At 38.3% G+C, this 288358-nt stretch overlaps 1 protein-coding gene, 1 non-coding gene and 1 pseudogene across 11 annotated transcripts; 2 read left to right on the forward strand and 1 right to left on the reverse strand.

The window, feature by feature from the left end:
• Positions 1-69882: 69882 nt before the first annotated feature.
• Positions 69883-216685, forward strand: Mbnl1 (muscleblind like splicing regulator 1). Of its 10 annotated transcripts, none has more exons than XM_059265400.1 (11): positions 69883-70077; positions 98730-99731; positions 183056-183226; positions 192052-192252; positions 199033-199290; positions 200438-200491; positions 201355-201508; positions 207666-207701; positions 208393-208487; positions 211547-211621; positions 213314-216685. In XM_059265400.1, the coding sequence occupies exons 2-10, from the start codon at positions 99558-99560 to the stop codon at positions 211601-211603; spliced, it is 1200 nt and encodes a 399-aa protein (XP_059121383.1). In that variant the 5' UTR covers positions 69883-70077; positions 98730-99557; the 3' UTR covers positions 211604-211621; positions 213314-216685. The 10 variants fall into 10 exon arrangements, with proteins under 10 accessions (XP_059121383.1, XP_059121390.1, XP_059121388.1 ...); XM_059265407.1 differs by having other exon boundaries at positions 98730-98955; XM_059265401.1 differs by lacking the exon at positions 69883-70077 and adding an exon at positions 98220-98513.
• Positions 216686-222059: 5374 nt separating this feature from the next.
• LOC131913708 (ATP synthase F(0) complex subunit B1, mitochondrial-like) lies at positions 222060-222863 on the reverse strand (annotated as a pseudogene).
• Positions 222864-235510: 12647 nt separating this feature from the next.
• LOC131913965 (U1 spliceosomal RNA) lies at positions 235511-235674 on the forward strand. Its single transcript, XR_009380033.1, has one exon. It is a non-coding gene; the product is annotated as a U1 spliceosomal RNA (small nuclear RNA).
• Positions 235675-288358: the final 52684 nt, after the last annotated feature.

The raw sequence follows: 288358 nt of genomic DNA on the forward strand, positions 1-288358 counted from the left end.
CCCAGAAGACCGTAAGTTATGGGGGAATGCAGTTTTCCTGCTGTCAGCTATGTTTCAGTGGAGTCAAAGGGGTCATTTCACCAATATCAATCCAAAGAATCAGAGAGCAGTTGTGTAGACGGAAAAATTATTTTACAAAATGTACAGTTGTATACAAGGATATAGAGCATTTTTAATGTAGTTTTAATTTGAAACATTATAGTCATTTTTCACTTCTTGTTAAGAATGAGGATTTTGTGATGTTAGCTTTCAAGTGCAGAAATGCCAAATTTGTAATAATGCATTTCGTTTTCAGGTTAATGAACCAGAAGGACGATAAATAATTTATAATTCATTTCAAAAATTTCAAAATCTTTCAGGCAAGTGTGGATGCGTGAATGTTAGCTAAATCACAACTACATAATAAATGACTGGAATCCCACAGTGTCAATCCTGTTTTTAAATGGGAATCATTGACTCTCTATAGGGCAGTTTAACTCTTCAAATCACAGTAATTTATGTATTCAGTTTTCATGCATGCTTTGAAATTCTTAAATTTTGAATTAGGGGAATATATCTGAAATTACGACCTACATAAAGAAAGTTGAGAGGATGCCACCATATCCAAACTCTAAAAATGAATGATGGCTATGAGAATGTTTTGCAGTAATACATACTTCAGCTCACCTGAAAAGAACTGTGTGGGCTACTGCATTTGCATCATTATAAAGATGTAGGTTTTCATGTGTAACTATGAGAACTTTGAGAGATTATCTTCATTTCTTTTCAAATTATAATTTTCAATCTACATTATAGCCAAGAGAACATAACTAGAATACAAATCAAATCACGTCTGTGTTTTAGTTAATAAAAAGAAAGTTAAGCCATTCTAAAATTACTTTACACCTCTCTATGAAGAGGAAATTTTATTAAATTTTATTTAAATATGAAAGCTTTTTGTCAAAATATGCATGTAGCATTATCTTCTTATGGAGAATGTGTTTCCTCAGAGAACAATGTCTATGATTAAGGCCAACATATCTTTAATGTAAAAAGATGGTTTTTAGAGAACCTGGATCCTCGTTTTCTAGCTTAACCGGTACCTCTTTTCTTCCTTCCCCCATGCCCTCACTCACGTGTTCAAGTCCATCTTGTCTAATGCACACTCTATTTCCTGGCTAAATCAGGTCCTTTTCAGACTGTCCAGGGGTTCCCCATGGACAGAGCAATGCAAGTGTTATGGAAATACATCCCTAGGTTACATATCAATTAAAAGTATACTACACAATGTTGTGGACTGACTGGCTTCTGTGTCTTTCAATACTGAGTGAGCTCTTATACATTTGCCAAATGGATTTAGGCAATGGATAAGTTTATATACAACATTATAGGGAAATGAAATTTTTTATTGCTATTTTTTTTTATTTTTTTATTTTTTATTTTTTTGGATTTTTTAAAAATTTTATAATTAATTTAATTTTACATATCAGCCACGGATTCCCCTGTCCTCCCTCCTCCCGCCCCCTGCCCTCCCCCCAATCCACCCCCATTCCCAACTCTTCCAAGGCAAGGACTCCCCTGGGGATTCAGCTCAGTCTGGTAGATTCAGTTGAGGCAGGTCCATTCCCCTCCTCCCTTCACCTAGGCTGAGCAAAGTGCCCCAGTATAGGCCCTAGGTTCCAAAAAGCCAGCTCATGCACTAAGGACAGGTCCTGGTCCTATTGCCTGGGGGCCTCCTAAATAGTTCAAGCTAAACAACTGTCTCACTTATCCAGAGGGCCTGATCCAGTTCCATGGGGGCTCCTCAGCTATTGGTTCATAGTTAATGTGTTTCCACTAGTTTGGCTATTTGTCCCTATGCTTTTTCCAATCATGGTCTCAATATCACTTGCTCATATAATCCCTCCTATCTCTCACCGATTGGGCTTCTGGAGCTCCACCTAGGACCTGGCCATGAATCTCTGCATCTGCTTCCATCAGTCACTGGATGAGAGTTCTATCATGACAGTTAGGGTGCTGGCCATCCGATCACCAGAGTAGGTCAGTTTGGGCTTTATCTCGACCATTGCCAGTAGTCTATTGTGGAAGTATCTTTGTGGATTTCTGGGGACCTCTCTAGCTCTTTGCTTCTTCCTATTCCCATGGGGTCTTAATTTATCATGGTCTCTCTTTCCTTGTTCTCCCTCTCTGTTCTTGATCCAGCTGGGATCTCCCACTCCCCTCAGCTCTCCTTCCCCCGACCTTTGCCCTTCATTACCCCACCTCACATCCAGTTTGCTCATGCAGATCTCATCCATTTCTCTGTCATTGGGCGATCCCTGTATCTTTCTTAGGGTCCTCTTTACTAGGTAGCCTCCCTGGAGTTGTGAGTAGCAGTCAAGTCATCTTTTGCTTTACGTCTGGTATCCACCTATGAGTGAGTACATACCATGTTTGTCTTTCTGTTGTCTTTAGTTGAGAACCATTAAGTAGGGCTCATCTACAGACATGGGGAAGAGAGGTAAACAAAATTGAAAGAGATGATGAGCAAATGGATAGGATTTGGTGCCAAATGTACACAGAGCTATTTGCAAGATTCACGAGACACTTAGTTGCCCTTTCAGAAAAGTTTTGAAATTGGAAGAGATAGTTTCAAAGGATTTGTATCATCACATTTTGCATCTTAAAGCTCTCCACTGAAACAGACCTAAAACAATCTATTCTACTTGGTCTGTAAAGTCCTTCAAGATGTGGCTTCAAATTGCCTCTCTGGTCCTTGTCAGCTCTCTACATGCTCAGCATTCTGCATCAGCCTCAAACACACTAAATGCTTTGCTGTTTCTAAAACGTGCTGGTGAATGCCACGTTGTCTGTCACTCCTGTGCCCACATCCTCATCCTGTCGGCACCAACACTGAAGGTGCTGCCCTCAGGAAGCTGTTCCCAGGCAAGCTAACCGTCACCTTTGCTCTTTATCAGAGTACTTTGTGTTTCTTTCTTTTTCTTTTCTTTTCTTTTTTTTATTTTTTTCTTGTTTGTTTGTTTTGGTTTGGGGTTTTTTTGAGACAGGGTTTCTCTGTGACTCTGTGTATCCCTGGACCTGGCTGGCCTCGAACTCAGAGATTTGCCTGTCTCTGTCTCGTTAGTGCTGGGATTAAAGATGTGAGCCACTACTGTCTGACTTACATTTCATTAATAATAATACTATTATGAGGTTATTTAAAGTTTCCTAGATACCCTCCAACTTACAATAAAAAGTTAAAAAGAAAAAGTGCTTATTAGGATAAATAGATTACTAAGTTTTGCTGAGGATATGATGTATGCTATAATGTATACAAGTGTATTTCTTTGCTGCTGAAATGAATCAGAGGACTTTTCCCTTTCTAAGAATGTTGAGATTTTCAGGGAGCGGGGAACCCACGAAAGAGGAGTCAGAAAAAATAAGAGCCAGAGGGAATAGAGGACACCAAGGAAACAAGGCCCTCTAAATCAACATGACCAATGCACAGACAAGCAAACTCACATAAACCGAAACAGCATGCACAGGGCCTGCACGGGTCTGCAACAGATGGAGTCCTAGAGCTGAAAGAAGTGGACACATGCCCCTCCCTAACCCAGAAGCAATTGCCAGTTGATAACCACTTGCAAATGAAAATTTAATTCCCTCCAAGGGAGGCTCACTGGGAAAGCAACTGCACACCTAGCAGTTAGATGGTGAAAAGAACATGAACTCAACCTCATCTTTGGAGTTTCCTTGTTTCATAACGTCCTGTCAGGACTCTTCCTGTTTGTTTGCTTGTTTTGATTTTATGATGCTATTTATTTTTTATTTCATTTATATTTTTTATATAATACATTATATATTATGCCTGAATGGGCAATGAGTAGGTCACTGTCTATATTTGTTTCTTGTTCCTTCTCTTGGGAGCCTTCCTTCTTTGTTTGCTTTGTCCAATACCCATGTGTTGTTTTTTGTTTCATCTTATTATACTTTATTTTATTAAATTTTATTTTATTTTATTATCATCCCATAGATGCCTGCTTGTTTTCTAATGAGAGACAAAAAGGAAGTAGATCTGGATGGGAGGGGAGGTGGGGAAGAGCTGAGGAGAGTAGAGGGAGGGGAAACTATAGAGGGAGTGGGAGAGCAAGGAAAGAGAGGTCTTGATAGAGGCGGACATTATGCGGTAAGGGAGAAACCTGGTGCCAGGGAAATTCCCAGGAACCCACAAGGTCGACCCCAGATTAGACTGCTAGCAATAGTGAAGAGGGTGCCTGAACTGACCTACCCCAGTAGTCAGATTGGTGAATACCTGTCATCATAGAGCCTTCATCCAGTAACTGATGGAAGCAGATGCAGAGATACACAGCCAAGCACCCGGGAACCCAGTCGAAGAGAGGAAAGAGGGATTATATGAGCAGGGGGGCAGTCAAGATCATGATGGGGAAATCTTCAGAGACAACTGAACCAAGCTCATAGAAACTCATCAACTTTAGACCGACAGCGGTGGAACCTTCATGGGACTGGACTAGACTCTCTGCATGTTGGAGACAGTTGTATAGCTGGGTCTGTTTGAGGGGCCCCTGGCAGTGGGATCAGGATCTATCCCTGGTGCATGAGCTGGCTTTCTGGAGCCCATTACCTATGGGCCCATTACCTTGCTTGCCCTTGATGCAGGGTGGAGGGGCTTGGTTCTGCCTCGACTGAATGTACCAGGCTTTACTCTCCTGCCATTGGAGAACTTACCCTTTTGCAGGAGAGGGGGGTAAGAGGGGGATCTTTGGTTGGTATGTAAAATGAATAAAAAATAAAAATAAAAATAAAAATATATATTATATGAGAAAAAATCAATTTTCAATAAAAGGGAAAAAAGAGTATTGAAGTTTTAGATATTGTTCAATATTGTGCAGGAATGCAAAAAATATTCAAATAAAATAAATTTGCTGAAATTTTTAAAATGTGTTCACCTTTATTCTCATTTTTAGAGATAAAGTGTTTAGATGATTTCAACATAAAAAGTATCTAAAAGGTTATAGTGTTGCTTTAAAACGTTAAAATACAGTTAAGTTGTTGATTCTTACAAATGGAATGCTTGAATCTAAAGATATTTGTTTCAAATGTGGGTGTGAGTATTCTGAAAAGATTTGGAAATAATAGTTTTTCTTTTCAAATTTTTAATTGTCACTCTTTTATAAATTAAGCAAATCATCAGAATTTAGCTTTTTGGAATGGAGCATGGGACATGCTCTGGCTTGTATGAAACTTGTAACATGTACAAATGTCTATGTTTGCCATATTCTCTGAAGGGTTAATATATTCCTGGTTCCTAGAATATTGTAAAGCAAAAGACAAAGTCATTGAACCGTTAAAAGACAGTTTTAAAATGTCGTCCTTTGTTGTGGTGAATACAGAATGTAATCCTTTGTTTATCACACAATTTTCCCTTAGAATGAAAACCAAAAACATGCTTAAACTGTTACAAGACCATTACTCTTCTGCATGTTGGGAAACACACAGATACATTGTTACCAATCTACAGAGCCACTAAGGTGTGCCCAGGACCACAGAGAAGGGCACTGGGACAGAGCTGTTCCATTTCCATGCCTGCTAATGGATCTGTTCCTTGTGTCAGGCTAAATTAAACCCATCACACACATTCTGTTACACAGTGAAATATTTCTCCACAGGAAAAGACATTTCTCAGCTAGAATGCTCATGTCTCATTCTGTGATCAATCCTTCCACAGCTCCTCTAGTCCCAGGAACTCACTCTGCAAGTGTCATCATGAGTCTATACAAATCTGTTTATTCTAAACAGCAATCCTCCTCGACTCTTACCCATCACCCCCTTGTCTCAGTCATTTCTAAAGTTGAGACAGCATAAAAAGATAAAAAGTTATAGGATACAAAACCTAGCAGTTTTGTTTGCCTTTTTTTTTTTTTTTTTTTTTTGGTTTTTCAAGACAGGGTTTCTCTGTGTAGTTTTAGTGCCTGTCCTGGATCTCTTTCTGTAGACCAGGCTGGCCTCGAACTCATAGAGATCCGCCTGGCTCTGCCTCTCGAGTGCTGGGATTAAAGGCATGCACTGCTGCCTGGCTTGTTTGCATTTTTAAGTTGATAATTTGGTGCAGGAATATTTCGAGAACTATTCTGTTTTGATTAGATGAATCACTCTGAAGAAATGGCTAACTATCCCCCCGCCCGCATCTTTCCAAGATTGGGATGTTTATTGTGAAAGTTAAATACCATTTTTATAAGGCACATTCTCAACAAATGTTAAATTCTAATTAAATGGCTGCTGGGTTAACTACAGAATTTTAGACCACAAAAGATATGTAAATGGGAAAAGGCAGTGAAGTACAGAAGAAACATACAGAGATAGTTACATCACACCAACAAAGCCTTTAGGGGATATTTATGAATGGAGCTCCATGAGCTTTTCCCAGAATACTTAAATAAATACCTGTTAGTTTCTAAATGACACAAGTATGTGTTTATTCAATAAAGTATTTCTCCATTTTGTCATGATAGACTTGGTAAGACATTATAGTCAGGTATTATTTATATTGTCTGTTGTACTATAAATCTTTAAAAATCCATTTTTCCTTGTCAAATCACATCTAAAGCAATATTTTTAAAAATTTCTCACTCCTGACAGCAGACAAAGGACAATAAAAATAGTGGAAGAAATACCCTGTATGTATTTCTGTGCTTCCCAGTAGACTCCTCAAGGTAAACCATCAACTAAAGCAAGTTTCCATAATGATGAGTTGGGGTTTGAGAAAGCCAGAGGAGATAGCCTTGACTGGGAGAATGAAAATACACATCCAATGTCCATGTCTTTCCAGCAGCCTTACTTTTCACACTTTAGGAAAATCTTGATGGTGCCTGTCTTTTGGAAACAGCCAGCGGGAAAGTGAAAGGGAGGTAAGGACAAAGGGGACAGTTAGGACACACAGAGGCTGGCCATGTTTCTTCTTATCAGGATTTCAGCTGTGATCCAGCCATGATTTTCTAACTACCTGTTTTCTTATTCTCCAGCTAATTCTCCTGTTGACAGGATCACTTTGTAATAGATATGTCTTGGTCCTAAATCTCTTTCTTTGCACTCAACTGAAACTTGCCACATTCTCTTTTTTTTGAAAACAGTATGTGCTTACTTCCAGAGACCCTTGGTCATCCCTCCCTCCCAGCTTCCCCAACCCAAGTCTGGCTGGATAATGAGATGCACAAACCCTCCCACCTTGTACAAATGTATGTTGTAAGCTGAGCATATAAACCATTTCCATTTTCTCTCTCTCTCCCTGTTCCTGCCAGCCCTCTTGGTTCCCCTGGGCAATTCTACTTCCATTCAATACATTCATGTATGATTTTATGGCTCAGTATAAGAACCTCATGTCCACTAATGACAGAAAACCTGTTTTTTTTTTTTGTCTTTTTTGAGATTGCCTCAATTCACTTAATATGACCTAACTCATTCTCTATAATTAAAAAATTATGTCTAAAAGAGATTTTCAATTCTGCTTTTGTGGTCACAAGTTAGAGGTTTATCAGTTAGTGTGTGGACCAATGTCTTGGAATGAATGGGGCCTCTTCTTATGAAATAGAGATTTGAAGCTCTTTGGCTCTTCTGGGAGGAGACCTGTACAGAGAAGATTCTGAAGCTCATTTGCGTCATCCCATCCCATCCAATTCCTGCCCTTTCTTGTCTAGCTCATGAGAGTCTGGGGTGGTGTGGAGGGGTGGGGGAGGAGAATAAACAGAGCTTTCACTGGAATTAATCCCAGCATCCTCTTAACCAAAAGTTAGGAAAATTTCTAAACATCTCTCTTCACTCTTCCCAAAGCTATGTATGCCTTTCTGTTTGGCTGACTTCATGGTTCTATCAGTCCTCCAAATTTCCTGTGTAAAGGCCCCAGATAAGGCCCAGGTGCTCATTATATCTAGCTTATAGAAACCCTTGTTTCTACCTCACATACTCTCCAAGTTTACACCCATGTTCATTAGTCAGTGTCTTCTTCACAATTGTTTGTGTCTTTGTGGGTGCCAGTTAAGGATCTAGATTGCATAGATTAGCAAGCCTTAGAAAAGGAAACTTTTTATGGCATTGGGATAATTACATTAAGAAGAAAAAAAGCCTCAGAAAGACAAAATACGTCATTTTCTCTCATTTGTGAGTCTTAGATTTTGCATAGATGCATGAAATCATATATGTACAAGATGTCATTATGAAAGTAAAAGCAAAACTCTCTAGGAGACACAGGAGGCTGACAAGAGGAGGGAGGGTGTTGGGGTATGGGAGTTGTACACAATGTGCATTATATGCTTGCATAAAAAGTGGTCTTATACCACACAGTGTAATAAAATTAAATTAAAAGCTAAAGTGAAATCTGAACCCAATCACTACTGTTGATCATCAACATAAAGGGTAAGGTGGTCTGTGTCTCTGGCATCCTTGACATTTGTGATCATTAGACCCTCACTTGTACCTCTTCAGTGACCAATATCAATTTCCAGGCTAAGACCAGGGACAATGAAATGGTCAACAGAAGCTATACGAGCTGACATGGCTTGCTCCTTCAAAGAGTTCTCTCCACCTTGTAGCCAATCACCTCTACATACATTTCACTGCTGAACACTAGATCCAGAAAGAACTAGAAGGTGGATTAATTTAGCTATAGTCATCAGTCTTTGTACAAAAAAAAGTTATGCTTTCTTAGGAAAGGAAGAGTATTAGATAACAAGAAGCCTATATCAATTAAGAAAGAATAAGGTCCATCTTTTTTATTGGCTACTTAGCCCTTTATTCATAACAGAAAGATCTCTTATTTTTCTTTTACTAAGATCAGGCATAAGGACTAATTTTGTGTCAATTTAGCTAGACCATGCCACTCAAGTACTTGGTCAAATACAAGCATAAGTGTCACAGTAAAGACACATTTTTTTTAGATATGGTGAACAATTTTGAATAAAACAAATAACCTTCCATAGTGAAGGTGGGCATCATCTAATCAGCTGAAGGCCTTAAGAGAAAAAGGAATTTCACCTCTAGACACAAATTATGTCATCTCAAATTTCCTTGGACTTCCATTCTTCTGGTTTTCCTTTCTCCCATAATCAACTCCTTAAAGTAAACCTGTCTCTTTCTGTGCAAAGATATAAAATATTTGAATTTGTAAATCTTTGTATAGATCTATGTAAAGATTTACCTATATGTGTATATAATTTCACACATGTGTTCACAAACTATCAGTTCTTTTTCTCTGTCTAAATACATCAGATTTGAGTTTAGGGTCTGAGATACAGTGGCTAAATTACTTTGGAAAGGTACCTAGGACTCGGAGTTATGTGACTAAATCATCAGTTAAGACATTTTTCTATATGAAGATGTACCTCAGAGGTAGAGCACTTGTCTAGCACTTGTAAAACTCTAGGTTCAGTCCTTTGCACTGTTACAAAACATATTATCAGACCTTAAATATGTGTATGGTAGACTGGTGGGTGTGATGGGACAATGGTAGGGGGGAGAACTGGGGGGAATCTTAGATTTTCTCATTATTGTACTCTGATGTCAACTATCCACCACTTCTATTGAATTAGCCTTTTTAAAATTCGAAGGGATGGCTGTATTACTCAGTGAGTGGAAGTGCTTGCAGTATGAGCGTGAGGACTTGAGTTCAGTTCTTCAGCATCCATGTAAAAAGATGATCATGACTCACATAGGCCTGTAACCTCAGCACTGTCCGAGGCAGAGATGAGATTTCGGGAACTTGACGAGAAGCCACCCTAGCTCTAAACTCCTGTCTCAAAGGAATTGGGTAGAAAATAACAGAACAGGAGAGCCAACACCCCCTCCTCTGGCCTCTATACATATGTGCACAGGCATGTACCCCTGTACACACACATGTTCATGCACCAAACACACATATACTATAATCACATGGACACATACACATATACCACAAGTACATACATTACACATACATATACAAACACACATGCACATTACATACACATATATGACTTACATTTATACATATATTAAACCCACCACACATATACCACACTTATATACATACATACCAGACACTCACGGACACCTACAAAAACTGAGCTTTCACATTCATTTATTTTTGAAATTAATTTTATTTGAAATTTTATTGTAATTCCAATAAACAGCAACTTATTTTTTACTTTCATTCTAGTTCTGATAATGAAGTGTGGTGACTAACCTCTTTTTCTAAAATTTTCAGGTGGGGACTTTTGGGATTAAGGGTAACATGGTTGGCAAGAGTGTTCAAAATAAGTTCTCTGCAAAATACCCAATGAACCTAAAGTGATATTGTTCTAAGAGGAATCACAACTGAGACTTGGTTACTACAAAAGGGATTCCATCATGTGTGTAGGGAACTGTAGCAAGAGTTCTCAGGAAATGGTGACAGTTGAAGCCAAGCAGTTTGCAGTGTCTTGTGTTAAAAGCATTGCTTCGTTAGGCCTAAGGCTGATCAAGCAATGCTCTACCTTCCATCTAAGTGGGAAATGACCCAGACGTTCTAGCTCTTGGTCTGATGACCTCAGTGATGGGGTCATTTTAGCACCCATGTCTGATCTGATGGTGTGCCGTGGTAGAGCAAGTAAGTCTAACACTGGGATGGCACATCCTTTTTACTGCCTGAAACTCATTATGCACAAGAGATACTCAATAAAAACTTGTTAAATAAATAAGCCATCTATGACACCGCAACATAAAACTGGACTTCAAAGGTCAGAGCAATGTTAGATGCAAGTATATCATGTTATTCTTAATGAGATATTCTTAGTAGACATAGGTTCATCGCAAATAAGAAGTCATTATCCTTAAGAAGCAAATCCTTGCTCTCCAGCTATAAGGATAGTTCTAGAGAAAAATGTTAGGACTAATATGAGAATCAGTAAATGGCATTTTCAACAGTCTTACCACACAGTTTCCTCTTTTTCATTAAGCTATGTGGAAACAGCTCTGTGGGAGTGGGAGAGCATTTTTAACTCAATATGGTGAATGTGATACAAATGGTTTGTTATTCAGGCTGATTCTATCATTGACCCAAATGAGTTCTTTGTGAAATCTGGCTGGGCTGTTTTCTGCATTTCATCAAGCTAATTCTGTAATAGCTTCAGCAGAGCTGCTGTGGACTAAAGTCATATCAAGATACAACTTTAAATTCATAATTTAAAGTCTGTAGCAATGCATGTGGTGAGAGCTTCATTTGTACTGTGTCTTATTTAATAGGTTCTACTTTCAAATTCTGAATTTGAAATATTTACTCTGTCTGGACATTGGCAAATTTATTTAAATTTCAACAATTCTATCACCTATATTAAATAAGGATTATGGCAATAATAATAACAGTGTCATGTTCTGATAGGTTCTGACTTTGAAGATTGTATAAAAAATGTTCATGTCAAATTCTTAGTACCTAACACTCAATGAGAATTTCAGAATTATATAAGTTTTACATTTTAAAACAAAATGATGGCTAGGTTAATTGATAGAAATTGCTTTTCATTTTAAAATATAAGTGAAATCTTTTTAAGTGGGTATAATTACAATCATCTCTAATAAGTAGAATTTTGTGTTCCTACATGAAAATCCTGACAGTATTGTAGTTTAAAATATTTCCTTTCTCTGTGGCTTAGGGGAAATGTTCTCATGAAATGAAAAAGTCGTACTTCAGATCAACGGCACTGAATCAGAGAGCCTATGAAGAATGGAACTCAGTATGAAGAATGAAGAGTATGGAGAGACCAAACTGTGCAAACAGTCTAGAGCAACAGGCATGTGGAACTGAGGCCTCAGCACTGGCATTCATTATTCATTGTGGTTACACATCCTCCACCTGTCAAGCATTGCTACTGTTGGAATCTTGTCTTTATATTAGGACCTGTAGGGTTCTAACAAGGTGATCATGACTGCATGAGCTGCTTTCAAGGAACCTGATGTTGTAGCTATACTTGTTATTGTAGTTTATAAATTTGAACCCTAAAGTGTCAGACATAAGAAAAAATAACATTATAAAAGGCTGTGCTCAGGAGAAACCAGAGAGAAAGCATAACTCAGTTGCCTCAGGATAAATGTTTGAATAGCTAAATACCATGTGACGAAGGAACTGGTTTCCAGCCAGAGTCATGGGGCTGAAAGCTGGAACTGATGGCAGGAAGACAGCCAACCTCAGGAAGGTGAAAGCAGGTCCAGCTTTCAGAACCCAGGCTAGCTGGATGAGGGAGCAAAGAGACAACAGTTCTTTCCAACAGACTGGCATTACCTGGCATTCCTTCAAGCTAAGAAGCAAGCCATGGCATGAGTTGGAATCCCACACTTGCTCACAGACTTTAAGAAGGAGATTTTTGATCAATACCTCTCAAACAATTCTGCTGTGGGAACGTCTGATTCCTGTGTTTTTTGTTGTTTTTTTTTTTTATTTACCTTTAATCACTACTTGGCAACAGTACAACTGTTCTTGAATCCATATTTAACTCACATTCCTATCCCACAACATTCTTATTCTACCAGAAACAATGCTAGTTTTAAACGTGAAGCAGGCAGGCTTGAGTTCTGTTTTTCACTTTACACACTTCGCTGCCATTGGTTCTGATGTCCTCTGTATCCCAGTCTATGGTGGGAAACCTTCAGGCATGGAAAAAGTCTTATGTAATACAGTGACTATCAATAACATTAAAATCTTCCTGAGTATTTCATACTTAGTGTCGATTTTTATTTCTATTCTAAGTGGCAGTGTAGAGAGAACATACAGCCAAACAGATCCCATTTTGAGTTTCGAGTCTCCTACTCCTACATTCCTTATAACTTTGAGCAAATGATTTAACTTCATGCACCAGTTTTGCATTCTAAAACTGGGACGTTGCCAACTGTTTTCAATTATTTCTCTCCCCTCCCTCACTCCCTCTCTCCCTCCCTCTCCTCTCCCTCTCCCTCTCCCTCTCCCTCTCCCTCTCCCTCTCCCTCTCCCTCTCCCTCTCCCTCTCCCTCTCCCTCTCCCTCTCCCTCTCCCTCTCCCTCTCCTCTCTCTCTCTCTCTCTCTCTCTCTCTCTCTCTCTCTCTCTCTCTCTCTCTCTCTCTCTCTCTGTGTATGTGTGTGTGTGTGTGTGTGTGTGTATGGGTAGGTATAGGTGAATGTAGTACCAGTTGATGCTGGAAGATGTCAGATCCCTGAAGGTTAAGTGATAGGTGGCTTTGAGCTGCCCAGTGAAGGGGCTCAGAAGCGCACCTGGTCCTTATCCACTGAGCCATTTCTGTAGACTCAGATACTGCCAATTTTGGAGAACTCTTAGAATAAGGTAAGAAAATGCTAGCATATGATAAATACTCCATTGCTTTTTCATTATTCTTCTTATCACTAATTATATTTTCCCATATTATCAAGTCACTCTTAAATGTTTAAAGGACACAGCTCCAAAAAGAACAGAATGTGTGGAATGCCTGTGATGGTGCTGGTACTTACTGTTGCTTCTAGAAACCTCAGTGCTCAATTCTACTCTTTAAGATTTTTGTTTTCAGTGACTGAAAAAAGGAAGTATTTCTTTTCCTCAAAATAAAACAAGACTTGGTATGAAAAATTGGGAAAAAAATAGGATGAAAGTTCAATGGATGTTATAAACATGACAAAAAAAGTTAAGAGAAAGTTGGAAGAAAGCAAAGGATTTGGTGGTCTTGTGTTGTGGAATAGAATATTTGTTTAGCTAAGTAAAGGTGTGTTACATTTGTGCTGCAGAATAATTGTTTAATAAATGTAAAGATGTGTTGCGTTTGTTTACGTGGCATTTGTTTGACTATGTGTTGCTGTTTCACCTTGCCTGCCTAGGGCACCTGATTGGTCTAATAAAAAGCTGACAGTCTAATATCTAGGCAAAATAGGGATAGATGGGGCTGGCAGGCAGAGAGAAAAGAGAAGTCAGTCAGCCAGCTGGGGGCCAGACAGACAAAAAGACACAGAGGAAGCAGGAAAGCAGGATGGACAGTACATAGATGAGGTAAATGTGCCGCAGGGCAGCACGTAGTTTAATAGAAATGGGTTAATGTAAGTTAAAACAAAAACAAAAACAAAAACAAAAACAAAAAAAGAAACCTGGCTAAAAACGAGCTAGAGCTAATGCCGAGCACTCATAATTAATAAGTCTTTATGTCACAGTGTGGTGGCTGACAGTCAAAGAAACCCCCAACTAAAGTCTTCGATATTCAACATGGTGACACAGGGATGGGATGAGAAAAGGGAAAAATGGGGAGGGGAACCTTCATGAAAGTCAATACAGGAAACTCTGCCATGTTAGGTAGTAGACTCTTCACATGGCACTATCATGTTTAAAATTCCTTTAGTTAGACATTACTCATAAAATGTTACACAGAACTCTCATCCAATGGGCTTCAGAGTAGTAAATGATTTAGAATGAAGTTATTTTATAAGATAAAATTTTGCACAGCTGCTAAATCCAGTCTGCTCTACTGATGTGTAGACATTTGATGACATCTGTGACATCAAGTCACAGGTAGTGATTGTGTTCTTGGCATTCATCATGCCTGATGTTTGTTGTACTTCAGAGAACTTCTAAAGAACTTGGAAATAAGGATCCCAGAGAACTCATCTAAAAAATTCTGAGGATTTTGGGTATACCTTGACAGGTTTGTACTTAACTCAGTTAAAAGGGGACACATTTTAAAAGTGGTAGGAATTACTGGAAAATACTCTCTATAAAGATAAATATTATAAAATGAACTAGACAGAGTGGATGAGATCTAGGCTGCTGACGTGGAAACCTTATTAGTACACCAATAAAAATGGTACAAAAAAGGCTGAACCACTGCCCAAAATTATGTTCACATAAAAATGAGGACTCTCCATTAACATTCTAATTTAAACTGAAGTACTATTTTTCAAAGAAACATCTATTTTAATTTCACAATTTTAGTGGTGCTGTAGCTATTATTACTTTTAATTTAATGCATAAAATAATTCAATTTAATTTCTCAGAAAACTGTTATGTAAGAAATGGAAACTCTTGTTATTCTAGATGTTTCAATTGTATTTAGTTGTCAATGCTTTCCTGAAAGGAATTTTATTTTTCTTTTCTGTTTAATTCAGTGTTTTGAATTTTTAAACTCTTGGCCTATATTTGTAAGCATTATTCACCCATATTCCTAGGTCAATCTTTCCATTATATTTACATGTCAGATACAAACAACATACCACTTTTCACATGTATAAAATATTTAAAGCTGGATTTAAATTACTCTAGACCTTTGAATTTCCATTTCTTAAAACAAATCTGAAGACCAGGATTACTATTTATTACTATTTAATTCTATTTAAATTGCTCCTACTCTCTAGAGCAGGCTTTTGCTTGTCACTAGGAGCATAATTTAGAGACAAATGTTTACAGTCGTTTTGTTTCAAGGTTTTAGAAATCTGAGGCAAATATTTTAAATAGTAGTGTCTAACATTTCTACAACACTTCATTTATCAATCATCGCCATGAAAATTGGTATTCTATGTAAGTGAAAATTCCACAGAGTAGATCCTTATCATGTTAGCTGCCTTTGTTTTCCATTTCAGTCTCTTTGCAGGAACTCTCCCATAATGCATTCCACACTGATTTCCTGTGGGAACAAAAACACTAACAGAATTTTGTTAATACTCTTTCAAAATTCAGAATCTGTACTTGATCTTGTATGGCCACCTTGTTTTTCCAAGAGCCTTCTTCCTTTGTATCTCTCAGCACTATTTGACTTCATAGATGATCATCACAAATGTAAATTAAGCACAAAAATGTTATACAATTGCATATAATGTGAAAAGCAAAAATAAGTGATAGTCCTCAAGACCACATTGTGACTGCCATGTAGCAACCGAAGATACCTCACTGGTCTCTTACTTTGTTCCAAGTGCTTAGGGTTGTTCAGTGATAATTTCTGTTTCAATAAAAGATTACTGCAAATTTCCAGAGAACTTGAAACTTGAACACCTAAATGCTCTTCTGAATGACTCTTGTTAAAAGACAGGACAGCAAGGACTTGGGTAGACTGTGCTACATAAAGGAGCTAGCCAGCTGTTAGTTTAATGCTGCTGTGACAAATTCTTGAGGCAGTTTAAAGAAGGAAAGAGTTCATGTTCATACTTTCAGATGTTCCTGTCCATGTTTGCTTGGATCTGTTACTTTCTGACACTCTGCACAAGGAGGAAGAACATTACTCAGCAGCGTGTGTTGGAGCAAGAAGTTCGCCTCATAGGGGCAAGAGGCAAAACTCCAAGGAGAAACTGAGGACAAGATTCATCTTCTCAGGTTACATCTCTACTTCCTCCAAACCAGCCCCACCTCCTATTTTTAATTACCTCCCAATAATACCATCATACTGTGAATCATAAAAGCATTAATCTAAGGATTAGGCCATAGCCCTCAGAATCTGGTCATCTCTCAGAAGTCCATCAGCAAGTAACTGAGTCCCTAGTACATTGGACCACGGGGTACATTTTCTTACAAATTGTAGCACCTTTGTTTTAAGAGGCATGGCTGCACAGACAATATCCATCTAGTAGTAATATTTTGCTAGCTATCATTGAGGGTTATTTTCTAACCAGTGTAACCAGTGACCCTTCTCTCTCTCTCTCTCTCTCTCTCTCTCTCTCTCTCTCTCTATATATATATATATATATATATATATATATATATATATATATATATATCACTCATATTGTGGTTCTTGTCTTCCTTCCTCATGATTATTTTTCTTCCAATCTTTCTGTCCTTTGACACTTAAAAAACAAAGCCTAAAGCAAATAGACATAAAATAGGTATCTACAATACACACTAATTTTTGTCTGTAACTGAAAAATCTAAGAGTCAGTTTAAACCAGGTAGATGTTAAAAAACAAAGATGAGGAATAATCCATAAACCATTCACTGTTTCCCTCTTCAAGGAGATCAGCTAGATAGCTGGATCACAACTGTCCCCTCCCCACAAACACACATGAAATCTGCTTCTATTGAGCCCTACATTCTAAATCTCCACCTTCATCCGGACTTTCCAATAGCCTATCTATCACTTCAAAACAATGGTCCACTGTTCCATATAAGCCGACTCTTGGTTTATTTGTTTTGTTCTTGCTTTAGTTTATTCTGTTGCAGTGCTAGAGAATAGACTTGCATTTTCATGAATTCAGCCTAGCGTTTGAGCTATGCCCCAGGCCTATGCCAGTTCTTAGTGGTCTTCAAACACAGAGTGGAAGCTCTCATAGTATCAGAACCTGGTTTGGGCACTGGTCTTCAAGTCTTGAAGCAGAGAGAAAGCAACATTGAATGTGTTCATTGCTTTGATTTCGAATCCAAAGGCTAACAAACTTAAAATTGGCTAAGAGGCTGCAGGAAATTCCAGTAACAACTCCCTATCATCATTTCCCAGTGTGTGTTTGGTGAAAGTTGGGCCTTCTGAATATCAGTCCAATACAAAGTTACTGTGGGGTGCATCTTCATGGCAGAAAACTACAGTCAGAGACCTTATAGGTAGTTGTTCCAAAGTCAGAAAAGAAAACATTACAGACCTTGACTCAAAGCCAATTTGTCAGACCCAGGATGGAAAGCAGATCATTGTGTTGCCTCATCTAACTTTTTATTGCAAGAAAGTTTCCATTTTTGAAAACCAACTTGGCATTTCATAAAAGCTCCCTTTGACAAACTTTGCCCTCTTTAATTGCCAAGGCCTTTGGATTCCAGGTTCTGTAGGCCTAAGGACATTTGCTCAATAAATTACAAAGAGCTACAGAGAGAATCATCCCTGATATACAGCAGCTATTAACTTGGAAAAACAAGCGAAAGAAAAATTGAGGAACCTGCTGGAATTTCCAGCATTGGTATCTCATTCTTGGAAGATCTTTTTGAGGAAATAATAGTTGCTGGAGACACATCACAGACAAAAAAGTACTGCTTGAAATTTTTGTAGTCCAAATGATTCTAGGCACAGTGTCTACCTACTGGTTGGTACAGGTGCCTGGTCTCTACTACATGTGTTTGAAGATTATTGCATTAAATGCTTATTTAGCAGGTTAGATAGATGTGGAAAGGAATGGTTGTCACCCCTCTGTTTTGTATGTTGGTTGAATAAGAAAGAAGAATCATGAAAAGATATAAGGCAGAGAAGACATGCCAGCTGAGTGACATATCAGAAGGAAGTAAAGACACTAGATTTTCCTTTTTTCTCAGAAAAACTTTCTTGCCACGACAAGAGCTCAGGAAGGTTGATTTTATGCCTATATACAACAAGGCAATTTCTTCAATTTTCCATCTCTCTCTAGTGCAACGCTGTCAAAAGAATCTCTGTAATAATGAAAAAAATTATTTTAGTTGTCTAATAAAGTATCAAATAGCTATATGGCAGTTATGCTCTTAAAAAGTAGCAGATGAACAAGGATGTTATCAACAGACATGCAAACATGGATAGGGGAACGCTCATGAGGCCCCGACCCTACACAAAGAACTATAGGTAACTAAAGAATGTTGAAAGAGGGAGAAATCGCCGGGCGGTGGTGGGGCACGCCTTTAATCCCAGCACTCGGGAGGCAGAGGCAGGCAGATCTCTGTGAGTTCGAGGCCAGCCTGGTCTCCAAAGCGAGTTCCAGGAAAGGCGCAAAGCTACACAGAGAAACCCTGCCTCAAAAAACCAAAAAAAAAAAAAAAAGTAGCAGATGATACTATACAAATAATTTTTAAATAATTTAATTAATTTAAATTTAAATAGCCTCCCATGGTTATTGGCTACTATGTAGAGCAGTGCTTCAATAAATGTTGAAATTATTTCTCCACCTTTCATTCTTATAAAATTTAGTAAGTTATTGCTTATATTTTGGTTTTAGTGAGTGTTGTAATTTAGTGCATAATTCTGAGAAGTCTAAAATGAGTCATGGAGGTAGCCTTAGTGCTATTACATTAAAAATGATTCCATGGGACTGGGGAGATGTCCCAGTGCCATACTTACTGCCCAAGTGTGAGGACCAGAGTTTAGATCTCAGAAATCTACATAAAGGCCTGATAGGTATGGTGACCAGCCTGTATTACCAGCACTAGAAGGAGACAGTAAGCTGGCTAGCAAGACTAGCAGACTAGCTGTATCAACAAGCTCTAAGTTTGATTGAGAAGTCTCCTTAGGCGTGGTCATGGTTCACTGCAAAAAATCTTTTTCTTGGGACATTTTTTTTCTGGATAATTTGTCCTTTTTCTTCAGATGTCTCATTTTCCCAGAGTTCTTCAGATTCCTTAGTTAGATGCCTTCATTTTCCTGAAAGACAAAAACAAAACCCTTGCCAACCCTAACTTTGGGGAGGTTCTAAATCTAATCTTTATCAATTTTGACTTATTATTTCTCCTTAAATTTTTGCTTTATTTTCTAAAGCTGTTCTATCATCCAGAGCAGCATGGTTTTATACAATAGGCATTAGGTTCTTTAATTGCTCTGGGAAGGAGTTTTCTCTATGATAATAGGAAAGGACTGAACAATTTGACATGGGGGTCTGCGAGAGCTCCCTCAGGGTGTTTCCCTATGGCAAAGGCAAGGGATGACCTTGTCTGTCCCTTGTTGACCTACATTCATTAGTCCAATGTCTGTCTTTGCTACACCTTTTGCATAACCCAGAAGGGAGGGATATTCTATTGGAATTATTCCTTGAAAAAAAAACATTATTTCTAGAAATGCCCTATTTACTGTCCCTTTTTAGGTGACCTTGTTTACTGCAATTGAAACATTTGACATTACTGTTTTTCTTCAAACCTCTGAAAATCACCTCTCATATCCAAGCATCATCATGGTCATGAGATTCAATATTAATTGTATCTCGGATCCATTCCTCCAAAGGTGATGATCTTGCCTTGAACAGCCTAATTACCCTTTTGCATTGTACATTAGCATTTTCAAAAGCCAAAGATTCAATTATTATTTGTCTAGCTTCTGAATTTGGTATTATTCTATTCACTGTTGAAGTCAGTCTATGTAAGAAAGTTTCTTTTGGGCCCCATACAACTTTAGTAAATGACTCAATTTTCTTTTCTACTTCTTCAATTCTGTCCCAAGCATTCAAGGCTGCCATGCAGCATAAAGCCAGGGTATGGTCAGCATATAAATATTGTCTTTGTATATCAGCATAATTGCCTTCTTCAAGAAGTTGATCTTGGGAAATTTCCATACCTCTAGTCCTGCTTTGTGGTTCAATGGACTTGCTTCATCCTTCCACCAGGTCCTCCATTGTAACTGGAGACCAGCCTCTAAAACTGCTGTAACCAAATCTCATCAGTTTTGAGGAATAATTCCATTACAAGTTGACCACAAGTTTAACATCTGCTTCACAAAAGATAAGTGGATGCCATATGAGATTATTGCTTCTTTGAATCTCCTCAAATCTAACATTTACACAGGAGTCTAATCAGCTTGTACATAGTCTTTGAATATGCAGTTCCTGTAAGGTTACTGGATAAATTAAGGTTGGCTTATTTAAAGCCTTAGGCTGTTTCTCTGTAACCTCATAATGCAATGTTGTGATTGGTTCTTTAAATCTCTATGATCTATTTTAAGAAGTTTTTCAAAAACCTTTATCTTGGCACTCATATTAACTAAGTTTTTAATGATAAAAAAATGATGGAATAAATAATATTTATAATTGACATTACATAAACCCCATCAACATTAATTATCCTCTCATTTAATTGTTCCATTTTCAGACTGTCTATTGTTATCATATTATCAAACAGAGATCAAACTCCCCCCATTGTAAAAATGTTTCCCATTTTTTGATGTAGGAAAAAACTCTCTTTTAACTGATTTCTCCCTTTAAGAAATTCTGATGGACTCACCAAATCTTCTGACAGTGACAATTCAGATGATGGTGTGGTAGCAACCTGAGGAGGGGCCCAGAGAAAGCCGAAACCTGCTAGGAGAGGAAAGAAGCAAAAGTTCCAGCCATCTCACCAACTCCATGAATACTCTCACTGAATGTCTCTGAGTCCTCAGCCAAAAAAGCACTCTTCAGCTGAAAAAAGCTCTAGTTCCTGTCTCTTCACACTTTATATGCCTTTTTCTGCCCTGCCATATTACTTCCTTCCTAGTGCTGGGATTAAAGGTGTGTGATTCTCAAGTACTGGGATTAAAGGAGTGTGCCACCACTGCCTGGCTCTGTTTCTCTTTTAGACTGAGTCAATCTTATATAGTTCAGGGTGGCTTTGAATTTACAGAGATCCAGATGGATCTCTGCCTCTGAATGCTAGGATTAAAGGTGTGTGTCACCATTGCCTGGCATCTATGTTTAATCTAGTGGCTTGTTCTGTCCTCTGATCTTCAAGCAAATTTTATTAGGGTACAATATATCACCACACTGATGACCTGAGTCCAGTCCCTCGTGAGGGAGGGAATGTCTTCCAAGTTCCACAGATACACATGGCTCCCACAAACCCACAGAGATACGTATAGACACATGTGTGCATGCACACGCATAATAAATAAATAAATGTCAGCAATTCTGCAAATATACATGAATAATGTCTGTTGAAAGACAGAGAAGTGTGGTTCACTTATATAAACAGCATAGGCCCTGGAAGAATGTGCTTTCTGGAAAACCTCAGCCAACAACATAGACCTACTTTCTAAGTGGTTACACATGTGAAGAGAAAGAGATAGAGAACAAGTAAGAAGAAAGCTGAAAGAATAATTGCAGCTTTGTAAGCACCAATGTCTTAAGTCATATGCAAATGAAGTTAATATGTGACATGCCAATCCATATTAAATATGAGGCAGAGAAATCCCTTAAGCCCTCACCTACAATATATTCCACTGCTTTGGTCACATCAGGGGGCCACCTACTCAGCATACCTGTCTTTCCCTCCACCATCATCATTCAGCCCACCTGAGATAGCCCCCTGGTGTCTTCCACGTGAATTTGAAGACCCCTGTACCAAATGATTTCTACATCTTTTGTACTTCTAGCACCTTTTGCTTCTCTGATAATAAATTCACTACATCTCTAAAATGATGAGAGGGGCCTTTGTCTCATCAAATGCTAAATATTGGGGGTTTGATATGTTTTATAAGTACTATAAACATTTAAAGGAAGAACTTGAATATTATTACATGCGACCCATTTTTGCCCATGCCAACTGCTCACTGATTGCTGAGTGAATAAATGATGCAGAAGTTCCTAACATGGAAAAATCAGTACATGACATTTTCAAGCTGAGAAATTTGATTTTGTCAGAATTCACCTCATTTTGTGCTTTTGCTTATTTTCATCTCAGATAAAACTGTGGTGATAATTAAATTCATAGTAAAAGTTTATAGCTGCCTGTTATAAATCCTCAGAGAATGCCCATTGTTACAGTTTGGTTTCTGTGGCTTGTAACAAAACACTGGCCAGAAGCAAATTGGGGTGCAAAGTATTTATTTCAGTTTACATTTCCACATAACAGTCCATCATTGACAGAAGTCAGAACAGGAATTCAAGTAGGAATTTGGAGGCAAGAACTGAAGCAGAGACCATGAAGGAATGCTGCTTACTGTGTTGCTCCCAGGCCCAGGTTCCATTTGTCTATTAGCCTAGGCCCACCTACCCAGGGGTGATACTGCCCACAGTGGACTAAACCCTCCAACAATCAACACAATTCCCCACAGGCCAATCTGATGGAGTGAATTCCCTGATTGAGGGGTTTCTCTTCCCAGGTGACTCCAGTTTTTGTCAGGTTCACAACTGGACCTATGATGCCCATGAAGTAAATGTCTGTCGTGTTACTAGTATTTGTGTAAGTAGTAACTCTGCCTCCATTCCCCTCTTTTTCCTCATACCAGTCTCCATTCTCAGACCCAGAAGTCTCTTTCAGCAATTAGCTCATAATATGTGGTAGGAGAGTTCCCTTTGTGTTCACTCTGCTTAGGGTTTACGAGCTTTCCTAATCAGTAACTTTATGATTTTTCAATAAGTAGAGAACTTTTACCCTTACCTCTGCAATGTTTTCTTCTTTTTGGAAATTATTTATAAACTAGGCCATGTGATAATTATCCCTAAGGTTATCAAACATATTTTTCAGTAGTTATTTGTCTATGCATTATTTCAGATGATTTATTTCTATTGTTACTAGATAGGTAGGTAGATAGATAGATAGATAGATAGATAGATAGATAGATAGATAGATAGATGTAGATATTCAGCTTTTCTTCTGAAATGAATTCTTACTGTTAATTTCATCCAGTGAAATTCTCTTCTGAGATACTCAATTTCATCATTACACATTCCAGTTTTTTTCCTCTTATTAACATTTCTCCAATATCCTCAAGGTCATGGGGAATAGTTGTAATCAAAGTATTTGAACTGATGCTGCCATCTCTTCCTTTCTAGAACTGTTTCTGTTGAGTGACTTTTCTCTGGGTGAGCTACAAAACTTTATCCATCTTCACACATTAAGTTATTTACTATCAGGCGTGAAGCATTGTGAAGGTTAGGATGCTGAGCCAGATTTTGTTGTATTCCTTTAAAGATTGCTATGGTTTGATCACGGTTTAGAATGATGATCTTTTAAGTCTCCTTTTTTAAGTTATTTCAGGGAAGTTAGAAAGCCTTCATTTTGAGAAATGTTAGCTCCACTTCTCTGATGTAGACCTTTCTTTGGGCTTTATTGAATATTAAATGTGTCCAGTAAAGTATATCTGCTCTACTTGACAAGAATTCAAAACTCTCCCAGCAATATGGATTATGTGCATTGTTTTTCACCCCATTCCCACTGTTTTTTTGTTTTTGTTTTTTTTTAATTTTTATTTTGCAATACAATTCAGTTCTACATATCAGCCACGGATTCCCTTGTTCTCCCCCCTCCCACTCCCCTCACCTTCCCCCCAGCCTACCCCCCATTCCCACCTCCTCCAGGGCAAAGCCTCCCCGGAGAGGACTGAGATCAACCTGGTAGGTTCAGTCCAGGCAGGTCCAGTCCCCTCCTCCCAGGCCGAGCCAAGCGACCCTGCATAGGCCCCAGGTTTCAAACAGCCGACTCATGCAATGAGCACAGGACCCAGTCCCACTGCCTGGATGCCTCCCAAACAGATCAGGCCAATCAACTGTCTCACCCACTCAGAGGGCCTGATCCAGTTGGTGACCCCTCAGCCATTGGTTCATATTTCATGTGTTTCCGTTTGTTTGGCTATTTGTCTCTGTGCTTTATCCGACCTTGGTCTCAACAATTCTCTCTCATATAAACCCTCCTCATTCTCGCTAATTGGACTCCCAGAGATCCACCTGGGGCCTAGTCATGGATCTCTGCATCCAGATCCCTCAGTAGTTGGATGAGGTTTCTAGCACGACAATTAGGGTGTTTGGCCATCCCATCACCAGAGTAGTTTTATCTGAACGTAGAAGACATTCCTAGCCTGGACTCATGGGGCTTCACCATATGCATACATATTTGCAACCAAAGTACTACAGAATCCCTAGTCATATTCAGGTTTTAGTAAGTATTTCTTTACTTGATATCTATATCTCGTGATTTGCCCTATAAATTCTAACTGTTGCTACATCCTCCAGTTGGGGTTACTGTCTCCCTGACTTTGATGAGACAACCAGGTTTATTTTCATTTTCTCATTACTTAGTTACAAAGTTCAGTTGCCTCCAAATAAGAATCTCAACTCATTTGATTCTTTTCTTTAGGACCATTAACCTGAACTGGCCAGTTTCTAAAAATAGGTGGTTTTTAAAAACTTTTTCTCATGTTTTATGGTTGTTTATAAATAAACATATTGCCATTCCCTTGTGGCCAGAAGCAGAAATCCCCTAGATTTCAAACATGATTTCTCATACTGTGATTTCACTTTAGTGATACAAAAGGTCCCCTCTGCTGTGTTTTTATGTCTAAAAATAAAGTATTCTTAGGGGTTTGCTTTTTCTTATGGTATTGCCTTTTTATATTTTCAAGAAAAATCTAAAGCATTATTTGATCTAGATGTTTGTTGAATATATGAGATCACTGGGGGGACAAGAATCTGTCAACTCACAATTCTATTTATTAGAGATGATACTTTTGGTTTCTGTCTATCAGAAAAATAAATTTTAAATTTTAGTGAAAACACAAACTTATTATTATGACTTTATTATAATTAATTAAAGATAACTAAAGGGTTATTTTATTGTTGTTTGACTTTTGCCTCCTCAGAGTTTTATGCACCTTTGAATTTTAATTAAAATCAAGTTGATGTGAAATGTTCTCGTATGAAAAGTGCCTGAAAGATGGTTTTACACACAACTGTGAAGTGGAGTGGTTAGTATCCACTCCAGATCTAGAAGTGGATGAGCTCCAGATCCAAACAGCAGGACATCATCCTGTTATTAACCCTAGAGGGGAGAAATGTGGAAAAAGCCCTGAAATTCACAGCAGCACATTCAGCACCCCCATAGCATCAGTAAACAGTTAGTTTAAAATCCTGTTCCAATGGAGTCAGGAAATTTACCAGATGCAAGTGGTACATAGATTATACTGTACCCGTGGTTTCTCAATATTGTTCATGACTTCATAGTAAAACTCAACTAAAACAGTTTTGAGTACAAAATTGACACATACTGATATAGACGGGCAAGAATATCCTAATAAAATTTGGTATTGGCACAAATCCTATTCTCAAGGACACTCTTAGCCTAGTAATATTGTTATATTTATAAATTATGTACATACGGTGAAGAGTAATTTTTAAATACTCATATTTTTCTAAAAGTCATGCCAAATAAAATTTATTGAGATAAACAAAAATGTTACTGCAACATGTTTATAGTGAATTCTAACCTTAAGCTCTTGGCAACGTTAACAGGCATTTAGCATAAACTTATTTTTAAACGCCCAGGCAGACTACAGGGAAGGAGTGAGCAGGCTACAACAAGAGGTCTGCATATGCGGGTTCTGCAAAGCAACATACACAAAGGTACCCTCACTTTCTCTTCTCCCCTGTGACTAGTTGTGAGACATTTTTTAAAACAATATCCCTTTTGAGAATGCCAATTATGAGGGATGATAGAACATTGATTCAGCCTCATTTCTTGCCTTTTGTTATACAGTTAAAGCTTCTGTTGTTTTCTTGACCAAGCTAAAATAAAACAGATGCAAGTAAATCAGACAAAGATGTGGATTTGGCATATGAGTAGAGAGAGGGTAGAATTAATATTTTTTCCTTATTGTTTAGTTAAGCAATGTTAAGCACATTCTGTTACTGTGAACAAGGGGCAATGCTTGAGTAGTAAATTGTTACATTTGCTAGTTTTGAAATTGAAATGGGGAAAGCATTAGAAAAAGAGAGAAATGGGCAGAAACTTGATACTAAAAATCTCAGAATACTGAACAATAGGGCAGTTCATGCATTAACTCATTCAAGAGATGGTATGTATGTATGTATGCAAGCATGTATGTATGCAATGATATGTAATGTTTTGCTGAATGACATGGGATTATACTTACACTACCTCAAAATGTAGTGGTCATCATCCTATTTTTACTCTGTAGTGAGTCAGTTTTAGAATGCATTAGTGTTTAATATGAAAAAATTTCCAAAATTAGTATGCCCTTGTTTGAATGTTGTATTCCTCAAGATTCCTAGGAAGAAGAGTCATTGGGATATACATAGAATTAATTACAGGCATTGGCTCATATGATATGGAAGCTGATATGCCTTAAGATGTGCTGTCTAAAGGTGGAGATTAGGGAAAGCCATGGGTGAGAGAATAATGTCCAAGTACAGAGGAGATGGATGTCCCAACTCAAGGAAGAAGAATTTCCCTTTCTCTGCCTTCTAGTCCATTGCAGATTTGGTGTATTGGATGATTTCTGTGCATGTGAGAGAACCTCCTCTTTACTTACACTACTGACTCATATACTAACCTCTTCTGGAAGTAACTGAGAATCCTTCAGCACACTCAAGTTGATAGACAAAATTAACTGTCTTAGGTGTTTTCAAAGGAGGCACAACTAAATTTTAGCTGAACAAAACCAAAACAGCACATTGGTGCTGGGTCCATGTACTGAGGCATTCCTGCTTTATTAGAAAATATCAATATTGTGTGCTTTCTGTTCTTGTATTTAAAAAATGGAGAAATGTAAGTGCTATGGAGTAATCCTTCTGTATGTTGTGAATATGTATTACTCTGATTGGTTTAATAAAGAAGCTTCCTGGCCAATAGCTGAACAGGATAAGGTTAGATGGGAGAGCCAAACTGAGAATGCTGGAAAGAAGAAGGGTGGAATTGAAGGAAATGCCAGCAGACGCAGAGGAAACAGGACTAGGATTTATAAAAAATGAGGTAACAAGCCATGAGCCACATTGTAGAGGGTAGATAAGAAATCCGGGTTAATGTATATGTAAGAGTTAGCTAGTGACAAGCCTGAACTATTGGCTGAGCATTTATAATTCATATTAAGTCTCCGTGTTGGATATTTGGGAACTAGTAGTGGGAGAGAAGCTTCTTTCTATATGTAAGGGATTAGAATAGAATTCAAGGATTGTTTTTGTCTTAACATTTTTTTACTTGTGATAATATATATGTGTTTTTTTATGTTTTCAATATTGTAACCTATTAAAAATTACCAAGACACATTATCTCTTATTATATGTTTCTTTTTTTCTTCTTTAAAAAATTTTTCTCTTATATAATACATCCAAAACAATGTTTCCCTTCCCTTTACTCCTCCCAGACCCTGTAGCCTCCCTCTCTCCCCCAAACCCATTCCTCCTCAGTTTCCCTTCAGAAAAGAACAGGCCTCCCAGGGATATGAATGAAACATGACAGAGCAAGACACAATAAGACTTGGTTGGATGACTTGTCAATTGGTGAAAGTGAGGTATTGAAGTTTTCCACTGTCGATGTGTGAATTAACCTTTAGTAATGTTTCTTTTACAAACATATATACCCTCATATTTGGGGCACAGATGATAACAATTGAAAAGTTATCTTGGTGGATTTTTCCTTTGATGATTATGAAGTGTCCTTCCCCATCTCTTTTGATTAATTTTGATTTGAAGTCTATTTTTGTTAGATATTTGAATGGCTATACCAGTTTGTTTCTTGGTCCATTCACTTGGAAAATTTTTTCCAAACCTTTATTTTGAGGTGATGTCTATCTTTGATGTTGAGGTGTGTTTCTTGTATGCAGCAAAAGAATGGATCCTGGTTTTGTATCCATTCTGTTAGTATTTGTCTTTTTTATTGGGGAATTGAGTCCATTGAAATTGAGAGATATCAATGACCAAAGATTGTTAATTCTTATTTTGTTGTTGTTGTTGGTGGTAATGTGTGTTTCTCTTCTTTAGTTTTGCAGGTGTGAGATTATTCATTTCCTGTATTTTTGCTGGTGTAAACTTCTTAGGTTGGAGTTTTCCTTCTACTACTTTCTATAGAGCTAGATTTGTGGATAGATATTGTTTCAATTTGACTTTATCATGAAATATCTTGTTTTCTCCATTTATGGTGATTGAAACTTTTTCTGAGTATAGTAGTCTGGGTTGATATCTGTGGTCTCTTAGGGTCTGCAAGACATCTGTCCAGGCCCCTTTTGCCTTTTAGAGTCTCCATTAAGAAGTCAGGTATAATTCTACTAGGTCTGCCTTTATATGTTACTTATTTTTTTCCCCTTGAAGCTTTTAATATTCTATCTTTGTTCTATACATGATTATTATGTGGTCTGAGGTCTTTCTTTTCTGGTTCAGTCTAGCTGGTGTTCTGTAAGCTTCTGGTACCTTTACAGGTATCTCCTCCTTTAGGTCAGGAAATTTTTCTTCTATGATTTTGTTGAAAATATTTTCTGTGTCTTTGAGCTGAAATTATGCTCCTTCATCTATGACTATTATTCTTAGATTTAGTCTTTTCATAGTGTCTCAGATTTCCTGAATTGGGAATTTTTTAGGTTTAGCGTTATCTTTGAACCTGTGGTTTCTGACCTCCTTGGGATTTGCATATGCATATAAGATATCTGGCATACTAGATATTTAAATTGCTATTCATAACAGTAGCAACATTACAGTTATAAAGTAGCAGTGAAATAATTTCATGATTGGGGGTCACCACAACATGAAGACCTGTGTGGAAGATAGTTCATGTTTATTAGACCTCCCTTTCTTCCTTCCATTGTGAAGGATAATTTGGTCACAGCTGTCTTTCACCTAGAGATCCTTGTGGAAAGTGCTATTGTACCTAGTCATATGCCCATGGCTACCATTTTGATGTCTCAGAGGAGTGCTTTAGAAACATGGTCCCTGTCTAAGAGGTGAAGAATGACTGGACAAGATCCAAAGATTGTGGAAGGAAGGAACACCTTCATGTAATGGAGTAATGGAAACAAGGGTCTCATGATTCAGGCTGAAATGGATTCTTTGGTGTTTGTTGGGAATTTTTGTTTGTATGTTTTGGGGGTGCTGGGGAGAGTTTGCACTTATTTACCTTTTAGTAGATACTCTCAAACATAAAAGCACCAGAACAAAAAAATTGAAAAGAAACTCCCCAAGCACCCATATTTCACTTTTAACAGTTTTCTATATTTTGTCAAATTTGTCACAAGTCATCTTTGCTCTTTTTTGTTGGTAAACAAAAATCCAATGCATGAGACTGTTCTGTCTCACAGATGTTTGTGTGTGTGTGTGTGTGTGTGTGTGTGTGTGTGTGTGTGTATCTGTGCATACGCATATCTGTAGATACATGCATATATGCATATGTCTATATATGTATTATGTTTATATGTGTATGTTCAGTGATTATATATATTGGTATGTGGTAATAACATAAAATCTGGGGAAGGAGTATCTATGGTTGTCACCTGGATCCCCAAATAATCACATTTTCCAGTTAGCCAAACACTACTGATACTACTCTGAGAGAGTGTGAAAAGGTAATGAATATCCAAAGTCAAAATATCTTGGAATAATCTAAATACACATGTCACATGATCTAGAATCCAGGGACAGAAATACAGACTAAACATGGGAGCAGTTTGAGAGCACAACTGTCCAGGAGTATATCGAAGATGGAAGGAGCAGGGTGGTAAAAAGGGGAGTCAGAGCACTGCTCTGGTCAAAAACAAGGTAGAGAGTGAGGACCTCGATTATAAAACCATAGAGGATTCTTCTGTGTCCACATCTGGTATTATATTGAGCACTACATGACAGAAAGGAATATTAACCCATGCTGAGACCATGACTTCAGCATTTTAAGACCTGACCAGAGAACCTAGCCATGTTATACGTGTGTGAGATTCCCAATCAATTGAAAAATTGAGTTTGTTTGTAAAGCTTGTGGTAATTTGACCACTGTAGAAACTAATAGTATAATGAAACTGTATATATTTATATAGCTATAAAGTAAAATAACAGAAAGCCATAGGACTCTTTTAAAAATAAAATCACTGTACCATTGTGATGATTCCTAACAAAATTAACAAAGAGAGCTTACTAAGTTCAACATATGGGGTACTTAAGAGCCAGAAATCTTGGCTGATGTGTACTGGGTTCATCAGGCTTTCATGAGCCAATGAGGGCAATTCACAAAGTGCACCCTTACAGCTATTGGGAATACAATTTAAACAATTAACGTAAAGATTTGTATCATATACTATAAAACCTGAAGTCTGTCTATAATTCTGAAATTAATCAGTTTTAGAGTTATAATCAAATGACTGTTGGGACTAAATTGCTTAGAACATGTTGAATCCTATCAGAATTACCTTCTTTTTTTTGGTGAGTCTGTCCAATCTTGAATAAATTCAGTGAGTCATTATTCTAAAAGTGTGTGGCATTGGCCTTACTGAATACATGCTTCTCCCAAAGGTACTTTGTCTCTCCCAGTCTCTTTGATAATAACCTAACACTTTCCTCAGGTACGCCTTAAAATTCAAAGTTGTTTGTTTTTTCAACTGAACTGGAAAAAAAAGATTTAGATACCTAATGAAAAGTCAATATGATAATTTCACAGGTTTTTGTCTTGTTATTTTTGGAACTTTGGGATTTCGTTTTAAAATTATAAAGAAACTGAAGCACTGTGCTTCTTTCATGATCTTCTTTAGACATTATCTCCTTTGAAAAGCTTTCAAGGTTTTGTGGAAACAAGACACTTGTGTGTCTCACTTGTATAACTAATCCCTAATTCCTGAAATCACACAATTGCTAATTTCCAGGCTTGACTCTTGCAAGCTGTGGCCCATGCTAGTTTAGAGCAGATATTTTGTGTATGTTTGTTAACAACAGAAACTATGGCAATTGAAACTGCTTGGAACATAAAGCAATCAACATAATCACTCAGGCTCGATGTGTTAAAATATGTACACTAGTTGCTCTAAATTTGTGACTCATAGTTTTTATAAAAGTTTTTCAAATCATAACATTATATCCAAATCATTATATAGCCTGAATGTGTGTGTGTGTGTGTGTGTGTGTGTGTGTGTGTGTGTGTGTGCATGTGTGTAAAGCAGTTCTGCCACCAAGAGCTACTGAATGACCCTCTGGATGTAAATGTGATATTCTCTAGTACTTCCCTATAGGGACTATTTTTCTTCACCTTATCCCCAGTTTACAGCACACATTCCTTCGTTGTATAGCCTGTGTGCTGTGCATACATATTGTTTTTTTGTTTTAATAAAAATAACACCCCTTTTTCCTCATTGGCCATTTGAAGGCAAGATGGGTCACTAAAACTCTACTGGAATCAAACCAACGGAGCTGGGCCAGGGTTCTCACTCTTGCCATATCTGCTCTAGCATCCATGGTCTGATCTGGAAATATGGACTGAACATGTGCTGTCAGTGTTTATGTCGGCTCAAAAAGGACAAAGGTTTCATTCATTGGACTAAGTGACCTTGAAGGGATTATTCAAGACCATCTACCCAGTGAAACTTATCATGCTAGTCTTTGTACATAAAAAAAAATTAAGACCTTCAAAAATAAAAATAAAGAATGAAAAAAAGAAATAACAAACATATCCTCATCCAGTTGGTAGATCATATATATATTATAACTGTGCATACATTATATTGTTTATTCTATAAAGTAACACACACTGCTGTAAATGTTTTAAGTAGGGGGAAATGTTGTCTGGCACTTGGAACTAAAATCAGACCTGTGCATGTGACAGGAAGGTTCACTACCTGAGGTATAACCCTATCCCATGAAAAGAATTTTGAAATGTTACCAAACTTATAGGGGCCCGGCCATTATATATTACCAGTTTCACTTTATAAATAATAAAAAATATGGAGGCCATTCATAGAAGTATGATATAATTTAATATAGAAAATATTAAGATCTCAAATTTAAAATTGTGATCTATGTGATAGATAGATAGATAGATAGATAGATAGATAGATAGATAGATAGATATAGATGAATGGATGGATGGATGGATGGATGGATGGATGGGTGGGTAGATAGATAGATAGATAGATAGATAATTAGATAGATAGATAGACAGACAGGCAGATACAGACAGATAGACAACAGACAGACAGACATAAAGATGAGTCTGAAAGAGTAATTATCTGGATATAGTAATTATCCCTAAATGATTGAAATAAACAATAAATTTTAATCTTCACCAGTTTGTCTTTGTTTTCCAAACATTGATGATAATAACATTCTAGACCTTCCAACATGATATAGATAGATAGATGTTGATATAGATGAATATATACATATATCATATTTATGTGTGTATTCTGCTTGTGTATACATTTATGCATGTACTCCTTCATAAAAAAAGTATTTCCATGGGGGCACAGTACGTTATTCTGAAAGTTAAAAAAAACATTGCACAAGCCAATGAGTTAGTTGAGTGCAGAATGATAGAGTAGTTTCTTTGGCTTGTGCCATGGATTAGAGCTTTGATAATTTTGTGAATTTTCAGTCACCATAGAACAGAAGTGACTTCTTTGATGCCTTTTAAAAGCTCTGTAACTCCTGGTAATTGGCTTTTGGGAAGAAAAGAATGCATTAAGCTTCAATTTCTTCATGTTTTACAACAAAATAGTACATTGTAAAGCTCTTCAATATGTCAGAAAGACTGTCCAAAGGCTGTCTGTAGTGGCCAGATGGCTGGCTCTATTTGCCATCTACTCTCAGAATTGGTCTTCAAATGTCAAAAATAGTTAATACTATTGAGAAAGGCAGCTGCTTTCAGTAAACATGGATCTGCTTCCCCACATAGAAATACTTCATCTTTTCAGAGTATGTTACTGTGAACCTTCCCATTTCCAAATGCAAATTTCACCACAGCTCCAAATAAACAAAGAAAGAAAGAGCTAATGCTTAAAGCTAATGTATCATGCTATGAGAACTTCCAACACTAATGGCACCACTGTTTCCTGGAACTCTCATTATGAAAGCAGCCCTCATTTCACAGTGGCTCTGGCTTTGCTGTCGCTGCCACCAAGGGCTATTGCATAAGTCTCTATGTGTAAGTGTGATATATTCTAACACTTCACTCTAGGGCTTGTTTTTCTTGATCTGATCTGCATTTTGCCACACATACTCCTGTGTTGTGCAAAACATGTGCTATGCATATATATCAGGGTTTTTGTTTTAATATAGAAATAACAAACGTATCTTTATCCAGTTGGCAGAAGGGAAACATTTCACTTACTATATAAAAATCTGCTTGATTATTTGAAATGCTTTTATGGAAAAAAGTGTTTCTTAACACATGCATACACACACACACACACACACACACACACACACACACACACACACAGAGAGAGAGAGAGAGAGAGAGAGAGAGAGAGAGAGAGAGATTTGATTTTTTAAAAGTATAATTCATTTTCTAAGAATTCTAAGACTTAGAATTTATATAATAATTTGATTAAAATTTAACAAATTCTCAGGAATGAAAATTATTATAGCCTTATATCATTTTATATTTATAAAAATAGAAAATGAAGTGTCAATCAGAAAAATCTAATTAAGGCTATTTAAATATATCAAATTAAAAATGGAAAAACTAGTTTTAAAGCATAACATTTATACTATGTATCTAAAGATTAGAAAGGATATTATTTGTATTTTATAATTTAATGGTTTTATTAAACAAATATAATTGTTGAGACCCTACAATGATGGGGAAATGGGATGGGTCAGGAATCTTTGGATTACTCATACATCTTTGTATAAGTATCATCTTTGTATGTATAAGTAATAGGATATTTCTCTATCCAAAGATTCTTATTGTTTTCCTGTGTGAGCAGTTCTCAAGTAAGGATTTATCTTTTAGTTAATTCATACATAAGAAAACATTTTACTGTTTTGTTTCTTCCATATTTGACTCTGTTTTTTACTCTACCTAATGACCTTGAAGCAAAAAATTAGAAAACTATTGTCACTAAATGCCATAGGGATGTTCCAAGCCTTGATATGAATAAAAGAAAGTATAGAGAGAACTCTACTCAACACAAGATTACCAGCTGGTACGTAACTCAGTGGCACTGTGGGTGCAGCATACAAGTGCCCTTGGTGCAACATCTAGCTCCTTAAAAAGAAAACCATACAGGATGTGAGATGAGTTCTCTGATTGCCCTACTCTAAAGGCATAAGCAATTTTTTCCTTATAGAAAACCTTACAGTATGCGAGGGAAGTCTAGGGAATGGCACCATTGCTAACCTGAGTGAGAACCCCAAACCTTTAAGGATGCTGTAGCTGCCAGATTCCTTTCATTGAAACATAATTTCATCTGTATCTTTTCTCACCTCTACTCCCATTATACTCTAGCAATGACAGTACAGGATGATGTTGCCTGGTGCTACTGAGCACTTGAAATGGGATTAAGTTAGTGTAACTGAATAAAGAATTTTTCATTGGATTTAATTTTAAGTGATTTAAACTTATATTTAAAAGTGCAAATAACATGATTTTCTGTATTTCTTCCTATTGAAATAGTTACATTTGTATATTATTGGGTTAAATTAAATACTTTATCAATATTCTTGTCACCTCTGTTTAAAATTCATTTTCACCTTTTTCTCTTTCTCTTCTTGGCTCTCTGTGGCTCCTCAGAATTTCCTAAAAGGAGAACATGGATGTCTAGTACTCTATCTTCTTTGTTGGTTTGGATTATATAATAGCAGTCAGAGCTTTGGCAAAGAAAAAGGATTATTTATTTACGGACAGTGATCACATGTTTGCAGCCATGCTAACAAGTCCAAGAAGTCAATGCCTCCCTCCCACCTCACCTGGGCAGGTATCAAGCAAGGACATGCTTCTCTGAGAAATATCTTGCAGATTCTATGCAAGAAACGATCAGTAATGGGCATGAAAAGGTGAAGATACAAAGACCTAACTATTCACATTGCGGAGCTCTTTGTTTTCATGTCCTTGTTTTCTTATGATATGGAATGAAAATGGAGCCTGTGTGCTAACCACAGACGCAATTCTGAGTGCTGCTTTTGTTTTTTTGTTTTATTCCATTGTTGTTCAGAGGATGTTTATCAAGGCCTTTCTAACAATATCACACATTCCTCACTCTAACTTGATCTGCAGCATTTCTTTGCCAATGCTTTTCCCAGCCTGGGAGTTGATAACCCCTAAATAGCATGCCTTATACAGCATTGTGAATGTGACACTCTTTCTCTGACTGCCATATCCTTTCTGACTTGATTCTCCCTTCCAAATGCCCACATAGTCCTACTCATTCTTTGGGTCTCAGTTAAGTGATTGTTTTCTCCTTACTTAGCACACTACCCTGAACTTGCACCTTCCTATTTTCCCTGACACTCTACACCTGCTAATGTGTTAAACTAAACTGAAATTTGATTGCATGGCAGGGTGAAAATACATCCTGAATGAGGTCTCCTTGAGGGGTGCATTTAAAAATAACAATTTCAGGTGTTCAGAAAAGGAACTTACTTAGAGGTGTTGGCATGATGGGGAGTCCATGAGGCTTAACAGAGCACCTGGCAGGTTGCCTGGCTAGGGAGGCAGTCCCACCTCAGCCATGAACATCAAGGAAGATCCACACTCTGGAAACCTAGACAGAGCTAAAGCTAAAGAATTGGGGACAAATTAGGACTGGAAACTGTAGGCAGAGACATCTAGTCACTTTTGAATACATGCCCTAGCAGGAATATGAAGATATAGGTACTCAAAATTTGCCTATACACAGTACTAGTGTTTCCACTAACCAAAGTTAGCCAGAAGGAAGGGGACATGGCAGCCTGGTAAGGTATGTAGAGGTCAGCATCTGGGCCAAAGAGTAGGATTGCAAAGAGCATAAAGACTATTAATGGGTTTTCTTCCTATTGCTTTGCTTTTAGTACTCTTTACAAATTACAGATGAAAAATATTAAATAAATGAATGACTCTCTAAAAAAATCTTCAATATTACTGCAATCAGATTTAATTTTCAACTCTTTGCAATGTTTCAAAAACCAAACTGACCAACTAGGATAAACATTTGTTCAATTTTAAGTGTCAAGTCAGGTTTGGAAATTACTAGCACCATACTTATTAGGTAACATAGTCCTCTTGGCTCTCTATCTTTGATAGTCCGTTAATTCTCAGAAATTCTAGCCCCAGAAGGACTAGAAGTCTCCTTCACAGTTTCTAAATAAGAAAACATGAGGTCAGAGATGCTTGGAAACATCAGGCCATGCCTTCCTCTTTGATTCTTTCATTTAATGAAAACAAAACCAAAAAAATATATGAACGTTAAAATATCAAAGCCTTTCTTCAACAAGTTAAAAATAAAATCAGTGAACCAGAAGCACATCCCTCACCCCTGAGCTGTGAAGACAGCAGCTGAAATAGTGCCACTTCTGTAGTTTTAGAGTTCCATGAAAATGAGCTTGGGAAGGAGCTAGTGGCTAAAACCATAAGTGTCTTTTTATTTTAATTGAAATCTCCTTCCAAGGAAATATTATATAATTTATATATATCACAGTCATGTGATAAATTTTTGTATTTGTATGTGTGTATGGTGTGTGCATGTGTATTTGTGTTCGTGTGTGTGTGTGTGTGTGTGCGTGTGTGTGTGTGTGTGTGGTTGCACATGCGTGTGTGTACAAAGCATGCTTGTGTAAAATTTCAAAGTTGATGCAGGGTGTCTTTCTTGACACCCCGCTTTATACTCTGAGGCAGAGTCTCTCTGAACCCAGAACTCATCTTTGTGGCAGGTCTGGCCATCCAGTTGCTTAGGGAATTCCCCCTCTCCATCTGTGGCAGGCTAGATTACAAGCAGATTCCACATCAACTTCGCTTTTATGTGGGTTTTTATTTGTTGTTGCTCTTTTGGGGGACCTGCCACCCTGCTCCCAAATAAATCACACATGGAGGCTTATTCTTAATTATGAATGCCTGGCCTTAGCTTGGTTTAGTTTCTAGCCAGCTTTTCTTATCTTAAATTATCCTGTCTTTCCTTTGCCTCTGGGCTTTTCCTTTTCTCTTCTATAAATCTTACTCTTTCTCTATGGCTTGCTCTATAGCTGGGTGGATAGCACCTGGAGTCCTACTCCTTCTCTGGCTCCTTCCCCCTCGCCCCCCGATTTCTTCTATTTATCCTCTCTGCCTTCCAGCCTGCCTATTTCTCTCTCCTGCCTCACCATTGGCCATTCAGTTCTTTATTAGACCATCAGGTGTTTTAGACAGGCACAGTAACACGGCTTCGCAGAGTTAAACAAATGCAGCATTAACAAAAGTAACTTGTCTTAAAATAATATTCTACAACAGGTTCTGATGATCCAAAATCCTGTCCTCACACATGTGGGACAAGTTCATTATCCATGAGTCATTACTCTAGCCCTTTGATACTTTTATGTGTTAGGAATATACCTTATCTGAAATGTGGAGGAATATTTGCTTGTACATAGTGATAAACGTGAGATTAGGGTCTAGGTCTCAACTCTCAATTCATTTACATTTCATGCATACCTTATATACAAATCCTGAAGATAATTTCAAACAACATTTTGACTGTGATCTATTATATGAAGTCAGGAGGAGAATTTTCCATGTGTAACACCATGTCAGCACTCAAATAATTTTCTGTTTTTAAATATTCCAGATTTTGGCCGGGCGGTGGTGGCGCACGCCTTTAATCCCAGCACTCGGGAGGCAGAGCCAGGCGGATCTCTGTGAGTTCGAGGCCAGCCTGGGCTACCAAGTGAGTTCCAGGAAAGGCGCAAAGCTACACAGAGAAACCCTGTCTCGAAAAAACCAAAAAAACCAAAAAAAAAAAAAAAAAAAAAAAAAAAAAAATATTCCAGATTTTAAGTTTTCGTACTAGAGATTCCCAACCTTCAAACAGAAGAAAAGGGAAGGGAAGAGGAAGAGAGATAGCAGCTGAAAATGTATTTATAGTAGTAAATATGGATTAAAATAATGGAAAATAAGGAATCTGTGTTCCTCTTCCAAACTACATGACTTTTAAAATTTCTTTGGAATATTATTTCAATTATTATTAATCAAAATAATTAGATTATTATTAGTCCTAATCTAATTGTTATTATATTATTACTATAATCTAAATACAAACAAACAAGTATTATTTTATTGCTTTTCTTTATCAGAATGTCCTTTTAAATGAAAATTGTGCCCAATTTTAGTCTATAATAAGGTATTTTCTTACATTGAACTTATGAACATTATTTAATTCAATATAAGATTTAATGTTCATGCATGTTATAGAATGTCTGATACACAAAGGTGTGTGTATGATTATATGTATACATACATATGCTTTTTAAGAATGTGTTGCTTGGCATATAGAAGAAATTAAAAGATTTTATAAATTTATTTTTATTATTTTAAATTATGAATGTGTGTGTGTGTGTGTGTGTGTGTGTGTGTGTGTGTGTGACTGCCTGTGGGTATCTACACATGGGTATAGTTGTCTGCAGAGGCTGGAAGTACCAGATCTGGCTGGAGTTGGAGTTGCAGGTGATTGTAAGTTCCCAACACAAATGCTGGGAATTAAATATGGGCCTTCTGCAAGAGCAGTACAGGCTCTTTACCAAAAAGTCACCACTCTAATCCCCCAAATGAACTATTGATTAACCAAATTCACTCCAAATGCTATCAATAACTCAGTAATAAGTTACACAGGGGTTTAATTGTGTGTGACTAAAAATCCTATTTTATTAAAAGTAGCCATGATTCTTAGGAGAAGTGAATGACTTTAGATCTGGGGTAGGAAATGTACAAGGTGAATCCAATCATCTTGTCCCAGGAACAGGAATATCATCAAGGAATATGAGGGTCATCTCAAAGGTTCCAGTAGTGAAGAAGAAAGCCCTGAAATAGACGCAGGAATGATTACTCCAGCATCCAAAAGGGATGAGTGCAACACGCTAAAATGGAATGTACTGTTAACCCTTCAAGTTAATAAGAATCAGTACTATCCAAGACAAAAACAGGTGAAATCCACAAGTGGGCAGTTTATGAAATGAGAGCAATAGTAATAAAGAAAGCTGCAACATTAAAATGTTGTTCTACCATTTTAATTAGGAAGTCAAACTAAAAAATTATTAAGACAACATTTCTTTACCCAGCAGAGTGGCACATCTTTAATGTCCAATGGTATAAAATATTAGCAACAGCATGGAAGATCAAAAACTGATGGCAATTAGTTTAAAGCCCTTTTTGAGAGGGTGGCTTAGCAGGGACAACTAAAATTTTACATACATATGGCCCAATAATCCTATTTCCTACATCTTCCTAGGAAGAAGAACTGTGATTTTGGTAGGGAGGCATTCATGATGCTATTTCTGTGACACTGTTTTGAATTGTAAAATTCAGCCAATGAAGGAAATCCATATACAAATTATTTCAAGAGTGGTTGGGGAGATTACTTAGTTGGTTAAAGTGCTTGTCCTGTAAGCTTCAGGACCCAAAGTCGAGCCCCAGAATCTAAAGATCCCAGGTACAAAGTAATCCTAGCACTGGGGAGGATGCTCCCTGGGAGTTACCTGGGATCTATTCTAGCTTAATCGGTTAGCTTTGGATTCAGAGAGAGAACATGCCTCAAAAAAAATAAGGCGGAGGGGTATTGAGTGAGGCATAGATTGTCAACCAGTAGCCTCCACTTATGCATATCTGTACAAAGATGTCCACATATGAATACACACACACACAAAATCTTAGAAATATCTTCAAATTATGTTTTAAAAGACACAATGAGAAAACATGCAATGATGTTTTATGTTACTTTAAATCATCTCACAAAACAAATTAATTTGGTATATGTTATAAATATTTAGGTGTTATTTTATAAGAAACAGGTAGTAAGAATCAAATATATACATTAGATGAGATAGGGTGTATTTGGGGGTGGTATGACCATAAACCAAATATATACGTAGTGTTTAAACATCATGGGTAGAAAAACAATGACTGAGAGAATTCAAATGGACTTTGGTTTTGTCTTCATGTTATACTACAACTGTTAAGAAAGTACTTTATGGTTTGTAATCTTCCAACAATATTTCAGGTGAACGTTTAAGGGCCCCCTTACAGATGAGAAAATGACACAGAAGTGAAGGTGGATTTGTCATCCTTAAAGGATAGCAGAGACTGATCTTGGATTTCTTTTTTTTTTAACCTCCAGATCACAGGGAATCGTACAACATCAAAACTTCTTCAGGAAAACATCTATTTTGAAAGGAAAGATTTAGCATTTGTTAGTCTGTGTTAATGGAAACTGCAAGTAGAAATGTGTCAAGGAGACAATGCGATGAGGAGATCCGCCAGACTAAACTCCAAGACAGCAGAATCTAGTAGGTGCACAGCTAGAAGCTCCAATGAGAAAACCAAAGAAGTTGATGCTCAGTCAGAGGAGGTGAAGGAGAAGCTCAGAATCAAAGCTCAGAAAGTGTGTCCCGGGAGAGGAAGTGGTCAGTAGAGGGCATGTGCTGAAAAGAGATGGCAAAAGAGGGCTTAAATGTCATTGCAGTTTGATAATAGGGAGGTCATTTCCTGCCTAGCAAAGAGCCTTAGTGAATAAGAGGAAGCAGCGATCCAAATGCAAAAGAACTATGACACGAGGTTGGTTTAATAGTGTGCCACTCCCTCCAAACATTAACCACGGCGTTGTCATACGATATACGTTTTCGAGGGTGCATACCCAAAAGAACTAGAAGCAGAAACTCTAGTAGATGCTTGCACAGCATTGTTTATAGCAGCAGCACCCACAACAGCCCAAGGAAGAAACAACTCAACTGTCCCCTGACAATGAATAAAATGTGGCATATGCATACAGCAGAACACTGTTCAGCCTTGAAAAGGGAAGATAACTTGGTCAGATGCTAGAAACGTATGAACCTAAATGAAATAAACCAAGCACAGGGGGAGGGGACAAAGATCACAGGAGTACATTTACCTGTGGGACCTAAAGTAGTCAAATCCTAGAGTGTGGGGAGGGAGCAAGGGCAGGTTGTTGTTGAGTGAGCACTGAGAAAGTTCTGAAGATTGATAGTGCTGACGTTCCACAATGTGGGTGTACTTGATGACTTTGAACTGTACCCATAAAATGACTAAAATGGTGAAATCTATGCTACATTTTGACACAAATACAGAAGAAAGATAAGAGGGTTCAAGGAGAATCAGTGTTGGCAATTACCTCAAAAATTTCAGAGGAAGAAAAAGAGAACAATAGGTGGGATTAAGTTAGTCAAGAGAAGTCGTGAAGCTGGCAGAACCACAAGCACAGTTACCTTAATAAAGTCCTTATTGGAGAAGCATGGATACCCACCTCTCAGATAAAGGGAACACCAGTGCTGATAAAAAGGTACATTATTGCAGTGGTCTACCCACTTACCTTCAGTGGATATATTTCCAGATCTCCCCGCAGCAGAGGCCTGAGTGCAGCTGGCACCAAACCCTACTCATGCTAATGTTTTCTGTGCCCTTACCATGAACCATAACTATGTTACCATGACATTTATTTTCTTCTTGAATTGCCAAGAATGTTCACCTTTTCCTTTAGAAGGAGTACTTCATGTCTTCTCTTTGGTGCATTAAAATGGGTAGAGTATCAGTATTCTAGAATGCTAGGGTCATGGTTAAGTAAAATGGCTTTACTTGAATGTAGGGCCTAGGATAATGAGACAGAGGCACTGAGAACACATATGGATAATAACTGACTAGGGGTGGGTCATGCCCACAATGTGGGTCCACCAGGCACTCAGGTGATTCATGTTCTACACAATAAGAGGCATTCTGGCATGAGATTTTATCATGCTACAGAATCTGAAAATTTAAAATTATATATCGTTTCTTCAATTTTCCATATAATGTTATTGAACTGTGGTTGACACTTGTAACTGAAACATTAGATAGGGAGACCACAAATGAGGGGGTACTAGTGTGCCCACAGGTGCTGAGGAGGTAAGACTGGACTTTTAGGACCATATGATCCTCCTGCTTTACTCACAGAATCATGGCAAAAAAAAGTCACCTAAGCATAAATGAACCCCATCAGTGGCATTTCCTTCATGGACTATTCTGCCAGGATTTCACTGAAGAATTCAAATCAAATTTTAGATGATGACACGTAGGCTGTTATTGTTTGTAGTTTTGTTTTTTTGTTTGTTTGTTTCGTTTTGTTTTTGTTTTTTGCTTTGTTTTGTTTTGTTTGTTTGTTTTGGTTTGGTTTTTTTTGCCCATTGGTTTTCTTTTTGTGGTATTTCACTGCAGGTAACTCTCTTAACTTGGCTTATTTGATTTTACTTCTTGCCTATTCACATTAAATATGTGAATAAGTAATATGAAAAATGTTTCCACTTTTAATCATTCCACAATGCATCGGTCTTTTGATCACACAGTTAAATAAAAAGCTTAGGGTGTGGGGTTGAGGCCTCCTGGGCTTTTCCCCCAATCCATGTTAGCATGTCTATTATTATCTTTGTTCTACTCAAGTTTTGGCAGTCAGGTTGGTGAGACTTTATGGGCGTGGCTTCTGACATTCCTAGGAGACATATTCTCCCAGGAAACTCCCTGATCCTCTGGCTCTTAAAATCTTTCTGCTCTCTTCTGCAAGGATCTCTGGGCCATAGGTACAGGGTTATAGTGTACATTTATCCATTGCAACCCTACACAAAGAACTACAGGGAACTAAGGATTACTGTCAGCTAGAGAAATTGTCATCCCCAGGAAAGAATACATCAATTGGTTATCTAATACCAAATGATCATCCCCGAAAACATACAAGTAATATTATGCAGGTAACACCTAAGTATTTATGAATATACATTAATAAATATATATGCATATAACAATTAACAAAAAAAGAGACTATGAACTTGATAAAGAGCGAGAAGGGGATATGGGAGGCTTTGGAGGGGAGAAACATAAGGGGGAAATTATGTAATTACATTATAATCCACAAAGAAAAGAAATTATTTTTAAAAACAGAAACAAACTAAAAAGGCTGAATGTGGTGCCCTCAGCATGGTGGTTTCTAAAGTCCAGAAAGTGGTTCTTGCAGTGTGTGAAACTTTGCATAATTCCTGTGTTGTTCCTGCAATCCACCTCCTTCTCTTCCCCAATAAGCTAGTGAAGGTGGGAGGAAGTGCTACTGGTTGGCTACCCATTGGCTTTTACTATCTGTCAGACTGGACCTGAGAGAAATGTGCATCTATGTTTCTATATATGAAATATGCACGGCTATCTGCATAGAGAGACTTTTATGGTAGCTGTCTATAGTTTCTGCATTGATTACCCAGCCCTTCCTAATATTTGTAAACATATGACTTTTTTTTCAGCCATCCTCCTTCAGATATTCAATTTACTCTCCTAACTGGTAAGAGACTTAACCACCTACATGTTCATCGATATAAGATCTGTGCCTGTTTTTCCACTCTTGTGGATGAAGTTGTGAGAGATTGTGGATGAGTAACAGTTTCATTTTTGCAGTGCTTTATCTACATGTAACAGACCACTGCCATGAGAAAGGAAGTTTAAGACTTACAGGTAAAGAACCACTACCCTAATTCTGGGAAAATGTGCTAGCTTACATGGTCTCTCTCTCTCCCTGTTCCTCTTCCTCTCCCTCCCCCCAGCCCTCTTTCTCCTGTAGTCTGATGTGCACGTGGGTCATACTGCAGTGACTTTAAATTAATTAGATCTTTAAAAGCAAGCCTATGTGCCATGTGCCAATCCCACCTTCTCTTACACCGAACAGCAGTTTTTTTTTTTTTTCTGGTTTTGTTTTTCTGTAAGTATTATTTAGCCACAAGGAGCTATTTTCTTACACAAGTGAGCACTACTTGACAGAGTACAGACTTCAATAACTGGACTTCTCTAAATTTGTTTAAGTAAATATATGTATGCATTAATTATATATGAACAGATGCACAAATTATAGTTCACTTTCCATGATGAGAAGGGCCTCCTCTTGAATAATTTCTCGGCTTTGCAGAATTTATAAAGCATAATGACTGGTATTTTGCAACTTCCTCTTTTTTGTGCACTACCCTTCTGCAGAGCAAAAGCTCTACGTTCTTGCCGCTTTTGAAGAGAGTCTGGCAGAGAGCAGAGCTCTCTGAGGTGCTGCTCATCAAACACGGATGGGGCAGATAGACCGGCGACTGTAAACAAGGCCCAGAGGTAAGAAGAACCTGTTACTTGCTGTGTTTCCTTTTATTATTTGGATTTCTGTTTCTATGCCAATGATATAATGGTATGAATGCTGGCCAGATTACAAACTAGCCTGTGTAAGCCTGGTACTCCTCTCATGTAAAGAGTAAGAATTTTAAATGAAGAAAAGTTTCATCAATTTACTAAGTTTTAGCCTCACATATAGGGTTTTACTAAGCTGTAAAAAATTAAAGTTCTCTTTGATCTGAATGTTATTTTAGCTACTAAATAAAAAACTATCTTATTTATAGGTTAAACCCCACACACAAACAGACAACTAACTGCTGGATAAACTTTTGGATTAGTAATAAATTTGAATGTTTATTTTTCCTCCCTTCAGTTGATTCCTATCATTCATAAATCTCCTCACAGTCTCTTATTCTTTTTATGTTTCATTTATTGAACATTTTTCTTAAAAAATATATTTCTTTTTACCCACTATAAAAATGATGTTATTTAACATTTAGTATTTTGGATTTTTTCATATTATTAAATTATGATACTTAAATTTTGAAAAATGATTTGAAATGTAAATCTAGTGCATAAGTTTAAAATCTAAATAGGTAAATCTAAGTTTCCTGATAAGAGCACTTTGCATTTATTATACTTAACATAGTAAAAAAAAAACTAGAACAAAGATAATTCATATTAGTAATTGTAAATTAAACTACATGGTTTTTATGAGTCAAATCCTAAAACAGTCTATGTCTTGAAGAAGCCCTTTTCCCATTTGTGCTAGTGTCAGAGGCTTCTTGTCCAAGTTAAATCTATAACAATGCATAAAAGCAATCTGCCTTTTAGTACGTCTTGTTTTTTTTTAAGTTTGCTAAAAACATTATACCACACTGAAGTCAACAGCCACGGTTTAGGGAGGACAATGGCGCTCAAGAGTGCTGTTCAGTTACACACTTGAGGTTTGCACGGTTCGCCTGTGAAAACTCGCAAAACTTAAACAATAAAAGAAAATGACATACATTACACATCCACTGTTGGAGATTTGCTATAATAAACATCTAGACTTGCCTATCTGAGAGCACACTTAATTTTACTTTTAAAGCAGACAATCGTAGCCTCCAGTAAAGAAAACCCCCACTATCTCATATCTTGATGGATCTTGTTTTTGCAGTATTTCTGAGCAATGATGTCTTCCTGATTCTGTTGCAGTCCCTGGTACCTCCTGACTGTTTAAAACTATTTTCACACACCAGACTCTGAACATAGTCACTATTTTTTTTTTTTTAACGATACAGTCAAGAAACAAATGTTTAGCACTGTAAATTCAGGAAAGTAATTGATAATGACCGTTGGACATTTTAGCCAGAACTTAAAGTAAGTTGGTAGTTTAGAATCCCATAACATTGTGCCTCCTCATCTCTAAGTATCACATACTAACTCACTAATACTTCTATCCGAACTTGGTTATGTTAACTCAACAATACTACTTCTAATGTCTATTTTATCAATACCCGTATTTTCGAATATCTGTACATTTAACTATATTTTGATATCATGAACTACTAACTATTGTGAGTATGCTATACATTATGTGACATTACAGTGCATGTTGGATAAGAACCATGAGAAAATTATGGAGAAAGTTGATCACCACTGTAACTCAAGGCAATAAAGGCCAACGCCATAGAGAACATGCTGTCTTGTTGGCAGGACAGATTTGTTGTTGATGTGAATTATTCTAAGTCTGAGTTAGCAGCATGCTTCTAGATTGTGGAAAATGAGTTTAGAATTTCTTCTCTGAAAACAATCTATTTACGGACAGGAAACATGAGTGCTTGACTGGTTGTTTCTGGGAGACATGCGAATGTTGAAGGGACATTCTGGACAACATTAGCATTGTGTTTCTCTTTCTCAGAGACTCGCTTAAGCAGAGCATTTAGAGTCTGTCCCTAAGTCAAAATGCTTTCGGTGGAATTAGAAAGAATATTGTAAGTAACACATTTCTGAAAACAAATTTTGGCTTTTGACAAAGATAAACACACACACACATATTGATGCTTCGTTAGATTTCACTCATGTGATACAATTGTTTGAGATATGAATGGTTGTTGAAACTGCAGAGCTGCTGTAAAAACCAAATCTTGACGAGACCTAGTTGGCTCCGGAATATATGGGAGATGCTTCAGGGATATGTGAGATGATTGAAGAAGCCCAGGCAGGGTTGATACTGAGAAGCTCAGAGCGAGTAGGTTTTTCTTTCACACACTGACCATCCCGAAATTGCCCACCATGCAAGAGAGTGCCCTGCTTCTTATGAGTATTATTCTACCCTAACCAGAAGTCAAGTGCATTTTTCAAAAATGATTTTACTTGGAAGCACTAATGCTATTTGTTTTTTGTTTTTGTTTTTTACAAACTCTTATTTGTTTATTTATTTATACTTCTTTATTATTAAGAAATTTTCTGTTCATTTTACATACCAACCACAGATCCCCCCTCCTCCCTCTTCCCGCCCCCCATCCTTCCCCCCACTTTTGGCTAAGAACACTGGAACACTAAGACACTCTTGACTTTCTTTCTATTTTGTTTTTCCTTCATTCGGCCATTTTCCCATGTGCAAGAATAAAGAGAAGCAACTTAGTTTTCTGATAGAATATGATTTATATGCAAAGAGAAATGACATGATTAGAATTTAAAAATCTTCTGCCTTTAAAATATTTGTGTCTTCTGCTGGGCTGTGGTGGTACATTTCTTTAATCCCAGCACTTGGGAGTAAGAGGCACAGAGGCAGGAGGATCTCTGAGTTTGAGGCAAACTTGGTCTGCAGAGTGAGTTTCCAGGACAGCCAGGGCTACACAAAGAAACCTTGTTTTGAAAAAAAAAAATGCTTTGGTCCTTCTATCTTTTCAAAACCAAATGTATACCCCATACCTTGGACATTCTCATTTTTTATTAATGTAACTTACAAGCAAGTGACAAATAAAACGTATTTATATTTACTATATATATAAATATGTTCTGAATAAATGGTAAAATTACTATATGTACAAAAATGTACAGTGTGAATAAATGCATTCAAAGAATGTGCATATCAATTTATGAAATTATTTGTGTAAAAATAAAAGATACAAGCAAGCCCATTTTGTTACTGGATATATCCATCTTTATAGATTCAATGACATACAGTCTAATTTACACATCTGAGCTGTAGGAAAAAAGTTAGAAGTATGATTTCTTGGATTTTACATTTTAAAAATGTAAATTTTCTTTTGGGAATGACTGTTACACTTCCTTCACTTGACTGACATTTATGCTGTTTAGTTTTTTACTTTTTTGATTTTAATATTTTACCTGAACTAAAATTTGGTTCTTAGATTTAATATCGTCCATTTTCCTTCCAGTTTTATTTTTCATCATTGTAAACAAAAACTGAAAATGGCTTGTAATTTTTTATTTGATATCTTGTCCTTTAATATTATTGAGAAAAATACTTTTTATTTTTAAATGAAAATTTTAGGGGAAATGTCACTAGAATTAATAATTTCAGAACTGCCACAAGTTAATGAGAATAAAGTTAGCCTTTTGCTATGGGTACTTGGATTGGAACAAGTTTCTTTCTGAATTAACATTTCATTTACAAATAGTTCATTGTGAGTCTTTATTTTTGCTTTATTCTGTTGTTGCCACATCCTCAAAATTCTTTTCACCTTGGAAACAAGTGCAGTCATGTGGTCTCTGCAAACATCATTACCGCTTGTTTTCATTCTGGATAAATATTGTAGAAGCTCGTGAGTACACCTTAATCCACTTCATTTGTGTTTTCACAAGGAAATAATTTTAAGCAAGTTATTTCATCCTTTCATGGCAGACAGATCTGAATGAGAAAAACAACAAAAGCACTCTTCACGATGATAAGGCTGAAAGCAAAGAGAGTTTATCTGTTTCAAATACTCACCAGGAACTTTTGCTTATTTTTAAAAAAACTGTTACTTATTTTCAAAGTTATAGTTTGAGTATAGTGATTCATACCTCTAATCCCAGCACAGGGGAGGTGGAAGCAAGAGGATTACTATAATTTTTTAGGCTGCCTAGGCTACGAGTTCGCGGCCACATTTGGATACAAAGTGAGAGCTTGCCTTGAAAACAGAAAATAAAAATAATTTCAAGCCCCAAATGTCATAAAATAGTTTAATGGGTATCTGTGCATCTTACGCTTTTTGTCTCATAATGCATGTTTCTTTCTGTAGCTATCCACTTTGTTCTACTGAGCACAAGACCCTTTACTTTTGTGTGCAATCCTAAGTGTAGTCTCTCTTAGCACATATAGACAATGTTTACTTCGTAAATCTGCACCAATAGTCTACTTTTATCCAATCTCTGTCCCTACTTCAGTTTTGTTGTTTAATAATAGCCTTTATAATATTATCCCTTCCAGTAACCAATTCAATCTAGAGTTGATAGTCACATTTAATTGTTACTTCTCTATTTTTTAATTGGCATATAAAATTGCATATATTTATTGTGCACAACATATTGTTTTGAAGCATGCATATATTTGTAATGGGTAATTCTAAATAATTAGCATATACATTACTCCACATTTATTTTATTTTATTGTTAAAATACTCAAGATTACTTTCTTGGCAGTTTTCACAGATACTAGACATTGCAACTAACAGTCATCATGCTGAATGCTTTGCCTCCTTGCTCTCTTTGGTTTGGAAAATATGCATATCATTATCTTTGGTAAAACTAAATAATTTAAATTATATTATCTTTCACCAACACTTTTTCTTCACCTTTTAAAATTTTTGTAAAACAAGTATATTTAACTGATGTATAAAACAGAAACTGTACACATCTAAGAAATGTCTTATATGTAATGTGTTGGTACAAGAACAGATCGTGTAATCTTCAAATCAGGGTAAACATATCTATCTCAAACATGTATTATTTCCTTATGGGGAAAGTATTCAAAATCTCTTTTGATAGATTTTTATAACAGTACATAACTGTTATCCAAATAATCTTCATTTTGCTAGCACGTTTCTGTGTAGTGTTTTTCTGATGTTGCCTCCTGTTTGGGGTGGTCATACGTTTTCTGACACCACCTTCTGTTTGGGGTGGCTATACATTTCTGCTGGAGTCTTGCAGAGGTATGGGTTTTCCCTCGTGCTAACGTGGAAAGTCACATATGCTCTCTTGTCCAGCACAGGCAATGCCAATTTTATTGCCTCCCCAGGGTAATGCCTGCATTTCCCCATTATATAGTGACAACTTTCCCCTGAACATATTTACTGATACTCTCTTCTAATGCAATCTTTATTGTGAAGTTTAACAAGACCTAATCTTGCAAAGACACTATCTTCCAACTGCGGTGCTTCCTCCATGTTTACATGTCATTTCCAAGCTACCGTAGGCCAAAGAATCTTCCACATCTGTTCATTTATGTTTTGATCTATGTTGCTGGTATGGGCTCAAGGAATTTCCAGCTTTTTCCATGACTTGTAATTCTTTATTGCCTAAATTATTTGCTGTCAAATTGTACACATTTGAGCATCAGAACTTCATTCATTCTGGTTTCTAGGTCCTTATGGCATTCATCTACCAGATTAGTGAGATTTTTTCTTACTTTTAGCATGAAAAGTTAACCTAAGCTGCTACAACTTCCATCCAGTTGGATTGCTAGAATCATTCACGATTTCTTTGGTTGGTGGCACTACAAGACTTGGTCCCTGTCACTCACATGTTTTTGTTTTGTGACCCTTTCAGCAGAATATAGTAATGTATATGCACTATGCAAACACAAGCATGTAAGTATAGATGCATATATCAACATACATATGTGAAAACTTTTATATCTATTCCTATATATTCTGGGTAATCTGAGCTCATCATGACTCATTAGGTAAATCCATCTTCATAGGGATTCTTTCTTATCCTCTCCTTTATACGTTGTTCATTCTTCCATGGGGAGATCCCTGTGGCCTGACAACCTTGGCAGCTTATACATCAACCCAGTTCTATACAGTATAGGTAGAATCATTTCAGAATTTCTACTTTCAAAGATTCTGTCTGCTTGTTTGCTGTCCTCCCAAATATCACCAAATAATTGTGTACAATTTCCTTGACTCAGAGCTTCCTTCCAGTTCCTGCTTCCTTCCCAATCAGGGTGACTATACTATTAATTAAGTTTGTTTCCATTCAGTTCCATTTTGAGTATTCTTTTAACATTTACATTATTTTTGGTTTGATTTTATTTTTTCTTTCATTAATTTGTTAAATGTTTTCTTTGTTTTCAAACTGTACAGAATAACTTTCCACAGACAGTTCTACTACTAACTCATCATCACACTCTGAATTAAATGTTGTGGATAGAATTCAGCAACACCTGCTTGAGTTATTTGTTGGGCTTTATTTTTTATTTCAATTTTGATAAATTTATATTAGCTCAAATTATTTTGATATTGCAAAATAGAAAACTATAAAATAAAGTGATTATCTGTAATGAGTAACCATAATGGAAAACTATATAGGTTCATCATGCCACAGTTTTATTTTTATGTTGAATGTGCACATGGAATCACATTTACAGAAACCATTCTGTAAGGAAGAAAAGTAGAAATCATAAATCTGTACATCCTATACACACTGAATAATCTGTCATCTTGTATGTAACACTAGAACATCCCTAGACTTCCCCATCATCTACTCATGAATTTATAACTATAAACATAACCTAATGTGTGTGTTAAGAAGACAAAGATTCATTTTCAACTTCCATTTATCTACTTACTGACTGCAATCTTAAGTCACTTGTGTTTTCTCTTCCAATATCCTCATTGAGTCTCAATGTTCCAAGCTCATTGACCCAGGTTTTGTGTACATGCTCATTTCTCTTTCTTTAACTTTCTATTAATTTTAAATAATAGAAAAAATACATTCCTGAACTGTCTTCCAATGTCTGGACTCATATGTCAAAATGACTATTAACTTGTTCACTCAGATATTAACAGAAATCATAATTCCAATATCCTCCCCAATGGAACCTTTCCCTTCCCACCCTTCTCTCTGCCCCAGCCAGAGTAATTGTCACTAATCAGCACCCCATCCCAGTTACTCAGTTGATTGATGTCCTTATCTTCAGCTGTTCTCTACCTACCAACAAGACTATGAAGTAGGTCCAAAGCAAGTCTGGGTGGGCTCTCCTTCCACACCCTGTGGACTGTATAATACAATGTGGCCTTTGCTCTTCTAGCCCCCTAAGAAACTCTTTCCACTCTTGTGTGCCTGCCAGCACAATCTGATAATTTATAAATTAAATCACATTACTCTCTGGTCAGAATTCTCTAAATGGTTTCCTTTCTCATTAGGAAAAAAAAAAATCCGAAATCCTAGATAAAGCTGTGTCTTGAACTCTACCTACCTGCCCTTCCTCATAGCTTGCTCTGAGTATTTCCTGGCCCTACTGTTCATTTTTTAACCACAGCGTGTTCCCAGCTAATTACTGACCAAAGATTCTTTCACATACTCATTCTTCTTTCTCTAGCATGTTCTTCCCATAAGCTGTGACACAATAGCTTATTCACATCTCAGCTCAGACATCCCCCTAGGCATTGTCTCTCATTACCAGCTACCTAGTTAATGGCAGTAGACTGCCTAATAGCTCTCTACCTTTTTGTTCTATTTTTATTTTTGTTGTTTGCTTGAGACAGGGCCTCAATATGTAGCTCAGATTGGTCTAGAACATGATTCTCCCACCTCAGCCTCCCAACTGCTGGAAATATGGTTGCAGTGTATGCACGCCACTGGGATCCGTCCTCCTTCCTTCCTTCCTTCTTCCCTCCCTCCCTTCCTTCCCCCAGTCTCTAGCAAATTGCACAGCACATAATCCATGCTCCATAGATAAATGATGACTAAGTCCAACATTTCACCATTTCTGAGCTGCATATACAAATCAAACACACAAGATAGAAATAGCTGTGTCCCAAGGTGGCCTGGGGGAGGTCTTGGTTATGGCTGTGCTCAAAGCTCCCATGCAGTTGTCAGGTGGAGAAACTGTTCTTGTTGAGTCAAGGGAACTGAAACTAAACTGTGGTCCCAGGAGACAGTAAATAGACCAAGACGTTCAGTTTTTTTTTTTCTTCTCTCTCTCTTCCTGTGTTGGCTTTTTTCCACTGAGCTAAAAACAAACAAGTTCACAGTGCCTGCCACCAGCATTTCAGAATCCTGTATGGCAGGGTAATAGTCTGTGTTGCTTTCTCCACTGACTTCAACTTAATCCCCACCCTACCACCAAGAAATCCACGGGATGCTTTTCTTTGACAGTTAGAGGTCGTGGCTGTCCATAAGCCTATCTCTGTCAGAATGCTTTCCTGACTAAGCACGTTGTTTTGTAATACTTCCTGTATCTAGTTTTGATTTTGAAGTTGATTACAAAGCTACTCTAGGGAAACTGACTTTCTTGTGTATTCAAAATGTAATATAGAAAGATGTAAGCATATGCCTCTGCTCTTGAGATTGTAAGGCCCAAAATGATGATGTGATGATGAAGATGATGATGAAGAAGTACTGGGCATTTTTTTGTGCCATCATTTGTCAGGTGCTTCATATTATTAACTTCATATCCTCAACAATTCTGTAAAATCAAAGCTATTGTTCACGTTTTTTCTTAAGTAAGAAAAACATACAAGTTCAGAGAGTGGATTGGTGGATAAAGTCACAAAACTTGATCCTGGCGTATTGATCTCCAGGCTGGACATGAGGTGTGTTATGATACTGCATCTACTTAGTTTTTGGTAAGGAAAGCAGGCCAACTTCTGGTTTGGATGCAGGAGCTCACATTTGCAGCTCCGACTTAGAGACTGACGTTCTAAGTAGCTGAGCACTGCATTCAGAGTGCAGCAGTGACACACTGAAGGCTCTCTGGAGAACGACACTCTAAATGATATAATTATATTATAACCTCAACAAATAAAAAAATTATTTAAAGGGAAATTCCTGGCATTGTTTAATTAGATGCAGAAAAGTCTGCATTTACATAAGATGTTTGGATAAGACAAGATCAGGAAATTTCAGAGAAAATTCAAAGAAGAAGCAATTCTAATACTCCATGACTTCAATATGGAGCCATATGGAGCCGTTTTTCCATACTGTATTCCTACCCCAAGGGTTGTTAGGTGACACTAATTACATTACGGGAAGATTTTAACTCATGTGAGAAACGTTGGTTTTCATTTTGAAGTGCATTTATGTACCAAACCCTGTGTTTTGGGCATGGTTCTAGAGCTAGGGAAGCAGTAATAACTTAGATCAAGTTTCCACGCTTAAGGAGTCCACAGTCTGGAAGGGCGAAGCACTGGATAAATCAGTTAAGTACAGCACTTTCCAAAGGGTCCTTATGACAGTGCTATGCCCAATCTGTTCAGCAGAGTTAAATAACAGAGACAGTGGGGTAGGGCTTTTCCCCTGTCTGGGCTCTTGAGATCTCCTCTTTAAAAAGATGATATGTAAGGCAATAACAAGGTGAAAGAAGTGTCATTGCCAGGTCCAGGGCATGACTAAACTTGACATATCAGAAAGCAGAATGGTGTTAGTGTGTCATGAGAGAGAAATCTCTTGAATTGGTACTCAGAAAGGGTTGAGTCTTATAGATTGGGGGCCAAGAGACAAAGAGCAAACATTTGCAGTGATATGCACATGTGTGAATTGGGGGCAGGAATGCACTGAAAGATCCATTATCTCTGATTAACACAGGCCAGGAAATACTTGGGTGTGAGAAGTAGCAATTACAACACAGGTCAGAAGTTTCCTTGGAGATAAATTATTATATTAGATGAATTGCAGATAAGACAGGCTAGCCTTCAGAGGTTAACTACACATTTTTGCCCTTTAATTTCTGTAATAGGTCAAGTTTGATAAAAGTTAAAAGGGTTCAAAAATTATTTAAATTTGTTAGCATAAGATTTTTAAAAAGAAATTGTTACAGAATAATTGACTGTCACCCTAGCTATTTGAAAATATGTACACTGATGTCTTGTGAAGTGTTTTTGTTCATTTTTTTCTCTTTTGGGGGGATCCACTACCCAGCTCCCAAATAAATCACACATGGAGGCTTATTCTTAATTATAAATGCCTGGGCTTAGCTTGGCTTGTTTCTTGCCAGCTTTTCTTAACTTTAAATTATCCCATCTACCTTTTGCTTCTAGGCTTTTTCCTTTTCTTATTTCTGTATATCTAACTTTCACTCTTACTCCATAGCTAGCTTTGTGGCTGGGTGGCTGGACCCTGGTTTCCTCACTCTTCCTCTCTCTGGTTCCTTGATCTTTCTTCTTGCTCCTCCCAAATTTCTCCTTCTATTTATTCTCTCGACCTGACAGCCCCGCCTATCCCTTCTCCTGCCTCATTATTGGCTCTTCAGATCTTTATTAGACTATCAGGTGTTTTAGATCAGCAAAGTAACTCAGCTTCACAGAGTTAAACAAATGCAACATAAAGGAATACAACACATCTTTGTATCATTAAACAAATGTTCCATGGCATAAACAAATGTAACACATCTTAAAATAATATTCTACATCAGTGAGGGTCATCGTGAGCCTTAATGTCTATATGCATATGAAGTAGAAATGGTTATTTTTCAGCCCCAAGAGACAACCTCTGCTGTGGGATGGTCTGTATGTCAAATGCTCTGATTGGTCAATAAATAAAACACTGATTGGCCAGTGGCCAGGCAGGAAGTATAGGTGGGACTAACAGAGAAGAGAATTGAGAGAACAGGAAGGTGGGAGGAGACACTGCCAGCCGCTGTTATGACAAGCAGCATGTGAAGATGCCGGTAAGCCACGAGCCATGTGGCAAGGTGTAGATTTATAAAAATGGATTAATTTAAGATGTAAGAACTAGATAGCTAGAAGCCTGGCACGGCCATACAGTTTGTAAGCAATATAAGTCTCTGTGTTTACTTGGTTGGGTCTGAGCAGCTGTGGGACTGACAGGTGACAGAGATTTGTCCTGACTGTGGGCCAGGCCGGAAAACTCTAGCTACAAACCTCTCTGAGGTCCTCTCATTTATCCTTTCCAAAGCATCAGTGACTGTTGAGTCCTAGAAGTACCAGCATCCTACTTCCGTTAGTATTGATTATAAATTTCCTCTGATTGTTACAATTAACCCAAGAGATGTAAACAATCTAAACAATCACCTTTAAGTCATCAGTTGGACTGAACTAAGGATTGAGGGGTGGGAACTGTTGAGGGACTATTGAATAATTTACTGGAAAAGTATGTTTTTAGTTGATTTAACAGCCTCAATATCAGTTAATGAGGGACAACAAGAACAAATGCCAAGACTGGGGAGCTGCCTTAGTTGGTAAAGAGCTTGCTCTGTAAGCACTAGGATGTGAGCTGGAGCCCCAGAGCCAGGTATAGTGGCTCACAGCCATAATCCCAGCACTGGGCTGATGGAAACATGAGGATTGCTGGGGCCTCAGTGGACAGCTAGGCTAGCCTAGTTGGCAAATTCCAGGTCAGTAGTAGACCCTGTGTAAAAACCAAAAAATAGTGGATGGTACCTGAAGAAGGACTCTGAGGTGGATCTCTGGCCTCTGCACACATGCACATGGGACTACGTCCACACATTCCACCTATACATCCACATCACAGGGACATGTACACATACAGACACACGTATCCACATGCACACGTGCACAACACCAAAAATGTCCTTCTCTCATACTCAAAAAGTTAGTGGCATGAAATATGAATCCTTCTACTCCTGGTCTGAGTCAAAACCTGACAATAAAATTCTACTAGCTGGTCTAGGACAAAGTATGGGCTGGAAGGATGACCTTAGGTGGACCAAGGAGTCCTACTCATCACTCCCCTTAGGGAGACAGACACATACAATGTAAGTTTATAAACTCAGCCTTGAATACTCCTGCCACCCTTTAAAGAAAAAAAAACATAACAAACTGTTTGTTATACTGGTTCTACAGAGATATGAAGTGCTTACTAGCTAATTATCAATGCATTCCGTCCTACCATCAAATTATCTCAATGTGACGACTCACTGTATTATCACATTTTTGCTTAATACATGCCATGTGGTCCCAAGTGCATGTGTATGGGGGAATAAACCCATAAATATCTATACTGTGTAGGAGAGAACATGATGATACTTAGGCTACTTCCTGGCTAGGACAGAACAATCCAGAAGCATAAGAGTTTGAGAACATTGGATTTTCTACAATTGGAAAGGTATGCCCTTTCTTCATCCATGCATCCATTGACAAATGCTCAGGTTGATTTTATAAGGACTATTTTGAATTGTGCAGCAATGAACATAACAGTGTTACATTTCTTCAAAATATTGTTTTGTTTTCTTTGATGTACAGGAAATGGTGTGGTGCTAGAATCATATATAAGGTTCATTTTCAATTTTGTGTGGCACCTTCATACTGTGCATATGCCAATTCACATCCTTACTGGCAGTGTAAAGGATTCCTTTTTCTTCACAGTCTTAACAACAATGGTCATGTTTTGTCTTTTTGATAATAGCCATTCTAAACAGAGTGAGGCAGTACTGGTACTTAATTACTAAGATAATTGATATTAATTAAATGTACTCATCACACACACACACACACACACACACACACACACACACGGCAACTATGGAAAGTCATACATTTGTTAACAAGCTAGATGTTACAATTCTGAAATGCCTAATTTCAAGAAATTGTGTTGTGCATAATAAATGAATATGCCTTTAGATGTTGATTTGAAGATAAATCAGTTGAATAATAAGAGTAGCATACATGTGTAGAGATGAACTAAATTCTAGGAAAAGGATGTAGGAGGAACACATGCCTTAAGGCCTAACAAGTTGACTCAGAGCTGGTGAGCACTATCTGTGAAGGACATCATTCCAAAAGCCAAGAGCCTCATCACCTGCCTTATTGGCTTTGCTACTCCCTCTCATTAGAAACCCACCATGTTAGAGAAGAATACCTTTCAAAGGTGAATTACTCCTGGCATGAATCCTTCATTCCTGTGGCACAAGCATTTGGTACAAATGGGTCCTCAGCAGCACAACCACTATTTCCTTCTCAGAGTTCTGGGCAACTGCTAGACTCGTGTTACTTAAAAGATACCAAAAGGTGATTGAATTTTTTTTCCTGGACCAAATTCCTTGAGTGTATACAAATAAACTAAGGACGTATGATATGCCCCTTAAAACTCCAAAGGAAGTTGTTCCCATGCAACTGTCTGTCTTCTGGAAATTGGTAGGTTTGCTTGATTTAGTTTGACTTGTCTTATATTTTTGCTTGTAAGGTAGGTCAGGAATGTTGGATAAAACAAAGGTATGCACTGGACAACTAAGAGCAATGCAGTGCTTCCTCTACCCAGCTCAAGGCCCTGGTTCAAGCTAAGCACTGGTGGTGTTGGGAGGTAGGACTAAAGAGTGATGTTTCTCAATTATCGTTCATTCAAGAAACTGTTTTGGGGTCTGTTAAAGTTACAGTCTACTGATCTGTTTAAAAACCTTAACTAACCTCTATCCCTATGATTAGACTATCTTACAATCCATAGCTGCATGACTCTTAACCTTTGTATTTGATTTGAGTCCTCACATTCTGAACAGATGTGAAGCTTAGTAGGCATTATTTTTTAGAAAATGCTTTCTATTTTAAAATTTATAATTAATTTCGACTTAAAATAACAACAATAACTATAATTTATTAAAGGCCCAATCATGAAGTCATTTCTGGTCATAATTTCATGGAGTAGAGGTATATAACATCCACTGAAAACTGCAAATTAAAGAGATTGTCTGAATCCTATTGCTCTTTATTGTGAAGGAACCAATGTCCTGAAAAGAATAGTAGTTCCTTAAATAATGAGTCACTATTTCTTGATCTGATTCTGTCAGAATTGTTGCTGCATCCACATGCAGTCCAGGTCCACCAGGCTGGGGGAGGGGCATAATTTTGCCTTGCTACCAATGGAGGTCAAAGATAAGTCAGCAAGCCAGGAAGCAGCCAAAGGAAAGTTCCAGCCAATGGGACTCTGACCAGTGGGAAATGGCTCAGGTGCTGTGTTGAGCATGTGTACACTGTTGTCAGGAACTCCAATTGTGAGTGTTGAGCCTGAATTACCAGGTTGTTTGGCAATGAACAAAATGATGTCTTTGGCTACTTCCTTCTCAGTGAAGACAATTCTGGTTATGCCACAAGTTTGTGTGTGCTCTGTTTCCTAATACTTTAGGCTACTATCTATGTACGATTAGGTACCCAAGGTGCCCTTTATCTAAACATGCTGAAGACTAACCTAGCAAAGCCAATATTTTATTGCCTTCATGAAATACTTGGTATTTGGGGACCCTGGAAGTTACTTTTGGTTTCTAGCAGACAGACCCATCAGAACATTGCTTGGATAAACAAACTTTAAGAAGCTCCCAACGGGAAAAGATGTCCTGACTCAGTTTCTAGTTTAAACTATCTTTAGAAAGCTATGCTACAGGAGGAGCAGTGTGGCCAGCCTCTTTCATACTGTTAGCTTTTACTTTATTTAATTGTAAAGAGTGAATGACAAGCAGGAAAGTGTTTTTGTGGAGAGTGGGCGTCTTGAAGCTGTGGAAGGAACTTATGCTCTGCATGGGAGTAAGCTTGTGGGTGGCAGTTATAGACTAGTTGAGAATAATCATGCATAAATATCTCTACTGTGCTGCCTTGAAAGGATTCAATACACTCCTATTATAGGCACTTGATATATTATTTGAAATAAGCACATATTAGCTTATATCTAGGAACAGATAAATGGTAACTACATCAAGGACAAACAATTTTTAAAAGCACTTTTATCTATGACAAAACAAAAGATAACACAATTGGATATTCATTTTTTTCAAATACCATTTCAAAGCTTGCATGTTACAGTCCTTGAAAATATTAAAGTGTAGCAGCCAGTGTTTGTCTGTTGGTGTCACAGCTTTAAAAGATTCACTCTGCAAAATGAATTAAACTGACACCAAAAACCCCAGCATGGGCCAGGGTGCAATAGTAATAATGATCAGCCACAGATTGCTGACAACCTTGCCCTGAAAGACTATACAGATTTCTTGCCAGTTAACTGAAACAATCAGTATTTCACGCAACTAGTATTAGAATTCTGTGCTTAGAAAAGAAGAGGGCTTCAGGCAGCTAGATGTGTAGTGCACATATTTTGATAAGTATGTCTATAAGTCTAGACATTTGAATCTGATGGCAAAAGAGGATGGGAATGATGATGAGGAAGAGGATGATGATGATGATGGTAAAGCAGGAACAATGGCTCAGTGACTGAGTACTTACTGTTTTTGCTTAAAGAATGCAGGTTTGGTTCCTAGCACTCACACATCAGCTCACAACCATCTGTAACTACAGTTCAAGGTGCTCCAACTCCCTCTTCTGATTTCTGAGAGCTCCTGAACATGTGTGGTGCATAAACATTTACTCAGGCACACACACACACACACCCATAAAGTTAAATTTATACTTCTCAAGCCTACCATAGTGGCACATGCCTTTAATTCCAGCACTTGGGAGGCAGAGACAGGTGGGTCTCTGAGCTTAAGGCCAGCCAGATCTAAAAAGTGTGAGTTCCAGGACAGCTATGACTATAACATAGAGAAACCCTGTCTTGAAAAAAAATAAAATAAAAACAAATACAAAAAAATATACTTTCAAAGAGATAATTGTCTGCTTAGACCTATTATTTATACACATTTCTTTCACATATTCCAAATACATTCACGTGATTTATGTAACTCGTCATAACTTATGGCTTCAAAATCATTGTCATTGCTAGACTGAACCTTCCAAGGTGCTTGGAGTCTACTCTTGCTCACCCTATGCCCACAGCCTCTAGGGGAAGCTGGGGTTATGCCAGCCATTCCATTTCTTGTAGCCCAGATAGGAAAACTGATGGCAATAACATCTAGCATGAAAGTGCATCATTGTCTGGTGACATGGTCAGCTACGACTTGAAAGTTTGAAAAGGGAAAAGAATGCTCCTCCTTGTTTAAGGACATAGAGCACTGGGAAGCTGGAGGGTTAGTCTATTGTAGTTCTGTACTGCTGATGCCCTTTGAGGAAGCATGAGCATTCAGATCAATCCAGTCACAACTGATGGGCCAACTGGATTGATGGCGAACTCATTGTGCTGTACATTTAGACCTGAAACAAAAACTTCAACTGAAATCAAGTGAGGCATTTATTAATTTGTGTGCATGATTTAAATATGTAAATGTGTTCAGTGAATGTCTAAAATGTAGTAAAATATACAAAAGTGGTTTTGGATACTTCTTGTTTGAGTACACACAAGAAAGTGTCAGGACACACTTTCTCTGACACTCTGACATCTCTCGAAGGGTTTTGGGACATGTTTGTGTAGCAGAGATAAGGCATGGAATTCAAAGCAACAGCAACCTAAGGATTTAAAAACATGTAGGATTATCTTCTGCATGGTATTAATGGTTGGTCTAGTTTGCTTTTATGCCCATGGGCCAATAGTACATATTTAATAGAGTAAACCTGCTTTGTTTGCCTGAGAAGCACCAAGCAAGTGTGAGACTAAATGTATTCTTCCTTCACCAATTCTGCTCTCCACAGCTATCTTAACTGCCTAATTTACAGAAGCATATGAACATCACTTTGCCCAAACTATTTTCCTATAGATACTACTGTTTCTATTGAGCCAAATAAATCTTACCCATCACATGCAGAAATGGAGCAGACCAAAGGATTGCTCCTGATCCCGAATGACTTGCATTTCTGAATTCTAGCTCAACAGCAGTAAGCTGTACACTGGAACCATCCAGGGGCTTTATGATATCAATATGTTGGGTTCACTCCCAGAAATTGATTCTGTTAGTCTAGGCTTTTGCATATTGATCCAAAATGTTGACAGTCACAGGCCTAATTTCAGCTACCTCATTTCTAACAGTACCTTGTCTACCTCTGTGAGGTTCAAAGTCACGTTAGAATGTCTGACATCTGAAGATTCACCTGCTTCTATTTATCCTTTCCTTCAGCAGGGAAAGAAAGGGTGAGAATTGTGGGGAGGAGTCTGTGAAGGAGAGGAGCTGGTATTCATCCCCAGGGTGCACAAAGCCATTTCTATTAGCAGTTCATTAGGGCTGACAAACTGTCCTTGGTGGACACAAATGCTCTTCATTCTTGCCATAGTGCAAATGACCTTGATCAGATAATCTCCTATCACCTGCAGAAGATTTGTGACTTAGGTTTAAGGAAGCAAGGAGAGAAAGCTGCAAGGCCCCAGGGGACTTACAGAAGAAATGCCAGGCTCCTGCTCTCTGGCAGCCCAGCCTCTGGGAAACAGGCATGACAAACAGGCTTTCTATAGGGCAATATGATTACTCTGAAAACCACACTTCCCTTTCACATTGCTGGGTGATGAGTGTTAGCAGTCTGCATCTGATCAAGTCACTTGTCTGTCTCTTGGTCCTTCGTGACTTTTTCTCTGATTTTATTTTTCTTCACCATGAAGCTGTTAACAGTTGTTGGATAATTCTACCACTCGCCAGTGGCTTAGAATCCCATGAGGACCAAGGCCTGGCCCCACCCTATCCTCTTTGCCACCTGCTTAGCACATGGTAAGCATGTAGGGCCTGTTGAACTTAACTGAACTGTTGTATTCGTTACAAGCTTTCCCATCTGTATTCTCTCCAAAATTCTCTCCACCTCAGACTAATAGAACACCCTGAGGAAGACAGCAGCTATAAATCCTCACATATTGTCAAGGATCAATAAATAATTGTTAAATGGATTAATAAGCAATGGCCAGTACATTGATATTAAAATCAGGGGTTGTTGGAGATATGGCAGTTACGAGCATGTACAGCTCTTGTAGAGAACCAAGTTTGGTTCCCAGCATCCATGTCAGGGAGCTCACAACTGCTGAAATCTCCAGCTCCAGCTAATCTGAGAGCTTTGGCTTCTTTGGGTAAGTACACACAAGTACATACATGTGCTGGCACACACACACACAAAATAATAATTATATCTCCCAGTTCACATGCTGTTGAACAAGGTAAAGTGGAAAGAATGAGTCTATGAAACTTGTATCAATTTTTGAGGTGACAAAGTTTTGTCTTAGTCAGAGGATTAAGACATCCCTTGAGACATGGTTTAAAGACATTTTAAGCATTTCAGGGATCTCAAAAGAGTAAGAAATAACAGGATGGTACAGTTGATGATTCAGTCAGACACATACAGACAGATAAACACACACACACACACACACACACACACACACACACACAGAAAGAGAGAGAGAGAGAGAGAGAGAGAGAGAGAGAGAGAGAGAGAACACAATGGAATGAAAAAGGACAGAAATGTAGAGTACTATAAATCAAAGGAAAGGAATGTCAAGCATGAATAGGTACTCAATGAAAAATAACCCTGGCTGTTGTCATATTTGAGGGTGTCAGTTTTAAGAATTAATAAGGTTGTGGCCATGTCTTTCAAAGAAAAAGGTCACAGACTTTTCTACAATGAGCAATGTTAATAGCATATGTATATGTATATAATTTAGCTCTTTCATACACTATAATCCAAATGTATACATATATATGCATATATACTGTAATAAAAGAATTACCAGGGAATTCTGTATTTAGCAGCATCATATAATTTCATGGCATAATAGAAAGTGTTTCACATTACATATAATTACATAGCATAAGCAAAAATAGATGAAATGTCTACTTTTGCCTCCCCACTATCTGTTTTATGTTTAATTGTGTATTTTTTATTTATTAAAAGGCCAATGTTATGTATTTTATTATTTCAATTATAGCCCCCCCACAATGTGCTTTTATCTTAGATACATTTGTTTAGAAATCTGTCATATCTTACTATTATTCCATGATTTTAGGAATTCCATGTGGAATTCTGTAGAAGAGGAGGCTAGATCTCTTATTAATTGGGAAGCTTTGGTCGGAGGATCAACTCTGCAGCCTCTATCATATATACAGACATACACACACACACATATATATATACATATATGTGAAGATGATGACTACCATGATCAGCATGAGGAATGGCACTTGTTCCATATGGTTGTATCAAAAATCAAAGTTGGGCCAGGGAACTAACTGGGTGCTTCATGTGCTTGCAATGTGTGCTGGTCCATTTTAACTGTCAGCTTGACATAATCTGGAATCCCCTGAGAAATTGAAGGAGGAATAGTCTAGACCGGGTGGCCTGTGGGCATGTCTGAGGGTGTTCATCGATTGTTAAATGGTATGGGAAAACCTAGCCCACTGTGGATCCTAGCACACTCTAGGCAGGGACCCAGACCTTATCGGAGAGGAGAAAGATGGCTGAGAGCTAACATGCAAGGACCTGTTTCTTCTTTCTGCTCTTGACCGCAGGTGTGAAAGTCCAAGTGATGCTGCTACCAGTTTCATAGTTCCCGTTGTTTGTTTTATTTCTAAAAATCCCTGCAATGATGTAAAGGAACTGTAAGCCAGATCAACCCTTTCTCCCTCTATGCTGCTTTTTATCAGGTTATGTCACAGCAAAAGAAGGAAAACTAGGACACCTGTACGCAGCAGGCATGAGGATTGGAGTTCAGAACCCAAGCGCCTAAGCAAAAGCGCGCTGGGCCTAGCAGCCTGCCTGTAATTCTGGTACTGAGCAGCCAGGGTCCCTGGATCTCTAGGTCAAGCTGGTGGGCTGAATTAGTCGTATTTGTGATCTCTGGGTTTGACTGAGACAGCCTGCCTCAAAGAAGAAGGAGGCAAGTGGGTGAAGAAGACTCCCTACATCAGCTCATGGGCTCCATGCATACCCACATGCCTGGGAATGATTCCAATGGTCTATCTTCAGGAATTCTGAATTATCATTGTTATGTTGGTCCCAAATAAGAGATTGGTCACACGTAGAAATACCTGTTTCACTTACCTCAAAGCAAGGAGGTGACTATTGCATGTATTTCCTTCAATTCCAGGGAGTAAATGCACAGCGCTTGCAGTACTATATGGCTAAAGATGTTTACCCAATCCCTTTCTATGGCTGTGCTTCCTGCTGCTTGCTTCCACTTGCCTTTCTTGACAGCACTACTCTTTCTCAGCAGTGATGCACTTCCTGCCTTCTGTTCTAAGACTAGACCATATCAGAGGGCAGTGGAGAACAACCTGATCTTCTTCATCAGAAGCAAACCTGGGTCGTGTGTGCCTGCCCACCCCACCTCTATTATAACCAACACATCCATGTTTCCCATAGAGCCAAAATGTTGTGGTCATAGCTTTGCAGTTTGAGAGTGATTCGTTTATGATTCTTGTTTCCTCTTGCTCGACTGTAAATTCCTTGAGGTTAGGCAGCTCATTTCTGTCTACTTGCCCTCAGATAGCCTGTCTTACAGTGAGTTTAGCCCTGTTGTTTCCCCAAGCAATCCTTTTTTTTCCCTCAGGACATGGCCGCCTCATGTCCTATGCAACACAATTTTCCATTTCTATCTTCTCTGTTTTACTTAAAAATGCTCATCTCCATATGCAATTATCCCTATGCTTTCCTTTTATTTATTATTTATTTGCTTGTTGCTTGTATCCTTACCCTGACCCTCCCACCCTGCTATTTGAATAAAAAAATCCTCTGAGGAAAGTCTGTGTTCACCTCTAAACATAGAACCTAGAAATGGAAAGAAGAAAAAAGGATGGAAATCAAAGAATGAGAGAAAGGGAAGAAGGAAGAATAGAGAAGGGACAGCATCCAGAGGCCTAAAGCAGTTGATGCTCACATTAAACAGAGGAGACAGGCCTATGATGGGACTTCACATTGTTTCCATTGTCTTAAGCACAGAGGACAATCCTGCTCTGCTTCAATAAACTGTCTTCCTGTTAAGAGAGCAGGTGTTGTTCAAATCTTAGATGGTCTTTTAATAAAAAACCCAGAGCCAGATATCTGGGTGAAAGCTGAAAGACCAGAGAAGCAGAACAGCCAGCCACTAGTTCTTACCTCTACGAAATCCTCAGCCTAAAGAGAGTGAGTTCCTGTTTCCTCACACCTTTCATACCTTTCTCTGCCCTGCCATATTACTTCCTGGGATGAAAGGCATGTGTGCTTCCCAAGCAAAGGCTTGAGCTCTAAAGTGCTGGGATTAAAAATGTGTGCCACAAATGCCTGACCTCTATGTGTAATCTAGTGGCTGGCTCTGTTGTCTGATCCTCAGGCAAGTTTATTAGGGTGCACAATATATCCCCACAAGCAGGCTGGTGGTCCCCAACATCTGCCCCTACTACCATCCCATGCTACTAAACTCTTCATTTTGATATATCCTCAAACAATTATACACAAGACTTAACTTTTAGGTATTGGAAGAAGTACATGATTAAATCAGTATTTGAAGTCTTTTAATTTTATAAACATTGAAAATATATTGATTTTATATGAAATTAATTTTTTGTAATTCATACAATAATTGGTATGTTTCATATTGTAGTATATGAGATTTATTATCTATATTTAGATAATGGGCATTAAAAGAACTTCGTGTGTGAAACATCTAATTACCCTTGAAGATAAACAGACAAATAAATAGATTCATATAACTCTGTCAAGTACAGATATTCAGTTGTGAACAAGTTTGAATTCATACTACAGAAGAAGTTACCTTTTTCCTGGTATGCAATATAAATAACATAGGTACAAGTGCATAGGCTTAACAGTGCTTCTCCATACAAGTGTTTACATTGTTTTAATTACTTCTAAAAGCTTCTTATCTTAACTATTTTTACCTAAGCATGATAAGGAAGTGTAGGAACTGGGGCTGGGTTCTAGCTTTGATACTGTCATGCAATCAATTATTTTAATCAGTATTATCATGTATTATATTGTGTTATCATGTATTATATAACTACATTATTATAAATAATTATTTTATCCCAGTATAGTAAAAATAAATTATAGGTAAGTGTCTCAAAAAGTTTTCATATTTCTATTTTTACAACCATTTTTCTTAGGTTTAGATGACATAGAAGGAGGAGGCAGAAAAGACATTATATTAAAAGGTAGTGGGAACTACTGAGCTGTGAATGCTGTACACAGAAAAAAGAACAGAGTTTATAACATAAACACTCTTACATGGGTCTTAAAGACTTCCATTTGGCTGAGAAAAATAAATGTTACTGTTTCTTTTATCTATATTGTTGGAAAACAAGGAGCTGATACTATCTGCCAAATCCATGTCCCCTGACTGTAGTCCTGTTGGACTCATTGGTATAATTAAGACTTGAAAGGACTGAAATAGCTCAGGAGCCTGCAGTGAACACTTTTTCCTTTACCTAAAAATGTAGTTTGATTTCATCTGAAATTGTCTCTGTAATTTCCCTTTCTTCCTGCAAATGACTGCCCTTTCGTGCTTATGGATGTGTGCACTCGTGAGGCTGAAAAGTCTAACACCCAAATGGTCTCCCTGAAGAAGTACTAGTAGATTCTAAATGGGGGGCTATTAGCTTTTTATTACTATAATGATTTTTTTAGTAGTTTCCACAATTTGAAATGTGACTCAGTGGCTATTGGTAGTTGAAAGCAACATGGTTTAATATTTTTAACATATGATTTTATGTTTGTTTCAGTGGTTCAAAATTTTAAATGATAACAGGTGAGGCTTACTCAACGGCAATGTTGTTTCAGACCTTCATTTGTTTTGGCTCATTTCTAAGGTTTACATTGGCTTGAATGCTTGATCATAACATTCTTTTTCTCTTTATCTTGTAAAATAACATTTTTTTCTTTAACTTGCTTTTAACTAGAATGTTTATTCTATTGTTTCTAACATTAAGTGCCTTTCTTGAATTTCTTTTTGTTCTATTTGATGAAACAAAATTTGTGTCTGTTTCAATTTTTTTTTGTTGTGTTGTTTCTAGAAGTTTCCCCAACCTGGAGTGTTGCAGTAGACAGCTTCCCCTCTTGTGCCATACATAGGTTCAAAGTCCTGTTTTTCACTATGTTCAGTTGCAAAGGGCATGTTTTCTAGCATGTGAGAAAAAGATCAACAAGTCCCTAACTTGGAAGTAGCTGGCGGTCTGAGCATAACTAAATTAATTCCTCAGACAGAATTAGGTCTCAGCAGCTCACTGTATGGTCCGAGCAGAGGGGCATGGATGTTAACACAGCAGCTGCAAAGGTAGCCTGTGCTATCAGGAAGTCAGAGTTCTTTCTGTTGGTAGAAAAATGGGAAGCAACTGAAAGGCAAGTAGCAATCTAGTAGGCTAAACTAGGAGCTTGGGAGTCTCCCAAGGCCCCTCCTTTCCTCAGTCCCCGAATGAGTCACTTTTCCACTGTGTCTACACCCATTCACCCTTCCTTTGCCAACATCCCTGAATACACTCAGAGTCACCCTCTAAGCATTTGCCAGAGATCTTTCTAGAATGCAAGTCCAGACACTCCACCCTATCTCCCTGGTCCTGCAAACTAGTTCATCATGGTTTTCTGAGTAAAGTTGAAGCTCGTGGCTTCCTCTCCTGCCTACACTGCAATCTCCTTTTACAGAAAGGGATAGAGAAGACGAATGCATTGACTCTACATGGAAATGAACAGATAGCTTTCTTGCTTGTCCTCTGCCCTTCTCCACTGTTCCAGGGCCCACCTCCATCCAACTCCCTGTGCCTAGGTGTATGTACATGTGAAGGTCAGGAGTCCACATCAGCTATCTTCTGAAATTTACTTTCCGTTTTATTATTTATTTATTTTTTGAATGTCTCTCATTGAACCTTGAACTCAACGGTTGGCCAATGGCCTCTGAGAATCTCCCATTCTCTACCTTGCCTGGGCTGCTTTGAATTTGAACTCAGGTCCTCATGCTTGAGACCCAGTTTCTTTAAGAATGAGTCATCTCTTAGCCCATCAACTCTCTTTTTATCTTACTGATTTCTGCACATCTTTCAAGGCACTAGTTATAATATATAATTCCTCCCTTTCTCTGGGTCATTTGGTGTTGTTGTCTACCACCATAGCATCTAACTATCCAGCAGAAAGAATGGGGTTGTCTCTTCCCTACCATGCTGCTCACAAAGTACAATCCTTGTATAAGGACCCCCCACACCCCCCGCATTCCTACCTATACTTAACATCTCTGCCATAGCCCACATTCCACCTAGCTTCTGAAATAAACGCTGTGAAGAAAGGAAGTCCCCGGGCTACGGTGGTTACTAATTGTCAGTTAGAAACTCCCTGTCCCTGTTCTCTGAAAAAAATGTTAGTGTCATTTTACTTTGTTTCCATTGTTGGGGACTTGGGTACTTTTAATGATTAACACTGAGAAGTGGCACTAGTTAATTAATTAGTCCAGGAAGGGATCAGTAAGCAGGATTCAGCCAGTGTTTCAGGGACCCAGCACAGGATCTATTACTCAGGTCTGTTACTGGTACCTCTGCAAACCACTTGTGCACCCTAACATCTTTCCTGACATTTTTACTCCTCCTAGGAAAGCCGGCCTCACTCTCTCAGTACAAACATACAGGGAGAAATCCTGTTACAGTTTGCATTCCCTCGCCCCTACTCAAATTATGTTCAAACCACGGAACAAACGTTTTTAGTTAAAAAGCATCCTTGACCAAGTTATCAGAATTCCTTAAATTCACAGGAAATCCCATCCGCAGATCTTCAAACTTTATCTCTTCTCAGAAGCCCAAGATTCTTTTCATTTAAAACCAAGTTACAGGACAGCAAACCAGCGAACTAGGGGGCTGGGGTTTCATTTGCTCAGGCCGTTGCCCAGGGCTTGTTTGCGTGGGTGTACTTCTGCATCTCCTAAGATGTTATTTTATTTTAAAAGAGGGAGCCCTGCTTTCTGTACACCACACTGCAGAGTTGGAAGTAAGGGCGCCTCTAGACTGCAAGTTTTATTTACTGGTTAGACGGGAAGGTGGCCCGGGTTTGTGCTTGGGTGACGATCAGTTTTCCCGCAGAACTCCGAAACTGTGGAGTGCTGACGGCTGGAGGAAGACACCCGCCAACACCCTTGCGGCTTCTTTCCCGCCCTTCGCCCTCCAGGTTCCAGGCAGTGCGGCGCTTCTGCCCCGGCAGGCCCGGCCGCTGACTCTAACCTTTCGTCTAACCTTGTGGGCCTCCCGGGCTGGGCGCGGAGCCCTCGGAGCTGGAGCGGCGGTAAGCGGCGCGGGCCGGGGCGAACGAGCGAGCGAGCGGGCAGGCTGGCGGGCGAGCGGACGGGCGGGGGCCGGGGCTGCGCGTGGGAGCTCGGCGGGCGCGTCCGCGCGCCTTCCTGGCGGGGCTGGCGCGGGGGAGGGGCCGCGCAGCGGCGGAAACCGGCGCGCGGCGATAAGAGGCTGCACGGCGACATGCCCCAGTCTCTCGCCGCAGCCCGACGAGTCGGGGCGCTCGCCATGCTCCCGTGACCCGACCCGGCCAGTTCTCCTTCCCGTGGCGGGCATCCCGGAGTCGCGATCCCACAATGCCCCGGGCAGTCGGGGCCCCGGCGGGCAGCCTGCACGGCCACGTGAGAGGTGAGTGGCGGGCCGGCCGCGCATTGTTCGGCGCTGCGGGCGGCGCTGCGGCGGCGGCGGCGGCGGCGGCGGCCTGGGGTGGCGCTCGGGGGTCCCCGGCTCGCACCGGCGGCGGCGGCGCGCTGCGGCTCCCGGCCCTGGCCCGCGCCTCGCTGCGGGCCCCCCGCGGGGCGCTGCGGGACGGGACTGGCAGGCAGGGAGCAGGGGGGCAGGTGCGTGGCCGAGGGCTCTGAACTCGGTGACCTCTGCCAGGGACGGCAGGGACGGCCACCGGCTGCGCGGGTCCCGGCCGCGCCCGCATCCTTCTGTCGGGGGGCTGCCATCCAGCACTGGCTTCATGTGGGCCAAGTATGTGCACGCAGAGGTTAATGCTCTGCCTGCCACCCATAAATTACGCATGACATGTTTAGCTGGGCTGCCTTATATGGAGAGTGCTGTATTTCAGTCCAGTGTGCTTTTTGCCAAGTTTACAGGGCGGAAGACGCCCTGCTTTAGAGGGCTGCCGCTTTTCCTCCCTTTCTGGTCGTTTTGTAGTGCGTCACTCAAAAAAAAAAAAACTGTAAGAAAAGTAAGTATAGAGCTTTCCAGGGTGGAGCCGCAGTAGGCTGGTCGAATTGCTTTCACGAAAAGTAGTCAGCATATAGACTGTTTTTTAGACAAAAACAAGAAAATATGTAGCCTTCCCTCAACCTCTTTAAAAAAAAAAATGCCCGAATCTGTTATTGTTAGTAATGTGTCATGGGAGAGTACTTAGATTCCAGAGCCTGTAACAAGAGAACCAAAAAATTACATATATAAAAATGGAGCTGAAGCCTTCCTGGCTAGCCCACAGCGTGTTACAACTACAGGGGTGTTGAGACAAGCTTAAGTGTGTTCTTAAGTCTCTCTGGCTTGTAGCCTATTTGGCTGCTGGGATTCTAAGATGGGTTTCGAGCAGTCTGCATCCCCAGGATTAAAAACAAAGTTAGAAGCTGCCTGGAAGGTTATTGACACTGTCTTAGGTTTCTGTGCCCACCAGCACAGGCACAGACCATAGCAAGCGATTAATAAACTCTGCCATACTCTGAGGAATTTCATAAACAAATTAATACATGGAGAGGAGAGTCATAATTATGGCCTTTGGATTTGCAGGCCTTCTGCAACATTCTTTGAAATAGTACACCAATGGACATGCTATTCCTCTCTCCTAGGTTTCAACATAGTGTTTATACAAAGAACTTACTTAGGGCATAACTTTTCCACACCAGGCTAAGTGTCCCCGTCCACATTCTCTGCTGTGGCTTCAGAGTGCTAGTGTTGTTTCCTGGTCCTATTTTCCAGATAAAATTCTGATCACCAAGACAAGTTAAAAATGAAAGTTCAAGGACTGCAGAATCCTTGAAGGATTTAGTTCAGTACACAGGATGTGTTAGCTAGATAGTTGGTAGCCTGAGACAATACGTTATTTCATAACTAGAGAAAGCACGTGGCTGTCACTTCTGTCTTTGCCTTCTTAAAAGTTGGTGACAGTTAAAGTTAAGTAGCTTTCAAGAAACATACCATGTCCTAGTGTTCCTGTTTTGTGTATTTGCAAGGGGTTACGTTTTCTTTTTAATCTCCGTTAGGCTTTTTTTTTTCTTTTTTTCAAATCTAGACATAAGTCTTTATATTTCTTTGTTTAATGAAGAGTGTCCTCAGTGAGAACTATGAAGTTGACTGTTGTGTTTCTGGAACAGGTTAGGTCAGCACCAGAAAACCTGTTCATCTGTTTTATAATTACAGTCACTGAAGACATCGTGGCCACATTTTACTATTGGGAGAGACTTAGACAAACCTCACACATGCTTCATTTCATTTTTGTTTTTTTCTTGCAAGTTTGAGCCTAGGATGCACGTGTCAGAAGGGAAAGCACAGTGTTACGTGTCTTGGGATATTACTGTTTGTGTGTGTACACTTCCACATTTGAGGCAGACTCCAAGTGGAATTCATTAAATTTTGATTCTAACATTCTGTTCTTGCTCAGGGCATGGAATTCCTGTGAAATGAAACACTTGGTTCTGTTCAGAGCAAGAAGAGATTACCTCAAGGTTTCTCCTTGAGGACGGAGGGGGTGGGGAGAAACATGCAGTGATAGTCCTCCTTGAGGAAGAGTGTGCTATTCTTATATAATGTTTCCAATTTTTGTTGTAAGTAAAACTGTTACCCTGCGCTTATCACTGTCACCATACGGCAGGCCTGTATTTGATCTTTCCGTTTATGGAAACAGAAAGGTCTTGTTGCCCCTTCTGGCTTTCTGCTTGGTGGTAGATATTTGGACTAGAGAGCATCTTAGACCTTGCTTGGAATAAGCCCAAATGAATGGGCCACTGAGTTGTTTTTTTTTTTTTTTTTTTTTTTTTTTTTTTTTTTTAATGCTCTGAAGGGCATTAGAGAAGGCAATGAATACGCTGGTCAGGACAGAAGAGGAGTGAACAAAATATGTTCACTAGATGTTTGGTTCAGTTTAAGGTACTGACAGTGTGCATCAGGAGATTTTCAAGTGTCTGGACTTTTAGATCAAAATCTCTATCTTCCAGGAAGTTTAGAATGTGCTGGCTGGTACAGAAGCCGCTAGCCACACGTGTTGTTGTACGCTTGAAATGTGTCTAGTTCTGAATATTGCTTTAAAGTGTGAAATACATACTGGCTTGTGAAAATTTTGTACTAAGAAAAGAATGTAAAATATTTGATTAATATTATATTTATGTAACTATGTTATAACGACAATGTATTGAATATTGGTCTTGATAGAACGTTTTATTATATTAATTTCCCCTTTTTTTAAAAAAAAAAAAACAAACTTTTTACCCTCCCCCTCCCATCCAAGCTACTAGAAAACTTGATATAACAAATATGGCTTGCGTTCTGTGTGGCAGCACTGTTTTGAAATAAAGCAAGACAGCAGTATTCTGAGAAAAAGCTTAAATTAGAGTTTGCTAGTCAAAATACACTAAAAGTGACTTTTATTTTTACAAGGTAAAGATGTTTATTATACACAGAAACAAAATGACTTGTCTTTCTCATCCATTGTAGCCAAAATTTGAACAAAAGTACTACCTTACATCTATTTTTATTTCCTCAAAACTACTATTTAGTTTAGAAAGTTAATGATGAGGTGGTAATAACAGAGAAAGACTTATAATTAGGAGGATAAGCTTAACACCTCACAGAGGCCAGAATAGGGTATGATTGCTACTCTGGGATGTTTGGAAACACTATAGTTATCATTGTCCTGGAGTTACCAAACAGAAGCAAGTCAGTGGAACTTACTTTAAAATAGTTTTCAGTAAACAGCAGTTACCTTCAAATGCCTAATATATGTTTTCTTTTGTTAGGATAGACCTTCCTTAGAAAATGAAAACACCAAACAAAGCCAAACAAACTCACAGGGATAAAAGATTTTCACGTGTTTGGAGTAGGGCATTGCTTTGCATTCAAGGGAAGGTGAAGTGATACTTCTCTTGTGGTGTTATAGGCTCTGAAGAATTGCTGTATGTCCAGTTTTTATAATCTGATCACATTCTTGAGAAAGCATCTGGCTGGTTAACAAAGCACAATGGCATAGGTCCTCGGCACATTCTTTTTGGATATTTTTATAACTGGAGTACATTTTCCCTTGCAAAGTGTTATGCCAAAAAAAAAAAAAAATGTGGTTCTTTTCTAGCCACGTAAAGTTATGTTTGCTGATGTTTTCTTGATGGCTATCAGAGGTACACAAGTTTTTTTTGGGGGGATGGAACCCATATCCCATATGGAGCCTCAAGGAGAATTGATCTTAGTTTGGTAGTGTGGTATATCTGTTGTCTGCTCTGACAGGCATATTTCATAATAATGTCAACACTGTGGTGGGAGAAGAGGGGTGGGAGCGTCCCTGTTAACTGGTGTTCATTTCTGATGAGTCATGAGGCATATTCAGGAAGTGGGGGGGAGAATTCATTAATTGAGAAGCAGATAGTTGAAAGGCTCAATTGGCATGCCATGAGATGTCTGTAGACATTTTTTTTTTATTTAAGATCGGGCAATTGGTGTCTATATAGTGTTTTCATATTTATATGTATATATGTTTATGTCTGCACTACAGTTATAGTCTTGGGAGAAATAAAACTCCTAGCATATCCATGGTTATAGTGTTGTACATATTATTACTTTTAAGAAAGCATAGCACAACTGCTATATCTCTTTTTTTCTTTCACAATTTTAGGGAAGTGCTTGTCACATGTGCCTCTGATAGCCAAGAGTCTTTGAAAGAGTTTTTTAATTTTATACAGTTAGAGTTCTTTTTGATACTTTCTCCATTTTTTTAAAGTTCTCACTTTAGGTTTCTGTGATTATTCTTTGTTAAAACAGTACAGGATATATTATCTAAAGACTGGGGGAAGCCATAGTGCATTGAATAGGCAGTTATTTGTCTTCCTAGATAGTTGTTTGAAGAAGGGAAGATATTTTTTTTGAAGTAGAATTATGCTTCAAATAGTTTACTCCCTAGGAAACTTTGTTATCTCTCTTGACATGATTATAAGGAATAGGGAGGGTGCCTTTCATGCATTCAAAATGTGAAAAAAAGTTGATGAAGTCACATAGAATATAGGCTTCTGTGAGTTGCGAACACATAACTTGTATGTTGAATGTTTGTGCATGCATGCATCTGTGTGTGTGTGTGTGTGTGTGTGTGTGTGTGTGTGTGTGTGTGCATCATGGCGTGCCTATGGAGGTCAGAGTGTTCTCTGAGTGTTCCAACCTGTTGGAGTCACTTTTACCATATAGGTTCTAGGGATTGAACTCAGGCAAATTAGTCAGTGATTTATTTGAAAAAAAAATGCACATTTTTCTGAAGACAATAGAAATGCATTATATTATTGAGAATAGTTATCATGAATGTGAAATTTGATGACTACTACTACTACTGTTATTACTACTGTGTCCATTCAGGTATCAGCTTCATTGGAGTCCTCTTACCTAGGGTCACAAAGTAAAGAGATTTTGTATTCCAAAGGTAATTTTCGATAATTATATTTTGACACTGAATTGCTCTCTCTTCCTTTAAAGTTTAGAAGCAATTTCCTAAAATATTACTTGTTTTAGAGGACTCAGAATTATAGGGTGATTGGAACAGGTTTAATCCTATGAAATCAACATTCTAAATGCTCCTTTGAAACACTAACTTGCCATGTAAATATGATTTCCAGGTAGACCATATTGTGGCAAACTATCAAAGCAGGCTCTTCAAAAACTACTTGATCTGGTCAGTATATCCTTGAGGAAATGACATCTGGCTTGAGAGTCCATGCGAACTTTGAAAGTGATACAGTGGTATTTCATGAGGAATGTCTAGTTAGGAGGATACTGAAGGTGTTGTGTTAGCTTGGTATTGAGGATTCTATCTTAGCAGATGCTAAGTGAGAGCTCATGTGCCCGTGGATGGGCTGTAGCCCCAGCCTGGTCCAGAAGTTTGGAGAAAACAGAGACCAATCCTGATGCAGCCATGGCTAACTTAAGTGCAGCGGTGGAAGTGATCTCCAGAGACACAAGTCACAGGAAGCCTCAAGTGTTCTTTAGCTTTCCAGCTTCACCATCCCTGGCCCTTTAAAGCACTCATTGCATCCATCCTGTGATGGCTCCCTGTGTTTCTATGTAAGGTCTACACAGAGGAATTTGGTAGATACATTGTAATTCATTTATTTAGTTCTTTCATCTAGAAGATGTTCAGTATTTTCCCAAATGACCTGAACTAGAACACTGGTAGTATTGGTTTTTTGTTTTTTGTTTTTTTTTTTTTTGGTTTTTCGAGACAGGGTTTCTCTGTGTAGCTTTGCGCCTCTCCTGGAACTCACTTGGTAGCCCAGGCTGGCCTCGAACTCACAGAGATCCGCCTGGCTCTGCCTCCCGAGTGCTGGGATTAAAGGCGTGCGCCACCACCGCCCGGCTGGTAGTATTGTTTATTAGCATTAGTGGACATTGCAACACTCCAACCTTTTCAGTCTCTGTATGGTTACAAAGGTCAGGAAAACCAAAATGGCAACTGTGGTAAATAAAAGATACAGAGAATTTGTGGAAGAGCAAGCTAGATTGAGAGTATGGAGACAGTTCTACCTGGAGTGTGATGACAGCCTTAATATATACCCCAAACATTCAAGTTCAGCATACCAAAGGAGAAGGGATTTTGTTAGGGGAAATGACACTTAAGATATATAATGAGCAGGCAAGAGAGAAGAGCGTGTGGGCAAGGAGGTTTTAATCAAACAGTTACAATGTCTAACTTCTCAGGTCTCTGAATGAAAGAAACAAAGAGGAAGTAAAAGAATAGCTGATGGTTTTGGACCCAGGTGAGAGTACTCTTTTGTGGATTTAAAAAACAAACCAACAGTGAACAACCGACATCAAACACTGCTGCCATTTTAAGAGGCAGTTTGCAGAAGGGCTGGTGAAGTTGTCTGATTCCTTCTAGAACCCTGGTCCTGACATCTGTCTGCAGTAAAAAACAATTCTGAAAGGCGAGGAAACAAAGGAAGCGACCTTTAACAGAAGCTACCTGTCAGTGTAGCATGTCATAAGCAGGAACTGTATTCAGGTTGAAGGGTGCCTAAGCAAGGTGATGAGCAGTACTAAGCAGGTTGTAAACGTCGTCATCAAAGACACTTTCTGAATTTGACTTAGCATTAGAATTTGCAGACTGTTCACAGTTGTCTGTTTTAACCTCCTGTCCCACAATTATGCATTAGTATTGGCGAGGATAGGAAGCATGGCACACCAGCACCTTGTCTGATCATAGAAGAAAGCTGCCTGCATGGTAGTGCCTTTCCTCTTGTTACAGAACAGAGGAAGCAGGGAGGTGGTTACGTGAGCCAGTGGATGGAAGACGTAGAAGGGAATGCACTTGTTGTTGGGGAAGGTTGTGTGGAAAACACTGAGTGTTGGCTACCCTCTCAGCCTCTTCAAAAGGCTACTCTGTAGATGTAATTCTGAATGGTCTTATTAAAAAAAATAAGAAACACAGAGCCAAATGCAGAGTTAAAAGCCCAAGAGGTCAGAGAACTAGTGAATAGCCTTTAGCTTACCAGCTGCTGAGTTCTTCCCCTGAGAAAGAGACCTACTTCCTGTGTGTCTCTTTTTATTGACTTTCTGTTCTGCCTTCTCATTGGTTCTAAACCCAACCACATGACCTCCGCGTCACTGCCTGTCTATACAGACCTCCAGGTCTCTATGGTTGGTATTGAGATTAAAGGCGTGTGTCTCCATGCTGGCTGTATCCTTGAATACACAGAGATTCTGCCTGTCATGTAATCGAGATTAAGGGCATGTGCTACCACTGCCAGACTTCTGCTATGGCTTGCTATTAGGTCTGACCCCCAGGCAACTTTATTTATTAACATACAGATAAAATCACATTTCAGCACAAATAAAATATCACCATACTACTCATTGTTAGTTGTTTGTTTACTAAATTCCGATTTAAAAGCTAAGTTTGAAAAGATGTAAAAACTCCCTAGAAATACCCTATCTGGGTTTGTTTTGAAAGTTCTCTGTTGAATATACTATAGGCAGAATAATAAAGACCTCACAGGTATGACATCCTTTGTTGTGTAAGTATAGTATTAAGTCAATACTATAATTTTATTTCATGTACTTACTGCATTTTATCTGTTTCTTGAAAAGAACAATAGATTTTAGAGAAATGTTTCCCCTTCCTTAGTCTGTGACATTATAAATGGATAAGTGACAATTATAAACATAATAGAAGTTGTGGTGTATATTGTTTTATAAAGTCTCAGGAAATATTCTCTACAGCTATAACATAGATCGTAGGACTTTTGTCCTAAAGGGACATGTAGGACGAGCACGCGCACACACACACACACACTTATACACACACGTACATGCACCCACACATACACACACAAATACATGTACTAGCATGACTAGGACTTTCTGGTTATTTCTAGAACTTGAAGACTTGATTTTTTTTTTATGTCCAAATTTTAACCTTTTAACATTTTGTCTTGCCCCCAATATTACTTAAAGAATAGAGATAAGAATACTAGCACTAATAATGCTAACAGTTTGGAAAATGACTTATGTGTGTGCAGTGAGCTGTTAAAGTAATACACACGTTCCTCAGAAGAGCATCATGAAATAGCCCTGCTAATGCCTTGGTTTCAGGGATGGGGAATCTGGGTCATAGATATTTCAAGTTTATTGCACAAGGTTACTTAATTACTAAATAGCCCAAGGAGGACTTGAGCCATGGTAGTGAAGTTTTAGAATATCTGCACTTCTGGAAAGGATAAAAACAAATGAAATACGTGTGTTGGGGGTTAGCAGATGATTTAAGATCATAGACATTTGAGATACTTTTCAAGGGTCACACTACAGCAACACATGGGGAAGTTTGTAGAGAAAGGGTAAATGGTGGTAGGGTAGAGAAAAAAGAGATGGAGGGAGGGAAGTGCAGGAAAGGAACAGAAAGGGGTCAGATGGCACAGGGAGACTGGCACTGCCTTGGCCACCAGGCAGCACATGCAGCCATGTGACACTGGAGAGCACAAGAAGCTGTTGGCGAGGGATGTCCCCTTCTGGGAGGAGTTGTGCTGCAGTGTCCCCAACGGCAGGAACGTCATGCACAGCAAGAAGGACAGATTGGTTGGGAGTAAGTGAAGAAAGAGAAGGAGGAAGTGTTTTGTGGTTCCATGAGGCATATCCAGTTATTGGATATGAACAGTAGAAAGGGATATGGCTTGCTATAGTGAATGTTAAGAGGAATTTAAAAATATACTAAGAATTAAAATCAGTAAAAAAAAATTTCTTATTTGAAACTTTATCGTTGTTCTAATCATACTGGTCTGAGCACTGTTAGAATGAAGAACTGCAGAGCCACACAGCTGTGGGGGTGCTTGCCTGCAGGCCCAGTGCTTAGTAAGCAGGTGCAGGAAGATACTGAGTTCAAGACTGACCTGCTGGGTCATCTAGCAAGCCCCTGCGTTAAAAACTAAATGCAAACACAAACAAAAATGAAGGCTTGTACTTCAAAAAACATCAGTAAGACAGAAACACACAATTATAAGTTTATCTAGGATTACAACTCGATTATTAAGGTGTGTCCAACTCTTAATGCATTTTCTTGCTGTGCAGGCACCTTTGAAGCACAGCGATGGTCTGGAGACCACCAAAACCTTTATCCCATGTTTGCGATTCTACAGTAAACAAACCTGGGTCTTTATGGGTATGTTGTTGTTTGCTAGGAAATGTCTTAGTGTTAATTAGGAACTTTGGTCCCTTATTACAGGCCATGTAGAGCTGCCATGTATCCTGTCCTCAGTGATAAACAAGGTGGCAGAGAGAGTCATGATAAAACGAGTTTGCAATGTGCTCAATGTGGTTGACATTTAGACTTCACTGACCTTGCTATTTTAGGGATGGTATCAGTGTAACTGTGGTATTCTTTCTCCTGAAAGTAAAAATCCTTAATAATCAGCCACTCTTAGAAACTGATAGTTGATTCTTATAGGGGGAAAAAATAAGCATTTGTATTTTAATTTTATCTGGGGTTAGGAAAATTCCTATGCTCGAAATAGAAGGCTTGACATTTTAATTTACCTGAGATTCTTTAATACATATTAGAAATAAATGGCCTAACATTGTTTAGCATAGAATGATAGAAATAAGAGATTATGTTTTATTTGATATTTATAGTGAGTCTCATAAAATCAAGACAGTTTTCAGAAAGATTCTAATTGTAGGAACTGGGGATACAGCTCAATGGGAAGGTGGTCGCTGCACAAGTGTGAGGACCAGGGTTCAGATCCCAGTGCCTCTATAAACTATCAGCATGGTGTCAGATGGTGCTGCCAGCCCAGCCAGCCAACTGGTGAGCTCAGGCTCAGCAAAAGAGCCAGAGGAGAAGGACGTTACCCGCCCCCACGCTTGTGAGCATATCCATGTGATATACAGCATACACAAAATACTCTGTGTAACTACTTGATGCTTTCTATTTCAGTAAACTCTATTCCATGAAAGGTAGTATAGAATTGGCACTATTCATGGTTTTAAATATAGGATGTTAATGCAGAATAAAAGAATAATGCTGCCATATTCTGCCTTTTTAATGTGTTGTCAGTTTTCTGAAAAAAAAAAACCGCATTTATTAGATACCCTTTTTTTAACTATTAGATTTTTTTTTACCTACTTTTTGTTTTTTGCTTTACAGAAAGTGTGTGTGTGCTGTTGTTAAGCTTAGAAAGTGTTCTTGTTAACTAAGATTCATCAACATGAACGTGAGAATACTTCCTCAGTTATCCCATCACTGTGCACATTTGAACTAGAGAAATTTGCTGTAAATTATTTGGAACCACCATTTGAACTCCAGTGTTAACATTCAGGAAAAATTGCCTTGTCAAGTTGGTGGCATTTAGATGAGGCATTTGGCATCAATTTACCTCGAAGACTTTACGAGATGTGATGAATGTCGCAAATGAGAGCAGGCAATCTCAGAATATCCTTGACCTAGGTGTTGATTCTCTCCGAGGTATTTCATGACCTTCCCAAAAAACCATTTGAAGATGTTTTAGACTATTGAGAAATACATACCTCAAATTTAATTCTTCGTGACATGGTGCTTTCCTGGAGATCATACTTGCTGAACGTTGTTTAAAGGAAGTGGCTACTGCAGAGGAATATAGTTATGAAGACTGGGGTTTTTTAAAGCAAACATTGTATTGGGGACAATTAATTTAGGAAGGAGACTGTTATGTCTTCTCAGCTATGAATTTAAGCTTAATCTGTGCTGTTCTTTTCCCTTTAAATCTTTACCATTTGAACAATAAGAACAGTATTCTTATTGCTAAATAATCATTAATGAATGCATTTTGGGCACCTATTACAAAAATCCATTGTCTTTGGGGAATGTGGATGGTAGTGTGGAGCTCTCCTATTGGAGCATCTTCTTTGTGTGAAACCTACGTTGTTTCAGAGAAAACACAGGATGCTGAGAACAGCCTAGTAATGGTGAACAGATATGCATGGGAGGCAGAACTTCTCTTCCTGATATTGCTGAGGACGCTGAGAATCAGTTAACCTACACACAGCTGATCGATACCCAGCTGAACTGAAATCAAGTCCTTTCTCACAGTACCCTCCTTACTTTTGTGACTCTTATGGGAATAAATGTGGCATTTTTACAATAAATTTTAAATCTTCACTTTTTGAAGCCAAGGTTGGTTTGAGCCTCATTCTGTAGCGTAGTTTTTCTCTCCTGCCTTCCCAAGAGTTGAGAATACAGACACAGGCCACCATGCTTGATGTTTAAAAAAAAAAAAAATCTGGTATGAAGAATGTACAGATTTAATGAAAAAGAAAACAAAGCAAAAACTGTCGTGCTTCAGTGTTAGAAGACAAATTGCATAGAGCCCCAAAAGTGCTGAGAGTCTTATTTTTTATTTTATTTTTTTTATTTTTGTAAAACCTAAAATCTTAAGACCCTCCTGTCATCAGGCTCTTACCTTTGTGTGACTCCTTCCTGCACTTGCCTGTGGGTAGATCAGTTCAGGCTTCTGTTGGAGAGATTTTTGGGAATTCCCAATGTGCAATTGTCCCTCAGGAACCATACACATTGGTTCTAGGACTCTCCTATGGATGCATAATCCATGGATACTCTAGGCCCTTAACAGATCGCATTTGCACATGCTCTGTACATTTTAAGTTGTCTCTAGATTCCTATGATACCTTATACTATGTAACATATACATGTACTTTATTTTCAAGCATCTCTAGTTCATGGTTGGTTTGGTCTCCCAGTGCAGAGTCCATCAACACAGGTCTGTTGTATTTTCCCAGCAATAATATGCTACCATAGAATTTTCACCAAGAAATGATATGTGTAATGATATGTACAAAATGTATCCTGCCTTTCATGGATCATTCTCATGTTCTTAGTTTATGCTCATTCATTACACTGTTTTCATACATCAGTCGGTGTTGTCTGTGATTGTCCCTGTCACATCATGTGGCTTTGATTGATAGTTCTTCATTGAAGTCTTACTCTATAGGAAACATACTACTTTCCTAACAAATACCTCTTTCATGAGCTGCTTAGAACATATAGCAAATAAAAAAATTTTTTTCTTAAGAGAAGGAAAATGGAGAAGGGAGTTGTCTTTGTCTTGATTCTGGCTTCAAAGGCAAATTTTTTTCTTTAGCAAATGCTGTTGAGTGCACTGACCATGTGTGGCCTATTTGGATCATCTTTTCTAGATAGGGCGTGAAGATGTCGTGTTCTTAGTAATTTTCAGTGTAGTGATAGAAATATTCACCAATAATGTAGCAGAAAACAAAGTGGGTACAGGGGAGTTTGTAGGAGTGTAGAACTTGCCTAAATTTATTCAGAAAAACAAGACAAAACATTAACTCTTTTCAGGAAAGACAAAAATCAACTTACAGTTTGTTAAAATGATGTGACCAAGTATTTAAACTGTTTTTCTTTTTAAGTACTTAATAAATGAGTTTGACCACATTATTATCTGACTATACAGAATTGAATCAAGTTGTTCTTAACACCAAGTTCTTCATAGTACCTAATTTAGGAACAGATGAGTAGGTTTTATTTAGTATTTATATATATGTACACACATATACACACATATACATGATAGTTAATGAAAAAGAGGCCATTAATTTGAGGAGGAAAAAGGAGGGATCTATAGGGAGGGTTTGGAAGAAGGAAAATCCATGGGTGAGAGGTGAGCTGTTTTTAAGTTTATTGACCAAAGGTTCAGATACGCACACCAGGCTCTTTGTCTCTACCTTTCCACCTTTTCTCTGTGTGCAGGAAATTGCTTTCCTTTCCTTTCCTCCTTTCTCTTTTTTCTTCTCTCTCTCTCTCTCTCTCTCTCTCTCTCTCTCTCTCTCTCTCTCTCTCTCTCTCTGTAGGCTGGCTTCTAAACTCATGAGTGGTGACTTTGCAAGTGTTTATATTCCTTAAGACCCCATTCACCTCTCAAGTGTTTGCCCTTTGTTCTCAGGGTTCCATCTGCATTCTAGGTTGGGAAACCCAACCCTTCTGTTTGATTGCTTATCATTATTCAGTTTAAACAGTAAATATTTGCTTAAGGCCCGCTGCACAAAAGGTTTCACTGTAGGATTTTTCACTGATTTTATAAAATGTGTGGCCTAGTGTGAGTAGCACAATGAAAGCAAAGCCACTAGAAGTGATCTGACAATTGATTGTAACCATTTGTAAGTAGCTCCTTACTTGATGGGCAGCTATTTTAGTTCTGTGTTCATACGTAGTTCCTGAGCTCGGTGAGAAGCAGGCATTTCTCTCACTGTGGCCACAGGTCAGGAAACAGAGCCTTGGGGAAAGTAAGGTCAGGCTATTTGCTCCAGGGCCACACAGGAAAGGCTGTGGAAACCCGGGTTTCAGTCCTGGCCTTCTAGTCTTTATGTGCTGCTCTGTTGCCTTCAATATGGTCTGAATGAAACATATCTGAGGCCTACTACAAGTTAATTCTGAAGACTAAATGAAGAGGTAAGATGTGAAGAGGTTTTTTTTTTTTTTAAAAAAAAAAGAATTGTGGTCATAAAACAGCAGATGATGGAATGGACTTTGAAATGCCTTGGCTTTGTGATGAGGGCTGTATCAGATGGCCTAATCTTCCTTATGGTCTGCGCCATATTTGTTCTACTCCCTGGAATACCTTTGCCCTAGCGCTCACCAAGATAAGCAAAGTGATGTCACTTGGGACAGACACTCCCCCAGCTGCTCTAGTGGCTGGCCTGTGGAGCCGCACGTTTGAGGAAGTGTCTTGAGCCTGAGAAGGACAGAACAAGTACTCTTGTCTGTTCAACTGCATTATGGGGAATTAGTTTAATTTTTCTCATTACAAAATAGAGACCTGTTTTCAGCATTAACAAAACTTCTGCAATTGCTTAGATATTTCTGAATAACTTTCTCACTCCCTCCTCCCCCAGAGTCCATCATGTCCATGTGTGTGGAGTGTGTGCACAATTTTATGTCATATTCAGATGTCCATATGTATTCTACAAATGATGACAAATGGTCACATGAACTGTAGGTAAAGAGGAACAGGGTGACAATGTCAGAGGGACCGGTTCTCCAATGAATGGGTTAGTTTATAGTTTTGTATTGAAATGTTAAATCATTTTGTACATCTGTATTACTAATGTGAATTTATGACAATATAGTTGTTGTTAGAGGTTTTTGCTCTTTTGGGGAGCCTGCCACCTAGCTCCCAAATAAATTCACACATGGAAGCTTATTCATAATTATGAATGCCTGGCCTTAGCTTTGACTAGTTTCTAGCCAGCTTTACTTAACTTTAAATGATCCCATCTGTATTTTGCCCCTGGGCTTTTCTTGTTCTCTTACTTCTTTAAGTCTTACTCTTACTCTGTGTAGTTGGGTGGCTGATCCCTGGAGTCCTCCTCCTCCTCTGGCTCCTAGATCAGATCTCTTTTCCCAGTTTTCTCTTTCTATATATTCTCTCTGCCGGCCAGCCCTATCTATCATTTCTCCTGCCTTGCTATTGGCTGGTTCTTTATTAGACCATCAAGTGTCTTACACAGGCACAGTAACACAGCTTCACAGAGTTAAACAAATGCAACATAAACAAAAGTAGCACACCTTAAAATAATATTCTACCACTATAGTAAATTATGTCCTCTAAGTAGAAGTAAATATGAATATTCTAATATATGTGTGCATATTCAAATATATAACTATTCTTTGATTGTGAAGACTTGACATCAAACAGTAGATAGATCCTGTTACTCAGAATCTTAACGTGTCTTAATGAATTGAATTCCACTTCCATTTTCTTATACTTGCATTAAAGTTAAGCCTATTACTGTCTTTTTTATTGATGTTAATGGACTCAAATATTTCCCTTTATGTATCAAATATTTCAAAGATAGCTGCATCTATATAGATAAAGAAGTTTAGAAAGTTTTATGTGAGCATATTATTTAGCAAGAAAATTAAACATCAGTGTTTCTGTTTGAAGTGTTAGTGGAAAATAAAATAAATTAAATATGCAAATATTACTGTGTTTACTTACATTGGGCCCCTTATATTCTTGATATTGCACTAGACCTTGAATACATTATAGTCAACATGGATACTAAGTATGGTTGTAAAATATAGACATCTCTCAGATTTCGAAGTGGCCATTTTAGAAATACTGACATTTTGTTAGATACTGCTGCCATTAAATGTAAGTAATCTTTTCAGTAATTTCAAAATTATAATTTGTAGGTGGCAATTAAAATTTATTTTAAAATCTGTGCTGATGAAAGATTTAGTATGTCTGCATAAAAGAAGTATTTTTTTTTCATGTAAAGGAAACTGAGATTTTTAGGCTTAGAATCACCACCTCACAATTAAGAGAAATTGCTCCATAAAATTATGCAGCAAGAGAAAATGCAACTTTGAGTGGCATCAACATCTCATGAGTTTAAAAGGTCATGCTGGTGCAGAAGGCGTCAGCTTTGCCACTCAATGTCATGCAGAACGCTGTGACAGCCAGGGCTGATACAGCTGAAAATATCTGCAGCCTTGGAAGCCTTGGAAGTTTCAGAAGGTCATTTTGGCATCTGAGTAGCAGTGCTGATTCACAGGGAAGGTCAAACTAGACAGCTGGGTGAAAACATAGGTGGCTGAACCCAGGGACTGTGAGATCAGAGCAATTGCCAGTCGCAATACCTGGGCGTTGTGTTCTAATTGGTTGTGACTCTAGTTGAAATATTTATAGAGTAATGAGATTTACTTGGCTGATGACTTTTAAATTACCTATCCTTTGAAAGTTTGTTATTCAACTCGTTTGTCTTGGTAAACAGGACAAAGGTTGCCTTAGTGTTACTTATGTATGATGGCTTTCATAAAACAACAGACAAACAAACAAAAAACAAAACAAAAAGATGAATTGGCTTATTACTGTAAAGTGTGCACGAAACACAATTGTAAAAAAAGGGCAATCAGTGAGAAGGGAAAATATGAATAGAGTAAGTACTTGAGATGAAATTGAGCATTAAATTTATCTCCACTTTGCTGCAACTGAAGCAAAATCTCTAGGAAGTGAAAAATCCCACTTATTTAACACAATTTCTTTCCACCCTGAATTATGTTTTACTTTAACCCTTAGATACTCAGTGAAATACTGCAGCTCTGCCTTGGGTTAAATGTTGGTAGGGATGAATTCCCAGCACTTAGGAAGGGGATGCTGAATTCTTCATCTGGCTCCCTTCCTGACTTGATCCCAGCCTGGAGCTGTAGCTGCTGACCCCATTGTGTTTAGTGGCTCTGCAGAGACCAGTCCCTGGTACTTAAGGTCAGGGCTTCCCACACCCTACCTTGTCCTCTGCTATTTCTACAGTGCTCTTTTTGTGTTTTGCCTTTTTTCATGCCAGATGAAACAGTCATACTTCCTGTACTGGTGGTGCCGCCCGGTGACAGAGCACCTGACTAGCATGTGCAAGGATGTGGGTTCAATCCCTAGCACTGAATTCAAAACAAAACAAAACAAGACATTCTTCCACATCCATCCTAGACCCCTTGCCCATCTTGAAACCACCTCTGACCTCTTTCCTTTAACACATCAACCCTTATTATTAATATCTTCTGCTGTATACTTCTCACCTTTTATAATATAGTTATTGTTAGTTTATGTTCTGATTAAGCAGTGAATTCTTCACGGGCTAGATTTGTGTATTCCCTGTGCTTGTCTCTAGAGCGATCAGAAGACATTTAATGTAATCAATGCACACGATGATTACATCTCTGTGTTTATTACTTTAATATGGTTACTGTGAATTAAGTGTGTTTTTTAAGGAAAAGTTTTGGGTTTCTCTTTTTCCACTCTATGCTAGTAAGAGAAAGATGGACATAAAAGTGGCAAAATTAGTGGGACAGCCCCTGCAGTTTTTGTCCAAGGAGATATTTTGGGGCATTAGAACCAGAGTTTTAATTTTTTTGATTTTGACTTTCAGTTTTAATTTTATAAAGCAATTTCATATTAATCATTTCTCTTTGCCAACAGGTAACTAATATAGTGTAGGTTTAGAAAAGTCACTTATGCTTCTCAGATACTTAGCACTTTGTCCCTAGAATACTTTCCTACGGTTTTATCAGCTGTCAAAAATGACATGATGTGGCTGATTTAAACTGTTCCATCTTCTCTGCTGCCCTGTAAACTGTGTTTTATGGGCTTATTTAGCTCAACACTACTGTATGGCTCCTCACTTTGGTGTGTTCCAAGCTGCATTCTGCTTTGTCCGTGTGGATGTTTTCTATTCACACGTGTTAAAACTTCTCTGATGAGAGCACTGAACAGCGAGTAACAATCTTCTGCTCCAAAGAGCTCATCTCAACAGTCGATCTGTCAGTCAGCTGCTGGCTGTGCTGAACTCTGCAGCCTATTCTAAAACAAATTCATTACTGTAATGGAGAAAGAACTGATGGATGCGGTGCTGAGTTTTTCACTTCTGTGTACGTGATGGATGTTTGGTGTTTGCCCCATGGTTAGAGAAGGTGAGCCTCCTTCCCTTAGTGCTGTAAAGGAGACGACCTTCTTTCCTTCAGCAGCAACTGGAAACTTCTGAACAAATTACTAGTGATGCAGTAGTGGTCCCTCCAAGGTCCCCGTCCCCCTCAGCTCCCTACCTTCCTGCTTTTTTGCTCTCCTGTCATTGTCATTTCTAAGTTTGATATTAAGTTGGCACCATGTGTTTTTAATGAAGTTTTACAGTTGAAAACACATGACCCGATTTTGAGTTCGTGTTCTTCCATTTGGTTCCCTGAGGAGACTTCAGTGAGTCAGTCACTTAGGTATGCAAATGTCAATTCCTTGTTCACAAATGAGTAAGATAATGATATATAACTATAGTAGGATAATGAATATAGCTATCTCTTATATTCATGGAAAACAAACAGCACATTATGAAAATAAAATATATCAGTCTATAAAATGTTATTTGATATTATAGAACATGATGTATTTTATTTTGATTAATCAAAAATGTTCTTATTTCAAGAAGATGTTTTCTTTAAAACAAACCTAAACATTTCTCCTGTATATATTTGTGTAAGTGTTTAATAATTTATGAGACAAACACATGGTGGGAAATATGACAAGTACTGACATTGCTCTCAGACTATTGTTTTAATTTGCCCCATGTCATTTAGATATCCCTTTAAAAAAAAAAAAAAACACCAAAAGAACCATGTTAGGCTTCCTTCTTGCCCACTTGCTTGGTGGGGATTTTTGGACAAGACTAAAACATAACTGGTTGGAGACATAATGAGTTGTATTACATAGTATCCATTGTGTTCCAGTGATGTGGAGGGTTATATGTGATTTATGATAATATTTACAGTTTAAAGCAGACTAGCTTTCTGGAGCAGATGATAGACTGTAACCAAAGAGCTTGTCACAGTCTTTAAACAAGGGTTTTTTTGTTTGCTTGTTTTTCAGAGAATACACCCTAGGTTTTGAGGAAATGGCCACGTAGAAACACAGTGAACAGTCATTTTTTTAGAGTAACCTTTTAGTTTTGGTTGCTTGCAGTTGCTGAACTTTTATGTGAAAAAGAATAGTCTAGAGGGGGTAAATATGTAGAGCTCTAGTTTCCAGCCTCAGTACATGTGTAGGTCCCAGGAACACATACTTGTAATAGTGAAGCCTAATCAACTGAGTCAGGCCGAGATCTTTCTGATGCATCAATGTCCCAGAACAGTAAGTGTTGGAGTTAATAAGCTATTGGCAGTTATTGGAGTTTATTGTTAACTATGGTTGTGTTCTGAATTGCCATGGGAAGGTGGCCATTGGCTTTTAAAAGCATATGATGCTGGTGGAAATTTATGGGGCTTTAATCACTGTCTCGTTAACAGGGTGTAGTCGGCTCTTCATGTTTCTTCATGTGTTACAGTTTTTTCAGAATGCAGACAATCTTATGTGCAATTAAAATAATTATGAAAGAGTAGCTTTTCTTCTTTAGCAAAGGGACCAGATTTCAAGCTGCCCTGATAATTTGGTCAATATGTATTTCTCTTGGAAAGTACCAAATTCTAATAAAAATCTTTGATTTCATCTCCTGAGAAACGTGGCTTTATTTCTTCCCAACCAACACCATAAAATCTCATTATCAAAACAAGAAAAGAAGAAATAGAAATGCCCGTATCTTGCCATCTAACCATTTTGAGTCTTAAAAATTCTCTTCCAGATATTTTGTCTTTTGAACTATTATTTAGTAACAAACTTTGAAGGGGCAAAGTGAGAGGAGAGTGTTTTTATTTCCTAAGAAGAAACGAGCACAAATTCTTGTGTGAGCATATTGTACCTACCATGTTAGTTTAACCGGAAGTGCAAGCTGCCTCAGGAAGAGCCTGCTCCAGATACATAAATGACGGAAGTGCATCCCAGCCATATGGGAAATGTGTTTGTGCTTATATTGGTTTTCCAGATTCGGTTGTGCCTTAGCCATGTTGATAACACTGGTGTTGCTTATAGAAGTTGTTAGAAGTATTACCTTCAGTCAGCCTCTAATGGAGAATGGGAACAAGACATTTATGGAAATAATGTGTAAGGAAACCATCCCTTTAATCATGACCAAGTACTACTGGAAAGCCTACAGATGGAACATGCCTGTAGTCACTTCACACTGCACATCTTCTTTCTATTAATAAGAAGTAAACATATATGTCTATCTCCATGACTGTCAATGCAAACATTTATTCTTGTTTCTAACATTTTCTTTTTGACAGATAATTACAAAATTCAAAATTGTACTTACTTATTTTATCTGGTGTTTTTTTTGAGCAATATAGTACTTTATTTTGAATTTTCAAGAGCTGAAAACTGATGTTACAAATGCTTCTACTGGTTGGCTGCCATACATATTGAACAGATTTTGGAGAAACAAAGAAAGGTTCACTTTAGGGGTGAAAGGCATTTCATGCTTCCCTCCATGTCCTGACAAGAGAACTTCTCTGTGTAGATTGAGGGATGGTGTCTTCTCATAGTACTTGAAAAGTATCCAAGAGTATGCTGTATTGTTGAGAAGAATAAAGTCTGGGAAAATGCTTTCTTGGAAGAAATTTCTTGTTGTAGTTCAGACTCTACACATGATCATGCCTTATGCTGTAAGGATTTCTTATTAAAGTGATGCAGGCAGAAGAACAGTTTTCTGTATGCACTTGTAAGCCTTGATGAGAAGTTAAAAATCAATGCTGACTTAGGAGGCCACTCAGAAAGGGACACCGAGTGTAGTTGTTAAAATATAATTATATCTCCCTGTTTCTTTTGGCATAGAAAGATCCTTAAAACAAACATAGTATGTTTATTAATTGAGATATCATCCATTTTTATATTAGAATAATAATGAAATTTGTTGCTATTTAGTATCGTGGACCTGGGTGAGTATGTTATTTTAGTGAAATTATCCCCAAAGAATATTTAAGGTACGTTGAAGCACCACAGTGAATATATGAGTTGTCAGTGTATGCCTTTTTTTTCCTGACATTTCTTACTGTTTTAAGTCAGGGGAAATCAGAGGAACTTATTCACTCTTAGTGAAAACATTATTCCTGTTGATAAACAACCATATGTGAGCTTATGTCTTTTTAAATAAAGCTCAATTTATGTGATAACTTAATATTGTATTGATAATGAAATAAGGTTGTTATTAAGGTTAGATCTATTAATCAGTAGAAATGTTTGTGGGATTGAAATGATGACTTCTGCAGCACCTATGTGGTTTTATTTTATGACTTGGGAATAAGAAATGCATTGGTGAAAAATATTTCATTGATTTTATGGAACAGAGGAAATATTTGGTATGGTGTCTCCTCATGAGACTTGTATTAATTCATTTGTTAGAATATATTCAAATAATTATATGATATATTTGCTCATGAATGATTTCATTCATTGTATTCTGAAGAAAAAATATTATGGATATTTATTTAATTATAAACAAAGTTTTCACACTTTTCTTATTATAATTAATATAGTAACATATGTAGAATAATTTTAAATAGACACAATCCATAAACTTTTTTTCTGAGTTTATTGTGCTAAGGTCTAAATTCAGTGTTTGAAATTCAGATCTTCCTGTTGAAAATTAGTGTTTACACTCTTATCTAGTAGAAAGTAGTGAGCCTAGTTGTTCCATTATAATTTCAGAAGTCTCATAACATACAGGATAGAGTAAGTCTGGTGCTTTCAGAGATTAAATTGTATTTTGGGTGGGTTTTAAATTGTATATACCACTTCTTTATATGTTACTTTTATAATGTATGTCACTTGATTCTGCTAAAATGGAATATACATGGTTAATTATGGAGGGGATCTTAGGACCACTGGAGGGAGGTTGGAATAGCATGGTAAAGGCTGTGAACTGCTGATATCGCTGAAGTACTAAGTTCCCTGGGAATATTATTCTCCGGTTGATAAGCTTCGTATTTTGAGTTGTGTATTGATATCATTAAGAAAACATAGATTCGCCACTTGTCTGTAGCATTGAAGAACATTGTCTTTTAAAACGTTTTAGGTAAAAGTGCCACCAACTTCATTAAAGAGCTTGGTGATACTATTTACAAAAAAGAAGTTGAATATTAAATATTACATTTGCTGCTAGTTACTATGTCAAATAAATTGTGTTTCCTTTGAGCGTGGTTTGCAGTCATAGTCCACAATCAGAATATTGTTAGAGCATAGCAACAGCACCATGAGTCACGCTCTGTTTAGCAGTTTGGCCAGGCCAGTTTCACAGTGATGAATTCTGGGTTTTCCAGTGTATCATTTTTTTTTGTTGCAAATTTGAGGGAGGTGATTTTTTTCTGATTTACTGTTGAAGACGTAACAGCATTAACTTTATTGTTGCTGTGTTCTCATTTCTCTTTCTCACTTTGAAATAGTAAATGTTACAGGCAGATCAGATATGCTACATGAGGCTAACAAGATAACGTCTGTGTAATACATGAGTAAAGGGTTTGTATTTCCTCATGAAGAACAGTAAAGCAGCATGCAGTTTTATCTCCTATCTTCTCGGAGAAGGGAGAGAAACTTCACACCACTGGGTGTTTGAATGCCATAAGAAAATGCAAAGGGATTATACTTCAGACTAAAACAAATCTTTTAACTTCACAATCAAGGAGGCATTTAAATGTGGTTCTATTGTAACTTTACTGCCTCGTATTCTCTTGCCAATTGGTATTGCTTTCACTTAATTATAAAGATGGAAATAGCCAATGTTTCAAGCTGTGCATCATTGCCGAATATACTTTGAGACTAGTATTTGCATGTGCTAATCTGTGTCTATGTCGTCCATATCTGTTTGTTTATCTGTCCTGTCCATATACCTCTCCATATGCATATCTATCTATGTCTGTCTACCACTTATCTACAGTCTTGTCACATGGTTACTTGTTTCCTTCGGGCTGCTGCAGTTTTGATGCTGATCGTAGAGAAAAACTAGCCTGTGTTCATGGGGCTTCTGTGCCAAGATAGAAGCTGACAATGGGATAAGTACCTGTTATCCTCCTCTGCCTGCTGCTTCCTTCCGATGGCGGGTATCTGATGGGGTATCATGTACTTGTCTTACACAAAGTCTGGGCTGCTCTTGGGAGGGGAAAAACTTGATCACTTTTGATAATGGTAGCCCAACGGACTGTTTATACAAAGCTAGTAACTGGTATGTGAAGTACAGCTGACAGTGTGCTAACTATGTTATAATGATGTGTTAATACTTTAAAATTTTCTCTTATAAGATAGAAATAAATTCAACACTCACTTTTCAACTGACATGCGTACTATTTTCTTCTAAAAATCAGTTTCTAACTTGTACTCCTTTGTTATCTGTCCTACGACACACCATTTGACTGCTTAGGGAACCAAACCTATGACGGAATGAGGATTTTAAAAGATTGCTTTGACAGACCTCAGATTACTTATGTGAGTTAGTAAACAGTGTTTCCCTAGCAGCAGCTTGTCTGAAGTGTATCAGACCAGCAGGCCACATTGGCAGTTTGTCATTCCAGAGGATGTGTGCCTGAAGGTTATCTTTTTCTTAGCAGTATTTCCAAAACTTCAGTCATTTGCATGTTGCCATGGTTTTATTGCTAACATATTAACTTAGTCTTATTCTCTCAATTCTTTTCATTAAAGTTTCACATCTTTGTGAGTCATCACATGACATAGCACAGGCTGGACGAGCTGGTGTCAGCACTCTGGGGCATCTGGGGCACACACAGTGTACATCTCCATGCCATCTCCACGGGCACTGCACGTAATTTGCTTACCCTGAGAAGCACCAGCTTAGCTCTTTGTTCTAGGAAGAGCAATGCTTCTGAAGTTGGCCCTCACCCTCTCAGACAACCACAGCTTGGTGACTCTTGAAGAAATTGGGACGGTGTGGCTATAGAGCCCCCCAAAATGCCTAGTATTATTTTCACCCTGACATCTGTTAATATTTGTGACAAGTGCTGAGAAATATTATTGTGTGAGCAGGCTTCATGTGCTTAAGTGCTACCTAGATGATTCCAGTTTTGTTGACATTGGCAATCTGGAAAAAATTTGTTTTGGACAAGTGGCTCCTTTTAGTCACCTCCAGACTTACACAGTGAAGTCATCCATATTTTCTATTCAGATTAAAACTATTTTACTAAGTCAAAATTGTAATAAGAGGCCTCACATAATCTGTTTCCTCAGTACGTAACATATCTTAATATCAAAGTGTCAGAAAAAAATCCCACAGATTTCTCACTAACTACTTTGGGATGTAACAGCACTGACTCACTTATATTTGTTTTACAGCTTAAATGACTAGTAAACATAGGAGACTAAGACATTAATGTCTTGCCCAGAGACTATTTAGTTCACTGAAAGAGAATTCCACCTTGCAGGCACATGTTTGCCTTTTATTGTACACTCTGTGGGGCTTAACTTGATACATACTGTGAGTGTCAAGTGCTCTTAGCTTACAAAGAACAACTGTTAATGCTTCCTCATGATGTTCTTCCCCTTTGTCCTTTTCAAAACTTGATTCTCTATCTTTTTTTTTCCAGTTTTTACTGTCTAGATTATTTCATATTGTTTCTTTTTCCTCCTTTATATCTTACCATAGAATGTACACATGATTCCTGACATCACTTTAGGGGAAAGGAGATTGTGTAGTAGGACACGTTTGGCCATAGGATATGCGGTATGGTGTGAGGAAATGCGGTGGATATAATTTGATCAGTGGGTCACTGAGGACTTTTCCTCTGGGTACCAGAACATTTGATTCTTGTTGCACAACCTTTAAATTCCCAAAACAAGCATTTTGTTTTTAAGGTAAATTTATTTATTTATAGTATATTGAAATAAAGTAAGAAATATCACAGAGATAATTTACCTATTAGTAAACATGTTAGAAGTAGATTCATTTCATTTAATAGTTATTAGAAAAATAAATCTTCATTTCAGCGAAAAATATTTTCATAAATTCTTATAATCTGTATGTTACCCATACAAAGTTTTCTTTTCTTCTCCCCTCACCCCCCTCTCTCTCCTCCCCTCTTCCCCCTCCCTCCCTCCCTCCCTCCCTCCTTCCATCCTTTCCTGCTTTCTTCTTTCTTTCTTTTCAGACAATTTTCATTATGTAGCTCAAGCTGGTTTGGAATTCACTTTAGCCCAACCTGGCTTCAAAATCTTCCTAGTCCTCTTACTGTGGTCTCTGAGGTACTAGGGCCCACATACTGTTAACTGGCATCCCTGAGCATCTCTGTGGGGTAAAAACACCTTTACTAGTTGAAGTTACATTTTTCAGAAGTCAGTGCTGATCCAAATCATTTGCATATTACCTTAAACAGAGCAGTTTCATGAAATGAATTTATTAGGTATGTAGACTGATGTCCATTCTCCTTATTCACTGTCTTACCTGGTCAGTCATGAACATGCTGATTGTCTGTGCCTGTGTTCTAGTATGATCAATTTACAAACATGTGTATACTTCTTTTAGTTGCAACTTTTGAAGAATATCTCTTATATAGATTGAAAATAGAATAGACCGAACTATGAATCTGTAGGCAATTTTGTATTAATATGTTTCATACTAAAGTAGAACTAAGCCTGTGGCATGACAGAAAGGAAAAATTACCAACTCCAGAAATCAGCTTTATAGTATTGTACATCCTTAGCCACCAAAGAACATGGATATTTATAATGGTGCCAATACTCCTTTCTTATGTTGCTTGGACCTTGTACTTTAGAATTAAATATTTCTTGAGGATTGGGAATATACCTGCCTAAACATGTCTGTTCCTATTAATATGAATAATTTTTTAAAGATTTATTTATTATGTATACAGTGTTCTGCCTGCATTCCAGAAGAGGGCACCAGATCTCATTATAGATGGTTGTGAGCCACCATGTGGTTGCTGGGAATTGAACTCAGGACCTCTAGAAGAGCAGCCAGTGCTCTTAATCACTGAGCCATCTCTCCAGCCAATATGAATAAAATTTATACATATATTAAACATTTGATAATATGTGTTGTATTCCAGGATCGGGGGTTTGGGAGACATTGATAATATACCTTGCTGCCAGGGGGATGATAATCTTAGATAGAATGAGCATGTTATGGGATAGAATCATGTTTTTCTTTTTCTCCCAACCCCCCCAGAGTTGGCCCAGCTTTACAGAGAAGGTGGTATTGATGGCAATATAAACAAGAATGGATTTGCTGGGTTGCAGGGAAATGGGGTAGTCAGCCAGATGAAGTGATAGTGTATGGTACCTTGCTGGGGTTCCAGTAGCCTGCTATGGGCAGAAGGCCTGAGAGCTCATCCCTGTAAAGATAGAGGGATGTGGGATCATAAGCTAAAGAGTTGTGTGTGTTGGCTCTCACATGGGGAAACATTGAGGTGGGGCACTGAGGCAGATATAAAAGAATTTGGTTTTCACAGGACTGTCAGCTTCTGTTGAGCAGTAAAGTATGAGTATGGGAGTTACACTGGCATGGATACAGAAGTGAAGGACACACGAAGCCAACAGAAAAGCAGCATATGTAGATGTCTGTAGACATGGGTTTGGGGAATAACCTAACATGAGGGGATGAGGACACCGCACAGGCACGTGGGACTTTATTCCTGTTTGGTATGGGATTTTCAGCACTTGTGAAGACTAAGAATGAACTGCTGTGTGAAGGTAGCAAATGGGTATCTATAGGTCTAGAAAAGGAAGGAGATTTTTGAGAAGGAACCAGTTAAGGTGGAAGCTTGGAGAAGCTTGGCACTGGGGAGAACTGCAACAAAAGATGTGGGCAGACAAGCGGGAAGTTCAGGGAGAACTCAGACCCAAGGGTGACTGTTTGACCAAAGAAATAAATGTGACACATAAGACCACCCATCACTGAGAGTGAGTGAAACATGGAAGAGGAGAGAATTGAGGTGGAGATGGCTGGAAGGGTTACCTGGAAGAAAGGGAACTGTTCCAGGCCTGTGCAGAGATTCCTAGGCAGAGGGAGGGCCTGCAGGACCCTGGAATTTATAGAGGTGATGGTCTGCTCATATCTTCAGTGTGTATTCGTGTACATTCACAAGTGATCACATGTGTGCATGTTACTTTTGTGTCCTCAGATAAGCTCAGCCTTGCCGTAGTAAGCGATCATTTATATACCCATGCTTTTGGAACTCCATCTATTTTTTTTTTAATCACTGTCCTCAGGTTTCTGAAATGAGTGGTGTTGTTTCTGCCCTTGAAAACATGTGGAAAAGTAGTTCCAATATCTAAGGAAATAAAACACTCCACAGACAGGGATTGATGTGTAAAGGTAATTCTGAAATGGTGATATTAGTATGTAAGTGTGGAAGATTCATGTTTCATCTCTGGCTTTCCTGGGTGCATGGTGGCTGATAAAGTGTTACGCAGTGTGGACTGAAGAGGTGGTGACCACATGTGCTCTGTGTTCAAGCCAGGGAGGCTCCAAAAAATGATGAATGCTAAGTAGAGACTCGGGACAGTAGACAAGAGTACAGACTTGTCTCGAGCTGAGCCTTAGAACCCGAGGACTCTTGAAAACATTCTTGAACACTGTGCTTAGTGACTTCTTCAGTCTCTATTAGAAACTGTAGTTTTCTGTTTAGTGTTTTCCAAATATAAATACCTTTGCTAAGTAGCTTGAATTTTCTCTGAATAGTATTAAGAATACTAGTATTGGTCCTAAAAAATTAAATTCTGCTAGATATTCATGCTTTTAGCATCGATGTCTTCATTTCCTGTATTCTAGTTTCCAAAATTACAAACGTACCATTTATGACCAGCTCCTTTAAAAAAAAAAATTGAGTGTAATCACCGTTACTTTGTGTTGTTGAGGGCTTGGAATGTACTAGTTAGAAAGCCTTAACTCTCTTCACTGACAGCATTCAGAAGGAAAACAACCCCACAACATACACACTTTTATTTTTGTAACTAGTTAAATTTTTGAGAAGTTTTTTGCGTTATTGAAAGAGAAAGTAAGCTGTTGAGCAAAACTGCCCAGTTCTGCAGGGTGGGCTCCTAAGTTAACAGATCCTCAGGCAGCCAGCCGCCTTGGCCCCCACCCTCCAGCATGGCGTGGGATTGAGCCTCTGAAGTGCATCATGCTGCCCAGACCAAATTGCTCACTTAATAATTAATGTTCCTGCAATGGAATCACTTTCTCCCTGGAGGTTGACTTCAGATTTACCAGACACACTGACAACACTGCACTCCTTATTCTTGCCACAAGACCTCGGCTTCTGCTTTAAAAATGTCTGAATAAAGGATGCTTTTGTTCGTACCTCGCCTGCCTGTGATATAGTGACAAAGTGTCTGATGGCTGAATGGAATAGTTTTACAGTATGAGTGCTGCTTTCAGCAGAGGGGCAGGACTTGGGCTTTAGGAGGAAGTGAATTGGATAGGTCAGGAGAATGTACCATTTGTAAACACCCCTTTCCTTTTTTATTCACGTGTCAGGGCAGCAGCAGCAGGCTGCTCAGTGTCCACCCCTGTGCAGTGCCAGAGGGAAAGCAGCTTGGACTTCAGCTGCAGTTTTTAGACCTTGCTTTGGATTCCCGGTAGTGATTGTCAAGTCCTGGGACTTGCGTTAGAAGCTGTTTGGAAACTAACATGGTTTAGTCCACTAACTGCATGTTGGGTAAATTCAAAACCCACATGCTCGTCCTCTTGCAGTGGAATAAGTCACATCTGATGGGCATTTTCTGTGCTTATAGCATAGTAATGAACGTCTGACAGGCGCGACCTTTCATAAGACAACCCACACTATTGGCTTTCTGCCCAGAATATTGCTGCAACACTATCTGTGATTGGTTATCTCTCTATCATGCATTGCTTCACAAGGGGAAACGGCCCCCTTTTTAATAAATCTACGATGGCTGGCTGCAATATTCCTCACTGTAAGTATTGTGTGTGTGTGTGTATGTGTGTGTGTGTGTGTGTGTGAGACAGAGAGAGAGAGAGAGAGAGAGAGAGAGAGAGAGAGAGAGAGAGAGAGAGAGAGAGAGAGGCTGACTTTGAGTTGCTTAGTCTGGTGTCACATGGCAAGGTTGTGCGACTCTAGGACATTAGTGAATGCTCCTTAGTAAATCTTAACCTATCTCTTTTCTCTACAGGTTGGTACTAAGAAGTGCCTTTCCTGACGTCTCTGCTGCTTGGAACCGCTTCTAGAGCAGCCTCTGCTTTTGCCTTGCTTGCTGCCAGCTAGACTGTGACGACAGCACATCCGCCCTCCACCTCTAGCCCAGACACCCCCACTTCTACTTCTAATCAGGAGAAAAGCTCTGAGTATCTGCCATTGCCCTAGGCTGCTTTAGTTTAGAAGAAAAGTTTGCTGAAAAAGTAAGATACCTTCTGCCAGGAAATCAAGGAGGAAAACAAAAAATCATTTTCTCGATTTTGCTCTAAACTGCTGCATCTGTCTATGCCAAACTAATCAATACCGATTGCACCACCAAACTCCATCGCAAATTCAGCTGTGAGGAGATTCCCTGTCAGACAACTTGGCTGAAAGCAGCTTGGAAATTCGGTGTCAGAGGGTCTGCCACGTTTTCATGCTTGCATTTTGGGCTCCAAATTGGCACTGGGAAGGGGTTACTGAGCGCAAGGCTGGTTCCAGGCCCTCCTTTAAGCACCCATCTACTTACAATCCTGGTATTTCTCTAAAAACCAAAACCTCTTTGAATTAACAGTTTCATGCTGTGACTTTCTAGTGGAGGTCTTTCCCTTGATATTGAAGTCACACTTTTCCACGTGCCGTTAAAGCAGGGAGCGGGGAAACAGCCTTCCGGACATTTTCACCGTCATTTCACACTCTAAGTTTTATCAGTTCCTATTTTGTTTTGTTTTTGTTTTGGTTATTGATTTTTTTTTTTTTTTTTTTTTTTGAGAGGGATCGGGTTTGTTGGTTTCATTGAACATTTAACTACCTGTAAAATATAAACATGGCTGTTAGTGTCACACCAATTCGGGACACAAAATGGCTAACACTGGAAGTATGTAGAGAGTTTCAAAGAGGGACTTGCTCACGGCCAGACACGGAGTGTAAATTTGCACATCCTTCGAAAAGCTGCCAAGTTGAAAATGGACGAGTAATCGCCTGCTTTGATTCACTGAAAGTGAGTAAATATTATGTACTTTTAAGGATATGCAATGATTGATTAAGGGGTATGGGCACACGGTACTCTAAGTTTCGGACTATGGATTGCTTTGTTAACACTTTAGTTATATAGCATGTTCTGGTTTATAGTGTTGAGCTGGGGCACTCAATGCCGAGTCCAGCCAAACTTACAAATAACTTTACCAGGCCTTTAACTCCAAACTCCATGATTTTTTAACCCAGAGCAGAAAGTGTTGTGTATTGATGCAGTTGTAATATGATGATAGCAGAGTGAGAGTCTTTGTTCAGCAATGGTAAATGTTCATGTTCAGCACTTTCATATATTATAATAAGGCCAAGACAGTAGCTGATTGAATATAAGTTGTTTTCCTTTGTTGGTAAACTTGTCAAGCTGCTATAAATGAATGGCAAATTCTATGTCAGCTGATCATGGATACATTTTTACTTTTCTGTGAGATAATTTCAGTGGCTAAAGACATGTACTTTTGGGAAAACATAACTAGATGTAAGATTTCTTTCAGCAGTTATAGTATTTTATCTGAACCACATACTTAATGAATGTGGCTGTATATATAGGTACAAACTAAGTACTGTTGTTCATTGGATGTTTCATACTGAAGTAATACATATGTTCTTTTTCTGTGAGATTCTTAACAGTTGTTACTTAATGTGTTCCTGGTCAGAAATGTTAAAAGTTAGCCTTGTGTGCATGATAAGAAGAAATTATTTATGTTAGCATTTTTATAAAGTTTGAAATGGATCTTGTAAAAGATAGCAAACATGTCTTTATTGTGAAATGCAAGGACAAGACTAGAAATTTGTTCCGGGGTACCTTCAACTTACTTGGTTTAATCAGATTTTTAATTTTCGAATACTAAATGCCTGCAGTTAATTCTTTGACTCTTCCAAGATGGATCACCATCGTATCTACATCTGTGAAGAAGTCTCATAAATCCATTGTGTCTTTTAAAAACAAATCATATTGTAATCCGAGTGCTTTCTTTCATCTTGTCAGGGTGAGTTAGAGGTTAACCATTTCAGCTGGTTGTTTTTAGTTCACTTTGTGATGCTCACTTTGGTAAAGTTTTTACTAAACGTTTCAACGATTCAGTCTTGAGAATAGGCTAAGAGGAGGTGTGTGATAGTAACCACAGACCCTTGTTAAGACGGCAGGCTATCGGCAGAGTCCTAGAGACTAATAAGTAGGAGTTGTCAGTTACTACTTCCCCCACCTTGGCCTTGAAACACATTGATAAAGGCACAGTGTTTATACCTTTGTGAACATCAGTCCTAAATTAATGCTCATGAATTCAGGTGTAATTAGAGACAGGGATCCATAAAACAAGGAGCAAAAGACTAATTGCTCTTGTCGGTAACCAGCTGTGTTCTTAAGTAACTCCTTTTTGACCCAATTCCTAGCAAATCCAGTTTTTAATCCTATAGATAATTGGTGGTGAACTCCTAGCTGTAAAATGAAGGACATTAAATTTGGCTGTGACTTTGAATGGTTTCACAGAAGACCTGCCTACATAGAGTTTGCAAACACTGTGAACTATTAATATTCAGTTTCTATTTTTCCAGTGCTAAATATTTTTTTTAAGTTACTATTCACTTGTGGTCAGAGAACAGTTCTCCTTTGAGTAAAGCTGCAGTCCTGCTTACAGACATGCCGTGTGGTTAACGAGACTCAACCGCCACATCAAGGACTTCTTAAAAAAACAACAACAAAAATAATGTTAATTTTTAAAATTTATTTATGAAATGAATTCATTGTACCACTTAATAAAACAGCAAACTTTGTCCTTTTCCTTTGGTTTTTTAAGACAAGCTGAAATTTATAGTTTAAATTTTTTTTTTTGAATTTGGCAAAACTTTTTTATTTGAACAGACAGACAAATTAACACAAATTTATTTATGATAGAGTTTTATACCCACCCGGACAATAGCTTCTTACGTGTTAGTGAAGTATTAAGAGTCAATCAACTCTGGATGTGCAGTTAAATGTTTGAGTTTTCCAAACAGTTCCACATGTAACTGGAAGAATCCCTCATTCTTTATATGGTGTTTGGAATTCTACCTTTTAGCTAGTAGTCTTATGGTGTTCATTTTTGTGGCTAAAATAGATCCAGAACACATCTTAAAACACTTAAAGTATCTGAATGACTCATGCTTGAAGTTCTGAAGTTTGGGAGCATTCTGAGGCTTGCCTGCCAACAACCAACAGATCATCTCCATTGTCTCAGAGTATACGGAAGTTTTACAAGTAAAACTTGTAATATCCTGACTTCTTTAATGAAATGTGCTTTCTGTATTGCTTTTAATCCCTGTTCCAGCCTCTTTTGAGTTCTTGAGCCGTGAGATGGAGGTGGCTTGTGTAATCTACTATTTTTAGAAAGTTAGGAAAGCAAACCAAATACTCTCTGAGAGGACCCTGTGAAATGGCTGTACCCTTCAGCTGTGCTGTTTCAGACTTTGGCTGAGCTCCCAGGTGACTTAGGTTTATAGCTGACTTTTGGTTAGAAGAAGAGACTCCCCCCTCCCACACACATGCATACACACACACACATACATGCATACATACACACACACACGCATACATACACACAGAACAAGTTGAACAGTAGAAAAATGTTTATGTAAAAGAAATTACTGGGCGTATTACTGGAGATTATGAGAAGAAAATTAGCTGATAGGGTTTCATTGACATGCTGATGATTTTAAATTTTTGAAGATGAAATTAAGGTTAGATGTAGTACAGTAAAACAGTTCTAGTTCGTAATAAATGTGTTGCAAAAGTTGGAGTGTGTTAAGTAGAAATATATGTGTATATTATGTCTTTCCAAATGCAAATAATGAAAACAAAAGTTGAGTAACAGGTCAAATGTATAAATTAAATAGCATTCAAGCACTTCATTAATTTAATTTTTATATTGCACTTGTAGTTTAAATTTATAGTACTCTAAAAGTGAATTCTACCTATGGCTTGAAGTGCTTATAACTTGCAGGTCTGTGTGCAGTCGGCACTTCAGATACTCAGGACAGTTGACCAAGTGCATCATTTTGTCCTGAAGAGGGTTTTTGTTTGTGTTTTTTTTTCACTCTTATGGCTTATGAATGGGTCGCCAAAAGAGAAAAATGATTAAAAGACAAGATTCCAGCATTGCAAGCTGCCAATAGAATGGGGCCATGTTCCGGGAGTGGCATTTCCAGTAATATTAATGCATTGCTACTCTATCATGATCTCTCCGCTTCACAGTACAGAGTTTATGTGAAGAAAGTTGGTGGGATATATTTCCATGTGATGTTGAATGTATTATAGTCTCAAAGAGTAAGCATTCACTATGTAATCCATAGAGAAAAACCTCTGATGTTAACATCTGGATTAGACAGAATGACTGACTTGATGGGGTGCCCCAAAGTAATGACAGTTAATTTCAGAATATCTTCCATTACCACAGAGTGTTTTCACCATAACAATGGCTGGTATCATTGCTATTCTTACAAAAATACCATCATGGTCTTTTCATCATGTTTTAAAAACAATTTTAGCTGATAATTCTGGCAAAATGAAATGCATGAGACATGTCCTGGACAAACCATTCAGTTTTGAACTAAAATTTTAATGTTGTATGTTCCTATTTGCACTAACTCTTACTAAGCATTTGATGCCTTTTCCTCACAGCATCTCACATATGATGTTATAGTTTTGAAAGATGTTCACATCCTGTATTTAGAAACTTGTGCACACATGTATGCATTGTGTCCTTCAGCAATAGGTTGACACAGCAAGTCCTTTTCCTACACTGATATTTTCAATTTTGAGAGCTGGACTAACTATTAGGACACAACTTGTAAAGCAATGTGATTGCCTTACCTGTTCTCATCGTTGCCAGTGAGCAGAAACCTCACAACTCTGAGAAGTCCCTGTGCCTGGGTGGCAAAATCATTAATTCTGACAGGAACATTTTTGTAACAAATGCTCAGTAGTTATAGCTGCTTCAGCAGTACTAATAATAACTTCAGGCATGAGCCTGTTCATATCCTTAAATTCTTTAAAAGTATATCCTTTTATTCATTTTTTTTCTTTTTGAGATGATAATATAATTATATTATTTCTCCCTCCAAACCCTCCCATATACTCTTCTTTACTCTTTCAAATTCATGGCCTATTTTTTCATTAATTGTTGTTATATGCATATGTGTTCTCTCTCTCTCTCTCTTTCTCTCTCTCACACACACACACACACACACACACACACACACACATTTGTATTTTCTCCTTCCTAAATACATAAGTACACCTGCTCCGTCTGTATAATGTTATTTTTATGTATGTTTTCAGGTATTGGGTAACCAATTGATGTGCTCTTGCCTGGGGAAGACTATTTCTCCTACTCTGAGGATTCCTTAGTTGCCTGTAGTTCTTTGTGTAGTGTGGAGGCCTCCTGGTATTTTCCCTGTCCCCTTCAACATGCCTGTTGTTGTTGTCCTTGTTCAGCTTATATTTAAGCAGTCATGTTGATACAGTCTTCTGACATTGCTAGGAGACACAATCTCACAGCAGACTCCCTGATCTTCTGGCTCTTCACAATCTTTCCACCCCCTCTTCTTCAATGTTCCCTGAGCCTTAGGTGCAGGGCTGTTTTGTAGATGTATCCTTTGGAACTGGGCTGCACAGCTCTGTATTTTGATTGGTTGTGGTTTAGAAAACTCTCTTAAATGAGTGAATATTTTTAAACTATTGGGCAAACCAAATGGAAGACATAAAGCTACCGAAGGCACAGATTCCTGCTGTTCTGCTCTCTTTTGTAAGGTAATAGAGTGATCAAGGAAAAGCTACTTAAACTGAAGGCAGCATGGAGTGTAAGCAGGTTCAAAGCTTACCTGCTTGTCAGATATCTGGAACCACTCAAACTCGGGGTCCAGTCAGTGGCCTCACAGAAAGTCTGTGTAAGCCTTGGAAGGCTGGAAGTCTCTGTGATCTGTAGGGTGAACCTCTTGCTGAGGGAGTGGAACATGCACCCAGTTCACACGTGCTTCTAAACCTGGAATGCTTCTCAGACCCAAGGACACCCAGGGACCTCGGGTGTGAAGCTTAGCCTGTCTTTTTCCTGGCTGAGGCTAAGTGGAGGACCTGAGCTCTGAGCATTGCTAATCTGTTACCTTTCATGCTGAGCAGTGTCGCTGCCTTCCCCTAGACCTAGACAAAGCTGCTTATTTTCTTACAAAGAGATCCTAGGGAGGGCATTTGGAGGCTTTTTTTTTCTTTAGCAGACACACATTTTATGCTCTTAGATAAAGGAATAATTTTCAGTGTACTTAGGTCAGAACTCATGAGAGTCAGTAGAAATGGGTAACTAAACAGATGACCTTTGATTACATTGCTGATAGAGATTCAGGTGTAGAAACTCAAGTAAAAGTAACTGGAAAGGCTGGGTTGAAAACAGTTGTGCAGTGTATTGTGTTTTAGAACAGCTATTTCCCGTAAATTTCACTGAAGCAGTAACACTAAATATATTAATTCTGGTAAGCACTTAATTTAATACTCATTTACAATATGCTAAACCACTGCATTTTTGTAAATAACATATTTCTTGAACAATTATTACTAAATACACGTCTGCTTATATAAGCTCTATTTTGACACTAATATTTTTTGATTTTCTAAAATTTTGAGTTATGTTTGATTTGTTAGAAAAAAGCTTTTTATACTATGGAGTTTCTATTTTGAGAATTTAGTGACAGATTCTGAACTATAGAACCCATTATACACTATAATTTGATTGGCAGGCTAACTTCACGATGTCTTTGGGCCTTGGCTTCACCCTTTCTTCTTTTTTTTTTTCTTCCAAAGTCTTTGCAGCTTTCCAGTCATCTGGTTTCAGAACTGTTGGATCTGATCTGTGTGATTCCCAGAGACACACAGATGCGATGTAGACATTTGAGCTGTAAAAAATTAGATTCAGCATTCAATACCCCACCAACAGCATTTAGCATCAACAGGAGTTGGAATTTTCCTCAGGTTTTCTAGGCCTGTTCAGTGTCTTCTGCAGTTCCCAGTACTCAGGGTTCATCATCCCAAGGTCCTGAGAAGCGCGTGTCTTCTAAATGTAGCATTGTTTCAGCGAGGTAAGATGGTCTGGGCAGCAGGAAAAACCTACCTGTTCTGGGAAGCAGAAGAGGTAACACCCCATACTGTCACGTCTGCCTAACAAAGGCCCTCGGATCTGCAGCATGATTTTACCCACCTCTTAACTAGCTGATTTGGCTTGAAGGATGCCTGGGAACTATAGTGGTTGCTTAACTATTCCCTAATTAAGGTCAGTTTTCAGATAAGATGCAAAATAAGGCAAATGACATAAGGCAAAATGTCATTGTAGTTTCAGTACCAGGTGAGAGAGAATTATAGAAATTACTTCCCCCAGAAACCTCCCAGAGTCAAATAAATCTCTGAAGCATGTACATGAGTGTGGTGGCCATTGAAGGGAGGACCCTTTTGAAGGGGAACTTTAGTACTCTACTACCAATGAGGTCATCACTTTGTTTTGGTTGGTCAATAAAACGACATCGCACAAACTATTTAATTTTTATTTATATATAAAAATGAAATAGCATGCTTCTTTTACTTTCCTATTAAAATGTTATCTATAACACACACACACACACACATATATATATATATATATATAGGTATAGATATATATGCATATGTCAGAGAATTTTGAATGGCAGAAGCTTCTGTTGTTACCTTAATTTTCATTTGTACTTTCTCTACAAATAATATTTTTCATTTCTTTGCTATCGAGTAAAATCAGTTAATAGATACTAAATCCCTCTGTGTGTGTTGATGACTATCTTCATTTTATGGTAAGATTAGCCTGTACAACAACTCTTAGGTATGGTATTTGACAGACAGGCACAGGGAAATACAGAGAAACCAGGTGCAGATCAACTGGACCAACTAGTAAGCTGATGCCTGGTAGCCTGATTGCAATTTCCATCCTCAATCACATCGTGCCAAACATGGCTTTTCAATACCCATGTGCTGAAGTTTCAACAAAGAAATCACATAGCAGTGCTTAAGCGTAAATGATGATACAGGGTAAATTGAAGGCATAGGGCCTACAGCAGTAAATAAAGACACATAATTATGTCTTGACTTAACACGTAGATCAAGAAGGGAATCCCAGGTAGCAGGAAGATTGTGATATCAGACACAACAATTGAGTCTGTTGTAAAATATAAGGAAATGAGTTTAAGTGTCCCTTCTCAGATAGTGCCACTCTATCAGCTAGATAGCTGCCTCAGTGTAGAGAACGAGGGGCAGAAGAGATGGCTCAGTGCTTAAGAACACTTGCTGCCCTTCCAAAGAACCCAGGTTTAGTTCCCAGCTCCCACACATTGTTTTTCAACTATCTTTAACTCCAGTTCCAGAAGATTCTATGCCATCTTCTAAACTCTGAGGTTACCAGCCATGCAAGTGGTACATACACATACATGTAAAAAAGAATAAATAAAATCAATGTATAAGAAGAAAAATGACCCAATGTCTGCATTGCTTAGAACCAACTCATTTAAATGATGAGGCCCACTCTGAGAAGCCAGAGTAACTGTAGAGTTTTTGGGCTATGCTCTAAAACCCTGGCCACTAATTAAACCCAAGGACTCCACAAACACATTGTAAGCTCCATTCTTTTTACAGATTTTAAGTACAGTTTTATTACAGTAATAGTTAAGGGTCATATGTGAAAAACAAAGACATTTAGGAGCTGAGAATGGATAAGGATTCAATAATTTAAAGAGGATAACAAGCATATTCTGTCTCTGACTTTGGAAAGGTAGAAGTTAAAAATTCTGTCTCATGGTATTATTTACTGGGAGACCTGTATTATGATGGAATGACCTGGAAGTTAGGAGGGGTAGGTGGAGGTTAGGAGGGGATGGGGTTTACCTGTGTTAGGAGCAGGTGGTGAGGTTAGGAGGTGAACTCAATAGTAATGGGAAGGTCAATGTGAGGGCAGCTTGAAGACTGGAAGGGAGGGATGCCTTTAGTGGTTTAACTTTACCCTTTCCCTCCACCTTTCTTTCCATAACTACTGACTCTGAAACCACAAATGGGAACATAACCGGAGTCCCCAAAAGAAAAACTCAAATTCCCAGACCCAAGGCTTAGCCAGCTGTCTTGGATGACCCCACTTAGATGGAAAGTCCATTTTAACCTGAGGTCTCCGTTTCAACGCCAACAGAATGCTGCAGCTATCTGAGTTTATCTAGTGGTGCATATGTTGTATTTTGTGTTAGTGTGAGTTTGAGGCTTCACTATCTTGTCTGATTCAAGGCCCACAGGTCTCCAGTATGCAGTTAGAGTTATCGCTCTGTCTCCAGTGCAGACTTGGAGTTGCTCATATCTAGGTCCAGGCTGTTCTTACATGAGGCAGGAACCATCTGCAGTTAATAGTTGTCAGTAAATGACTCAAAATAAAACATAGAAAATTAAAGTTAGCAAAGCTGGGGAGTTTTTCTCTCATTTTCAATTTCTGCATAGATACGGATATAATCAGTGCTTAGGATCTGCCTGTGATGGATAAATTACATCTGTAATTCATTCTTTTCCATGTTACTGCATTCAGGCGATAATTTGCTTTCAGAAATCATTGCTCATCTAATATTCTAAAATCGTTCATAGACTGAAAACAAGTCTAGTAGCATGTTCCTATGGGGGAAGTACTTATATCCGAACAGCTTACAAAGAGGGCAGAAAAGTTTTAAAAAGACATTGGAGAAAAGCAGACAAATTCCTCTTTGGTAGATGACATTGTTTCTCAAAAGATTATTCTTCTTAAAGGGAGAGAACCCCCAGAAGAAAGATGAAGGAAGAAACACTTAAAGAATTAATTATTAAATAAAGAATCCTGTTAAGAAAGATTTGTGTCCTGAATGAATTATCCCACCATTATCTCCCGTCTCTTCATGGCTAAGTGGTGACTAATGAAATCTGAGTCTAGCCATGAGAAAAGATTATCATCATGGTCTTATTTATTGAATTCTTTTTCGCTGAAGAAATTTTACTACCAGGCATTGCTTCCCACGAATCCTAGCAGAGTTAAAAATGAAAGAAAATCTCCACATAAGAAACTCAAATAGATTTTAAAGTAATAATCAAAATAAGCCAATCTCCAAACACCCTAAAATAAAAAACAGTATAAAACTAGCAAAAACCCCAAACAACACTTTGCTCAACTTCTGATGAACTATAAATCATTATTCATATTTAATAAAAGTCATTTATATAGCAAATATTTTTACAGTGGGGTCTATTTCAGTAGCTCCTGCAGTTGTAATCTGTGATTGAAATTTAGTAGCTTAGTAATGTACTATAGAATTCAAAGGTTTCCATAAGCGGAGCAATAAACGTAGAGTGGTTTTAGCATCTTTTTTAGTGACTGCTGGCTTCTGTGATTCCTGCCAAGGGTGAATAATGATATGGAAGAGATTTCCTTGAGAAATATATATTTTTTTACTCTAAAGATTTAATTAAGAACTTAGAGGGCTGGGTAAGTGATTCAGTGTGTCAGAACACTAGTTGTGCAAGGGTGAAGACCTGTATCCAAATCCCAAATGGGGGCACAAAGACAGGCGCACCCGAGAAGCCAGCTGGCAGCTAAGCCTAGCTGAAAAGGCAAGCTAAGGGTTCAGTGAGAGGTGCTGTCAGAAGGCCTTCACATGGAGATTGGCACTCTTGCCAGTCTGCATAGTCACCAGGTACAATCCAAAGGAGGTGCTCCTTACGCATCTTAGGTGCAGGAACCGACACTGTTCTTTTCCCTGGTCAGTGCTTGCTCTACTAGATATTGTGAAATCTTGATGGAAGGGTGAGGAGCCACACAAAATTATGCCTCTTTGATTGTTGGTGGACTAGTGGTTGCTGTAAGACCATGAAATATTAAAATTTTGCCTCCTCTTCTCCTTCTCTCTCTGCATGTGTCTCTTCCACAGGCCTGGTCACTCTCTCTTCTGTCCCTCCCTCCTCCTAAGAAAACTCTGCTCTGATTAAAAAACAAAACAAAACAAAAAAAAACTGAAAATTCGAATTTAGTAGATTTTTTCTGAAACACACTGGAGACATTTAGTCTCTGGAGGAGAAGTGGGGTAATTGGCATGTTTTCAATTGAGTGGTCACACTGCTGATTTTAATATGGCAAGAGTTACGAAAGCGTATCATCACAGTCTGTAATTCTGTGAGAAACTTGAGTCACATTGATTTTTAGACGGCACATTTAGAAATCATTAATTTTACTCAACTGATTTGTTCATCATCTGCCCATTATATAAAGTGAGAAAGTTCAGAACAGTTAAGTTACTCTCCAAGGTCACACAGCCAGAGGCAGCTTCCTGGAACTTAACACTGGTTGTCTGTCTTCAGAGCTTAGAGTTTTAGCTCATCTGCAGTGTAACTTGTCTAAATTATTAATGCCGAGAAATGTTATAGTATGATCTTGTGCATACAAGTTGCATTTAATTACCAACAAATTTCTCTATGTAAATTTTGGGTTGAGTTATAGCAAGTGCTTGAATTTAAAGGGTACTTTTAACAACAAACTCTTGCAACATGTTTTCTTAACAATACAATCTCTGAATAATTGCTAATAAGATGTTCTCATTCAGAATATGAAAGATTTCATTTTTAGCCAGAAATCTTATACTATAGAATATAAATCTCAGATCAAGTTGCATTTGCATGTTTATACACCACACAGAGAATGAATGAGGGAGCACATCAGAAAACAGTCCGTTCTAGAGAAATGAAGAACAAATCCACCAGAGTTCCAGGCACCTAAGACAAAGTGGGCAGTGATGGCCAAGGGCATTAGGTCAGGAGGCCTCTCAGTTAATTACTACCCCTACTTCTTTTGGTTAGAATGGAGTATCTCTTTATTAACTTATAGGTAAGTCCATGCAACTTTTTGGATTTTGGATGAGACTAAGATTTCATCTTATTTTGTGAGTCTTACTGGGAATTATAATAATATTAGAAGCAAAATATGTGCTTCAAAAGCTTTGTTAAGTCTTCCATGTATATTATGTGATGTTAGAATGTAAGTGGTACCACTCAAATATTTGATTCCTGAAACATCTCCTTGTCAGGTGTTGTATTTATGTACTTATGACTTCTAATAGGACATTTCAAAAATTATCTAGGACTAAAATTTTATAGTAAATTTTTATTTTTTGTGTATCTTCAGTATTTACTTACTATATTAATAATGCCAAAACATCTAGTTTGACTAATTTTCCCTGTGATATAATAATTTTATTAAATATTTTGAAACAGCTTATATCTTTATAAGACTTTTATACCACAGTTAAATGAAATAAAAATGACTAAATAAAAATTATTAATTTCATTTTATTCAAGATGTGGAAAGAAGAGTATACTATGCTAAAAAGCTTGGGTTTTAGAATATGAAAAAAATTCTTAGGCTTCTTAGATATTTCATGAGCATTAGTGTAATCCTGAACTTTTATTAAAGAGCTAGAGGTCAAATATTAGAGCTCATACTCTGCTCTTGGTGAATAATACAGTGACCCATGAGTCTTCTCCTAGAGAAGCTCATTTTCACAGAACTAGCTGGTGAAATCAGCAGCTCGTTTCCATTAGCCAGTTTCTTGACTATATTGATTTAGACAAATAATTAATTAGAAATATTTTTGTACAAAATTGAAAGCTGCATCGATTCATGGATTCTGATATGGCAAACTGGCTTTTTCTTTAAAACCACTTAGATTACAGGGGAACGTGTGTGGCATTTTTTGTCCTTAGATTTCATTTTTCTGTCTTCTCTGTTTTCTTTATTAATTTCCTATAGATTAAGGTTTGCTTTTTCATTGCCCTTGGTGTTTTCTGAGTGTCTAGATTGGACTTCATTCTGTTTCTCATGGAATGCAGCTTTTCCAGAAAACTCTTATTTCAAATAAATATTGATGAGAATGTGGCCACCAGTGGTTTTCGCTAAGACCCTGCTGCTGCCTCTGAAATCTTAGTCAGATTTGTATCTTTAGAGTGATCACACACACAAAGCCACATGCCAAGAGTTATGTAAGTTAGAAACAAAACAAACGGCAAAACCCACTTTCTGTAGCACAGACAAGACCTTGGAAATAGTTCAGACAGTAGATCCAGTAGGGTCTTCTACTTCACAGGAGTTCCTGTGACTTCTGTCTTTTACTACCTCATGCTCGTTTCTCATTTATAATATGACTCTGATGCTTCAAAGAATTGAGAGGATTCAGTAAAATTTGTTACATCATATAAATCACTAAATATGTGGAAATCCCTTACAATTCATCATATTGTTCTAGTCTGAATGTTGGGATTCAGTCTGAGTTATAATTTTCCTTTGTGTGAGGAGCCTTGCCTCAGGTTGGAATAAATTTTGCATATTATACTGTAGGTGTTGTTTTCTTGTAAAATGTAAAAAGTACTCTATGAGATAGGTGTAAATGCACTCTTATACAGTAGCCTGTTTACTTATTCTTCACGAACAGAAAAATAATCCCCAAACTGAGCATGAGTATGACTTCACATTAATGAGGCAATATTAGTAGAATAATTTTTGTCTGTTCCTAAAATCCATTTAATAAATGTAGTTATCCATGAATGAAAATAGTTATAATCATCTTTGCTGACATTAATCCCATTTAATATAAATGCCTCTTTAGTTCTTTACTGTTCTACAATAAATAATCATTTTTACATTTTAAATGCAATACGTGAATTTTATGCTAAAAGACTCACATGTTTTAAGGATTTTATTTTTTAATTGCGTATATATGTATTTTTGTATGTTTATGCATGTGGGTATGTGCATGTGTGAGCACAGGTGCCCATAGAGATCAGAGGTGTTGGATTCCCCCAGAGATGGAGTTTCAGATGACTGTGAGCCTTGTGTAGGTGCTCGGAGTACAGCTTCGGTCCTTTAAAAGAGTAGAATGGGTTCCTAACCACCAAGCCGTTTCTCTAGCCCTGTAATCTACATTTTTAAGTGTAAAATTCATATTTATTCAGTAGTTTCCTGTACACAGTAACATAAACCTTAACTATTTGGTTGTGCTTCTCTCTCTTATTCTTTTGCTCTTTTTATATTTATGTATATATCTCAAATTATAGATTCAATTATATCTTCGTTAGATTTCAAAAAGTTTCTGATAGTGTAGAGTATAAACCTCAGGTCTGCCTACACTCCTTTAGTGGTCTAACGATAGCACCCCAAAATATTTCTGATTAATCCAACTTCAATTTCTTTTTCTCCTCTCGTAATTGACAGGGAAACCAGTGCTAGCTATTGAAATAATCCAAGCTATCCAAAGGCATTAGCCTAACTCACAAATGTGAGGCCTGACTTGGGAGAGAAGAATCTATTGTCTTTCTTTGTTAGCAAGGGAACAGCGTGATATGTAAATGTTGCTATTATATCCTAAGTATGAGTTGTGCACTGATTGGTTCAGTGAGCCATGCCACACTGCCTTCTTGTTAAGGCTATTATTGGTTTTTGCTGTACTGCTTTGTATTGATTTTGTGTGTAGCAATGAGTTAGCTACATTATTTAATGTTAAATGAGGATCAGATATATGCCAGATATGGAGTTACTTGTAGACTTTTAATTGAATTGGCTGTTTTGGGGTTTTAGCATGTTGAGAGACAATTAGGAGAAAAACATAGGATTACCTTTGAGGAAGGAAAACGAAAATGTATCTTCAACTTTCTGGTTGTTGCCAAAAGTGGTACAATCTTATCTTCTGCAACTATGTAATTAATTTGCAGTTAGCAGATGTGTAAGATGTGAAATTTCACTTCTGTGTTTCTTATAAAAGTCAAATGTGTTTAGCACCATAAAATGCTTATGATTTCTGGAGGAAACTTCACTTGTCTTTAAGAGTGGTTTCATGATGAAACTATATTATAGGATCTGTAGCAAGAGGGAAACAGCAGGTAAGTAATGTTGTTGCTGACATTTGGGGCTTGTGGAGATGGAAAACTAGCCAAGGATTAAGTAGGGCATCAGATGAGGTATTTTATTTACTTACTGGATTGTTTCATAGTTTTTTAAAGATAAAACAGGTAAGGCTAATATTTACTTATTTCTTTGACATTGATAATCTGATTTTCCAAACTTTTTTTTTTTTTTTTTTGCACGTGTGTGGATGTGTTTGCCTGTGTCTGACTGCTTGTGTGTGCAGGTTACACATGCACAGTGTGCACATGACTGCACTCCTTCTCTACTTACTGTCTCAATAAGGGCTTGCTTTGTCAATCCTAGTGACATTATGGTCCCAGTTTTCTTGATGTTTTTTAAATTAATTTGTTTTTGGATGAACTGAAGCAAAACCCTTGCCTAATAGTAGCATGTACTAGGGCATTGTGACCCATGACCTTTTGCCATCCCTAACTTGTTTGACAAGTATGAACTTTTAAAAGTGACAAAATTTTTTGAAATTCATATTAAATCCTGGCCTCACCCTTTTTGGAATTTTAGCAGTAGAATTGTGATAGCACCATCTTAAAGGTATAGAGTATGAGAGATGGTATAGGCCAGACAGCTTATGAATGCCTTGGGGAGTCTCCTTTTTTGCCTTTGCTCCACTTCAGTGAATGGGAGTCTCATGGTGTTCCTTCAGTGTGTCCAGTGGCATTCTGTCCCGGGTTTCTATGACTTCTAAGGCCTGCAGAGAAGTGCATTTTTTTACCCCACGATTTGCTCTATGTCTCAATTTAGTCAGAGCCTCTAACAGACAGAATTAGATGCTTCTTACAGCTCTATGCTCCTGATTAACAAGCCCTGCTTTACCATAGCTCAGGAAGGCTGGACCAAGGATTCTTGTCTGTGAAGGATAAAACAGTCCAGGAATCTTCAAGTGTTCTAGGTATATACAGAGCTGGCTTTTCCTCTTAGTGCTGTAGAGACATTTTTAGAAGGCATGATTTTTAAAAATTCCTTTCTTTACCTACTTTTTAAACTCATAGATAGAAGGTAGAGTAATTCAATTTCATTAAATTTTTATTTTAAAATACTTTTTCTTTTTTTTTGCTATTTTCCATGACTTTTGTTCTCAAAACATATAAAGATCTTGATGTACACTGACTGGTGAGCATGTATCCTTAAGTTTAATAATGACGTGATTAAGGAGGATGGTAATCTTGTAGAAGTGAAGGTCATTACCTTGTTCATTCACTCTGAATATAAGGAATTTAAATGTACAGAGGTTTACTTGTATAGTGAGCAGCAATAACCCTCAGACACAGCAACAACCCTCAGACACAGCAACCCAATGGCTACAGTCACATGGTCTTAGAAAAGGCCCCCTCATACAGGTAGTCCAGCATACCTAATGCTGTCAGGCTAGAACTCTGAGTGTAAATTGTGTGATGTGCTAGGAAACAGAGAAAAGTAATGGTTAGACTTCGCCTGTGGTGTGCTTTGACAGCGTGAAACAGTCAAAAAGGCAATTCTCCAGACTGTTTAGTAGTACAGAGGGAAAGGCTTCTCAAGAAGTCGGGCTCATAACAAGTTGAAAAACCATTCCAGAGAAAAGCAGGTTACCATTGGCAGAAAAAGACAAATCTGAAATTACATGCACTTTGAGCTCAATTTTACCAGTAAAATGTATTTATCTTAAAAAACATTCCTGAAAGGATCCCATTTAATGCATTTCAAATTGATAAGTAGGTCTTGAAACCCAGCAGGTAATTCTGGAATACCATTATGAGTTTTAGCTTGGTTGTCATGTTGGAACTGAAGAGATTTTATTTTGTGAAGTGTATATTACATACTAGTAGCATAAATAAAACTATATCAGCACAAGCAGAAAGATAAAGTGTTTTAGGTTTATAAAATTAATGCAAATTTCTTCCACTGTCTGGTTCAATACTGCATTTTTATTAAAGTAGGTCTTGATCGATGGAAAGTTGTTTGCTTGTGGGTTTACAGAGCTCATTCTGCATAGTTTGGAAGATGTGTTGTCCAGTAGCAACTATTCACCTGTACATCGTTCTTTGCACCAGCTTGATGGATTTGGGCCCTAGGTTTATCATTACTGCATAGATCTGTGAAAGGACAAGATGCAATCTCATTTTAAGCCATAACCAGCTAGTAAGCCAGTTTGAGGAATAGCAATAAATCAATACAGACTCAAAGAACAGACAGAGATTGCAGCCAGCTGCCAAAGTACAATACCCTGGCTTATTAGCTTTTTGTGATTATTGTGATTTTCAGTATTGGGTTAGTCTTTAAAATGTGGTATACCACCTACCCTATTTTTAACTTTACTAGAGAAGAGGCTAGTAACATTTTGAAGTGACAGAAGAAAAAGCAGATCCCACTGGCTGCACAAAGTTCTTATTAGAGCAACACAGAAACAAGTCATTGAGTAATCAGGCTTTCAAATAATTAGCGTTTTAAAAAAAAAAACAAACCTTAAGATTGAAAACTTAGGTGGTAGATTTTATCTAAGCTTTTCAAGTCTGTAGTTAAGGTTTGCTATTCTTTACACTTAGATTGTGCAGGTGATGTTCAACGTTTTGTTTAGTGTTTAGAGATGAGTTTTCCCTTTGCCAGTTTCAGCATTAAACTCCCATGAACCACAGACTGCTGCCAATGCAATTAGGAGAGGCTTAAGGAATGAGGCCATGTAACATACACACTTTACATATTAGGATAACAAGGAGTGGAGAGGGATGGCTTAATTATGTTCATCAATTGTCAAGGTCACCAGGACCTCTGAAACATGAGTACTTGCCAAGTCAAGGAAAAAAACCTGACGATGCGGTCTTCATTTCATGAGGACAGCAACATCAGCTCTCCTGACAGCTGAAAACCACTCTTTGGTCCAGTCCAACTAAAACTTTTTTGAATAATCTGATGCTTTGTTGGTAGCATCAAAGTTCATACCTTGCTTTGTTCTTAACAACAAAATCTTCTACATTGCTTACATATTATGTATTCTAGAGTAAACTATACTCTGTTGAATTTTATAATCAGTCAGTCTGTTTTTTTTCCCCCCTATGTTCTTAAGCCCTTGAAGATTAGGAAACTTCTCTTAATAACCTTTGTCTGTGTGGCTCTTGGGATATCCTTGATACTCACTGAATTGAAAGCAATTATTTCTTCCTAACCATGACCAGTAATGATTAGCTGATCTTAAATGCTTTTAAATTTAGCTTTAGGGAATTTAGTTTCCTGCAGTTGGAAATCTCTTCTCTAAGGAACACAGTACACTTTTTGGGGGAAACTCCTCCCATAGCATAGATATGAAAATCTCTGCCAAGTTTCATGCACCTCTGACTGGCTCTGGCAGAGTAAAGGGTCCTTTCTTTTTTGTAAGAGAATTTCTGGGTTAGGCCCTCTTTTGAGTGCATGACATTTTTTTTTTTCTATGTTATCTTCCACTGGCTGCTCCTAGGAACCTGCCACTTTGGCTGTTTATATATCCCATGTCTTTGGGAGGAGTGATAAATTGTTAATTGCAATGGCATGATACAGTTGTTTTGATAAAATTATTAACACTTATTCACAGATGCTTTGTTGGAACTGTGGGGCCTTCACAGAGAATGTTTAGCCTTTAGCAGCTACACATGGAGAAATTGTTATATTACTGGGGTTTACTTACTTCCTTTTGTTACTATGTTGAGAATATTGAGAACAGCTTTGATCAGTTTTGTTACATTATGTGAAGGACATTTAGAACCCAGACTACAATTATGTTACTGTTGCATTTAATATAGAGTAAATAATACTAACTAGGGAATAGGATACTTTACAGAGATTTATATCACTTTGCTACACATGAAATTTTCCATATTGTAATACTAAAAAAAAGTTTTCTAAGTCTAAACACTTTATAGTTTGAAAATTTTTAGTTTAAAATAGAAGAGAGAATCCAAGGACACAAATGTGTTCAGATCCTGCTAAGTGCTGATTTGCTCATTAGTCTTTACCCTCTCACAATCCTTGAGAGAGGTGTGACAGAAGCCATGTTTTATAAGTCACGAAAGTTTCTAGAGAGGAAAACCACTCCAGATAAGTGTTGGTGCCAGCAGTGTTGGCACTTAAGCATTTGATTCTGGAGGCAACTACATTTATCCACTTTGGAAAAGGATCATCAAGAGGGATTAAAAATTTAGCACTTGAGGCTTATTAAGGGTTAGAGTGGAATAATTATTTATGTAGCTGGAGATGCTGCAATCCCCACCGGAGCATTGCAATATGTTGGGCACTTTCTGCCTCTTGTGAAGGAACCTCACAGTTTTCATCTCCCTAAGAGTAAGTCTTGCCGTCACATGGGTTGATTTCTTACTGTGTATGTTTTCAGAGATGGTATATCCTATTGAAATTCTATAAAAGTACAGCTTCATAAACCACCTCTCCTTGCTGTGCAGTAGTCTTCTACATCAGAACAATGAGTCCTTGTTCTTCTGGTGCTCAAAAGAGATGAGTGTAGACAAACAAAGCCTTCATACTACTTCCATTTTGGTTGTTGGTAATTATGGGACTAGTCTTATCTTCCAATCTTGAAAGTTGGAAAATAAAAGGCCGAAGAAATAGCGGTTGAGCCTGGAATGCTGTTCTTCATCAGGCTGTAAGGTATTTTGTATTGTTACTGCAGTTGTGGGTTTTGGTCTTGATTCCTATTTGTGAGGCACACAGTAGCATATTAACTTTAAAAGATAATTCAACCAAACCTGCTTTTAAATTCTTGAGGATTTTTGTTCTTTCTTTTTAAAATCTGGACCTATCAGATTCTTCCTAAAAGAGCCTCTTAATCCCTAATTTACAGCCTATTCATTCTCATTTTAGAAAAGCCATGTAATATTGCTACAATATAGAAACTTTTAAAAATATTTTTAGCACTTTTGAGATACACACACACACACACACACACACACACACACACACGGTTCCTCCTTTCTTTTCCTCTTTCCAAACCTGCCCATGCATCTCCCACCCCTTGTAAATTCATAGCCTCTTTTTCCTTTATTGTTGTTAATGTGTCTTTGTGTGTAAGTATATTCCTGAATACATACATACAAGCTACTCAGTCTGTATAATGTTACTTGTATGTATATCTTTTCAGGGCTGCTGAGAGCAGGAGAAATAATTTACCCTAGGGGAGAGGATACCAAATGGTCATTCCTGAAAACGATATACAAAATTTTAAAATGAAGTGACATTTTCATTATCATTTTATTGCATAAAATTTAGTGAGAGACATAGGAAAACTATCCTTTCTCCTATTACATGTCACTGTGAGGTTTCCACTCCCTCCCTGTCTGGAAACTTAGTCACCTGTGAATATTGCCTAGCCATGGGACTATAGGATAGGCTGCAAATAAATACTGTTAGACTTATGTTGAATGTAAAGTAGGGTGGATTATGCAGTACTATCAAAATAAGATAACTCTAAACCCGTGCCCAAACCTTCTTCCATCCACAAGATTAAAATAACTGTTTAATCAGTGCTACTACAGTTATTAGGTCATACATTTCATTAAAATTCCAAGAAACCGTGTTTTGAAAGTCTATGACAAAGATATGAAAATAGCCATGAACATAGGTTGTCAAAAGTAATTTAGTTTAATCTATTTAAGTAAGTTGGAATACTACAGTGAAAAAAGTTATATATGTATATCCTATTCTCAGTCTGTATGATTGGACTGGAAAATATATTGACTTTAGCAAAGAAATTGGCTGAATTGTTTTACAAACTACCTAATGCAAAAAACTGAAAAGTGACCTTTACTTTGGCATTTATAAGCATTAGGAGTACAAATCAATAATTAAATTGACCCCATAAAATTTAGGGGTCATACTATTGAGATCAAGAAAACACCAAATGCAGCATTCACAAACACTTAATGAAGCTCAGAAGCACCTTTTCATATAAATGTAATAAGTGTATCAGTGTAATGAATCACATTTGTTCTCAGAAGCCAGTTGAAGCTGGATTCTGTTAATCAGCTGTGGGCTTCTGAAAACCAGATTTAGTAACAGGTCAACAATGGACTTGCCATATGCCAAAAATGGGAACATACTGGTCACTTCACCTTACTGGTTGCTTCTCTTCAGTATCATATTCGATTCTATGAGAAAGATAAATATTGTATTTAAAATGTATCTAAAATACTTTATTCATTGATAATTAAATTGATTATTTAAATGAGAGGAGAACTTTTAAAGTGATAGGATCCACGTGTTAGTAATCTGGCCTTTTATATACCTGTAAAATTTGCCTGTACTTATTTATTTAATGTTCTTCTTCATGTGTACCTAATGCTTTTAAAGCTATAGTGTAAATATATTAATATTGATGAAGTTTCTTATATATATCTATTCATTAGAGTACAAAAGTTAAAAAGGTTTTATAGTGAAGATGTTTTGTTCTGTGATTGGCTGTGTTCTTTGATCCTTTTGTCCAGTATTCATTCAACAACTGACATGTAATTTGAAAATGTGGCACATGCAAAAGTACCCCTCCCTCTGTTTTTGGTTGCAATGTCTGTTGCTGACCCAGGTCAGACAGTTTCTTTTAGCTATGCTTTTGTTTTCAACTTCTCTAGTTAGTATCAAATCCTCTTGTGAGCCCCAGAGAGAGTAATAGGAATAGTTTAGCAGGAAATCTCTTACTAATCACAGTGTGTTCATCACCTGCAAATAATGCATTTTAAATGTCAAATGTCTTTACTAGAAAGCATTTCCCGGAAAAATCTCTTAATTGTTTGTCTTCATTGCCTTGATCACCTCATAGTATTCCCTTTAGGAACTTATTAGCTTAAAATGTAAATGTACTATTTGCATAAGCTCCCATACACAGAACTGATAGCACTTGCACACTATCTTTTTTGATCTACTCATTGTCCCATGGGCCTGTTGGTTTGACTTTCTCCAGTATTGTGTACTGGAGGTTCTGGGCAGTTTGCTCGTCAGTGATATCTCATTGGTAACTTAAGATTGGCTGTGGAAAGATTATTTACACCATGGGAATTGGCCAACACTAGAATCCAAGGACAACTCCTCCTCCAGAGAGCCTTTTTGAGGAAAATTAGTCTATGCTGAGGAGCCATGTAAAATGTCATTTTGATGTGTTCTTTCCACATGTTAGAGATATTTAGCATATAACTTACTATTTCATGTACCAATTGAGTGAGAGCAAATTACTTCACCCTTCTGTGATTCAGGTCGGGGTCTGTAATGTTGGAATAATGGTACTCCTGTTGTAACTGGGTGAGCTGAATAAGAAGTACAATGCCTTGGTGCACAGTGAGCACTCGGCCGAACCTACTTCTTCTCTCTCCCTCTCTCCACTTCCATTGATATAGATATAATTTTAGATTTTTCTTTTTAGATAATTCATTTCCAAATACATAAAGTTTTTTTTTCCTAGAATTCAAGAGACATTTTTATGTTAAACATGTGAACATTTGCCCATGGATATAAGTACGTTGATTTAGGCTGTCCAGGCTAGATTGTAAATAGTAAGGCCCAGCTTATAAACCAATTTTCACAGCTTCAGAGCGGAAGAAAATACAGCTTGGTTATTTTCTTAGACATCAACTCTTCTCTTTTTCTTCATGCTATTTTTTTTGTGGGGGAGGAATGACAGGGAGGAAGAGTTTTATTATTTCAATTTTTGAACATATACAACATTAGATTAAAACATTTGAATAACACATTGGTATATATATCTTTAAATTATATATACAGAAATAAGCCAGCATTTTGTATACTCATGTGTATATAAGTGAATGTCTTGTTCTATCACCCTTCACATATTCTTCATCTCTCAATTATATTAAATCACTCCCAGACAACCTTGCCTTTCATGCTTACATTTTTAGAAGGATCTCCAACTTCAAGTTTCTTGGCCTTATTATCTAAAGTCATGACAGTAAGAGGATTGGGAGTTGAGTAACTCACATTGACACAAAGAAACATAAATGACTGTTTCATTTAAATTAATTATTTTGGAAGTAAAATTAGAGTCAAGAATACTGGAAATCCCCCTAACTGAATGCAAATGAGACAATCCTGTGAGGCGTCTCTGTGGTTATATCTGAGCTTCACTTGACTTCTAGTTTTAGGAAATAAGGATGAAATCTTAGTATTTTCATCATCTCTTACAATGTGTATTTTGTACATATTTTAAAAAAAAGTTTGGGGTTTTTAAGATAACTGTTGGATAATAAGCATGTAGTAATACAGGATTCATCCAAAAATGTGCTATGGAAATCTGGAGTTAGCGTTTATAATTTTGTTTTGTTAGAAATGTGATTGTCTAAAAGCATGCTTCATCTATTACTGTTGTTTGTGTTTGATGCATGTGTGGATGAGTGTGCCAAAGCATGCTTGTGCTGATCAGAGAACTGGTTTGTGGGGTCAGCTCTCTCCTGCACTGTTCAGTAGATTAGACACGAGCAAATGTTGGCACCAGGCTGTTAGACAAGCACCTTTACCAGCTCAGCTGTCTCAGCAGCCCTGGAAATGTAATTCTTCTGTGGATTTTAGCATATATTAAATAGTGATCACCTTTTTGATGTCTTCTAGATGCTGTATATAGTCCAGAAATAGTTCTTTTATGTATGTTTAGAGACTATAATGCAGCTGTTATAATTACTCACGGTTAAAGTACAAAGCAATGTCTTAGCATGAAGTTTATTTTTCAGTAGGAATGTAGACAATATCCAAGTGTTACATTGAATTTTTAATTGTGTGTAGACATGTTTTATAATATTATAGAGAAGTACTGGGAAGAGATTTTTAAATGGGGTGGTATTTCTTGCCTTTTCTGAACATTTTAAAGAGCGAGGGAAAACAAAAGGCTAATTATGTCTCTAGTGACACCAAGAATTCTCTGAGTTAAACTTTAAAGATGCAAATGGATATTTATTTATGTCCTTCAAATAGTGGTTGCAGATTGACCTGGAGGAAATAGTTTCATATGAATAGTACACAAGTTGATGACAAAGTTTGCTAAAACATAAGTAATGACTGCTTTAAACTGTTAAAAAACGGAAGGCTAACCCCAAGGAGATAGACGTTCCAAAGAGAGCTGGCAAAAGTAAATGTTATACAACACGGGAAGAATACCAGGGGAAGAGCTGACAGAGTGCAACAACAGGAAGATTAGTCACTCCTAGAAGGAAAAAAAAAGGCGGGGTATGGAGAAGAGTATTTTAAACAGGGCGTTGACTAATATGCAGTTTTGAACCCACTGGGGGCCACACTGGCCGAAACAGGGAATGCCAGTAGCACCAAAGCTCCAAAGACCCAAATACAAAGTTTGCAAAAGCAGTGAATAGGAAAAAAATTAAGAAACGTTAGGTTTGATTTTTAGGAAACTTACAATAAAAGGCTGATGGTGTCCTCAGTGGAACAGATTGGCTTAGCTCAGGCTGCTGTGCTGTTTGTGGGGAAAGAAAGTCTTACATGTCCTTCACAACCCTTAAGGTCCCATTCAGATATTCCATGCAAGTAGAAGCACTCTGGGTGTCTTGATTGTGTGTGCTGTTTGAAATAAGTTTTGCTTATATAGAACATTTATCTGCAATTAAGGAAGTACAGATAGCCAAATATACTAAGAGTTATTTCTGTGCCCTCATATAAGTGTTAGTAGTAGTTATCAGTATATTTTATCAAAAGGTACCTTGGAATTCATAACTGAAAACCAGAAAGTAAGCTGTATGTGTGTGGGTATTGGTGGAGTTCTGTTAAATTCCTGTTTGTAGTTAAAAAGAGTAGGGATATATAAGAAACTGATTTTGCTGATTGTCCTCACATGTCGAATGGGAATAATAAGATGCCTGCCTCAACAACAGGTAATGAGAATGGACTAAACTGGATGCAAGGGTATAAAGCTCAGATGACATGCTGTTTCTTTTTAGACTCTTTGGCCAAGTGTGGCCCACTGACTTGAGTGGCATATTTTTAGCGCATGAGGAAGGTAGATATTGGAAGGGATATGCTTCTTTATACTGCTTGGTTATTTATTTGTGATGGATGTCATTGGTTGTGTTACTTATAATAGATACATGATTCTTACTTGTCCATCTCTTAGTCATTCTTATAAATTACAAAAATATTTTTTTAATTAGTTACCAAGAGAAATCTGTTCTGTTTGGGATAAAATATGCCTTTCTCAGTTAAAAGTAAAAATGAGTGATGCATATTGAAATAGAGATAAAAAAACTAACCTAATTTAGAGATCTTAGATTTGTTTTTTATTTTGTATAGCTATATGGAGTATATGATTCTGTATCATTGCTCTCATGGAAATGCAGAGTGCAGTGAGCCGTTTTGCTGTGCTGGTTTTGTTACCAGTTACAACACATTTCCTTGTTCACATTCACAAAATTCGCTGAGTAAATTCTAACACCTAATACAATAAGCAGGGAGTATAGATGCCAAGTGCTCGATCAGAACCCAGCTTTTTCTACCTTCCCCTGTCCCATGCATAATGGAAAGGGAAATACTTATTTTTTAAACTGTAGCAGACAAATAGTATCTCAAACACTGAAAGTCCTTCCTTTTCCTGGAGTGGACACAGTAAGTCATCCTGAGTCACTTGAGGGCTTTCTTTAGCCAGTTTTATTTAAAGCATCAAATCGTGAGGACAAATGACTCAGGGGTGTGTGTTGCACAGATAGAGCATTTCACTTTTAGGGCACCATTCCCACACAAGTCTCTCCCTACTAAATATTGGTGAACCTTTATTTATCCACTATGGAAGCGCACTAAAACCTCACCTGTTCTGACCTGTGTGTTCTTTATTTGTGTTTATTACTATTTTGTTTTCAGATGAAGCCTTGTTTGAGGAATTAAGTATAAGGAATGGGCCCAGTAATAGATGATGAATATAAAGAGGCACTTAGCTTATTTATCTAGAAATACTAGCTTTACTTATATTTTAAAGTGAGTGAAATGTTTAAATAATGAGGCACTTACACTTAGACCTTAACACCTGCAGTGCCCCTACTATCAGCAAGAAATAACTACTACAGATTGTATGAGCTCTGGAATTAGGTTGAAAAACCATAATTTATATGTCTCTCTCCCTATTTGCATATGTTTGCATGACAGCATAAATGACTGATGGGTCTTCCTAGCTATCACTCAATAATGCCAAGATAATAAAACCATTTGATCAGGAGGCTAGATAGGAATATCGTAAGTTCAGTGCCAACCTGGGCTTCCTTATGAGACTCTGTCCTAACAATTGTGGGAGTCTGCCAGAGTCCAGCTCCTGACCTGTCAAAGAGTTCTTGTGGGGGAGGAGAAAGGAATGAGGAAATGATGGATAGATAGATAGAAAGATAGAAAGAAAGAAGATAAGAAAGACAGAGACACAGGATAGCTTCCGGAGGGCCCTAGGTCAATACCCAATTGCCTTGAGGTTTATTCCAAAGGGCGAGGCAAAAGACCTCCCCATTTCAAGATCAAAGCACAAGGAACAGCCAAGTGTAGACCCCTCAAAACCTGGTAACCATGCCAGTGGCCAAATCATCCTATTATGCAGCCCTGCTGGGTAAAGCAAGCTCAGATTTTCTGACCTTCAGTTAGGTCTTACTAGGGAGGTTCCACAACAAATAAATCCTATAATCTATTTTATGCAAAAATCTATGCAGTTACTTGATTTTTCTTACCAAAAGATGGCAGCGTATACGTTTTTAGCATTTTTTTGTGTGTTAAATCAAGTGTTCCTACTGGAGGCTAAGACGATCTCAATCTGTTATTAAATGGTGAGTAAATCAAGCTCATTCCATGTGATAGGTAACACCACTATCCAGGGGTGCTGTAGAGAGAGGAGTTGACTAGAGACTGGATAGAACTGTCCATCCCCTTTATGGACACTTTTGATTTTAGAAATCGTTGAGAGTAAATATACTTACAAGGTATGTCACCCTTTGAAGCCCACATAGGCACCTAAATAAGTTGTTGGTAAATGCTGCCCAGTGGCTGTATTTCTTAAAGCTTATGGCTGAATCGTAACCAAGGGAAAGTGCTTTCATCCAAAGAATGTACTCCTGAAGTTTTCATGGATTCTTTTTGTTCTAAGTTTTACTAAGTTTCAACTTAACCAGCAGAAGCTAGCCAAAAAATATCCAGAGGTAGGTTGACAGCCAGTGAAAGAACTGTTTGGCTTCTGGATTATTTTTGCAGCCTTAACATTAGGGACCTGGCTGCATGATTTGAACTGGCTGGACTGATAGACTCATGTCCCCAGCACCTCATTCAAGGAAGGTCATTTCAGCTGCTCAGTATTCAGGGAAGCACTTGGTCCAACTTGGTTTCAGCCCATATCTTACAGGATGGCCCTTGAATTTCTTAAGCTCTGTGTGAACTCATAATTATTGTCTCAGCCTTACACACAATTAAATCCACGGGCTGAGATGGGAATGAGTAGAAGTATGTCTTCACCAGTGGTGGTCCCCCAGCAGAAGAAGCACTGCTGATAACAATGCATTGGCCTGGTGGGGCCTCTGAAGAGATGATCTATTTTGAAAAATATGACAACTGGATTAGTTCTTGACATTCTAACATCCAAGAATCATAAAACATGTTAGAGAAATGTGTTCACCTGTGTAAAAGTATATTTATATTTGAATGTTTCCAAACGGGAGTGGACCTTAGCAGATCCTCTTCCCACCATGGTTCTGGCCAGACATGCCATCACTTACTCCCACTACGAAGAGTTCTAGAAGTCAGCTCTCAAGAGTCTGCTTTGTCAGGGTTATGATCTTAGGTGACACTTTATAACTAGCATTCACCTTGCTGTGTTGATGTAAAACACATGAGAAACACGCTAAGAGTCTTGGTACACAGGCTTGCAGTTTCACCAATAAGGATAATTTTCTACTATGCAGAGAATATGTGCTTTCATGTTCATAATTCTCTAATAAGTCTGTGATAGTAATATAGTCATCTTTTTTCATTTCACCTTGAACTATTTAAATTCCAAAGAATTAAATCTTGTTATCTTTTGTATCTCTAGGATTGATCTTCTAGACAAATCATTTGAATGCCTGGTAATGCTTCTGCATGCTGTCTTATCCAGTCATAATCTAGTGAAAAGTGATCAATGACATCGGAATGGAAATGAAATATGGAAAGAGAGAAGCATTGCTCATTCTGTAAAAATCACGAGAACTGATGTTTCCCCATGTAGAATGTTGCACACATTATGAAAACAGTAGCCTTTGCAAAAGTGTTTTGATGCCAGGAAGACAGATAGAGTATTTTTTTTTTTTAAATTGAGCAAAATCTCATGGTAGCAATTATTTTACATGGGAACTTTCTTTCAGCAACAGGTTTTAGGGCAGTTAATTTGTTTACCAGAAATGAGGAGGGTAAAGGAAGTATGGGTAAGTGTGGTTTCCTTACAATCAATGTTTGAGAGCAATTTTTTGTATAGAATTGGAAACTTAGTATCTCATAGTAACAGTATTTGTATCACTTGTTTGGAGAACAGATTTTAAGTATGATCACAGGAAAACACCTGTTTTGACACTTGGTGTGGGATAAGTGCAAACACATGGGTAGTCTGTGTGGGTGTGGAATAAACAAGAATGCTTTGGCTAGCATCCTGCAGGGTGTGGATCTGACAGTATTCCAGCTACTGCTGCTAATACTGTGGGATGGAAAAATGGCTGACCAGGAAATTCCTAACTGTTAGTACTGTAGCAGTCACACAGGATATGTTGTTTAAGGGAAGCATCTTGGATCCCTTTCAATGGCACCTTGGCCAGCAGAAACTGTATATTATCCATTGAAGATGAAGCGTGGATGCTGGTGAGTGAGGCAAATGGGAAGTCAGTTAACTAAGATATGTGAGGTAGGCTAGCTTTTCAGGGTTCCATGGGAAAAGAGCTCTGAGGTTGTGTACGTGGAAAGCTTGTTTAAGAAAGGAGTCCTGTTCTACATGTTCGTGCTCGATCTGTAGCTTGCTTACGCTTCATCAGTAGAGCTGGCATTTACTCACAGAGAAGGCTAATTCTCAAACCGGATTCACAGTGCAGCCAAAGGGATATAGTTTTCCATAGAATTTTTTAGTCTCAACTTCATCTCATATTCTTGCCCTTTACTTGAGTCACAGTTATACTTTCTGAGATGAAAGTCATTTTCTTTCATTTCTAATGCACTCCTGGTTTATTCATACTATTAGGTTATGGATTTTAAATTAAATTGTTTGATGTGTATTGGCGAAATTATTAAGGCCACTCCACGTAGTTAAAAGGGAGGTTTATTTAGTGGCGTAACTTACAAATGAAGGGATAGGTAGGTCGCAGGGTCTAGGAAAGACAGAGCGCGTTGTGGCAGTGTTCTCTGGAGAACTCTGCTCGATCTACCTCCAGCGTCCAGGGTCCGGGAAACAAGAGAGCCAGCTCATCCGGATCTGGGGTCTTCAGGGTCCTCACTTGGCCCCTCCTTGTAGGCGTGACAGTTACCTAAGCCTCAGTGGGGGTTGGAACTTCCAGATCAAGGTTGGAATGGCTACCCACTACAGATGTGCATGATTGTCGTCAGAAATGTTATTTTCAAATAGAGATAATTATATAAGCAAGTTAGCATAATTTATGCTTATATTAGGTAGTTATATAGGATGCATCTTATTTTTATATTTATACATTAATACTCTGAATGAGCTAGTATTTTCTGTCTTCAAAATTGAGCTCATTTTTGGTATAGAGGTCTGTTTTCTCATGATTCATATCAGACACTAATAACATATCCATTAACAGCTTACTTGTGTATTTATTTTATAGATTGGAAGAAATAATAATTTAAATTTTTCATAAGTCTGTAGATCACACATTTTCCTAGAATAATTAACCTGAACAAATAGATATTTAAGAGATATTCTCTAAAATCTGTAACAGTTACATTTGAGAACTTAAAGTAAATGGTAAAGGCTGTGGCAGGTGTTGACAGAAGAAACGTGTTTAAATTTCTTTTCACTTTTAGCAACTATTGTTGGCCCTTCAACCTTTAAGAGTTGACACCCAACTCCATTGTTAGCATTCTCTGAGTCCTCATGGTGTTATGTAGGTGGTGCTGGGATGAGGTTTGGATACATTTGTTAGAAGTATTTAATGCTTAACATTTATTCAGACATCTCATGTTTGAATTTATTACTAACATATTTTATTTCTACAAAACAACTACTGTGTTTTTGTTTCTACTGAATGACATACCATTTAGTCTAAAAAGGTTTATAAATAAATGCATTAATTTTACCATCTTAGATCACCATTTGTTTAAACATGTTTTTGTTATTGCTTTATTTAGATGGGATTTTGCATTTGCAAAAATGCAAAGTGAAATTGATTTGTTAAATTTAAAGTCAAACAGTCACCTTATATAAGTAGTTGTCTTCCCTCCTCCTGATGTTGGGTTCATCCACTGTTTCTTAAACCTAGCTCAGTGATAGGATGCTTTGAAATGTTAAGTCTATGTTCAAACCAAAATCTAAACCTACTGAAGCAGGATTGTAAAAGGGGAATGGAGGGCTGGCACAGTATCTTAGTGTACAAACAATATTTGCTGTACAAGCCGGGAGACCCAGACTCACCCCAGTAACCTGCATACAGATGGAAGGAAAGACTTCACAGTGGTGTCCTCTGCCCTCCTTGGATATGCCATGGCACGTGTCCCTCCACATGCATACACTCACACACACACACACACACACACACACACACACACACACACACACACACACAGATAACATATTTCTTTCTTTCTTTCTTTTTTTTTTAAAGTGTTATTTATTATGTATACAGTGTTCTCCCTACATGCATGCTTGCAGGCCAGAAGAGGGCACCAGATCTCATTATGAATGGTTGTGAGCCACCGTGTGGTAGCTGGGAATTGAACTCAGGACCTCTGGAAGAACAGCCAGTGCTCTTAACCACTGAGCCATCTCTCCAGCCCCCAAATAACACATTTCTAAAAACAGAAATTGAAAGTCTTTTCTCTCCCTTTATAAAATCCCACTTTCTTCCAAATTAACCTGTAATTGCTTAATGAGAGCTGACTATATTGTAGTATTGTTTTCATTTTATTTTACTTCATTTTATAACAACATTTGGTCCTTGGACTTATTAGACATAGGCAGGCTTAACCTTCCTCAAATAAACAGTTTCATTTCATATATTGTTGACTGTGTATTTTGGAAATGAGGAAGGGAATTAACTTTTGTTTTAAAAAGATTATTTTAAATAGTCACTAAATTACTTGAGTTTTTATGTACCAACTAAATGAATTATTGTTAGCATATCAGTTGCTCTGAATTTGAAATTGATACCCAAAGTGAAGATTTACACACACATAGCTGTTATTATATAATAGGGTCTTTTCACACCTATGTCCAAATGTCCAAAGCAAGTCCTAAGGTACTGTGCATGGTTAATTTGCTCATAATTTTAAAAAGTAAGAATGCCTAAGTTATCTCAGTCATTTTCATTTGATTTCTAATAGATATTACTAACATTTTTCCAATGTTTATACTTAGTTTCTAAGTTTCATTCAGCTTACCAAAGCAGAATTACCCTGAGATCTATCTCCTACACTATGTGGTGGTTCATAGTAAGCAGCTCGGTGTGAACACCTCAAGGCCTGTGGGAGTTGAAGAGCTGTGAGGCCTGTGTACCAAGCTCTCTGCACCTTCCTGGGAAGTGCAGCATTGTGCAGCATGGGCAGTCGTCAGTCTTGGACATGCGGGGTTCACCGGACTGGACAGACATGCCTGCCTTCCCCCTCCGGTTTTCTTTCCTTTCTTAGTTCCATCTCTTGTCAAGCCTGTACACTCCTTGAATACTCATGAATTTGAATTTCCATCAGATTCTTCTCTTGGTCAAATTCCCCGTTCACCCTCATCTGTTTCTGGTTGAAAGTGATGTATTTGATGAAATGTATGTTGTATAATTAGAAAATAATTATTTTTCTCAAGTAGTTTTTAAAAAACTAATTGAGTTTAATCTCTGTGTCTTCCTATTTTCTCTTCCAATTCTAGACAGCTTTGGCTTTCTACCTCTTGCCTGTTGACCAGCTTCCTGAGTTTATTTTTTTTATTACATTTATAAATTAATTTGATATGAAGGTTGCGATGACAGGGTATAGTAATCTTATGCCACTTTTGGACTTTTAACGTTAGTGCAGCAGGCATGCTATAACATGTGTCCCTCACTTTTCTTTCTGGAACTAGACCTCCATCCCCCTTCATCCATGTTTTGGCTTTCAGTGGGATGCGTGAATGGCTGCCCCCGTGTGTTTTGTTGCACATTGCTTCTTGTGTTCCGGTGGGAATCTTGGTGATTCTTCTCAATTGCTACCTGAGCTCTGTGCTGGTTGCTGCTCTTCTCCCAGGGTCTTGTGCTGCCTGGTCATGTCTCTGCCTCCTTGGCACGGCCCTTGATAGAACCATGATCCCCTGGATGGCTGCCTCTAAACCCTTGTGAGGATGGGGAATATTCCTCCCCCTGCTGCTACAATTGAGCTCTGTGCTGGGTACTACAGAGCCCTCTCCACTTGCTTTCAGTTGCTAAGGCTTCCCGAGCTTTGGCTGTGGCTCAGTGGTCCTACTGTCCAAACCCTCAAGCTTTCCTAGCCTCGACACTCAGTGGTAGCAGCAGGTGTTGGGATTTCTCCGACTCCTCAGGCCTTGGGAGGAAGAGAGTGGCTGTTGACATAGACCTCAAGAATTTTAAGAGTACGCCAGGAAACTTCTCCAGAAGATATGTAAAGGTAAGATTCTAATTTCTCTAGGCAGTTTTTTCAGATGCGTAGGAAACAAAACCTCTAGCCGTGGGTTTAATGTAAATGGATTTTGCTAGCAAATACATAGAGAACTCTTGTTTGATAACACAGCCACAACTTGCCCTGCAATGGGCAACTACTTATTGCAAACACTTCTTGGGGGTGGGTGGTTCTGTGTGAGCTTTACATTTCTGTTCTGTTTTACTTACACTAAATTTTGGTGTTTAGACAGCTTTTAAAGTATTTTACTCCATGATTGAATTAGAATTTTGAAGCATCTTGTTTCTTCATCTCACAGTCTTCTTTGTATATTTAGAAAGATTGTTTTTGAAATTTAAAATGGTAAAAAATAAAATAGAAACTTTCTGTTTTACCAAAAATGCCTGTATTTTAGTTACCACTTCATTAATATTCAAAACACAAACATATTAAATGAGTTGTATCCTTACATTCTTCTAACTGGGAATCAGAAGTGCAGCTCTGATGTGGTACCAGAGCACGCCCTTGTTCCTTGTGGAGCTCCTGCCACACATTCAAGCACTCTACTAATGCAGCAGCCTCTTTGCTCTTAGAGCTTTGTTTGATCTCCCCTCCTTCCCTCCTCTCTCCTTTTCCTTCCCCCATCATCATCATCATCATCATCATCATCGTCATCATCATCATCTTGCACTATAGCCCAGGCTCTCCTGAAACTTACTGATGTAACCCAACCAGTCTCAACTCTCACTGATCTTCCATCTCTGAGTCTCTAGTGCTGCAATTACAAGTGGGAGCCACACATGGGCCTCTTTTCAGTTTTCTTAAGGGGTTATCCCACTCCCTCTAGTTATTAGTGGGAACGTCCCTGTGACTGGGTAAAGGATCTATGTTGGGTACTAGTGTTGCTGTTTCAGAGTTGTAGGAAGGAAGGAGTATGAACCATGTGTGCAGGACAAACCATGTACACAGAACTACAGCACCATGCCCACATTTAGCTCATTTCTAACATATTTCACCCTGCTCCCCACAGGCACTACTAATCTGTGAGCAAACTTTCTGATTTCATGATTACTATCAATTCATAACTTTTTAAACCTTTTTAAAAAATATAAACCTAATATCTTAATCAATACTCTTAAGTTGGAGTGAGAACTCTTATTTCCAAAACCAAAACCAACCTAATTCTAGTACTAAAATTAAAGTATATGCTTGCTAGTAACTTTATAAACTGAAAATATATTTGGTAAGATTTGTTTCTATTTTGTTCTATGTTGTAACTCATTTAGTCATTTAAAAATAACGATGTGGAGTCCAAGGCCAGGAGTTTGCATTATGGTTAAGTATGCCTTGAATATACCTCCCTTGTTGTATTTCTCCAGAGATCTTCTGTTCTCTTGGGATGAGAAATCAAATGAATATAAGAATGTAAACTCTTAAAAATAATGAAAATACTTGTAAATTAATTTATAATGATAATTATTTCAGAACAAGTTTCAATCTCTTGTCCATACTAAATCTTAGGTGTGTGTACCTATTCTTACAGTAAAAGTCCAGACCCCAATTTCTGCATAACTCAGCTAAGCTGGAAACTTATACTTGTCTTTCCCCCTGTTTCCTCTCCCTACCTGGAATGGAGACCTTCATAAAGAGGAGAGTGGGCAGAATATTTAAAGTAGATGTTGAATTAAGCAAATGTAAAATTTTTATTATTTTATTTGCTTACTGTGATAAGTCAAAGTCTGTAAGCTTCATTATATATGTTCATTTAGAAAAGAAATAAAAGAACAGACCTGTGCTTCATCAGAGCAACTGAATGGAAAAATGAATGTAGGGATATGACCAGGTTATGACCAAAAATATGATGATATTTTTGATACTTTAGAGTTTTGCTGTTCAAAGCAAAACATTCCTATATATTATTCATTTTTATGTAGAACTAAAGTCATATTGGTTAATTTTACAGAATTAAAATGATCTCTTAGCTAATTTTCATATTTTATTGGTTGTCTACCTTAGAATCACATCTCATTTTTTTTTCATAGAAAACTTGAAATGGGGATAAGAGTAAGGTAAGAGAAGAGTAGGGGAAAGGGTAATGATAGTACATTTTATACCTTTAGGAAATTGTCAAATAAATCAAAGAAGGAACACTGAAGATAATATTATTGCAGCATAGGATGAGGAAGTTAAGACTTCATGAAGTTGAATAGCCCACCATGGTCTTCACTCTTGACTGACACCAGAAAGTGTAGCTCCAGAAGCTGCCTGTAGGATCCTTGGTCTTGGAACGTCCTTGGCATTGAGTGCCAGCCTTCTGCTCTCATCCTTTGGATAGCTCAGTGCTAGCAAGGGGAGTCAACACAGCCCCCATCCAGTTCATTCTAGGCTGCTATTCTTTGTCTGGCTTTGTGACCTTGGGGTGTTTACTTACAGTCTTCTCTCAGCTATAGTCTCACTCTCTAAAATATGCATCATATTATCTCCTTGTCAGAGTTTTATGAAGATTTAATTTAATGAGACAGTTTGTGCCAGCACTTAGCACAGTGGCTAGCATACAGAAAATGGTGAAAGTGTGGATGTTACTATGTAATTTTTCCAAGGTCACACAGCTAGAAAATGATTGAGTCACAATTTAAACACAAGTGCCTATGAATAAAAAAGTAAATCAAACTAGAACAGATTTACACAAATGCACACAATGTACTACGGGAACTATAAAACAAAGTTCATACTCTATCTGGATCCTGGACCCTAGTCTTTTCTCTCAATTAATCACACACACACACACACACACACACACACACACAGATGATAAGATGAAGTTTTGAGTGCAGAGGGAGAAGTAAGCACAGTTGAGTGTAGGTGAGTGGGTCACATGAACTTTTAGAGTAAGAATTGGATTTTCACCTCCAGTGTTCAGAAACTGTGATCTTAGACAAGTTTCTTAATCCCTCTACTGTTCCTTATATATTATGTTAATAATAATAAAGAAGTATTGCATGTGTTATCACAGACATTAAATGATACAAATACAAATCAAAGGCTCAAATAACCATTGGCTTTGGTTAACTGTTGATTGAGATGTAAATGTCTCTTTAACAGCATAGTGTCTTTATCAAATTGACATGTCTGATTAGTGAAAACCATTTAGAGATAGCTAGGCCTTCCATTTTCTAAGAATCAAAATGATTTCCCTATCAGAACCTTGTCCTGACACAGACAGTGGAAAAGGGGGAAAAGATATCAAACAATGAACCTAAATAATTGGAGAAAGGGGAGACATTCTTCTCATCTTGCCTGATGTTTGTTCCTAACACTGGAGTGTCCCAGATATTGAGAGCATTGCCAGTTACACAGATGATAGAATACTCTTTCAGTCTTTATTTTCTGAAGCAGATCCCAAACTAGCAGTGAAGGCTCATCCTGAAGAAAGAGTCATCAAAATTAAAATGTCAGGGTTTAGATTTGAACGCTACCCATGGTAAGTATTGGATTCAAGGTGTATTTTTTTTTCAATGACGTTCTTGCTGCTCTTTGACCTCTCTTACTAGATTTGAAAAGCTTAAGGCCAGGGATGTTTATATGTTGATTTATAATCTCAGCACAGTTTCTAGGAAAAAGTGGAAGCAGCATATGTTTAATTAAGTTAAAGGAAATACATTGCAGAAATGGATAAGAAGATTAACATTAGGGTCTATGGGCACCAAAATGATTAGAAAGAAAGGCTGTGGTGTAGGATGCATGGGGCCTCAAGACTCCCTTGGAATAAAGGGATGGATTAGAACAGATGCTGCCTGTTAGAAGAGGTGTGTGATCCTATTTTCTAATGCCTGGCCGAGGAAGAACTGAAATCTGCAGGACAGTTGTTAGCACAGGAATAAAATGTTCAGAATTGCTCATGAGCACACAACTCCCCTGAAGAATGGAGAGCTAAAGGAACTCATCTACGTTTTGTTTATGTTGTTCAGGCTAGAAAATATTCCTGACATTAGAAACTCAATTGGATGCCAGAGTATGGAGGGAGAAAGTATTAGAAATATATCCTTGGTGTATATCATTATGAAGAAATTCTCAAAATCAGGTTGAAAATGCACAGTATTGTGAAGTTGTAATTTGTAACAATTAAGTCATGGAGTCATGCGGATGACAGAGAAAGAGTATAATTCTAAAAGCTGAAATATTTGCAGGGGATTATTGAAATAGCTTTGATGTTTGTTTTGTATTAAAACCCTAACTGCTCTTTTGATGTTTATTCGTAGACACAGTAAGGTAAAGGCATCTATCATCCTTTATTAAAACCAGAAGACTTAAAAGAACAAAGGAAAATGCTTCATGTTAAAGCAAACACTTGGTGTTGATACATCTAAAACCACCAGCAAAAACGGATGCTCCTTTGGGCTGCTAACCTTCCCACTCGGCTTAAATCACACAGTTGAGCATCAGTAATTGTGGCCACATATAAAAGGGCAAGGAGTAAGACCATTCACTGGCTACTGCAGGAGTGAGTTTAGCTCCATGTAAGAGGCATTCTACTGACTAAGCTACATGCATTCACTCCTTGTATTCAGATTCTGGGGAGTGTATGCTGTCACCCGAAAAGAGCATGTTTAGAAAATAGCAGATGAGAGTAAAAATCAAACCCCATGAGCAAATGTTCCATGAGCATTTGTATCTGAATTTGAAAAAGACCATATGTTACAGCAGTGTTTCGGCAAGATTCAGATAGTGCTGAACTTTCCAGAATATCATCAGATCACTAGAGCACATTTCAAAATTCTTGCCATGAAAACATACATGGCTGTAAGGTAAACATTGGATTGAGTGTGAATGGAGAAAAATTAGAACTAACACATGCAACCTCATTATGTAAAAAGTGGGGGTCCTTTGGGCCATTTATTTTTGAATGTGACTGTATGATCCTCTTTATTTGGCTTTCTGGCTCTGGTGTTTGAATTACATAGTTTTGCCATGGTGAAGATGCTGCTGTCTTACTCCTGGTGTACTTTCTTTTCAAACTGTCTCTTACTTTCTCATGCCTGGCTTTAGTTTTTGTTGGCAGCTTGCTGTTTGTGTTTTAATTAGGTGGTAGCTTGGGGATAATTATTGAAGCAATACATATTAACTAATAAAAATGAAACCCATCACAAAATCTTTTCCACATGAAGACTTTAGATAAGTAGGGTACAAGCTTCCCCCCTTTCCATTTCTTTGTTATGGAATGTGTTTATGGCAGTTTAATTTGCTCTGTTTTCCCCTGTTGTAAATAAAGGATAGCATGGTGTATATGAAAGCAGTGAAGTCTCTCCCTAAGGAGAATGTTGTCATGAGAAGAAAAAGTTTCAGTGCTAAGGGTGAAATTATTATAAAGTGAATATAATCATTTAGAATATATGATGTAAATTACAGACACTTTAGGGCATTTCTAGTAAAATTAGAAATGTTCTAATTTAGCCTTGTGGTTAAGAACCTCAGTTCCAGAGCCAGAGAAGCCAGGAACCCTGCATCCACCATGTAATGGTTGTGCCACCCTGGGGAAGGTACGTGATTGTGTTCCATTGGGGAACTCCAGATTTCTAGTCTTTGTAGTGGGTATAATAATAGACCGTAGGATTCTTTGAGGATTAAATAGAAATTTGAATCACATTGAACCATGCCCGAAATACACCGAATCCCGAGTAAGCTGCTGTTTTGCCTTAACCTCTTGTTTCATGAGAGAGAACTGAGGGAAATGAGTCTGAAAGGGAAAATAGAATATAGAAAGAATTGATCCAGTCTAGAAGTCGACAGGGCCTGATCTGTACAGTAACATGAGCTCACAGCCACAGGTGAGTGAGGAGAGAGAGCTAAGCCAGAGACAAAAATCACAGGAAGTCCCTAGCGGGGATTGTTGTTCGGATAGTGCCCCTTTGGAAGATGTTACCATTCCTTCACTGAGTCTACTCAAGGTCAGTCCTGCATGTTGACATATAGTTGGGCAACATACTATGGTTACCGTCTTATAACCCTAAATATTCAGATATTTCACATAACACAAGCCAGATTCATAAATTTTGGAACATTTCTTCTTTATTTTCTCCACATTGTTGTACATTTCCCTGTGAAGGGTTCTTTTATAGATTTTGCACTTGCTATTGTCATTTGGAATAAGCCTGATGTTACAGTAATCTCAGTTGTTTTCATAGAGTAACTCCAGTGTTAGTTTCTCTTTTCTTTTCTTTTTTCCCCCCTTTTGGTTTTTTGAGATAGGATTTCTCTGTGTAGATCCAGCGGTCTTGGAACTCACTCTGTAGACCAGGCTGGCCTCGAACTGACAGAGAGCCATCTGCCTCTGCCTTGTGAGTGCTGCAAATAAAGGTGTGCACCACCACCTCCTCATTAGACCTCTTGATGGCTGTTCTCAGGTTAGGAAAACATGGCTGTGCAGTTACGTTTTGAAGTTTGCCTAAGCTATTTGAAGCTGACATTATTATCTACTTCAAAAAGTGAAGGTGGGGCAGAGAAGAAACCATTAAAAACACTGACATGGCGAAAGCTTCCCAAATTGTGTTGTTTTCTGACCCTGTGATGGAGAGCTCTCAGGCTTGTTTAGTACAGTGGGTCTGGTGACATGTCTGTCTAGCCTGCACACAGACTTTTGTTCGATCAGACCCTGAGAAAATAAGTAATGTGTTTCAAATTTTCAAAGTCTGATTGAACGATTTAGCTTGTTTCTCCTCTATAAGTGCAACTTTGTAATTATCCTAACATGTTTGCAAACATTTCACAAACTCAAATAACAAAAAAAAAAAAATATTAACTTTACTCAGATACTGTTAAGATTGCAGTATAGAAACAGTTCCCTTGAAAATGGCATCTGGCCGGGGCGGTGGTGGCACACGCCTTTAATCCCAGCACTTGGGAGGCAGAGCCAGGCGGATCTCTGTGAGTTCGAGGCCAGCCTGGGCTACCAAGTGAGTTCCAGGAAAGGCACAAAGCTACACAGAGAAACCCTGTCTCGAAAAACCAAAAAAAAAAAAAAAAAAAAAAAAAAAGAAAAGAAAAAAGAAAATGGCATTTAAGCCCAGAGGTAGTTGATTTAGAACTATTCTAGAACAAAAATGATTTAAAAAATATTTTTACTGATGTCAAAGTAACGTTTAAAATAAAAATAATAAGATTTTGAAGTGCTCCTAGTGGCACAGGCCTGTAATCCCAACTGTGTAAGAGGTTGATGCAGGGTTGAAAAGTCAAAGCCTGCTTGCTTAAGCTACAGAGCAAAGTCGCCAGCCTCATCAACTTAGCAAGAAGCCTTGTCTGAAGAAGGAAAGGAACTATTTTTTAAGTGTGTGGTTAGACAGTGGTATTGCAATTGCCTAGCATATACAATATTATAGATACAATAGCTAGAACACCTCCACCCCCAGAAAAAGCCAAAAGAAAATAATATCCCAGAGACTTGATTATTTTAAAATAGTACTATCTTTGTACAAATAATATTTTACAGGTCCTTAAATTGGATTGAAATTATCCTTCTAATAATATTTAAATTATAACTTTTCCATTTTAAAGCTATATTGTATTTAGGTTTTGTGTTTTTCTGCTAGTAGCTAAGATATACTGAGTCACTGGGAGACAGGTTATTTCTACTGAAGGTTTTTAGTATACTTGGAGTTTTCAAAGGAACTCGAGAGCCTTATAACAAAGGAGACTGGAAGCCAGGTAAGAAGACAACAAGCAAAGCTGGACTTCGCATGAGTTCTCATCTTTCTAAGGCAGTTTGGGTTCTTCACAGTGCTGCCTAGATGGCTGCGCTCTCTGGAACAAACCATCTTGCTTTCTCAAGCTGTCAGGGGCTGATGAAGGAAGGGCCCTGGGACAGTTTGTGAACGGTCTTCTGGAAAGCAATGCCCAGTGAATGGAGAATTTTAGGAGAGGGTTGAGAAGCCAGCCTTTCCCCTCAGTTTTACCATTTCTTATGAACATTAAGGTGGGAAAGATAATTATTTTTAGACTTGGTAATGTAAATTTTTAACTTATTTAGAATAAAGGAGAAGAGTCCAAACACTGTTTTCCATTAAACTAAGTCGTATATGTTTAAGAGGCAGGTGATATTTAAAATATGCTCCTAAAGAATTTCACACATACTTCCTAAGTGAGAAAGTAATGTAATGGAGGAAAGATAGGGTACAGAAGACAGAACCGGCTGCTTCTTATGGAGAAAATGTATTTTTAACCAACACCACAGAATGTAGAATGTACTAGATCAATAAAAAGAGTTTTCTGAAATGGCTCGAAATGCCAAATGTGTGTTGATGAATAAATGAGTATATGAGTAAAAATTTATTTGGGTGAACAAATAAATGACTAACTACATTTAGTAAGTGTGTGTTCTTACATTTCTTTATTAGTTTTTGGAAAAGTAATCAGTTTTCAGTGCTACAAAATTTATTGAAATGTATTAAATGCATTAATGTAATTCTAGATTTTAAAATGAAGAAAGAAAAAGTGCTTTCTCCCTTCACACAAGCAGCTCCTCAGAACCTGGCTCTCATTTTTTTTTTTTTTTTGTACTGTACTGTGGAGAGTACTGACTTGGTTCTACCTAGAGGAAAGCTGAAGGAGAAAGCCTGGCTGTCGTTCTGACTCATCCTCATGATATGACTACTGTGGGATGTTCTGTATGGCAAATGTGTTGCTGATTAGTCAATAAATAAAACACTGATTGGCCATTGGCTAGGCAGGAAGTGTAGGTGGGACAAAGAGGAGAATAAAGCTGGGAAGTGGAAGGCTGAGTCAGAGAGACACTGCCAGCCGCCATGATGACAAACAGCATGTGAAGATGCCGGTAAGCCACGAGCCATGTGGCAAGGTATAGATTAATGGAAATGGATTAATTTAAGCTGTAAGAACAGTTAGCAAGAAGCCTGCCACGGCCATACAGTTTGTAAGCAATGTAAGTCTCTATGTTTACTTGATTGGGTCTGAGTGGCTGTGGGACTGGCGGGTGAGAGAGATTTGTCCTGACTGTGGGCCAGGCAGGAAAACTCTAGCTACATATGAACTATTTAATTCCTGTTTTTCATAGTCATCCGTCTTGAACAGTGAAATCACACAGCCTACTCACATGCGCTTTAGGAAGACAAGCAGTGCTTTGAAAACAGTAGCACTTCCAAAGCAGGCACAGTGCATGTTTTGTGTTATGCTGCTGTTGTTTTGTTTTCAATGAGGTGGTAAGAAAAAGTATCAGGTAATAACCCCCAGGAGTGAAATGTTCATAATTGGGCCTGGAGCATTGTCTTTTGCTAAGATAAGAAACATTCTTAAATTGGTTTTATTGAGAATTTCATAAGTAAATGCTATATTTATAGCATGTCCCTCCTCCTTCCTTCAGTTTTCTCATGTCTATCCCATTCCTTCTCAAATCCATGACCTTTTCTTCTTTAATTATAATTGGTGTGTGTGTGGTGTGTGTGAAGTTTATAAGTACAACCTGTTGACATCATTTAGTGCTGTTCATATATGGTTAGGGCTGACCTCTTGGAATTTATTAATCTATCAGGATCCTCATCCCTGAAGAAGACTGAGTCTCGCCTCTTCAGTAACTATTAATTCCCTATAGTTCTTTTAGGATTGAATTCTTGTGAGATTTTCCCCATCCACATTACCATGCGAATTTGGTGGTATCATTTTTTTTTTTTTTTTTAGATATTATTTAGGAAGGGAAGTGAGTGTCAGCTGGTAAAGTAACACTGAGGAGGCTGTTGAAGAATAGTGAAATCACAGATTGATTCTCCACTAAGTGAAGTCACAGGCATCAGTAGAGAGCCAACACATGAAAAATCTCTAACTAGAAAATGTGGGTGAAGTTGGGGCTGGATCAGAAAATTCAGCTATGGAATATGAACTTGAAGATAGAGCAACACTGACTTAGAGTAGGAAGGAGACTCTGTCTGGACAATGATACTGTTCTTCTTACATTATCAACTCAAAACCTTCGGGGTCCTTGTCTTTGCCTGGGTGACCCACTGCTTCTGTCAAAACTCCTCCTTTAATGGATTGCTTTTTAAATCTCTTAACCTTTTTGTTTGTTTTATGTAGCCCCACCATGACAAAATATTGTGAGGACAAGGCTTGTGTCCTGTCCATATGTACACTGGCTGAACCCTCTCCATTCACGGCTTCTAATGGATTTCAGAAACTGCCAGTGGGAGCTGACTATCAGGACCTGGGCTTTGCAGGCCTGCCCCCACAACCACAATGCTTGGCTTGGAGGCTACTTACCTAAGTGAACTATCAGGACCCGGGCTTTGCAGGCCTGCCCCCACAACCACAATGCTTGGCTTGGAGGCTACTTACCTAAGTGAACTATCAGGACCCGGGCTTTGCAGGCCTGCCCCCACAACCACAATGCTTGGCTTGGAGGCTACTTACCTAAGTGAACCTCAATAGCAATTTCCAAAACAAATCTTTGATTTTTTAATGAATAGGACAGGATATTATATCAGACATTTTTGATCTTGCTGAGAGTATTACAAAATAACAAAACAACATAGAGCCCAGAAGCAGATAATACAAAGGCATATAATTCATTGTAGAAAATAGAAACACTTGATTAAAACAGAAAATAGATAAGACTAAAATTTGCAAAGCAAATAGTTGCTGAGTGCTATTTCTAGCAGCCAGAAACAAAAACCAAAACCAGAAACTGAGCTGTCATTGTCTTCCTTCAGTCTGCACTTGGGTGAGCACAAGACCTTTACTAGAATAGTCAAATGTATGTGTTAGGCTACCTTAGGGCAGAAGTTAAAAACTGAAGGTTGGGTTTGCCTTAATGATTACTATATTTTTCTATGAATTAAAAATTTGTATGCCAGGTGATGGTGGTGTACACTTTTAAGCCCAGCACTCTCAAAACAGAGGCAGGTGGATGGACCTCTCAGTTCGAGGCCAGCCTGGTCTACAGAGCAAGTTCCAGAACAATCAGGGATACACAGAAAAACCTTGTCTTGAAAAACCACCACCACCATCACCAACAACAACAAAACAAAATCCCCCCCCAAAAAAAACTTGTTAATGTTTCATTACAACGTAATTTCATAGTTGAGCTATATTTCTTAAATAGTAACAATTCTTTTGTTAATGTTTATTTATACATTTATATTACAGTGATATTTAGGATTATACTCTTGTGTGTAAACACATAAGGGGGTATCTAATATTTCCTTGAAGGCATACTGCTGGTTTTTAAGTTATGCTGTGTTTTCACCTAAGTTATTATAAATGATGATTATACCACCTGTAATTCAGGACTACGTAGAATGCCTCCCAAAGAGGCTGTTTGAGAAATGTATAGGGAAAAATGTATAGGAAAAGCACACAAAGCATCCCTACTGGGCTTCCATGTGGCAAAACCTCCTTACATATTATTGTTTTATTTGTGGATTCTATCTCAAGCTTCAAAAGTCCATTTCTGATATCTTCTAGCATTACTCTGAGCTTCTGCTTCATTTCTACTGATACACATTGTTTTTTTGGGGGGGGAAAGGTTTCTAGGCATAAACTGTCAATTATTCTCATGGTTTTTGATTCAACATTATATTTAAAGTGTAAAGTATTGCAGTTATAATTTCTAAATTATGTAAAGCTACAGAAATTTTAATTTTAGACAACTTGATTTTATTCTTCCTATAAATCCTTTGCTTTGTTTCTCTTCAAAGCAGTATAGAAGGAAACGTAGAAAGAAAAAACAAAGCATTTAGTTTATGTAAAAATGAAACTAATGACTATGTTCACATCTTCATTTTTGTGCGTCTGTTGCTACTGATCACCATCACTTAAAACACTGATTGACACTGACTTTTGTGCAGTTGCACAAATCTGGTTCCTTTGAGATGCTCCCTGGAGAGCACAAGAACAAAGGTCCCTTTCCTACATTGGAAAGAAACACTTTATAAAGTGAAACACATTTTTGCCCTGGCTTACCTCTCTTAGTCTTTCAACCTCTCTCTGGACTGTTCTGCCTCCCTGCAGTGTTAAAACACATTGCTCTTACATTTCTTCTTTCATATTCTGTTTCGTCTTCTCATAAAACCTTTTCTGAGTGTGGACCCACAGCACAGTCAGCTCTTTTGAGTGCTTCTATTGCTCCATTGCTCAGACACTGAGGCATGTTTCTACAGCATCCAATATTGGTTCCTCATGTAAGCACTTGCCTGAGAAGCAGGTAGGACTGACAGGTTGTGGTGCTGGAATGGCCTTATTCTGGAATAGCTGTTTGATTTTGACATTAAAATATGTGTATTCTTATTTATTAGGGACATCTGTGTTTTGGGTTCTGTCATATGTTATTAAGTGTGTGGAAGTCTTCTTTATGAGTGATAACTTACAGGAGTGTAGAAGTAAACCTTTCGGTAAAGCACAGACTTCAACTATAAATGTCAGCTATGAATCTTCCATATGAGATTGTCAGAGACAGAGAGCTGTAATCAATGTCATCCTGATAACAGGTGTCATCCTGATAACAGTGCTTGGCTCAGAACGGTTCATGTCTTGTGAAATGTGAGGAATATACTCCTTCATCAGGGGCCTCTGATCCGAGCTTGCTCCCTCCACCTTTAATGAACATGTGATTTTTGACAGTGGCCCATGCTGTGACAGAGATGGGAGAACACTGACATCTACTCATCTCTGCTCAGAAATCAAGCCACAATTTCTTCTTAGGCTGTCTTGGCTAGAGTTACATTGTGCCATCTTAATGCATCAGAGACAGAAAGGACATCTTTTTGCATTCACAGACAAAGGAAAAATGCTAAGATCTTGATACGGACACTGCATTTTGTTTTTTCCTCTTTTCCAGTTTTCTTTATAAAGAGGCCCATTAATGCAAAGGGATGTTATAAAACAAATGTTACTTGGCCAACTCAAAGTTAGAAGAATTAATTCTCTAGATAGTTATTGAATTCTTGTCATAATTTAGGCATATTAAGCACTGCAGATTCTCTAGATCATAGCTTTTTGGGTTTATAGACATTTGAAAATCAAGATGTAACAGAACACAGGGTTCACCAAATCTCTAAAGCCTACCTTGTAGCCACCCCAAATCCCACAGCAGTGTATATCATATCTGTTAGAGCAGTGGTTCTCAACCTGTGCATTGCCACCCCCAAAGACAGAAAACATACATGTTTACCTTCCGATTCATAGCAGAAGCAAAGTTAGAGTTATGAAGTAGCGATGGAAATAATTTTATGGTTGGGGGTCACCACAATATGAGGAGCTGTATTAAAGGGTCACAGCATTAGGAAGGTTGAGAACCGTGGAGTTAGAGCAGTGGGGACATACTATATCAGTTTATACAGAACAGGAAAAGCTGAGCGGCTGTTTACAAAAGTTAGAATTTGCTTCCTCAGTTTGAGTGGAAGAGGTCAATTGATTGCTTGGTAGGGACTAATGGAGGGTGAAAGATGGAAACAAGATTACTGATGAATGCATAATCAGGGACCAAGTGAGCAGGTCTCTTGCTGGTCTGTCCTGTGTAGGGCTGTGGTGACGAGTGTGTTAAACCTAAACTCTCTTTGTTCTTAATGGCGGTCACAGAGATAGCAAAGTGGTCTACATAAAAACATTACAGATTAATAACAGCATTACAAAACATTTCCACAGCTTATTTGTGTATTCAAGGTTTCCTCATTCTTTAAAATTATAAAGCAAATATCATTTGTTCAACATTTTCTTCTTGATTTAAGCAACGTGGGAACAAATGAAAGTATGAAGGAAAAAAAGGTGTGTGTGTGTGTGTGTGTGTGTGTGTGTGTGTGTGTGTGTGTGTGTCTCTCGCTTCTCTGTCAACCTGAGTCAATTGGGCCACATCACTGTGTAATATGATTGCTGTTGTGAGGAGTAAGTGAATTACTCTATCAAATGCTGAAGCACACCAATATTCAGTTTAATTTTGCTTCATTTATTTATTTATTTATTTATTTATTTATTTATTTATTTATTTATTTATTTTTTGTTTTTCGAGACAGGGTTTCTCCGTGTAGCTTTGAGCCTTTCCTGGATCTCGCTCTGTAGACCAGGCTGGCCTTGAACTCACAAAGATCCTCCTGCCTCTGTCTCCCGAGTGCTGGGATTAAAGGCGTGTGCCACCACCGCCTGGCTAATTTTGCTTCTTAAATTCAACCCCACAGTTATGAGATAAATAGGACATTGATGTTTAAATTAACATAAAAATTAAGACAAGTAATCACTTCTTCTGATACTAATTAAGTAAAGTGAAAAAAACATTTTAAACTTTGGTATATTACTATGTGTTGTGTTTAATACATAGTAATTTGACAGCAAATATTTGTGCCTTCAACAGCTGACTCCTAGATTACATTAGGAGTCCAGACACCTGCTGCATGATCAGGTTGGTTTGAAAAGCCACTTTCCAAATGTCTCCATTTAGATATAAATCCCTCTCCAATGCACCTGTTTTTCTTTAATTCTGAGAATTAAGGAGGTCATTTGTACCTCTGAGAAGGTCACATTTAAGTGCATACTACCTGAGAAATTAGATTTTATGGAGAAAAACAGTGTAACATTTTCAGACCTTTAACTTTATTGTAGAAATAATTTTGTTTTTCTTTAACATTATAAAATATAACTATTTTATTTTCTTATTGAGAGAACTATATGCACATGGGTATTGCATGTTTGTAAGTGTGTCATGTTCTTACAAATCTGTTCTAACGTGAAGTCATACATTTTCTCTATGATACCGCCATGCATATAATCCCATGAGTGGCAGTGTGTCCTGTGGTAGGCAGACATTCTGATAATGAGCAGACCAGATTCACTGTTTATTATTAGTGTGAGACTTGGGCATTACTTTCCTCTTTTTTAGAGAAAAATACTTAAAATATTTATGTGTGTGTGTGTGTGTGTGCGCGCGCGCGTGCACCCACAGGCACATGTGTATGCTCATGTATATGCTTTCATGATGCTTGTCCCTATATGGAGGTCAGAGGTCCAGGATCAAACTCAACATTTAATCCCTGAGCCATCTAGTCAACCCACCTTACTTATTTTCTAAACAGAGATCATTCAGTCCTAATTTACGAAACATACCTTGCTGTCTTTCTAGGCTACTGGTAGACTGTGATTTTAGGGAGCTCAGGACTTGGCCCATTAAGAACTAGAGGGATGGTCAGTGATATTATTAAGAACCAATTTTTAGAAGCCCATCATTATAATCAAGTCCATTTTGTTCATTAATTATATAATCCTTGATTATCCATTTCACATCTTAGAGCTGATTTTCTTACCTCTGAAATAAGATAGCATCTGCCTTAATTACTTCCAGTGACTGTTGTGACATTTATAGAAAAGAAAATAATAGTGTGCTGTATAAACAAACAGTTGTAGCTTTCTCATGCTCTCTTGGTACTACATTCTCACTCCTAAGAGACAGTGTTGTTATGAGCAAGAATTTCAGCTAGGCAGCTGTGTGGGAAGGCATGGCTAACATGCTTTCGGGATGTGATGGAAGTTCTGGGAATATGTGTGTGTAGGGCCTGAGGTGTCGGAGGAGGAAAGATATGCAGACAAGAGTGTCCGAGAAATGGAAGCTCAGGGTTAGATCTTCATTTTTCTTACCGAATTTTCCCTTCTTTCAGCAGCTGTTCCCCAAGGATTAGGAGGTTGTTATATGATGGAGAGAAGTTACTTACTAGAGAAAGCTAAGCTTCAGTGAGATGACAAAAGATGATTGCATTGCAACTGCACAGAATTAGAAGTAAGGTTACAGGTCTGGTGTCACTATATGTCCTGGCAGAGAGAGAAGAAAATTCACATTGAAATGAGGAACATGGGAAATGAGGGATCCATGGAGCAGAAAACATTGATAAGAGGGAGTAAAGACAGAGGAACATTGAAGGATAAGGATTCTTATAGGCTGTATTTAAGGGAAAAAGAAGTTTTAGAACTTTAGAATTCTGGATTTTATGAATCATGATGTCTTCTGGCATGCCATAAAAGTCAAACTTGAATAAAATAATCATTAAACTTCAAAATAAGCCCAGCAGTGGTGGTGCACGCCTTTAGTCCTAGCACTAAGGAGGCAGAGGCAGGCAGGCCTACAGAATGAGGTCCCCGATAGCCAGGGCTACACAGAGAAACTCTGTGTTGAAAAACAAAAACAAAAAAAGCAACAAATTTTAAAACAAATTGATGTAAAGAGTTGCAAGTCATTTAAAAGTCTGTTCACTCCTATGTCATTATCTTTGAACACATATTTTACTAAAGGTTGAATTTTGTTAAAATTGTTAATGATAATAATGGTAGTTTGTTAAATACCTGACTTCTTAAGTATTGTGTAACTGTGATTGGTGAACTAAAAAGAAAAGGAAGAAATAACTAATGAGATGAAGTACATATTAATTTTGATATTTAAATATCCCATTAGGATAAATGATAGAAAAGAGGGCAAAAGAAATTTGAAAAACATTTCATTTCATTCAGTTTGTTTTCTTCTTCACTGTGCCTTTTGTTTTTAGGGGAACATTGGTTGGGATAGCTGTAGGTGTATTCATGACTTCTCCTTTTTATGCATAATGATAAACATATTATTTCCCAATTATGGATTGCATATGTCTTTTCTATCAAAGGAACTGGGTTTGTAAAGACTAATAAAATTATAAAAGTGTCATTTGCTAAAAGCACACTAATGAATGTGTTTGACTAATTTCCTTGGGAAAGAAAACAATTTGCCTCATTGAAAAACTAGATTTAATCCTCATAAGCAATGTCTACAATCACTGTGGAGAATAAAATTTCATATGCCCAGAATAACACAATTTAAGTTTATACACCTGTTCTGTCATTTGACCTCAACTACATGTATAAGCAAGAAATGGTTTTTGCTTCTGTGCTTGCTGACAGTAGCAGAAACTATATATATTTTGACCTAGTCACTTGGGCAGGACAGATTACATTGCAGATTTCAAACCATTTGATTTATAAGAGGCATCCAAACTGATTTCCTTGCCAAAGGTTGTTGAACTAAATTTCAATAAATGAATACATTCTAAATTTTTCACATTTTTTGGGGCAGTTTTTCTTTGCCATGAGATTGGTACTTTGGTTCATGATTGTCATGTGGGGACCGATGCAGTGGGATGTTGGTGATTAGCAGTTTCCTCTTGGAGGAGAGAGGACACTGGTTTGTGCAGTCAGCTGATTACTATGGTGTGAATGACTCACTTTGTTACTGATTTCATACTCCCAAAGTGATGCCACTGGGCGTGGAGGAGTTGAGCAGGGTGCCTAGTAAGCTGTGGAGTTGAGCAGGGTGCCTAGAAAGCTGTGGAGTTGAGCAGGGTGCCTAGTAAGCTGTGGAACCCTGTGGGCTGGCCCTAGCATACTGCTGGAAGGGCTGACGTCCCAGGAGGACATATGACATTGGACTTAGGGTGGCTCTAGATACTTCTGAAGGGCTTGTTGGATATGATCACTTTGTTAAGTGGAAATTCTTCAGTGACTGACTGTCGTTTAACGAGCTTAAGGAGAATTTAGGCATTAAGTAAATCATCCCTGCTTTACAGGACCTACATCTGCCTTCTCTGAAGTTAGACCAGTTTTGTGGCATAAACTCCCAAGTCTAGTGTCTTCCCGGGTCCAGCTCAGGAGCCTTCCTTTGTGTGGCTCCTCTAACTAGGTACCTCTGCCCCCAGAGCTAATTAGGGATTCCATGTGGTTCCCAGTATGTCCCATTAATGCTTCATTTCCACACTTATTAACTACTGGCTATCTTCCTTTAATGTTACTTTGAAAATTTTCAAACCCAATCAAAAACTGCCTTGTTAGTAGAATGTACTTCTACATAGCATTCAAGTGAGTTTACTAATTGTTAACAGTGTGCCACATTTTTATTTGTGTGTGTATGTGTATGCATGTGGGTTGGTATGTATGTGTGATTGTGGGTACATGACATGCACATGGGGATCAGAGGACAGCTTGCAGGAGTCCCTTCTCTCTTTACACTGTGTAGGTTCCAGAGATTGAACTCGGGTTGGTAGGCTTGGCACCAAGCACCCTTAACTACCAGCCACATTTTGAAAATGTTGTTTTCTGAATTTTTGCAAGAACTAAGTGATACATACCCATTCCTTTTGTTAGTTAACTTTACCCAGGTGCTGCTATGTTTGAGTTAATTATACTTTACAGTTTTTGAAGATTTGTTTTTTTGATTTATTCATTTCTCAAATAATTAGAGCTATTATTAACAGGAACTGAAACTAAGCCTTGAAGTAGACAGCCTGACTACAAGCAGAGAGAGAGAGAGAGAGAGAGAGAGAGAGAGAGAGAGAGAGAGAGAGAGAGAGAGAGAGACAGAGAGAGACAGAGACAGAGAGAGACAGAGAGAGAAACAGAGAGAGACAGAGGTGCTTCAGGCATGAGAAGGATAATTGTTACCTTTGAGTGGAGTTGAAGGTCCTGTAATTTCAGCTCTGTCATTCATCCATTCCCTGATTCCTTTATTTCATCACCAGTGTTTAACATTTACCTTGTAGCAGGCTCTGCATAGGCAGCAGAGAGTCCTTGACTCGTAAAAGCACAATCTGAGTCCAAGAGCAGGGTGAATATTTGTTTATGGGAGACCCTGGGTACCACAGAAAGGTAGGCGAGAATTCTCCTTCAGTGTTTCCAGTATCAATTTGTAGTGTAAGGAGGAAGAAACTAGGCAGATAAGGAAAGCACTATTGTACTTCAAGTCAAAGAAGCATGGAAAATGCAGACTGTTCTAAGAAGCCAGGGCAGTTTTGTACAGGGTAGCATTTGCTGGGAACTGTCTTCAGAAAAGGAAAAGCTGCAGTAACCACAGTAATTCTCGTCAAACCTCCGACTGTGACAGCAAACGTGTCCAGATGTTCTCTGTGGACAACAGATTTGTCCTTGGTTAAAATGTAGGCATTTACGACTTATAAAATAGTCTAGCTGTCTTTCTGTGGGCTTACTGTATTTATTAATTTCATCGCATTGTATTTATATCTCTCTGTGTATATATGTGTGTGTTTATGTATGTGTGCTGGCATTGTCTGTTAAGCATTATGAAGTTTTTCTAGATTTAAAGTTGAAGTAACAAGCCAGGACACAATGTCACAGAAATGCACCTCAAATCAAGTGTATGAGATTCTGTAACAGGTCCACATGTACACAGAACAGCAGCAGAAGCCAGTAAGAATGAGGTCAAGAAGTAGTACTGGCTAGTCAGGTTTACCATACTGGGATAAGACCTTTCCTTTAGAATTATATTTTTATTCAGAAACGTAATATTCTTAATTGTCTATGTTTTGAAACTGCAAATAGCATTGAAGGATATAAATTGAAGTTGTTGGTTTTTATACTGACTTTGCACACTGAGAGCCCAATTTTTATTCTAAAGGGGATTACTTATTAAATTCATGGATCCACAGGACCTCTTAGAGCAGTGGCTCTCAATATTCCTTATGCTGCAACCCTTTAATACAGTTCCTCGTGTTGTGGTGACCCCAACCTTAGAATTATTTTTATTGCTACTTCATAACTGTAGTTTTGCTTCTGTTATGAATCATGATGTAAATATTTTTGGAGGTATGTTTGCCAAAGGAGGTTATGACCCACAGATTGAGAACCACTGTCTTAGATTAAAAAGTATAATAGGGGATTCAGCCATGACTATATGTAATTCATTATGTTGAATGGAAGTGCAGAATTATTTTAGCTGTGGTAGGAGACTAATGCCTGGAAAGGAATTCCAGTGAGTTTCTGAGGAGAATGAAGGTGAGTGAGTGTAATGAAACTAGTTTTTGTTTAATCCAAAGTTGAGCTGTTTCCCATCCTTTTATCTTGTCTTCCCTTTTCTCTCTCTCCCCGCTCCCTCTCTGACCCAAACTCAAGGCCGAAAGCATACCAGGCAGTATTCTAACAGTCATATATGACCCCAACCCTCTTTATGTGATGAGTCCTCAAGGTTCTACAGTGGTTATTGTGATGAGAAAGTGTCAGTACCTGCCATTTTGTTTCTGAACCAGTTTAAGCATGAGATAAAGTTATCTCACAGTGATGGCCCAGGAAATGTAACTTACGTAGAGACAGTAGCCATATTCCACCCAAACCCTTTTTCTAAAATGGACGTAAGACAGGCAGATTTGTTTTTTAAACACAGGATGTAATTTTAAGATCTCCTTACTCTTCATGTATAATTTCCCAAAGAGAATTCCCCCTTCCTTTTATTAGTACATCTAAGCCAGCCAATGAAATAATTTTATGGTTGGGGTCATCACAACATGAGGAACTGTATTAAAGAGTCGCAGCATTAGAAAGGTTGAGAACCACTGGGAGGAATATAGCCTGAGATGTAGTATTCTGGTTTAGCATTGCCTACATCTTTATTATCATTATTATTAATATAAATATTATTATTATTTAAAATTCCAGAAGGTGAAGGACATATGTACACAGTGCAGCTCGAGTGTGACTTACAATAACTTTTTGTCTTTATTATCTCATAGATCACTTGCAAAGAACAGTACAGCCTTTGTAACAGCTTGCTCAATCCCTGCAGTTTTACAGGTGGAGTGAGGTGAGGTTAGGAAGGAGACATTCATTTCATGCCTGTTAGCAGAAACTCACCTACTTCAGAACAAAAGAGGAAGTGGAGACCCTCCTGTCATCCCCGCTGCTGGAACCTTAGTACCCTCTCCAGCTGAGGGAAAATCTACACATATACACAGAAAGTTTGACTTGGAGTAGTTTTCCTTGTTAGCCTGTTTTCTGAATTCAGCCCTATAAACATAAGTTTTCACAACATGCTTTTAAACTAGCAGCATTAGATTTTAACAGAAACCTCTGACCTGAGAGGGTGGAGGGCAGGATCAGACACAGTGATAGGGCTGCAAAAGAATCGAGAGGAAGTTGGTTATTCAGAAGTGAAAGGAATCCAGTTATAAGTCTTTTGTGCTTCCCCTTGCTGGCCATAATAACTTTTGGTGTTTATGTGATGATCCAGGGCAAGCGGTGTTGGGACTCTGCTTACCAGTGTTCTCAAGCTCTGAAAACAATGTGCCTTTGCCCAGCTGCTCAGCTTCCTGCCACACTGAGCACAGTCTTTCATAATTGGCCTCTCCTTGGGGAAACTGCTGATAATATTTATAATGAAAAATACCTTCTGATAATTTTTTTATGATTGTGTCATCTATTTTTATCACTTAATGAGTGAAAAGCTGTTACATGATTTAACTATTTTATTCAGGTGTCAATAAAGAACAAAAATGTGTAAATATTTGCTGTTTGCAAATTGCATCATATCCACAAAACAGCTTACATGTTGAAGCTGTTAATATCTGTCTGTTCCAAATCATATAAACCCTTTCAGTTTTAAAGTTTGATACCTCAAATTCCATATATTAGCTGAGTCTTTAAATTCAGTTTATCTTTTCTGACAAACATAGAAGTAACTGAACATGTATCCATGGGAACTTGACGCGTTGTTTCTCAGTGAAGTGTTTTCTTGTTTTTGTTCTTTTGATTTTCAAAAACTGTGAATTCTGAAAATGGAAAGGAGAAACCTTCACTTAGCTTCACTTTTCATCTTCAAACCTTTTTTGTGTGTGTATGGGTTTTTTGAGACAGGGTTTCTCTGTGTAGTTTTGGTGCTTGTCCTGGAGCTAACTCTGTAGACCAGGCTGGCCTTGAACTCATGGAGATCTGCCTCAGAGTGCTGGGATTAAAGGCTTGTGCCCCCACTGCCTGGCCTCAAACCTGTTTTTGAACAACTAGTATAGCTGTGACATCACTACAAATGGCATTGTGTTATTTTAACTGTGTATGTCTATTAAGCACATTTTGTTTTTATTATCATTTTTAATTTTTGACTTTTAGTATTAAAATACTCAAACTTATGCGAAAATATAAAGTAGCAGAGTAATAACTGTCACAATACTCAGTATCTAGATTCAAGAATTTTATGTATCTGTTCATTGGATTTTTGAATCAGCATGACATACAACATTATTATATATCATATTGTTTGAATTACAAATAACATGGTTAATGTATCAGTGGTTAAAATTTCTTCCAAACTTGGGGGAAAAATACTATCATATGTACATTAGCACTTCATCTTTAAAAGGTTATAAGGGCTTAAAATTCTCAGTAAATTCTGAAATCATTTTTTTCTACTTCAGGTTTTCTATCAACATAAATGAGAAATAGTGTGTGTGTGTGTGTGTGTGTGTGTGTGAGAGAGAGAGAGAGAGAGAGAGAGAGAGAGAGAGAGAGAGAGAGAGAGAGAGAGAGAGAGAGAGAGAGGGGAGATTTTGGATTCAGAACAGAAACTTTAAAAGGCATAAACAAAACAGTCTGTTTGAGGACAGACATGCAGAGAAGTGGACAGACGACTTATTTTCCACGGACCTTCATTCTTGGTCAGTGAATTAAGACGGTCGCCTCATACTAATACAAATCTTTCATTAACTCTAGGAATCCATGACAATTATCATTGAAAAAAAGAGTAATCTTGGTGACTGCAATGAAGCTAAAAGATGCTAAGTGGGCTATACTGGTAATCATAGCCAGAGGCTTTGGTGCCGTTTGAATCCTGAATTACAGTATTCTAACCTTAAGTTTAATTACCATCAGATGTGTCTGATTCTGGGTCCAGAGACAATGAGTCTCTGATTTCAGTGGCTTTTAGAGCAGGTATATAGCTTTCATCACATGTGAATTTTACAACTTGATCTTTATAGCACTTAATATTATTCCATTTCAGTACATTTTTATTTCAATAATTTTTATTTTGTTGTGAGTCCTCTTGCTTAGTTCTTCAGATTGTAATACAATAGCCTCGGCGCCTGATAAGATGGTAGATATATTTCCATACCTGAATTATGCTAATGCCTCACTTATTTTTAAGTGGTCTGTTGGAGGATGAATAAAAGACTTTTTTATTCATTGTTATAGTTTGGAAATGAATCAATTTGATGCTGCAGGGGCAGGAGGAGGGGGTTCTACATCATAACAGACTGCCGATTAAATACATAGGCATACCATAGACACAAACATCACATCCAATTAAGAAGCTGAGCAAGCCTTTGAATTTCATAGAATCTTTTGTTGTTGTTTATTCACTAAGAAAATGAGGGGCGTCAGACTAATTGCTTCCTGCTGTCAGTTATTTTGAGTGGTGAATAAAGACGGCCACTTCTTTAGATACCATCAAATTCATTTGCCCAGTTCATTATTAATGCTGTAATAGACCACCGTTTGGAAGGAATAGTTTGCTGAATATTAGATTAATTATTTTATTTATTAAAGAGAATGAATTGGTACAATGTTCATAATTTAGAAATGGGATTGAAGATGTGTTATATATTTACCTAAAATGACCAAAGCTGTAAATTCCAAAGTAAAAGTACATTGGAATGCTTAGTTTATATTTGGTCTTTTACAAATGTTGATATGAAGAAACACTTATCTTTCCATTGTATTAAATGGGTTTTCAAGTTAAAAAAAAAAGAAATTAATGTAGAAATTAAGGCACAGTGAATACTACTGACCATGATACAGTGTGGTCAGTTTTGAATATTTCTGGCCTCACTACTTCAATACTCCTACTTCTTTTTAGTTCAGGTACGGATTCAGCAAGTAACATGTTGAAGTTTATCCTAAGTGGTGAATCATTTCTAGTGTAAATGTTGTAATATTTGTCTTTTACACGTAAACACTGTGTTAAAATGAGCATCTCCCTTATCTTTGGTTTATTTTGAAACATTTAATTTTAAGTAATTATAAATTGTAATTAAAATTTAAAATCGCAAGACCATTTGCAAAGTTAGTTGCTATTTTAAACTACTGTGTAGTGTTACAAATTGTATTTCTGAAATTCCAGTGAAAGACCTGACTTTCTGATATTTGGATGGCAAAGGGAATTTTTCTTTTTCTTTTCCTTTTTTTTTTTTTTTTTTTTTTTTGCATAATAGACACTGGCAGTGATCCAGCAAAAACAAAACAAAGTGCTCAGAGCATCCTCAGCTTGGAGACATCAGCATCTTTCCAGCCGTCAGTGTCAGCCTCCAGCATCTCCCAGCAGCACTGCAGAGACACTCGTTCACCAGCATTGTTGTACATCACTGTTATAGCTTCATCCCATAGCTTGTCTGACATGTCCTGGCATTTACCTTCTGTGCCAGACAACCCAAACCAGGGTGTCAACTTGGAACTGAAGGAAGTAGACTGGAAAATGGGCATGCAGTGACTCTCAGGGAAGTGAAAGTGATACGTAACTCATAAGTAAAATATGCAAATCTTACCAAACAAGTAAAATTTTCAGTGTGGACCTGAGCATGCAAAAATAGTTGGAGAAGTGGAGTGCTTAGATGTGTTTGCATTGTTAACAAGGCAGATATTGCCACACATGCAGATACACACCCACCTGCTGTCTACAGCTCCCAACTCACAACAGGGCTTGGGATGTGAGAGCAATTGTTTGTCCATGGGCAAAGACAATCGGCATCCATTGTGATATAAAAAGGAGGGTTTCTAAGGCGTGTGTACATTACAAGGTGTTGAGGTTATGAAGCCTCTTTTAAGGACTGCTGTGGGTGCTCGTTAGTGTTCTTTCTTTTCATATAAAGCATGAAACTAAAAGGCTCCTCTTGGCAACCGGCTTATAATATTTGCATAATAGAGCATAGAGGACTGAAGATGAATTCACTGGAAATCATAATGCGCTGCAGTCTGTAGGTGATCAGTCAGTCAAGAGAAACACCACCGATTACCCACTGAATTATGCACACAAATATTTGCAACATCCTGTGTAATTAACTCATAAAAATAAATTAGTACTATAATGGAGACCGAGTGAGTTTCCATATATTTCTCCACTCCTAAAAACGATATTATCCAGCTGGTTAATACTATTATACTTCTTAATAAGAAATATTTGAGATACAATGTTAGCTCCATGTATTTCCCCTGGCTTTAAAAAATCTAAAATAAAGTATCAATTCTTTTGTGCAGGAATCTCAACATGTTTTTATGTTGTGATATATCTCTGTATAAATTCCATTAAGTTGATCTACCATGCTGTTATAGCTAGAGGGCAAGCAAATACCACCACAAGTTAGCCATGAGGTATAATAGACAATACTTCACAGGTTTTTAAATCCCCAAACATTTTTTAAATGACTAAAATTTGAAATGTAAGATTTTTCTTGGGAAGGACTACTTTCTATTGAGGTTTTAAGATATACAGTGTATAGATATTTGACTCAGATGTCTGAGAAAAAATACTTCCATACTTTGTTATGAGATAAGTGTAAATCAAATTTTACTTTATCTCTTCTGTGTTAATCTTTTGGCTATTACAGTGATACCGTTCTGTATCTGTAGTTAAACTCTTGTAAATTAAAATGTTCATTGTTAAGTGCTGGTGTTATTTTTGATGTATACCTGATAGCTAGATCTGCATCAGAAGTAGAATGAGATGTTTACAGTGGATTGGTCTTGCTGAGTCATAGCAGCTGGACCCTTTCCAGTTGTGAGATAGTTACATAGACAATCCTGTTTCCTATATTTGATCTAGCTAAAAGCAGAGCCAAAGCCTGAGGAATAAAAAGGAACGTTTTGTTGCTTATTCCTGTGTTTTCAAGAATAAAAGCTGCTGTAAAGGATCCAGAGGCTACCAGTCATCAGGCCACACCTGGCTCCTGGCAGATGGTCTAAGGGTGGGTGCTACTCTCTCTTTTTGGGGAACTCTGGTTCTCTTGCTTCTGTTCAAGGCCTGCCTGCTGCTTGCTCCCCATCTTTTTATATGTCCCCTCTTTTCTCACTTCTCGTTTTTTCTTCCCCATTTCTGTTTCTTCCTCTGTACTTACAACATGATTCAAAGTAGGATTTGTGGTTGGTTATTCACATGCTTACTTCCTGTTACTTTAAAATGAAACCCAGGTCCCCAGTAGTGAGGGTCACGAAGCCTTAGCAGTGAAGCTATTCCAAGTAATTGAACCATCAAAGTAGTGAGAAGCAGATAATAAGGATTGTAACTGTTCTTCAGGAAAGTTTTTATTTTTTGGTAGGATACTAAACTATAGATAAAATTGTGCTCTGGTATAATGTTTTTTCCACTGGATTAGCTTGGCCTTTGTGCCTATGTGGGCCTTTCAATCAGGGCTGATTAAAACTACCTACTCCTTGCTTTCTGATGGCTAGAGACTCAAACCTAGGTTTATCATAGGAAGAGTCAGTCTCTGGGACCCGTGGAGTGGTGCTAGAACCCAGTTAAGACATGAAATGTCATATAGCCATAGAGCATTGCCAGTTCTGTCCATTTTCATTTGAAGTGTTTTTCCTTTGGGCTTCTGTTTTTTGGGGATATATTGTGCCTCCTGAGAACTGTGAAGGCTTCTTCAGTGAGCTAGTGAATTGCAGCATGTAGAACCATGCTCAGTACATTCTGTGACAGTAAATGTATATTGTCATTCTGTGTTCCAAAACAAATTGTCGATAAATTGGAAACCTTTGTTTTGGCACATTTTTGTATTTGGAGATCAAATCCATAGCTCAGAATCCTTGGCATTTACTCCTTTAGATTTATCTACCATTGCATGCCCTCATTGTTTCTGTGATCAGATCTGCCACAATAATCAATTGGTTATTTCATAAAAATGTAGAGCTGTCAAAGGATGGGCACAAAAACAAAGCATTAAGAATATTTTATCTTGCTGGGCAGTGGTGGCACACACCTTTAATCCCAGCACTCGGGAGGCAGAGCCAGGCGGATCTCTGTGAGTTCAAGGCCAGCCTGGGCTACCAAGTGAGTTCCAGGAGAGGCGCAAAGCTACACAAAAAAACCCTGTATTCTGTCCATCAAGAGATACTGTAGTATATTTGTTCTTATAATTCTGAGTCTAGTCGCTTTATTTTTGATAGCTAAATTTATACTTTATTGCAACATAATACAATATTGCAATAAATATGTCTCCATTGCTAGTACTACTATGACTTTATTTACATCTTTAGTAGTATATACTTACTTGTCTTTTATGTAATAACTTGTGTAGGAGACCAATTCCTACGTTTATTTACCCAGGGACTCTTGAGTGAGGAATAAGAGATTTAGATAGAAATATAGAGTAAAGAGACAACCAGAAACACAGGATAGCCTTGGGAGGGCCTGGGCCAAAACCCACCAGCCCCTTTTGTCTTTTCTAAAGGGCTTTTAAAGGAATGCTAAGGAGTGGAGCAAAAGACCTCCCCCCAACACAGCCAAGTGTAGACCATCCCAAACACCTGGTGACCATGTATGTGGACAAGCCATCCCCTAATGCAGCCCTCTGTGTAAAGCAAGCTCAGATCTCACTAGGAAGCTTTTGGGGGAGGCTTTTGAGGACTCCCACAAACTAGAGAGTTATTTGTAAAAATATTTCAAGTATATTTATGTCATTTTTTGCTATGGAAATATTTCTTTAAAATCTTCCCCAATTCCTTTAAATAATTCAAATAATATCAGAAAATCCTTCTTAAAATTCTATGGTAAGTCATTACTTGAAATTATAATGTGTATGTAATAGAGTGACCAGTTATATATTTTTTAATATTTATTTTTACACACTTTTTAAAAAAAGATTTATTTATTTATTATGTATACAGTGTTCTGCCTTCATGTATTCCTGAATGCCAGAAGAGGGCACCAGATCTCATTATAGATGGCTGTGAGCCACCATGTGGTTGCTGTGAATTGAACTCAGGATCTCTGGAAGAACAGCCAGTGCTCTTAACCTCTGAGTCATTTCTCCAGCCCTGAACTGGTTATATTTATAATTCTACCAGTTGTATTTCTATTTATAAAATGTTTATGCTTATTCTACTTGTTTAACATGTAGTGAATAATTTCAGATTAAGCTGGAGACAATGGAAATTCAGTAGGAATACTTGTTCTATAAAGCGCTACCGAAATTCCGGCTGGCCTTTGGTTACTCTGGAAGGATTTAGAACGTTGACAGAATGTATAGTGACGCAGCAATTGCTCTATCGTTAGCTCTCTGTTTCTCAAAACGTTCAGCGGAGCAGTGATCATTAAGTCAATACTTCGTAGCATAGATCTCACAAGATAATTTTCCTGTTCAGGCATAGCAACTTTTCTGAGTGTCCAAAAATTAAAGCCATTTTAGCTTTTCTTTCGAACTGTCACTTTGATTGTAGTTTATAGTTTTGGCAAGATTTAGTTTTCTTTCCTGGAAGCTTTTCAGATTGTTCAGAATTACCTTTATTAAATTTATCAGAACATGGATTTGCTAAATGACATTTACATTTAATAATTAGCAGATAGGCACTAAATAATGGTTAATGTGGTTGAGAAAACCTACAGATATTGATTGATGGCCATGTAAGCCCCCAAGGAGGCATTGTAAGTGCTGTGTTTGCCTCTTTGCTCCTGATGCCTTGCCCAGAACATCACCAACTTGAAGAAGTGGGATTTAAATACATACTTGGATTATATCAAGTCCTTCTTCCTCTAAGGATTACCACATTTTTCACGTGATATATTTTAGTTCAGGTTTCACACATTTTTCTCTGTAAAGTCTATTCTCAGTCATTTTTATTCCTGTATATTGAACATTTTATAAGAATCAACTTGCTATTTTTTTCCTTTAAAATGCTGAAAGTATTATATAGGAAGACTGAATAAACAAACTATTTACTTGTAAATTCCAAGTTATTTTTGTATTTTTATTTAGCTTAGCTTCTAGTAGCAAATTCTTATTATTTAGTTTTTGAGGATATACTGTGGCTAAAATTGATGGTTGAGAACTGGCAATAGAATTAACTGCTTTTCTTCAGATTAACTTTGTTTGCGTTTGAAAAATTCTAATGGCAATATATGCATCAGTTCTAAAAGTAGAGTTTTTAATAACATTTGTATTATATAAAAGGGGGCTCTAAATTCCAGTTGCATTCTAGGTTGTTTGTAAAAAGTTTGGATTGAAAACAGTGCATGTGTCCTTGGAGAATGGGCAATGGCCATTACCTGTGAAGGAGCAGTTCAAAGACTCAATGCTACATAGGTGTCTATGCTTTTAAGGTGGGAGTTGTGAAGCTCAGGGTTTCTTTCACATGATGGAATCAGTGGAAGGCTTTGCAATCTGAAGTCAAGAAATTGTAGGTTGACTTATCACTTTAGTTTCTGTTCTTTTGACTTTCTAATCTGCTTTAGTGTGGGGATCAGCTTCTTTATTCCAGGAGCTTTTTAGATTTATTTGTTAATTGTTCTGGAAACCACTGTAGTTAGCTAAATAGTTAGTGTAACTTACCTCTGCTTACTTACTGCAAGGAAAATATATTTAGACGCGGTTAGTAAGCAGAAGTGATGTTCACCAAGCCAGCACACCCAAGCTTGAAGTCCTCAGACTTTCAACCTCCTTGGCAGTCAAGTCTTACTTCCATTTTCTTTCTCGGATATCAGACAAAGGCTGAGGGAGGAATAAGCTAGCTTTCTGTTTGTCTGATGCAATGCTTGAACTAAACCTATTTAAGAATTTATAAAGACAAAGGAAACCCTTTTCCTGGCCAGAGTCATACAAAAGCATACGTTGTAGACAAAGTCATACAGAAGCATACGTTGGTTGTTTGAGATCAGGTCAAGTAGCATTAAAGGGGACAGAAGCTAGAAAAGCACATTGTGCTAGCTGGAAACGTGAGAGAGAAAATGGAAGGAGGACTTCTTGGCCTCTTCCCTACATCTTCAAGTCATTTGAAGTATGGCAGAAAAAATAAAACTTTAAAAACCTAACACACACTAGGCTCATTTTAATTTTATGGTACTTCTCACAGGTCATACCTCACGGTTCCTGGTGGGTTTATCTCACTGTCTGTCCATTTTCAAAGTCTTTTTCTTCAGTGGCAGAAGAAGAGTTGCACAGATTGTTTCTGTTCTGTTATTTCTTCTTGCTGCATCACTTGCACTAGTGAGGGCTACCTTCACTGGCTCTTCTTCATCTCTTAATCTCAGCTTTTGTTGTCTTTAAGCATTGTGTCCAGTTTCATTTTATTGCTGGTTTGTCCATTCTGGTCAAGCAAATAGGACTTTCCCTTAAGGGTCATTCCATATTTAGGAGATGTATTCACATCTCCTGGTTGCCGCTTTCTAGAAGTGTGGCTCTCAGACAGATGGCGAGACTGACCAGACTCACAACAAAGAGCAAGCAAGAGCTGCTTGGTGGTCATCCTGGACACAAGGTTCCTAGAAGGTAGTCCCAGGCTTTTGACTTGTTTCTGCACTGTTTCCTCCCATACCTCTTCTTCAGTTACCTATGCAGATTCTTGTCTCTGAGATTGATGCCAGGATGTGATTTGGTACAACTTGCCTTGCTCTTTGGTCAATGAGCCCTATTTTACAAAATCTTCAACAGCTTCTAAAAAGGGATAGAATTTAGCCCCACCTGAAACCTGGGATACTTAGAAGTGCACCAATACCCCGGGGAAGACGTGTGTTGCAAAGATGTTGAGGAGCTGTCATCTCCTATAATGCCACACGTTATTTCTCTTAGGAGTGACTCCAGAGCATAGAGGTTTGCTTCCAGTTGTTAGTAAGCCCTGTGCACTGCCAGGGAGTGGTCTGAAAATGGGAAAGATCTGGAAAGTATGCCCCCAGCAAATTACTGTTTCATGAGTAGGGAATACATTGTGTTGTACTAGATGAACTCCTCTAAAGGGTCCATTGTAACCAAATCAACAGAGGTTTCCTATCCCCCTAGAAGAGCTGCTGCCATGGAACTAACACCCTATCAGTTCGGAGAGCCTTGTTTACAGGCACCCTCCAGGCACCTTTCTGCCATGTGATGCTGAGTTACCAGGATACAGGCATGTCATGAGAGTTTCAGGCCTTTTACTTTTATAGCTGTCTGTTGACAATTTACAGTTGTTTTTGAGGTAGAGTGTAGTATTGTGGTATCCGAATTCCTCGTGGACTAATTAAATCAGGCTAGTTAGCATATCCATCACCTCAATTATTGTTCACCGCACAAAGACTGCACCATGTCTGTGTCTAGCATTTTTTGTCATGGTCTCTGTTAGTAAAACAGTAATAAAAATGACAGAGTAGTTCACCATGTCACATCCCATGGCTGGTCACAGCCATGTGGTTACAGCCTGCCCCATGTTAATCCCTTGAGTCAACAGTCAGGAACATTCAGTGATACACTTGAAATATTTTTAACATGTGGTATTTAGAATGTTTAGAATGTCAAAGGGTCCTTTGTAATGATCTTCCCCTTGGGTGGTTCAAAAGATATTTTAAAGGACTGTGTATCAGAAGACTTTTATAAAGTGCTTTGGAAGAAAAAGAGCTCGATTTTTAAGGAGGAAAATCATGCCACACACTTTGATGGTATATCAGTCAAATAGCCTTCAAGAAATTCGAGAGAACAGTATGTTGTTCCTTTTTGGTTGTTTGTCTATGAATAAGAGAATGTGTTTCATGCTCCCGTGGGGAGCTACACCTTTCTCTATAATCATGTTTTTCACATTTTATGTTCAAATGTAAATGATCGAAGAGATAGCATAACCTGTTCATATTTGTCTTAGAGTATATTAAGTTCAGTTTCTATGGCAACGTTTTTTAATTGGCAAATCCTATTCTGCTGGTACTCTCAAGCCTATTTTCCTTGGGTACATTGAATTGTCAGAAATGCTTCACACAGTAAAAGGTAGACCTGACAGTGTTCTTTGGCAGGAAGCATGTTCACGGGACAGGGTTTATTTTAATAAATAATTATCTGTACTGTGTTGGCATAGTTGCTTGCTGTGGCGATTATGTGTCTATCTCAACACCCTGCCCTATGTCAAGAAGCCAGTGAGGATTGGTGTTTTTGTCGATGCTTTAGGCTTACAAGTAGGTGACAGACAGCCTTTCTTACCTAAAATAAATAAATACATAAAATGGCAATCGAACCCCACTCCCGAAATCCATTTCAGCAACATTTCGGGTGTTTCAACAGCTTATTGATAGGGTTTAGTACCTCTTAGTCTTGACTGTAGTAGTATAGGCTAAACTGATTGATCAAAAACAAAATTTTTGGTGTTCATCTCACACCCGATCTCTTGAATCAATGTGGTGCAGAATGTTGAAGCAGGTATTTGGTAAGTTGGATTTGGCTACTGCAGTGTGACAAAAATAGATTAAGTAAACAGACACAGCAGGCCAATGCAGCTTGGATTCGGAATCCTCCTGAGACTTAGTATAACTTTAATAGGCTGTAGTTCTAAAGAGAACTATGAATCTCTAGGGTGATTTTAATATTATATAAAGGAGGAACTATTTTACAGCAAAGAATCGGGCATTATGTCTTTGAAAATTATTTCAGGGAGGTTTATCTGAAAGCTTCAGTTTTTAAGCTATTATAGTCTATTGTGGACTTCTTTATTTATTTTTTGCCTTTGCTATTTTTATACCCCTGCAGTACCATAACCCTGCGCCAAGCACACGGCAGCATTGCAGTTGATGTTGAATCTAAAATTGCTATTAAACGAAAGCTAACAAAGCAAATCCTTGGAAAGAAGGAAACTCTACATTAAAGACTTGCAGTATTTAAATGAAAGTTGTAATATAAAAATTAGAATGTAAAAGGGTAAAATAACCACTTCCCCCTCCAAAAGACGTGACTGTTCAGTAGAGAATTAGAGTATGTGCAGCCACTCATCTTACTCTGCCAGTGCAGATGTTCTGAAAAAGTGGTCCTTCCTAACCATGCTTCATGTCCCTTTTGGATTTGTTCCTTTTATCAGAAGTCATGGAAAACTTTTATAATTGAATGCATATTTCTAATCAATATGCTTCCTGAATTGTTATGACTCCAGTAGCCATATATATATATATATATATATATATATATATATATATATATATATAATATAAAATATTATATATAATAATAACTTATATGTGTATAGATAGCTGCATTTTGCAGGTTGATTTGACATGTGCATTTATTCCCAGTTGTCTTAAGAAAAATAAGATATTATCAAGTATTAAAGTGTTAGATCATCCTTAAAGACTATTCTATAGAGGAGTGCAGAAAGTAATGGAGATGAGATAGCCCATAACTCCTGCCTAGTGAACCATTCTCAGAGCCACAGGCCCTAAACTTTATTCTCTGATCAGTATGAGTCTATTAGACTGTTTATATTCTTGTAGTCTAGCTTTCTGGTTTTAAATATTTTAAAACAATACCGAAGAGTCATGACATACAATTGATAGTGTTGGGGCTTGAGAGGAAATTTAAACCACGTTCTCTGAGTTAGCCTCATGCACCTAGCTGGCTGTCAACCTCAGTATGTCTTTGTTGACTGTTCAAGTAAATAGTAACGCTAATGAAGTGGATATTTGTCCATTTGGGAATTTCTAGAGGTCTGGGGAACATACTACATCAGATTATCAAGATTCTTCTCATACCCATGCTGTACAAACAGTACTTGAGAAATTAGTGCAAAAAGGGTAGTAACTTGTAGACTTTAAATCTTTGGCTTTTTAACTCTCAGCAACCCAGTCTAATAGTGGAGAGCAGCAATGCATCCAGCTGCCTTCTGCCTTCTACAGCAGTTCCCATGCTGAGAGAAGTTCTCTCAGTTTTAGAAGGGTCAGATGTCCTGTTGTCACATCTTTGTCCACACCAGTCTGACTTTGAGCATTACTGCCTGCATACACTGCAGGGAAAGGGTAGGAAAGGAGAGGAAATGAAGCGTCTCCACTGTACAATATTATCGCTCCAGATCCAGCAGACAAGACAGCTGCACATCTGGAATTTATATTGATGGTTTTAGCAGGTGCCTGTGAAGCACATCTGCTGACCTACAATTATATGACAGGTAAACGAACTAAATTATTAAAGAGCTTTCTTCATTATGCAACGTGCTCTAGATGAATGACGAAGAATGGAGGTGAGCAACAGTGGGTTTCAACGTTACTAGAAACAGGAATGTGGTATAAAATGTTGCTAGCCTAATTTAGTTGCTTTCATGTTTTCCCATGTTGATATGAAACATACTTTTCATATTTTTAGACCTTAAATGGGGCTCAGTCTCCGTACGTGATATCTCTTCTCTGTACATACATACCCCAGTGCACATATGCACACGCATAGAAGCTCACCCGTAACATTTGGGTACTTACTGTGAGATCAAGTGTTTGGAAATGAAGTGTTCATTCGTCCCTTCCTTCCTTCCTTCCTTCCTTCCTTCCTTCCTCCCTTCCTCCCTCCCTCCCTTCCTTCCTTCCTTCCTTCCTTCATTCCTTCCTTCTTTTTTGTGATATGGAAGTACAGCCAAGCAGCAGTGACACCATTACCAGATTGGAATCCTCCATTCAGGGAGAGAGTCCTGGGGGCAGGGCCAAGGATATCCCTGTCTAGACCTCATGAGAGTAGAATAGAAACCAGTACCTTGTATAGCTGCAGTTGAGGTAAGACAGCACAAGGGTCTTTGAAATGATCTAAGTGAGATCCCATCTAACAAATGCAGATAAAGCTGCCGTAACAACTGCCACATTCTCATGGTATTTTCCAGGCACTGGACACTGAAGCAAGGGCCGCCTACAGGTTTTCACTTCAGTGCCCCCTTGTCACCTTAACAGGTAGATAATATAGTTATTACCATTTTACTGATGAAGGAATTGAGGCCCATAGGATTAAGTGATAAGTACAGAGTCCCACTTGGAAAGTTGAGGATTAATTTTTGAATCTATGTTCCTAATTTTGCTTCTTTGAACCCCAATATGAAAGTTTATCCCCATATCATTTTTAAGGGATCTTACTTTGTAATGTGTCACACAGTCCCATGTTTGAAGAACAATATCTTCATGGCAATATATGCTATGTAACTGTTTGAGATTTGTTCAGTGTTTGAAGCTACCATTAATTTCCCACCTTTCTCCTGCATGTCCTTTTTCCTCCAGCTTCTCATACCAATAAACTTTCCTTCCTTCAACTTTGCCATTTGCATTAGAACACTTGGTTCTTTGGACTTTGGGGTATCATCATGAGAGCAATAACTTGTCTTCCAGCTCCAGAAGACTGGGAAAGCTGACCACTTTTGAGGACTTATTCTCTTATCTGATACTGTTTTGTCTTTGCAGCATACTGATAGCATGTGCCAGGCATCATTGCCATGATAGTTGCCAAGTGAACACCTTAATACACACCAGGGTGTTAAAGTATGTGTGAGAGCTGAAAAAGCAAATTGACCAACAGAATGCTGGCATCCTAATTGGAAGCACTGAGGAATAACGTACAGTTGCCTGAGGCAGGCAGAGTATGTTTGTCCATTCCCACCCCCATCTAATAGGCTCACAGCAGAGTACATTTTGAAAATTCCGAGGAACCCGTTCCAGTTCTATTTTGGTAGGCAAGGCAAATTTAGAGAATTGGTAATGAAATATTGCCAGTCTCTACTGTCATCTCAATGAATTGCAAACTTCAGCTTCTTTTACTCATCAGGGAGAATCATTGAATTCTTTTTTTCAATTTTGTTTTTAAGGATGTATCTCTTCTCAGTGGGGAGAGTTGAAATTTATACAGTGTGGCAGTGTTGGCAAAGTGACTTCTCTTCACTCTACAGGGTCAGACCCAAGGAAACTTCACTCCCCTGAATTCTGGTACCTATTCCCTTCTACCAAAGGAGCCATTTCCTTACACTTTCAGAAGGGGGAAATGGATATCTGTGGTGCCTATTAGCGTAGCAAACGTGCTGGTCTCCAGGATCTCTCAGTATCTACCACTACCTGTGGCTCTTCTCAGCTCTCCTCATCCCGCCCGCCCCATACCCCAAACTGCTCCAACTCGTAGACTTCCCTCCCCTAGTTTCACATTTCTTTATAACCCTGCTATTTCAGCTCTGCTCTCTCTCCCTTTTGTCTTCTCTCTCAGCCTCCTCTCTCTTGCCCCTCTCTTGGTCTCCTTTGCCCACACTCTCTTTGTCTTCTCTCACTTTCCCCACTTCTCTCTCCTCCCCTGGCCACATCCAGTCTGCTGGCCATGTTCAGTCTACTACCTTGTTCTGGACTCTTCGAGATGCCTCTGGCTGTACCCTCCCTCATATCTATAATCAGACTCTTCCCCACAACCATACCTTGGCGCAGTCATGTCCTCAGTTGATACATCTAGTGCCTAAACCCTCAGTTTATACATCTGGTGTTGAAATCTCTGGGTGGGGCATAAATGGATCCCTTTCAAGGGGCCCGGCGTCTCCTAAGCAAACCAAGCTGCTGGCTTGACTCTCCTAAGGTGTGTGTGGATCATTTTTTTTTCTGATGGCTTCTGCCACCCACCATATTTGAGGCCAAATTCTAGAGTCTAGCCCCTCACCTGCTTTTCCCCCTCTATCTGCTGTGCTTCTCCACTGAGATTCAGGGTATCTCTTGGTCTATCTGGCTCCTGGTGCCTGCTTCACCCTCCTGGGTACCCATCACAAGGAAAAGCTCTGGCTCTCCCTCCACCTCCTCTCTCTTCTTCTACTGGATAAGAATCACCCCAGAACTGCCTGCTTTGCCTCTCTTGGCTTGCTGGAGCTGCTATAACTATAAACACCCTAATGGGTCTCTATCTCTGTGATTTGGGACATTTCTTTCTGACAAGCCTCTGAGTCCACCTGGAGATGCCCAGATTCAAATTCTCTTCACCAGGACACTTACCCTTTTATCTCCCACCCTTTTCGCCCACCCTATATGTTCTCAGCTTCCTCCTAAAGCTTTCTCTTCTCCTTCTAGGAGTTGCCTGTTCTCTGCCCCCCTCCATGGCTCAATGGAGCCTGCTGATTCTTCTTTCTACCTTCTTAGGCCTGCATGGTATTGGAATCCTTTCTGGGGTGGAGGTCCTGTTTGCAACCCCTGTTCCTTCTGTCTCTAAGCTTCCTCCTGGAGCTTACTGGAACCCTCCTTGTGGTGAGTTCCTGGTTTTGACCCTTTCTCTTTTCCTCCTTGGACCAAGAGATTATATTAAGTCTTGATGTCTGACTGCAAAAGACTTGGCTTCAGTACAGCTCAATGGTCACAAAATAGCTCCCTTGATTTACAAATTCTCACGTATTCTAACAACTCCTGCCACCACACAAACCAATGACACTGAAAATCTCTTCTCTCTAAGCCTTTTTTTTTTTATTTTCCACTCTTGAAAATCTTTTATCTCTGTGCATTTGCTTTCTGCTCTCAATAAAAATCTCTTAAAACTATTATGTAGACTCGATGTCAGGATTTGTAAATTTATTGGATGTGGCTTAATAATCTGTAAAATCTGTAGCAAAAGTTAGCTTAAAACTTTAACAAAAAGCTGATATTTATAATCTGTACCTATTTTATCATAATTTTCTATATCATGCTATATATGTAACTTGGATTCAACTCATGTTTAGAAAACTAGATGTTCTGCAGCATTCTATATATGTAACTTGGATCCAACTCTTGTTTAGTAAAATAGATGTTTTTAAATAGCAGTCAAGTTGTTTGCCTCCATCTTGGCTCATGACATTATCAGGATGGAGGCAACCATGTGGCAGGCAGCCATCTTTACTAAGGTTAAAAGAAAGTACATGCCATGTAACTTCACCAGCATCTTGATTAAGATGACCATGTGGTATAAGCCAACTAAGGCTGTGATAAAACCAAAACTTCTTAGACCTACTGGGCCCTCTGCTTATTGTATCTCCTTTTTGGACTAAGGAGGCAAGAGCAGGTCTCCAAGATATTTTGGATTAGGATGGATCTTTGAATGATAATGGAGAGTTGAATTTTATACATGACAGTAGTAGCAAATTGGCTTTACACAGTGCACTAGAAATGAGAACTCTGGGAAGATGGACCTGAAGATGAGCCTTGGCAGTTCTTCTCACTAATGCCCTACTTTGAGGGTGGGGGTAAGAAGGGAGAGAGAGAGAGAATGCACATATGTGTGAGTTTCATTGTTTATTGGTATGTGACTTATTTTATGAAGTAAAATTTCATGCACCTTTCTGAGGCAAAAATGTAGAACTGAAATTTGCAAAGCGACAGAGTAACATTAATGGGATACAAAGTTCAACCACATAAGCCTTTTGTACATTTTATTTCACGTACTGCTTGAGAACTAAAAAGGAAAGAAAATGAGTAGAATTCTTTTGAAAGTCAGTATACTTATCCTACCTCTGCCTCTGAATAAACAACTACCCCAGAATTTGTGCCTTTGCAAAGCACAAAAGGCGAACAAAACGCCCAGTGTTAGTCATTAGTTTTTGAATAATAAATGTCTGATTTAACTTTTTCTTAACCACTTGCTATTTTAGTACTCCCTGGCAAATTACGTAAGAGCCATAATTGGGCGAGCTGCAATCTCTGGGCAGGGAAATCACTTGAGAAGAAGGCTGGTATGTTACAAAAGCAAGCAGCTCAGAACAGCTCAGTGTTCTGCCAATACTATGGTGTTCCTATGAAAGGCAGATACTCTAGTGTATTATAGTAATGTGAGGAAAGCCTTCTATAAGATGCAAACATATCCCCGAGGAAAAAGCATCCCATGGGTTCACACTTCGGTCTGGGGCCTTTTTATGTCATTTTAAAGAAATAACTGGCTAGCTATAACTTTCTTTCTTCGTGTGATATATTATAAATGATTTTGAAGTTTTGATTTGTCCAGGTTCAAGCCAGTTGTATTACTCATCAAAGGATAATCCTGGTAATTTCTTAGATTAATAATTTGAGACTTTTCTAGTGTGTATAATGTCAGGATGGCTTTGTGTGCTCCCTTGCCCCTCCTCACTTGATTAGTTTAGGCAGCTGTTCTGCCTTAGGTCGTTAGATAGTAAATAACCACACAAACTGCTATTAACTCTTGGATTTGTTTAATGAGTGCAGTCTTTCTGTACCCTTGGGCCATCTCACCTGGTGTGCCTGTGTTCCTGACAGCCAAACAGGCAGCTGCAAAGCCACCAAGCCAGGGGCTAATCTTTGCTTAGATTCAGGTCCCTACTGCTGGCTGAGTTATGTCTACATACTCTGCCTTAACTCTCTGACCTAGCTGCCCTGAACAAAGCCTTCTCCCTAACCTGATTGGTCGATCCACAGTGGGTTGACACTCTCGAATGTTCCCCCACCCCCCAAAATCTATGATATAGTTCTTCCTTCTGTTTTCCCCAGGAAGGCCTCCTGGCTCTTTGGATTCCTTCCTGGGAAGTCATTGTGTTAAAAGAAAATACAGTTGCAGAAAGAGTGTCAGACCTAGATGTGAGAACTGAACTGTTACCCTCTTGATCTTGGGCAAGTTGTGTGCCCTCTCTGACCCTTTTTTTTTTTTCCTTTTTGTGTTGAAGCATTTAATGTGGGGCTGGTCTCAGACAGTCCTTGTGGGGTTGACTGAAGAAGCTTGGAAAGTTCCTCACCCCCACTTTGTTTTCCCTCAGCCCATTCTGTGTAACTGTTTCTATTTTTCTGAAATAGTATGCTCTGTCTCACTTTGACCCATCTTTCCTCTTTTCCTTGTCCCCTTCATTTCCTCCTTCTTCCTTTTTTCTTTCCATTTCTTCATCCTTTTGTGTTCCATTCCTGCTACCTTTTGGAGTTGGTCGTTAGATACAAGAAAACAACTAAATTTCTCAGGAAGTTTGAGAGTTATATATTTTATTGAGATATGTATTCATTTAATTTTGCATAGTAGCTCATGAAATTAGGTAGAAGAAATGGTTTTTGTGCATTAAAAATGGTTTTAAATAAAGGTCTTGTGGAAGTATACATATGTATGAATCATTTTTAATTGATGTGTTGAGTGTTTTGCTTGCATGTACATTCCTGTCATATCTATGAACAGCAAATGTAAGACCTCCTAGACCTGCAGTTTTAGATGTTTGTGAACAACCATGTGATGCTAGGAACCGAAGCCAGGTCTTCTGCAAGAGGAGCAAGTGCTCTTAACTGCTGAGCCATTCCATCCCCAGAATCATCTATTTTTTAAAGCTCATGGGATAGAACATGTTTTTAAATATAATATTGGGAAAGCAACATAAGAAAAAAATGGCAATTTGGAGTGGGCCGTCAGGCAAAAACAAAGAGATAACAGCAAGGTGGTATTTTGAAAACTAAAGTACTAGGATGTTATGTAGGTAAATACGTGTCTAATTTGAAAGTTTCATTACAATTTTAAAAAATCTTTAAGAAAAAAGTGGGATAAGTAAATTCCAATTTGAGGTGCTCTTTCTCAGTTATTGGGGAGACTGTTTCAAAGATGAATAATAAAGCTGTTGATTTGCACACTTTCATTTAAACCTGTTTAAGGCATTTTTGGTACTTTCATACCAATTTATTTAAACTTTCCCTGAAACAAGCCTGTTGATTCTCACGTTGTACTTGTTTTCTCTTGGGGTTTGTGAATTCCATTACTTTCACCAGTTTACCATGTGGAAAGGAGCTTAACCTGGCTAGCTCCTTCACAAGGAAGCTTGATTTATTAAAACTCTTGCTTGGCCAAAATTTATTTAAAAAAAAAAAAGATAACAAATCAAAAACAGTAGCTCCAACCATAGTACAGACAGTGTCCCTTATAAATTAAAAACCATTACTTTTAAAAATGAAGTGGGAAGCAAGGCTTGCATGGCTCCAGTGATGTGGAGAATGTGCTAGGAAAGTGACTGGGCTCTAGTCACTTCCATTTATTGAATCCCAGACCACAGCTGAAGTTTGTAGACATCATCCTTTGGTTTCTCTGATCATCATTTTCATGGAGGAGGAAGTTGCATTCAGATAGAACTCCTAATAGATATCAAAGGTGAGACTTGAACAAAGCTCGCACTCTCACTTTTTCATATCAACTCTGGGAACCAGTCAAGGTTGTGGTGAGTCAGAGCACTTCATAAGCCTAGGACACAGGGGCATCCATTGAGTGGCCATGGGTCCTACCTGCAGGGCAGCGGAGCTGTGCTTGGCCAGCAATGGCAAGTTAACCAGGAAGATGGAGCATATGGTAGGAAATTAGAGCAGAAAACATCCTTAGTCAAATGAAAAGGGGCGACAGGATATGCATCAGTGGAGATCCTGGAGAAGATGCAGATAAATGTTTGAGACTGTCTTTTTCAGCAAAATGGCCTTTCTGAATGGACCAACCAGGAATCGACATTTCTGATGCCTTGTTCCCAGACTCAACAGACTGCTGAACTCTGAAAATAAATTTTTAGTATTTGTAAGCAGCTCAGCTTATGCTATTTTGTTGTAGTCTGAAGAGACTAAATACTATGAAATAAGATTAAGAGGTATTAAAATAAAACAAGCTCCATTAACAAATCCTTTCTGAAATGCACTCAGTAACTTTAGTCTGCTTTGCGAGACATAGGCTGTGGATACAAGAACTATGAGACATAGTCACCTCCCTCTGGAAAGCATTTACCAGGGGAGGAAGATGGGTAAACAAGACACAGGGTGAGGAGAAAGGGTTGCTCAAAGGAAAACCAAAACAGTTCTTCCTATTAAGTCCACCTGCTCGGTGAGAGGTAGGATGTAGGAATGACAGACATGCCACCCGGTACACAGCCCATCAGCCTGAATATTGTGGGTAACTAGGAGAAAAGCATCACATGACATCTGCATGCGCCTTTTCTCTTACATTCACATTTTGGCTTATTACAAAAACAGTGTTGCCATGTCTGTACTCCTGCCAGGCTCCACAGCTCCATCCGTGCCATCCTAATCACTTAAAATATGCTCTGCAGCTTCAGGTTGCCATTTAGAACATAGCGACTTGGGATGACTAAGCTTTTTCGGGATCCCCTTCTCACTGATTTCACTATCAAACTCATCTGTACTGGTTTTCTGAATTTCCGTGGTTTGTACTTACTTTTATTATTTGCTGTTATGGATCTAGTCTCCCCAAACACCAGTGATACAAAATGTGTTCTTATACTGTTTTATTCCTTGAGATAAACTTGAGGGAATGTTGTTGAGTGTTACTTTAGATATTTTAGGGGCTTCTCTGGGAAGCCAGTGGGAGATTGGGGTGAGGAAGGTGGACAGAGCGGGAGACAAGCTCACATAACTTGTGTCGTGATACTGCTTTTTACTTCAGATCTTTTCTACCCTGATTGCTTATGCTGCTGCAGCCAGCACCCAATGGAGCCGTGTTCTGGGCTCGTGAAACCGTTTTCTGTCTCCTCACTGTAGCCTCAAGTCTGAGAGAGGTGATAGCTGTGCACAGTTTTAGTAGATCATCATGGGGAGGGGGGTGTTTTCCCCATAGGAACAGAAGAACCAGTGTCAGTGAGCACATTTTGTTCAGGTACCGAGTTGGTCTGTCAGAAAGAGACACTGGTGAACCGGTGCTGAGCACTGTCGTCTCCCCTCCCCTTCCTTCTCTGTCATTGGCATTTACACAAAGCAGTAGTATTTAATGCTGGACTTGAGCAGCGTTTTTGAGCACAGAAAGTGTCGATGTATTTTCAGTTAGAGAATTATATAGGCTTATGAACCACTATTGGAATATTATGGGGAAAAGAATCGCACATTTGGCAAAGTTAATGACGTAACTGGAACGTAGCTGGAAGAGGAGTGTGGTGAAATAATTTTAGTAAAAAAGCAACTAAAACTGTCATATGTTTTAGTGTAAGAAATTGTTTAATCACCAATTCTATGCACTAGATATGTTATCACAGCTAGTAGATTTTGAAGATTTTTAATGAAAATATTAACATTATTTGGTGGAAATATGTGACGTATATGCTCTTAAAATTGTCATGTAATGACATTAATGTCGTTACATATGTAAAAACAAGGTTTACTTTCATATATTTGTAGGCATATTAGGGTCTAACAGGAATAGATACAGTGTTTTTGTCATATAAGTACAAGTGGACTTTATGGAAATGTTACCACTCTGATTTTCTTTAGTTTCTTTTATATCCATGAATAAAAAACATGCCCCTAAAGCTCACCATGGTGTATTTTTCTCTATATGCTACACTGTATATGTATGTGTGTGTACATATATATATATATATATATATATATATATACACAACTTTTATATAATTTCAGATGTATGCAAATTAAAGAGGTCTGTGCAATACGTGAGTAATTCACTCACCCCTCTTACCACTTCACATTTCTTGTTGAAATGAAGAGTGTGGGGATTACTCTAACTCCCTGCACTCTACTGTTGGTGATGTGGAAGGGCCAAACATGACAGATGAGCTGAAATTTAGAAGCGTAGCTAATTTTTCCATTATAGTTTGGAATACTATGTAGATTAACTTCCAAAGTTAGTAGCATACGTCTTGGAACATTTTGTTTCCTTTGCAGAACTCAAAATAGGTTGAAGCCTTCATTTAGTTTTTACCTCTTCTTGCTAGAGCCATTTGTGGTTTTATTGTGAGAGGTCAGTGATTAAGTAGTCATACTTGAAGATGAGCAAGGGTAATGCCCTTCGTATGAATGTGTATCCTAGTACAGTGGCTAGAGCACCAGCTCAGTGAGTAGACTAGGGTCTGCTGAGTTCAGTGATGTGTATATGTGTAATCCACATATAACACCTGCGTTTCAGCAAATGTAACAGAAACTGTAAAATAACTGATGCCAGAGCATTAAGTGATCAACATCCATAATGTGCTTAGCATAGTGCTTAATACAGGAGCATCATGTAAGCTTTATTATTCCTTTATTGTAATATAGTAAGTCTTTTGGTTTTAAATCAGTGCTTTAAGGAGGGGAAGATAGAGGGTAGAGGTTTTGTTTATAGATGGACCAGGAGCTAGCATGTGTCTGTAAAAAGCTGTGTTAGTAAGTCTTCTAAGAGATGGATATGAGAAGTGTGCGTGTATTTCATCTATGTTTACCTCCTTTTTATCTCCGCTGTGTTGTAATCCACCTAGTAATGGCACAGGGATGAGTTGTGTACTGTTCGTGAGTCCGTTTGTGTTCTTCAGCTGGAAAACATGCCCTACAGACCCACCGCCCAAGATTCTTACGTAAACATTGGGCTTTGGGATTATTAGCTGGTTTGATTTGAAACTCATAAAATGGCACAAGTGTTTTGGCCGTTGTTTTAGAAGTCTGATAGTCACTATGCTGAAAAATAATTGAAGGAATTGAAAAAGAGAATATAAATATAGTGATCTGGCATCTCCAGTTTTATGACTCAATAAAAAAGGAGCCAACACATGTTGGACTGTTTAATGGTACTGGCCCCTATCAAATGTCACTGGACTTCACAAGGTCATTGAGACTCTCTTTGGTTCACGGGTACAGACCGGATCCATCTTGGGAGTCCACAAGGACTGTGGAACCAAGAACATCGATGGTGCTGGAAAAAGGTCCATGATGTTAATGTCTATGGCACAGGTATAAGAGAAAAGCAAAACTGTTTCTTTGTGTTCCCTGCCGCCAGAGGTAATTCTAAATAGATCGGGATTTCTGACGATGACTGTGCAGATGTAACCTGCTGTCACAGTTGCCTGTGTATGTGATCTCTTGCAAACAGAAGCTACTGGAGGGAGACGTGATATTTTTGTCACAAGAATGTCTGTGATTTGCTGCCTTTTCACTTTCTCCCCCGACCACTCAGGCAGCCAACCCAAAGCTCATGAGTTCAGAACACTGAGCAGAGGTATAGAGTTTCACTTCTGTCCTTTCCAAGATGATTAATGCAGTTGTGCAATGCGAGCGCCTGAGCACTCTGGGAAAGCCACAGTATCCCAGTGAGGTAGAGTGCCTCCATACTGCGTCAGCAAGGAGGGTATTTTGGGATATTGTAAATGTCACTATTGGTTTTAATATACAAGAATCTTCATCATCAAACCTTAGGAATGTTCTACAAAGTAGTGCCTAGAACAGCTATTGAGTTCTGAAAACGGCTCTTTAAATAGCTAAAACTATTACCTAAATTTCTTATTTGTGACCCAGTTAGATATTGATGAGGAGGGAGGTTAGTGCATAGCAAATGGAGCCAGTATTCTTTCAAGTAATGATAAATTATAAAGTCAACAGGCTGTGTGTGCTGTGTGTAATAAGAACTTGTCATGGGACCAGAAAAAAAGGAAATCTTAAATTCCCAGCATATCCTGTTTCAAATGGTTATGTATTTCGTATCTATGATGAACTAATTTTAAGAAGTTAGGACATAATTTATTTCTCACTAGCCTCTAGTAAATAACTTTTAGACTTTTTATAGAAACGTTAAAGAAGATAGATAAATATTGAAACTCATTTACTCATACTTTAGAAGTTTTCAAAATTTGCAGCTGTTGGTAGTTGACTAAATGAGAACGAATAACTGGCCAGTCACCTGCTCCTTTTCCTTCGAGTTTCTCAGTACCAAGTTAGTACTTTATGTTTGAGGAAATTTCCGGACTAAGCCCCTCCATTTAAAATGGCAAAATGTTTAAAATACAGAGTTAACTTTAGATTACCACCTATTGTTAATTATATGTATCTCTGTCCATGCAGAACTAACAAACTGAAGTCTTAATCCCAGGGCATATTTGTAAATGAGGTTCTTAAGGGTAGAACTAAGATTAAATGAAGCCACAAGAGTAATCTGATCTAACAGGATCGGTGTCCATATAAGAAGAAATCCCAGAGAGCTTATAATAGCAGTGTCTCAGTCTCCTTCCCTCCCTGTCTCTCTCCCTCTTCCTCCTTCATTCCCTTCTTTCCTCTCTCTCTCTCTCCTCTTTCCATGCATAGTAAGGGAGATGATATGGATCCAAAAACAAAGGTGCCTGTGAAGAGTTCTGATTGAAAACTGGATAGGATAAACGTTCATCTTGGGTTTTTAGCTTCTAAAACAGAAAATGAATTTCTGTTTACATGCCCTAGACTGTGGTATTTTTGTTATGGCATCCTTAGCTGACTAATAGAGCCTCCATTATATTTCACTGCTTATAAATCAGTGGTTGTCTCTCACCTGGCAATCATCTCAATGATAGCCACTGCTTGTCCACAGCTGGGCATGATAGTGTTATGAGGACCTGTAGTACCCTGTGGTACTACAGCCCATACAACAACATTATATGTAGCCTTCATTGCCAGTAATGCTGAGGTTGAAAAACCTAGAATGTTGTTTTAGGGTACAGGTACTCTTGCAAATCGTAAGTTATAAAGAAATACTCGGGCCGGGCGGTGGTGGCGCATGCCTTTAATCCCAGCACTCGGGAGGCAGAGCCATGCGGATCTCTGTGAGTTCGAGGCCAGCCTGGGCTACCAAGTGAGTTCCAGGAAAGGCGCAAAGCTACACAGAGAAACCCTGTCTCGAAAAACGCCCCCCCCAAAAAAAAAAAAAAAAAAGAAATACTCATTTATGAACTACAGTTCAGACTGTTTTAGTTGCATTGATTTTTTTTTTCTCTACACTTGCAAAATCCCATAAAATGATTCCTGGTGTTAATTGAATGCACAACCATCTTTAAAAAACAAATTGAAGGATTATTTATGAGTGTTGGAATGTTTGGACAAAATATAGTTTTCTTAAAGTAATTCATATAGACTGTTGTAAATTTCCTACTACTAAAAGCTGGAACTTAAAACTATAATATATGTTAGGGCCTGGAGCAGTGACTCTGCAGAGGGCCCAGATTCAGTTTTCAGTACCCACATGAGTACTCAAATTGTTTGTAGCTCCAGTTCCAGGAGATCTGATCCCCATTTTGGGTCTCCATGCCCCCAGGCACACAGAATGCACATATATACATGTAGGCAAACAAAAATAAATATTAAACTCTGTTAATGTCACATAATATATTATGAGTACCATAGAAGAATAACTAGTCAATGAGATGGATTCATAAGAAAACATTCATGGAAGTGAGAAATCATATGTCTTAGTGACCAGTGCCATTAATAATCTTTTTTGGGGAAAATATGTACTTGTTTGAGGAAAAAAATGGAAAGAAGTGTCAGTAGGCAGCCACTTGGTTTCACAGGCAGATTTCTGGCCAAGATCTGTGCAGTAAACATCTCCAGAAAGTGCTTCAGAAACATTGTGTGTCTCTGTTGTCACAAGGGAAATGCTGATTTGAAGAGCCTTACTAGAATCCAGTGTTGCCGAAGGAAGCTGGAGAAGAATTCTGAGGTGGCACCCCTAGAGTATGTTCATTACCTCCTTATTCTAGAGTCTACTCAGATCTGACTGGGTAATTTCATTCTACCCAGCATTATTGTTTGGCAGCATGATACTATGTCTTTTTAGACTCTGACTATACGAATCATAGTAATCCTTTTATTTCAGATTAATGAAAAACAATAGAAATATAATTTTTACCTTTTTTTCTGATCTTATCAAATTTACTCACCTTCTAACTAAAATGCTGTTTTATTTTTAATTATTTAGTGGGTTTTTAAAATAAATATGAAAACTCTCCCAGGAACAGCGTTCACATTTTAATGAATTCCTGTCCCTTGGTTCACTCAGTTTTATCCTTTCTATCTACTTGGCTGCCTGACACTCACCATGTTCTACATCTTCTCTCCATGTACTCGCGTCATGAATCACATCCGTATACTTGGTGAATTCACGACATTTACACACCCCTACAATGATTTTTAAATGTGTTTTCTTGAGTTGTAAGGTTGAGGATTAAAAGAAGAAACATGAAATCTCCCTTCTTTTGGTCACAAAGTTGATTGTAGTTTTTAAAGCTGAAGGAGCTTATCCTTAAGTTCAGAATGAATGAATTGTAATGTCAGAACTTGTGAGTTTGATGGTTTCATTCAGTTGAGCGGTGATCTGAAAATAAGACTGCACTGGAATCACCAAATGGAGACACAAAGCCCCCCAGGACCAGATGGATTCGAGTGGATTTCTTTCTTTGCGGGCGATGGTTAAGGGAGGCGCAGGCGCTTCGTTGTTGACGATTGGCATGCATTGTCACTGGGTTCGGTGCCTGTTTTTGTTTTCTTCTTTACTTTTTCTTTATTAAGAAAGATTTTATTCATTCTGAGGGCCTAGAGAGGTGGCTCAGTGGTTAAGAGCACTGACTGCTCTCCCAGAGAGCCTGTATTATTTTTAGTTCTTTTTAAAGATGCAGTGCTAAGTGAGCCATTTTGTTCTTACTTGAAATTTTTAAGGAAAGAGAGGACAGTATTCAGTTATTGATGGTCCACTCTGCCAGTTATCGTGTAGAAAGCCGTCCTGAGCTCTCCTCAGCTTCCCTTATCACAACGGCAGAGAGACTGCTGTGGTTATTCGGATAAGAAGACATGCCACATAGAGTTCACTGAATTCCATGAAGTCACACAACCGAGTAACAAAGCCACTGTTTAAAGCCATCTTTGTACAGTTACAACATAGGTACAACTACATGTGTCTGTGAAACCAAATACCAGTATATTTTATGGGCTGGGAACTTGGCTCAGTGGGCCTGCAGGACTTGCGTGAGGACATGAGTTTGAATCGTCAGCACTGCATGGAAAGCTGGACAAGGCTTTGCTTACCTGTAGTCACAGTGCTGGGAGGGAGGGAGGAAAGGAGAATTCCTCAGCTACCTGGCCAGCAAGTCTAGCTGGAAAGTGTCCTCCAGATCCAGTGAGAGACATTGACTCAAGAGATAAGGTAAAGAAGACAAGGGGCACTGTAGTGCTCAGGAGCTTGTACACACACACACACACACACACACACACACACACACACACACACGACAAGCCCACCACATATACATATCACACACATACACACACACACATCACATACACATCTCTCACACACACACCTATACACACACACACACACACACACACACACACCTGGACCCATCTTGTGGTCACAGGCACTAGAAATAACCCTCACTCATGCTCCTGTAAGTAACCCCAGTAAATGCATTGCTTCACCAACTTGAACTTTGGTGAATACTTACTTTACTCTGCTACTTCTCTATCTGGAATGAGTAGACATCTGTTCAAGTCTCCCCAGGAAAAGTCATAGGACAGAGAGGATGAACAGGAATGTCCTGTTTAAAACATACCCACAGCTTTTTGAAATTGAGGGACCAAGACAATAAAACTACGTAACAGGTAAGAACTGTAGTCAAGTGATGCCTTTACCCCAGATTAGCTACAGTAAACACAGGAAGGAAGCCATGTGTCTGAGCTTCTAAATTTCAAGATGACGGACTAGCAAAATGGCTTAGCAGGTATAGGTGTTTATTTTCAAGCCTGGCCAAGCCTGACAACCTGAGTTCTTTTATCCCCAGAACTCATATGATGGAAGGAGAGAACTGACTCTCACAAGTTGTTCTTTGGTCTCTATAAGCATGCTGTGGCACATAATAAATATTTTTTTTAAGTTTGAAAGGATGTACTGATGCAGAATTTATGACCAGCACATAAAATTCCTTTCCATTATTTCAATCCAAGCTCATAGATAGAGTTCCTTGGTGATGTGTGATCAAGGAAGGTACTAAAAAGGAGCACCAAGGGAAAAGAAAATGTGTTAGTATTCATCTGATTCAAGGCCAAGCTTCGTTTGTGCTATTTATGGAACCAAAAAAACTGACCAGTCACCTGACTGCAACTGAATCATCAGGGTGGACATACCATTCTTTTTACACTTCAGTTCAGCTTTAGTAAATAATAATGGGATAATAATAATAATATTAATAAGAGGTGGGAATATGGAGAACCAGAAGTTCTTTTTTGTATTCAATTTTCTGGACCTATCAAGAGCCATAAGTAGCAGAAAATGTAAAATTTCACCTCCAGTCAGTGTTGCATTTTTCTTGTTTGGTGTGTCATTAGGTTGTTTGTATAAGAGTGATATGTTTCTAAGCATGCTGTGCTGAACCAAGAGCTCAAGAATGAAAGAACTTAGTGTCTTAGACCATTTGCCCAGCTGATGACTTATTATCTAGGGTTTGAGCATCAGATGGATAAATTGAAGATGTGACTGCTCCAAGGCATGGTTGAGGGGAAGATTTTTACTATAGATAGAAGGGAGGGTCCAGCCAGAGGCATCTGGGAGAGTCCAGAGCAGAGCCAGAAAGTAGTAGATTAAACATGGTCAGCAGACTGGACTTGGCCATAATGGGGATGGGGAGTGAGAGAGGAAGACCAAGAGAGTGTGGGCAAAGGAGACCAAGAAAGAGGGGTAAGAGGAGGCTGAGAGAGGAAGACAAGAGAGCAAAGAGCATGCTAGACCAAAAAGCTGGGGGAAGGGAAGCCCACTGGCTGGAGAAGTTTAGGATAGGGCCTGGGGTCAGAAGAGCTGAGAAAAGCCACAGGTAGTTGTGCAATGAGAGAGCCTGGAGGCCAGCACTCCTTTTGGTATGCTGATAGATAGCACAGATGGCCATTTGTCCCTTTTGACAGTAATGAAGACTGGCTCCTTTGGTTGAGGGGAACAGGGGCCAGAGTTTGGGGGAGTGGAATTTCCTTTGGACCTGAGAAAGACTAAGGCAGCTATAGACTACTCACAGTCCTAAACTCACAGGCAATGTCCTGTATTAACACAGTATAGAGACTTGTCCGAAAAAATCTTAAAGGATAAAAACCTAAATGGAGCATTTGACTTATGATTGTGGCAGTTTTATCATAAGCATCAGTTTTCAGTTAATTTATGCAAAGTAAAGTTAAACAGGATTTACTTTCTTGTAGGTCAAAAGGGTAAAGAAGGTTATGGACAGATGAATCTTTGTGGTATCTTATGAACAAACAAGCAACTCTGAATAGATTCACTGGTGAAAGAATTGTCAATTTAGTTGTAGTTGTTGTCAAGTAGTTGTTGAGATGTATCAGTCAATATGATTAAAATTTTCCCCACAATATGGCATAGTATAAATGCTTCTGATGAATCACCCCAAGATAAATGCATACTTACAGTTATTAAGCTTTTTGTGATGTATTCTGTTTCTGTTTTTTTTCCATTGTCAGTTCTTTGCCGGGTGAGCATATCCACCTCCAATTATTTTCATAGTTTGGGGTCATGGGACAGTATTATCTTTCAAAGGTTAAAGGCTCCTTTCTCAACCCATATTTGATTATCTTTGAATCTCTATTGCTGTGAGAACATGGTAGTTCTCTTTTCGGCCATAAAATTCCTAATGCATGGGGCTTTTGAAAGCTCAGTAGCAATTCTCATTGTATTTGTTATGGGGTCCATTTGGAGGCATTTCCTGAAGAAACAATGTTCTTTGAGTCCTCTAAGGTCATGTGTTTGAATTCAGTCTACATAAAATACCAATGATAAGCTTTCATGAGTCGCTCCATGACTTCATGATTTCAAGGGAGAAGACGTTGTGGCCAGCATTCAAGGTGTTTTAGTTGATACTCTGTGCTTTAGACTTACTTTGTAATTATAAACTTTTAAACTGGAAATAATATCACTGAAATTGTTACATTGAAGGAACTTCCTGCAGCTTTTGAGCTTTTCAAATGTCTTAAATCCTCATTTTGATAATACATTTGTTTTTGAATTCATTACTTTTTCTTAATGTGTAAAAAATGGTATAAATGATAAATTTTATGAAAAACTCATAGATTTAGATGGCTTATTCGCTTATTATTTCTACAATACTAGTTTTATTCTATTTAACAATGGAGCTTGCTTCTTTTATCTTTTAGGGTCGTTGCTCCAGGGAGAACTGCAAATATCTTCATCCGCCCCCACACTTAAAAACACAGTTGGAGATAAATGGACGAAATAACTTGATTCAGCAGAAGAACATGGCCATGTTGGCCCAGCAGATGCAGCTAGCCAATGCCATGATGCCTGGTGCCCCATTGCAGCCTGTGGTGAGCACACTTTCAGCCCCCTCCCTGTTTGTGTGGCCAAGTGCTCTGTGCCTGTGCTGAAGCGATGACTGTGTGTGAACATACCAGCAGTGGTGATTGCCTGGTCTTTTCACCCTGTGAAGTTACTCACCTTTGTGCCAAAGGACTTTGACCATTTACTGTCTAGCATTGCCTCCCCTAACACTCTTTTCAAAGTGAATCATTTAAGTTTCAGGTGTTAACCTGATATTTGTTAAAATAGTCATCAGAATCGGTTTAGTTAAGATATATTCTGTATTACCTTTAAAGGTAATAATGATGTTTTACTTAAAAACAAGACGTATATATAATAGTCTTTGATTTTGAGGCTGTTTCTCCCTTTCTTCCCTCCTTGAAGAGAATCCCTGTAGTTTTCTTTTTCAAAAAGGAGACTTTGTGAAAAACTTAACTTGAACTTACTTTGTATTCACAAAGCCTAGACAGTTTTTCACAGTGGTGAGTCATAACCACAGGCTTGCAAGTCTTATCTGAAGAGAACTAATCAAAACTCCAAGGGCCTTTGCAAATAGCTAGATTTGATAAGATACGAGTGATTACAGATATTTAATATTTTCCTAGCTGTGTGTGGGGGTAACTTGCTTATGGATACACATACCTCTTTAAGTGTTTAGATTGTTGATGTGCATGTGGTAAATGACTTTAATAATCTTGTTTATGCCATAGTTAATGTTTGTTTGAATGTTAATTATAGTACAGAAATCCTGAATTACTTAACATACGCTGAAATTTGTAGTGATCCGAATAATGTCTGACAGTAATTTATCACTAACGTATTATTAATGTATTATAAGGTCATGAAAACACATTTTTCTAGTTTGTTAATTATAGCATGCGTGCTAACTGATTTTTTTCTAATACATTTTAATCCCTGAACTCAATGTAATTATTATTCTCTCTTAGAACTTAATGCAACAATCATTCCAAAAAAGAGGGGGGGATTGCAATTCGAGGTGGGAGGGATCCCCATATTACACCGGCAGTGATACCAATTATCAATACTGTACAGTCGAGGTGAGAGAATATTATAATTAATTCTCTATCATTTTAATCTGATTTTTATTTTATTACATTATTGGGGGCTCAGTTAAAATGTGATATCTTTATTTTTATGGCATCTTCTATTTTTATATGTATATCGTGATAACATAAATATTTTCATTTGGTTAAAAATGTTGAATCATTCTTTCTTCCAGAAAATACAGGGCAAAAATACTCTCTTGCACTTGGCCCTCATGTATGGTTTCAAAGATCTGAGGTAGTTTCTACTTACTAACCACTCGTTTAAGGTTGTTCCTCCTTGATTTGAAGTCCTCTTTCCACTTAAACTTGTAAATCATACTTACTGATGTTCTGTGCTCTCTGTGACCCAGAACACTTCTGAGATGGGCAAGTGTAGGTCTGGGATGGAAGAGGACACTCCCCACCATGGCCCTGAGATGCTCTCTATGATGTCTTGGGCCATCTCCTGACCTTGTCCTTAAGTCCTACTTCCAAGGCTGATCCAAGGTCATCTATACTTAGCTCTGGGACAAACTGACAAAGACTTTTATTCTTTTTGAAATGCTAGTGGCATATGTGTTTTACATAGTCACTAAATCATAGATTTCTGAAACCATCAGTACTTAGATTTCTGATACTTTTGTTAGAAAATTTTCTGCTTAGATAAAGTAATTATCTGTATTAGTTATGAGCACAGGCTTTATGTTAATTTTCCCCTCACATCATTATATTTCAGTGGGAATTACCCTCTGCAAAGGTATTGTGAAACCATAGTTGAAAAGTCTCTATTTAGGATGATGTTTTTATAATAAGTATTGAAATTATTTTAATTATTCAAACCTAAAGCATTCTTACTATAATGACTGTAGAGAAGGCTGTAATCCAGGAAATTTGCCTTTACAACCCCACCTGAGACTTTTTGATCCTCTTTGTAGTCAGCCTTGTTTTGATGAGGATAATGATACAGAAATAAATGGGATAGTCATAACCAACTGCTTTCTGGGACTTTAATTTGGGCTACCTATAGTGAATACAACTGAGCTATAAGCTGCCTTGTCACTAACGTAGAGAACTGTGGCTCTGAACACACATGGCAGCGTTTGGGGATATAGTAAAACATGGACACACAGGTCAGGCAATAGTGGTATGAAAGTGGAGATTCTGTGAGCAGATTCCCAGCATTGGAGCATTGGAGCATTGGGATTTCAGAAGCCTATGAGGAGAGACAAAGATTGCAATCAATAGATGACAATATTATAGTTCTCGGGGCTCAACCAGTTAAGCTCCAAACTTAGTATGAACAACGAGGGGAGAGAGAATGGGACAGAATGAAAACAAACGTAGAAGTATCCAGGATTGTGTCTCATGTAGGAGAGGTCCATAACTGACAGAAATGGAAGGAAGGAAGGAGTTGCCCAGTCATCTGTAATTCAGACAGAGGTTCATAGTGGTTTCTCCACCCGAAAATAGAAGGAATTATAACTGAGAGCCAGGGTACAAGCCAGACATGGCAGCTTCCAATGGGCCGCTGTGGTCAGCACTTGTCAGCAGCATGCTTCCAAGGCAGGTGAGATGACTGTTAGGCCAACAGCCACTCTACCCTCAGACCATGACATGGTGCTGGTAACTTGGGTAATGCAAGAATTTATAGGAGACTTTCCTGCTTTCATTAGAGTGCCATGCAGTATACCAATTAAGTAACATTTTAGAAACAAATTAATAGCTTGAGGGCATCTAGTGTACTTAGTACTTCTGTATATACTTTTCTCACAACTTTCCTGTGAGGTAGGTAACATTATCTCAGGTTTAGAGATGAAGGCCCAGATGTTCAGAGAGGTTGCCTATGCAGCTCATGCTGCACACACAGCTAGTCAGTTGGCAAAGTCAAGATTTCAACCAAGCCTTGCTGATGCAGCGCTCATGTGGTAAAAGCATATAATGAACAGACTATCTTGCTACTCTGGATCTTTGGCTGACTGTTTAAGCTCTTTGATCTTCAATATGGAGATAAAACATTAAATATATTATCTAGAAAGTCTTTATAATGGTAAAAACATCATTCCCATTTCACAGGACTAGTAAAAAAGGGAGTTGGATGTAAGAAATGGAATTCTATGTATGTCTAATTCCTTGAAAGTTCACACAATGAATTATAGATTTTTTTGGCATTAACTCTACTTGGCATTACAATTCTTAATAAAAATATAAATCATCATTTTTATTTGTTTATCATCTATGATCTTTAAAAATAAATGAGATTATAGCATTAGTTTAAAAGAAAACTATGTTCTTTCATAAGTGCCACGTCATAGCTGGCAGCTGTGATCTAATGAGAAATTGGCATACAGTCTAACTGATGCTGAAATGTATCCTCTGGGTGACAACCTGGAGGCACCTGATATGTCTTTAGGCTCCAGAATTACATTCTTAGAGAGCTTTTCCTCCAGGCTCTCTGCATTGCAAAGAGATCTGTGTAATCAGTGGGTACCAAGAATTGAACATGAGCTCAGGAGTTCCATTAATGCTCCTGCATCTGCTTTACTTGGGACCTGGGTTAGCAGGAACTATCCAGAGTTTCAGGAGCAGGTGTTCCTCAGGCACCTTGGGACACATAGCCTGTGTAGAGAGTCAGTGGATCTGATGTGTGTGTGAGCAATCCAGAGTTCTCAGATTCAGGTCTTGTCTCCAGTTGCAGTGATTCCCTTGTCCCCTTGCCTTTGCCACCCTTTCGTGTTCCCAGTGTTTCTTGGCAGTGGGGTGCAGAATGCTTTGAAGACATCTGTTGTCACACTTCCAGGAACACCTCGAAATCACCAGTACTTTCTTTGCTTTACTGTCTTGGTTATCCATCTCATGACAGTAGATGGAGCCTATAGTGTCTCTAGAAAAGATGTTTCTACATCAGTCACATTGACTCGTTCATCTGTCCTGCCACACACCAGTGAGTCTGTAAATTCTTAAGCAGCCTGAGATCAGGACCTGAACTCTAACAACAGACCTGTGTTCCTTTGAAACCTTTTTCCTGAGAGAGTCTCAAGTGAGACTTCACTGTTTAAATGTTTGTTTCAGTAAAACTGGACCAAAGGGTACAGTGAGGCAGAGTAAGGCAAGCACTCCTTACTCTTCCCATTCACAGGCCAGGCTGGGAGCAGAGTCCACAACAGAGCCCTCAACAGAGTCCACAACAGCCTTTGCTTTATTCAAGTCACATGCTACATTCTTAGACAAAGACTTGCATGTGAATTTATGGGGATAATTCCTGTTAGCTTTGAGTGTTGTCTGTATGCAAAACAATTGCTCACCTAGACTAGTTCTGTCTCTGGTTACAAAATGGTGCTTACCTGGAAACAGCTGCCCACACTCAGGATGTCCTGGAACTATTGTAACAGAGCTTTGTTTTTCACAAGCAAAGCTTTTGTTTTGCTTGCAAATTTGACTGAAGCATACACATGTACACATACACACGTTATACTAAGCATGCACATGTACACATGCACACATTATACTAAGCATGCACAGGTATACATGCACACATTCTACTAAGGATACACATGTGCACATGCACTCATTCTACTAAGCATGCACATGTACACATGCAAACATTCTAGGAAAATCTGACTTGTAAAATTTCTGTTCCATAAATCTCGCAATAATAAATTTTGCATTATAACCCTTCCATTTTATAAAAAGAAATACTATTTCAATGTTTTAAAATAAACAACCCCGTGTTGTTTGCAGTATTACAGAATAGTAATTATAATACTTAAGATGTAATGTTTAATATAAAATTAGGAAACAAAAAAATTAAACTTTTAAATAGTCATTAAAAAGTAACAGCTAAACTCTGAGGTGGAAAGGAATATATAATTAAATCTCTTTAGTATCCAGATAGCTATGCTAGAAAATATATCATGTATTTGCTACTTTCTCTGACAAAGAAAAGCAGTTAGCAAATCTGTGATGGATATGTTGTGCAATAGTCACAGAGGTGGGCACAGTGCCAGTTGCCGGATGGATACAGAGTTGCAGGTACAAAGTCACTGCTCCTTGGGAACCTGCAGCTTGGTGGGAGCAGAGGAAACACAGGTGGCTTAAGGAGTCAGTGTTACCTTCCAGTGAGGGTGGGGTTTATGAGACAGAGGGTTGTGGTGTGGATCCCCTGGGGAAACATAGAGGTAGAATTCTGGCTCCTGAAGCCTATCTAGGAGTTAGACAGGTGGGCTGGGAGCAGTCAGTGTTGCCTGAAACCCACATTCGTCAAACGAGAACCAGAAAGGAACTGGACTCCTTAAAAACTTTGTGTCCAATCAGGAAGGGAACCTATGTCTTTAAATGCCTGGGAATGGTATCACCTAGAAGCTTTCAAAAAATACTGCTACCTAGATACCTTTATTGGGAATTCAAAGAGGCATGGCCTAGAAAACCACAGCTTAAAAGTCTTCCAGGTAATTATAATTCTCACTTGATTGTTATGTGAGGACCAGCTTTCAAACAAGATTGGAATCAGACTCAAATGTGTTCAATCTCTGACCTTCCATTCACTCATTTATAAATGATGGACACATAATATTTGTGAATATCTTATTTAGAAAATAGACATAGTTATATCCCTCAAAAAAGTGGCAGTTCGTTCATTGAATGCCTACTGTAGGCCAGGCATAGTTCTGTGTTATGGGGACTTAGAAAGGAACTAAAAGATATCTTCCTACACTCCCAAACCCACAAAAGAAAGTTCAAAGGAAGAAAAGCTTTATATTAGAAAATTAAATATAACGTAAGTAAAGTACTTATCACAGTGCTGGCAGGCCACTGACAGGGAATTACTAGTAATAATCATGTTTGTGTAGTTAACTAGGATCGTAATATGAAATTGAATAATGTATTCAGTTATAATGAAGCCTGATTACCTTAATGTAAGCAGAATGTCTCATTTAAAACAAAACAAGTGATAAATAAACAGCCCCACAATTAGTAAATGTGCAGTTTGTTTATCTTACTGGAAAATGTCCTGGAAAAAGGCAATCATAAACCACCCTCCTTTATGCCTTCTTGGAACAAATATATCTATAAGTCATTGTTACAAGGATGTATTCAGTACCAATTATGCCAGTTACATAGTTAGACATTATCCAATCAGTACTTCAGAGAAAATAAGGGCTACTTTAAATATCAGTGTATCAGTTCCCATCTTTGAGATCTTATGAGCCCTCTGCAGGACAGCTCTGGAAATGCAGGAGTGGCCGTCATCACAAGAGCGAAATTCCTAAGGGTTAGTGGCTAACAGTAAACAACCCCCAGCACAAGGTGCTCATAATGTGTAACATCTATATTTTATCCATATATTGGTTTTCACTGTATTGTATTTGATGACATTTAACAAAGCTGAGTTTTATTGGCTTCCTGTCATTATTTTGTCCAGTCAGAATACATTTCTTCATCTGAATGACTTTATGAATTCAACCTTTGCCTTAAAGTAATTATTGTAGTGTACAGTGACATAGTCATTTCAGTAACTTTCTGAAGGAGGTAGTAAATGGGCTTTCTGGAAACCTGTTTTAACTCACAGCAATGGAATGCAAAGAGGATGGATATTAACTAGCTCCCAGTCTTTTAGAACTCTGCTAAATTTCCAGTAATTCTTCTATCTGGTTACGGCACTGGTCTGGATGGGTTTCCATGCACTATGTCTGACTTGTGCAACACAATACAGATTTGACTACAATATTCGTGGACAGAAGTTGAAGTGTAATGTATGATCACCGTGCAGGACTGCTCTTAGCATGGTGCTGGCCTGGCCTCCGGTACACAAGGAGGCATCCTGAAGTCAGCTGCTGTTCAAGGAACTGCTGAGAGACAGATGCCACTGGGCCCAGTTGTAGATATGGATGCTGGTTGTTAATAGTGTAACATATGAAACAGTTTCCTATCTCCTGAGGGTAGCTGCTTTGCCCTGGGATAGGTTAGAGGGGTTGGAGTTGAAAGTCTTATTTCAGTCTACTTCATCTTTCAAGAGCCATAGACCTGTCAAAGTAGCTAAGCTTGGTATTCAAAATGACGTGCTTGGAGGACTAGGTTATGTTAGCTTGAAAATACCAGTGTGAGCTATGCTGTGTATTAAGTTCTTCCCAGTGAACCAAAGTACATATTAAATATTCTATTTTTCCTATTCTGCCTAGCACAAATGTGTATGCAATGCAGAGTTGTCATGTAGAATGCATGCTCAACCTTAATGCAGAAGACTTTTGGGACCTAATACTTTTCTTATGGAAGAATGTCACTTGCACTTAGTAGTATCCCTGGCTTTTCTCCATTAAATGCAGTAGTACCACCCTAGTGTGACAAAAGAATGCAGATATTGCCACATGTTTCCTCCGAGGTAGGGTCACCCAGATTGAGAACCATTGCTTTGTGTGGAAGGGTCTGAGTGAACATCATTTTATCCCTCTGCATGTACAATGTCATAGAGAGATTATGGAAATGACATATTTTATTTTGTAATTTGTTTAATTTCATTATATAGTAATAACTTTTGTAGTGTATATCTTACTTTGCATAAAGTTTTATTGCAAAGCTTTCTTGAATCTTTCCCATACTCTGGCATCTTCTAACTTCTTATCAGAGAGAATTGGCAGCACTTTAATCTAATACCATCTTAGTATAAAACTTCCATGGACCTATTTCTTACCACCAGAAAAAGAAACTAAAATGTTAAAAATTGCCTTTAAGTATGAGTACCATTTTTCCACGAGAGAGGGAAAGAAAGACTTAGAGACATACATATACATACATGCAGACAGACACACACACACACACACACACAGAATTTTTACACAAAGCATTAAATTTTAAAACTTTAAATTTTCGAAAATCCATAATCAGTAAAATTGTAAATTGTATCTTGTTACCTGGACAAACTGTTAAAATAGATTTCGGCAGACTATTCAGAAGGATCAGATCTAGTTTGTGGCATTCATATTTGCATATCAAAAAGTAACATAAGTCTCATCTATCAAAGTATTTCCATCATAAATCCTATCTGATGACAGCCCATCCTCTGCTGCCAGGTGTAATTCTTGAATAATTCTGTGGCATTTCCTGGGAAGTGTTCTGTTTCAGTCTTCACATTCTAGACTTTTCTCTTTCTAGTGAGGCTTATTCTACTGCTGAATGCCTCACAAGGATGTGATGAGCTCACAGAACATTGACCATCTCTTCTGAGAAACCCACATCCAGTGACTAGGCCAAATGCTATCTCCTCTACACTCAGAAGACAGTGTAATCTTTGCCTCTCACAGCCCACAAGACTTGCTAACTGTGTGCTGACTAGGGGACTCAGTGATCCCCTGGGACTTCTGTGCCTGCTCCAGATGATAGGACCCTTGTATCCAGTTAACACTTGTCAACAGACCTTTCAAGTGTATCTGACACGGCAGCTACAAAATGTATATCTCAGAGAAGTTTCTAGCCTTGAGCTACCACAAAAGTGGAGACTGGGTGACCACAAACAAGTGTCTGCACTGAGATATTCAGGACAAAACCCCAAATATTTTAGATGCAAAGCTTCTGAAACCCTTTGGAGGTTTGCCTTCTAGATTTTAGGAGAAACAATGACCTAGCAAATGTCTCTTTACTAAAGCCTTTTAGACTAAATTAAAATCAGAATTAAATAGAAATGAAGGAAGGAAGAATGAATCACAGATGAAGAATAAATGATAGTTGTGTAAAGTAGGGTATCAATTTGGAATTGAGGTCTGCAATTAAATTTTGCTTTCTGTTTTAATTTTCAGCCAATGTTTTCAGTTGCACCAAGCTTAGCCACCAATGCATCAGCAGCCTTTAATCCCTACCTGGGGCCTGTTTCCCCAAGCCTGGTTCCAGCAGAAATCTTGCCTACTGCACCAATGTTGGTCACGGGGAATCCTGGAGTTCCAGTGCCAGCAGCTGCTGCAGCTGCTGCACAGAAGTTAATGCGGACAGACAGACTCGAGGTAAGACCAAGAATTGGATCTTCATAGTTTCCATTACAGTTCTTCAAGTGTTTATGGCCTGAATGACTTTAAAAGCTGAAAGCAATGATTTTTTTTTTTTTTTTTTTTTTAGTATTTGTAGCATTTTGTTAGAATAGTTATGCTGTTTTGATTAATGTAATGGTTATAAAAGCTACAACAACATCCATGTTTAGGCTACTAGGTGAAGGCTTGGAACTGGGATGGGGTGCCTATTACTTCACTATGCTTCAGTTTCCTTAAAATCTTTCACATGGTGCTAATACACATACCTCAAAGAATTATAAAAAAAAAAATTGTTTGGCACGGAAGAGTTGCTTCTTGAATGTTTATCATTGTGGTATTGTAGCAATCAAAAATAACAAATGATTGATGCCCTAGGGCTCTCATAGACATGGAACACATTGGCTACTGTACATGAAACATTCCAAAACTCACTACAGATGTTCTCATAAGCTCTGGAGTACTTCCATTGAGACAATGAGGCTGTTTTATGAAGTGTGCCCTTATAAAAGCATTTTTTCTTAGAATGTCACTTCACTGTTTTAGTCATGGGGTAGAAGATGAGCAAATGCTCAGGCTTTAATGTTGCTGACTGAAAAGGAAATTAACGTTACACATCCTAATTTGAAATTGTTGTTCAGAATTTCAGCATGGCATGAATTAGCAGACTTGATAAAGAGTCTGTGTAGGAAAATGGACTCTGGGCTGAGACGTCCTGTGTGGACTAATTAAGGAATAAGCAGCAAAGTAGGGTTGTATGTGAAGACAGCTGAGTCTAATAGCTTGTCAAGTTATCAGAAATATAATAAGTGCTAATATCTTATTTATTCAATAAATTTTATTGGATGTATTAGGAAAAATATCAAATTACAGCATTTTTGGCAGGATGTTCCCCTCAGACACACTCCGTCTACCCTTAGAACAACCTGATGGGAAGACACTGTCATTACTGTTGTTTTATAGGGAAGTCGGAGTAGGAAAGGGATGTGACGTAACCTGTCCTTGCCATAGAGATACACTCTGGTGTTTGGCTTCTCATTACACAAGCGTAGTTGTTCTCTAATGAATGCTGTCTGCAAGTGAAATAGGACAGCATTTGGATGAGTTTTATTCCCCTGGTCTTCATAAAAGAGTCTTAATGCATGATTGTTAATTGACTAATGGAACTCAAATCTTCTGAGAGGAATGTCAGTATATTAATTATTCATAGGTAATAATACTCAAAACATTGAAAGAATGGACTTAAAAAAACTGAGCTACATTGTCAAAATTCTCTTTACTCCCTCAAAATTTTCGGTAGTTTTTCTACAGTTGTGTTCTGCGATTGTGTTTTCCTTTCCATGAAGAGCTGCTCATGTGTTTTGTCATTACCTTTGCGACTGCTAGAACAATCTTTCCTCCTGTGTTGTAGCAGTGGGCATGCCCTCCCTTCTGTTGACAGATCTGAGTCATTGTCACAGTCACAGGGCCTGCCGTGGGAAACATGCATGTGCCTCTCTCTGCTCTGCCTTGTGATTCCAGAGCACCCCAACACCTCCAGTGCTGGCATGCTGGAGGGAGAAGGACATGGAAGGAGTGCTCGCAATTCTTTCCTCATGGTTGACACCTATGATTATTTAGAGATTAAAGTCATGTTCTAGCCTAAAATACTTTTTGAATTTTTTTTTCTTCTGAGGTAAAATTAGTCTAAAACATTAGGATCTTGGCTTGGTTCTTCTTGCTATATCTTTTCCTCCTTGTCTATAATTGTCACACAATAAAGAGATTTAAAATGCTTCTGGTTTGTATATATCACTTAGAAATACTAGTGTTGACAGTACCAAATGGGATACAAAGGTCTGAAGTTGGAAAATAGGGAGCCATTGGTCACTGCTTATATGTTGGTTAACTACATAAACTTGGTTTGTCACATTGGCTCTATGTCGCTTATATATAAAATTTGAGGATTGCACTGTTTTATCTTTAATGTCACAGGACATTTAAATCATTCTTTGGCTTTCAACAGCAACTATAAGAAGTATTGAAACATTTATTACACACATTGCACATATGTACACACATATATGCACACATATGTATATTATGTGCACATCATAAATGCATAGCATCTGTATCATTATGCTCATCCATTCTTTGTTGGATATTTTTATGAAGATTATATGTTCTGTACTATAAAGCTCAGACTGTGGTTTTCTCTTAAAGGGAGGCCAATCTATTAGTCACCAAAAAGATGCTCCTAAAATTCTGCTTTGTGGCCATGGGAGCCTTTCTGTAATTCCTAAGCATCACTTTAATGCTTAAAGAGTATTTTAAGAAATTATTACAGTGTGTACAGGTATTAGAAATGGCTAAGACTTAATTTAAGGTTATGCCTATGCTTCATTACAAAACATTAATAATAATGGAAATCATTGACTTATTCTAAAGAGTCATAGTAAGCTTTCATGGTACAAAATGGATCCATGGATGCGTGTATGCTCCCATATCCAGTGGAGAACTATACTGCATGTCCTTCAAGTTAAAGGTGTTGTGAATATCTGTGAAACCTTTTACTTGCTGTCTGTTACCAAGGGCAAGAAAGGGCCCTCCTAAGAATAGTACTGCTCATGTAACTTCTACCCTGTAACTTTAAATGTCAACCCATTCACCTGCTAGTGAATTAACTAGTCACAGAAAGACATAACAGTTTTGAGGAAAAGTTTAAACATTTGTTGACATACCTTTGGGGATACGTTTAGGTTTTTGCCATTCCGATTAGAAAATGTGTTGTCTTGCTTGTACTTTTAGACATGGTGCAGGGTTTGTTTACTGACTTACCTAGGACTAGGATCACTTGGGGTGGTAGTTTATATGTGGCAGCCTCATCCATATATACATACTGGTTCGGTAGTAGGTCTCAGGAATTTTTTCACTTATCAGACAAGTGATTGTCAATGCAAATAGTCTTCAGAGCACTTGCCATATAACTCCCAACTTTTCACAACTTCTTCAAGTGTTGTTTGTTACTCTGAACTGAAAATGTACTTCTTCTAATGCACGTATTTTTGTAGACTGCTAAGTTACAGTGAGCATTGCTCGCAGCATACTGAAGGATTTTAGACACAGTGACAGTTATTAAAGTAGTTCATACCACACAGTAGTAACCAGGCACACCTCAGTGGCTGCATGATTCAAAGACTAAGTACGACATTTCTTTTTTTTTTTTTTCTGACTGTTTTTCCTCTATTAACGATTAATGTTTACAATTACCCTACCAAAGTTTTGTTAGAAATAGGCTTTAGAATGTTGTTGGTGAAGATTACAGTTGAGGTGTTGCATTTCCTGCTAAAAGCATCTTTTTCTCCATTTCCTGTTACACTATAGACACCAGCCTGGCATCTGATATCAGCTCTGTTTTGATGTTCACAGAGTAAGAAATTCAGTGTTTGGTTTGACTGAGTCAGTTTTTTGTGTATGGCTTAGTATATATCATCATTTTAATTTAGGTTTGAAAAACATTTATCAAACTACAGGAAATACCCAAAATTTTTGACCCACAAATTTCTTTTCTACATATTCACATTAGAATATTATCCAAAATGCCTATTGTTGTATTTCCTTTGCAAAAGTGTTTGTAATATGAAAACAATGGAAGTAATCTATATTATCTACTTAAGAGTCACTCATAGTCTGTTGCAGTATTTGATATCTGTGATGCAATCAGAAATGATGACTTGGAGCTTGTGTAGAAAAATGAAAATGTTGATACTAGTAAGGCATTGTTTTCTGAAAAAGGTAACCAAGTTGTAGCTAAATCGTGATCATAGTCATATAAAATGTGTGCAAACAGAAAACTGCTCAAGAGGAAAATGGAGTCAGGATATGGCTTGGATATTTTTTATTTAATTTTGTCATCTCTGCTGTAAATTTGCTGGTAAATTTTGTAAGTTCTCATCTTGTTTTGAATTATGAGATTAAATATGTTGAGAATTTTGTCAATTTTATTTTACTAATATAAATTACATCTAAAAGTTTTGTTTTAATTGGGTTGGTAAACCTAGTCTGACGTTTTCTCAAATTTTCAGAAAAAGGAAGAAAGCAAACCCACATTCAGCAGTCAGCGAGTAGACCCCATTTTACTGGTGGTGACTGTTAGGAGAAAATGTGTTTTCAAGTTGGCTTCATTTGGTGCCCAACATTCCAGAGTCCATCTATCTGCCAAACCTTCCCTGTAGTCTCTCAGCAGTCAAACTTTCATGAGGTTTTTCCTTCACTATTTCCCTAAAATGTAAACGAATGTGAGGGTAGCAGTGTGTATGTTTCTCCAGCCCCCCCCCCCCAAATCAGGACAAAAGAACTGGGGAAAGAAAAAAAAAAACCTGAAAGTCAAAAATACAGCAAAAAAGAACAATTGAATTTAAAACCTTTAAAATTTTCTTGAAAGCTTTATTGATGCCTCGTTATCACCTCTGATTAAGCATTTGTAGGACCCTCCCTCCTTGCATTCCACAAAAGAATGAAGTGTGCATGGTAGTCAAGCCATCTTTAACCTATCGAAACCATACATGCACAAAGGGAGCTGACAAATGCATCCCTTGAGGTTTTAGGTCTTCCTGCCAATGTGGCAAGAGTGAAAACTTGCTTTTGGTACTCTCTTAGGCAGACTTAGGTTAGAGTTACTGAGAACTGACTGGAGAGAGCATGTGGCGACCAGTCTCAGCTTCCTCTTGGGTGAAGCCATATTGACAAACTGGCTTAAGCACAGAAGTGACCTTTCTGTTTATAACGCAATGTTAGAAACATAAAACAGAATATGTATTTTATGGGCAGGTATGCTCACTATGTTGTTATGTATGTCTTGCGGGGTATCTGTTTTCCTGGCTCCTGTGATAATAAGCTTGTCGTTTTTTAGCAGGCTCCAGGAACCTGGGTTCCGAAGGCCCCATCACTTCTTTTTGTACTCAGCTAGAGAAGGGATTGTCCTGAACATAGCTTGTCCACATTTGCTTTCTAGATTGTGAACTCGTAATTACACTTGAGTTTTATTTGTTCTGTTCAAGAAGGTGAATATATTAATAAGAACAACCTTTTGTAACTTTCTAAATCATCTGTATCCTTAGTTATTCAATATACTTAAAAAATGAATAAACGAGAATGGTGGAGCCAGGTTGTTGCTGTGCTGTGGCATACAGCTAGTCTTACTAGCTGAGAGTTGCCCAGTAGCCACATGCTTTTTAATATGTAGCCAAACCCAAGTTCTTAGTATGAACCGCTTTCCCCCATAATAGGATATTGCCATAGTAGGGCCAGGGTTTAAATGTAGTCATTTTTATTAGTACCTTTAAAATCATAGCATCTCCTTCTTGCTTAACTACAAAACAGTGTCCAGTGTCTACATTTGCCCGGTTGGGGGAGGGGGCATCCTTGAAGTATAAAAACTGTGTCTTTGAAGTGTGCGCTGTAAACAGTTGAGGAGGTTGGAAGCTAGCACACACAAGTAATAAAGTCAAGTCATTCAGTGTTTTAGATGGCCCTCTGGTGGTCAAAAGATCAAACTCCCAAAGGGAGACTTGGAAACTTCAGTAATAAGATTCAAAGAGCAAATGAATGAGAAAGAAGCCATTTTCCCTCTTCCCCAGGACCCCCACGCCGAAATTAACAGGTAGAAAGCAAGTAGACAGTAACACAGTGAGTCTTTCTCCACCTTCTTTATATAGCTGCCAAGTGAATGTCAACTGCTCAAAAGTCACTCCTGGAAACATGTTGGTGGAAATGCTCTCAGCTTAGAATGTTTTGTGTTTTTCACTGAGCACTAATTTCTATTTAACCAAAAGTTACAAGTACATAACCAAAAGTTCTTGCCTGACATTCACTAAACTAAATGTTAACATCTTAAATAACTTCAGTACCACTTATAAATCTAATAATTTAACTTTGATTTACTATGGGTTAAGTAATCTGTAGATCTGAATCAGATTTAATTTAAATTTTCAATTACATTATTTATTTATTTGTATATGTGTCTGGTCACTTGCATGCCACAGAGTATATGTTGAGATCAAAGGACAGTTTTCAGGAGTCAGTTCTCTCCTTGAACCATGTGGGTTCCAGCGATCAAGCTCAGGTTGTCAGGTTGGGTAGCATCTCATCAGCTCCTGTGTCAGATGTAAGCAACCGTCCCACCAGCATCCTTTTTCTGGCTCCATGATGTCCAGTCCATGAGAATATCTTTCTTATCTCAATGGTCTTGACACTTTGAAAGAATATTTAGTTATTTTACAAAATGCTTCCCATTCAGTGTATCTAGTATTTCCTCAGGAATAACAATTAGCAGTGATTACAAACGGCATGTGTGATGTGGGGGTTTTTTGGCGGGCAGGGGGGTTGTCACATTAATAGAGAGTAGTGTTCCTATGTCTCATTCTTTCTGAATATTCATGTGTTCACTTGGTGCAAGTGGTATCTGCTGGCTTTCTTCACTATAAAGTCCGTATTTTTCCCCTTGGTAATTCATTAGTACACCGACACAGTACTTGAATAGGTGTTTTATTGTATGCTTTCCATTCATCATGAACATCTTTTCTTTATCAAGGACATTTCACTAGAAACATGCTATATATGCACACTAAGCACCGCCAAATTATGCTGCTGTGTTGCTCTAGTTTGCCATTCTCTTCCATATCCACCCTTGCTCACCAGTTTGGATAGTTGAATTACTGTCTTCAGAAGGGACCTGCTTGCTCACGTTGACTGAATCCCGTTCATTTAATGACCTCGTAGGTGTGTCGAGAGTACCAACGAGGCAACTGCAACCGAGGAGAAAATGATTGTCGGTTTGCTCATCCTGCTGACAGCACAATGATTGACACCAATGACAACACAGTCACTGTCTGCATGGATTACATCAAAGGGAGATGCTCTCGGGAAAAGTGCAAATACTTTCACCCTCCTGCACACCTGCAAGCCAAGATCAAGGCTGCCCAATACCAGGTCAACCAGGCTGCAGCAGCACAGGCTGCAGCCACTGCAGCTGCCATGGTGAGTAGAGACAGCAGTGCCCTTCCTGTCAGCAGTCCAGAAGAAGTGAACAATGTGTCTACTACAAGCTCTTCATCTATTAACCTCTTCTTTATGTTTTGCTGAAGATATGTTTGTTCAGGTATCCCACACAATACATAAAGAAGCTCCCATTTACAGAAGGGAGGGTAACTCCTCAGATGGTTCAGATTGTTCCTCCTCTTGGTGGCCTAACCCCTAGGAACCTGTCTTATTCTGGATATAGGGTTTCTGAAATTCCTGCTTCATAAAGAACCACTTGTCTCCTTTCTGACTTAACAACACTGCTGTCTCCAGTCTCTGATTTCTGCATACCATCGAGTCAGCCATTGTTCTCCTTGGGTGTGTTCTTTTGCACATCACGGCTCCTCTTTACATTCATCTTGCTTCTAATAACATAATCTGAAACTATTTAGGAGAATTGCTTCAACAAAATTGTTTTTAAATTAGCTGCAACATTTTGAATAGCCCGCCATCTAGATAGTTTGAAGGCCTACTATGGCATAAATATGATTATTGAAGTGCCAAACCTTGACTAAGCCATTATATAGGAAGGAAAAAAAAAAAAACAGCACTACTCAAAGAGTTAAAAATTGGATCATTTAGACTAGATACTAAATGGTTTTCCTTAAGATAAACTTCAGTATGACCTAGTAGCTTAGTTTAGGAGTCCATTTCTTGGCTTAGCTGTTTTAGTGTTGTCCTTTCTATATAAATATATAACTTATTTAAATATTCATAAAACATCATTGTCACTGCACAGTAAAATGATCATGAGAGAGGTCTTTTCTGTGTTTGTTTATGGATACTTGAGCAAAAATACAGAAGGCAGACTCTCTCCTTTTCTCTTTCCTTCACTCCCTTTTTTTTTTCCTTTAGAGTATTGTTTGTAATTAACTACAAAGGGGAATTATCCTCCAATAACAACTCAATAGTGCCTTTATTGTGCATGCTTAGTCTTGTTATTCGTTGTATATGGCATTCCGATGATTTGTTTTTTTATTTGTTTTTTCTCACCTACCCAAAATGCACTGCTGCCCCCATGATGCACCTCTGCTTGCTGTTTATGTTAATGCGCTTGAACCCCACTGGCCCATTGCCATCATGTGCTCGCTGCCTGCTAATTAAGACTCAGTCGGCTGTCAAATCACTGAAGCGACCCCTCGAGGCAACCTTTGACCTGGTACTATGACCTTTCACCTTTTAGCTTGGCATGTAGCTTTATTGTAGATACAAGGTTTTTTGGTTTTTTGTTTTGTTTTGTTCTGTTTTTGTTTTTAACCAATTAAAATATATATAATCCTTTTCCTGTTTAAAGTGGTAAAGTACAATGAAAAACTGAGTGTGGTTTCCTGAAACATGAGCAGAAAGACCTAAAATGGGTACATAGATGGCTATGGTACAATGAAAGACTGGAATCCCAGCAGCCCACATTCAGTTTAACTCCATTGTAAAGCGTTCTAATGAAATACTTGGAGGACAATAAAGTGTGGTTTTCACTGTATATTTATGTACCTGTGTGGTTAGCATGGCTTTAGTGATAGAAGTCTTTACTTTTTAACATGTCTAGCGCAGTATTTCAGGAGAGTTTGCATGCTCTGGGACATTTGCATGTGTCAGCAGGTTGGGGAGGGCAGAGCTGGCAGGATGTCATCTCCCTGGCCAGTCACTGTACACTTAACTATTAACAGTGCTTCTACTCGTCAGTCCTCATGGAGCTCGCACTGCAGCTTTCCTTCTTTCCCAAGTCAACGGCTTCTCACAGAAAGCCTGAAGCATTATGGGACATAAAACACCTTACTCATTATAACATATGCTCTCGTTACTAGTGGGCTTTTGTTGTGGACGAAATAATGCTTCCTTTAAAGCTTTTATCTTGCTTAATTTCTTTAATTGGTTTTGTCGACTGGATTTTTTTCCCTGGGTAGTTAAATGCTCCGCTGCTTGCTTGCTCGTGCTCCCTAACGGTTTTAGCCGACAACTGATTTTTCTTTTTTCTTTTTCTCTTTTTACTGGTATTTGTTTTTATACTCATTCACCAAACAGGGAATTCCTCAAGCTGTACTTCCCCCATTGCCAAAGAGGCCTGCTCTTGAAAAAACCAACGGTGCCACCGCAGTCTTTAACACTGGTATTTTCCAATACCAACAGGCTCTAGCCAACATGCAGTTACAGCAGCATACAGCGTTTCTCCCACCAGGTAAGGGCTTGGATTTGCTACGGAATGCATCTGTGATGATCTACACAGGGTTCTCCTGTTAGAGCAGGCACAAACCTGCAGCCCAGGTTAGCTGTCAGGCTTAGAGAGGGTGTACGGTAAGGTAGTCAGTCAGCTGGGGAAACGCTCAGTTCTCATGAATGGCTTTCCTTTAAAACTGAAACGCTTACTGAGACAGAGATGTTTTATATATTTATTGGTGTTTCTGCTATTTGGAATTGAAATATTCTCTCTTTCTCTCTTTCCTCAACACTGTTGTATGTTTGTCAAGCTGTGTTATGATGCTCTCCTGCTGTAAGACCCCTTTGCCTTCAAGATTCCACAATTTTATGAAATGACTCAAATTTGACATTTTCAACCTTTAGTTTGCAAAATAGACCAAGACCATTAAAATTTATTTATCCTAGAGCTCTTAAGATGTGCTCTTCGTATTAATTATGCATTGCCAAAATTATTCTTGTTCCTATGCTGAAGTCAAATAGCTCTAAGTTCCCTTGGTGTTTGTATTTACTGCTTAGTCATCCCATGGTATTCCTGTTTAGTGCTGAGTCATGCGGCTGTGTTTGCAGTTCGCTTTCAGCATGGTCACATACACATACTCTTACTCACAGAGATTTAGAGTTAAAAACACTAATAACTCACTTAGTTGGTTAGAAATTTACTATTTCAACATTCTTGATTTGTTTTGTAAGTTTTTTAACTTTTTATATCTTATATTTTGAAATTAATTACCAAGACTTGCTAATCTCTTTTTCTTTCTTGTGCATAAGGTTTTATTTTGAGAACACTATGAATATATATATCTATGATACTTTTGATAAAATAATTTATTAAAAATTTATTAAATTAATAGCTAGGTATATACATCATGTATCTAGTACCCTATGCTAGTAACAGTATTTAGAGTATCACATTCCTGTGATATTAAGGAATGGGATAGTTTTCTTTTAGACTTATTAGCAAATTAATACATTATGCTCATATTAGATGTTACTGGGAAACAAAACCTTTGTACAGTTTATTTTGAAAACTGGCCATCCACACATAGAATAAATCAGCTGGCTAAAATAGTTCATTAAAATGCTCCAGGTTAAAATAATAGCTATACTCTTGAGTTAACATTGTTCAAGTTGGAATTCGTCCATATTAGGATTAAAGTTAAATGACTTTACTATGTAACATGGTCATTGATCTTAGGGACGTTTTAACACTAAAGCACACGATATCTGTCATCTCCTTCTATAGGGTTGTTCAGAGACTTCCAGTAATTCATCTTTTTGCTTTTTTGTTAAGTTTTGTTGCTGCTAGATTTTTACATTTTCAATGAACAGTTGCTCACTTTCATGTAACCAGATCCCAAGCCAGGTTTGAAGGGATTATTAGAATATTTAAGCAAATTAAAATTTTATTTCTATCATTTTTCCATTGAATAAAATATTACCCTTAAAATGATAGTTTCCCTATTTGAAATCTAAAAATAAAACAGATTATCTTCTTCCATATGTTATGTAAAGAAACTTGAAATAATCTGTTTTATCCATGGGATTTTTGCATTAACTTCTCACCACTATTCAAGCATTTCATTCTTCTCTAAATTACTGTAGCCAGCAATTGTATGTTAAATGTGACCTACACGTATGACAAGTTTACCCTTCAACAGCTCCCTGTTTCTAAACTAAAATATGCAGGTTCAAGTTAGGGAAACGGTAATTGTATCCATTTCTCAGAATCAGTTGCCTACTACTCTTGAAAGATAAATTGTTAATTTAAAACATGCTGAAAATAGGTTGAAATTTCAGTGATAAACTTGTGTCTTATAATTAATTTTTGTATCAGAGATATTCTATTGGTTATATTTACCATTATGTGAAACTATTATAGCAGGAAAATAATATATATTTGCAACCTGATTTGAAGGGTCTAAAGCTCAGGTTGACTTGTTCACTAGCCATATAACCAGAGATAATTGCTGCCATCCTGATTTAAAAATAATAATAAAAATACTGCCATCTTTACATATGTGCCTGTATGTACATGAAAAATGCCCCTATGATATCTTTATTTTTGCCAAACACCCTTGTCAGAAAGGTGGAAAATAAAGAATTTCCACAGAGAAAGTAACCCAAATACCCCAAAGCCACTCAGGGACCAAAACAGTGATGTGGCATAGAACTAAGTATGGAACTATGGAGTCTGGAAGACTTTGGGAGTACAGACCCACTGTAAGGAGACTAGTTAGTGTTTATATTGCCTGGTAGGTGGTACCCAAGGACTTCTGAAGGTCCATGTCCATCACTTTGTGTTTGTGAATGGCAGTGGTTGGCTCTTTGCTTCCTAGGGTTGACCAGACAAAGCTGCATAGACAGACACATCAGAATTTGCTATGTATAGTGATTTTTGTTCAGATTTTGGGGACATTTTGTGTATTTACATACAAAATTCTTTGACATGAAAAATACTGGCAATTTTATTTTTAAAAAATCTTGCTAGAACTAAAGGAAGTCAATCTTACCATAGATTTATATATAGTTACATGTGTAATATCTTGGAGAAAACAGACTCATTTCCCAAAATCTAGGTTATCTTCTATGTTTATAAAATAGAATTACATATAAATGAAGCATTCTGTCTAATCACAGCATAGTAATTAAGAAGATACACTATCATTTTCACACCTGAGATTTTTTTTAGAGCCCTGTGGTCTGTGGCTTCAACAGTAACTGTAAAGATGTGTGAGTCTGTTTCATTCAAGTTACAGTGAAGCACAGTTTGCTAAGTCCATAGAGCAGTTGACTACATACATAGGAACTAGGTTGTTGGCAAAAGATCAGGGATTAGTGTCAAGCTAGTCAGCTAGCTGAGAAATATACTCACATATTTAAGGATAGAACTGAACTTACATAGCACCTGTCCACCTAATCCACCATTCATGAGTATATCCACCCAGTTATCATCTGTCTTTAGCTCCCTGACTTCTCTTTCTCTGTATCCATCTTTCCTTCTATTCAGTCAACACATACTGATTATATGCCCTGTGGTATGCTATTATTTACACTAGAGATTCCAAAGTCCTGACTGCAGGGGGAAATCTTGTGTCCAGAAATAGGTAGGGCACATGCTTTCCAGCCCCAACAGCTCTCCTATTTCTTTTCCACTTTTCATTCCACTGGTTGAGTAATTACTTCATGCTTTGCTTGCCAAACACTACAGACATCTTTTCTCCTTTTTTCTGAAACCCAGAGTTTGGCTTGATGAAGAGTATGCCAATACCAAGGACATGAGAAAGCATATGCCCTACCTATTTTGGAGCTCATGGCTCCAAAGACTTCTGTGTCCTCCATCTTGAGTTTTCCGTTATGTTTTTTTTTCTTTCTCGGAAGCGCATATCACTTTTTTCTACCTAGCATATTTCTTTCAACCACTGTTAGCAGGAGCTAAACTATTTTACTTAATGCACTTTCTATGCTGGCACACATTATATACAGCTCTACCACATATAAAGAAAAGGCCAGGAAACTCTGTTAGTTGGTGGTGTAGATGTTTGGGCCAGAGCAGCAGAAAGATGGTGCCATTTTTATATAAGAGACACCACAAAGATCTCTAGCCTGTCACTTCTATTATAATCAATATAAGTATAAATAATTATAGTTTTATTTATGTTAAAAATATTTATAAATAATGAAAAATAAGGAAGCTGTTGCATACTTGAGTTTCAAATTTGACAATTTAATGACTGCAAGTATTTAATAATGAAATAATATTCTTTATTTTTAGAATACCTCAAATTACCTTTATATCCCTTATTATAAACTTAAATAAACAAAAATTATCACATTGAAATTCTGACCAGATTTCTGATTATGTTTTCTCTCTTGTATTTATTTTTGTTATTTTGTTTCTCCTTAATATAATAGTAACTATAACTGTATTTCACTTATAAATTGTCATCCTATTTTTTATATTCCCACAGATAATTAAAATTTTAATTTAGAAAGTGATGTAATTATAGTGACACATTTCTCAGAACCACACCATTCATTCTGCTGTGCAAATATCTTTGTAGGGGCAACTGGGAATTGACAAATACATTCACTTAAATTTTTGTCTTATGTTGAAAACTGAGGGAAAATTAAAATTGACTATTTGTACATCATTATTAATCAAACAACCAATTGGAAGTAAGGATGGATATTATGGTCATTTCAAAAATGGTTTTTGGTTTTGGTAAGAGGGTCCTACAGCACTGTCTTCATATTTGTGAGTTACTGCACCCCAGCTAGTGTCTTCATTGCTGCCTTGTGTTTATTTGCTACAAATCCCTCTTGAAGCTGTGTGCATTGGTTACAATGATAATGAGGATGATAACCCAAACAAAAATGCAATCCTAAAAGCTAAAGATTGTAGAGAGGTGTATAAGGTTAGCTCACTTCCAGCGCGTGCAGGCTCAATTATGCATGAATGAACGAAATACAGTAGGCAAACTGTCGCATACTACTAAATTTAAAACCTGTAACTTGGACAGTATTTAAACTGGCTTTAATGTTCCTTCGTAGCCCACTGTACATCTTCATTTATCTTTTCACATTTTCTTTCCCAACCCTGCTGCCCTAGAGGGTGGTGCTTTCACAGAATCCAGACCCAGTATTAAGTCCTGCTTGCTCTGTTGTCTCTAAATATATTCTTTGTTATTGGTCTGTTTTGTTGCTCGTTGCCCTTCACAAGTCTTTATGCAGTAGTAGTAGCAAATTACAAAGCTCTTCCAATGTCTTCAGCCATGCCTCCCTCTAGAATATTAGTTTGCTTCCATAGAAATGTAGATCCATTTCTCAGTCTACTCTGGCCTCGGTGCCGTGGTCTGATTGCGATAACGGATGAGTTGCAGATGGGACAGCAACGCCAGTTGAGTCATCTTCGTTTCAGTTATGTTTCTCAATGGCAGTTTGTTGTGTGCAACCATCTCTGACAAGACTCAGTTGGCAGATATTTTTTCTAACAAATGTTCATCCCAGATGCTGCTAGTATTTAAACAGGATGTGCCAAGACTCAGATTTAGATAGAAATATAAAATCATTTTATATTTTAAACCTTAAGAAATCTAAAATAATCTTGTAGAAAGAACAGTAGTTCTCCATACGTGAATGTGGCCTGTACTTGATAAAAAATAGACTTTCAGTATTTGTATGTCAGAAAAAAAACAGGAGCTATGAATGTGACATTTATATTTGGTTCTTACATTCACACCTCTGTGGACATGAGGGCTGAAAGCCCCACATGTGACATGTGCATCCTCATTATCTCCCACTCAGGGTTTTCATTGAAGTCTAATTAGCAAATTCTTGCCTGTGAGTTTCTGTAAATTGGCTACTCTAAGAGGTCTTGAAGGTCTAAACTAGCACTGAAAGTCAGTCTCTTTTGCCAGATGCCTACAGGTAAACTGGTTTGAGACTCCAAAGAAATTATGCTCCCCCGCAATGCTTTTTCTGCATTTGAATTCTAAACTATAGAAATGAAGAGTTTTCACTTTTTTGCATACTGTTTATTTATTGCTTGATAGCCCTCTGAATAAAGTTTCTGTCTGGATGGTCACAACCTCGTTTGTGTCTGTATGGTTGCTGCTACAGTGAGCAGAGAAACAAAGCCCAGGAGTTTAAATTAGTTTCTGTTTCATTATATTGTCCAGTCAGTTTCATGCACTGAAGTATTTAGCATTTTAATAATAAACACTTTCTAATTATTCAGGGTGTTTAGTCTAAAGAAAACAGCATTCATTTGTCAGATTTTGAAGTAGCAAAGCAATAAGATAGCAGCTAGATTAAAACAAAACATTACAGAATTTGTTCTAAATGAATTAAATAGGTTTAAATTTTCCTGAAAGTACTCTATTTATAGGCTGCAGTTGAGAGAAACAAAGTATACCAGCACACAGTTAAACTGGCTTTGACTCTTCACTTGGGACTAGTTCTAACTGATCACTGTGCTACTGTATGATTTGATTGTGCTGACAGTTACATGCCACTGTTCCCGTAATAACAATTTTTCTTCTTTATTCAAATGAATTTCCTAATTACACGTGTGATGGGATGTTTTAATTCTTTTCCCTTTTCAAATCCACCTTCCTGTTGCAATGCATGATGGGCAGGCTCAATATTGTGCATGACACCCGCTACAAGTGTTGGTAGGTGCCAGCTTTGTTTCTTGATTATCTTAAACCTACAGTGCATCTCACAGCCCCTCAAAATCCACTGCTAAGTTTAACGTTTATCTATTGGGCAAGTCCATTTCCTCTTTACTAACACCTGTCAATTAAATGCCAATTTCTATTTAATTGACATGGCCCCACATAAATGTTTTCTTTCCACACAAGTTCCCTTTAGTCACTATTAGTGGATTTTGATTGGACTATGAGTTCTGGTATATAAAAACAAGTCTATCTCATAAAAGTAATGACTGTATACTTTCATAAGAGTGAATAATAAAAAAAGAAATTTTATTCAAATGGATAATTGTACATACAAAGTAAATACTTGTATTTTATTTATATTTTAATGTCTTTGAACACTATATAAAATTCTTGTTTTTTAACTTAGCAAATTAAGCCTGTTTGTGTCAATTTTCTTGATTTAATGGTAACGAGCTTTTTCCCCCCCACCCTTTTTTTTTTCTCTTTCATCCCTCCCTCCCCTTCTCTCCTTGGAATGTTGTCCTGCTTTGCGCTGTGATTGCATGTCACTCGCTGGTGATGATGTCCTGTCACATGGCTTCTTGCTATGATAAATACCATGCCCAATGATCTCCTCCATGTTGCCATGGTTTCCATATTGCTACACTCTTCTGTATGTTTGCTTATATGATTTTCCCTCCGAAAGTTCCCATGGTGCACGGTGCTACGCCAGCCACTGTGTCCGCAGCAACAACATCTGCCACAAGTGTTCCCTTCGCTGCAACAGCCACAGCCAACCAGGTTTGCTAATTTACAGCTTTGTTTCTTACAAACCAACTCTTAATAGGGCCCAGTCCAGCAGCCTAATGCACATGGATCTCCCATTGTGCTCAGTGGGAATCGTGTGGACGTGAGAGCTGTAGAGGGTGCTTTCCTGAGCATGGGGTTTCAAAGATACCTCTTGTTGGCCTACACATTCTCTCTATGACAAGCAGCCAATTGCTTTTATGCCATTTATAAGTGCTCCAAAATTGTCGCAGCTCCATTTCTGAAGCTACTAAACTGATATTTACACAAGCAATTCTCATTTTTCTCAACCAATTGTGTAACTAACTAATTTGGCCAACCAAAATGGAAGCAATTACAAGGTTATTATTGAAGCATCTGATATATATAGTTTCTCAATTCATTCCTAAAGTCTTAATAAAAAGGAAAATATTAAAATGTATTCCTATGCCACAAATGACCACTCTTGTAAATAGAGTTTGATATATATAATTTTTATAATTTTTAATAAGCAGATTGCCTATTAAGATTACTTTTATATGCAGCATCTCTCCACTTTGATTCTTGCTGCTTTAAATGGAAAAGGAAATTAAGTGCTCTAGTTTATACAGTTAACCTGCATGAATGAATGTTAGAGATTTAGGAAGGAAGAAACAGAAATCATGTATGATAAATGACAGATATCCTATGTTCATTGACAGTATGGAGGATAAACAATATGTAGAATTCTGCCAGGCAGTGGTGGCACACACCTTTAATCCCAACCCTTGGAGGCAGGAGGCAGGCAGATCTCTATGCACTTGAGGCTGGCCTGGTTTACAGAGCGAGTTCCAGGATAGCCAAGTTAGAGTTATTTTAAGCAGATGGGATCTACTTAAACTTAAATTGTATAGATGAGAATGGACTGTTTAAGCTAAAATAGCCATTTAAGGTATTTAAAATTCAAAAATAGCATTACTCTCACCAGCATTTTCTGAATTTTCTTAAAAGGAAATACTTTCTAGCTCTGGATTAATTATGCTCACATTTCAAAAATAAATCTTGTCTTTAATATGTAGATTTGCCAGTTATGAAGGCACAGTTCAGTAAGGTTGGTAGTGTATGAAAGGACTAAACCAAGTTATGCATGTTCCACTGACAGAAGTTAGATGGAGTCTAGAGAGACTGAAAAGAACCCTTGTCAGATGGGATTCAGCACAGTGCCCTTGGAGCAGGCAGACGAGCTAAGAGCCAACAGTTACTGCTATGAGGAGCAGCCACCTTTTTTTCAATTTTTGTTTTTTCATTATATCATCTTCTGTTGATGAACTTTCAGCTATTAGTATAGTTATTAAAAACTTTCAAGGTCATAATGCCAGATGGATTTAATTTTAAGTTTCAGACAAGCCTTAAATGCTTCTTGGCCAAGAATCATTAGTTTTTCAGACTTATCAAAATACTCTTGGATTTATGCTAACACATAAGACTCATTTACAAGAATGCTAGCTTGTGCATATGTGGCATGATAGTTCGGGAGAAATATCAATAGATTCAGTGCAGTCCATGTATGGTGCACATTGATGATGCTGGAGTCTCCTGTATATAACATATATGACTGTAGAATTGCTGGTGTAAGCACAACTATAGCAAAGCAAATTCAAAATGCCCTTGGCCACTGGGGTTGTAGGGGACACTTTACTTTTTGCATTGTGCTGTGACCATTTCATGCATAATTCCCTGGGTCTTCATACTATTACTATTTTACAACCAAAGAAAAGGGAATGGATATATATATACACACATATATTATATCTACATATACATACATATGTATATGCCTACAGTACATTAGCAATGCTGGAAATAGCTGATGCCACAAAATGCAGCCTGCATGCATGCAGAAGTTTATAGCTGGCCCTTCATCTGCATCGAGTGGTGTTGAAGGTCCTTGGTATGTTTCGACAGCCCCATCCTTGATGCTTCTACACTGTTGGGTGCAACATCCTGTCCTGCAGCAGCAGGAACAATGGTATGAGAAGCTTCATTATGCTTGGAGCACATTTTCGTGCCATTTGCCAATGCTGTAAAATTGTGTAAAATGTCAGCTGAGAAATAAAAATTAAGAGGAACATAGTGATATATACTCCAGACTGTGAATTATAGTTTTTAGCAGATTGAGATAGTCTAATATATTTAAATTAAAACAACAAAAGCCTTCTTGTATGTGAGTTCATTGTTACCCCAACAAACTTTCTGAAATGGACTTAGTGTCATTGTATAGAATAAGTTTAAACACGGTCAGCAGTTGCTTTGCTCAGGTTCACACAACCAGGAAACAAATCAGTGTTGTTAGAACCAATGTCCTCAGGCCTCTGCTACACTAACCTGTAGGGCTGCCTTACCCACATTAGCAGCCCTTAATTGGGTGTTGAAGAAGAATCAAGTCACAAGTTTGATTTCATATTGAAAAAAGCAACCTCCGTACTGGTTTCTCATTGTGTTTTCTCGCAAGTTCTCTGAGTCCTTGCCTATTTAAAATGCAATGAGATGTGTAGCTGAGGTTCCAAAGTCAGTTCATGGACAAACCTATTCTCTTTCCCAGTTATTTTTGGAATACTAGTTTATAATTCACACTGGTATATTTAATTTGGGTCAGAAGTTAAACACTTCAATCTGAATAAAATGTTAGAAATTTGGTTGCACAAATTTAGGCAAGATATTTTTTACTGTTGATTTCATTATCATTGCTAAGTATTTGAAACCACAAGGGTGTGTGTGTGCGTGTGTGTGTAGGCCAACAAAAAGGGCTTCTTTCAATAACTGCTCTGCATGAAGTTTTGGTAGCTGTACTTCTCTTACTTTCTAAGTTCTGGTAACATCCGTAGAATAGTACTTAACACAAAGATTACAAGCAGTGAGGTGCTTCTCTGGCATTTGCGTTTACATTAACTTAATGTCATGTTGACCAGATGAGGGCTGCCACCTCACAGCTGAATCGCACTGTTTTTTATAAGTTTAATATTAAGATGTTTTCATCTCTTGGTGGTTGGCTTGCTTGCATGGATCATTCATTAAATAATTTTTTTATTTGCTAGATACCCATAATATCTGCCGAACATCTGACTAGCCACAAGTATGTTACCCAGATGTAGAGTTGTCGTCACAAAACAGTAAGTTTATTATGCAATGTAATCACTATATTTGTGGTTGGAATATGTTAATATTTAAAATACAAAGGATAATCTATTTTCTGGGTTTTGTTTCATGTGTTTCATTTATTTATCAAATAAATACAAGGATGAATAAAATATGACAGGTGATTAGAAGACGTGAGTTAGGGATTGATGAACTTTTCTTAAAAGGTCTACAGACCAGCTATTTTTGTTTGTATGGAGCATATCAGTTTCTGCTGCAAGCCCCCCAGTTTGGTGTGAAAACACTTAGAGAATAGATAAATAAGTAGATGTTTTCACATTAGACAGTGGACTAGATTTGGCTCATAGGCAGTCATTTGGTGACTCTGGGCATAGGTCATTAATTTTATTTTAACTATTATTTCACTCATTCTTATATGAAAATATATACCCACTTGTACCATGTATCACTGTGTACAGTATCAGTAGGGAACAATGGGTCTAACTCTTAAATAACTTCATTCATTCATATATATATAAATATATATATATATTTACATATATATGTATATATATACACACACACACACACACACACACACACACTCATACATGTGGAACCATTATTTATCAGTTGAATAAGTAGTTCAAGACAGCTAGCTTAGTGATAATAGGATTCTGAAGATGCTACTGTTCCTCACAAAGGCTTGGGCTCTTGTGTTTGCTTTCTGTAACATTGTTTTCAATACCTGCAAAATCGGCTATTTTTCATCCTTAAGTTAGATCATGTGTGAAGAAGCATGACAAGTACTTATATTTTTACATTTACAAAAAGCCATTTAAACCTCTGTCTGGCCAGTAGGAGGATGATGGTTCTTTGTTGCTTTTCTTCATATTTATTTGCTCATTGACATATTTGCAAGTCAGGTTTTGCACTGCTTTGTGTTAGTTACCATGTCAATGATGTGATGACGTAAATGATCTCTGAACTGTCTGCTAACAAAAGAGAACTTTGAACGAGCTTCCTGTAAGGCAAAGATGCAGGGCTCCTCTTCTCAACAGCCATAGAAGAAAGCATTTGGACAGTGAAGGTGCTGTGTGTATGTGGAGAATAAGGACCTTGCAGAAGGGACAGAGTCAGGTCTTCAGTGGTGGTTAGAAAACCAGGTGATAAGAATCCACAGCAAGAGCCAGACAGAGATAGATCCCAGAGTAGAGAGAAAGGTGGGCAGAGTTTGAAATCCGCTTGAGGAAAGATGTGTGCCACAGTCAACAGTCATTTAAGTGGATTTTGATCCATTTTGTAAACTCTTACAAAGCAGTTCTGTCCAGGTATGGTGGTACACACTGTTAATCCCAGGACTTGGGGCTCAAAAATGAGTGAATTTCTGTATGTTAAGACCAGTCTGGTCTATATAATGAGCTCCAGGCTAGGCAGGATACTATCACAGGGAGACCCTGTCTAAAAAAGGAAGAAAGGGGGGTGGGAGATAAAAAGCAGTTCCCTCATAGTTAATCAGATACATGGAATAAGGATATCACTTTGTTGGTTACAAGTTTAGAAGGAGTTTTTTGTCAGCATGCTATCTATGTGTTGGGGTGTGTGTGTGTGTGTGTGTGTGTGTGTGTGTGTGTGTGTGTGTGTTATGTATATCAACTATATATTTATTGAAAAACACTTTAAATAATTATGTGTTTTAACAAAGACTATCTCTTTTCCCATTTTAGATCATACAAAGAGGAAAGGACAGTGTGCTTGGTTAGAGTAAGGACGACGTCATTAGCCATATTGTATATACCGTCAAGCAACACACACAAAAATCCCTCAGCCACAAGACATCCACATATTGCATGTTAACCAGAAGAAAAGACAACATGGGAACTTGCTGCACACTGTTGCCTACACACTTTGTACATTCAATTGGTATTTGTGCTGAGGTGATATTCCTATCTAAAAGAACAACATTGTCTTTCTTTTTGTAGCACAGAGTTATGCATTAAAATATGCATACATAATTAGTTTCCTATATATTCATGCCATCTTGAAAAGACAGACTATGGTGTAACCATGATTCTATTATGTATTGGTACGTCTGTAGACCAAGATATAATTTTTTAAAAATGAGTTTATTTCTTTCAAGGTTTACAAGTAACAAAGGTGCACCTTGTATTTAAAATCGCCATTAGAGCTGAGAGCGCGCATGCACAGTCATTTTTGTTTAAGAGTAATATTTTTACTGTAATAGATTGTAAGACGTGGTGAGGGAGGGATCTGACAGAGATGAATGTGCCAAGCAAAACCACAACTGTGTATATGTTAAAGCACATCATGGCTTTAAGTACCATGTTGCTAAGGATTCTCATGAAGTGCCATAGACTGTACATCAAACTAGAGTATTATTTCTTCAGTGTTATTATTTTCAGAGCCACGTTTTGTTGCTTATTTGCTAGTACTAATCAATCAAAGGGCACCATTCTTCTTTTCTTTTTCTTTTTTGTTTTTGAAACCAAAGCTGTCTCAGAAATGGCCAATTTAACTTTACAGTAACAATAGACAGCACAACACACACTCAATACAGATAAACTTTCACATACTGGAGATATATATAATAGATATATAAAATTATTTTAATGCATTGTAGTGTAATATTTATGCATACTCTACTATATAACATGTTATTCAAAAGGGATATGCCATTTCTGAGACACAGTAACAAAAAATGTTTGAGGAAATTATTTTGCTTCTATTTATAGCCTCTGTCAAAAGTCAAAAGACTATAAATGCTTTGCAGAAATGGTTTCACGTTTGCTTAAACGCTTCATCACAGTCACATTCAAAATAGTGACTCTAAACAAAGAGAACAGCACTGTCATCAGATGCATGATAAACCAAAATATGAAAATGGGAAATGTTTAATTAACCTAGTAATTGGGTGGGTTAAGTACATGGGTGAATTTTATATGTGATTCTTTTGTTCAGATTAACTGCTTATAGCCTTAGAAAGCCTTTTAAAAATTTTAAAAATAGATGTGCATTCAGTTTTTAAGAATGGATTCATCCAAAGGAATTCCCCTTTTTTGTGGTTTGGATGTTGCAGCTAGTAAAGGATATTTTTGCCCTGTTCAGCAGTTCTAAAAATCGCTGAGTAGGGGCCAGGTCACTGGCGGTTCTAGTGTGGAATGGGAGAAGTGAGAGTTCCGTTATAGAACTTTCCATACTTCCAAGTTTACTGCAAGTTTTTATGCTTGAGAGAGATGCTTTCTAATATAAGACTGATGTGTTGATTTTACTGATTGTACTGTACATCTATTAAAGCCTTAGATTATTACATTACGGGTTGGAACCCATACCAATGTAATTTCAATCGTGTTAAGAGAGTAATGGTGACTTCACATGTTAGTATAGTTAGTTACATTATAGAATATTACTTATTTTTCTTGTTAAAATGTAGTTTTTCATTTCCTACATTTATTAGATTTTCATTTTCTATTAACAATTGAATACCATTTCAGTTTATAGACTATTGTTTTATTAGATTTTACCAATGAATTTTTCAAAATACAAAAAAAAATTAAAGTAGTTTTTCCTTCATAACATACTCAGTTTTAAATTACATGTAGTGTCATATGAATATCCGTATTATTGTTAACTAAATGATTTATATTTTACTGATTTAATATTACAGTGTAAGAATGTCAGTCATTGTTCTTGTCTAGTTTTCATTAAAAGAACAAAGATCTTTTATATGGATATCTTATAAATATATAATCATTGCTAAGTAAGAAGTTAAGTTGTTGCTATGGCAACAATCCTGGCAGACAATTGAGTAATATTTTGATGATTTATTTTGTTTGTAATTAGTTATTATGAGAAGATCTAGATCCTAGATATTAGAATAAAATTTATTTTCTACTGTATCCATTTCAAATGTTAAAGTATTGTTTAATATTTTTGAAATCCCTGAATATCAGGCCTTGTTATAAATAAGCTGCATAATCAATAAATAGAACAAGGGACTTTTTGTTGATAATCCAAATACTCAAAGTTTACGTAATGAGAATTTTAGCGTGTGTGCAAACTCTTGGGGGTTGATGATGCTGCAGTTTAGCATGTTGGAAAGTCTAGAGAGAAAGGTTGACTTTTTGCACTTCTGTATATAGTCAAAAGAGAGAAACCTGTATAATAGCAAGATCTTATTTTGAATAAAAACGTCTATAATTACAAGGAGTTTTGTTAAGGCTAATGAAATGACAGACTGAGCAAAATTGCTTGCAAAAGTGGCACAGAGTTAGCACTCCATACCCTTCAGACACGTTGCTTTGCTTTTTGTGGACAGCTTGTAGTTTGCCAGGATTTTTCAGCTGGAAAGATTTGCCATCCTTCCAAGATCTCATGACTGACAAAACTCCATTGGGCCAAATCTGCCTGAAGATCATTACCAAAAATAGCAGGTACTTCAGCCATTAAGGTGAAATCATGGATCAGATATTCCTTACATTGTTTTCAAAACTACTGCATGTTTAAAACTTCAACAAAAAGAGAGAAAGAACTATGCTAAGGACACATATTATTCAAATCGGTTTCTGCCAATTTCAATGGTTTATTGTTCACAAAACGAAATCTTCAAAACAAGTATTGACTTTCACAAAATTTAAACCATAAACAGGCAAACCAAACAGCACACCTGTAGTTGTTATGTGATTGTTTTTTAATTGCTGTAGACCTTGTTCTTTCCGCAGGTGAAAAAAAGAAGTTCAAATTTCACAATTTTAATTTTCAACTCAGAAGCACTCAAAAGAGCAAAATGTGACAGTGGCCACTTGTTAATGACTTGGTTGCCCAGCCTTTACTCCAGCTGGCTACTGATGTTGCACTTACCAGCAACCTGACGACCACTTTCATCTGCTGAAAGGACAAAGCGCTTGGTTTTACTATTATGTAATCACAACTTACTTTCCGCTTGTAGTTGCTTAAAATTATGTATTCTGTCTAGGGCTGCAATTTGTTTTATGCTTATTTTATTATTACTGCAGTAGTTGACTTTGCTGTATGGAAAAATAAAGTGAAATTGCCCTAATAAAACTTCTCTTTCTTAAGTATATTTGTGTATCTGCAATTGAGTAGTAAATTATTTCTCTGCATATCACATACATTACATACACCTTCATGAACATAGGAATAAATTGGTTTTACAGGATTGCAGCCAAGGCAGATTAATGCCTTCTGACCAATCATCTCCTGATGCTGAGAATCTAAACTGAATGGATAACTGATATTTGTCCAGTGCTTCCTAAAAGCCCTCAGCCCGCTTCTCCTAATGCCGTACTAATTTAAATGGTATATGAGGAAAATATATGTAAGTTTAAAAAAAAAGTGTTTTAATTCTAGATCTTTCTATTAAAGAAATGTAATTTACTTGACTGATCCCACTGACTAGCACTGAGAATCAGACAGTCTGAGAGACGCTTTTATGAATAAGGTAAATGATTGCACTGGATTCAGAAGGACACAAAGTTTATACACCTGGCTTCCACACATGCATAACTCCTCAGCCCATGAGTGTGTGTGTGTGTGTGTGTGTGTGTGTCTGTGTGTCTGTGTGTGTCTGTGTGTGATCCTGTGACTGTTGGAATTTGTTGACCAATAAATTGAAGTCTTAACAACACTACTAGTGATACATGGAATCGCATCCCTGATAGCTGTGAAGAACAGTTCTAATTTGAAGAAACTGTGTTTCATCATTTAGTTTTATTACATGTTTGCTCTGACCCTCGGTATTTGTCAAAGGATGCAAACTTCTCATTTGAAAGTTCATTTTTTTTTTCCAAAACTTATTTCAGGAATAGTAATACTGATGGTAAATGCAGTCTTTATTGTTGATTTGACTTATAGCTAACAGTTCTCTTAGTGGTTTGAGTTCTCAACATATGCAGCCATTCTGCATGACACTCATCAAAGAGGAAGCTTCACAACTTTTCTGAATACCATTAAAAACAAAAACAAAAAACTATGGGGCCTGGAGACATGGCTCAGCAGTTCAGAGTACTGGCTGCTCTTCCAAAGGACCTGGGTCCAATTCCCAGCACCCACATGGCAGCTCACAACTGTCTATAACTCCAACTCCAGGGGACATGACACCCTCACACAGACATACATTCAGTCAAAACACCAGTGCACATAAAATAAAAATAACTTATTATTATAAAAAAAAAAGAGCTAGTTCTCTCTAGTTTCTCAGGTATCATCAGATTTTTTGTTAACAAAAAAAAAAAAAACCCAAAGCTTTTTTTTTTTTTTTCTTGGCTTTTTGAGACAGGGTTTCTCTTTGTAGCCTTGGCTTTCCTGGGACTTGCTCTGTAGATTAGGCTGGCCTCAAACTCAGAGATCCACCTGCCTCTGCCTCCTGAGTGCTGGGATTAAAGGTATGCACCACCACCGCCTGGCCAAACAATTTATTTTTATTGTTTTACTTATATATGTGTTTGTTTGACTGCAAGTGTACGCCACATGTGTGTGGGTGCCTTTGAAAGCCAGAAGAAGATGCCAGTTCTCTGGGAGCTATAGTTCCAGACAGTTGTGGGTGCTGGGAACTGCACTCAGGTCCTCCCAACCATTGAGCCATCTCTCCAATCCCTATTTCAGGTATATTTTAATTGAATGAAAATACTATAACAAAAATCCATTCTAACATTTACATTACTTCACATGAAGCTGTACTCTATCACAACAGCAAATGAGTGTACTGAAAAATATCACATGTAATATTTCCCCCTCTAAACATCATTCAGAAGGCATTATTACTGAGGAGTCTACTAAAAGTCTTCAGTTCCTGGGGTGCCCTCTGCTAGGCACCAACTCTTTCTTACACACATGGAAAGAACAAAATCATTTGCTAAATCTAGTAATTCATCACACATACAAGGGATTAAGTTTGTGCTCTGGAATGGCCCTGAAGCTAAGCAGCATATGATAGTGTGTAGTCTTTCTGAGACACCGGAATGGTAGTTTCCTTCATACAGATGTATAAGAGCCTGTGGAACACAGCAACACAATGTTGATATTTTTCTGTTTGTTAGCTCCATTCACTGAAGGGTCTGACAATCACTTTCATGGTTGAGGCAGTCTGCTGTATCTTTGGGAAAATATCTATGTTATAATTATGCTTAAGAGTTTGGAAATTTTTGAAAGCTTAGGATATATAGCAAGTTACCATCATGAAGTAGGAAAAAAATGTGGTTTAGAGACAGAAATGTCCTAGGATCTGCTTTGAATTCAACTGGCAGTACCAAGATGCCACACTGAAATGACTTTTTTGTGACCCCAGTGTCATTACCATACTTAGCCAGCCTTTGGCACTGTCCACAGCATTTGAGGTGTTCACTCCCTGGTCATGTTAACCAGGGCCGCACTGAATAGCAGCTCCCCTCCAAAATTCTCAAGAGGTGGGCAGCAGCTATCACAGGGCCTGTGGAACACCAAGAAAGTAGTAGCCAGGTCAGGGCTGGGGCTCAGGAACTCTGCGGTCAAACTCCCTTGTGAATGGAAGATGGGAATGACCCAGCAAGGCTATGTCACAAAGATTGATAAGAACTGAACCCACAATGAGCAAATGTCACAAAATGTTTACTGTTAAGATGTGCAGAACTAACTCCTTGTTAGCTAGCTTTTCTGGAGCTATGGGTTGTAGTCTATATCCTTAGCTTTATATCTGGTATCCACTTATGAGTGAGTACATACCATGTTTGGCCTTCTGAGGCTGGGTTACCTCACTCAGGATGATACTTTCTAGTTCCATCCATTTGCCTGCAAATTTCATGATGTCATTGTTTTTTTACTGCTGAGTAGTACTCCATTGTGTGTATGTACCACATTTTCTTAATCCATTTTTAGGTCAAGGGGCATCTAGGTTGTTTCCAAGTACTGGCTATTATGAATGATGCTGCTATGAACATAGTTGAGTATGTGACCTTGTGTTATGATTGAGCATTCCTTGGGTATATGCCCAAGAGTGGTATAGCTGGTTCTTGAGGAAGATTGATTCCCGATTTTCTGAGAAACCACCATATTGATTTCCAAAGTGACTATACAAGTTTGCACTACTACCAACAGTGGAGGAGTGTTCGTCTTGCTCCACAGGCTCTGCTGACTCCCCATGGGAAGCCTACATTTTTTTTTTTTTTTGGTTTTTTTCAAAACAAGGTTTCTCTGTGTAGTTTTGGTGCCTATCCTGGATCTCACTCTGTAGACCAGGCTGGCCTCGAACTCACAGAGTGCTAGGATTAAAGGAATGCACTACCACCTGGCTGGGCTTACCTTCTTGTAGGAAGGAATGGGTGTGGGTTGGGGGCAAGGCTGGATGGGTATGAGGAGGGAAGAGGGGGATATCTGTGATTGGTATGTAAAATGAATTAAAAATATTTTAATTAAAAAAAAATGTGCAGAACTGAAGCCACATTCCAGTGGTTCAGATGAGGGGCTCACAGCAGGAACGTGTCAGTTCATTGTTCAGTGCTTTAAGGCTTTGACTTTGATAAGTTTCTTCAGCTTTCTGTGACAGTTTCTACTTCAGTAATTTAGGAACAAGGGTACAAACATTGCAGAAGATTTCAGCAGTTTCTAGATTTTGTTGCAGTATGGAATTGTCTCCAGGATCTTTAAAGCATAGATACTTTCCCAGAAACCTGGTTTAATTGCTATGGAGAAAACTCATAGGATGACATCTATAAAGTGCTTTTAAAAGGTACCTGGCATAGAGCAAGTAATGATAGTGGTAACAAGAATAGCCAATTTTACTTTATCTGTTTTGCTAGCCCCCTACTTGATGTTTAACTTTCCATCCTAATTTTGGGGTCACCCATTGCTTTTTTGCTCCAGTCAGACACACATACACTGCCTCCATCCACTTGGGCCATATGTAGTTCTCTCCTTGTTCAGTACCGCACCACAGCAGATCTCCTGTGCTACATCCCTTCCGGTGAGGAGTTTCAAAACTACAGCTAAGGTCACTTGTCCTAATTTTCGTTGCATATATGATTCCTGTTCCAGCTGGATATAATAATAATAATATAACATGCCTAACCCCTGTCAGATTGAAAGCAACCGCTCAGAAACGTGTAGCCTTTACTGTTTGACCCTTTAAATTCTTAATAATATAGTCAGCGTCAAACAATAAATGTATTACCATGCATATTGTGCTATTAAATGTATTTGAAATATGGCAGCATCTAAGTAGCATGAATACACTTTAACATATGTGTCTGCTTATTTGAGTGCGTGGAAGATTGAACCTAAGACCTTGTGAATACTAGGCAAGTGCTCTACAGCTGATCTCAAACTCTACCTGCTACATGTTTTATTATAAGTGTATTATATATGTTTAAATTAGCAATGACTTATCTCAAGAAACATTATCTGACAATATGTTATGGACTGTGCTATATATATTCTTAGATACAAGGGCAGATGGTAAGAACCGTATGATGTGGCTAATGCAAAGCAAATAAAGGATATACTTCTTCTAACTACATGATTATCCTGTTTTCCCATCTCCAACACCAGTCTCAGTCTTGTTAACTATACTATAAAGTAACTTCAGTAAGATTAAGTAACAACTACCCTCCCTTCTTCAGTGGAATAACAATATCCTTAGTAACTCATTGTTCATTAAAAATAACCCAAGTACTAATACCTACTCTCACACAAATATGTATGTATAAAAGAAAATCATTATTGTGCACACATGTAATCCCAGCACTCAGGCTGTAACAAGAGTTAATTTGAGGCTATATACCAGCAGCATGTTTCAGAAAGTAAAAGAAATATTACTGCAGAAGTTTTTTTTAATGAAATTTGTCATCAACTGAGGCATACAAAATAAAAATTTTATATACCATGAGGAAACTGATATTTTTAATGTGTACATTTGTTAATGGAAAACCAATTTAAACATGTGTTGCCTCAAACATTTTTCATTTCTTTACAAGGAAAATGTGTTCGCAATGCTTTTTTTTAGCCTTTTAGGCCTACAGCACATAATTGTTCTCTGCTGCCACACCCTAGAGCTGTTTCCTGCTAATTGTAGCATTTTTATTAAAGAAAAGGCCAGGAATACTGTTCTTTTCAGTAACTAGAAATTTTAGAGCATTGCTTATTCATGGAGCATTTTTTTTTGTTTTCTGTTTCAAATGTTATTTTATTGCAAGATGGTATAACTTGTTACAACTTATAGTTTAAACTATAACTTGGTAATTTTTGTCAGGCAGCAAGTTGCTGCAAATTCTAATTCAAAGTGATCACCAGACAACTCCAGATACACAGCAAGGATCAGAAATACCTGACTGGCCAATAGTGTTAAGTCACTAAATCAATCTCGATCATCTCAGGAAAGGTACACTGTAATTTCAATAGACAGCAATACAGGAAGAGTTCTTCACATAGACTAGTTCCCATTTAAGTTAACTCTCTCTGGCCATCTCAACTGAGATAGATACATTCATGTAACCACCACACTTGAGCCTTCTTTGCAAGCAGCTTTAGATCCGCAATGCACTTGGCAATGGTCTCCTTTTCCTGCTGTGCAGAAATGCTCTCCACCACATTCTTCTCCACCCAGTTTATCATGTGCTCTTCTTCCTTGTGATGCAGCATGTCCTGTACAGAAATATGGCAGTCCAGGCGCTTCTTTACCTCCTTATATGCTCTATATAGCCGTTCCCGGTAGGTGACTTCCAAGGCCAAGGCAATATTATTCCTCTGAACATCAAAGAGGTAACGGAGCTTCTGAACCAGTGCCTGCTGTGCCTTCTCCATGTCAATTGCATCCTGGATCTGTTTCATGCTTGCTTGCTTGACTTCTTCCAGTTGAGCAATTTTTTGCTCATTAAGTTTATCAAGAAATTCTGCAATAGAAGCACCATATTTCTTAACCACTTAGCCAATCAACCCTACTACTGTTATGGTAGAGAAGGTCTCTGGGGTAATCACATACATTTCTTTGGAGAGGAAATACAAGCTGAGCCCAGTTCCAAGCATGTAGGGTCCTGTTACACCAGTTTTAGGGTAAAGGAACTGGAAATATTCTTCAGGGATCAGCCCAAGACGTACTTTTCCTCCATATTCGGGAAGAGGTGGTACAGGGGCAAGACGTAGCTGTCCTGTGTGAAAGACCTTTGTTGCCTGCAATACCCCTGGTCCCAGGATAGCCGCATTTTTCAGACCCCGGGGCAGAAAGTAACACCCGGGACAGCCTGGTCTGCAAACACACAGCGATCTTCGCATCCCTATGACCCCAACCTGAGACTATCAGGGGCAGGAACAAGATCTCATTGAGCATTTTTTAATTCACTCATTAATATGAAAAAGCAACCTTAAAGTAAGATTATGATACCTTGAATTTACAAGTTTTTGAATTTTTGCCTTTCATTTTCTTGTTAGTAAACACTTTTTAAAAAGTCTTTAGTAAACCTTGCTTTTATAAAAAATCTTTTTGTTATTCTTTTGCTTCTTTTTACTTTGAATTCATCTAATCTTTTCTTCTTAGAACATTTTTCCATTTAAGTAAGCCAGTTCTTTAAATTTTGATTTTTTTAATGATAAAACAAGGCTTTACTTAATGTTGAGAAGGGATCCAAAACATTGTATCAAAACAGTTATTTTAATGATGAAAACTAAAAGCCCTTCTTAATTTTAACTTGTAGTCTTAATTATCTGTGATGGTGATGTGTTTTCTTGTTACTGTCATCCCTTGTTCATATTTAGAGTACCTATTTCTAGTTTAAATTAGCACATTAAATTATTTATGCAGATAGTTATCTCTTCACCCTTCCACCTCAAAAAGATACTTTCGATCACCAGAATTAGATACATTCACTTATAATAATTTTCACAAAAACTCAATCATGTAAAATGACTTGTGAAGATTTGTTAGTAGGAAAGAATGGTAACTGGGGGCATGAGAGCAGGTATTCTCAAAGGTGACATTGAGCAGAGAGTCTTGAATGAAGTAAAGGGGACATAATGTGACATGACATCACACTCTGTACCATCTTTGCTGTGGAACACTGACTCATCTTTCCTGTCATATTATGTGCCACAGAATCCAGGAACGTTTCCTTAACTTCTGATGAAGCCTGGTAGAAAGATGAAAATTAAGGGCCATAGAGAAGAGAGGGGACCTCTCCTCTTGGATCTCACTGGCTGAGATTCAAGAATGTGCACACAACTGATGAAATCAACTATAAAGATTGCCTTCATACAGACACTACTCCTTTATTCTGGTATTTCAAACAGAAATTAAATTAGCTGTTAAAACAGCTAACCACTCAGGCCTAGGGCCAGAAGTGCATGGAACTTAACCTCATCTACACTCCATTCTCATCTGTAAACCTAAACACTATATATCATAAAGAATGTTGTACTTTCATTCACCAAAGGAATTTCTGTAAGATGAGAAATATACATAAACCAGCTCATACTTCTTTACTTAAACTTTGTTTATATATCGATCACGATTGTGAATTATGTCTTTTGAGCCATCTAAGTTCAAAAGCCACACAGTGATTTGCCCAGCATGAGCAAGACCTTGGGTTCAATCCACAATACCATAAAAACAAAACCAAACAAACCATAAATAAAACATATTATCACTTGATAAATTCCAACCCTTCTTTGTGCTCACTCATCCTGGAATTCTTGTTTTAAGTAAAAATCAAAATTCTGGATGGGAGAGATAGCTCAATAGATAAAATGCTTGCTTTATAAACATTAAAATTGGAATTTTGGCCGGGCGGTGGTGGCACACGCCTTTAATCCCAGCACTCAGGAGGCAGAGCCAGGAGGATCTCTGTGAGTTCGAGGCCAGCCTGGGCTACCAAGTGAGTCCCAGGAAAGGCACAAAGCTTCACAGAGAAACTCTGTCTCGAAAAACCAAAAAAAAAAAAAAAATTGGAATTTTGATTCCCCAGAAGCACATAAATATTCAGGGAGTGTTAAGAGATTTAGAACCCTACCACTGGCCACACTCTGTGGTTAAGAAGGACATTGAGACTGGACCTGACTTTCACCTGATCTTCAGTCACCCTGGGAAGTCAGGAAAGGCACTGAGACTTAAAACTGACCCCACCACAGATCATCCTGTGAGGCCAAGACTCCCACCGGAAGCTAATCCCCACCCAGCCCTCTATTGCTCATTGCCTTTTGTAGCTATTTCTTGTCTATAGTCTATCCAAGATCAGTAGAGCAGGGTGTCCGAAGCTTTTCACCCTTTCTCTTCCTCTTTACTCTTTCTTTTACTTTTTTCAAATAACATAGGCTTCCCTGGTATACAGGAACTCTGTTACTCAGCCTCCAGAGTGATTGAACTCTTCTGCTTTATCTGAATGCATAATGCTACTCCTTTTTTTCTAGTTTACCATCACCCAAACTTCGTACAGCCTATTCTGTTTGTTGTTGCCTCTACCATTCCCACTTCTATGTACACCATCTGCTTGACTTCCTACCTAGCAATGAAATAATCAATAATCCCATTTCTTGTTTCTCTTTCCATAATTTCTACACTCATACCCTGCAATAACCAATGGACTATTGCTCACAGTACTATCAGTATTCTTTTACTCCTGAAAACAATTGGTCCTTAAGGAGTAGCTGAGTTGTATTAAACGACTACTCCATTTCATGGCTATAGCAGATGACTCTCGACTCTCAGGGGAGATCTGGACTACAGCCTGGTGTTCTGAACATCAGTATAAAAGAAGAAAGCATCATCTCAATCCTACTGCACCCCACGTATCTAGTATCTCTAACATTGCAAACAACTCCACTGAAAGAAGAAAAGAAACTATGGGGAGACCTGCCCCCACTTTTCCCCAGAGTACTCTTGAGTAGGGAGAAGTAAGAAATATTTAGATAAAAATATAGAGGGGAGAGAGACAGATGGAAACACAGAATAGCCTCAGGAGGGCCTGGATCCTTATCTACTGGCCCCTTCTGGCTCTTCTAAAGGGCTATTTATAGAAATGCCAAAGGGTGGTGCAAAAGACCTCCCCCTAGCACAGCCAAGTGCAGACCCTTCCAAACACCTGGTAACCATGCACATGATTAATCCATCGCTTTATGCAGCCCTTCTGGGTAAAGCAAGCTCAGATCTCACTAGGAAACCTTTGTGGGCTCCCACAGGAGACCTGTATTGAAAAAGAAGAGAAAAATAACTTAGCCAGTAATCTAATCCCAGATAAACTCATGTGGGCAAATACTAGCACAAGAAATATAGAATGTAATATCATATATCTCCTCCAAAAGTTACAAATTCCACAGCAAGTCCCCAGGGGAGAACATTAAATGAAACTCTAGAGACACTAATCAAAAGAACAATTATAAATGTGTTGAAAGATATCAGAGAAGATGTGAATGAACTCATTGAGTTCCAAGAGAATACAAACAGATGAATGAAGTAAGGTAGTCAATTAAGGATATGAAAATAGAATTTAATAAAGAGAAGTGCTAAAAAAAAGGAAGTGTAATAGGATGAAAATGAAAATTCAGTTAGTCATAAAACATTCAGTGGAAAGCTTTCCCAAGGGAATTGAAGACACTGTAGAAGACAAACTTGTCAGAGCTTGAAGACAAGGTTGAGGAATCAGATCAGTTAGTGACAATCTGTGTGTGTGTGTGTGTGTGTGTGTGTGTGTGTGTGTGTGTGTGTGTTTAATGTATGCAGAAGCTGGAGATGTCTCTCAGTTAATAGAGTGCCTGCCTAGCATGTATGAAACTCCAAGTTTCACCGGCACCTAAGAATATGGGTGGCATTAGCCTGTAAGTAACTGCTCAGGCAAGAGGATCAGAAGTTCAGGGTAATCTTCAGCTATATAGTGAGTTTAAGGTCAGCCTAGACTATATGAAACTCTGTCTCAAAAAACCAATAAATGAAAAAATATAAAATAAAACATGAAAAAAATGAATAAGTAGAACACACAAGATCTTTAGGATGTCATGAAAAGAGACAATTACAAATTATGAGAATAAAATGAAAAATAATTATATGCAAACAGCATAGAAATTATTTTCAATGATTTCATAGAAGAAAACTTCCATGATTTAGGGAAAGTGATATCTATTCACATATAAAAAGCACACAAAGAGCTGGGCATTGGTGGTACACACCTTTAGTCTTTACTCCCAGCACACAGGAGGCTGAGGCAGGTGGATCTCTGTGAGTTCAAGACCAGCTTGGTCTACAGAGTGATTTCCAGAACAGCTAGAGTTGTTACACAGAGAAACTGTCTCAAACAAGCAAGCAAACAAATATGGCCAGAAAAGCTGCTCCACATGTCATATCATAGTCAAAACTCTATATACAGGAGGAAAAAGGTGCAAGAAAGGAGGACCACACACTATACAAAGGCTAGCCCTTCAGAATAGCAGCTGATTTTTCTGTAGAAACAAGAAAAGTCAGAAGTACTTGGAAAGATACATATTGAGTTCTGAAAGATCACACTGTCAAACAAGACTGTTAACCAACAGAATTATGATTGAAGGAGCAAGAAATGCTTTGAGTAATTTTTTTAAAAGCTCAGTGGAATTGATCATGGCCAAGCCACAGGCCTGAAGAGGTTAGTTACTACAAGGAACGCTTTAGGTTGAAGAGAAAGATAGCACATCAAAGAGGCTACAGGGAAAATTTGAATGATGCTAATTCAAGTGTTTAAGAAAGAAAAATATGAAATGCAAGAGACCACAAAATTAACAAAAAGACAGAAATCAATACATCTTTCAATAACAATACTCAATAGTCTCAATTCCTCTATCAAAAGACACAGACTAGCAGATTGGATTAGAAAACCGAATCCTTGTTCCCCCTGCCTTCAAGAAACACACATTCCCATCAAAGAGAAAGTATCTTAGGAAGGATGGAGAAAAGAATTCAAAGCAAATGAAAAAAAGAAACAAGCATCACTATTCTAATATCAGACAAAATAGACTTCAATTTAAATCAAGTGTCATTTAATTCTAATCAAGGGAACAATCCATAAAGAACACATTATAATTTGAAACATATACATATCTGACATAAGCAGGCACATTTCATAAAAAAAGTATTTCCAGTTATGAAGTCACATATTAACTCTAACACAGTAGTAGTGGGTGACTTCAATACTTCACCACCATCTTTAAAAAGATGAGATAAATAATTCAAACAAATATAATAAAATTAAAGCAATAATTAAAAAAGAACTTCCAACTAAAAACAGCCGGAGTCCACATGGATTCACTGCAAATTCTACCAGCTGTGCAAGAAGAATTAACATGAATACTTCTCAAATTATTCTGTAAAATAGAGAAAGGTCATTGTAGATGAATTTCTAAATGGTCTTATTAAATAAAAAACATGGAGCCTGATATGGGGTAAAAGCCTTAGAGAGATCAGGAAAACAGGGAAAACCACAGCTAACCTTACCTGACCAACTTGGCAGCTTCCAAACGCAGTTTACTTCCTGTCTACCCACAGCTATATACCTTGCTGCTCTACCCTCTGATTTGTTCTCTCTGTCCTGCTACATCACTTCCTCTTCCTGCCCAGCTCTGTCACTTTCTGTCTGTCTGTACAGACCTCCAGACCTCCATGGTTAACTAGTGTTGGAATTTAAGGCATGTGCCACCACACCTGGCTGTTTCCTGGCCTTGAACTCACAGAGATCCAAACAGATCCCTGCCTGTCAAGTGATAGGATTAAGGGCTTGTGCTACTGTTGCCTGACTTCTTTGTTTATTTATAATGGCTGCTTTTCCCTCTGATCTCCAAGCAAGCTTTATTTATTAAAGCACAAATAAAATATCACCACAGGTCATTTTCAAAAATTTTCATAAAGCCAGTATTAACCCTATGCCAAAACAAAACATTAAGAGAAAATTGTAGCCCAATTTCATGGATTAACACAGATGCGATAATAATAATAAATAAACTGCTTGTAAATTAAATGAAACGAAACAAAAAAAATCATTTGTCTTTATCAAGTTGTCTTCATTCCAGAACGTAAGGATTATTCAACATATGTAAATCAGTAAATATAGTTCATCACATAAATGGTTTCAATGACTGAAGCCACATAATCATTGTAATACACATGGAAACAATCTTTGATTAAATCTGACATCCTGTCATGATCAAAGCCCTGTAGAGATCGTGGACAGAGGAAACATATTTCATCATAATAAAAGTTATATATGGCAAACCTGTAGCCTGTGTTTTAAAACATGAAGAAAAACTTGGATTCTCACTACTATCAGGAAGAAAACAATAGTATGTATTTTCTCTACTCAGATTCAAGATAGTATTTGAAGTTTTAACTAAAGCAATAGACAAGAGAAAATGAAAGGGATTCAAACTGAAAAGGAAGAAGTCAAAATATTTCTGCATATGAATGACTCTATATACAAAAGATTTTAAAGACCTCATCAGAAAACACCCAGAGTGGATAACTCATGCAGTTCACAAAGACTCTTAGCAAAGTAGCAAAAAAACAAATTTAACATACACAAATAAGAAACTTTCCTACATACCTGTGACAAATTCCCTGAGAAAGGAATCAGGAAAAGAATCTCATTTACAAAAGCCTCAAAGAAACATCTTGATCTCTCATATTCCAATCCCCACCTGTCTCCCGTCCACCCTCAAAATTATTCTGGTACATGGGGTGGGTGGGGAATGTGGAGCGGGAGAGTACTGGGAGAGATGCTGGAATTGGGACGCGAAGTAGAAACTTAGGGCGATGAAACTCCCTGGAATCCACAAATGTGACCTGAGCGAAGACTCTTAGTAATAGGGGATATGGAGCCTGAACTGGCCCTCTTTGGTAACTGAGCAAGGCTTCCAATGGTGGGACTGTGACATCAACCCAGCCACAAGACCTTAGACCTACAATCTGTCCTGCCTCCAAGATGTGCTGGGGTAATGTTGGTGTAAAACTTATGGGAGTGGTCAACCAATGACTTGTAAAGCCACTATGGAACTCAGTACAGTGGCTCCCCAGAAAGTTGGGGATCGATCTACTTCAAAATCCAGCTCTACGGGCTGGAGGGATAGCTCAGCCGTTAAAGGCTAGGCTCACAACCAAAATCCAGCTCTACTATTCTTGGGCATTTCATCCCACCAACAGAGACATGTTTTCAACCATGTTCATTGCTGCTCTAGTCATAGTAGCCAGAAACTGGAAACAAACTAGATATCTTTCAACAAAAGAATGAATTAAGAAAATTTGGTACATTTACACAGTGGAGTATTACTCAGCTGTTTAAAAAAATTGTCATAAATTTTTTCAGGCGAGTGTATGAAACTAGAAAAAAAATTCCAGACCCAAAAGATGAATATTGGTGTGCATTAACTTATATATGACTCATATATGGATATTAGCCATTAAATAAATGATAACCAAGCTACAATCCATAATCCCAGAAAGGTCAGGTATTGAGGAAAGGACTGGGGGGATACATAGATCTCCTGGGGAGTAGGAAATAGAATAAATTTTTTGGGGGTGGACTGTTGTACAGAGGAGGGGGATGGGAATGAGAAGATTAAATTGGGGAGACAGAGGAGAGACGGAGTTGAGAGGAGGAGTCCAGGGAAGAACAGCTAGAATTGAGGGGCATTTGTGGGGTGTCATGGAAATTTAGTGCAATGGAAACTTCCTAAAGTATATGAAGGCAATGCTAATGAAGTCTACAAATAATGTGGGAGGTGGAGTCTCAGCTGGCCATCTCTTGTCACCAAATGAAGCTTTCAGGACTGGGTTACAATCATTTGAGTTGTTGTTGTCCAAAGGGGTCCCATGGAAATCCCCAACAACCCAGATTGTTGGCAAAACAATAGCTCTCCACAAGCTGACAGCAGGACCCCATTGCTGACAACAACACCTACACAACTCATTGAACATGGAGAGGTAGAGCTGGTGCCTTCATAGACCCAAACCCCATGACCTAGTGCTTTTTGCATGGGAAGGTACTCTGCAGGCTACCGAAAGAGAAACAGAAACACCAACATAGCCACAAAACCTTTGATCTGCAATCTGTCCTGCTGCAAAGTATTCTAGGTCAATGGTGTCCCAAAAACTCATGGAAGTAACCTACCAGTGACTGATTTGACTTAAGACCCATTCCATGAGATGGAACCTGTACCTAACACTGCTAGGGTGACTAAGCACCAGAGACTAGATAGCCCAGAGACCTAGAAAAAAAACAAATACTACTGGTCTTAAAAAAGACAATAAAATGACCCCTAATGATATTCTGCTATACTCATAGATCAGTGCCTTATTCAGTCGTTATCAGAGAGGCTTCATTCTGCATCAGATGGGAACAAATGCAGAGATCCACAGACAGACATTAGTCAGAGAGAGAGAGAGAGAGAGAGAGAGAGAGAGAGAGAGAGAGAGAGAGAGACCTTGTAACACACAGCTCTAAATGACATGTCTCCATCAAATCCCTCCCTGCAGATGTCAGTGAACTCCATGGAAGAGGAGGTGGAAGGAGTGTGGGAGCCAGAAGGGATGGAGGACACCAGAACAGATCCCTCCAAATCAACTGAGCAAAGACCATATGAACTCACAGAGATTAAAGCAGCATGCACAGGGCCTGCACGGGTCTAAACAAGGTCCTCTGCATATATAGTATGGTTTTCAGTTCAGTATTTTTATGGGTTTCCTGAGTACGTGAAGGAGTAGATCTCTGATTCTTGTGCCTTCTCTTTGAGCTCTTTTCCATCCATTGGTTTGCCTAGTCCAACTTCAATATGATGGGTTTTTTTTTTTGTTTTATCTTATAATATTTTATTTTGTTACTATGTTTTGGTGTTATCTCTTAGAAGCCTGTTCTTTTCTAATGGGATACAGAGGGTGGATTCAGATGAGAGAGGAGGTGGGGAGGAACTGGGAGGAGTAGAGGAAGGGGAAACTTTAATCAGAATATATTATATGAGAAAATAATCTATTTTTAATAAAAGGTAAAAATCAAGGGTAAAAAATAAAGGAAAGAAACTCAAGATTGCTACCATGCTGTCTCCCAAGATGCCGGCATCAGTTATTACCTCCTCTATCTTTTCTCTTCCATTTTCTCTCAGGGTTTTGATTGCTTTTCCTTCAGTCTCATTTTTCATTTTGCCATGTGATGATGTTACAAGTTTGTTGTTTATAGCTGGGAATCTCTTCAAGACAGATCTTTTCTTGCTAGTCTCACTTTTTCCTCAGTAGTGCCACATTTTACATTTGCTGGCACTGACTGATTGTTTATTTAAACTGTAATTAACTCTGTTCCTCACCTTGATTAGAAATTTAGATTAGAACCATTCTGTCAAATTCTACTTTTCAGGCTGTGAAAGCAATGTGGCCATGGAGCATCTAGAAATGCTGATAGGCTCACAATGCCGTCCACTCTTTTAAAAAGAGTTTCGAGAAATGAAGTGGCACCTCTTAGCACATGCCACACTCTTAATCCCCTGAACATTTTCACTGAACAAAATAACTTAGAATATAGTTTTCATTGCACTAAAACCTCTCTCCTTTTGCAATAGAAAATGTGATGGTCTAACTGATTATCAGAGGGGGATCTGAAATGGAATTTTCTGAAATAAATTGGAAACAATATGAATATTTATTTATTTTTTAAAAAAAATCTATGCAAATATGGAAGACACCTTCACAATTGTTACATCCTTCAGAATAATACTGAGTCTGAACCTGAGGCTTCGGTACTGTGTATGCAAAAGCCTTTGCTTGCCACCTGCTAAACTGTTTTCATTTCAGTATTTGCTTCCTTTGCCAGGCATATCAAGCCTGTGATAATTAGCATCAACAGCAGAATACAGGAGGAACATAAGGCTTGTGAACAAATTACAGTTATTATAGCGTATATTGATTTTGCCGAGTATATAAACTACAGTCTGGGTGCTTTTTAACATTAACTTGTTGTAGTTAGTTTTTATTCCCCCTTATTATATAATCTCAGGAATCTCTGTTTTGATCAGTATTTTAGGCTGTCTTGGCTCCTGGAAGAATTCTTGTTATAAAAGGTAGATAGAATAATTCTTCATTTGCTGTTTGATTTAGGTCCCCCTCCTTTCATCCCTCCTTCATCCTTTTATTTTTTCTTCTTTCCTTAATGATATACAAAATTTTAATTTGTATCATACACTGTCAGAGAAATTAAAGACAACATGATGGATCCAAGCAAGCATCTAAGAATCCATGGAAGAGTGCTCCAGGTAATGTGCTAAGAGGTAGTTCAAAGACAGAGGAAAAACTTATACTAAAATACATTAAAGAAAGTCTAGGGCAGGGTTTCTCAACATGTAGGTCATGACCCCTTTGCCAACTTCTATCTCCAAAAAAATTGCATTATGATTTATAACAGGAACAAAATTAGAGTTATGAAATAACAACGAAATAATTTTATGGTTGGGGGTCACCACAGCATGAAGAACTGTATTAAAGGGTCACAGCATTAGGAAGGTTGAGAACCATTGGTCTGAGGAAAGTGGTATGCTTGCTCGTTAATTCTGAACCAAACACAACCTTGAAATCTCTAGGGAGATAGTCTCAATGAGGGATTTTCCTCATTAGGTTGTCCTGTGCATATGTCTATAAAGGATTGTCTTAATTTTTAATTTATGTAGAAAGACACAACCTACAATGGGCATCAGCATGGCAAGGCTTTGGGTCCTGGATTATGAGAACGCAAGGCAAATACTATGACAGGCTCCAAATAACTCAGTTAAGAATTAGCTCTCACAGGAGACCACTTTCTAAATATAATACCAGTAGCACAGACACTGAGAGCAGCAATTAATAAATGGGACCTCCTGAAACTGAGAAGCTTTTGTAGAGCAAAGGACACAGTCAGTAAGACAAAATGACAGCCTACAGAATGGGAAAAGATCTTCACCAACCCCACATCTGACAGAGGGCTGATCTCCAAAACATATAAAGAACTCAAAAAGCTAGACTTCAAAATTGAACAATCCAATTAAAAAATGGGCTACAGAGCTTAACAGAGAATTCTCATCAGAAGAATCTCAAATGGCTGAAAAACATTTAAGGAATTGCTCAACATCCTTAGTTATCAGGGAAATGCAAATCAAAACAACTGTGAAATACCATCTTATACCTGTCATAATGGCTAAGATCAAAAACACTGAAGACAGTTTATGTTGGAGATAATGTGGAATAAGGGAAACACTCCTCCACTGTTGGTGGGAATGAAAACTTGTATAGCCACTCTGGAAATCAGTATGGTGGTTTCTCAGAAAATTGAGAATAAGCCTTCCTCAAGACCCAGCTATCCCACTCTTGGGCATATACCCAAGGAATGCTCAATCTTATCACAAGGACACATGCTCAACTATGTTCATATCAGCATTATTCGTAATAGTCAGAAACTGGGAACAACCGAGATGCCCCTCAACTGAAAAATGGATAAAGAAAATGTGGCACATATACACAATGGAGTACTACTCAGCAGTAAAAAACAATGACATCATGAAATTTGCAGGCAAATGGATGGAACTAGAAAATATCATCCTGAGTGAGGTAACCCAGACTCAGAAGGACAAACATAGTATGTACTCACTCATAAGTGGATACTAGATGTGAGGGAAGGGATGGCCAGACTCCAACCCACAGCTCCAGAGAGGCTAGCTAACAGGGAAAGACTCTACGAGGGACACATGGATGGCCAGGTGAAGGAGATATGGATGAGATGTACATGAATGGACTGGGAGTGGGTGGGGTGGGGTGGTGGAGGGCGAGGAGTGGGGCATGAGAACATAAGGAAATGGGAGGGTCGAGCTGGAACAGGGACAGAGTGGGAGGGCAAGGAGGGAGATACCATGATAGATGAGGACATCACAGGAATAGGAAGAGGCAGGGTGCTGAGGAGGTTCTCAGGAATCCACAAGATGACCCCACCTTGGACTGCTGGCAGCGGTCTAGAGGGTGCCTGGACTGGTCTACTCTGGTGACCAGTCTAGTGAATACCCTAACTGTCATCACAGAGCCTTTGTCCAATGACTGATGGAGGCAGATGCAGAGATTCACGGCCAAGCACCAGGCTGAGCTCTGGGAATCCAATCAATGAGAGAGAGAAGGGTTCCTGCAGGTGGGAGACATTGAGATCATGATGGAAAGACCTGCAGAGATGACCAGCCACACTAGTGGAAGCCCATGATCTATAGACTTGTGGCTGTGGAGTCCCGATGGGACTGGACTAGGCCCTCTGGTTATGGAAGATGGCTGTTTGGCTTGAACTGTTTGGGGGGCATCCAGACAGGGGGATTGGGATCTGTCCCTGGTACATGGGCAGGCTTTTGGGAGCCTGGTGACTGCGGTGTGATGCCTTGCACAGCCTTGGTGCAGTGGGAAGGGGCTTGGACCTGCCTAGGCTCAGTGTGCCGGGCTCACTGACTCCCCATGGGGAGACGTTAATTTGGGGGATGTGGGGATATGGGGCGGCTAGGGAGGGAGGGCTGAAGGGTGGGAGGAGAGAGGAGAGGGGATCTGTGGGTGATATGTAGAGTGAGTAGAAAATTTCTTAATAAAAAAAAATGAAAAAAAAAAAAGAAAGAAAAGAATTAGGCCTCAGTTCCTGCTTCTTGAAACTAAGCAGGCAGTTTCCAAGGAAGCCATGAAGAAAGGACAATTGATCTTTAATGTCCCTCAAAGTATACTAGGCCTGAGCCAGCCCCCCACAGCAGCTCAAAGGTAATGACCAAATAAGAACATAGCCTGGAATTTATCCAGGTCTGCCCCCAAACAGAAAAGTTATAGCCTTAGCCAGCCCTTGCTAGCTCTATCCAATTAGGAATGTACTAAAATAATCGCCACCCACTTAAGCCAATCATAGATAAAATGACCTAACTGCCCTAGGAACTCCCCTTAGCTGTGCTTAAAAGAAACCAGCACCGGGAGATACCATGATTACGAAGGTAGTTTTCCCAGGGCGAGGCTTATCCATTGCACTCCGGATGTGCTGACCCCTGCAATTTCCCCAAATGTGAGAAACTCGACTGTATAATTTGTGGTAGTGGGGGACTGCGTTCTCGCTCTCCCCTGAGTAAAGAAAAAAAAAAAGCCTGCACATCCCTCTCTCATCACCATTTTGTACAGGTGGATGACCCCACATGCATGCTGGTATAATAAATGCTCTTGTTGATTGCATACATGGATGGTGTTCCTTTGTGGGACTTCTCCAGGACCCTAACAGATTATATAGAGAGGGCTAGCTGAATAGTAGGCAGGCAGCCAACATAGGTACCTTCATTTCTTTCTGCTCTTGACCATGGATATGATGTGATCAACTACTTGGTATTGTGCCTTGGTTTCCCTGAAATGATGGGCTGTAACATGAATTATGAGCTAAAAGAAACCTTCCTCACATAAGTTGCTTTTGGTCCTGGTATTTTACTACAACAACAGAAATGAGAGCAGGAGAGAAAAGATAGAGAGGTCACTGATTCCAAGAGAAATGAAGAAGAGCTTTGACTGTTAGAATACAGTCTATCCAACATCATTGTTTGTTGGTGGTTTTCACATTTTGTGTAATTCCTTGAATATGGTCATGTTCACAAAAGTCAAGGAGAACATTGTTCTATTCCTTCCAAAATTGTACAATACACAGGCCTGAAATTTTTATAGTCAGAATATGATTATCATCCACACTTTGATCCTACAAACTTTAATGATATTTTTTTACCTTAATTTGATTGGATTTGTTGAGGACATTATGTTAAATTCCCACATTTGTTACTATCAAATACATATTTGCTACTACATGTATAAATGATTAAAATAGTTTTAAATGCATATAGGAAATATGAAAATACCCTTTTTCAAAATTTGGAATACTAAATTAATTTATTCATCTTGTTTCAAATATAAAAAATTATAATTTCTAAATATACTTGCTCTCTATGAAATTCATATTTCATCTTAACCTACATACTATCAATCCTTCTTATTTTCTCCAGTGTTATTGTCAGGAAAGGATGGAGTTATTCTTATCTGGTCTTGATTTTATTCTCCTGCTTGCCTACCAGTGGATGTTATTGTAACCCCAAATAAGTACAATTTTGGAAATCACTTTTGAAATATAACTAAGCTGCCTTCCAATGGGTTAAAAATATTTGAGCAAGTTAATTGTTTTTAGGTGTTTCTAAACAATAACAATGGGTGAACTATAACAGCGTAAGGCATATTTATTGGTTATTAGAAGATAAGGGTTAGCACTGGGCATATGGGGATGATGTGCAAATGATGAGTCCTTGCCCTGATGGAGGTGACAGTTCAATTGAAGAGGAAGACACAAAGGGAACAACAATATGCGAGATGTGCCACTGCTGATGAAGATAAGGTGTCTAGTAAGGACTGGCACCAATGTCAGTGTGGGGCATTATTGGAAATACTTTTGGTATCTAACGGTACTACCTGATAAGCCTGTGTATCTAGACAATGAAATGAGAAGCTCATCCCAGTTATAGGAGTCTAATTTGGCTAAGGAACAGAGGAAAGAAATAGAAGATACAAGAAGACTTCAACAAATTTAGTATTCTCATCACATAAAAAAAAGTGAGTTGGAGAGAGAAACATGGTGAAATTTAAAAGGAGAGACTGGAATTATTATGGAATCATCTTGAGCCCCAACAGAGTTTATGCTTTTAGAAAGGGACTATAGCCAGAATACTTTGGCTACTACTGGAAGAGGATTGCTGATGGTGAAGCTGGAATGAGGAAAAAAGGCTATTGTTTGTGAGATGGTAGCTTAAGATAATGAACTTGAAATTTGGGGTTATTCTTTAAGAAAAGAATAAAAATTTTAAAATACTTAGTGAAATGAATGATAAGCGGAGCTGGTTACCATGCAAAAAGGTCACGAGCCATGGCCATGCTACCTGGTAGCAGAGAGCTTTATTAGGAGGAAGGGGTTGGGGAGAAGAACCAGGCCTGGGAAAGAGCACATGTGGAGGGCAGAGAGAAAGATGGTGGGGGCGGGGGCAGCAGAACAGAGAGAGAGAGGGTGGTACCTGTGTCCACCTCTTTCAAGGGTTCCCGGTGAACATGCATAGGTGGGCTTACAGAGCTACACCACGCATGTGCTGATTGCGTGATCATGCCCTGAGCACATAGTCACCAGCACACACTGATGACGTAAGACCAACACCCTTTGCTTAACTCCTGAACTGCACATGTGCGGTCATGCAGCTGGAGTAAGGGCAGAATTCTAACACTTAGTAGGGAAATCACCAAAGAAAGAAGATATGGAAAAAGATCCTAAATATGATCTAAGATTTAAGATCACATCTGTGAAAGAAAGGAGAGAGAGAAAGATAGGTTTTTTAAAAAGAAGAGTTTCAGACTGCAGGATATTTCAAGAAAGCTTTTTCTAGGCCAGATGATTTTCCAAACCAAGATTGCCTATTAGAGGAGCCACTGCATCTGCATTAATGAGCATGGTCTATAAGGAGCATGACATTTGCAAAATGTGGTGGTGAATTCAGTAAAGTGGCATTAAGACTGCCAGTCAATTCTATATAAATTGCACATCTGAGAAGTGCATGTCCACTGATGTTGTAAGGATGGAAGACAGCATGCAAGGAGGTATCAAAACACTCAGGAACAGTTTTCAGTTGATCTCATGTGGAGGAGGAAGATAAACAGAATACAGAATTGTTCTAAAGTTTCTAGGCAGTGTGATAGAATGCAACATGATGGGTGGAGAGAAAATAATAAATTTAATAAAACTGAAGAACTTATGAGATAAAATTAAAAAAGAACAAAATAAGGACTTCTTCACTTGGAAAATTCATATCAGCCAGTTAGGAGCTAACTTTTCTACAGATAACCATTTGATGTAAGCAAGCATTTTTCATTAAAAACTAAATAAAACAATTTCCTTGTTTCAGATTTTCTCCATATTGAACAGCTTTAGTAAGTAAGTAAAAATTATTATAGTAATACTTTGTATCTGATTAAACTTTAAAATTTGTATATAAATGAGTTAAAGAAGGTGTATTTTTCATTTAGCCTGTTCCCCAACTGTCTAATTCCTGTCACATGTACAACAACAGAAAGGAAACTCGTGAGACTGGGCAATAAGGTGCTTGTCATGACTGTGTTCTCTGTATCCACAAAAACAGGGGTTAGGGGTGATTCCAACTGTCCTCAGTTCCTAAGAGAGCTAGTCATGTTATTTGTGAAACATTAAGTGACAATTAATTGAATTCCTCAGTCAAGACATATATATTAAATTTTACAGTGAAGATATTAAATCTGGGACCAAGATAGGTCGGGTGCTAAAGACACTTGATGTACACACACACACCTGATGACTTAAGTAGAATTCTCAGAATCCATGTTAAGGTGAAAAGAGAGAACTAACTGTATCAAGCTGTTCTTTGGTGTTCACATGTATATACACTTAACATAATAATAATGATAAATTCACTAGCTAAAATATATCAAAGCCATTTTTGAGCCATGATTAGGGTTACTTATAGGTATTTATAGTAATAAATATGTGATTAAGTTTATCTACAAACATTGTTTTTAAAATAGTATGATCAATAGAATAAATGCCCAACATTATTTAACTTTATAATTATTTTGTTTGGGTCATAAGGGTTGTTTTTAGGTATTTTCTTAACATTTTGTTTCTGTCTGTTCTTTTTTCTTTCTTTAGCCAACTGTAGTAACTGTGGGCAGTATGCTTTTCCAGCAGAGGTCAGTGTTTGCATTATGTCAGATTGTCTCCAGTATGGGGACTTACCTTAGTGGTCATAAGAGTATGTGAAAACCATAATTCTTGGGAAGCATGCAAAGACATTCTGAAGAATTCTGTTCTTTCAGGCAATGTATCTCAGAGCTATGATTTCACCATTGTGTGTGTGTGTGTGTGTGTGTGTGTGTGTGTGTGTGTGTGTGTTACATGTATAGAATGCTCATGATGGATCCAAAAAAGTATCTAAGAATCCACAGAAGAGTGCTCAAGGTATACATGCTAAGAACTAGTTTAAACACAGATGAAAACTTACACTAAAATACGTTAAAGAAGGTCTAGGAAAAATACTATGCTTAAGCTTTAATTTTGAACCTAACACAGCCTGGAATCCTTTAGAGGAGAGAGTATCAATGAGGAAGTTTCTACATTGGGTTAGCCTGTGGATATGTCTGTGTGTGTGTGTGTGTGTGTGTGTGTGTGTGTGTGTGTGTGTATGTGTATAATCTGTAAAGGATTGTCTTGATTGTTAATTTATGTAGGAAGACCCTACCTACATGTGGGCATTGCATGGGTAACAAAATGCTATTGTTCTTAGCAGAGGAATACAAAAGACTTATCTTCAGTATTTGTTGATTCAGAATGGTTACTAATAGATAAAGATTCCACTGCTCCAGGATAGTCTTTTTGCCCCAGGACCTCTGTTTCCTATTGTAGCCCTTCTTTCCTTTACAGATTATACACTGGAATTGTACAAGAACACTTTTAGGATCCCAACGGATGTGCCAGCACTTCCATTAAAATGAAAAAAAGCACAAACTTGCCTTTTTTTTTCCAACCAGGAAAATGCATTTGGTTCTTTGGCAGGAAGTTCTTGGCTTTTCCCAAGGGAAAACCCTTTTAGGTTAGATACTGAAGTCTTGGGCTGCGTTCCAACCCAAGTTGTTGATGGCTTCATAATTAGTATACAGCATCTGAAGGCACTGGATACTTGTGGTGCCTAGACATGTAATGCTGACAAAACACTCATATGCATCAAAGAAAATCAATAAACCTTTCAAAAAGTTTAAACACTTTATACAATATATTTTAATCACGCACCACCTCCCTCAACCCCTCCTAGATTCTCCCCACCTCCTTGCCCACCAACTTCAGGTTGTTTTTTTTTTTCTCTCTCTCTCTCTGAAAAGAAGAGCTCAGAAAACAAAAATCAAAAATCAAAAGTAACTAATTTAAACCAATAAAATAAAAGCCATCAAAGCAAAACAAAAGATCAAAACATCTCTCAACCTCATCATAGAAACTTCTTGCAATAGATGGTAATTAACAGAGAGACCCATATGAAAAGTTTCTGCAACCTGATAAATCTCTCCATCCCATGCAGCTATCCAAATCAGACCAAATAAAACTGAATTAGAAAAAGCCCAGGTTTAATGGGTAAAATGCTCCGGATGATTTTCTGACCCCCAGAGAGGAGACGGGAAAGAGAGACTGAAAAGAGGATAAAAAGCCATTTGTCTGTTTTCTGGGGTGTAGATTAAATGCCCTGTGGGAGTGGTCTTGAGCATCTCTGGGGGAGGAGCCATGTTTGGCAGGCTTTCTGAGATGAGGAAAGATTTGGGGAGAGAGAGATGGGAGAGGAGGATTGAGGTGGAGCTTCCACTAGAACATTCCAGACTCTTTGGGTATATGGATGTGGGGTGGGTGGAGCAGGGCTGAGGTGGAGCTTCCACCAGCACACCATACTGGACAATGTGGTGAGAGTGAGAGACTTTAGGGTAAAAGGGTCTGAATATTGCTGATGAAGACTCAAATTGTATGCAAAAACAAAGAGCATTTATTCTGCAAAATCAACCAGCATACAGGGTCGATCACTTGTACAAAATGGTGACCCCTAGAGAAGCACACAGACTCCTTTTAAGCATAGCTAGGGGAATTCCAGGAGCAGTTAAGTCATCACAAATATGATTGGTTAGATAAGCAGCAGTACATTTCTGATTGGCTGAGGTTTTAGCTTTTCCATCTTTGGACATGCTTGGGCAAATATGGGCGTGTTTCAGGGGGATTACAAGGAAGTGTCTTTTTTTGGTCATTCTCTTGAGATACTATGGGAGCTGACTCAGCCCTTGTACATGCTCTCTCCCTCTCCCTCATCCCTACTGTCTGGGTGTTGCTGACTAAAGGCCCTTTGTTTGAAGTAAGCCTGGTTTGCTCTTAAGGAACTGAAACTTAGATCGGATGGTAAAATGGAGCATGTTTAGACCTCTCAAGAGAACTCAGTCCTAAATGGGGTGTCTTTATCTAACCCTTCCCCTCAAGGCTCAGGGAACTATGGGAAGAGGAAGCAGAAAGATTATAAGAGCCAGAAGTAGAGGATGATTACAAGGAAAGAGCATCAGCCAGATACACAGGATTGATGCTCTCATGAACTCATGAGACCATGATAGTACACTCAAAACCTACGCAGGTTCAAATAAGACAGAACTGTGGTGCTGAGAAAGGGAAGCATATGTTCCTAACAAAGAAGCTATTTGCAATTGATACCTATTGGGAAAGGGAAAACCTGTTTTCTACAGAGTGTGTCACTGGGTATAACAACTACACTCCAGGGCAGGTCCTATGCCCAGGAGTAGTTGACCAAAATAAATAAATCTTAAAAAAAAAACTTGCATAAGGAGCCTTAGGGTGGGCCATTTCCTCCATACTGATTGAGTTTTTGTAAGCTTTCTGTCCAGAGAGATGGACACAGAGGCTATTTTTCAGGAAACAGTTTTATTTTAACTTTAATTTTTTTGGAGGAAAGGGTTTATTTCAGCTGATAGGTTATAAGCCATCGTTGAGAGAAGTAAGAGCAGGAACTAAAGCAGGAACTTTTAGGTAGACACATAGTATTACCTCTAACCAAGGAATTCAGTCATAGTGACAGCAGGAACCATGGAGGATTCTGCTTTCTGACTGGTTCACAGATACACTGCTATTCATCTACCTTCCTCATGCAGTTTAGAACCACTGATTGTATACAGTGGGCTGGATCCTCCTATATAAATCAATAATCATGATATCCCTCTCACCCAGAGCTGTCCACAGGCCAACCTAACCTACAACATTTCTCATCTGAGGCTCTTCACTCAGCTTATCTTTAAGCTGTGTTAAGTTGACAGTTAAAGCTAACCAAGATCAGCTATTTTTAAACATAGAGTCTGGAACATCAAGTACAATCATATTGTTGTATAATGATCATTACTATCCATATTTAGAAACTACCCACCATCACAACAGATCTATTTTATTCTAGTTTCAGTAGTTCCTTTTTTGAGACAGAATGTCATATAGCCCAGACGATCCTGGAATGTAATACGTAGCTAAGGAGGGCACACGTTGCAATCACAGTATTTGGAAGATGGAGGCAGGTGCAGACAAATCTAAAATGGTCTTATTAATAAAAACAAATGCAGAGCCAGGTATTGGGGTGATCGCTGAAAAATCAGAGAAACAGAACACACCACAGCTAACTTTACCTCACCAATTCCTCAGCTGATCTTGTTTCCTCAAACTGGAAGCCTCTGTGTCCTCATCCGAATGGATCTCAGCTGTACTGCTGCTTAAAAGCCTAAAAGCTTAAAAGGGGCTCTAGTTTCTGGTCCTCAGGCCTTATATATCTTTCTGCTTCCTGTCATCACTTCCTGGGAATAAAGGCATGTGTCACCATACCTGGCTGTTTCCAGTGTGGTCTTGAACTCACAGAGATCCGGATCTCTGTCTCTGGAATGCTAGGATTAAAGGTGTGTGTGCCACCACTTCCTGGCCTCTATCTCTATCTAGTGGCTGTTCTGTTCTCTGACCCCAGATAAGTTTATTAGGGTGCAAAATATATTGAGGGACACAAAAGCTGAGCTCTAAGTTCAGTCAGGTTATGTCATATATATATATATATATATATATATATATATATATATATATATATATATATATAACTTCTTTGTGTCTGTTATGAAGTGACGTATAATCTGACTTGATTTTTTTTAAACTACTAGGCTAGGTTATTTTATGGCTATAATTTGAAGGGAGGAGGAGGAAGGTGCTTGTAAGGGATAAATGTCAAAGTTGTATGTCCAGGCAAGGGCACTAACTAGAACTCATAGTTGTTTGTTTCTCATCCTTGGTTTTTGTGGACTTTTGACGCAGGGAAGCAGGCCTCTTCATGATAATAGTTCCTGGTGGTGTGGTTGTAGCTTAGGACAAAGCCAATAATCATCAATCAGCCACCTTGTTTTAAACTGGGATTCAGCATAAATGTCTTATTCCTGTGGGAAGAAGAAGTAAAGAAGCAGCAGAGAGCATTAAATGGTTTTTTAATTTGGGCAGGAGAAATGATGTCTTTCTGTTGGGAGCATGCAAGATCTTATATCAAGTTTGGGATTAGAATAATCAGGAGAAGCTAGAACAGGGAATATTCTAGAACACCTGAGTCATTAGTCATTAGGGTGCCATTTATTCCTGTCTTGTGAAGAGAAGTTATGGATCTTCCAATGATTCACAGAGTATGTGTTATTCTCTGGGTGTTCATGTGATTCTCTTGGTTGGAGGTCGCTGCTTTTATACTGGAGATATGAAGCCAGCTGTCAACTCCTCCCAGTTTGACAGTCATGGTTGTGCTCAGGATGACCTGGTAAGGTCCCTTCACCAAGTATCTCATGGTTCTGTGGCTCCTTCTTCCCACAACACCAGAAAGACCCAGCCCCCAGTATCTACACTCTTTGTGGTTCTATCCTTTGGTCTGGGTATAAACTTGTTCCCATATTTCTATAGGGCTCACTGGATTTGTTCCAGTTTTATTATGCATTGAGTCCTATGATTGGCCTCAGAGTCTGACAGCAGATTTAGTGCAAGAAAGGTCTTCTGTGCAATATATTACAGGGGTTGAACTTGACCTAGATTTTGTTGTGGTTCTGTCTTTCAGGCAATGGGTACATTTTTTTTAGATGTTTTCTAGCAATACTTTGCGGTGATCTATTTACTAGTTTGGTTAGTCTTTTCTAATTTGCCTGAAGACTTTGGCCTCCAAGCAGAATGCAGATGATATTTCATGCCTAGGGACCTATGCACACATGGCATCACATGTGATATAATGGATGGTCTGTTGTCACTCGGAAATGAGCAGGGGAGGTCAAATCTTGGGATAGTTTCCTTTTGTGGGGAGCTTTGCCATCTCAGTGGCCTTTACAACCCTCCTGGAGAAAACTTTTGTTTGTCCACAAACCAAACATAATTTAAAACTGACACAAGGAAGCAATATGAACATAGTCTAATTACTCCTCCTCCTAGATTAGTGCATCTCCTCTGGAGTGATTCAGAGACTGGGGGATGGAGATGCCCAGAGCTGTTAGGAACACAGAGTGAGGGCCTGACACACATTCTTTACTGTGGCATTTAGTCCCTGCTTTGGGAACAGTTGAACTGTCTTTTCCAGGGTGGCATCCCTTCTCACATGTGATGAGTACTATATTCCTTTTTTTTTATTTTCCACTGTAGGGATTCTGTTTTCCATCTCTTGTATTCTGTTGGTGAAGTTTGAATATGTAGTTCCTCTTTGCTTACCTTGATTTCCCTTTTTCAAAATTCCCTCAGTTTGTGTTTACTTTATTGCATCTATTTCAACTTTTGGGTCTTGAAAAATTTTGTTTCCTTCAACTGTTTGCTTTTGCTTGACTTTCTTTAAGGGATTTATTCATTTCTCCCATTTTTTTCCTTTTTTTCTATTTCTTTAAGTGATTTATTCATTTTCTATTTAAGGAACTTCATTATCTTCACCTAATGGATTTTAAGATCCTTTTCTTGTGCTTCAGTTGTATTGGTATATTCAGAGCTTGCTATAGTAGAATAACTGGGTTCTGGTGGTGACATATTGCCCTGGCTGTTTTTTATTGTGTTCTTACACTAGAGCCTAGGCATCTGAGTCTGGGGTGATTTAAGTCTAGGTGCTCATTACTGAGTTTGTCTTCTTTGGGTGGGTAATTTGTTCTTTGGTCTCTGTTTCCTCTCTGGTCTTCTGGCCTGAGTTGGGGTCTGGACTTCTGATGGTTTGGGTGGCCTCTGGTCAAGCAGGGGATTTCTGCCTGAGTTGGGGGCTTCAGTTCTAGTGGCCTGGGCATGGCCTCTTGTCCAGCAAGTGGTCCTTTGATGTAGCAGGGGATCTGGTGGTGGGCGTGGCCTCTGTTGGAGCAGAGTCCCTCAGCCCCAACTGTGGGCTAGGGTTCTGGTGTTGTGGCCTCAAGGGTTCTGGCAACAGGCATGACCTCAGGGCCCATGAGTTTTTAATATCTGACGCTTTTCATGGTGATCCCTGAGTGGATGAGTATGGTCAATAGTACCCTCAAAGGCAACCACAATTATTTGGGTCCCTTTCTCTTCTCTTCTCTTTTCCCAGTGACCTCTGTCATATCTTTTTTTTTCTGTGTGTGTGTGTGTGTGTGTGTGTGTGTGTGTGTGTGTGTGTGGTTGTTGAATACCATAAAAACAAACACTAACAGTTGAGTATGTGGTGTATGAGATCCAAACTATAGGTTTCAAAGCTTTATGTGAATGTCAGAAGCTGACTCACTGAAAACTGTTGACTTAAAAGAGCCTATATCCCAGATGATGAGGCATCCAGGTTGATGAATTTCTTGGAAACTTCAATTAAATTGTTGAAATATAAGGCAGGTTTTCTTCCCTTTCTTGTATGATCTTTCTGATCCTTTTATAGTTAACATGTTTCTTTATGTAAGTTTTCATTCTAACACTAAGGCTTTCTATCATTATCCTACACCTATGGTTAACTGTTGAATGTTATAATTACAGTCACTGGGTTCTTGATTAGAAGGACCTGTAAACAGAGGTTATGGGAATTATAGAACTTAGACTAAATATCTCATCATCATGCTTTTTAGCTTTCTCTGGAGCCTGTTTTTTTCCAGAAGAGTACAATAGGTAACTTAGAGGACTACATACAAGTTTTTTTTTTTTTTTTACATAAGTTCATAGGCATTAATAATAAAGTAAAAAATGTACTGGGAGATTGGAATGGGTCTTCAGAGAAGCTTCCCGACTTATCCTTGCATTGTGGGAAGTTTGTAGTTGAGAAAGGACATGGACTTGGATTTTCTCCTGAGTGTTGCAGGAGTAGAGCAGTCAGTCAGAGGCTCCACTTCTAGTGCATTCTACTGGCTTATTTGCAGTTTTCTCTGGTGACTTGTAAATGGAGGAATGTGGAAGTAGAGTAGGAGGGGATACTTCATCTGAGTCATGGTGCTCGTTGTTTCTTGTTTGAAAAGCAGGGTTTGGACAAAAACAGGGTTCATCTAAGGTATCATAGGTTTTCTTTTCTTCTTTTTTGTCTTTGAAAAGCCCTGTTTTCTGGAAAAGAACCATGAAACTCTTCAATAAAGCACTTCAGACCATTTCTCTTGATTCCTACAAAGTAGAATCAGCTGTTGGACAATATTATAATTTAAGTGTCTGTCCTTTGGCCAAACTTCCCCATCATCCAAGCCAGAAAAAAAAAAGTTAAAATATTAGCTTCATTTTCTTCAGACTCTTACGATCAATCTTACCCCAATTATTGATGCAAGGAGCCCAAAGAAACTGAAGAAGAATTTCTCATAATGATCCTAAGGAAGGGGAGGTGTGCTAGAGCCTCTAGAGTAAAAAAGACTTCCCCTTTAGCCTATTCCAAGCCCTCAAACAGATTAGATGATTAAGGCATCCGGACTTTCTCTCACTTGAACATATCTGAATGCAGCCACTAAAGAACCAAGAACCAGAGACGTTTGCATTCAAAGTACTAGGCTTACACTTTCCCTGTCCAGGATTTGAAACAACCACTTGTGTTCTCTCTCTCTCTCTCTCTCTCTCTCTCTCTCTCTCTCTCTCTCTCTCTCTCTCTCTCTCTCTCTCCCATCCTGCTGTGTACACAACAGATATTTCCTTTATCTCGGTATGAAGCTCTCAAATACAAGAGTAAAAAAATGAAACAAAACACAAATCCAGAACTATCAGGACGCTAGGTTTAAAGAAGACATTTACATATGTGATGTAGCTTTGGCTAGTCTTTCTTGAAATTGCCATTCAGGTTAAATGTATAGATGGATCATTTTTCTCTTTAGAATTAATGCTACAGAGAACGTCTTTCTATTTTGGAAAATTACTTTTACAGCTTTGGAGATAATATTGTTTACAATAAATAAATAAGAAAGAGTTAAGAACAGTTTGGGTGTGATGAAAAAGAAGTGAATAGTGCATAGAAGATAATTAATTAGGACTCTTGAGAAGAGAGTGAACCTATAGTTTTAGACTTACTACTCTCTTGTGTTTCCAGGGAGGGCATTTAGTCTTCAGGAAGAAGAAATAAAACAGCACTTGGTCTGGCTTTTAGTCTTTTTAGGCTGTGCCATTGCTCATGGCTCACTCTTTAACCTTTGAGTCCAGTGAAACTGGGTCCCAAACTTCAAAACATCATTCCCATCATGGATTGTCTTTGTTCAGAAAACTGACAACAACATACTTGTAAGCAGGTAAGCATGGGTGCATAAGAAGGGGATTATCATTCAAAGCCAGTAGACATTAAGACCTTACCGGAAACGGAACCAGTATTCTCTACATAGCCTTCCCCTTTTCCTATCTATGGAGTCTCTGGGCAAGGGCAGGTGTCCATATTGGATTCCCATTTGGATGTACTGCTTCCATGATACTATCATGAATTCATGAATTTACAGGAGAAAAAAAAAGGAACAGGAAGAATAATTGTGAGATATACAAATGAGTGCCAGGCTCATGGGAGAGTCTAGGGAGTGCAGTGGTCCTCTGAAAAACCAGCACTATGGGGGTCTTAGGTGTTTGTGTAGTAATTCTTTTTTGGCTAATCATGTGATTAATACCATCTTGACTACTAACATAATCATCACCATCTTTACTAGTCACATTGTTGGCTTCTGCTTTTGGTGAGGTCAATTTCACATGTGCCAGTGCACACCCTCAAGACAAGCTCCTAAAGCATCTACACATCTCACAGATCAAATATGGATCATCAGCAACAGCAGGCTTCCAATTTTAAGTTCAGGCTTAGCAGCTGCTGCCACTGAATACATTTCTCAGAGGGCCTAGGCTTGGCCATAGTCAATCTTCCACAAAATTCTGCCCATCCTTTGTAAGTGAGGAAAGAAGGACTAATAGTTCATTTGATGCCTTGTTAAGAGAGAGGAAAATTCAGAAGTATCTTCTTATCTCTCTACTGGTTGACTCTCCAAATATTATAGGCACTGTTTGAGGTCACAGCTTATCCACTGACCAGGCACTAATGCCGCTTTACAATCAAGTGTAGAGACATACATGGATAGTTACAGGAAAGAAAATATTTTATGAAAGGGAAGAGATAGAGGGGCTTGGAATTACACAAGACCTGGACCTCATTCCAGCTCCAAGAGATGATGGGAACAGCTAGCTCCTCATGACCATAGATGGGTTATTTGTATATTAGTTATTTTCTGTGTAGGTTCTTTTTCCCATATAGAACCAGCAGCCAGGAAGGTTTCCAGCCGTATATGGAATCTCCTTCCCACCTTGTTTCCTATTCTCCTATCTCAACTCTCATATTTAACCTTCCACCTCCTATGTACTCTAGTGTTTACAAAATCACTTACATCTGAAGGAAGAGCCAATAGAGAGCAATGACTGGAGTCTAAATTCTTCTCATTACTGTCCTCATTCTACTAGAGTGTTAATGGGTCATTGCCATTACCATAGACCTAATGTGGTAGTTCAAATGAGAAATGGTCCCCATAGACTTGACTATTTAAATTTGGTTAACAGTTGGTGGTACTATTCAAGGAGATTTAGGTGGTGTAGACTTGCTGGAAAAAATACATTACTGGGGATAGGATTTGAGATTATATAGTCTCACCCTCCTTCCAGACTATTCTCCTTGCCTTGTGCTTACCATTGAGGCTATGAGCTTTCAGCTTCCTGCTCTGGTTAACATGCCTGCCTGCTGCCATTTCTCCACACTAGGATGGACTCTTATCCCTTGAAACTGTAACTCCCAATAAATTCTTCTTTCTATAAATTACCTTAGACATGGTATTTTTTATCACAGTAACAGAGAAATAAACAATAAACTTAGATATCATTGTATTGTTTTAGTCATTTAGTTTTCATGACTATTGAACCAAGAAAATCTTGACTGCAAAACCAAGTTAATAAAAATTACAACAAATATAAACAAAAGCATAACCCTCCAACCCACTTGATTTTAGTCATTCACAGAAAAGCATAATTATATTCAGTGATGAAATGATTGTGGCTAAATTCTGTGAAAATCACACCTATAATATACCCCTGGCAACTCTGCTTGTATCTATTGTTGTACAGCATCCAATCTCAACTACAAGAGTCAATTCCAAACTCATGATAAACACTCCTTCTTTTAAATCTTCTCTAATATTTATTTTGCTGGTTGAGAAATTACGATTACTTATGAACCACTCTACAATGCCCAGAAAACACACTGCTTCCAACACTCCTCACAGGCATCTTGATTTTAATCTCCATATTACTTGGCAGTGACATCAGCAAGGCTTCCAATCACCAGAGTCTAGGAAGGATTGGCAATTCACAGGTCTCCTCAGCTCTTGTACCATCACTCAGAAAATTTGATAAGCCTTATTTTTACTCCAAAACCACCCAATTACTTGTGGAGCTAAAGATGGGAGTCACAACACAGAGGATGATCAATATCTAAATTTTCTCAATTACCCTCTTTGCTTTCTGGGTGTCTCATTTGGTATGAATATGGATGGAAGCAAAGGTTCTGGATGACCTTTCCTCTCTTCTTAAATCATCCTCTGCCAAACTTTAATGAGAGGTTAAGTAAGATTCCTGTTTCCATCACTGACTTCTTCCTTACTCATGTGTCTTGGTTGGGCATGATAGCTCATATCCTGAGTCAAAATCTATATCTCAAATTATTATCCTACCACTTTACAAATGGACCAGAGCCTGGTAAAGGTATGAGAACAAGCACTACCACAAGTTAGATATGCACAGGAGATTTTGCAAGGGGTTAACTTTCTCAAATTCAGCTGTATTTGTCATATGCCCTGGGATAAAAACTTTATAACACATACAACATAAATTATCTACAAGTGGTATCTTTCCAATAAGAAAACAAGTCTCTTAACATGAGTAATAGATATCACTTCCTTTTTGTTTACCTTCTTTCTTTTCTTCTCACTCTTATTTATTTATTTCTGAAGGGCTGTATTATATGTACCTGAGCATTAAGAATAAAAAGAAAGCACCCTAAGAAAATAGGGTATAGTTGAGATATGTTCAAATTAAATGGGCTAAAAATAGTCTTGCTACCAAAGTGCTATATTATTTTAAAAGAATTCTATTCTTTGAATTAGAAAATAGGTGATAGCTTCAGAACCAAGCATAATTGTAGAATATTGTTACTTGGTATCTCCTGGACACCACCATGAGAATTACTATGCATCAGGAACACCAGGAGTCAGATAATTTGCTCTATTGACTACTGGGAAACTTTTCATTTTAATTAATTCTCATGTACCGAGGTATTTATAACTTTCATGAAAAAAGAGGAAACTGAGGTATAGAGAGAACATTTAACTTCCTAAATATACCATTTATAATTAATTAAGAAGTCAAGTGAGTTCTTTCTGATTCTACACGTCTTAAGAAAACATTTGGTTTTCAGCACAAACCGTCTTAATCAAATTAAAATTTGGTTAGCCAGGAGCTGTGGTGTACAGCCGTAACCCCTATATTCAGAGGGGTGAGACCAAATACCATGAGTTTAAAGTCTCCCTATCCATCTCAGTGAGGAACTCTCAGCATTTAGGAGACTGAGGAAGCAGATCTGAGGGTAGCTTGGGCTATGCAAGGGGACACGGTCTCAAACAAGCAAGCCAAGAAATGAAAATAAACAATGCCATTGGTTATTTAGATCACCCTGATTTATTTTGTTTTATACAAATTTAATCTTATTTATTTATGTATACAGTATATGTGGTGGTTGTCAAAGGTCAACATCAGGAGCCTTACTCTACAGATTGCCATCTTATTTTTGGAGACACGATCCTTCACTGAAGCTGGCTAGCAAGCCTCGGAGACTACAGGTACATGTCATTGCACCCAATTTTTTACATGGGTGAATGGGACCTGAACTTGGGTACTCCTGCTTGCTTCGCAAGCATTTTACATTAACTGGCACTAAAGGATTTATGAGGACAAAGCATTTGTTTTGACATCAATTTTTCTTCTTGAAGTGAGAGGGGAGAGTTAAATGATTGATTATAAAGACACTGATTGTGAGTCTTTTTTTTTTTTTTTTTTTTTTTTTGGTTTTTTGAGACAGGGTTTCTCTGTGTAGCTTTGCACCTTTCCTGGAACTCACTTGGTAGCCCAGGCTGGCCTCGAACTCACAGAGATCCGCCTGGCTCTGCCTCCCGAGTGCTGGGATTAAAGGCGTGCGCCACCACCGCCCGGCTGTGAGTCATTTTAATGAAGAGGAAACAGTGGAAACAAAGTAATCTGTTCCAGTTTGTTTTCTGTTGCTGGGATAAAAAAAAACCCAAACTAAAAGCAACTTGGGAGAGGAAAGGGTTCCTTTGACCTATACTGCCAGGTTGCATTCTGTCATTGGAGGAGTCAGGACAGGAAGATATAAGGGGGAACTTGAAGCAAAAGTCACAGACGAATGTTGTTTGCTGGTTTGATCTATGACTCAATGCCAGACCGGCTCATGCTTAGCAGGCTTTCCTGTACAACCCAGGACCACCTGCTCACGGAATGCAGGCACCCACAGTGTCCTGGGCCCTCCTGTATAAATTAATAACTAAGACAATCCCCTTCCAACAAGCCACAGACCAGTCTGACCTGGGCAATCTCAGTTGTGACTCCTCTCAATTGGTTTTATTCTGTGTCACATTAAGGCTAACCAGGACACCATGCATAAGAATCAAAGTAATATTTTGATTTTCATACATAATGTATGTAAAATGTGTTTGTAACTATTCTTTTCTATAATTTTACCTCCTAATACTTTGCTAAACTTGAAAGAGACAAGTTTATCTTAGTATTGAGGATCTTCTGTCTGGTGTTGAGTTTCTTGCTCTATGGGGCTCCTTCGTTATACAAAATTCTTATTTTCTCCCATAGAGTTGACAAACTGTTTCTAAAGCCATATGCTCTGAGCCAGGAGGGAGCCTTGAAGCTAGTACTTAAGTTATCCAAATTATTTATAATCTAACTAATGCAAATCTCAAGCAGGTGGACTGATCAGCGTGGCTTCATCAGTGGGAGTCTTGGTAGACGTCAGATCAGAGAAGGGAGCAGCATTACAGCTTCCAAAGCTCTGGTTCTGGGAAATGTTCAGCATGCCACCAAGTGGGGATTCAAGCTTGAGGCTGATAAATTCTACTTGTGATGCCAAAATGAAGCTGTAGTTATGGTAATTTGCCTCTCAGTCCCACATTGCATTAAGCAAATTGAGAGGTAAATACTTGCCTTAACAAAATCAGTATGTAAATAGATATGTTAGTGGAATGAACAGAAATAACTTTTTTTTTCCTGAGATATATTTTCTTGAAGGAAAATAAAGTTTATAGTAAAAGAAATACATTAAGATACTACAGTGGTCTCAGATTTGGGGTTTAAAGGAGTTACTGAGGAAGAATTGTCATCTTGAGTAAAGGGTTCATTGGGAAAGTTATTAATGCCATGGAAAGACAGTGTGAAGTGAGCTCTAAGGAGAACTCAGGTTCCCATGGCTATGTGGGGTCTCCTCTTACAGATATCAGGGGCAGGAGGTATACCCCAGTTAATGAAACTGATGAGTAGCTGATAATACATGCTTGCGGTCAGGTTGTCTCTGATTCCTGGGTTTGGGGAACTATGTCAAGGGTTGGCTCTTTATTCAATGTGTGTCCATCATATGTGATGTGGTACCTATAGCCTCCAGTTACTCAGTGTGCTTGGGAATCTTCCTCTGTGGATGAGAGGCTCCTGGGCTAACAAGTAGACTAACTCTCCTTCCGTTTTGGTCCTGGGCAGTACACAGTTAACTGTGAGGGTGACGTAGGCTGCTAGGTCAAAGCTAATCAATACTTTCAGAAAAACTTTTATTTAAATGTTATACAAAGGATAAATTTTAATTATTACCAGATTTTTTAAACTTTCTTTTTATTTATTCTTTGTCTTTTACATCATGCCTCCTGATCCCATCCATCTTCCCACCCACCCCCACCCCGCAAATAAAACACAATAAAATTTAAGAGAAAAAAAGGGGGGAAGAAGGGGAAAATCTTATCATGGAAGCTGCAGTGTGACACAGTAAACCCCTTTATCCACACATTTTTACATGCAGATGTTCATCATAAAGAATCACTGGTCTGGTTCAAGGTCTCTGGTCTCTGCTACACCATTGACCTGGGCCCTCGCTGGGACTCTTCCTGGACATCCCGTTATTCCTCTGTGTTGTGGAGATCCTGCAGCCCTGGGTCCATAGGACTGGACCCGCTCCCCAACCCCCACCCACTACGTTAGCAGATCACAGATGTTGGGATCCAGCCTGCCAGCTCTCCCCTGTCTTCACCACCAGAGTTCTCCAGCATTACCCTGTCTAGTTCACCCCTTGCAGTAATGAGCAAGGGGCGGGGCCAGTTCCCAGGCTTTTAAGTCCTCAGGTTGGGTTCTCCCACACCCACGTCAGCGCCAGCTCTACTGTGTTACCCAGGCGAGGTGTAGGGGCCACTCTCCCGAGTGCTGCAGCTGATGAGGGGCAGGAACAGCTCTCCTGCTCTTACGCTCTTTGGACCTCAGTGTCAGCTCTTCCACCTGCCTCAGGCACTGGTAGTTGCCCGGGGGGGGGGGCATCTTTCCCAGGCCCATGCCACCACATGTCAGAGGAGTAATGGGGACAGTTCTCCTATGCTCACAGTATCGAGGTTGGCTCACTTCCACCAATAGGGTCAGATCTACTGTGCTGCCCAGATGAGGTGCAGGGACTGCTTTCCTACGTGTTGCTGCAGGTGGAGGGATCAGGTTGCTTGCCAGCTGGAGGCGGTAGGGGTGAGGGAGGAGGGCATCTTTCTTTGGCTCCCATCACCACACCACAGATGAGGGAAGCAGTACCAACCAGCTAAGCCCCTTTCACGTCCTCAGGCCTGGCTCACCCATGCCCCTATCTACAGCGTCAACTCCACTGTGCTGTCCCAGGAAGGCGTAGGTCCCATTCTCCCGAGTTCTGCAGCTGGTGAGGGATTGGGTCAGCTCCCCTACCTGCTGCAGGTGGCAAGGGTCGAGGGGAGGAGAGAATCTTTCCCTCACCCATGCTGCAACATGGCATATGAGAAGGGCACTACCTCCTCCCCCATTCTCACGCTCTCAGGACCAGCTCGCCCACGCCCCTTGAACAAGGTTAGCTCTATTGTGCTCCCCGGGTGCAATGTAGGATCCTCTCTCCTGGGTGCTTTAGGCAGTCAGGAGCAGGACCAGTTCTCTCCAGCATTTCATCCAATGAGCGGCAGGGCACAGCCCTATCCTCTCTGCCTTTGGTGCTATCAGGAGCCATGAACATCAACAGGGACTGCTGCTGCTTCAGAGCCTGAACCCAGACAAGGGTCACAGCAGAAGCACAGGGCCAGGCATCACCATGGCCCTGGGTGACAATGGAGCCACCTACCCCAGCCCACTCCTCATCTTTCTCACCTCTTCAGATATGCCTTTGTCCACAGGACATGAACCATTTTGTCTCTTTCTCTCTTTCTCTCTTTCCCATATCACACCATACATTTGTTCACCATATGGTGCTGCAAGGTGCCAGGTGGGCCAGTGTTTTCTCCTCGGAGCCTGGGTCACACTGCTTGTGGGTCTCCTTGTCCCACCATCATGGCCCTGGGCAGGACCATGCTTCCTCATCACAAAGAGATAATAATAGTGCCCAACCACCCAGCCTGGTTAGTGTGGAGGTGTTGCTGTAGTCCTCTTGCATGCCTGTGCTGTGATCCATCGAGTTCTGCCAGCCCCGGCCACATGGTTTGGCGCAGGGGTGTTGCTGGAGTCCTCTCATGAGCCTAGGCTAGAAAGCCCGGACTGCGATCCGTTCCACTGTTACCAGATTTTACAGATTTTTTTTCACTTTCAGTTTCATTTTCCAGGGAAACTCAGAGCTTCTCTGAGTCTCCTCATCTAAAACAAATTTGTGAAACATCAAGGACACAAACAAATGCCAGCATCTCCCATGTGAGCATTTGGCTGCACGTATATAATGTTTGTGTACATATTTATATCGGTATATGTTTCCTGAATCATTTCTTTAGAATATCATGTGATCAAAGGGAGACAAATGGTTTTATGTTATAGAGAAAAAAAATGACTGGCTATTTAAAGTCCAATTTTATGTTGGTATTTCTGCCTAAGAGGCATAGCAAATCCTTATCAACAGTATTAGTAACCTTTTTTTATTGCTCTCTTCCCCTGAATTATCAACTTTTAGAATGACATGTCAAAAATTTAAATGGCTTTTGTAAGTAGAATATTTTTGTTTCAATTTTTATTTCTGTTATGAATTTGCATCAAGCCAAGTGCAAAGAAGCAATCTTAGGCATGAGGTGCAAATGAGAGTTACAAGGAACAAAGAGTGAAGAACCTAGGGTGACCACAGACCACTGATGCAGAGGAATCTCGTGGGAACACTTGGAACAGGAGGCATCATGGGTCGATGGGTATATTCAAGTGTGTGCTATGTGTTTATTCACACATGGTACAATGAGAACCTGGTCTCATTCGTTGATATTTGCTGACAGGTATGCCTCTCCCTTCCCTTTTCCTCTTTTGTTTCACACTGAGCAAGCTGATAAAAAAAACAAAAGTCAGTACCTGCTGCCTTTGATGCCTACAGGATGTTCATGCCATACACAGAAATTCTCATTGTAGCCTCATTCCCTACCCACCATTAAAACTGCGATCTATATCATCCCCCCTCCTCTTTCAAATCACTTTTGCACCTGTGTGGAGGACACCTGATATTCCCCAGATAGCCTTGTTATGTGGTTATGTGAGTAATGAAACTTTTCATGCCCTGCAGCATAGCAACATTCAACCTAAGATGTCATTATCCATTCAGCTCCTGTGTAGAGTGACTAAAATAAATCTATTAAAAACATCCCAGTATATCCGCACTATACAAACACGCGCGCGTGCGCGCGCACACACACACACACACACACACACACACACACACACACGACGAGAGAGAGAGAGAGAGAGAGAGAGAGAGAGAGAGAGAGAGAGAGAGAGAGAGATTTAAGTTGAATTTATAGTACAGAGGCTTACTTAAACTCTGACAGAAAAGAAGGGAGGGGAAAAAATCTCAAAACTCATAATAATGAAGACGAGATGTGAATAATCTATATATTTATCTTGTATCCTTTTCTAAAACATACTATATTATTCATTGTTCTCTAGAGGAAAATAACTGATAGAGTGAGTGTGTATTAGAAGAATATTTATTAGATTGGTTTACCAGGTATATTCTGGGGGGTCAAGCAATGACTATCTTCATGCTGGAGAGGTTTAGAATCTGGTAGCTTCCCAGTCCATAAGGCTGGATGCCTCATGGGTCCTAATTTGGTACTGAAGGCAATGATGATTCCTGCTTTGGTATCAGTTTTGCTATTATATTTTAGTGTCAGTGAAGCAATGCAGTAGTAACAGCAGCAACAGGGTAAGTGAGCTTGCCAACAAGAAAGGCAAAAAGGCAAAATCCAGCTTTTCCCTAAGATCCCTTTTTATCTGGATGTCACCAGAAGATGCTGCACACATTTATGTGGGTCTGCACACTACAAATAACATCATCAATAAAATTCCTTACAGGTGTGCCAGATCCAGTGAAATTGTCAATCAAGATCAACTCTCTCTTTCTCCCTTCCTCCCTCCCTTCTTCCCGCTTCCCCCATCCCTCTCCCTCTCCATCCCACCCCAACACACACTGAATTTTCAAGCATCTAAAACATCATTTTGGAAGTTATAAAGATTCTGAGAAAAAGACAATCCCAACTGTACTTGAGTATACAACAGTCTTTGATGTCTGTAGGAGGCAAAGACATAAATTAATACTTTCTTATACCTGCAGGGGTCTCATCTCGATAATATCAAGAGCAAAGATGGACTGCTGAGGTAAACCAATGATTAAGTCCATACATGGATTTGACATTGTGGCAGATGGGAGCACAAAGAAAGCCTCTATCAGCTCTTCTACGCTCAGTTACAGTGTAGTTAAGGGCATCATACTGTAACTAGGTCCGTAGATGGCCTTTATCACATGATACCCATTCAAAGTGGCATTTGGATTTTGAGGAGTAACAGAGAAGTTACTTGAGGAGAAGAAGTTCATCCCATAAGAGGGAACATTCTAGTCATTTCATGTCATCAACGTCTCATGCAATCTCTTTAAAAAATTTTTTTTTTCTATAGTGGCTACCAAAATGGCCTCTCTGGCTCATTCTACTTGTACAGAAATGTCTGATATTTAGGTTCTCAGATAGACCATCCAATTTAAGTCTTGGTCTCTTACAGAAATAATTGTTCCTTCTAAACCATATTAAAATATAGCCAACTCCCCCAGGCATTATTAACATCTTGTCACTGTATAAATGTTAAGCAGAGAAGCCGGAATAATTTTATCCTGGGAGTCAGTGTGACAGATTACAGTTTGAGGTCTTAGTAAAGGTCATAAAGAGAATTAGAATGCCTTTATCCACATGATTTATCCATCACTGTAGGAATAGCTATACCAAACAGCTACAATAAGAATGAGAATTTCCATTTTAATTACATGAGCACCAGATTGCTGAAACTCAGACAATTTTAATCAATACCCAATGGAGGTACTTCAAAGTACTTTTAAATAATAAAATCTTCATGTGATTCAAAAGTAGCTAGTCTTAAATATTTCTGCTTAACATATTTCTTCTGCTTACATGAAATACTTTTCTAACTTATCTAAGTGATTAAGCAAGTAGATAAAGGCATTATACCTCCTAAATGTGACACTTTTGGATATTGAATTGTCCTTAGAGACAACATATGTGTAATTTTAGTTTTGTCAATAGAATTTGGATAAAATAGAGCAGCTGATAGAAATACGTTGCATTGAGCATGTTTAAAAAAATCATGAAATCAGGAGTCTACAATGAAATTACTTCCAAAGAAGTCTTGATAGAACCATATTGGATTAAACACTAATACTCCACCATCCCTACCTCCTTTGGAGAGAATACCTATAGATAGTGAGCAGAATCAAAGTCAGGATGAAGTTGATTGCATTAAAAGACAAAAGAAATCACTTTCCAGGGAGATAATTAGGCTCATGGGAGTCGAAATCCAATCTTTTAAACAGTATGAGTTCTTCATTCTTCTCCTCAATCAATTATTTAAGCCCATTTCAGGAATTTACACAGTGAACGCTCCTAGGGTACAGAGATTCTGGAGGACATTGAAACTGCCTAAAGAAAGACTGAGCATAGTTTAGTCTACACTGGAAAAGCCCCCAATATGTGAGTATTTGCTAGAAGGTCTAAAATGAATTATTTTCTCCAAATTAGAGTTTTGGCAACAATTAAGTACTTTAGTGGCTCTCATTTTAGTAAGGCCCAGTAAGTCACCTGGAAGCATTTGACAGACTATAAATCCATGGATTCTTATAACTGAAACATAAGTTAGCAAGTATCTGCTAAGCACCTAACAAATACAAAGCACTCTGATAGGCCTTTTACATATATAACCTAATTTGCTCTTTCAGAAGCTCTATAATCTGCTTCTTAGAAGATGGAATCATTTTTACTTTAAGACCTTAAATAATTATCACAGGTCACTAAGGGGTTAATAACAAATAAGACTGAGGATTAATAGTGTACGCTGCTTCAACTCTACCTAGATTAACATTGAAAGTGACTTAAGGCCGGGCGGTGGTGGCGCACGCCTTTAATCCCAGCACTCGGGAGGCAGAGCCAGGCGGATCTCTGTGAGTTCGAGGCCAGCCTGGGCTACCAAGTGAGTTCCAGGAAAGGCGCAAAGCTACACAGAGAAACCCTGTCTCGAAAAACCAAAAAAAAAACCAAAAAAAAAAAAAAAAAGAAAGTGACTTAAGTAATTTTAGCTCTACACTCATGATTCAGCTGTAAAGTTTACAACCATGTTTTGTTTACTTATTTATGTATTATTTTTGTCACAAGGTACTACAGACTGATTGGTAGTGTCCACCCTGAGTTCCTATTCCTATTCTTATATGCACTTGTAATCATTCCACCAACTCTCAGTTTAATGATATTTGAAGATAGATGCTTTAGAAGGTAAGCAGACTGACATCAAGTCTTGAGAGTGGGGCCCTGGGATAGGATTAGTTACTTTAATAGGAGAGGGTGAGACAGAGATTACATAGAGTACGCTCCCACAAGTGAGGCTATGAGGAGAAGATGTGTATTTGTAAGCTACTGAGAGACTCCTAACTAGGAAATGAATAAGATCCTTCATCTTGGACATTTAGCTTTCAGAACTGTGAGGATTAAATATTTGTTGTTTGGCCCCTCAGTCTTTGGTGATTTTGCTATAGCAGCTCAAATGGAGACAAGATAAAGACAAAATACAGAAATTCAGTAATGTGGCTCAGGCCATTCTCCAACACCTTCCTTACGACAGGCTGATTTATACTTCTCGAATTGGTAACTTGATTTGTAGTGGTTGAGGTACATAGAGACTAGTTTTGACTTTGTCCCTGTGATGGTGAACCTATAGAATTGTTGAAACATTTTGTGCTAAGTAAGTATTCAATGGTATTGACAGAGGAGAGTGAATGTGAGTTGATGAAATGAGTGGAAAACTACTCTTAAGGAAAGTGGACATCACCTATTAGGGACAAGGATTAAAAACAAAACATAAGCAGAAGACAGTTGATCCTGGAACTTAGGCATTCTCCTGCTGCTCTTGAACATCAGAACATTGTTCTTTCTGGGCTTTGAACAAGACTAAAAATACTGGCTCCCCAAGTTCTCAAGCCTTCCATCTCAGATTGAGTTCCATGATGACTTCCCCGGTTGTATGTTGATTGGGCCATGCTATCAGCTTCTGTGTTTCTACACCCTACATATAGCTTATCAGGAAACTTCACAGCCTCCATAATAATGGGAACAATGCCCTCATACACGTTTATATCTGACTTTCTATCATCTGTCTTTTTTTATGTCAACCTATTTATCTATATCTATTCTCTATCTACCTCTTTCTCTGTCTCTTGTTTTTTATCCCCCTGAAGAACAGTTATGTTAACTGTTAAGTGATCATTATTTAGCTATATGACCCCAATAATGTATCCTCTCTCTTTACTTCTCTTTCTTCATGTCCCAATTGCTAAGAATGCCAACAGTTCTTATGCTGTCAGGCTGAAAAGCAAAATTAAATGGAATATACACAAACTACTTGTTCTCTGTAGTTATGTAACTAATGAAGACCCACAGGAAGGTGCTGACAGAGGGTAAAAGCAGCATCACTGAAAATAAAAAGAGAAGAGCCTTGACAAGAGGTTCTCCCCACTCCCAGGTAAGATGAAAGACTAGAAGCTGACTTTTTGTTACCCAATGAAGGAAAAGAATAAGAAAAAAACAGACTATTCCAAAGTCAGAAAGAACTTCAGAAATTCACAAAGGAAGTGAGAACATAGGAAGAAGCTGAGGCTAGCGCAGACCCAGCCACAGGGGTCTCTGCCAGGGAAAGAGGACACAGAGACTTCCAAAATGTAAACCAGGCAGCTTTGGTGAAAAGAACACCCAAGACAAGCCCACAGCACTCAGAATAACCTATTATTTGAAACGGAGCTATTCTGGAGGTCCAAGAACTCAGAAAAACAATGAACAGGAAGCCTAAAACTCCATCTGACACCGGCCCAGTGTGAACCAGTTGTGGAGAGCAGGAAGGCTTGATGCTGACAAGCTAAAAGGTAGAGGCAGCAAGAAGCTGGGTTCAGTCCGTGAAATGCACAGGGAAAAGATAGCCCCATCGCCAGTGGCAAGAGCAGATTTCAACAACTGACTGTAACTCAGGGGTCTGATAGTTCTGAGTGGATCAATGCCTGGATCCATCTATGTGTGAGTCACAGCTATAGAGCCCCCCACATACAAAGTTGAAGCAGACCTCGTGACACTGACAGTTGCATCTCTCTAACAGGGGCCTAATGCACAAGAGATCTTGAAAGTAGAGAGATAATTCCTCCATACTTTAGGTCTCTGTTATCTTCACTTCCGAACTCACAGTAAACTGAAGATGGATGCACAGTGAGAGCAGGTGCCACCCATACAGGTGCTGACATTCAAAAAGAAATCAGAGATCTTTTTATATGCTTTGCATATATATGTGCATGTAGTATCCAAGCGTATGTGCATACATATACACAGTCACACACATGGGGGCACATGCGTGTGTGTGTGTGTGTGTGTGTGTGTGTGTGTGGTGTGTGTGTGTGCAGGCATGTGTGTGTCTGTGAATGTGGAGGCCTGAACTTGACACTGGATATTTTTGTTGATAGCTTTCTATGTATTGAGTCAGGGTATCTCCTGAAACCAGAGCTTAGTTTAGCCAGCCACTTACCCTGGAGAACCCTGGTGTTTGTGTCCCAAGCACTAGGATTACAAGCATCAGGTACAAATGATCAGCTTAAAAATAATATAATTATTCTTTGATAATTTCATAATGTATACAATGCGTTTTGATCATGTTCATACTTATTCTCTCTCTCCTCTTTTATTCTCCGTTCTTCCTAACATATCACTCTCCTACTTTTATGTCTTTTAAAAATTAACAAATGAAGTTTGTTTAGGGCTGTCTTCTTGAGAATGAAGGTGGAGTTATTAACTGGATCATGGGCTCCGTTTAGGGCTGTCTTCTTGAGAATGAAGGTGGAGTTATTAACTGGATCATGGGCTCCTTATCACTGAATGCAGCCTAAAAGAAAAATAAGTCCTCGTTCACCAACAGCAACTTATTAATGGTCAATAGCTCCTTTTCTGGGGATGGGACCTCATGGGTCTCTCCTCCATCAGTTCTGGATAGCTGAATGGCTTGTTCTTATACAGGACTTACTCAGATAACCACATTTCATTGTAGCCCTCCCCATCCTCCAGCTCTTCCATATTTTCTGTACCTTTTTCTATGCTGTTCATTGAACCTTACAGAGTTTAGGTTTACAGAGTTCTGTTTAGGGCTAAACACTCAATATCCAGTCCTAGTCAGCACTCTGACCAGTTATGGTTCTCCACATTAACCACTATGTAATACAAAAATAAGCTTCTTTGAGAAAGGACTGTGAGAGCCATAAATGATGGATGACTCCAAGCAGTGTCTTCCAGACACAACAGGACTGATAGGCATATGAACTCATGTGATTGGCAGCACCCACAACACAGACACAAGCCAGACAAAATCCCCCCACTGAAAGGGGGAGGTGGATACAAAGTCTCATCCCTAATCAAGAAGCTGTTTCCAATGGATACCTGCTCATAAAGGGAAAAATCCGTTTTCTCCAGTGGAGTGTTCCTGGGTATATCAACCACACTCCAGGGCAGTTTCCATGCCCACAGAGAGTCGGCCAACCCATAATGAACTCCATGGTTTTCTGTGGGCTTTTTGTTTCGTTTTGGCATATTTTTGTCTTACTGTTTTTTGTTTGTTTTGATTTTAATTTTGTGGGTTCTTTTTTTTAGGTGAGAGAGAAAGTGAATTTGGGTAGGTAGGGAGGTAGGGAGGATATGGGAGTTGGGGGAGGGGAAACATCAAAATATAAAAAAGTAAATAAGTAAAAATAAGTATTTAAATAATAAAAAGAGAAAGAAAAGCAATAATCTATGAGTACAAGCAAAATATTTAGAAGGCATTTTGACAATATGACCATTTTCATGTGGCACTATTCTTGGGGAGATGTGAACGAATATCTACTCACCCCAGAAAGAGAACTTATGACAGATCAAAGTACAGATACCACCATAGTTCAACTTGGTGAACCAATGAGTTTTGTTGGAATTATTTTCAGGGGTCAGAAAAAACTTGAAGACAGTTGCATGGCCAAAACCCACCTTAGCATGGGTGACAGCTCACAAACCAGGGAACCCAGAGCACACTGCACAACCTGTGGGCAGCTCTACAGTTTGTAGAATGTCCTTTCCTGGTGACTCGGTTGGTCTGATCCTCTTCCAGACAGTTCAGTTGATGTTTGTTTCTTCTAGGCAGTTCAGCTAGTCTCTGTGTTTCCCAGGCTGTTTGGCAGGTTTGAGCCTCTTCTACATAGCTCAACTTGTCTGGGAGTGACTTTCAACAGTCTGGACTGTTTATGTACTCTCAAGGAGGAAAGAACCTAGTGAATCTGGCCAGTTTCAGCAACTTCCTGGGGGATATTGAGTTGTTTACCTACTGAGTTTAAGGAGCTTCCCTAAAGAAGGATGGAGTATTTCCCTTCCCCTTGGAAGAGCCTGTTGTTCCACCCCTTTCTTCAACGCCCTGTGCCTTCAGGAGCATCCCTCCAACATGGAAGGTTTTAATGTTGGAGGAAACCGCTACCCAGTACATTCAGCAAAACAACAGTAGTAGATTCCCCCTTAGGATCTGGGCTCTCCCCAGCCAGGGGGAATCATGTTTATAGAACCATGAATTTCATCCTGTGGAGTGGGTCTCAAATCCAACAAGAAAGCAGGTGATTACTACCCATAGTCATCATGCCACTACTGCACAAATGCGAACATCTTGCCTGTAAGGTTGGCGTTTACACCATACTGGGGTACCTCATTTAAAGTCCTTTGCATTTTTTTTTTTTTTTTTTTTTGGTTTTTCGAGACAGGGTTTCTCTGTGTAGCTTTGCGCCTTTCCTGGGACTCACTTGGTAGCCCAGGCTGGCCTCGAACTCACAGAGATCTGCCTGGCTCTGCCTCCCGAGTGCTGGGATTAAAGGCGTGCGCCACCACCGCCCAGCTGCATTTTTTTGAATTTATTTACTAAGCAGTTTCCATTAGGCTTTCCACATAACTTTGGTTTTGATTGACCTCCCCTACCTCCTCCTGTCCTCCACCACTGACTCCTGTCCTCACTTAAACTTTTCATTCCACTATTCCCTTTCCTTTCTTCTGTATCATGTGTGTTCTAATACCATTTTTCCCTCTGTGGTCTTTTCTGATTTTTCCCTTTTCTAGCTTCCAGACTTCTACATACATTCCAAAGTAAATGCTCAAACCCAACATTCAAATCTAGTACTTGATATGAGTGAACACATGTGGGAGTTGTCTTTCTGGCCTTACTTATTATGATATTTTTTTCCAGTTCCATCCATTCTAATGTGAATTTCATAATTATAGTGTTCTTTATAGATGAATAAAATTTTATTGTATACGTATACCATAATTTCCTTAGCCGTTCATCTATTGATCAACTTCTAGGCTTCTTCTATTTTCTAGTGATTATGAATAGATAAATATGGATATTTATCTGTAGTGGCTAACTGTCCTGTGGATGTATGCCCAGAAGTGGTAAAACGGGGTCATATGGTCATATAGTTCATTTTTGAACCCTTTGAGAAATCTCTAAACTGATTTTGATAGTGGCTGTATCAATTTGCATCGCCATCTGCTGTGGGATGGTCTGTATGTCAAGTGTGTTGCTGATTGGTCAGTAAATAAATCACTGATTGGCCATTGGCTAGGCAGGAAGTATAGGCGGGACAAGGAAAAGAATTCTGGGACGTGGAAGGCGGAGAGAGAGACACTGCCAGCCGCCATCAGGACAAGGAAGATGTGAGGTACCAGTAAGCCATGAGCCATGTGGCAAAGTAAAGATTAATAGAAATGGGCTAAATATAAGAGTAAGAGCTAGACAATAACAGGCCTGAGCTAATGGCCAAGCAGTTTAAATAATGTAAGAGTCCGTGTGTTTATTTTATAAGTGGGCTCTGGGACTGGCGGGACTTGGTGGCGGGAGCTGGAGAGAAATTCTCCAGCAACAAATGGCGTCCAACGTGGTGGCAAGAGTTTCCACCTAAAAACTTAGAAAAAAAGATTCTAAAACGGACCTAAAACAGCTTCCTAATTGTCTCTCTCAAATAAGCGGCAGCTGCCGGTTTGAGCTACTGGCGGGTTCCTAGCGTGCGCTCTCGACCTGCAGTATGGTGGGAATGAGGCCTCTGCAAGTAGCACATTAAACTGTGTGGTGAATTTAGCCTTTGCTAGTACAAAACAAAAAAAGAGGTTTCTGGGCTACACGCTACTTTGGTAAAAGTGTAGACCCACTATTTCTGAGAGTTATGGCTCCCAGAGCTGGCGGAAAGCGGCCCGCCGCCATGTTGGGAAGCTGAAGTGGGCGGAGCCAGCAGCCACTGCGCCGTTTCAGGCTTAGAAGGCTGCAATTTAAAGCAATAGGCTCAAGCTAATATAAAAAAAAAAGCCACGTAAAGATGGCTACCACACAGAGAATCTGGATTATGTTCTCTTTGATATTCGTAACTGCAGAAAAACATTTGATTGTAAAAGCTGTTGAGTTATGCCAAAATGTATATTTTAAAGGTACCTTGACTTCAAAATTTGGATATAAGGATATGTTGCTTTGGAAAAGAGTCTCTACTCTTGTTTCCACAGAAAGCCAGAGACTATGGATTTGTTCCAGATTAAGATACATCAGGTTTGACCAGCCAAGACCCCCTAAAAGGTCTCCAATGACACCATGGCCCAGATGATTCAACATCCAGAATGGTTTCAAGTCAACTGGCTCAGATATACAGCCTCACGGACTACTCCATGATCCTAAAATTTTCTTTCTGTCTCCAGAAGATACAGCGCCCCCCTCCAGCAGGAAGTAGTAAGAGAAGCTACGCCCAAATTCCCAAATATACCAAGCTGGCTTTAGAGATGGAATTGGCTCACTCCCCCTCTAAACCCAGACATATTGCTCAAAAAAAAAAAAAATGGTTAAGAGATTCTTGTGTCCCAAATCAGAAGAGCCCTCTGGTGTGGGACAGAGAAAAAACAATATTTTTATTTAAATCAGGTTGATTATAAATACAATCTCTTTCTAAAGAAAAAAAGGGGATAGTTTAGATATGATAGGATGAAAGGGTAGATTAATGAACCTACTTTTAAAGAGTAACAACTTGTTTAAAATGTTTTACATTGCTACAGATTTTAGTTTATTGATACAAATTTAAACTTAATTTTGTTTTACTGTATATATATTTCTATTCTTGTTTAAGGTATTATGTTTATGTAACTCATTTAAAATTATAATGGATAATTAAAAAATAGATTAATAATTAGTCATCTATGATAATCATATTTGTAGCCATGTTAGTTAAGTCTTCTAGGTATACATAGTTATATTTCAGATAGATAGGTAGTCTTCAAACACTTCAAAGACCTACAGAACATGGCATTTAAAATGTTTTAAAAATTTAGACTTTCTGGACAGTGAGACATGTCTGCTCCTGACAGCACCGATTTACTTCAGAGAGGAGGATGGGCATCGAAGACACTCCATACGGAGTTTATCTTCACCTTGACAAAAATAGCCATTTGGGCAAGAAACTGTTCTTGCCTGGACTGCCTGATCAACTGGACATGCAGGACTCATACAAAGGTGACCACTGAACTTTGCTTGACAAAATGGTCCTTCAGGTTCCTGCTTTGCAGAGAAAACTGCCAGACATTCTACAGGACACAGAGAAAAGTGAATAAGAGACTCTAGGCCTGTGGGCTGAAGACAGATGCCCCAACCTTACAAGAGAACTTTGAATGACTGTCCAGGCTGCCAGCTGTCTCTGTCTACCCTACAAGACTCCTAAAAGTTGCTTATATCCTTCTCCATTTCTCAGGTAGTAGTATATCCTTCTGAGGTCTTTGATGTGGTTAAAGACTAGATACTTACAATTTTCCTTAGTTATAATAAAAGATAAGTTAGATATAAAACCTTAAACTTACAAATATAAGATAGATAGGATCTCTTCTTTAATATTGTAACTATAATTCTTGCTTGATAATTGTTTTGTTATATGTAATTTTACTATGTTAAAGTTAAAACCTTCCTTTTTAAGAAAAGAAAAGGGGAAGTGCTGTGGGATGGTCTGTATGTCAAGTGTGTTGCTGATTGGTCAGTAAATAAATCACTGATTGGCCATTGGCTAGGCAGGAAGTATAGGCGGGACAAGGAAAAGAATTCTGGGACGTGGAAGGCGGAGAGAGAGACACTGCCAGCCGCCATCAGGACAAGGAAGATGTGAGGTACCAGTAAGCCATGAGCCATGTGGCAAAGTAAAGATTAATAGAAATGGGCTAAATATAAGAGTAAGAGCTAGACAATAACAGGCCTGAGCTAATGGCCAAGCAGTTTAAATAATGTAAGAGTCCGTGTGTTTATTTTATAAGTGGGCTCTGGGACTGGCGGGACTTGGTGGCGGGAGCTGGAGAGAAATTCTCCAGCAACAGCCATCAACCGTGTTTAACTAGCCCCCATTCCCCACATCTTCAGAATTTGCTGATTTTCTTGGGGATATCCATTCTAACTGCAGGAAGATGGAATCCCAAAGTGGTTTTAATTTGTATTTCTGTGATGAAGAGGATGTTGAACATTTATTCACAAGTTTAGTAACTTTGTACGCCTACTTTTGAGAACTTTCTGTTCAGTTCCATAGTCCGTTTTTGATTCAATTATTTCCTCGATGCTTAATTTCTTTAATTCTTTGTATATTCTAGATACTAATTCTCTATTGGATATATAACTGTTAAAGGTTTTCTCCAACTCTCACTAGAAAAAAAATCATCCTGAGTGAGGCATCCCACACCCAGAAAGATAAATATGGTATATATTTGCTTCTATGAGGACAGCAACTGTTAAATCAATGTTAACCAAGCTACTATCTGCTGACCCAGAGAGGTTAGGCATAGTAGAAGGGACTAGGGGAAAGCACATAGATTTTCCTTGGAGAGGGAAATAAAATATGTCAGTGTCTTTTCTGTTCCAACTATTGCTTTTATCTCCTTTTTTTAAAAATTTAACTCTAGTCTCTGTCCTTTAATTAGAAAATTAAAATAATTAGTATTCCTGCCATTTTGATCTTATAATGTTTGGTTTTGCCTGCTTTTGTCTTGCTTAATTATTATTCAAATGTAGTCTATTCTTTCCTGTGACTTCATGGATAGATTTTTCTCTTAAGTCTTATCCCCAGTTCTCCTGCCTTCTTTCCTACAGATATCTCCACAGACGTAATAAGTTCATTTACAGACCTTTTCTTCTTTAACCATTTTCCTGCTGAGTTTCAGTAGTAAGACTTTTTTCTATTTTAACTTTTTATTGATTCTTTGTGGATTTCTCATCATGTACCCCAATCCTACTCATCCCCCTGTCCCTTCATATCCATCCTCTGCCCTTGCAACATCCCCTCCCCACCAAAAAAGTCTCATCTTGGAAGCTGAAGTATGACACAGTGAGTCACATAGTATAGTATACTCTTTAGTCCATACATCTTTACTTGCAAATATTCATTGCAATGAGTCACTGGTCTTGTCCAAGGCCTATGGCTTCTGCTACACTATCAATACTGGATCCTCATTGGGACTCCTCTTGGATATCCTGTTGCTAAATCAATGACATGGTGACTAAAAGTACAATTAGGACTCAATGCTCAAACAAAACATTGGTTGTTTCAAAAGATAACCAGGTTTACAACCTCTTGGTTAAACTAACTAAAATAAGGAGAATAAGACTCAATATAATTAGAGATGAAAATCGGAGGTTACAATAGATTCCAATGATACCCATAAAAGCATGAAAATAATCATGTTACTTAAAGTGTTCTACAGATTGGAAGAAAAACTCAGTAAAATTCTAACTACATTATTTAGAGAACTAGAAAATAATCAGTACATTTGTATGAAAGTACACACATACACACACACACACACAGAGAGAGAGAGAGAGAGAGAGAGAGAGAGAGAGAGAGAGGGAGCGAGCAATAATCAATGGATTCCAAAGCAGAAAGAGCAATACAGAGGTCATTACAATACCTCATCTCAAACTATACTACAGGCCCATAGTAAAAACATCATCTTGGCACAAAAGCAGACATACGTAACCACAGAATAGACTAGAGGTTCTCAAAATTCAAACAATTAACAGCCACATAAATTTTTATAAAGATGTCAAAATATACACTGGGGAAAGAAAAATTCTTCAACAAATGCTGCTAAGTCTTAAAAAAATGAGAGAGAAGAGGAACGAGAGGGAAGAGGTTCATGGAAAGGAGCTGACATGACAATCCTGTAGGAAGAGCTTCCTTCGACGAGACAGTGTCGTGATAATGGGGACTGTGATTGGGCCTTGAAACGGAAGCATGAAGGGAAAGGGGTTTTCCTGTCAAATTCAGAGAACCAAAGGAAGTCTGATGCTTACAGACTTTTAGGAAGTAGAAGACAACTCAGGACACATAGCCTAATCTGGCAGAGCAGACATGGTAGGGGTCTCAAAGCAGAACAGCACTGGGGACCAATTGCAAAGCCTCCTTGTCGGTGGGCAGATGAGAGGAGACTGCCCCTCCCCAAAAGAGGAGGGCAGGATGGAAAGACAGGCAAAACTGGGGAAAAATGAGACAGGAAACTCAGATAAAAGAAAGAGGCCCTTCATTCCAGGACCTGGGATCTTTCTGCTGATAAAGGCAGGAAACTTGAGATACCACCAATAAAACCGAGGTTTTCCAGGAAGACAGTACATATTTTCCAAAAGACATCTGTCAAAAATCAATAAATAAAGCATTCATACCTAGGGCAAGAAAGATACTTGATTTTCTCAGTGATACCACAATCAAAAGTGTCAAGGTGGCTAGGGAGGTTGGGGGAGGAAAAGACTAAGATCAAATTATATTGTATGAAAAAATGAATATATATGAAATGAAATGAAAAAATGAATATACATACACACACACACATATATATATATAACCAAATTTATGGCATACATATATATGAGACAGGCCTTCCACTGTAGCCCAGTCTGGCCTGGCATTCATCTTGCCTCAGCCTTGCAATTGATGCTTGCAGCTGTATACCAGCATCACCGCTTCTGCTTCTTTCATTTTTCTCTAAGGATAATTTTTAGAAGATTTTTGGTCTTCTGATTTTGTTTTATGATGTATCAATGTAACGTGAATCTTAAAGAGTCTTACTAATAAGAAACCTGGAGCCAGGTATTGGGGTGAATGCTGGAAGATCAGAGAAGTAGAACAAGCCGCAGCTACCTCACCTTGCCAATTCCTCAGCTGATCCTGTTTCCACAGACTGGAAGCCTCTGAGTCCTCATCCGAATGGATCTCAGCTGAACTGCTGCTCAAAAGCCTAAAAGCTTAGCCAGCTCTAATTCCTGGTTTTCACATCTTATATACTTTTCTGCTTCCTGCCATCACTTCCTGGGATTAAAGGCGTGTGTCACCATGCCTGGCTGTTTCCAGTGTGGCTTTGAACTCAGAGATCCCTGTCTCTGGAATGCTAGGATTAAAGGCGTGTACCACTGCCTAATCTCTATGTTTAATATTGTGGCTGTTCTGTTCTCTGACCCCCAGATAAGTTTATTGGGTTGCACAATGTATAAACCACATACCAATGCTAGTCAGGTCCTCTCTGCATCATTTTCCCACTCCATTTGTGTCATTTTCCTTTGCTCTCAGTGTTTGTTTGTTTGTTTTAGTTTTGAGTAGTTTAACTCCTTCAATTCATATACCCTGGTTCCTCTGCACCTGGAGATTCCTCTGAAAATTCCAATGGTCCACTAACCTCAGGCTCTTTTCTCTGCATTTCTAGCAGGATAAACATGTGGTTTCTTTTGTGGATTGCCATGCAAGGGATGGTATTCACACAGTGAAACACCAGTAACCACACAGGGCCCCCTGGTGAACCTTTCAAGGCTGTCTCCGACCTCTGCACTCCGGTGTTTGAGGTCAGTTGGAAATTTCTGTAAAATGTCAGATGCAGATCATTCTCCTCCCCACTTCTGTTCCAACTTCACAAGACAGAACTCCTCATCTGCCTCTCTTGAACACAGTACTTTTCTGTCTCCTTGGGCTGTGTAGCCTGTACGTTTTTTCCTCTTCCTTATCAATTAAAGGTCTTTGGAAGAATATTCTGCTTTACCATCTTTCTGTACAGCTTTTTTTTTTCAACAATAAAATTCCACCGGCTTTTATTTGGACTTGAGTACTTTCTATTAGTTTTTTTTTTTTTGTGTCCTGTTGGTTTGTTTGTTTTTAAGATTTATTGTATGTGTGTGAATGCTTTGATTCCATGTATATATTTGTATCACAGGTGTGCCTGGTAACCCCAGAGGCCCAAAAAAGGCATCAGAGCCCCTGGAATCAGAGTGACAGGTGGTTGTGAGCCACCTGACATGAATTTTGATACCAAACCTAGATCCTCTGCAATATCAGTGTATGCTCTTAATTGCTGAGCCATCTCTCCAGCCCCTTAAATATATATATATATATTTAAATTATGTCTATGTTCCTCAACTTTTCTCTTTGGAAAGGTTCATAAACCATCACTTTGTCAGAATTATCAGGAATCCGTGCAGCATCCTTTCAGACCATGTGTACACCATTCCTGGGCCAGTTCCCACAGGTGTTTTGGCTTTCCTTACAGTAGTGACAATGAAGCTTGTACTCTAAATAACCATTTTAAAGGATTCTTCTAGGAGGTTAACCTTGGAGAGTCTGTCTCACTAGTAGTATATCTGGGCTCTAGTTTCATTCAACTAGCATTGCTTGAGTGCCTTGTATCATAGTGTCCCTGTATAAAATTTAAGAAATTACATGATCCATATGACCATTTCTGTATTATCCCCACCCCACCCCCATGTTCAAATCAGAAACAGAATCTCTACTAACTGTGGGCACAGGAGTTTTCTCCTCTTGATCTCGCTTCCTCGGGAGAGAAGTGCTTTTCCAACTGCCATTTTCTCTGTAGCCTAATGCATTTTATCAATTTCGCTGTGGCTTTGTAAATCCTGTTTTCAATGTCAAAGCCAAAATGGTCAATAAGCACATTACTCTTAAGGTGAATTTTGCAATGTTCTCAAATTTCCCACAGTGCTGTGCTTTTCTTTCCTTGATTTGCTGGCACCTATCCCTTTTTCCTTGTCTTTGCTATCACTCAACTCTAACTTCCAATTCCTTCTCAGGATTTCTCTCTCCAGTTACATTGTTCCTAAATAAAAGAAAAACTACCACTGCCTGTCTTGACCCAAATAATTTTTACTCTGAACAATTTAAAAGATGGATGCTGAGCGACTTATTCTCTTCTGAATGACAAACTCAACAAAGTAAGAAACATGTCAAGAAAATGTCCTTAGCAGGAAGTAGGAAATAAGAAGATGAAACAGTGCTGGCAGAATTCTGCCGCAAATGCACTCACAAGCTATGAGGAATAGCTTTAATTTATTTTTATGCTGTAGATATTGAGAAAGTAATATTCATCTCATTGATTCTCACATTTATGATACCAGTTCTATTTTATTTTAATTAGTTAGTGTTGTTAAATATATATGGTCATATGTCATCAAGCAACTAGGAACATAATTCTTCCTGCTCATCTTTGCCACCACTTAGGGGACAATGAGAAATTCAGAGTGACTTTGATGACTGTTCAAAAGCTAAGAGAGGCTCTAAGACAGCAGGGCAAGTTGTTACTCACATGAGTAAGTGATTCTGAGATAAAATTCCTTCTGTATTAATCTTCAGGGATTGATTTATTCACTGTTTTTTTGTGTTTGGGTATGTGCCTGTATGAATTCAGTAAGTATAGGAGCCACAGAGCCCAGAAGAGGGCATTTGATCATCTGGAATTGGAGTTTCAGGCAGCTGTGAACTACCAGATGGGGGCAAAGAACGGAATCCAGGTCCTCTGCAAGAGGGTGAGTGCTCTTAACCACTGAGCCATCTCTTTAGCCCTGACACATATCTTTTAAAGAAGAGAATATGACAGGAAATGAATGATCAGAGAGTGCCAAATATTAATTTTTCCTTTTTTTTTACTGAATCAATTAGTAAAACTTCCAATTAAATTTACTAATTTTTTTTGTTTTTTGTTTTTTGTTTTTTTTTTGAGATAGGGTTTCCGTGTATAGCCTTGGATGTCTTTGCACTAGCTGTGTAAACCAGGCTAGTGTTGAACTCAAAGATCCCCCTGACTTTGCCTCCTGGAGTGTTGAGATTAAAGAATACCCCACCATGCCTGGCTTTATTAGCATCTTATTATACCACAAAAGGAATGTCTAATCAGTTTTACAATTCAAACAACAGTAGAATTTGAAATTATGTTTTACGTTCTTTTTCAAAACCAATGGTTTGTATGCTGTTGTGTCAGTAATAAATGACTTAATATATTTTCTTTTATCTATAAGGAATATGGAAAGAATATACTGACTTAGGTAATATAAATGATATACCAAATATGTTAAATCTTGTTCACTTAGATGCATTTGTAGTAGGCATTGAGATTAATGTGTATACATTCATACATATATAATTATATTGTGTGTGAATGTATAATAAATTTAACAAAGAACTAACATTTATTAAGAAATCCCACTGTAAAATTCATAAGTGAGTAATGTGGTAAAATAGTTTGTTGAAAATTTTCTTGAAATTAATTTTCTTGTAGCATTAGTAGTTTAGAATACTTTGGGTTAGGGTCTGCAAATATATGAAGATAATTTAAAGTATGCTTACTCTCTCATATTTTATTTAAAGAAATTACTTGAATCATGAATATTGTAAGTCAATAAGGTACAATAATTTGATTTAATATAAAATATGGGAAAGCTGGAATATTTGAATATGTTTGCTTCTAAATATTACACTGGAGATGAACAGAAACCCAGGACTATCTTTCAAAACTCTTTATTATCCAACCCTTTTATTCTGAGATGGAAATGAAAAGGGAAATGGAAATTTCTTATCTACAGCATAAATTGGTAACTTGATAAAAGAAATGATTCTCTTTTTTGTGAAATGGTTCACCCTATTTAAATTCAGATATTTAATAATTACATAAATGTGCATATTGTTGTCAACTAAGTTGTGTTTTAATTTTCTTTTGATTTCTAGGAATTTCTTAAATTTCCTCTATGATCACTCAAGAGTATATTATTCATTTCTTAAATATGTTTATATTTGATCTTTATGTTTATATCTAGATTTATTCCATTATAAAGTCCCATAAATGATTTCAATTTTCTTCTGTTTTTTAAGATTAGATATGACTCAGAATGTGGCCTGTTCTAGAGAAAGTTCCATGGGTTGCTGAGTAGAATTTGTATTCTACAGCTATTGAGTAGAACATCCTATAGATGTCTACGATATACTTTAAACCTGAAGTTTCTTATTTGACTATTTTAATTGGACAATTTATTTATTGGTGAGACTCTATTATGCATATCACCATAATTATTGTACATAGACCTATCTGTCCCTTTATAGTCAGTAGCATTTATTTTACAAAATTAATAAACCAATATTCAGTGCATATTTATTTTAATCCTTATATTTTCTCAGCGAATTGCTCCCTTCCTTAACGTGCAATGACCTTCAAATCTTTTCTGAACAAAATTTGGATTGAAGTCTATTTTGTCACATACAAAAAAATACTGCAGCCTCTTTTCTCTTTCCCCTTGCTTGATACATAGTTTTCCACATTTTGGCCTTTAAACTTTTAAGTTTGTATGTCTTGTAGACTAAAATCAGTTGGATTTTAATCCAATCAGCTAGTCTGTGCCTTTTAATTGAAAAGTTAGGCCTTTAATATTTAAGATTACTCTTGGAACATTGTCTGATTCCTGTAATTTTTGTTGTTTTCCTGGTTGGATTGAATGCTGTTCATTCTTTTCTTTGTCCTGTATTCATCTTAGATCCTTGTTGATAATGAGTTGACACATTTGATTTTTTTCCTTGTTCTCGCTCATTTATTCACTCCTCTCAACAATATTTATTCTTTCCTGTGGATTTATGTCATTGCTGTTCTTGCTCTTCCCTACCTATAATTCTTTTAATTTTTTCTATGATTATGGCTTAGTGGTCACAAATTTCTTTAGTTCATACTTTGCTGAAAAAATTTTCCTTGTCCCAGCAAATTAAAAAAGCTAACTCTGAATCTTGGCAGCAATTCCTTACTTTCAGAGGTTGAAATGCCTCATTTCTTGATTTCCTAGCTTTTTAAAATTGTATCAAAACTTAGATGGTGTTCTTATAGGTTTGTCTTTTAAGTCTGTGTTTTCTATCAAAAATTTTAATGTTTTTTTTTTCTGTAGTTTTTTTGTGTGGGGGGGGGCAATGACAGAATTTCTCTGTGTAGCTTTGGAGCCTGTCCTGGAACTCACTTTATGGACCAGGCTGGTCTGGAACTCAGAGATATCTGCCTGCTTCTGCCTCTCAAGTGCTGGGATTAAAGGTGTGCACCATCACCACCCGGCTTTTTTCTGTAGTTTTATTATTTGAAAGGAAAGCACCAAATCCTAGACACTAGACCACCAAGGATAGCTTCTTCCATATCTGATAGACTATCTTGGAGTAATTCTTTTCTAATCATATCTATTGGACTTCTAAATGCCTTCTGTACTTTATGTCTAGATCTTTAACCAGATTTGTCAAATTTTCTGCTATTATTACACCTAGTAGTTTTTAGTGCATTTACTACCCTCCCCTCCCCCTGGCTTGTTTTTACTACTCAATTGTCTCCTGATCATATCCCTGAGTACTTGAAAGCTGTGGTCATGCTTGATACTTTTTCTGTCATGATATTTGTAAAATGCTAAATCTTTTTATCCTCATTTTCCTTTCCTAATAGCCTTTTTGCTGCTTAATCTGGTGTGATGCATTCTACTGCTGACTGGCTTATTTGTAACCTGTCTGTTGCTTGTTTTACAGGAACTGAGTTTCCCTGCTGAGTTTTGTCTCTGTGATTTTTAAATTTCTCATCCATGTTGCTGGCTTTCCTTCCACATTCGTGACTTTCATGTCTATGTCTTGAGTTCATTTCCTCACTCTGTGGTTGAAAGCTTATTATGTGGTGAGAATCCATCTTCAGTGGCCAGTAAGTCTGTAAAGGCCTGTCAGGACTCTGAAGATGGACATGGCAGTTATTGGACTTGTTTCCTTACCATATGTTGCTGTGGGATGTTCAGTATGTCAAATATGTTGCTCTGATTGGTTAGTAAATAAAACACTGATTGGCCAGTAGCTAGGAAGGAAGGATAGGTGGGACAAGCAGAGAAGAGAATTCTGGGAAGTGGAAGGCTGAGTCAGGGAGACACTGCCAGCCGCCACCATGACAAGCAGCATGTGAAGATGCTGGTAAGCCACAAGCCATGTGGCAAGGTATAGATTTATAGAAATGGATTAGTTTAAGATATAAGAACAGTTAGCAAGAAGCCTGCCACGGCCATACAGTTTGTAAGCAATATAAGTCTCTGTGTTTACTTGGTTGGGTCTGAGCGGCTGTGGGACTGGCGGGTGATAGAGATTTGTCCTGACTGTGGGCCAGGCAGGAAAACTCTAGTTACAACATGTCACCACATTAAATCTTGTTATCTGTCTTTCAGTGTCATGATGGGGGAATGTCTTTCTGTATGCTGTGAATATGTGCTGCTCTAATTGGTTGATAAATAAAGCCATTTGGCCTGTGGTTAGGCAGCTTAGAGGCAGGTGAGAAATTCAAAGAGAGAGACAAGAAGAAGGCAGGGAGAGATGCTGTCAGCTGCCACCATGAAAAGCAAGATGTAAAAGTACTGGTAAGCCACAAGTCATATGGCGAAGTATAGATTTATAGAAATGGGATATTTTAAGAGATAAGAGCTAGGTAGCAAAAGGCTTGAGCCATGGTCATGCAGTTATAATTAATATAAGCCTATGTGTGTTTACTTGGGGGACACGAGTGGGATAGATTTGTCCCAACTGCCAGCCAGCTGGGACACAGGAAAACTTCTGACTACAATGTTACTTTTCTCTTTTAAAAATTATTATTTTTTGTATGTGTGTATGTGTCTCTGTGAGTGTATTTGCATGCATTTGTGTCTTCAGTGACCAAGAGAGTGTACCAGGTACCCCTGAACAGGAGTTACATGTGGGTGGTTGTGAGCTGCCTGACTTGGATGCTGTGAACCGAACACAGGTCCCCTGGGAGAGCAAGAGGTGTTTGTAACCACTGATGAATTTCTGCAGGCCCTACTACTTAACTCTTAAATTGACATATCGAGGATGGGTGGCTGAATATTAGGGTTATTAGTGCCCGAGCTCTGACCTTCAAACCTCAATAAAATTGAAGAAACTTTCAGTGTTTCAGACATTCAAGCACATGTGTAGAAAACAACCAACCAGCACAGTAAAGTCAGAATTGGGATGGATAGACTGTCTGAATCTCATTTGATGTTGCTGGACATTTTTCAAAGCATAAAAGCATTTTGACTGTCTAACATTTCAGCTTGTTTGCTTTTTGGTTTCAGTTATTCAGTTGTGAGCTCTTGTCATGTTGCTCTGCATTTTGTACTTTTGTGCATTTCTGTGTTTTGTTTGCACCTCTGTTTGTGATGGATACATTCATCAAGCGTTTTTCTTTTTCCTACTGTTTTAGTTTTGTGTGAGACTTCTTAGTGGGCAGTCATCTGTTTATGATCTTCATGACCATTTAGAGGGAAGAGGCAGACAGCGGTAGAACTCCAAGTTTGCAACACTCTAAATATAAAAGGAAGTAAAAGGCAATTGGAACCAATTGTCCACATCCCATTCCTGGGTCATATGGACAATACATGGGATTTGGGGGGAGGCAACATCACCATAAAGGCTAATCTCTCAGACACCCTAAGCTATTCTGTTATTTCCAAGTGAGAAACACAATGGGAAAGGTATTCCCAAATGCAGCACATTCCAGATCTAAACTGTACTTCCGTACTCTCAACTGGAAATCTATTTTTTTAAATATTCTTTTATGAAACTTTTCACACAATATATTTTGATCATGTTTTCCTCTCTCCTAATTCCTTCTAGATTCTCCCTACCCACTCAACCTTAAGTAATTTTTTTTCTTTCTCTTAAAAACAAAATAACAAGAAACCAAAACAAACCAAAATAACTGCCCCCTCCCACACAAAACACAAAAATAAAAAGACCAGTAACACAAAAATGCACACAAAAAAAGAAAAATGATACAAAAATTTCACAAAAATAGCAGTGATTTATTTTGTGTTGGGCAACTACTCTTGAACATAGGGTCTGCCCTTCATTGTATTTCATAAACACAATTATACTCCATTGGGGGAAAATGATTTTCCCTTTGTCAACCAGTGTCAATTTCAGACAGCTTCATGTTGTGTTTAGGGGTAGGAGTTCATGTCCACCTACTCTTTTCAGTGTTGAGATTCTGTCTGGCGTGAACCTTTACAGGTCTTGTGCATACTGCTGCTGGTCTTGGTGAATCATACGTGCATCAGTCCAATTGTGTCTGGAAGACACTGTTTCCTTGGAGTCATCCGTCACACCTGCCTTTTACAATCTGTCCACCTTCTCTTGTGCATAGATCCCTGAGCCTAGAGGGGTAGGGGGTGGAGGAGCTTATGAAGACATCTCATTTAAGACTGAGTGCTCCAAAGTCTCTCACTCTCTGCACATTGCCCTGTTGTGGGTCTCTGTGTTAATTAATTTTAAAGCTTCTTTCTTCTTTTTCTGCTTGTTTTCTAGAGCTGTCTTCTAAAGGCATTAGCTGATGATTCTATCTTTTGTGCGAAGAAACTGATAGCTTTAGGCAAAGAAAAACTGTTAGCCTTTCCTCTTCAATGCTATTTTATGAATCTGCTCTACAGCCTTAATTAAGGGGACTCTAACAACCTCCTCGCTACTCTCACTAGATTATGGCTTGAGAAAAAGGCTTTTAGAACATTCAAGGCCCAAATAGGTGAATTTATATTATATGTTTCCCCATTTTATGAGAAATGAAAAAAAAAATCTAGCTGCTGTGTGTATTGATGTCTTTTAAACTTTACACCAAACAGACAATGGAAGGCATCTGATCCTGGTGGGCAACTCTACAATGGCTATTCCATGTTACAAATTCCGTGTTACTGGAGAGAAGAAGGATGTTCTATGACAAGTTAATGGCTAATGATAGATGGGCTGTATTGTTTCATCCAGGAGGGGAACTGTATCTCAGATTGGTATTGGAGAGGCACTTGGTGCCTGGTCCAGGAATCTATCCTTCTTTTACCTCTTTCCTTTGCTTTTCTTTTTTGATGCATGAACAAGCAGGAAATATAGTTTAGTCTCACTACAAATTATAAGGTTATAAACTTTGGCCTAAACTGACATTGAGGAAGGAATTTCCATCTGTAAAGCCACCTCTCCCTCTGTTATTTAGCTCTAAAAGGAAAAGCATATTTAGAACTGGATGACTAGCTTCGTGTTCTGACTTTTGCTTTTACTAGTCATCTACTTGAACCTTATCATTGAAAAAAATAGGCTGTAAGTCTATGTCATAACACCACATCATTGCTATATCAGTCTGCTGCATGAAAATAAGCTACAGAAACAGAGAGTGGTCCAAAAACTCCAAAGTAACATTCAAATTTAACTTTGGGAGTTTTCCACAGTATAGATAAAAGAAAGATAGTACAAATGGGTTAGGGAGAAATATTACAGGCAAGGGAACAAGCCCAGCTAATGTAATAGCTTTAGCCCTAGGTAATAATACATTTGTTCAGGAAGATAACTACCAGCTGGTTCAGAGACACTTCAGGCTAAAGAGATGATTATGAAAGGATAATATTTATCAAAAACTGTGCAGAACCAAGGCACTCACTCAAGAAAAATCCCTCTCAGTGGGGCTATAAAATAACATGGCTCTGCCCTCTTTACAGAAAGATGTCCCACCCTCCAAAGGCAGACTGGGCCTTCAGGTCCAACGATGGCTACCTTTAAAAATGCTGCCCAAGATTCCCTAGTCAAAGCCCCACTTTCAGATGTCTCAGGTAATTCCTGATTCTTACAGGTAAAAAGGTATTTTCAATATGAATGTGTTAAATACAGTCATACAGCAGTAAGAGCAATTGGCAGTGCAAGGTTGGGGGGTAGACTGATTTCATAGTCACTGAGGCAGGATGCAGGTGAGGGAACAGGATATTTATTGACACGTGCACTTCTGCAGATGAAGCCTTCAGGCTCTGGGTGAAAAGAAATGAGGATGTATACAACTGAGTCTCTGGGGAGAACAAATGAAAGACATATTTTTATAGCATTTTTCCTAGACAGTGGGTACTTTTGTATAATATATGGTCTAGCTACAAGATACATGGCTCAAGGGCATCAGAGTTGACTACAGTTGAGTGCAGGGATAAAGGGAAAGATTACATTTTATTGTCATTTTTATGTCTTCTAGGTATCTAGGCTTCAGAGGAGCATGAGACTGGGATTCCTATGTCTTGGACTGGTTTACTCCCCCCACACCATATGGGACCTCCCTATGTATTTATTCTTCTCAACAGGTCATGGAAGTTCTAGGAGAGAAGTTTGGCCTGATTCTTCAAGGAATTTTTTTCTTTGTCTCAATCTATACCCCAGTGCTGTGTTATAAACAAATTTGCATAGTAACCAGCTTCAGTGGATATCACTTAGCTTCGGGAATTTTTCTTTAATAATATTTTTAAAAGGCTCTAGCTAAGATAGGCAGAATGCTTCTAGCTTACAGCAGTTGTCTGAGGCTACAGGCATGGCTCTCAAATCTTGTTCTTCCAAATTAAATGTAAGACCACTTTCTGTAGAAACAGGAAATAGGGCTCACTACGTAAACATAAGACTAATAGAGGCAATAATATTCTATTGTCTTAATAGATTAAACAATTAAGGTAGTTTATGACTCAAGTCACCTAGAAAGGAAGAAATTAATGACTTCAGTTGCTTGTGTCTTTGAGGAAATAGGAGTATAAACTCTACATTCAGGGAAAATGCCTTAAGCACTTGTCTTCTGTACTAAACCAAGAGGTGGAACTAAGCCTCCAGCCTCTCCTTAACCTGATACAATGGACAGATGCATTAAAAAAAAGGAATAATAAATGCTTCCTTGTCCAGGATTTACATATTTTCTGAGATCTGCTGCTGATACCTCCTCAAGATAAATAAAAGCCTTTCTTACCCTAACTAAGAAAACTCAAGACATTTCTCTCTTCTGAATCTCGATGACTCCAGGTATCCATTTATTTCTGGGAACAATTAAGAGACTTAAAATTATCTTTAAACAAGAAAAATAATGCCTACTTAAATACAAAGAAAAATTCCATTAAATATCAATAATTGTTCATTACTTTATCAGTATATAATCATTAGAATGTTTTTTTTCAGTCCCTGGTATATACTGGGTAGATTATAAGATCTGGTGACGCTCAGTATTCTGACAGCACAAGGAGAACCTGTCCCATTATTACAACGACACACATACTTAGCTGATAACTGAGCTGCATCAACAGTATGTATAGAGCCTAGCTAAAGTTCCAGGGACAGTTAGTGAGCCACTTGTTTGCTGGTCCTACCCAACACTACACACACACACACACACACACACACACACACACACACACCAGGTGTGAAATGATAGGTTAGTGTGGAGCTGTGCCATCACAGTGTTAGATATCTATCTCTTTAAGGGGTCTAGACTCCTCCATGTGCCCTTACAGCCTCAACTCACCCCATGAATATATAGTATGCCTCCTTTCCAGTCCCAGAAATAAGTCACTTATTAGTCCATACTGGACAGCTGATGACTGTCAGATCCTGCAGCTTATGGGTTCACCAAGAGGCTGTAACCATTTATTCCTCTCCTTCAAAATGGAGTTTCCTAAGGCAAGGCATACTCCAAAACGCACTGTTTAGGCAATACCAAATAATTCCAAGCAGAACATCCTTATAACAGCATGCTTTCTCTGGCATTCTAGACTTTCTCACTCTGCATATTAACTAAAACTACATTTTAAAATATTAAAATTTTTGCATTTTAAAGATCTTTCTTGAAATATGGAATGTTTTAAAAGCAACTAAAATGGAGCAAAAATGACATAAGAAAGAATGTCTGAAATGCAGTTAAAAATTATATATAATAAAGCTTCAAATCATTACCAAAACAATTATGGAGGTAAGGTTGGGAAAGGCTATCCTGTGCTTCAGAGGACATGCTCAGGTGGGACTAATACATAAAGATGCTCTAGTAGAAGGATGTGCTAAAGCACATGACTGTGACAGTGTGTTTTGGAAACTACAAGTAGCCAGTCTTCAAACTATTTGTATAGTAGAGGTCTTACTTATAAAACATAGCTTATGGCACATCAAGGACTCAAAATCTCTCCTGTTTGTGGAGAAGAGCTATTAGCATGTTGAGGAGTGTAGTGCCCTGTTTAGATTTGTATATCATAAAAGTTCTCTTGATACAGCAATCCAAAATAGCCATCACATATTCCAACTGGGAACACTGGCACAGAAATATCATGAAGTTCATTTGACTGAAGTTATTACTGGGACTGGAATACAAAATCTATTTATATGAGCAAATATAAGAGAAAATATAGTCTACTTAAGTGATTGTGGAGGTGCAATATGTATATTTATATATTATATAGTTACTATATATATGATATTATGGTGTGGTCCATAATAAAACATTGAAAGAAATTATCTGGGGCTAGAAAAAGACAACTAGTTTGGGGTTTTCAATATCCACAGGCTAGAATTGACTTGAAAATATCTTCAGAATAATGGGAAAATAATTATCTTTCAAAGATCTTCCAGTTATTGTTGCTGATAAGTCAAAATTAGGGCATATGGTTTCCCACAAGCCAAGGTCAGCACAAGTGCCTTTTACTCAGAGGAGGAGACATCTTGTGTTGTAATCTCACCAAGGGAAATTTCATGGCTCACAAAAAGAGAATTAATGTTATAGAAGATGATGGCTGTTAGCCAGGTAATAATGACATAATTAAGTCTTATTGTCATTGTGTTTTTTTTTTCTATTCTGAACCAAAGAGTAATTCCATTGGGCACAATATATCACACATCATAATATTATCATAAGCAATTTGTATACATGTATCTGAAAGCTGAATGGTTGAAATATATTTCTCTCACATAAAAAAGAAAAGTGCCCAGAGTCATTTGACAGTTAGCTGGCTTGCCTCCTCATATTTCCTTCCAGATGGTTTCGAGAACTGCATCCATCAAGTCTGATGTTGAGGAAGTCTGTGGAGGAGGGGAAAAAAGAGAAGACATTGCTTTCTTCCCCGTAGAGCTAGCTTCTGATAAATAGTCTTCTAGAAGTTCTCCATGACACTTGAAGTCAAATGCTTCTCCAGAGCTTTCTCAAATAGCTGCAATGTGGGTGGACTTTTAAAGAATCCCATTGCAAGACAACCTTGCAGCCCTAGTCTGATTGGCGTTCATCATAAGATGGAGAGTAGACACTGCCACTGTCATACTTAGGAATTAACTCTAATCTTCAGAGTACAGAATTAATTCTGGGTAGTTTAAACAACCTGAGGCTTTTAAACCACCCATTTTATCAATAAATCAAGCTATTATGTCTAAGTTTTAATTTTTTTCATTCTTGCCAATCATTTGTACTTTTTCTCATAATTGGCTGCTCTTTTCAATCAAATACATTTGCCCTAAAGTAAAGTTAGAGTCATATTTCACTGATTGCAGTTGTCTTCTAGTGATTAATGAGCTAGCCTGAGGTTCACACTGTGCTTGTTTGTAATATGAGAGCATCACTAGTAATGGAATTTAAGACATTACCTTTCATTTCTCATTGCCACCCTTTTAATCAAGTGTTCATATACATAAGGAATGCTCAAGATAAATTTGTCTTTTGCCTTGTTTACAATAGTGACCTTACTGGAAAACCTTAGATATGTTGAGGTATATTATCTAATCAGATCTGAACATGAGGTGCAATATTTCAAGGATTGCTAAGCCAGTAAAATTTTACCATCTTTAAGTTGTATGAACTTGGTTATGTGAGCTTTTGTGATTCTTTCTTTGTAACTCCTGGTTAGACATCATTAATCTAACCACCAGTGGTGGTTCTTTGACATATTAAAGTTGACCTTTAGAAACTGAAAATATTTCTTGTCAATACCTTCCAGGTTGCCCTATTGTTAGAACACTACTATACTGAGACAGACCATATTTACCTTCCCTATCATCATTGTTAACTTCTTCTTTTCTGCTGTATGTACTGGGTATTCATTTTGACAAAGTAAATTGCCATCAAATTGCATACCCATATGAAAATGAAATTTAAAGGTGCAGAAATGACTCTGAGTTTAGGATATCTCTTGCTTTTATAGAGAACCAAAATTCAGCTCCCAGCACCCATGTCAGGTGGCTTTTGACCACCTATCACTTAAGTTCCAGGAGATTTGATACCCTCTTCTGGCTTCCCCAGGCACTGGTACCCATGTGCACACTCTCCCAACCCCCATGTATATATACAATTAAAAAAATAAATAAAGTTTAATCTCACAAATGGATAATATAAACAATTCTTAAAAAGCAAGTTAGAGACAGAGGATAAAGGATTATTAATTGGAGAGGGATGGGGACACTTACTTCAATATGTAAGTTCTGGCTATAACCCTGAGAGAAATGAGGGACATATACTTAACTATCTACTCAGTTAAAGAAAATAGAAAAGAGGTTGGTATGGTATATGTGTTCAAGAACTAGTAAGAAAACTATGTTTCCAAAGAGAATTAAGGGAATATTATAGACAGATGAGGTAGAGAGGCAGTCAAAAATCTGTGACAGGAATGAAGCCTATAGTTTTGAGCAAAGAAGAGATACAAAGCTTCTTAGATTTAAAATACCCATTCTGTCTGACATGTGGGGATTAGAGTACAGGGCACAGGGAAGCAGAGAGATCACTTGTGAGGCCAAGTTTGGATAGAGACTCATGTTGATGGAAACAGAAGACAGAAACCCAAAGCAGCAGTTCTAACTGTCCTCGTTTGAGACCAGGAGTTGCAGAAGAACACTCAGGCCCTGATTCTTTGTTTTCTATGAAATCAACACCTCTGCCGAGATGCAGTCTGTGAGTTTCTACACAATTGAAGCTGAGAAGAGGCAACTAGACATCTGATTGGGACAACTGGGGAGAGTTCAGCCCCTTCCCATCCTCACCCCAATTTTGGCATAAGCAATTTGATGGTACCTTATTTCCTGGGAATCTTCTTGTTATACAGAATCTCAGCTCTGTCTCTGTCTCTCTGTGTCTCACATCTCTCTTTCTCACTCAGAATTATTATTCTACATTAAACTTCTCTCTAAAACTCATCCTCTGAGATCCATGAATTCCATTCTTACAATTTGTTAGACAAGAATTTGAAAGCCATTAGACTGGGGCTGCTTTAGTGGCCACTGAGTTTCTGAGATCCTACCTGCCTGAGAAAGGCTTCATCATCCGCAAAGATACCTGAATATTCTATCAATAGTATGTAAGTGGTTTGATGCTAGACATGTTTTGAAGAAGAGTCTATATGTTCACTAGTGGATTGTGTGTATACACACAGCCAGTAACATGATTTCATCTGAACAGCTGCAATAATGACTCTACTATTTAATGAAGTGAGGATCTTCAGAGAGTGGGACTTTTATGCTGAAAAAATGAATTTTAAATATTTATTCTAAGGTTTTTATATGGGCATCCAAATGGGGATTGTGAGTAGGCAGAGATCTTTAAATTAGAATTCAGATGAATTGGGGCTGGAGACATGGCTCAGCAGTTATGAGTGTGTACTGGTCTTGGAGAAGACCTGAATTCAGTTCCAAAGCAACCATGTCTGGGGGGCTTACTGTGGCCCCCAGCTTCAGGGGATCAAGCACTCTCTTCCTGTCTGTTTAGACACTATACTCACCACATTTACCATAGACATACATGTATACATACAATGAAAACATAAAATATTTAAAAATAATTGCCTTAAGAATTCAGATGAAAGCATTAGTCTATGTTATATTTACAGTTGTTTAATTTATAAGATATCAACTATGCAGCTAGGGTATTTTTCCCTGTTGTTGTCCAGAATTAGTAAGGTGGATTGATGAGGATAGACACTATTTACAGGTGTTAATTTCTATGTTAATGATATCAAAGTCATAATAACAGGGTATACTGAAAGATAAATTTTGTTGAAACTGGTAGTAGATACTGTGATATACTATCACCCTTAGGATGAAAGAACTCATGTCCTTAGCTGCTGGGTGCTGAGAAAGTAGAGATCACAGGTGAAACTTGGAGAGCCGTTCTTGCCATGCAAGTACTTCTTGATGGTTTGTTCACATCCAATGACTGGCCAAAGTGGGAAGTATAGTAAGGACAGGGCTCTTTGCTTCAATTTGAGAACACTCTTAAGAGTGCATCATATTCCAACTCCTTCCCCTGTTTTATTTCCTTCCTTTATTACTTAGGGGCACTTCTGAGACCTTTCTCTTGCAATGCTCAGACGACTCTACATCTCAGGATGTGTTCAGCTGAGAGGTCAACCTTGGAGCATATGTGCTTTCCAAATGCCAGTGTTCCTAAAGGAAATGTTGTAAGGCAAAAATGAAATGAAATACTAGTGATACAACTTAAGTTGTTATTATTGACATTATTTATTATAATTATATAGTAATGCTGGCTAAGAAGAATATTCAATTAAATTTCATCCCTGTTTTTTTTTTTTGGGGGGGGGGACAGGGTTTCTCTGCATAACAGCTCTGGATGTCCTGGAACTCACTCTGTAAACCAGGCTGGCATTGAACTCACGAAGATCTGCCTGCCTTTGCTGCCCAATGCTGGAATCAAAGGTGTGCAATATCCACCCACCCTGGTCAAACCACAAATACCTCAAGTAGGTATTAATTACTATATAGCTATTTTCCCTACATTCAGAAATGATTATTATGAACTCTGTTTTATTATTCCAAATAAAATTATTTTATATGATAGATATTCATGTAGAAATAATCAGTGTCTTATGAGAAATATAATTTTTGCCTTGTATTCTGCTTTACAGTTTAATTAGAGTTTAAACTAAAGAGAATTACATTTCAAAAAATTGTAACAAAATCATATTTAAAATGTGAAAAGTAAAGTAAGTGCGATGGGTAATCTCCATTGACAACTTGATGAAAATCTAGACTCACTTAGATAGAGAGCTCAGGACACACCTGTGAAGGATTATGAGGAGTTAGGTCAGCCTTTAGACATATCTATGGGGGATTATCCTGATGATGTTAATTGAAGTTGGGAAACACATCTGCTTTGGGTGATACCATTCCCTGACTGATATCCCAGATCATATATGTCTGGAAAAAGGGTGCTAGGCAGTGACATGCATTTGTTTCTCTCTTCTTGTTACAATATGACCAAAGCTTTTGTGCAGATTTTAGATTTGTCATGCAGATGCTTTTTCTGAACATATCTTTCTATTATTCCAAAAAGGTAACATTTCTGTGACTCAGATCTTTTTCTTATTTTTAAAAGTTCTTTACCCTAGCTTTCTATGCTTTTTAGTAGTATTTTTCCATGCTAATAAATGATCTTCTGGTGAATTGTGTTTATTTGAGTTCTTACAAACCAGCAACCTTTCCAAACCACAAAGAATATCCTTCATTTTTAATTCTTAAAAGATTTAAATTTATTGAGTATTCTTTGCTTTTATTGCATAATTTCTAGTACAGATTTAAAACTTTTTGGAACTGTGGAAAAAAAGCATCGCCAGCAAATGAAACACACATGTGAGGACTCATTATTTAATTGCTTTTTGAAGCAGTGACGCTCAACACAGGCAGAGCTGTTGGCCAGTTTCCTGGTGTTGCTTCACCTCAACTACTCTGGGTTTTTTTGTTTA

Source organism: Peromyscus eremicus, chromosome 6 (assembly GCF_949786415.1).
Source record: "Peromyscus eremicus chromosome 6, PerEre_H2_v1, whole genome shotgun sequence".
Classification (NCBI taxonomy): Eukaryota; Metazoa; Chordata; class Mammalia; order Rodentia; family Cricetidae; genus Peromyscus; species Peromyscus eremicus.

Excerpts from the sequence above, each read along its gene's own strand:
- Mbnl1 (XM_059265400.1), top strand. The coding sequence starts at position 99,558 with ATGGCTGTTAGTGTCACACCAATTCGGGACACAAAATGGCTAACACTG. Across the intron at positions 199,291-200,437 it reads CAGCCACTGCAGCTGCCATG|ACTCAGTCGGCTGTCAAATC; the intron begins GTGAGTAGAGAC and ends CTGCTAATTAAG. Across the intron at positions 208,488-211,546 it reads CAACAGCCACAGCCAACCAG|ATACCCATAATATCTGCCGA; the intron begins GTTTGCTAATTT and ends TTTATTTGCTAG.